The sequence below is a fragment of the Wyeomyia smithii genome, chromosome 1, assembly GCF_029784165.1.
Source record: "Wyeomyia smithii strain HCP4-BCI-WySm-NY-G18 chromosome 1, ASM2978416v1, whole genome shotgun sequence".
Lineage (NCBI taxonomy): Eukaryota > Metazoa > Arthropoda > Insecta > Diptera > Culicidae > Wyeomyia > Wyeomyia smithii.
Genome location: NC_073694.1, coordinates 155,314,627 through 155,602,984, shown reverse-complemented (window position 1 = coordinate 155,602,984; position 288,358 = coordinate 155,314,627). Strand labels below are relative to the sequence as shown.

Here is a 288,358-nt window from a genome sequence, read left to right as displayed (position 1 = left end):
CTTCTTTCGCTCCGGGCTGGCCGTGAACGGGGAAATTTATAGTACGAAGTGCCTGACAGAAGTTGCGTCGTTCATCAAGAAATACCATAAGCGCGAAGATACGGTGTCCTGGCAAGATTTGACGTCGATCAACTACTCGAAGCGATCGTTGGAGGATGTGGTACCGAAGTCGGCGAATCTGCCCATTGTCCCCCACCTGCTTCCCATCGAGAATTTCTGGGCAAACGCGAAGCGCAAGATCTATTCCAAAAATTTTGTCGCGAAAACGGAGGAGGAATTAATAAAAAAACGAAGAAAGAGCTAAAAAACATGGCTACACGCATGTTTTCGTCCGCCATGGCGAATGTTCCGGTTAACTGCTGGAAGACTGCACGCAAGGACGTAATATTTTATAACATGGTAACCTTCCATGGGAAATTTATCCAACTCAACTATCTGTCATAGTTTTTTTTTCATCACCATCTGAAAACTTTTTTTTTACCGCAAACGTTAGCTGTCAAATTATCGATACTTATAGATAATATCGATAGAAGCCCCGGAATTATCGATTGTTATCGATGTCCGTTTTGGGCGATATTTCCCATCACTAGTATAGGCAACAAGTAAATTATTTTTCCTATTAGTACTTAAATTGGTATTTCTATGAGAGTGACCATAATTTTATGCTAGTTATTTTCAGTACTGAGCTTGTTTTGCGTTTATTTGTTACATATTTTTCTAATCAATTTAGTCACAAAAAGCATTTTCTTGCGATTTTTTTAGAGCACCGGGTTGTGAAGATGTTTTTGAGGTTCAAGCGAAAAGTAATAAGAAATTACTTGGGACTGTTATGCATTTACGGGCAATTTATGTGGGTATTGGTATTTGTATGCTGTGGTTTATGATAGGTGTATGTGGTTTTTTGTGAAATGTTCATGGATTATTGTGTATGGTATTTGTACGTTTGTTGTGTGTTATATACTATGGCTATGACAAAAATAAATTTTTACACCCACCATAATCCCACGGCAAGCCTACGTTTGTGAACTCAAGCACATACCCTTTAACTTTTTTACAATTTATAGACGTAAGACAGCCGGAAAACATAGATAGGTGAATTTTGAGGAAAATAAACCAAGGAATCCAGAAAAAATATTATATTTGACCGGAAGTAATGCCAGATAGATAATTTTTGTATTTTAAAACTAAATTTGCATTTTTTGGCAACACTTATCATCCCGTGGTAATATGAACCAATCTCGAGATATGGCATTTTTACGAAAATATTCCGAATGTTATATCTCAAGATTGGCTCATATTACCACGGAGTGGTAAGTGCTTTTTACGTAAAATTTTCTGAGAAACACGATGAAACCATCAAATTTCAAATAAACTTATCTGAATTTGCCAAAAAATGCAAATTTAATTTTAAAATACAAAAATAATCGATCTGGCAACACTCCCGGCAAAAATAATATTTTTTCTGGATTCCTTGGCTAATTTTCCTCAAAATTCACCTATCACTATTTTTCGGGTGTCTTACGTCTATAAATTATAAAATAAAATAATTACGAAATTTAAAACTTTTTTCGTAAAAATGTTATATCTCGAGATTGGCCCATATTACCTCGGGATGATAGTTGTTTTTTATGTGAAATTTTCCAAGAAATACGATGAAGCTATCGAATTTAAAATAAAAATGGCTGCATTTGCCAAAATATGTAGATTTAGTTTTCAAATACAAAGATAATTTATCTAACACTTCCGGTCAAAACTTATATTTTTTGTGGATTCCTTGGTTTATTTTCTTCAAAAATCATCTTTCGGTATTTTTCGGACATCTTACGTCTATGAATTGTAAGGAAAAAAAGAGATTTTTGACAAAAATGGCGCGACTTTGCAACAGAGAGGGGGGTCCTGGAGAGCGGGGGGTACTCCAATCGACACCAAAATTGGGATTTTTCCAAAGAGGCAGTAGATGAATAATTCCCCCAACTTTGAACAAAATCTGTGATAGTCGTGTCCATGTGGCATGTACACTTCGTATACCCATATACTTTTATAGTTTTTTTTTAATAATTTTTCTTTACATTTGACTGCAATTACATCAGGAAAAACTACAAGATATGTATTTTTTAGTAAGAAATGTGTTTTCTGACTTCTAGGGGGATGAATCGAAAATAAAATTCTTCTTATTTATTTGAAAACAACAAATCATTTATAAAAAATTAATATAAAACATTTTTTCTCTGATTCGATTATATATAAAATTCGATTATATATAGTGGAAAAAAATCGAAGACTATATATAATCGAGTCCGATCTGTATATCCAGTACTTCTTTTTTTTTTAAATGCGAAACCCGGAGAAATACATTGAAGAGTCATATACTTAAGTTGCACTGTAAAAAGTTATCAAAGTTAACCGCTTTTCGGTACTGCAAAATGACGATAAAATAAACAAACTTGCCGATGTCACTATTGTAAAACATCATTGGCACTAAGCGTCTCAAAACCCCAAATTTGAAGAAGTTGATGTTTCTTCCTGCCACTAACTGAAACGTTCCTGACAGTGATAAAAACTACGCAATATTTTTTTCTTGGCGTCCATTTTTCGACAGCGGTAGTCTTGTTTTAAAGCTAGTATGCAACAATTCATTCTTAATGGCCTTGCGAATCACTGTTGCAAAGGATGACTTACTGGGAACTGGATCGAACAGCAACAGGTAAAACTGCGGCAAAATGCGATTTCAAATAAATTGAGCAATGGATGTGATTTCACGAGCATGCGAAAAACGAACGAGAACAAAAAGTATGATGTAGACTTAGACAGAAAAGCGGTTCGTCTAGGCGGGAATTGAAGCTGCAATCTCCGAAGTCTCCGATTTGGTGTTTCGGCGAAGTAAACTAGAGAAACTGCTCCATTATACATCTCAGCCCATAAATTCATGTCATACAACTTGAAAACACCATTGAAAAAAGGAAAAAACACATATTTTCTAACTAAACCAATCTGTTCATCCATAGAATGGATTCTTCTTAATTCACTTTAGATTTCTCATCAAGTAGAATCCTCAAAAACTCACTTAAAAGCTCTAAATTTGATATTATAGTCGGCATCTGCACTCGAAAACTCATCACTTACCTCAGAAAACAAAATCCGCGCATTGTTCTATACGGCTACAACGGGACTCGTTCAGCAGCCAACCAAAGTTTTTTCATCATAAGCGGACCATTTTTGATTTTATTCACTAAACAAAATCATTGCACTAAGAATACTTTAATCTCAAAAATGTTCACCTCAGATTTCCAAAAACAAGCTGTAATTAGAAGAAATATATGAGATGAATTTTTACAAATCCTAAATTTCAACTGCATGTATTTTCATCTGTTTCCACTGCGTTGAAGAAAATCAAAAGTTGCCAAATCAGTTTCTGTTAACACGAAAGAATCATACTGAAAATGTTGAATTATTCCAACATAATTGACATAAATCTACAGCACTGTTGTGGTTACCTAGGTTACCAATTTTACACGTAAATAGTGGAATTAAATGAGAACATAACCTACTCTCATAATTCAGTTTCATTCTCCAAGGACGCTCAATGAGAAATTTATTGGAAAGCTTGAAAAAATATCGTACCACCGTCTTCTATTTCTCGTTATAGGGTCGTTTCTAGCACGCCTCAATTAAACACACGCACTGCCTCGTTTGCCGTGGTATGACATTCTGACGTAAATCCATTTGATAAGTGTTCCAATACGACCCAAAAACGAACGGGTTTCTTGTCACTTTTGTATTAAAATGGTGCATACGTCACTTTGTTTTCTAGTTTCTATGCAACATATGAATAAGTAACATCTAAAAGGGAAATGCCAACATAATAACAAACAAATTGGCATAAAAACCCCATATTCAAAAAATGGCAGTTACGTCACTTTTTTATCTCACGGCAGTTGTGGAAGTTATTTAAGTAACTGAAAGAATGTTTTCCTTTGAAAATTGAAACACAGACAAACAGACAAACATCGACCAAAAAATAACATTTATTTTGAAATTTTGTTCAGTGGGTAGTAGTAATGCCTCTAGTGTCGCCATAAGCAAGCGTGCACATTCATTATCAAAGACAAAAACCGTCTTTTATGCCGATGGTGTTGATTTAAGCAAGCACGCACACCCATTAGCAAAGACAAAAACCTTTTTACGAAAATAAGCTAGAAGGCAATAAACTCACATTGTGGCGCATGAGTGTAACGTTTCGAATAAAGACGAAAATTTTTCAGGATTTTTCTTCGAAGTGGCACGTCTGTTTGTCTGTGATTGTACTCTTAATTCTAGCGCAAAACGGCAAAATATTAAATCTTCAATAATTTATTGTCCTTATGAGGACCGCTACCGCACAAAGGCAACACTTTGCTAGAGAAAGTGCTGCTGCATCAACTGGCCTTGCCACTATCGCTGCTGATACCCGCTACTACTGCTGCTGCTGTCCGCTGCCATTACCATCCGCTGACACTGCTGCTGCTAAGTAAGGACTGTTCTAGTCGCTGCTAAGAACTAATATGACTAGTTTGGGTACAAACAGGCTATTATGTGGGCCAAACAGTATTTTCCCGACTTACTAGATCTATAATTCTGTCGACCGTGATAGGGAAAGCAATCATTAAACAACCAATCAGATCAATCGAAGTCTATGTTTTCAACAAAGATTGACCATTTTCAATAGTATTCAGTTGCTAGCATAATTTTCAAGGTTTGATTATGCATTTTAGTGTCGTTAGGAAGTAATAAATTAGTGACTTTAACATTTAGTCATTCGTCACTTTGGTGATTATTTTTTGCAATTTAATATAAATATAATTTTATAATACACTAGCTGACCCGGCAAACTTCGTCCCGCCTATTTTAGTGTTTAATTTAATAATTTTAAACATTTCAAATTTATTGATTCCTTGCGATTGGATTATATCGTTTAAAAATGATAGGTTTTATAGGAATGGCAACATCCTCAACTTTTGGCTTTTGTACATGACCTCTATTCCGGATATATATTGGGTGCATTTCAGTTATTTTCGTTGTTTTCCACAAACTGAAAGTGAGCATCTTCTAATTCAAAATGGTGTCCAGGGTCAATGCTTGGCTTCTTTACATCATTTCGATTACGGACTTATCCATATGTAGTAGTATTCGGTTAGTTTCGGCTATTTTATAGAAGTTGCCATTTTTCAATTCAAACTGTTGTCTAAGGTCAATTTATAGCTCCTTGCATCATTCTGGATCCGGTGATCCGGAACCGTAAGTCGCCATCTTGGATTTTAAAATGGCATTTGGAGACAATTTCTGGCCCCTGAGCGTCATTCTGGTTTAAGAAACACCCATATTGGGTGTTATTTGGTCATTTTCGGCTGTTTTCCAGAAACCGGATGTCACCATTTTCGAATTCAAAATGGTGTCTGTGGTCGATGCTAGCTCCTGTGTATCATTCTGGTTCCGAAGATACTCATTTTGTATGGAAATCGGCCATTTTCGGCCGCAAGCTGCCATCTTACAATTCATAATGGTGTCTGAGGTCAATTTTCGCACCATTCTGGTTCCGGAGATACTCATATTGGGTGGTATTTGGTAACTTTAGGCTGTTTTTCGGACACCGGAAGTCGCCTTCTTGGATTTCAAAATAATTTCGGGCCTCCGTGCGTCAATCTGGTTAAAGAAACGCTCATATTGAGTGGTATTTGATCATTTTAGGCTGTTTTCCAGACACCGGAAGTCGCCAACTTACAATTCAAATTCAATTCAATTCAATTCAATTGTCTAAGGTCGATTTGTGGCTTCAGTGCATCATAACAATCCCGGAAATATCCATATTGAAGAAACACTCATATTGGGTAGTATTTGGTCATTTTCGGCCTTTCTTCAGACACCGGAAGTCGCCTTCTTACAATTCAAAATATTGTCTGAAGTTGATAGGTCGATTTGTGACTTCAGTGCATCATAACAATTCCGGAAATACCCATATTGGGTGGTATTTGGTCATTTGCCACTGCTTTTCAGAAACTGGAAGTCGCCATCTTGGATTTCAGAATGGCATTAGGAGACAATTTTTGGCCTCTGAGCGTCAATCTGGTTAAAGAAACACTCATATTGGCTTGTATTTGATCATTTTCGGCTGTTTTCCAGACACCGGAAGTCGCCATCTTACAATTCGAAATGTTGTCTGAGGTCGATTTGTGGCTTCAGTGCACCATAACAATTCCGGAAATACCCATGTTTGGTGGTATAAGGTCATTTGCCGCTATTTTTCAAAAACGGGAAGTCACCATCTTGGATTTCGAAATGGTATTTGGAGACATGCCAGAAGAAGGAAGGGTGTCGAAACATTATGGACATTTTTGTTACACCTAAAAACATTCACCTGCCAAATTTGGTTATATTTGCTTGATTGGTTCTCGAGCTGTGCGTAATTTGAGTTTCATTTGTATGGGACCCCTCCCTTATAGAAGAGAGAGGGGTGTCAAACCATCATATTTGTTACCCCTAAAAACAATCACCTGCCAAATTTGGTTCCATTTAGTTGGTTAGTTCTCGAGATAAGCAGAAATTTGTATTTCATTTGTTATGAACCCCTCCCTCACAGAAGAGGTAGGGGTGTCGAACCACTATGGACATATTTGTTATCTCTATAAACATTCACATACCAAATTTTGTTGTATTTGGTTGATTGGTTCTTGAGCTGTGCGAAATTCGCATTTCATTTGTATGGGACTCCTCCCTTGTAGAAGAGGGAGGGGTGTCAAACCATTATGGATATATTTGTTACCCCTAAAAACACCTGCCTACCAAATTTAATTCTATTTACTTGGTTAGTTCTCGAGATGTGCAGAAATTTGTATTTCATTTGTATGGGACCCCTCCCTTTCAGAGGAGGGAAGGGTGTTCAACCAACATGGACATATTTGTTACTCCTAAAAACATTCACCTACCAAATTTGGTTCCATTTGTTTGGTTAGTTCTCGAGATGTGCAGAAGTTTGTGTTTCATTTGTATGGGACCCCTCCCTTCCAGAAGAGAGAAGGGTATCGAATCAACATGGACATATTTGTTACTCCTAAAAACATCCACATGCCAAATTTGGTTCCATTTGCTTGGTTAGTTTTCGAGATGTGCAGAAATTTGTGTTTCATTTGTGTGGGACCCCTTCCTTCTAGAAAGGGGAGGGGTCTCGAACTATCTTAGTCACCTTTTCCGGCCCCTAAAACCCCTATACACAAAATTTCACGCCGATCGGTTCGGTAGTTTCCAAGCCTATATGAATCAGACAGACAGACAGAGCTGTATTTTTATATGTTTAGATTTTGTAGTGATATTCGATTTTCAAAAAAAGAAAGAAAGCAAAACTTTGTACAGATTAGTTAGTTACGTTACCATCGGAATAGCATCTAGATATTCGGCGTTGTCCTTACTGATTGAGTCATCAGATGTGTCGACTCGCTAAGAAATTCTTTTCTTGCTAAACGGGTTATTTTGACTTTAGTGTTTCTAATTTCTATTTGCATATTTCTTTTAGTGTGCATTTCAGTAATAACGTTTGTGTGCTTTTTCTTAGGTTTTTGTTGTTTTGGTTGCTGTTGTTTAAGAGATAACTTGGTAATTTGTTTGGTTGACGCGAAGTTTTTTTCAGGAATCTGTTGTTCAGGTTTTTAGGTTTTCATATAGGCAATTAGTTGCGTATTTTACTTTCTAAGAGAATTTTTCGTAAAACACTGATTTCGTGATCTTTCTTGTTTTCCTTCGCATTGAGTTGTATGTTTCCAGCTACCAGGTCTTCCATAGTGCCATGTATGAGTTCCAGCCTAGTTGTCGTACTAGATGACGATTTTAGTTAACTAATTCTGCGATCTTTATTAATGATTTCTATTTTCAATTTCTTGAGCTTTGAGATTAGGTTGGAAATTATTTGTTCTTCTCCATCGGTTGCTACTCCATTGAACGAACTTGTGTTTTTATGAGATTCTAACATTTTTCTGGCCATCGGGTATGAAACTTCCGAGTCTACCTCAATGTGTTGTATTTCCTTTTCCGTTATATAGGTGGAACATTGTTCACTTGATAGTGGGTGAGAATCGGAGTTACATCTACTGCAGAATTCTAATTGATAACATTTGTTTTTATCATCTAAAGTATGTATCTGAAAACAGTTTCCGCATTTTTCTTGAGTCTGCTGGCATCGCATCCGAGTGTGGCCAAATGACCAACACTGAAAGCATTGCATGGGGCTTGGGTAATAAGATCTTGACTTGCATCTCACATATCCAAATTCAATTTATTCAGGAATTGTTGTATCGCCGATTGTCGCAATGATTGTACTTGTGTTTTCACAAATTTTAACCTTTGTTCCATCAAGTAACGTATTAAATTAAAGTAACTTTTCAACCTGTTTTTCATTGCGAACTTCCAAAGCATACATTTTTTCCTGGTTCTCTGTGAACGCACCTTCAATTCTGCCGCTAACACTTTTTTCAATGGAGGTTCTGATCAGGAAAGGATTTTAAGGAAGGACCCAAGGCGAAGAATAGAGAGTCGGCCACATTCGTTTCTAGGATCCATCCAACTGGGGATTATCCTCACCGTATGAGATCTATCGATTTTGTTACCTGAACCCCCACCGGGGTCTAGGAAGTTATTCACACCCGACGCCATTGTCGGGTGTATCGGACCGAATGCACGCTATGACAAATGAGCCAGAAAAACCACGATAATTATGCACTTGCAAGTCACGTGTGTTCAGATTAAGGCAATGGCTGTTGCTATCGACTGAGGCAATTTTTCTTTGGAGAAAGTGCCGGCTGATGTATCTAAGCTTTTCATTACTTTCCTTGCTTTTTACTACTTCACTTGCTCTTAAAACACACGACCAAAGTGAGGTCGAATTTCGAGTTTTAACAAGGCTTGACAATTTTCAATAGGACAACAGTTCGAATAATCAAATCACAATTATCTGCATTTGAGAGAATACATAGAAGATTTTTCAATCGATTGCTGCAAGAACGGAGGAAATCCATTGGAAACTAACTGATTTATTACAATTCAAAATATATTATATGATAATATATTACATATTTTTCACTTTATCCGTTCTTAGATTTTTATTTTACACTAGCTGACCCGGCAAACTACGTCTCGCCTATTTTAGTGTTCAATTTAATAATTTAAACATTTCTAATTCATTGATTTCTTGCGATTTGTTTATATCTTTTGAAATGATTGGTTTTATCGGAATGACAACATCCTCGACTTTTGGATTTTGTACATCACCTCTATTCCGGAATTATATTGAATGCATTTCAGTTATTTTCGTTGTTTTTAAGAAACTGAAAGTGGTCATCTTCGAATTAAAAATGGTGACCAGGGTCAAAGCTTGGCTTCTATACATCATTTCGATTACGGAAATATTCATATGTAGAAGTATTCGGTTATTTTCGGCTGTTTTTCCAGAAGTTGCCACTTTAAAATTCAAACTGGTGTCTGAGGTCAATTCTCCTCCTCCATTAGCTCCTTGCATCATTCTGGTTCCGGTGATACACATATTGGGTGGTATTTGGTCACTTCAGGCTATCCGTAAGTCGACATATTGGATTTTAAATTTTTTTAAATGACATTTGGAGACAATTTCTGACCCCTGAGCGTTATTCTGGTTAAAGAAACACTCATATTGAATGGTATTTTGTCATTTTTGGCTGTTTTCCAGACACCGGAAGTCGCAATCTTATAATTCAAAATGTTGTCTTAGGACGATTTTTGGCTTCAGTGCATCATAACAATCCCGGAAATACCCATATTGGGTGGTATTTGGTCATTTGCCGCTGTTTTTCAGAAACCGAAAGTCGCTATCTTGAATTTCAAAATGAAATGGCATTAGAAGACAATTTTTGGTCTCTGAGCGTCAATCCGGTTGAAGAAACACTCATATTGGGTGGTATTTGGTCATTTTCGGCTGTTTTCCAGACACCGGAAGTCGCCATCTTAGTTTTCCAATCGGTATTTGGAGCTATGCCAGAAGAAGGAAGGGTGTCGAAACATTATGGATATGCTTGTTACACCTAAAATCATTCACTTGCCAAATTTGGTTATATTTGCTTGATTGGTTCTCGAGCTGTGCGAAACTCGAGTTTCATCTGTATGGGACCCCTCCCTTGTAGAAGAGGGAGGGGTTTCAAACCATTATGGATATATTTGTTACCCCTGAAAACATCCACGTACCAAATTTGGTTCTATTTGCTTGGTTAGTTCTCGAGATGTGGAGGAATTTGTGTTTCATTTGTATGGAACCCCTCCCTTCCAGAAGAGAGATGGGTGTCGAACCAATATGGACATATTTGTTACCCTTAAAAACATTCACATGCAATATTTGGTTCCATTTGCTTGGTTAGTTGTTGAGATGTGCAGAAATTTGTATTTCGTTTGTATGGGATTCCTCCCTTCCAGAATAGGAAGGGGTGTCAAACCGTCATAGGAACCTTTCACGGCCCCTAAAATTCTTACATACAAATTTTCACGTCGATCGGTCCGGTAGTTTCCGAGCCTATATGGATCAGACAGACAGACAGATCGGACTGCATTTTTATAGATATAGATCCCTATGTAGCCGAACTTCCTGAAAGACATAGTTCTACGTCAAAATCTGTTACAAGAAGGAGAATTTAAAGTGACAGGTAAAAATTTAAGAGCTGTAGCATGTGCAAAATAAATAACAGTATGTGTCGTTACTTGACTGGGGAAAAATGATGTTAATTTTTAAGTTACAAATTTGTTACAAAAGGGAGAACTTTTCGTGATTGCTTTGAAAGTAACAAGCAAATGTTACTGGATTTGAAACTATGTCAAATAAAACTATCATCAATATTGCAACCCTCAGGTACTACGATAAGTTCTTTATATAGTCAATAAGCTAGCACATAAGTTATTTGTGAGATTATTACCCTTTCATTCACAAGTACACATCCCTAGGAATGATTAACCCTAAAAACTACAATTATTCTTTCTTGTTGAATATATTCAACATACAACAGTACCAATTACCTACGGGATTCGGCCCGGAACGGTGTGGTTACACGCTGGCTTGGAGGATAGTCAAACGAAAATAACATTCGAATATGCAAAAGCGCAGCTTCGGTTACACATCTCTAATTTGTCAATTTTCTGCCCCAGAACACCCGCTAGGCAACCTCGCCGATGTGGTGCCGGCTTTTCCGTGGGTTTTTCCATTTACCAACGGTATTGTTATCCCATGCAATCCCAGTTCTGGCTACGCTGGTTCCAACCGCAATTCCAAAGTCCAGAAAGAGACAGAAAGCGAGAACCAGCAGCAGTGCACTGGTAGCGGAACCACATATGCATGTGTAGTGCGCTGAGGCACGAAAGAAAAACTCTCTCGATTGCACCGCCAAACTATTCGCGGCACGGAAACAGCTTTTGCTTTTAACAGGCAACATTTACATAATTTCGAAATAACACGAAAGGTTGGCAGCTGCTGCCGTGTAATCCGGCGTCAGGCGGTGGGAGGTGAACACTCGACCAAAAGCGAAACTTGCTATTTACGTTTGTGTTGATGAGTCGTCACTCAAGCTGTAGAATCACGTTAAATATACACGATGCAGCACACGGCGGTGGAAATTTTGCATACCAATCTTATTTGCTTTAATTTTGAAAAGTGGAAAAGATATGTGCTGGTTGAGCAGCACAAATAATCTGGAGGAGAAAAAAAAAACAGTAACACGTAGCTATCCATCCGCTGAGGACTGTGGGTTTGCTCTGGAGTTGCTGTTGAGGATTTTCCGAGGCATACAGCAGCCAGTATGCTTTTACCCTATTTTCTTTCTTCTCTAGTTCTAGTAGTTCAGCACACCACGCGCTCTTCAGTTTAATTGGATGAAAGTATTCAAGAGTCGTTTTCATCGTTATGTGCTTCCTCTGCCAGTAGTGGAAGCCAGGCCAGGAGCAGGTTTTCTTTTTCCTGACCATCACATCGACGTCGCTCCTGGAGAGATGATTTTGAGCTACAATGACACTGCCTCTACCACTAGCAGCAGTCAAGTCAGTCAGCCAGTCTCAGTTGCTACCAGTGAGGTTCTGAAGTGGTCGATTGAAATCGAGACATTGAATAGCTCTGCATTGCCTGTCTACAGGGTGGCGTTTCTTATTGTCGGTAAATGTTGGAGAATAGGCGGGCGGTTAACAGCCGACGGGGACGGTACGAGCGATTGCTAGATGTTGGACAGCATTTCTGCTCTTCTGGTGAGGATGTGTCACTTGAGCAGGTACACATAAACCTTTTACCTGTTATGTCAGTTCTGAGCTTGAGCATCTAGCTGAGAGTCGGAGAAGTTAAGCTGACACAGTTGTAGAGGGTACCATTTTGCTTAATCGCTAATTGGCGATGCTTAGTTTCTTATTTAGTATTCCTAGAATCGTTAGACCTTACGTTCGAACAACCCGAACATCTTGAAATTTATTGAATTAAAATTCCAAGGTTTTATGATTTCATCGTTCAAAGATTCTTAGATTCCTGTAATCGTTATTATTTAGACACAAAATCTCACGATTACAATAATAGAATTTCTATATCCAAGGATCAAATGATTCCAATCCCAATCTTTTGAAGTTGTGGAATGCTAAATCCACATCATTTGAATAAATACTGATGTTAAAATACTATTTCAGCATTGACACTTATAGTTTTTCTCTAAATTCGATTAAAACTAGAACAGTGAACTATAAATAGGGTATCGGCTCTATTATCGTCAGGGTGATATTCTAGAGCGTTAATTTCTTGCATGATGGTTATAGAGCATCTCCCTGCACAAAATCAGTTCTCTATGATTTGATTACCCCCCGGAAGATAATTGGTCAAACCTGACGATAATAGAGCCGATACCCTATGTAAAATAATATTTTAAACGACTAATACCAAAGTAAACTTGAGACATTTAGCTTCTAGCAAGAAACATTTTTGCTGCCACATTACCGCAATATACGCTGTAACATCGCAAAGCAGCGGCAATTGTTAAAACTTCTGCCATTTAAATAAAATTTCAACGGCAGTGCAGTACCGCACATAAATCCTAATCTGTTTGCCTCACAGATCGTAAACGTAAATCAAGCTTTCCGCAGGAATAGCGTGGGTAATGATATTGAAGGTGGGGCACAGAGAGAGGACGGATGCTAGCAGGGTTCTAAATTTGATCCAGTTTCAAAAATACGAACTGAAGACTATAAAAACATCGTTCTCGGTTTACCGAGAAAATTCCACCCGGTTTCCTTTCGTCACTCACGACACTTGGAGAAGATTTCCCATATTGTTAGGTGGCCATCAATCAAGGTGTGCTCTCGGTTGTGCCAAACTCCCGCATCTGGGCCGCCACGGAGCCACGGGGATCCCATATCCGTTCACGTGTGGCATCTGAAAGCAATCCGCCTATGATAACGTACTCAGGACGGCCACCGCTGCTACCGCCGTCGACAGACACGGTACGGAATCATCAGAGCGAAATACCCTCGAGGTGATTCCCGCACTGGTTGATGGAGCACACCTTGCACTCGCACTAAGAACACATTTCCTCACCTCAACCGCCATAGATCTATTTTACGTGAACAGTTGGGATGGCTTTGAAGCGGATGCGAGGGCATACGGATATTAGGGTGCCAAAGCGAATTCGACTTTTGGTTTGCTTCTCAAACTCGCACTACCACCCTACTGCGCGTTTACAAACTTACGCCAATCAAAGGCGAAGAAGTAGCGAGTTTTTGAAATTCAACCGCCTTCGAGCCACACCCACTTACCGTAACCTTCCGGAATACACTGCGCTCTCCAACAGGTTTAACAGAACAAGGTTAGGGCAAATAACTACACGCTACAGAAGCAAGCAGCACGCGGTATTCTATCACGTGGATGATGTTACACATTGAATCGAAGGAAAAAAAACCAATTTCGCCCCGCTAACGAATAACGTAACATTGAGTGTGGATGGGACGACAACCGACGTTCGTACCCTGTCATCTTACATTTCGTGCCTATGTTGCGTTGATGGTTGAAGGAATTTCATGTGTTGGCACGTTTCCGTCTGCTTGTATGTTTCGCGGGAAATTGACTTTGTCAGCACAAATATGCTGGGTGTACTCCACTTCCTAGCAGGGGAACGCAAAAGATGCCGCAAAGCCGCCGTCTACGGTACGGAGGGTTAAATGGATATAAGGGTGATAGCCGTGAGGTTTCATAATATGAAAGCGTCTGCCTAATCTGAGGATGTTGAAAGACTAGTTGCTTCTCTTGATAGCAAAGATTAGGTGATGAAGAATAAATATCGAATGCTCTCAAGTTTTGAGAGATAGTAAATAGTTTACAAAATGCCAGATTCTTGACTATTAAAAAAATGTATTACGGTATTAGTTAATTTGGTAGTTTCACCACATTCAATCACTAATTTTAAAACTATTACTAATTTTTATTTTTGTTTTGGCTGAACTTAGCATGTTCCAATGGGCTAGAGATGTCTCTAGTGCTATGAGTATTTTTTTCAATCATTAGCATTTTTTAAAAAGGGGTTTCTCCAGAAGGACAAAACTACTTAACTTTGCCAAAGTCATCATATCAATCAAAATATAGTTGCAGTCATCAATACCATTCTCACGCAACCCCTTTTCGAAAACTAGTCGTGATTCAAAAAAAATCTAATAACACAAAATGACATCTTTAGCCTTTAGGGTGCAAAGTTTCAGCCAATTTGTTTTTCATTTTTATCATTTACTATTTATTGTTTTGGTGTTCTCTTTTTCCCATTCGCTGGCTTGCCATTGTGTGTGACACCACTCTTTGTGCCTCTCGTGTCGGGCAATGGTTATCGGATTTTATTTGACAAACGCGTGCAATAATTAAGAACATTTATATGTATTAGGGTGACAATGCGATGCACGGAAAAATTGAATTTTAAGAGCCGACCATGTTTATTGTTTATATGCCAAAAACAATAACATGTGCAAAATTTCAGCTTAATCAGACATGATTTAGGAGTTTTTAGCGCTTGAAATTTCAATGTTTTGACCCTCGAAAATTAACATTCTTAATAGAAAATTATGTTAAAGATGCCTGATAATCATTAAAATGTTTTACATGTGGTTACGGTTACTCTTTTCTCTCTCTTCTCTGTCTCTCTCTCTTCTCTCTCTATCTCTCTCTCTTCTCTCTCTATCTCTCTCTCTTCTCTCTCTCTCTACCCTTTTTTCCCTCTCTCTGTTCCTCTTTTTTTCTCTCTCTCTATGTTCCTCTCTCTTCTTTCTCTCTTTCCCTCTCTTTTCTCTCTCTCTCTGTCTATCCCTCCCTCTATCCCACTCCTTTCTCTCTCTCTATCTATCCCCCTCTTTTCTCTATCTATCTATCCCTCTCTCCCTCTCTCTTCATCTCTATCTCTAGCTCTGACTCTAATTCTATTTCTATTTCTATCTCTATTGCTATTTCTACTCTCTCCCTCTTCCTCTCTATCTTTATCACTATCTCTATCTCTATCTCTATCTCTATCTCTATCTCTATCTCTATCTCTATCTCTATCTCTATCTCTATCTCTATCTCTATCTCTATCTCTATCTCTATCTCTATCTCTATCTCTATCTCTATCTCTATCTCTATCTCTATCTCTATCTCTATCTCTATCTCTATCTCTATCTCTATCTCTATCTCTATCTCTATCTCTATCTCTATCTCTATCTCTATCTCTATCTCTATCTCTATCTCTATCTCTATCTCTATCTCTATCTCTATCTCTATCTCTATCTCTATCTCTATCTCTATCTCTATCCCTATCTCTATCTCTATCTCTATCTCTATCTCTATCTCTATCTATATCCCTATCTCTATCTCTATCTCTATCTCTATCTCTATCTCTATCTCTATCTCTATCTCTATCTCTATCTCTATCTCTATCTCCATCTCTATCTCTATCTCTATCTCTATCTCTATCTCTATCTCTATCTCTATCTCTATCTCTATCTCTATCTCTATCTCTATCTCTATCTCTATCTCTATCTCTATCTCTATCTCTATCTCTATCTCTATCTCTATCTCTATCTCCATCTCTATCTCTATCTCTATCTCTATCTCTATCCCTCTACTTTGTTCATTGTTGCAATTTTCATACACTTTCTCATTTTGAACTTTTTTGTAATTTGATTTTAGTTTCCGTCAATAAAATCATTTGTGATATTACTGTCATTATTATTATTTTTTCACGCTTTTATTGTCGCTTTTATCATTTTTGAATATTCTTCGTTTATATCAGTGTTGTTAGTCTCGCTGGTAAGCAGCATGCAACACCTCATGTGAGGTTCTCATTGCTGTCGCTATCACAAAGTGGAGAATACTCCATTCAAGCTATTTCTCGTTCTTTCTAGCTTTCTTTCTTGCTCGCATTCGCTCCCGAGATCATATGCACACACTCCCGTCTGCTCTCCTCATGTGTACTCATCTGTACCTATTCCCCAATTCGGGAAAAACGACCAGCCGAAGACAATTGTTTCAAGATGCTTTGCAATGGTTGCAGAGGGACAAAAAAATAATAGGGTATCGGACTCCTTCGGCAACAGTTTGCTTCGGTTACCAAAGCTGTCCTATACCCTACACGTTGTCCCACTGTCGACTGTCGGTGCATGAAGCAAAACCAGGAAGAAAGCGTTTTCGTTTTTGAGCACATTTTTTCAAGCACTCCTCCTAGTCGAGCAATTTTAGCCGAGTACTCCTACTCGCAAGCAGTTACAAGCGTACTCTTTTACAGTCGCTGAGTTTCGAAGCCTGCTTGATATTTTGTCCATTTTAACTAGGTATTTGCCATTTCTGTAATTTTCATCATTGATATCATTTTTGACGTAGAATACGTCTTACGGCAACAATTACAGGGACCCAATTTCAAAACCGAAAACATCGAGAGCGTCACGAAAATTGTCCAATTTCAAAAGTTTTAAACCCAGTCAGTTTCCAACCGATTTCTGTCATTTTTGCAACAATCGATTAGAAAATCAGCACCCGTCCAAATGTAGAAAATTGTAATCTGATTGTTCAAACTATTGTAATATTGAAAATTGTTGAACATTGTCGAAACGCAAATGTTGACTTTTGATTGGTCGCTTGCTGCCTTTCCCTAAAAAATACAACAGAATGGAGTACCTAGTTAGCCGGGAATGCACTCTTCGGGCTATTTAAGAGACTGTTTCTCCTCAAGCAAATCAGTTTACTAGTAGCAGCGAACATCAACACCGACGGAAGCAGGCGAAGGCAGTGTGGATCAGCATCGGGCAACAGCGGCGGTGCTAGCGGTTAGCTGCAGTTCTTACCTCTTTGTAGGGTGTGTGCACATAACGTGTGTGAATATCTGTTGCGTATGTCCCTAATATATAAGGTGTGTGGCTAGCGTGCGTGGCTTGTTATATAGCGTGTGTGTATGTTTATGGCGTGTATGCATGTCTGTAGCGCGTGTGTGCATGTTTATAGCGCGTGTGGTTTGCTATATAGCGTGTGTGGCTTTCTATAGAGCGTGTGGCTAGAGTGCGTGGCTAGCTATATAGCGTGTGTGGCTAGCTGTATAGCGTGTGTGTATGTTTATAGCGTGTATGTGCATGTCTATAGCTTGTGTGGCTTTCTATATAGCGTACGTGGCTTGCTATATAGCGTGTGTGGCTTGCTATATAACGTGCGGTTATCGTGCGTGGCTGGCTATATATGCTATTTATAGCTATTTAGTTTATAGCATGTGTGGCTTGCTATATAGCGTGTGTGGCTAGCGTATAGCGATTGAAATTTTCATATATACAAAAATGCTAATAAATCACCTCATGTAGAATTTAATTATCACTGTAAATCATCCAAAACTAAATAAAAAATTTGCCATGTTGAAAAAATATTCACTTGTCAATAAATGGCATTGACAAACACAATTAGCCTCAAAGTTTATCTGAAGAATTTCTGAGCTAGTGAGCCTGAATCACATAATTTTTCGCGCAAGTCTTACTAATTGCAGCAATTATTTGTAAAATTATCTACGCTATCGTAAAATGCAGAAAAAATGTAATTTGAACTGTTATATCATAGATGGAGAATGTACTTTTTGCCCTTGTCTATAGCCTCTTCGTAGCCACTGCCTAAATTAAGATATCTTAGTGCAACTTGATACAAAAGTCAGCCACAAAACAATTCAATTTCATTCTTGTTTTGGATACGGCAGCAAGTGAAACCGCGGCTCCGGCTACAGAGGTAAACGTCATCTGGAGCAAAGAGACTATTAAATTAATTAACCCCAATTGAGTGTATTCCCAAACCCATCCAAGAAAGACATTGACATAAGACAGGCTGTCGTATTCTACGTTACCTCTGCGGTCGTGTCTTATAAACAACCTCTTTATCTTTTCTTACTTATTATGCTAAATGTAGCCATTTTAAAGTTGTTCGTCATAAGTACGTTTCAGAATTTTGTTTTGTTATTTTATTCTTCTCAAAACAAAGCCTTGGTGCTACATTCCATATCGGAATTCGACCTTCTGTTTTACTATACACAGACTTCGTAGCCAACTTTTAAGTGTACAGGACAATTGCTAGTGCTACGATCCTACAGACACTAACAGTCTCTCCCAAGCCGGGACTCGAACATACGACGACTGGCTTGTTAGGCCAGCATCGTGCCTCTAGATCAGCTGGGCATCTTCTCAACTTTTTATTTTTGTCGTTTATTTAATTGTTATTGTTTTTGTTTTCTTCACTATTTTTTCGTCACATAATCAAATTTTCTTTTTTGTTACTTTTATGATTGTTATCTAATTTTATCATTGCAGTTATTTTTGTTGTTTTGATCAATTTCGTTACTTTCGCCATTACTGTATTATTTTAGCGTACTTCTCATCAGAATCATTCTGATTCTCCTCCAAGAACAGAAACGAAAATACTCCTGGTACACCTTCTGATTGATAGCAAGTCCCCTCGGCTTAAACCAATGCCTAGAAATCCTTTCGTCGGATATTGCAATACACAACATAACTTTATTCTCAAACTCATGCTTGTATTTGTACTTCACCTGGGGGAAGGGAGGATGGAAGCTGTTGCCACCCTATCGCTGGTATATTATCGGTCATTTCCGGGAATGTGGGCTTTGTAAGCTAAAATTAATTCTCGTCGTCCAGCACAAACGACGTCCTGCGATTTTTTTTTTGTCCTTCACTATGTTCTGAGATTTCATGGTCGCTTTCTGCTCGCCCGTGTATTCTCAATATTTTTTCTCATTACCTTTTTTCTGTTATGTGTTTCTGGCGTTATTTTTATTCGTGTCATTTGAGGTCTTTGTCATTTTTTTAATTCTTGTCAATTTTATCTCCTGCATTTTGGTGAATATTGTTCCTATGTCAATTTTATAATATTAGCTATTTTCTTTTTTTTTTTTTTTGTTAAATCATTGGTGTAATTTTTCTCGTTTTTTGGAAGTATTTTCATGGTTGTCATTTATGCCATTTTGTATTTATCCTTTTTGCTTGTCATATTTGTCATCTGTTAACTTTAATTTTTTCGTTGTGTTTTGTCATATAAATTTTAAGTCACTAATTATCGTCTCTGCCATTTTCGCTTTTTTCGTCTTTTTTTCTCATTTATGTGTTTTTTTTTCATTTTATCTTTTCTATCATTTCTATCATTGTAAAATTTTTCCTAGTATTATCGTTTTCGTCACTTTTTTGTTTTCATAACTGTTAGGGTTGCACAACATCATAATTTGTTTGTTATAAATGTCATTTTAGTCGTTTCATCGTTGTTATTAACATTCACATTATTTTTATTATTACTGTTTTTATTATTATTTATTTGTCAGTATTGTCGGTTGGGTTATTTTGGCTGTTTTTGCTATTGCTGTCATTTTCCTTTTTCTGTCCTTTTTGTCATAATTTAACGAGATTTTCACTTTTTGTAATATGTCATCTCTGTTTTTTTCGTCTTTTTTGACGATTAAAACATTTTTATCATTTAAGCGTCGTACACAAATTACGCAACGCCAAAATCAAGATTAATGACTGCCTCCTTCCCTCACCCCTATGTAACAATAAGTAACACGGACTCAACCCCGTACTTGTGTACGACGCCTTATGTCTTTTCGTCCCTTCGCAATTTTTGTCGCTTATGTCATAATCAATATTTTTGACACTTTTGCTGCTGTTATGTTTTTCGCTCTTCTGTTATTGTAGTCGTCCTTTGCAATTGGCCTTCATCTAGTTTTTTTTTTGTCATGTAAGCCATTTGTGTCATTCAAGTCTGTTTCATCATATTCAAATTTATTATTTGTTTCTTTTTTTGTTAATTTTTTTAATGTCTGTCATTGTTCTTATTGTCTGTTTTCTACGTCATTTTTATTATTTATTTTTGTCACTTTTGTCGTTTATGTTATTTATGTCATTTCTATCATTCTCGCTGTTTTCATTATTTATGTTTTGTACTTCTGTGAAATTTGTTATTTTTTATATTTCTGTCATATTCGTTATTTTCTGTGATTTATATCATTTTTTGTAGTTTCTTTGTCATTTATGTTATATATCTCATTTTTTTCTCTTTTGACATTTGCGTTTTTGTTTTCTTTTTGATTCGACCATTAATCCGAGCATCTTAAGCATTATTTAGGACGAACCAGTTTAAAAGTCTCTATAAGAAGGAAAAAAAAGCATTACTTAACTCTCTAGTGCCCAAATTAATTTTCAGACGGATTCCGAAAAAATCAGTATGAAGCTTTATAAACATTTTTTGAGTTGTTATTGAAGCTTTTTAGAGGTTCAACTAAGATCGTCTAAAGGCGGAACTGGGCACTAGAGGGTTAAGCATTTTTTCTATGAGATCAAATTATTAGATCTTAAACCAGGGTTTTATTCTGACATCCTTAAGAATAATTAGAGAGTTATTCTTGCTTTTATATATATTTTTTTATTGATCAGCAATTGATTTCTTAGTTGTTTCTCATATATAAACACTTTTCAAACTAACCTCATACAACTAAAGGTTAACAAGTGATCTCTCTTCAACTGACAACAAATCAATATCGTACCTTACATACCTCCAAACTAAAATCCACCCCTAAATAACTTTTCCTCTAAGCTCGAACTCTCCCATTGCAGCAATCCTGGCTAAAGTTTAAATCACCACTCAGATAGGAAAGCTGGATTTTCCTATATGTGTTGCTAGAAGAAAGGATTATTCCCACAAACACTACATTCTCTAAGAAATGCTGGAACGAACGCCCTCGATGGCCATCATCGAATCATCGAATAAAGGACTTAAAACGACAGAAAAAAACTCTCCCAAAACAAACAGAAATCTTGAGCAGGAATAACAAACTGTCGCTTCATAGAAAAGTCACTTCGGGGTAAATCTGCTGCCAAAGGCACAGTAGAAAAAAAAAACAAGTATGAGCATTATTAGACATCAATTTCATCGAAATCAGATTAGTTTTGTTACAGTGCCTTCACGAGACCAAAAAACCGTCGGCGGATTGACGTCGGTTGCCTTTGCCATCAAACTGATAGAACCGAAGCCAACGGTGTCTTTTTGCCATATTCCTGACTGAGGGACAAGGACACCGAAGTCTTTATTCTATTTTCCCTCCCCTGGGGCAGAAATTGTTCATCCACAGCTGGAGCAACTAACGTGAGAAAAGCCACTTCTAGCGCTTTGTGATTGCTGACGATCGCTTGGCACTCGGCTTTCTCGGGTACTTTCTGCTTCCGTTTAGACGCAGTGCTGCTAGGAAGGCCATCTTTCGCTTTCACTACAAGCGGGTGTCCAGCCGGCAGCTCGACTGGAGGGTTTTTCAATACCCGCCTCAGGAAATCGGAAAATTAAAAGACAGTAAAAAATATAATCCAATTGACCACTACGTTGACGGTTGGCACCACTTGCAAACTGCGCTCACGGAAATCATGTTATATCCGAATAAAGAACGAAATTCAATCCTTTTAGGAAGCAAAGAAGCCACTGTTGCCGCCGTTGCTTGCTTGCTTGCTCGCTTGCTCGCTGCTTTTGCTAGCTTTATTCTGGCTGTTAGTTGCATCTTCCGGAGGTTTCCATCATGACACTAGTTGGAGACGACGCCGCCGCGCCAAGGGGAAAGTATATGTGTATGAAAGAGCTCTAAATTGAATTTAAATTGATATTGGAATCTAATTCCCGAATCAACAAAATAATACTAAGTTTATACATAAATATCCGAACGTTCGTATCCGATGAGGCGGTAGCTTGGAACCACTCGATACCGGTTTCTTCGTTGCGTTCTCGACGCCAATGACAACGACGACGACAACGCAGCTAGCAGTCATGTTAGTTACTTTGCACTTATTCGAGTGGTACTACTAGTGAGACATCCGAGGAAGCGAAAAATACTTCAAAATACTACGAATTAGTTATCTTTTTTGCTATAATTTGCCAACGGAATAATAAATTCCCAATCGTTGCCAAGGGTGGTAAGCCTAATTAAAATACAAAACAAATTATTTCGCTTTACCGAATGAATTGTGTTGCCTCGAGTGAAAATAATATTTTATTGTAATAGGAAAAAGCTTGTTTTTTATTGCACGATCAACAGAGCACTTTTATTCGAAAAGGATATTGGTAATTAGTAATATCAGCCAAACATTTTATTGTTGTGACTATTGATATTAGTTTTGTATTTGATTTATTCGAATTCATGTGTTGAATTTTTTCCTGTGTCCCGTGGCAACTATCGTAGAATTTCATTCAAGTAAGCTGAACGGAACAAATAAATGTGATAAAAATTTATTCGTCAAAACGAGGATGAGTCTCTTCTAGAAACTGAAGAATAAACAGTTCGGACCAAAAAAGTTAGATAATAGCCAAGAAGAAACCGATTTGATTAAATGTACGAGAGAAAAATGCTACATAGCTATAACAGCAGGCTGGGATCAGTGCAAATTTTGAAAAGAAAATGAATTGAAAATAACATTAGATATCAATTTTACCACAACCACAAATTTCAAAGCACTAAAGAGCCTCTAAATATTTGACAAGTAACATTTTGTACGCTGAGACAAAATATGTTTGGGATTGGAGGCGAGGAATATTTTTTTTTAATTTGAATATTTTTTTTATAGATGGCCATGTTTCGAAAAATAGTAAGAGGGTAGCATCCAAGACACACCCGCAAGGTTGACATAGGACTTCTATAGTTTCACCATTATCAGCCACGTTTTAGTTAGTGGTAGAAAAATATCAACTACTTCAATTACATAGTTTTGAGGTGCTAAAAAGTGCCATTGGTGTTTCGCAATAATGCCACCGACAAGTTCGTTTAAATCATCGTTATCTATGAATGGCATTTGCATATGACCCGAAATAAATCTAGTTCTCTTGTTAGTTTTTCACACACACTCTGCAAGCAAGCAAACATTACATATTACAATTAAAAACACACTACCAGCTTACGCACAACTATTGGCAGTAGCCAAACAGCTGAAAGCGAGCGATTTTCCCCCTAACTTCCAGATAGACGTAGTCCTGCGTTAGAACTTTTTATTTTTTTTTTTATTCTAATCAAATGTAATAAGATCGCAGAAAGCATAACGGGGCCGAAATAATTGTTGGAGTAGGGAAAAGCCTGCTTGAGTAAAATCAATAAATATTTCTCCTCAAACAGGCATAAAAACCCTCTCATCTTTTCATATATAATAATACAATACAATTATTAATAAATTACAAATCACAAAACACAATCTTGATAAATATGATTCCTGCAGCTTCAATAGCCATATTTTCGGGAACGTCTTATTCCTGGCTAAGCACGTAAATAAAATTTGAAAAGAAAACAAAAGTGTACTAAATAGAAACATCAATTGTTTTAAGGAAGGAATATAGAAGACGCATATATGGGAAATCTAAAATTGCTAGGACATAACGAACAGGGACATTTGGTTGTTTATTCCGAGCTTTAAAAGACTTTTCTAAATTGGATCTAGCTTCACGATATAACGGACATGACCAAACAACATGTTCAATATCGTGGTAACCCTCGCCACAGGTGCAAAGGTGATCCTCTGTGAGTCCTATACGACGAAGGTGAGCACTGAACCAGTAATGATTGGACATAAGCTGAGACATCATACAAATGAAATCACGACTTACGTCCAATTTGTGGAACCAAGGTTTTAAAGAAACTTTAGGAATAATTGAATGACACCATCTTCCTGGATCTCCATTGTCCCAAGAGTTTTGCCAGTTTATGAGCGACTATCGACGTATAGAACTAAAAAATTCATTGAATTCAATTGGTCTTTCATGAATGTCACCATGTACCGTACTGATCTTAGCTAATGAATCTGCCGTCTCATTGCCCTCAATTTAAGAATGAGAAGGGATCCATGCTAATGTAACCTGTGATGCGATTTCGGATAAAGTACTCAAATGGTCGCGTGCTTTATTTAAAAAATACGAAGAACTCTTTATACTTTTTATCGATTGGAGAGCTTCAATAGCACTGAGGCTGTCCGTAAAGATGAAGTAATTGTCCTTAGGCAAATTTTCAACAATACTTAATGTGTACTGAATAGCTGCCAGCTCTGCGACATAAACAGAAGCAGGGCTTTCGAGTTTGTAAGCGACAGATAAATTATTGTTATAAACACCGAAACCGGTAGATCCGTTGAGAAAAGAACCATCGGTATAAAATGAATTATTACAGTTTATATTTTGATATTTTTCACGAAATAGATTTGGAATCGGTTGTATACGTAGTTGATCAGGCATACTACGAGTTTCATTTAACATTGATGTATCAAAAAATAGGGTAGAATCAGAGGTATCTAATGAGTAAATATTATTTGAAGGAAATGAAGAAGGGTTGATATTTTGAGACATGTAATTGAAATAAACAGTCATAAAACGAGTTTGAGATTGAAGTTCCACAAGTCTTTCAAAGTTATTTATTATCATTGGATTTAAAATTTCACTTTTCACAAGAATGCCAGAAGTGATAATCCAAAAACGATCTTTTAAGGGGAGAACGCCCGCTAACACTTCTAAACTCATTGTATGAGTTGAATGCATGCAACCTAAAGCAATGCGTAAACAGCGATACTGTATTCGTTCAAGTTTTATGATATGACTTTTTGCGGCAGAACGGAAACAAAAACATCCGTATTCGAGCACTGCTGGAATTGTAGTTTGATAAAGTTTAATAAGGTCCCAAGGATGCGCTCCCCACCATGATCCAGTTACTGTGCGCAAAAAATTAACTCTTTGTTGACATTTCTGTATTAAATATCGAATATGACTTTTCCAAGTGCATTTTGAGTCGAACCAAACGCCAAGATATTTATGAACTAAAACTTGAGTAATGGGTTCACCCACTAACATAAGTTGGAGCTGAGCTGGCTCATGTTTTCTAGAAAAAACTACATATTCAGTTTTTTCAACTGAAAAGTCTATACCTAGTAGTATTGCCCAATTGGATAAGTTGTTCAAGGTATCTTGTAAAGATCTTTGTAAATCGGATGCTCTGGGACCTGTGGCAGAAATCACACTATCATCTGCAAAATGTCTGATAGTGCAATTTACCAAACAGTCATCAATATCACTCACATAAAAATTGTAAAGCAGTGGACTTAAACATGAGCCTTGTGGAAGACCCATGTAACTAAGTCTAAACGCTGACAAACTACCATGAGAGAAATGCATATGTTTTTCTGATAGTAGATTGTATAAAAAATTATTAAATTTAGGAGGAAGTCCTTTTTGATGAAGTTTATCAGAAAGGACATCTATGGAAACAGAATCAAAGGCTCCCTTAATGTCTGGGAATACAGAAGCCATTTGTTCTTTTTGGGCAAATGCAATCTGGATTTATGTTGAAAGTAATGCGAGACAATCATTTGTTCCTTTAGTTCTACGGAAGCCAAACTGGGTATGTGATAATAAATTATTACTTTCAACCCAATGGTCTAAACGATATAAAATCATTATTTCAAACAATTTACGAATACAAGAAAGCATCGCAATTGGACGATATGAGTTATGATTAGAAGCAGGTTTTCCCGGTTTTCGAATAGCAATCACCTTTACTTGTCTCCAATCATGTGGAATGATGTTTAGTTCAAAAAAAATATTGTATAAACCTAACAACATTTTTTTAGCATTGTCAGGTAGATTTTTCAGTAAATAAAATTTTATTTTATCCAGACCAGGGGCATTATTATTGGAAGTGAGAAGAGCGATAGACAGTTCGGTAATAGAAAATGGTAGTTCCATCACTGATTGTTCAGAAAAATTGTCACGATTAATTTTTTGAGCAGGAACAGTGTCTGGACATACTTTTTTCGCAAAATTTAATATCCATTGATTTGAATATTCTTCATTTTCATTAGCCACTACTCGATTTCTCATTCTTCTAGCAGTGTTCCAAAGAGTATTCATAGATGTTTCTCTGGAAAGCTCATAACCGAATCGTCGCCAATAGCCACGTTTTTTAGCTTTGATCAAGTTTTTAAACATGGATTCTAACTTTGTGTATCGTACAAAGTCTTCGATTTTTCCTTTTTTCCGGAAAATCTTATGCGCGTTCGATTATTTAACATAAATTTTTGAGCACTCTTTGTTCTACCAAGGAGTAGGAGGTCGTCTTTTAGTTGAAACGCCAAGATATTTTTTCCTTTGGGCTAGTATTGTAGAATTTAAAATTGAACCCGCAAATGAATCATATTTTTCAAGAAGTGGGAGGTGTTGCAATGCCTCTAAAGCTTCTGTAATTTTTACTTTATAAATTTCCCAATCAATATTTAAAGTAAGGTCATACGGAATGTCAATTGGTCGAGTACTACACTGGATAAGCTGGAATCGGTAACAACACCGTCAATTTCTACATCTCGAGCGGGAACATAAACATGATATTCCCTGGTAAAAAACTCTGAAGTAGCAATTTTATTAGCTTGAGTAAGGTCTTTAACCACAACTCTCAACTTGTTAGGTCTGACCTTAGAAATTTCAGTGATAGACTTGAAATGAGACTCTAAATCTTTAGATATCTGAATAATGTTCAAAGGCTTTGATTTGGGCCCTGTTTTTGGTCGGAAATAAACAACAAATGAACCAGTCGATCCGTCTGGATAAAGTTTAACGCGTGAGGGAATTGAGGAAACAGTGGAAAAAGGGTCAGGAGGTTTAGGTGTAATAGAAACAGGATCGGCCAAATTTTTTTCATCCACTTCCATTGTGTGTCAAAGAGCACACTATGGTAGGGCAACAAAATATGCAAATGGATACAAATAGAATAAATTAAGTTCTATACTTAGCTGATATAATAGAAAAAATCTTGATCTTTAAATTTCTAGGTGTACTTGAATTGTCGTTGATCTTTTGAAACCTTCGAACCCCATTAAAAAACTCTGACTCCGGTATCCTGTAGAGCTGCAAATCTTGAATAGCTCTGGATCTCTTGGAAACTTCAAACCCCTTGAATACTGATAGCGGTATCCTGTAGAGCTGCAAATCCTGGTATTTCAAATATTAAATCAATACTTCAGATCTGCAATTATAAAGAAAATTAATGACGGTAGCAGCTGTAAATAATTGCGACACTTCCAAAGCGAAGGTTGCTGAGCTTATGACGTTAGAACTTATTTTTAAAAAATTTCAAAATATTCTATTGATTTAAAACAACGATAAGGATCAGTTGTTTTACATTTGTATTTTCACCAAAATTGAGTTAGCGGAAATGGTAGCTAATTTTGTATATTTTCGTAATAAAAGATAAACTCAGCAACTTTGTTTTGAAAAACTTCTGGAAAACATCCAAATATATTGTCCCATCTCGTAAGTAGCAATGGTATGAAATTATATTAAAACGTATCTTTCTCGGCTTGCTGAAAATGGAAATAGGACTGACTTGCTGTGCGAAAGCAGCGAAAAAATGAGAGAACCACTTTGGTTAATTCATACTGTCAAATCTCTCGGGTATTTTGAGCAATTCTTGATCTTTTCATTGATCCTTTTCTTTTGAACTTGTCATTTAACCCCTACAATAAGTAAATCATGCAAACGTCGTTTTAAATAAGAGTGATTGAGCTTCATTTGAAGTAGTTAAAAAAGTGGCCGCCATATTCAATCCCGCCGCCATCTTGAATTTTATCAATAAAACGCGTTTTTGAGGTGGAAAGGGGTTAAAGATACGATATTTGCTTTATGTAATTTGTGAATAGACTCAAAGTCAAAGTGTCCACTCACTCATACAGGCAGTGGCAACAATTAAACAACACTACACACAGAAACATAGCACAGGCACAAGGGACGAATGACGGTTTGGGATTGGAGTCCCTTCAAAAGAAATCAAACCATCAATCAACAGGCTCAGTATATAGCGTTTCTTTGATATTGACCGAGCATCATGCGTTGAACTGTTCGAAGGTCATTTCTGAAAAATGAAGCGTTTATTCTCAGCTTTCTAATGGTGGCATCAAATTTAAAATCGCAGATTGCGAACTTGCTCAAAACACGTTTTTCTGATGAAAGACGTCTTCCAAGATGGCGGTCAATTTGTATCTACTTAAAATGAAAGCTCTATCATTCCTCTTTAAAACGACGTGTGGGATGTAAGGATTAAATGACACATTCAAGAGCAATAGATCAAAAAAAAGTTCAAGAATGGCTCAAATACAATTTTTCTAAAAAGCGATTGACAGCTCGGTGCCCGAGGGTTCCATCGATATCTCTCATCGATATAGCCAGAGTGTTTTACTCAATTGTTCACTACTTGCAATCATTAAGAAAAACGAATATCATTTTTAAAGACCTCGTGTCACTAGTGGGACGATTTTGGCGAAGATTTCTCATATGAAAAATCTTGAAAATCAAAAAAACTATGAGGGATACAATTTATACGGAAAATATCGCTAAATAGAACACGGACAAAAAAGCTGTCTTCGAATGTTACTCTTGAGTCTGAACAGTTTTTCCACCAAAGAGAATACACAAATACGTGAGCAAAGCAACATTTAAACCAAAGATTTTCGATTAAATTTTTACGTATTTTCAGGCAATTTAGCTTGGAAATGCTCATACACTGAAATAAAATTATCAAGTAAATATAGAAAAAAATCGGAATTATGCCCAGAGCAAGCCCACCAGTGGCTAAATTGAGGTTTCTAAAGCTAGTTTGGCAACTCCCACCTTAACGCGGCAACCGCACCGGGCGTTGCTATGTTGGTTTGGGAAATAGCAATCCTCACCTCGGGTAGTAGCGAGTTATTAAAATTGGCAACGCGATAGCAACGTGCCGCATCGTTGCTATTTGATGAATAATGTTAATCTGTTGTTTGTTTTGTTTTGCTCGATAGTAAATGTTCGTAACAATATTATGAAAATAATGAGTGTTTCGAATACGGACATAATTGGTCGGCCCCGGAAGACGAAGCGCTTTGCCTTGGTTAAACACGCCGTGGGACGAAAGTATCGGCGTGAACCAGTGAGCCACTCCATTTTAATTTCGATTGAGCTAAAATTTTGCACGGGGTGTTTTTTCGGGCATTTATTCGCAAAGACATGAATATGACATTTTGTATAAGTTTTTTTTTTTTGAAAGTCGAGATGACCATTTTGGTTGGCACTTCAACCTACACGAAGAAAGGTCAAGTCCTTACAAGATTGGCCAACCCTGGGCAATATTCATATAAACCTGGAAGATTTGAGCGAAACTGCTCGAAAGGATTACCGACTATTGTTGCTGACACTTTTGAAGGCATGTTAGTCCCAATTTTCTCGTTGCGTCCATTTTTATCCTCTACTACTGTTTCAATTTTCAAGAACAGCCTACGAAGCAATCGAAAACGGCGTCGAAAATGAAAATAAAAAACATTGTTAAAACGCTGGATGGCACCTTCCTCGGCATGGCGGTCAATATTTGGCCATATTTTCAGGCTCAGAGCAGCCCCAAATCTTTTCATATTCACGTATAAATTTTTTGTTCCCCGAAATCATTTTCTTCGTCACTAGAATCAACCAAATAGGTACTCAAGAACAATTTTTGCGTTCTGCATTTATTTATTTTTTGCTGAAAATTTGCAAATATCAATAGCAAACTATAGGTACCGAGACAGCACAAAATACAACTATAATAACAGTTCGCCAGCTTTGAGTAGAGTAGTCATTGGAGGCAACATTGCTGGACGTACCATGGTCTTACGGAATTATTTTAATTAAACATGTAAGGATAAAAATTCGATGCAGCACAAACGAAAAAAACTGCAACAGAGTTGTGTTATCGACAATTTGAGAAAACCAAAAAAAAAAATCCGAACAAAATCGTGTTAAATGGAAAGAAATTCCGGAAACGATTGACGGACATTTAAGTTGGTTATTACTAGATCCGCAGAATTTCGTTGAAATACGACACAAACATTTTGCCAACGCCAGCTAGTGACGGTCTTCCGAAATTGGCAACTGCCGGTGTGAAAAAGAAATACACTAAAGTCGCTTTTTACGTGGGGGATACATGTCGCGTGAAAAAACCGCGTAAAATCCGGAATCCGCGTAAAAAAAACGCGTAAATACCGGAATCCGCGTATAAAAACCGCTTAAATTCTTGAATCCGCGTAAAAAAACCGCGTAAAAAGCGTCCTTAGTGTAGTGGAATTAAAGAGTAATCCGCAATAGCAACGACCGGTGCGAAAATCGGTTGCTATCCAAAATAGCAACGGCCAGCGTTGTGAGAATAGCAACTCAAATGGCAACCCACCGGTGCGCTTGCTCTTAGTAGGGGTATTGTAAAATACCGATGAAAACGATTCTTTATATATTCGGAGCAGGTCTTTACTGCCTCCAGTATACTGCCAATCTCAGCCAATTTAATAAGATTTCCGCAGTGCTCAACTTGCCAAATTATTTCAATTAAGATAAAACAAACAGAAAAATAAAAATAAAATGCCTCTACGATCCAGCTGACTTTGGAGATCTAATAAATATGACCACCTCGACCGCAATATGTGCATCGAATCGGCATAAAGTGAAATAAGAACTAAAGGGTGTCCCACATCATTTTGCATCATGGGAAAATCGCTGCAGAAAATGATAAAACCCCGTTAAGCATAAAGATGTTTTTTTTTTATTTTCTAAGGGGGGGATTTGTTAGTAGCTAAAGTATTAACGATGAATATTAGTAAGTAATAAGTATGTGTGTCCAATCACAAATGGTGACTTCTCAACACTGTTAGAAATTTGTAATTTGAATTGTTATGATTTGTTTGCTTTCGCAATTAGGACTTATCGTTCGTAGGGATTTAAACCTACTTGTCAGAAAAGGGGAAGTAAACTTACAACTAACTTAATTGCTAACTTATTGGCTTTAGAGAGAGCTTATCGTACTAATTGAGGATTGTAACGATTTTTGTCGAAAACTGTTAATAATTTTATATGACATAGCTTCTAATGGTTCAACACCAGTAAGTCTATGTAATTCGAGTGTACCAAACCAAGGAGGACGCTTCAAAATCATTTTCAGAATTTTTATTCTGAATCCTTTGGAGCGTTTTCTTCCTTGTTAAACAGCAACTTGACCAGATCGGTACAGCATAAAGCATTGCAGGTATAAAAATTTGTTTGTAAATCAAAAGTTTGTTCTATAAACAAAGTTTGGGATTCCTGTTAATGAGAGGATATAAACATGTCGTATATTGATGCACTTGGCTTGTATACTCTCAATGTGCTCTTTAAATATAAGTTTTTTATCGTAAATTAGTCCCAAGTACTTAACCTTGTCAGACCAACCTAAAATAACCCCATTCATCTTGAAGCATAAAGACGTGAGGCATACGAACGCGAAGCATAGTACGCTAGGCATAATGGACGTTAGGCTTACGGACACGGGTCATATGAACGGAAGGCCGAATTGCCGCTAAGCCGAATAGACGCAAGGCCGAATGGAAGTGGGACTGAATACGGTGTCATTGTCATCACCATCACAGCCCTTTTTCAATAACATGTATATCGCATCAGAGTATCAATTGAAAAGCAATACACTCGTGGTCTTCGGCCAACTCGCTGTTCGGACAAATGCTGTCCTTACTCGCTACCGCTCGTTCGGACTGAACTAGGGGAAAGAAACTCTGTTTGAATAGACCTAGCAAACCAGTAGATCAGTCATTTGTGTGCGAGAGGCCGCCGCTCCCTACGGCCGGTCAGCGGCCGGCTCGGACTGCGGAATCCACAGCGGCTTAGTGCCGCTTCGCCGCATGATAAAAAAAAAAACAATCTAAATTATTAAGGAATATATTTACAATTGAACTACATACGCAGAGTTAAAAATATCTGAGTATAGTATATTAATCATTGAATGACGCTTTTTGTTCATCACCAACCGTGCGACATATTTTTTAACAGACATTCTGATGCAAAATGGATGTCGCAAATCCGGGACACTTAGTCAGGATTGGTTCTCATACGATCATATAACATCACATTCGGCCTAGCATCCATTCGGCCTTGCGTCCGTGATGCCTTGTGGCAGTATGCCTCACATTCATTATGCCTCGCGTTGGTATGCCTAGTATACTATGCCTAACATCCATGCCTCGTGTCCCGTCCCCGCAAAAAATTACCCATTGGGTGTTTTGTCTTAAAAATTTGGCTAGAAGTAGTTTGTAATGCACTGTTTACACCTAGGGGCAAGACACTATTGATATATTGCGAACTATTTCCAATATTCGATATTACAAAGTATTTATCGTTGCATTTTCAGGCACCACTCTACCTATATCACAACTCCTTGACAGCATATTATCGTCGGAGTCTGTTGGAGTGATATAAATGGGACAGATAAACGATCATAAAAACCAAAATATATCCACCAAAATCGTATAATATTTCCGAAATATTTCCCTCAAAAATAGAGTTGTCGGGCCCCTAGATTTACACTGTATTTTTTTGCTGTCAATTTTTCACCCAAAAACAACGCGCGAATTGATCTTGCGCACCGAGAAAATCGTTAACGCTCTTATCGGAACATCGGAAAACAACTTGGAATCGTGCAGTCAACGGTGAGTCGTGTGAATCAATGTTACTTCGAAACTCTGAGCATCTAACCCAAGGAGAAATGAGGTCAAGATGGAAGTTCTATTGCGTGTTGTGAAAGCGTTTATGCGGAATCCCAATGCTTCGGTCAGGGATGTGGCCGAAAAGTTGAATCTGTTCATGACTTACAGGTTCCATAGGCACATACGTACAAAGTACAAAAGTCTCCAAATCGTGGAGAACGGCAAAATACCCAGATGCTGACGAAACCTCATTGTCTCATCCTGGATGTTAAGACTTATGTCATGGCGAACTTCTGGGGCCACTGCTTTTCATTGCCCAGCACAAGTTTGATGTTTTGGGGGAAGTTAAAAAGCAGAAACTTCCAAAGTTTGCCGAGAAATACCAGATTTGGCAAGCTATCTGCTCATGTGGCAACAGAATTGCGCCGTGACTACCGGGACCATAAACAGGTAAGGAAATGTCTGCTTCCTCACCTTTTATGTCCATTTTGACACATTCTTCCGCTGTTACGAAACCGTTACGATCCCGTAAACAGTTCACTGATTTAGTTCCAGGGTCCATACTAAAACCAATTTCGTTTCCGTTGAAAATGTGGTGAGATGTTTTTTAACAGCTAGCATCAAATGCTGCCTGGTTACTGGATATCCTTTACAGGCAATTTAATCTATGCCACTATTATCGCAGATGGAGGTCACTTCCTCAATTTTTCAAACCAAGTTTTCCCAAGAACAATGTTGCTGTGGATCACTAAAATGCACTTTTACTCATCTGATTTCGTATAAATCCGGTCACACTTATTGGTTTTTTATTTATTTTACTCACAAATATGCTATTCAACACATACACAAATAACTTTGTTTATAAGCAAATAGTAATAAAGGGTTGCCAAAAATGCAACAGAGTAATTTGATGGCCTTTCAGTCAATCAGTGTTTGAAATCTTTCTATGTTTTCGAAGTTTTCGTTGTGAAATTAAGTATTAGTTGGGGAGACTCATATCATCTTATCTCTAAAATGCTTTAATCATTCGTTACAGATATTATTAAAGGCATAAGCCAGAAATAACTGCAACGCTATACCACGCGAGTCCATTATACGCAATCAGGAACGCACTCAAGACACTATTTTGAAATCCAGGGCATTTTCGGAATCAGGATAGTGTTAGCATAGAGGTTGAAAAATAGCCAAAAGTTAATCTTATTTGTAGAATGTGCTATTTTCCTTTTTCGCTGGTCTTTCGGAGTGTTTCAAATTAAGTTCAACCCCACTTTGGAATCTATTTTTGCTTTGCACTGAATTGTTTTTTAAGATTTTGTGCCTGCTTAAAATTTTTCATTCTTCTTTCTCTGACTATGAGAGCCGTGTTTTAGCGATCATCATCGTCGCTGACATCCTGTCACGTTAGCATTAAACTTTTCAGTCCCTATCTAAATCCAGCACACTGTTCGCATCCTGTTCTCTCAAACCACAAAACGGCATGTAGCTACTATATATACCTATAGAATGAGGAAAACAAACAGCACACTGTAGACGTCCTCGGCCGCGAACAATATATATATGAGCACTGTACACATAGCACACGTCTCCGTATCAGTTACGAAAGCTCTTTATCCACCGCTGGGAGCGAAATATCGTGTCGTGACACCATTTAGATAGGGATCATTGAAATTCTGCCGAACGACTGCACGCGCTGTTTATCTATCCCCAAAGCATCCGATAGCAGAAGACGATCACTTTCGTTATATGTAGATATATCAATTTCATCTCTTTGACGGTAGAACATTCATCGTGAAATGTCATGGGAGCCGCCAGAGGTATTCTGCGATTCACTGCCGAACAAAGGTTCGCAAACCGAAGAACGTATTTGCCAAATCCACCGATTAACTAGATTTCACTTTAATTTTTCCGCGAACCTGTAAACACGCTTGAGATCCGACCGGTTTTTGAAACCATGTCAAGAGCAACACGACAACTTTCTCTACAACTTGAATTGTCACATCGAATGACTATCCGGTGGCTAAACATTACTCCGGAAACAGGACATGTACAGTTGATGAGGGCGACGGTCAATACGGTGAAATCCACCCACACCCAGGGCTTGCTTGTACATCATGCAGAGATTCCCTTCACAAAAACGGCCGACCGTTAACATCAGTCGCGCCTCGTCTGATGAAACCACGTTACTGGTACAGGTTGAGTCATGTCCTGCAAGCCGGTTTGATGAAATTAAACGTGGAGACCTAAACAAACAAATCCAACTCCGGACCGGGCGGAGGAAGTAAGAGAAAGTCGCCTCGAGATTGAGTTCAGACGTAGAGAGAGAGAGAAAACGGAAGGACCCCGAAATGAATATATTCTAATTTGCACTGCTATCGTTTATAGATTACATCAATATGCATGTAAACAGGGAGCTTTCGTCTGCCCGGCCAAAATGTCAACAATATGTGGACCGGCGCGCATCCGGACGGTAATGATTTAAATACCTTAGGCAATTCCGTTTCAGTCGAGTCAACAAGAGCTCGAGCAGCTTGGCGGCACTTGGGATGAAGTAAATGGCAAACAGCCACAAACTGTTTCAGAAATTGTTTCCTATGTTGAATGCGATTCCTGGGTGACCGCAGCGATTGAGGCTATCTGTTCAACCGGATGTGAAGAGATGTATCTCGAGAATAATATGGATAGTTCGCAGTGAGTCAACTTTTTCTCAGCGGGAATTTTAAAATTTAACATGATGCACATTGAAAAAAAAAATAACGAGTGACAACTAAAAATCTGGATTTTTTTTTGAGGCTCTATGTAAACGAAAGCTGTGTCTTTCCTCTTGATGTCAGTATTTTTTGTTTTGTTTATGCATGCTCAGTTCAGTTCAAAATGGCGTCCAAACAACGATAAACATTCCGCAAGTTCATGGTAAACCATGGTTTTTAATATGTATGGCCTTGCGAACCTCAACTATAATCCGACAGGAAGATAGTGGAAGACCGGCCGGGTGGTCAGAAAAGGACTTTTTGCTTTTTGTCAAATCATGGTTCAAGCCTAGTGGTTTGGCTATCAATCAAAATATATACCAGAATGAATATTTGAACAATATTATGATTTAATTTCTTCCAAAACACCAAACAGATGAAAAGTATGTGTTTTGGCCACAGATAATATCATCACAGCACGTCAAAAAAACACAAATGTTTCTGAACAACCACTCGACTCCATTTGTATCCCAAATACGCAAACCAACAAATCCACCTCAGTGCCGTCCAATCGAAGATTTCTTTGAGATTTTGATTTTCTTCGGTGCAAAAACACCTGAAAATCAACGAACAGCCAACAGTTGATCGGTAGAATCATGAGATGTATTTGAAGGCCGTACAACGCTCTTGTTTTGGCATCATAAGAAAACTTCGTCGGAAGGCCGGTAACGGAACTTTGTCAAATGTTCAATATTTTCCGCCGAAAACTGTTTTTAAAGGCCAGGAAAGGCCAAAATAGGAAATGATCCCAAATTGAGCTCAGAATCGCCTAAAAGTGCCTCTAAAAGCCAGAAAAGGTCAAAAAAGAAAACGATCCCAAATTGAGCTCAGAATCGTCTGAAAGTGCTTCTAAAGGCCAGAAAAGACCAAAATAGAAAATGATCCCGAATTGAGCTCAAAATCGCCTGAAAGTGCTTCTAAGGGCCATAAAAGGCCAAAATAGAAAACGATCCCAAATTGGGCTCAGAACCGCCTAAAAGTGCTTCTAAAAGCCAGAAAAGGCCAAAATAGAAAATGATCCCAAATTGAGCTCAGAATCGCCTAAAAGTGCTTCTAAAAGCCAGAAAAGGCCAAAATAGGAAATGATCCCAAATTGAGCTCAGAATCGCCGAAATGTACTTCTAAGGGCCAGAGTAAATCAAAATAGAAAAAGATCCCAAATTGAGCTAAGAATCGCTGAAAAGTGCTTCTAAAAGCCTGAAAAGGCCAAAATAGGAAATGATCTCAAATCGAGTTCAGAACGCCGAAAAGCGCTTCTAAAGGCAAGAAAAGGTCAAAATAGGAAATGATCCCAAATTGAGCTCAGAATCGCCGAAAAGTGCTTCTAAAGGCCAGAAAATGCCAAAATAGAAAAAGACCCTAAATTGAGCTAAGAATCGCTGAAAAGTGATTCTAAATGCCAGAAAATGTCAAAATAGGAAATGATCCCAAATTGAGCTCAGAATCGCCTAAAAGTGCTTACAAAGGCCAGAAAAGGCCAAAATAGGAAACGAACCCAAATTGGGCTCAGAATCGACTAAAAGTGTTTCTAAGGGCCAGAGGCCAAAATAGAAAACGATCCCAAAATGGGCTCAGAATCTTCGAAAAGTGCTTCTGAAGGCCAGAAAAGGCCAAAATAGAAAATGATCCCAAATTGAGCTCAGAATCGCCGAAAAGTACTTCTAAAGGCCAGAAAAGACCAAAATAGAAAATGATCCCAAATTGAGCTCAGAATCGCCTAAAAGTGCTTCTAAGGACCAGGAAAAGCTTAAATAGAAAACGATCCCAAATTGAGCTCGGAATCGTCGAAAAGTGCTTCTAAAGGCCAGAAAAGATCAAAATAGAAAATGATCCCAAATTGAGCTCAGAATCGCCTAAAAGTGCTTCTAAGGGCCAGAAACGGCCAAAATTGAATACAATCACAAATTGAGTTCGGAATCGCCTAAAAGTGCTTCTGAAGGCCAGAAAAGGACAAAATAGAAAACGATCCCAAATTGGACTCACAATCGCCCAAAAGTGCTTCTAAAGACCAGAAAAGGTCAAAATAGAAATAGAATCGTCGAAAAGTCCTTCTAAAGGCCAGAAAAGGCCAAAATAGAAAACGATCCAAAATTGGGCTCAGAATCGCCGAAAAGTGCTTCTAAAGGCAAGAAAATTCCAAAATAGAAAATAATTCCAAAATGAGTTCAGAATCGCCGGAAAGTGCTTCTAAATGCCAAAGTAGGAAATGATCCCAAATTGAGCTCAATATCGCTGGAAAGTGTTTCAAAAGGCGAGAAGAGCCCTAAATAGTACATGGCAACGGATAGAAATTAAGAAAAAAATTATGTGAGGGAGATTTAGTTTCCAAAAGTGTTTTCGACTATATAGGCACTTACATAACGATGCATAATATTCGTAATTTTAATCAATGTTATGTATCGAAAATTTCACTAAATTCAAATAAAACGATGATGGCAATCCTGCTTGGTTTGTTTTACCGGCTGAATCTATTCGCGTGACTGGGCTTATGCTTATGGACTTTCCCAAACGTACAGCTGCGATGACATTTCCTTTTTCGTCAGCTTCCAGTAGCTTTGCGAAAAGAAAACTTTTTACTTACTGTCGAACCGGAGTTGCTGAACGAATACGAACGAAACAACTCGTGTGGAGGAATTTGGCTTCGGCTGCAGTGCTGAATTGGCAGAAAGTTGTATCTAATAGTCCTTGTCGCGCGTGAGCTCTGCCGGACACATCCTTCACTTGGGCGACTCCTAGCACAAGGAGCGCCGTTTTTCCGTTCGCTTCCGGTTCCGTTCGCGCGTTCGCTTCCCATTACGGTGTAGGATTGTAACATCGCGCGCATCTGCTGACCGTCCCCGTCCGCTCGTTTCGGATCGGAAATGGCTGACGAGGAGCAGCAGTGAAAAGTTTCGATGAAGGAAAAGTTCCTTTCGGTCCGCTCGGCTAGGCTTTGTTGTTTTTAGGCAACTTCCAACTCGTGCTGAAATTGTAAACAAGACACGTTTTTCAGTTGACAATACTGTTGTACACCCAGTCAGTTTGGGGCACATCTTTCCCGTACTACTGGAATACTCGTGAAATGAGTACGATTGAGGAGTATTTTCTCTAAGTTTTCTTACGGCACATTTTGGCAGCTGTCGCCTTTGCTTCTTCCGTACCGATCCGAATGTGATTCCGTGGAAATTGCTCACATTGCCGAGAACGACTGTTGCTCATCAGTTTCTGATTGTGTTGCGAAAGTTTATGGAAAGCTCACAAGTATTGTTCTCGTAAAAGTAACAGGGGCAAGCGTTAGTGACTTCGATAGAAGTAAAAGATCTGACTAACTTTCTAATTACGTCGTTCGATTCGAGCGAAATGTTAGTGGAACATTCTAAAATCATCTAATTAATTAAATATACTGATCGAAATGGCAGTGAGAGATTGAGAAAAAGATGTTTACTCAGTCGTTTATTTTTTTGTCACATGATGATAGCTTTATTTTTGGCCTACCTAATTCAAATGGTATATAATATTTCTGGTAGTTTAACGGGAGGAAATTCTTACAAGAAAAGGTTCCTTTTTCACTAGAATCCATCCAATTTGATTTTGCTCATGTCTATAAATATGAATCTTTACATTTTACATAAATCTTCACATTCGAAATTTAATGTTTCGGATGTATTTTGGATTGACCTGACTGTTCCAATACCTAACTCAATATTTAGATTAACACGCGTGAGTGATAAAATATCTTCTTATTCCATTAGCCTTGACAAAATGTTTACCTAGATATAAAATTCTCCACCGTCCTCTCCACTATCCAGAAATCAAACCCAAACTGGAGGATGAATGATTGATGATGTCCATAATTAATCAGATCTGCTGCTACCTGTAGCCCGCTCAGAAGGTCTATCTTGAAAAGGAATATTTCATTTCGATAAGTCAACAAGTCACTGGGAGAAGCTTTCGTCTCTCGGATGCAATCTCTGGTGAAAGGGGTCTACGCTTTTGATTAAACCGAAGGCCTCTGTCTGGCCATCCGTGGAAACTTTTGATGAAATTCATCCGGTAGAAAATTATGCCAATAAATAGAGAGATGAAACATTAACTCCCTATATTGTATCGGTTGCCCTAATTACTTATTGATGGATGGTTTATTACATTGTCTTTTCGGATGAATGAGCTAACGGACTAATGAAAGGTACGTGCATGATGTCCTTTTGTTGAATTCAAGTCACAGCTAGAGTCGGGGTTCCTGTTTCGCCACCGAATGTGATGCAGGATAGTTTATTACCGGACGTTTGGATGTCTATTCAGCTATCCTTAAGGCAAAGTATAGCTTCGTTTTGCTAAACTATGCATTACAAGATCACAGACTGACCGACATATCACTTTGAACACATTTTTGACTTCTCAACACTGTTAGTAATTTGTAATTTTAATTGTTAGGATTTGTTTGCTTTCGCAATTAGGGCTTATAATTCGTAGGGGGATGATAACAGCTCTTTACGTTAGTAACACCAGCACCATCTGCTCCTGACATCTGGCAGCATAGTAATTACCGGCTATAACGTTGTTAAAAACCGTACGATTATTAGTGATGAAATGTTTCCGCTGTTCCTCGTTTCCTTGGTGATATTTGTATGGAGTGTTCGAGCGAGAGTGGGAGCAAGAATAGAAGTGAAATCGGAATTTTGATAAAGTATTCCGACTATTGAAACTTAATCTGTTTTCTCTCTTGAACATTCGGATATCAGAAGTTAACTATTGCTTTTATTACTGAACATCAAATTAGTTTCCTTTGACTTAAAATAGTTACATATTTCTCCAATATGACAACATTCCAATTGGAAAAATACTATTTGAAAAATTCTGGGCTATTGCTTTGTGTCTTTTTGCTTACACGTTCATTTCTTATTACTGTAAACTGATTTTTGGTGATGCTGGAGGTTCCGCTTAGCTGAGTTACTTTGCGATTACTTACTTCTGAGCAAAGCTTCCATACGTCAAAACTACTGAGAAGCTTATAAAAGCCAAAAACTAATAACATAGATAGAAGTTACCCAGTTTGAGTAAACTGATAAAATTTTATGTTTGTGTTTTTGCCTTTCTCCTAGAAAGGTATAGCAATCACTGGAAAAACCGAAGTTTTAAAAGTGGTCCCAATGACCGAATGTCAAATACCACTCGACTTCTTTCGACGAACTGAGCATTTTCTGTATGTATGTATGTGTGTATGTGTGTATGTGTGTGTGTGTGTGTGTGTATGTGCAACTTTTTTTCCTCACTTACTCTTCTCATAGATGGCTGGACCGATTTTCATAAAATTAATTGCAAATGAAAGGTCTAGTTGCGCCATAGGTTGCTATTGAATTTCATTGTAATCGGATTTTTAGTTTAGAGGTTATGTATCAAAATGTAAAAATCACGAAACATCAATATCTCAGAAACCACACAACCGATTTCAATAAAACTGGTTTCAAATGATTGGGATGTCCCCAAAACCCTTAACTTTTGAATTTCGTTATGATTGAGCATATGGCTCAAAAGTTATGTAAAGAAAAGTTATCCTGAGGTTGTTTAAACTCACTCATTTTTCTCAGTGATGGCTGAGCCGATTTTCACAAAATTAGTGTCAAATGAAAGGTCTAGTTGCCTCATTGGTTGCTATTGAATTTCATTGCAATCGGATTGTAACTGTGTCCGTTGTTCATAAAAATGTGAAATCACATAATGAAATTAACCAAATTGACGTTCTCCTAACGATCACTGGCTAATTAAAAGGTAGAAAAATGATTGAAATGGCCGATGTCATATACTACTCAACTCAGTTCGACGAATCGAGCATTTTCTGCATATATGCATGTATATGTTGTGGTGTATATGTTTGTGTATGGGTGTGTACGTGTGTATGTGCACCTTTCTTTCGCATTCACTTTTCTCAGAGATGGTCTGACCGATTCTTTCTATCTTGGTGTCAAATGAAGGGTCTATTTGCCGCATAAGTTGCTATTGAATTTCATTGTAATCAAACTTTCAGTTTTGGCGCTGCGTCAGAATGTGAAAAACGCTCTTATATCTCAGAAGCTATGAACATAGTTGAATTCAAATTAATGGGCTTTCAAACCCTTAAACAATGAATTTCATAATGTTTAAACATGTGGTTTGAAAGTAATATAAGAAACGTAACCCGCAGGCTGTTTAAAACTATAGCTACGATCAAAATATGTGGCCTCAACATCATTTAAATTTTATATTGTACTATTTCAATGTTTGCGGCCTTGCTCGGGATTCAAGTTGGAATTAAAAGTCATTTCTATCATTTCACTTTTTGCCTTTCTCGTAGAAAGGTATAGCAATCACTGCAAAAACCAAAGGTATAAAAGTGCTCAAAAGGGCCGAATGTCGTATACCACTCGACTCAGTTCGACGAGCTGAGCATTTTCTGCATGTGTGTGTGTGTAACGCTCTCCCAATCTCACTTGATTTTCTCAGAGATGGCTGAACCGATTTCAATGAAATCAATTGCAAATGAAAGGTCTAGTTGCACTATAAGACCCTATTGAATTTTATTGGAATCTGATTTCTAGTTTAGAGGTTATGTATCAAAATGTGAAAATCACGAAACATCAATATCTCAGAAACTACACAACCGATTTAAACAAAATTGGTTTCAAATGAACGGGCTACCTAAAAACCCTCAACTTTTGAATTTCATGAAGATTGAAAAAATGGTTCAGAAGTTACAGAAAGAAACGTGTTCTGGAGACTGATTAATCTCACTCATGTTACTCAGAGATGGCTGGACCGATTTTCATAAAATCAGTGTCATATGGAAAGTCTTGTTGCCCCATAAGACCTTAATGATTTTTTTTGCGAACGGATTATTACTTTTCCTGTTATGTTAAAAAATCTGAAATCCAGCTATGAAAAGAAACATATTCTGATGACTACTTGTGCTCACTCACTTTTCTCAGAGATGGTTGACCCGATTTCCACAGAATTAGTGTCAAATGAAAGGTCTAGCTGCCTCATAGCACCCTATTGAATTTTGCTGTAATCGGAATGTAACTTCGTCTGTAATGTATCGAAATGTGAAAATCACTAAACTTCATTATCTTAGAAACTACACAACAGATTTGAACAACATTGATATCGAATGAACGGGATAGTTAAGGGTTAACTGATGATTTATGATTGAACACGTGGTTTCAAAGTTTGGCTCCCCCATACGTTCCCTTTTCATTTGATTGTAATCAAACTAAAGCAACCGTTACGTTTTAATTTGTAAAACAACGAAAGTCTATTATCTCAAGTATTACACGACTAATTTGAAGATAACTAGTGTCATACAAACGAGTCATCTCTCAAACTTACAAATAACAAACTTCATAAAAATTTGATATACTGTTCAAAAGTTTTGTAAAGAAAAGAAATTCAAAGACTATTCAACATTATAGCTGCTTTGATCAATATATATGGCTTCAACATGATTTAAATGTGGTATCGTAATATTTGAACGTTCCCGGTATCGCTCGTGATTCATTTCTCTTGAGAGTCATTTCTTATATTTCGCTATTACTGAAGCACTAACATTACGTCAAATTTCATATTTTATACTTCAATTACAACATCAATATTTTAGAACCTAAAGAGTGAATATACTTTTTTGGATTTAAGCATTCATGTAAATCTATTTTTACAAATAATGAGTTTGAATGAGAAAGGCTGAGTCTGACCGCTAGGTGGATTAATTTAGGTTGTTTTTTTTGTAAATCTGACCGAACAAATAAAATAACTTTTAAACTGTCGAAAACTCATGTTTACTTCACATTGCGATCCTGACGTTTGGATGAAATTATTAAGGAATATTGTTATATGTTGTTTGTAAATTGTTGTTTCGATCACAGATTAAATCTTTACTGCTAGCCAATGAATAGGAGCGATACCAACTGTTCTTCGGATGATAACTCAAAATCTGAGTTAACATGCTCATTATCAAAATCTTAGTAGTTACCCATCATAATTACTCACTTTTAGACATTTTGCATAAGAATACCAAACTGAGTTGATCTTAATCAGATTATAGTAAAAACAATGGAGCGTGTAGGGTTATTTTCTCTTGTATGTGTAAGATCAAGCAGGGCTCATCTGCCACTGAAAGCAATCGACACGACATTATAAAGTGTTTTGCACTTGAATTCGCCCTACTGGTCAAAACATATGGAATTCATATGCGAAATGCTTTAGAATTATTCATCGTGCAACACCTCATTTTCAAAAGGAAAACACTTTCAATTCTCGTTTTAAGACATATAAATCACAGACAAACTGACGTGCCAATCGATGACGATTTCATCGACCGATAATTTTGAAATTTTTCTTAGTGGGTAATAATGCCGCTAGTGGCGCTATGAGCAAGCGTGCACATTCATTATCAAAGACAAAAACCATAAATAATACCGCTTGTGTTGACTTAAGTAAACGTGCACACTAGGGTGTCCCAAAAAAATCTATGTTGAAAAAGTCAAGGTGTTCATAATTGAAAGATATTGTTATTTATAGCATTTTTGTAGAACATTTCGACTATCTAAGAAATTGTTTTCAGGTTGCCCAAACGTGATTTATGAAAAAATAACTTTTTCCAGCTACAAAACTACTCTTCTGCACTTTTTTCAAATCTGTTCGATTCCTAAGTTTTTCCATATATTCTTTTATTTTTGTGGGATTGTTTTTGAATATTTTGCATGATTTGATTCAGCATCACATTCAATTATTTGACTTACAGAGCCCATTGAACATCACAAAAAAGTGAATTTTTCTTATAATTTTCAGATAAAACCCTTCAAAACACATATAAAATAATTTTTTGATCAAGAAGTGAAATTTTTATTGTAAAGCGGGATTGAAGACGAAAATTGACATGAAAAAAGATTCTTGATATCTTATCGGGGAGCTGAGATATTGGCGTTTTTACATGTGATGGAAAACTATGCATTTTCTCAAAAGTGCCACTAAAGCTTAATATCTCCATTGCACAGTGTTTTATTTTGCCGTTTGTGCGTATAATTTCCTAAATAGTGATTCAAATGTTGACTATAGCCATAAGGTATGTTGGGAAAAATTTCAGGATATTCAAAAATGCATCTTTTAATGTAGAAAGATGGGTGATTAATCCACCAATGAGTGAGATAAAAAATTTACTTTTTAATCCGAATAAGATAGACGCAAGGTGTCTCCGACAAAGTTTTAGGTTATCTTAAAAAAGAAAATTTATCGCAGACATCATGTTTCTATCTCTTACATATTACGAGCAACATTGTGTTTTCTGTTAGAAGGCACTAAAAATTACAATTTTCGTTCTTACTTTTTTCGTGGATTTTTCCGAATTTTTTAACCTTCTACTTAGTTATCAGCCATCCAAAATTGCACTTGTTTTCTGAACATTGTTATTTTTTATCTCCCAAAATAAAACAGTTATTTAACATATTTGTTAAAATGCATAGTTTTCCATCACATGTATAAACGCCAATATCTCAGCCCCCCGATAAGATATCAAGGATCTCTTTCTATGTAAATTTTCGTCTGGAATCCCGCTTTTAAATGAAAATTTCAGTTTTTGATCAAAATTTTTTAATTTGTGTTTCGAAGGGTTTTATCTGAAAATTATTAGAAAAAAAATTATTTTTTTTTGTGTAGTTTAATGGGCTCTGGGAGTCAAAAAACTGGATGCAATGCTGAACTGAACCATGCATAATATTCAAAAATAACCCCACAAAAATAAAAAAAATATGGAAAAATTTGGCAATCGAACAGAATTGTAAAAAGTGCAAAAGAGTGAGTGTGTAGCTTAAAAAAGTCATTTTTTCATAAATCACGTTTGGGCAACCTGAAAACAATTTTTTAGATAGTCGAAATGTTCTACAAAAATGCTATAAATAACATTATCTTTCAATTATGAACACCTTGACTTTTTCATTATTCATTATAAATAACATTATCTCTCAATTTTGGGCTGAGCATCTTGACATTTTCAACATCGATTTTTTTTTTTGAGACAGCCCAGTGCACACCCATTAGCAAAGACAAAAACTGTTCTACGAAAATAAGTTAGTAGGCAATAAGCTCACATGGTGGCGCATGAGTTTAACGTTTCGAATAAGAACGAAGGTTTTTCAGAATTTTTGTTCGAAGAGGCACGTCTGTTTGTCTGTGTATGAAGTGTTTGGATTTTGCATCTCAAATGAATGTTTACCGAGCTTCAAATGATTTTTATTCGATTTTAAAATGAAAAAACAGTTTTACATGGAAGTGATTGCATATAATGTACCCTTTGTTTTATTTAGAAAATTTGAATTTTATTATGAAAATTTATCACCAAATATAGACTTTCCTTCTCTGTTGAAGATGGCTGTGAAGCAAACAAAGAATTAAATTAATTTAATTTAATTGATTGATGTTTTAGTAAACAAATACTTGCCTCTAGCGTAATGATGCTTTCATCAGATTCTCTGTGATCTTGTGCTGGAAGTACGAAATAAGATTAGAATTCGATTCTTTTACGTGACATAAAACGGTGTGTATGGAGAAGAACTTTATTTTTAAAAAAATGGGCATCGCCAAGATCTTCACCATTTGAAAATATAGCTTTTTACTATTCATTTCATCCATCGCGGGCTTTCGAACAACTTTTTATTTCTTTAAAAAGTATTCTAACAGCAAAGCGGTGCTACAAATGAAATAAAAATGCAAGAACTTTTAAAGTGATGCAGTGAAGGTTGTAAGTTGAGTCGAGTGTCACTTTCGCTCGTACTAGAAATTTTCCAAATTTTGAAGTTATGGTCGAAATGCCGGTTTTTTTACCTCAGCGCATGAAAATTATTTTCAACTCATCAGATTTGAACCCAATTTCGAATGTCTTAGCCGTTTTGGAAAGGGGAATATAGAGTTTCCAAAAAATATACAGGTTTGTACTAACTTCACTAAAATATGTTGAGTTATTTGAACGTAAATCTAATTTTTTATGCTTTTCTACGCAAGTTTTCAACTTAACTTCGAATTTGTCAGTTAGTTATTTAAAAAAAATATACAAGTACACTAACACTTTGAAACATTATTAAATAACGATATAAAATAGAAGCTGCTCTATGTAAATCGACAGTTATTTCGCTGAGTTATTTGTTTCTTAAGAAAATCAGAATTTTTCACTCTCATCGAACAATAATATTTGGACTGTCTATTTTACGGTGCTACAAATGGAGAAAAAATGCAAGTATCGTGAGACGCGGCTCCTAATTCTGCGCACTTAGTATCAAAATGTTGATGCTGTTAAGTAAAAAAGGAAACATAAGCAAAAAGTTAACAGTTAATATATAGGAAATCTGCTTTTAATTGAAATTTTTTAACATTTTTATATGAAGTGCGCAGAATTAAATACCGCGCAGGAATAGGACGCCATACGGTACTTCTAATGTGACCAAGTGTAAGTTGTAGCACTAGTCGTGTGTTACTTACGCCCAAACTTGAAGTTTTCAAATACCCCTAAAGTTTGAAGTTATGGTCAAAATAGGAACTTTCAAAATATATACATACATCTATAGATTTCACTTATAAGTAATGAGTTGTTAAATAAATAAAAAATAAATAAAATATATGTTTTTTTTCTTGAATTTGGTTATCTTTGTTCACAAATTTACACACATTTTTATAATTATATACATTAAATTCTCTATAATATGTTACAATCTACACTTCCCTTGCACCGTGGAATAAACAGCCCAAATATTATTGTTCGATGACAATTAAAAATTCTGATTTCCTTAAAAACCATGTAACTCAGCGGATTATCCGCCGTTTTACAGAAAACAGCTTCTATTTCATATCGTTAAGGTATATAGCTCCAAACTGCTAGTGTACTTGCAGTACTTTTCTTACAAAAACTACAGATAATTTTCGAGTTAAGTTGAAATATTGCGTGCAGAAGTATGAAAAATTAGAATTACGTTCAAATAACTCAACATATCTTAGTGAACCTGTATATATTTTGAAAACTCTTTTTTTCTCCTTTTCAAAACGGATGAACATTCAAAATCGGCTGGAAAATAAATAAGTTAAAAATTATTTTAATGCGCTGAGGTAAAAATACCGGCATTTCGACCATAACTTCAAATTTTAGGGGTGTTTTGAAAATTTCTAGTATGAGCGAAATTCGCACTCGATTAAACTTACAACCTTCACTGTGTCACTTCAAAAGTTCTTGCATTTTTTTTTCATTTGTAGCACCGTACCATCCTCTCGGTAGTTAAACGCTTTGCTGTCAGAATACTTTTTAAAGAAAAAAAAGTTGTTCGAAAGCCCGCGATGGATGATTTTCCGGAGGGTCCCAAATGAAAGGTAAAAAGCTACACTGTAAAAAATCGACACGTTACTGCCAAGTGGATTCCACTTACCTCTGTGCTAATAGATGAAACATTTCATATCTACGTGAAATACACTTGCGTTTCAGTTCACAGCACAAAATCAAGTGTCTTACATTTCGGTTTGCCATGCCATGCATACCAAAATCAATCATTTTACACTCAGGTTTCAATGCTTGCACGCGTCAAATGCCAAAACGCGTGTTGAAATAGCGTGGATTCCAATAAAAATGAATATGTGACATAATAATACACTATTAAAAAATGTCACGATTACCTCAAGTGTTTTTGCACTTGACTCAATTCGCCACATCACACTGCAAGTTAAAGTGATTTAGTGTTGATTTCTCGAAGATTAACACTTTCTAATGAAATTATCTTGCGTTTGAACCAGCTTAATGGAAATCACCATCCTATTGTGATGAATATCTCTTGTGTTATCACCACTGTTTAAATCAATTGAATTACAGCTGCAATTCCAATTGACAAACGTCAAAACCATAAAGCGAAACAAAAATAGTGACGATGGCGAACGGCGCAAGCAGCACATTAACCCAGAGATCAAAATTTTATTTGAGCGTAAGTTTTGTTGAATTCTTTCAATTAAAGTAACAATAAAACGACTCTTTTACAGATCCTGAAATCGATTGCATCGATACAGTGACAGGGATCATCTCTAGGATCATCTTGTTATTAAATTTAAAATCTAAAATAAAATGAAAATTTGAAATCTAAAATAAACAGAAGTTTCTTGAATTTATTGTGCATTTATATACTTATCCAGCTGAACGACATTCCGTATCTCAAACATAAGCATATCAACAAAGATTAACATAACAACAAAAAATAAAGTGATTTGCTGTTGATTTCATCGTTCTTTGTATTAATATATTTCGAAAGATTTTCATTCAACTCTGAAATGTTAGGCAAGTAGTGCGAATTCAACAGCAAATCACTTTACTTCGACGTGATTTTTATTTACAGTGTATTATTAGGTTCGTTTATTGACATTCATATGTAACGGGCATTAGGGATTAGCGTGCGATTTATTTTCAGTGTGTATTTTCAAATGGTGAAGAATTTGGCGATGCCCATTTTTTTTAAATAAAGTTGTTCTACCATACACGCCGTGATAAATCACTTACCTTGCAAAAATTTACAGATGTAGAACGGAAACTCGTCGCTGACTTTTCATCTGTCTCCATTTTGCTACTTTTCAGCACAAACGGCATTTCATTTGACAAATAAAAACAAAACAAATCAACTGAAACAGTTCCGCACATGATAATCACTGTGATGAAACAGTGGGGCAGATTCAAGTGCAATACACTTGAAAGGGATGTTGGAATCATACGAATCATGAAGTGCGGCTCATTGATGTAAGTTGATGTGTGCGACAACTTGAAACGAAAGTGAAAAATGATTGAATTTGATCAAAAAAAATCGGTTCCAGTTCACATTATTCTTCGTGCTTCTCGTGTTACGTTTCTACCACGTGCGTGGTAAACGAAAAGGATGACACACATACTGTCTTAAGGTTTCTAACGCCACGGCCAGTTCCCGTTAGATTTTGCTGAGCCGCCTGCTTAGTAATTATGATGATATTTTTATGGTCAAAACGGTTTGTTTGATTGGTATCGGTCTTTGACAAAGCTGCAAATAAAAATTTTGTCCTTCTAAAAAAAAAAAAAAATACAATGAAAAACAAAAATGAAACAAAACTTTGGTTGTTATATTTGAATTTTTTTTAAAATTATTTCTTCCAGTTCACTCAAATATGAATGTTTAGCTCACATTGTGTAGTTTTCGTAGTTACGGTTATGCAGAACGCGAATGCCGGCGCGATGCGATTCGCCTTACCGTGGTGAAATGCACAGCTCTTTTTAAGGCGAAGTAGAGCTATACATTTCAACAGATTTCGTCTTGCCGAATCTCATCGCGCCGTTCTTTGCGTTCTGCATGACTGTAGCCAAACACTAAGCGACGCAAACACGTAATAATAATCAGAGTATGCATGTAGATGAAGATAATTAACTTTGGATTATAGCGCAAAACGAGAAAATATTAACTCTTCAAATAATAATTTTTTTTTTTTTTCATTCTCGCTTATTTTCCGTCGGTCTAGTTCCGCCACTGTTGTGGCCAATCACCGACGCCCAGGGAGGCGACTCCACACCCAGGACCCTAACTCACGACCTGTTATTAACGGACCGGCGCCAACGGCTTTACTTCCTCATGCGATGGAAGGCGTGATCCCAGAGATTTTTCGCCTCAGAAAATCTCCCGGTGTCGGCTAGGATTGAATCTAGACCAGTTGGGTTGGTTGTGAGTGGATCACGCCATCTCACAACCATCGACACCTATGTCGGCGGTGGGATTCGAACCCAGGCGTCGAGCGTGGTTGGCGGAGACGTTACCAACCACACTAGGCCCCGCTCTTCAAATAATCATTTGTTTTCTTCAAATTTCAGTTGTTCAATTTAATATCCGATGAAATGTTTGTTTATTATCTGATGAAGCTCTTATATAGGCCAATTTACTAGGTCCATAACTCTGCCGACCGTGCTTGGGAAAGCGCGGTATAACGACCAATCAAAGGTCGAATTTTGTGTTTTGACAAGGCTTAAGAGTTTTCAATAGTACAATAGTTCGAATGATTAAATTGCAATTTCATGCTTTTGGTAGGAATCTTAGAAAATTTTCTAATCGATTGCTGCAAAAACGAAGGAAATCCATCGAAAACTAACCGATTTATTAGCATTTGAAATTTTTCTCACTTTTTTCAGTTTTAGATTTTCATTTCACATCCCTATGTAGCCGAACTTCCTGAGAGAAGTATTCTAATTCAAAATTAAATCTTCATTAATTCATTTGTTGTCCTTATAAAGACAATTGTTCAATTTATCATAGGATGTAGTGTTTATCTTACATCTCTGTGTTACCTTGATAGTGAGGACTAAGGCGCACGGTCAACACAATGAGAAAGGTGTTTACACACTGAAAACTAGACACGGCTTTACTGGAGGAAGTGTTGGCAAATGCATCTACCGCAAATACCACCGCTATCATACGAAAGCGCGTCGTTTCATGTGGGGAATATCAACAACGAAAAATGACGCGCGTCTAAGCATAACCCGAACTGTTTCGCCGTGCTGCTTCCATTTACTTCCACATCCGCCTCAGGGAAGTACCGGCTGCATCTACCGCTGAGGCTGTCACTATACTGCTATTGGTACCAAAAGCTATTAACTCTTCAAATAAGTGTTTTATTTGTTCTAAAAAGAACAATTGTTCAATTCAAAATTGGATTTACGCAATCGCATCTCTGTACTATTACCGACAATAATATTATTCTGAACAAAATGATACAACTTTCCTATTAGGCCTCTGCCATAATAGACGCGAAAAGCGACGCGAACCGATTCGCTCGGCTGTAGGTTAATGTACAGCCATCAGTAGAGCTGTACATTAACCTACGGCCGTGCGAATCGGTTCGCGCCGCTTTTCGCGTCTACTATTGCAGAGGCCTTAGAGAAAGTTGCTGGCTGATGTATTCACTTCATGCAAGCCTGCTGCTGATGCTTCCCGCTACCACACTGAAACAGCATTTTAGTGAAGGGAGTGTCGTTGCATCAGCTGACCCTGCTACTATCGATGCTGATATACCCGCTGCAACAGCTACGCTATGCATAGCCATGCCACAGTTGTGGCCGCTATACGCTGGCCCAACTGCTGAGCAACTGCAACGCTATCCGTAGCCATGCCACAGTTGTGGCCGCCATTGGTATCCGCTGTACCTGCATCTGCTGGCCCTGCTGCTATCGATGGTGAGATCCGCTGAAACTGCTACGCTTATCCACAGCCATGCCACAGTTGTGGCCGCTATCCGCTATCGTTGGTACCCACTGCTCGCGCCCGCTGCTGCTAAGGGAGGACTGCTGTCGTCGCTGTTCGGAACTATTATGAGCGGCTTCGACTAAAACAGGTTCTTATATAGGGATGAAAATAGGAATGAATTATTTTTCGTACGTGGTGGAATGATATAACTTGAAAACTATGTGTGACTTCATTCTGACTCAGAGCGATCATTTGATAGGCTCCACCTCTTTTTCAGTTTCTGAAGTTTTTCCTCGGTTTCGTAGCACGGATGCACAAAAATGATTTCTTGTCGAGCCGGACCGATAGCACTCTCATTGAAGCAACAAAATAACATGTTTTGTGTCGTGTTGTGCAGCTTGGTTGAAGAAAATGTTCCCGTCCCCGTGTCGCATGTAAGCAGATTATTGCGTTCAGTAGACAGTAGATAGTGTATCCAGCGAATAAACACTGATGGTGCTCTCACACACGCAACGGTTTTAACCCGTATCTTATTGCGGTTTGTAACATCAAGCGATTTCGTTTGCTCGCTGTTGCGTGTTGCATCATGTTGCAACTTGGGAGCTGGTAGACGACGAAATTCTGTTTATGCTGATTGATTGAATCGACTTCATATTAGCTCTGCATAGTCGAACTAACTGCTTTTGTGAATGCGTACTAACAGGGCAGTTTATTATTCAATGTCGGTTATGCTGATCGCAGCCTTTGCGCTGCCCCTACAGTGGGGGGTTCACTAAATAAAGTGAAAATTAGACAACTACAACAGAATTTGATTGCATCCCGCACAGAATGTCTGCTTGTGTTGATGCCAGAAAATTATTAACCTTCAATTATTTTTTTTCAATTGCCTTGAAAAAAGCATGTTGCGGTTCAAAATCGGTTGCTAATTACAACCTTTGAGCTGCCCTAACATTGGTGGAATTAAGATACACGGACAACATGCACTGTGGAAGCTATTTCACATTCAGTAAATTAGACGGGTGCGACAAATTTGAATTGCTAGGATGCAATACAGAATGCTTGCTTGCGTTGACGAAAATTATTAACTTTCAATGACTTGTTTATTTGACTTTAAAAGGCAATTTGATTTCCGAAATTGGATTTCCTGATGGCAATCATCATGCTGCTCCAACACGGGGGGAATAATGGCTGTCTGGCGACACACGTTGAGAAAAACCGCGCTGCTCCTGAGACGTGGTAACCAACCACAGGGCTAGTGCTGCTGCTAAGGAAAGACGACTGCTGTTGTCGCTGTCTAGAACTATTATGAGCGGCTCCGGCTGAAACAGGCCCTTATATAGGCCAAATAGCATGTTTTCAATTGCAAGGTATATGATCCTGTCGACCGTGCTTGGGAAGCAAGCATATAACGACCAATCAGAGGTCGAATTTTTCGTTTTGACAAGGCTTGACTATTTTCAATAGTACGATAGTGTGAATAATGAAATTACAATTATCTTATTTTGGGAAGAATCTTAGAAGATTTTCCAATCTATTGCTGCAAGAACGAAGGAAATCCATCGAATACTAACCGATTTATTAGCATTTGAAATTGGACATATTTTTCACTTTTTTCGGTTTTAGATTTTCATTTCACATCCCTATGTAGCCGAACTTCCTGAGAGGAGTATTCTACTTCAAAATTCTTCAAATAACAATGCAGAGTCATTTTCATATCCAATTGATGAAACACTTGGATGGAGCGTGCGCAGTTTTTTCAGTGTATTGCAGAGTGAATAGAGAGAGTGGCGCAGAAAGAAATTCAGTCAAATCAGCAACATGGATTCCGAGTATTCCGCCAGCAATATTTCTTGCAGCTGCATATTTTGTGCAAGTTTTGAATGATGATGTTTGGATTTCATTCGTGTTATTTCGCGCCTTATGTTCAATCATGCAAACGCACACCTCTATCGAATTAACTTAGTCGATAGTATCTGTGCGAATGTGGAGGATACGAAGATATTGACCACATAGTTTTCGTATCCCCGAAGTACACACCATAGAGCAAGGACCAAGCTTATAGATTCTCTCCAGAAACAGAAAGTAACTATTACAATGCAAGTACGGGATTTGCTTGCTTTGCTTTTCTTTGCACAAAGGCTGTCGGTGAGGTGTCGAACAGTCTGTAATTTAGACCTCACGCTTATTCTTCCTATAGCTTTTTTTAACAGCCGTCACACGACATTCGTCATAGACAAATGAAAAAGGGGGAAAATGTCTCCGGTGGATTCGGGCTGTTGCCGGAACGCGCTGTTTGTGTAGTGCTCACACGAACGTCTGTATATACAAATAACAATTTCTTCTCCTTTCTACATTCGCTATTCCGAAGACATTCTCCTAACAACGCCGAATCAACACACGAAGTACAGTTTTCGTTTCCTTTTGTGATGCTCTGTTGCCAATACGTTCTCAATGTGATTACACGACTACTAGTGCGCATCGATATAGCGAACATACAGCAACAGAAAAAGTATTATAAGAAAACAGTAAAAGAAGGCTGTACTCTTGGTATGCCTGGTTTCGGATACGCCTTTTGCCTTTTGCGTTTATTTTGTTTACACCTTCAATTTCACTTACTTATCAACACGAACGAAAACTGCAAAAAGGGCGTATCTCTAATTCTATGTTTATTTCGGAATAAATTAGATTTGACCGTACTTTTCAATACATTTTTGTTTGCTGCTGGAGAACGACAAAAAGGGTAGCGAACGGCTCCGGCAGTGGTCTTCTTCGGCAGCTTTCTGCATAATTTTGCTGCAGAAAACCTGCCGAAGCCGTTCGCTAACCTAACTCACAAAAATAGTTTAGTAAAACTGAAAATTTGCCAAGGTAAAATTGAAATATCTCAAAACCGGATGCATCTATAGAATTTACTATCAAGAGCTTTATGATTTAAATTAAAACTATTAAAGCTATACTACATCAATGGAATTAGTTTTTCTCTATATAATTGAAATATGAAAAATTGTGTAAAAATTAACTTATGAGTAAAAATTTATTTTTTATTTCTCCATCCTGGTCCTATTATCAAAAGTTTTGGAATTCTTTTTTTGAATCTCAAGGAAAAAATATTGAAGAGAACATGCAACTCTTTTTTTTATTTAGCTTTCAATTTAATGTTTATTTTTTTAATTTTCTCAACAACAATTGAGTAAATCAGCCGGAACTTTTTGATTTTGAATGTTTATTTTAATCATCTAACATCATTGGAACATAATTATCTGACAAATAACGTAATTGATATTGTTTTCTAAAACTTTACCTTAAACTTTAAAGATTGTTTTTCATTACTTCATCCTGGACTTTTTCCCAAAAGTTGAATTTACTAAAAAAATTAAGAGAAAAAAAATTAGAAAACAAATAAATTCTTCCTCACTCAGAATTCTGTTCAATAAAGGTTTTCAAGCTGCACTGCTTTGAAACAATAACCTACCTCTGAATGCATAATTTTACTTACTTAGTTTAAGGTTTAAGCAGACCGATAATCGATCCAGTGCTGAATCCAGAATACGTCGCCATGTCCCTCGGTCTTGAGCTGCTATCCTCCAATCGCCCCTCACACCTATTTCGCGTGCATACTCGCCGACAGCACACATCCAACGAGTGCGGGGTCTACCCCGAAGTCGACGACCTCTATCGGGATTCCTGCTAAATATAGCCTTCGTTTGACGCTCATCCGGCATTCTCGCTACATGCCCAGCCCACTGAAGCCTGCCGTGTTTTATCCGCTTGCCAATATCCGCCGATTTGTATGCCTGGTACACTTTATGGTTCATACGTCTGCGCCAAACACCATTTTCTGGTTTGCCGCCTAGGATTGAACGCAAAATCCTACGCTCAGAAACACCAAGAGCTCGCCGATCAACCTTTTTCAGCGTCCATGGTTCATGGCCGTAGAGAGCCACCGGAAGATTCAGTGTTTTATAGAGTGCAAGTTTAGTACGTATTTGCAGACTGCGGGACCTTAGCTGGTAACGTAATCCGTAGAAGGCCCTGATTGCGGCTGCTATCCGCCCCTTTATCTGAATGCATACATCCTTTTATAAAATAACTCTTGAGTCTGAAAACTCCCGCACCTGTGAAAAACACACAGTTTGCTAAACCAAACTCGTACAAAGTCTCATTCAAATCAAGGATAGTCGATAGAGTTTTTGCGAAGTTCCATGTCATCTGGCATGGAAACGCTCACTAGCACCATCTGCTGCAGTGTTCGTGCTGTGACCTTCCGTTCGACAGTAGCGCTAGCGTACGTGCATGCGTCAAATTGGGAACCACGGAAATGTGATGCTAGTGGTTACGTTTTAACAACAAGATAAAACTGAATTCTGTTGAAACAAATTGAATTAAAACTGGTCTGCTTGAAATACTGGTGCTTGCTTGTTATTTTGAGATAAATCGTTATACTTTAATGAAAATATTCAATCGTCCTGAAAAAAATATCGGTCGCAAGATATTAAGTATTCATTGAAAGTACATATAAAATACATTTTCAGGAAGCGGGGTCCAAATAGCGTCTGTTTCGGAACGAGCGACTGATAGCAGCCCCATCAGCAAGATATAGGTATCGCAACCCTGATAAGGTAGCATAGCGAAACCTCTCCTAAACACAAACAACGAAATTAGAGATAAGGAACGGATGCACTTTTCGAATGTTACAGATATTAGGACTTACCGGAGTCCAGACATTGACTCTAACCACTATCTCGTAGTTGGTAATATCCGCGTAATTCTGTCGAACGTGCTAAAATCTCGCTCAGAGAGGACGATACACACAGCGCACACTGGGAAAAAATGGACCCAAATTCCCACTAATTAGAAGCCGCTGGGCTGGCAACCTGAAATATAGCTTTTCTTATGTAAAATTGGCCAACAAATCGATTGGTGATATTTTCATTCTGTGCAGGGCACGGAAAAGGGTCTATATTTTCAAAAATTCACAAAAATAGGGTGAAAAGGGGCAAAATAGACCATTTACCGTACCCAGCTCAAAATGAAACCATCTTCAATGGATTTGTTGACCAATTTTAGATTGAAAATGCTATATTTCAGGTTGCTAGTCTAGCGGCGATTATTTAGTGAAAACCCCGGAGTTCACATTTCCACTAAATAATCGCTGCTGGGCTAACAACTTGAAATATAGCATTTCTTATGTAAAGTTGGCCAACAAATCGATTGAAGGTATTTTCGTGTAATTTTGGAAATATAGACCCTTTTCCGTGCCTTGCACAGAATGAAAGTATCCCCAATCGATTGTTTACCAATTTTACATAAGAAATGCTATATTTCAGGTTGCCAGCCCAGCGGCTTCTGATTAGTGGGAATTTGGGTCCATTTTTCCCAGTGTGCAGCGGTTGAAAGCTCATAACGTGACAGAAGAATACACCTGAGAGCGGGATCAACGGATCGCAAAACAGCAGGAGGAACGAGTGAAAGACATAAATGGGCTGTGGAATGATATTCACGGTGCTATTTGAATAACTGTGAGAGAGCTCGCGTGGAAGACAGCGCCACGGCTGGTTTAATGCCGAGCGCCAGAGAGCGACAGACGAAAAGAACCATGCCAGGAGACGTGTGATTACTGCGGCTACGCGTCAAAACATACAGAATCATGCATTCGCGGTGTTTGACAAGAAAGATACTCCATCGTTTGTCTTGTTTGTTCGATTCTGTTGCTAACCACGTTAACATAACCATTCCTTTCCGTTGCAGTCGTGGAGATGCAGAGGTAAACCCGTTCTCCGACAACAACGACTGCTACATTTCTTTCCTTACAATCTCCTTCCTTGCCCTAACGACAGTAAGAACGTGGTCGGTGCTGTTATCGATCAATACAAAGCGGAAGCTACTGAATTGTTGTACATTGAAGATGGTAAACTAATAACAAGTAGCCTTCTCTGTGCAACTTCATTAGTTCAGATCCATCTATCACGGAGGAACAACCACGAAATGTGCGGAGGATAAGCTCAAGCTTACTGAATTTTTTCACATTCCCAACTCTTCGATTTTAAATTCTAAATGCATTGTTCCTTATAGGCGACATCCGTAAATAACATAAAGCACAAAATCAAATTTTTCGCTTTACTCATTTCACACTCCCCATAGGTCACGCAAATGTATACTGATTTCTGAGAGATTATTCCCTTGTTTGACGAAGCCAAGTATGATGAAGAACCTCCAGCTCAAGATTGTCTAAATTGAAACATAAACAAACCGTCAACAGCAACAGCGTCAAAATTCGGCTGATCGGAAAGGGCGAGCTCTGGTTAGGCTCGAGTGGCTTTCAGACAGATTCGATTTCGTTTCATGCAGTGTTATCCAACCGGGGAATTTTGTTTAAATACAAGATGAGGCGCCAATCATTTTGAATATCTAAAAGGCTGAATGATGTACGGAAGCGTCAGCAGCACTGGATTACCGACGGCATACAAGGATTGCTCATCTAATCTTGTCTGTCTACCGTACGCAGAGCTAGGACGGTCGCTACACGGACTCACGCCGGCGTTTGATCGAACTTTGTCAGTAGGAGGTCGTTTGCATTAGTTACCTTAATAATTATTTCACAACATCCCGGCACAGCAGGAACTGCTGCGAAAGCCCCTCTATCTATCGAGGGTAAGCCAAGGCAGCTAGCACCTAGGTTGTGTGCTGTTATCCTGCCTTTTGCTGCTCGAATCAGGGGCTTCGCCGGATTCCCACCCACCAGACTCGGGTTGCCGGTTGATGCGTCACAATTATTCCACCCACCGGACCGGACAATCGGGAAGGAAGTAATGCAGTGATCTTCTGTGAATTTTGATTGGAATGAATAAGTTGAATATTTTCTTCCTATTATTATAAGACAGCTCGTTACCATTTCGGAAACACACCCACCGGCGTGCCGCACGCTGTGAGCTAGGTTTGGATACATGAAAAATTCATGAATTGATTTAAATTTGGCAGGTTGTAGAACCCTTTTACTATTATTGGTTCTTTTCAGTAAAAACCAAATTTTCACAAATTATACACGATACCTGGACTAATTTGGAAAGAGACTTTACAACGTTCCTGTCAAGATCGCCAACCAAAAAAAAATCGTGTAAAGATTTAGAACTGAATTTATTATCGCCACATGTTTAACATTGTGTACAACGACACGTATTACGATAAAAAATCACAGGAGAGTTGTGTGCAAAGCCACGACCGCAAGGTTGAAGTAGAATACTTTTACACAGCTCTACTTACATTAACCTACGGCCGGGCGAATCGGTTCGCGCCGCTTTTCGCGTTTAGCCTGGCAGAGGCCTAATGCGCACGGCCAACACAATAGAAAGGTGTTTTCACATTGAAAATTAGACACGGCTTTACTGAAGTAAGTGTTGGCAAATGCATCAACCGTATTAGCGCTATCGCCGCTATCGTACGAAAGTCAACCTGGCAGAAGCCTGAGACGTGGTGAACAACCACAGGGCAAGTGATTTGTTTAATTTGAAGGCAGCAACCCGCTGCTATCCTCTGTTACTGCTGAGTGCTGATATCTGCTGTCAACGTTGTGGACGGTCCATCCAGTTCACCTTCCGACTAATGAATATAGCTAGTTTTCCCAGCAACACTGTTTTATAGCCGAAGGGTGCTACGTAGTAGGCCACGCCTTTCAGTTCAGGTTTACCATTTCCTTATATCCTTCAGACGAATTATTTCACAATTCGCATTTGATTTTTGTATCCAGCGAATAAACATCGATGGTGCTCTCACACACGCAGCGGTTTTAACCCGTATCTTATTGCGGTTTGTAACATCAAGCAATTTCGTTTGCTCACTGTTGCGTGTTGCATCATGTTGCAACTTGGCAGCTGGGAGACGACGAAATTCTGTTTATGCTGATTAATTGAATCGACTTCATATTAGATCTGCAGAGTCGAACTAACTGCTTTTGTGAATGCGTTCTAACAGGGCAGATTATTATTCAATGTCGGTTATGCTGATCGCAGCCTTTGCGCTGCCCCTACAGTGGGGGGTTTACCAAATAAAGTGAAAATTAGACAACTACAACAGAATTTGATTGCATCCCGCACAGAATGTCTGCTTGTGTTGATGCCAGAAAATTAGTAACCTTCAATTATTTTTTTATTTGCCTTAAAAAAAGCATTTTACGGTACAAAATCGGTTACTGATTACAACTTTTGAGCTGCCCTGACATTGGGTGAATTAAGTTATACAGACAACATGCACTGTGGAAGCTATTTCACATTCAGTAAATTAGACGGGTGCGACAAATTTAAATTGTAGGATGCAACACAGAATGCTTGCTTGCGTTGACAAAAATTATTAACTTTCAATGACTTGTTTATTTACCTTGAAAAAGGCATTTTGATTTCCAAAATTGGATTTCCTGATGGCAATCTTCATGCTGCCCCAACACGGGGGGAATAATGGCTGTCTGGCGACACACGCTGAGAAAAACCGCGCTGCTCCTGAGACGTGGTGACCAACCACAGGGCTAGTGCTGCTGCTAAGGAAGGACGACTGCTGTTGTCGCTGTCTAGAACTATTATGAGCGGCTCCGGTTGAAACAGGCTCTTATATAGGCCAAATAGCATGTTTTCAGTGTGAATAATAAAATTACAATTATATTATTTTGGGAAGAATCTTAGAAGATTTTCCAATCTATTGCTGCAAGAACGAAGGAAATCCATCGAATACTAACCGATTTATTAGCATTTGAAATTGGACATATTTTTCACTTTTTTCGGCTTTAGATTTTCATTTAACATCCCTATGTAGCCGAACTTCCTGAGAGAAGTATTCTACTTCAAAAATAGTAGGAGGGTGGTATTCAAGACACGACCGCATGACGTTGACTACCGTATTCTTAAATTCCATTAAAACAAATAGTAGAGGGAATTGCAACTCCAGTATTTGTTGCAATTTTATCTAACAGTGTATTTCTGAATGCTGAGACGTTAAAACGTTATAAATTATAATATATACTAGAAGAATGGATCTCTCTTATTTAATCGCTGTCATTTCATACATATTCGAATCAAACCTTTGTTCGTAACTGCACTACCAAGACAATCATTTAATTTAGCGCATTGGGTAAAATTTTCCTATCTAAGCAAAAAGCAAACTCAACGGAACTATCTGAAATTGGAGACCAGAACGATTCAAGCAAAAATTTTAAATTTAAAAATTGTTTGACATTAAATAGATAAAGCTCATGCTAGGTTAGGTCCAGCCCAGCATATAACTTCATGTATTTAAAATAGTAGGAGGGTGGTATTAAAGACCCGACCGCATGACGTAGGACTCTATATTTTTCATCTAACAGTGCTTTCTCATTTGCTGACATTAGAGCGCTTTGAACAATAATTAATAAATAATATAAATGACATATATGGATGAAACCTTATTTATATTGGCATTCCCGCTTCCCAGGTATTCGAATTAGACAAGCATTTGTTCGTAGTTTGAAATGACAAGACAAACATTAGAATTATGAAATTCGATGTATTCCGAGAATTGCGCTTATAGATCATCTTCATGTGTCGAGACATTGGGAAGATTCTCAATATATTCGTTTTAGCACTAGACGAAACTGCTAGAAAATTACTATAGCTGTAAGCCTTTATTACAAAAATCCGTATTGTCCGTATGTCACTGGTGCGGTTTTGGAATCAAAATGATGGGGTGAAATGTTCGAACGGTACGTTTTATACCAAGGCTTCGTCAGATAATTAGAAAGAAGGAGGAGCTAAGTAGATGATGGAATGGTAAGGAAAAATTTTTCTTGAAAGCTGCGCCGGCCGCTGTCGTAATATTAACAACAGCACAAACATGCATTTATGCAAGGTTTTTTCCGTTAGCAACAGCATTTTCACTACACTTTTCACTTTTTATTCGCTTTCACTATTTAATTCTATCACTTTTCACTTGCAAATACGTATTTCGGCACTGGCATAGTGCCTTCGTCAGTGCTTATTTGGACAGTGGAGAAAATAGCGAAACCCCAAGAATTTTATACCTAATTTGGTAAACGACTGGGGCAAATTTTAACTCAGAAAACGTAAACAACTTGAGTTAGGTAGAGAAATGTGCGGCCTGGTGATCCATGCCTTGTCGGGGAGTTTTCGGTAAAAATTTAAAAAGCCAAGAGAAATGATTACCCTGATCTCTGTTAAGGAGGGTAGCTGGGTTTTGTTTGAAAATTTCCAAACTTTCTGCGACATCTAATTTCCAAGGGGATGTTACTGATCGAACTAGACTAATGTTGTCGGTAGTCATAGCGTGATCTTCATGAAATATATGTTCGGCTATTTTGGATCTGAAATGGTGAGTTATTCCTTTTTCTGAGTCTTTCTTAGCCTTTACAAGTTCTGAAGTATGTTCCTTAAGCCGGATGTCTAAATTTCTTTTTGTTTGGCCAATGTAAACTTTATCACAATGTGGACATGCAACTTTATAAACACCCGCCCTATGTAATTTGTCAATAGTGTCTTTAGTAGACCCCAACTTTGTTTTCATTTGATTATTTCTACTACTGTAGATAATATCGATACCAAATTTTCTAAATTTTCTACGAAGTTGACGAGTGAAACTGACGTCATATTCAACCACTACTCTTTTCCGATCTTCTGTTAGCGGAGTGAGTGTTGTGTGAGATTTCCTGTTTTGGATTCGTTTCTTATTGTCATAAATGACTTGTATGGTTCTTCTGTTATATCCATTCTGCTCACCAATAACAAAAATATATTCCATTTCGTTTTTCTTACCTTCATCTTCGTGAAAAGTGAAAAGTGATAGAATTAGTGAAAAGTGAAAAGTGATAGAATTAAATAGTGAAAGCGAATAAAAAGTGAAAAGTGTAGTGAAAATTTTTCTATCAAGACGCTCGAACATAAGTGAATAAAACAGCATTTTGTAAAACAGAAAATTCAATTAACCGCTTCTATTATAAAACTTCGAGGCACCAGAAGGTGCCATTTGCCGATTATTCTCGTTTACTGGTTATTCCGTCCAGAATTCCAGTCATTTTAGTATATTGCAGTAGCCATGTATTACTTACAGCCACCAGCATTACGGGTGAAACCGGCACGAGATGACCGGTACTCTTTTGTTATTCCTCTTTTCAGCTGCTATCACCTAGCGTCCGCATGTCACTGGTGCGGTTTTGGAATTAAAATGATGGGGAGCCGGCCGCTGTCGTAAAATTAACACCAACAAAAAGATGCATATTTGCAAGGTTTTTTCCGCTAGCAGCAGCATAAACATCGGAAACAGAAAGTGACAACAACAATAACAACAAAGTCAGATCGATTGTATCCGTTAGTGTCGACTGTGCTTGGGAAGAGAGGTAGTGATTGGCTGCGCGGTATGATTTAGACAATCGATATTGATTACCAATTTTTCAATAGTGTATCTCAAAAAATAGTTTGTTTTTGTTACATAAATTTAACCGTAAAAGAATTTCTGATCGATTGATGCCAAAACCTCGAAAACCTGATTATAGATGACTGCAAAATAAGCGCTCAAAACCTGACCACTTTTCCCTGGTTTTCCCTGGTTGAATTACTAGATTTTCAAATTCAGGGGCCTAACTTCGATATAGACGTTAGTCAACGTCAAAATTAGAAGAACATCCACAGTCCTCTTGCGTAGTCTATCGGTGAGCGCCAAAAAATGAATAGCAGCAAGCAGCAACAGTACATGGCGTGAAAAGCTCTGGAAAAGAAAGCTTTTCGAGAGAAAAGGGGAAATTGAGCCCAACCGAGCCGAATATCTAGAGAAGCTTTACAGGGGAAAAGTCTCCACACACAAAGCGAATAATGTTTCTTTTTCACTCGATCAGTGCCCGGTACTGGTGTGTTTGGTAGAATGCATATCTTAAGCGAATGTGATTAAAAGCAACACGTGCCAAGCTTCAAATTTGTTACCAAATCTTTACAGCATCAGCTTAGAAATGTAAAATGGATGTGCTAACATGGTGTGCTATAATCACGTAAAACAAACACAGAGATTTAATACCCATTCATACACTCATTGGCAGTACCCTTTTCAATTTCAAAGAAATTTTGTAAGATTGGTAATATCGGTGTCTCAAGAAACCACACCAAATTATCGAAGATAAATTCAGTAATTTTTCAAATTCAACCATAAAAACCATGTATTGAAATTTCAGCAATTCGTTTTGCTTTAACGACATTCAGCAATCTTTTCTTCGATTACTCAATATACGCAATATACTGTCAAAATGAAAAATAATGGTGCTTGTTGTCAATTTTTTTAGTTAGCGCGCTTAAAAAAATGTGATGTTGGGTAGAAGTTTGTGCAAAAAATGGTTCTAGAGCTTGTAGGGCTTCAGCACCGACCGTTGAGACGTGGAGGAAGTGTTTGTAGAGTGGAAAAAAAAAATTATCTATTTATTTAATTTTTTTATTTTGTTCAGTGAAGAGATATGTCAAAAAGTCATCGGATGGACGGACACATGACTCGAGGATAACTCTATTCTCTGTGACATGAGGGTAGATAAAAGGTTAATAAATAATAAATTAAAAATCAACTTCCAACGTGTTTTACGATCCATACGAAGATTTTCCACTAAACAGATATTTCAGTAATCTGACGGGCGTTTGCTGAACCTTATCAGAAAAGTTCTGTCAGAATATTCTATAGCCGACATTACTAGATTACTAGAACTATTATGAGCGGCTCCGGTTGAAACAGGCTCTTATATAGGCCAAATAGCATGTTTTCAGTGTGAATAATAAAATTACAATTATATTATTTTGGGAAGAATCTTAGAAGATTTTCCAATCTATTGCTGCAAGAACGAAGGAAATCCATCGAATACTAACCGATTTATTAGCATTTGAAATTGGACATATTTTTCACTTTTTTCGGCTTTAGATTTTCATTTAACATCCCTATGTAGCCGAACTTCCTGAGAGAAGTATTCTACTTCAAAAAAATTAGAAGAACATCCACAGTCCTCTTGCGTAGTCTATCGGTGAGCGCCAAAAAATGAATAGCAGCAAGCAGCAACAGTACATGGCGTGAAAAGCTCTGGAAAAGAAAGCTTTTCGAGAGAAAAGGGGAAATTGAGCCCAACCGAGCCGAATATCTAGAGAAGCTTTACAGGGGAAAAGTCTCCACACACAAAGCGAATAATGTTTCTTTTTCACTCGATCAGTGCCCGGTACTGGTGTGTTTGGTAGAATGCATATCTTAAGCGAATGTGATTAAAAGCAACACGTGCCAAGCTTCAAATTTGTTACCAAATCTTTACAGCATCAGCTTAGAAATGTAAAATGGATGTGCTAACATGGTGTGCTATAATCACGTAAAACAAACACAGAGATTTAATACCCATTCATACACTCATTGGCAGTACCCTTTTCAATTTCAAAGAAATTTTGTAAGTTTGGTAATATCGGTGTCTCAAGAAACCACACCAAATTATCGAAGATAAATTCAGTAATTTTTCAAATTCAACCATAAAAACCATGTATTGAAATTTCAGCAATTCGTTTTGCTTTAACGACATTCAGCAATCTTTTCTTCGATTACTCAATATACGCAATATACTGTCAAAATGAAAAATAATGGTGCTTGTTGTCAATTTTTTTAGTTAGCGCGCTTAAAAAAATGTGATGTTGGGTAGAAGTTTGTGCAAAAAATGGTTCTAGAGCTTGTAGGGCTTCAGCACCGACCGTTGAGACGTGGAGGAAGTGTTTGTAGAGTGGAAAAAAAAATTATCTATTTATTTAATTTTTTTATTTTGTTCAGTGAAGAGATATGTCAAAAAGTCATCGGATGGACGGACACATGACTCGAGGATAACTCTATTCTCTGTGACATGAGGGTAGATAAAAGGTTAATAAATAATAAATTAAAAATCAACTTCCAACGTGTTTTACGATCCATACGAAGATTTTCCACTAAACAGATATTTCAGTAATCTGACGGGCGTTTGCTGAACCTTATCAGAAAAGTTCTGTCAGAATATTCTATAGCCGACATTACTGAATGGCTCAAAAATTGAGATATTGTTCTCATATGGTCACCTCGCTCCGTGGGACCCATCACTATTTTGATAAAAGTACATTTTTCGAAAATTCAGTTGAGGTGGCGGCATAGTTTAGTTGAACATGAAACAATACTCACTTTACCGGTCTAGGGCCGAACGAATTAGAGATGTCCAGCATCTTCAGTCTTGGGCCGCCGATCACCAGTACCTCAGCAGATCGTGTATCTTCTTCTTCTGCGCACAATCACCGAGTGCGAAACCTACCACGAAATCGATGGCTTTTTCCTGGTCTTTGCTGAACATAGTCTTGGCAGCTCTCTCGTCAGGCTCTCATTCTAGCTACACATCTAGCCCACTGAAGCCTGCTTTTACCCATGCTTAGCAACCTTAAGCTAAACAGCTAAAGCCCTTGGTCTCCCCGGGACCGCCATTAGGCATTGCTTCAGGGAGAGGGCCAGTCGTGCTTTTTGCACTTACCTCTACGGGGAGCAGAGCAGCCCATACAGGCCAGTTAGTTAACCGCTAGCTAACCGGGGCACATCGATGGTTTCCCGTCGATTGGTGCCTTGCAAAATATGTACGATCTGTGATGCAGCCTTGATGACCGCACTCCAGATTTCCCTATTCTCGCACATCCTACGCACAATATTCTCTGCCTTGGTGTCCGTCCCACTTATTGCCAGCATTTCGTGCCTTATCCGCTCGAAACGTGGACATGTGAAGAACACATGCTCCGCGTTTTCTTCCGCACCCGTACATCGTATGGTGTTGCGTATACCCCTCGTGTCGTGTTGGTTGAAGCACTCTATATCCTCTTTGACGATGATGCTGATGGGCATCATGCCAGCCAAGACACAAACTGCCTCGTACGACACTGTTCGGTATGCGCACGCGACCCTAAGGCACATCAGCCTGTACGTACTCTCGAGTTTGCCGCGATGGCACGAGGTACCCAAAACCATGCTTGTCTTTTCTCCTCAGAAAACCTCTAGAGTGCAGGAGAACATCTTGCACTGCGGAAACAACTGCCGTCACACTAAAAAGCAAATCAACGCTCATACCAGAAGAGAGCGACAAACGATTTTAATCTGTTGAGCTACCTGAACGCACTGCGGTGAATTCTGAAATCTCTCTCTTGCGAGACAATGAACTATGGTGTACTTTCTCACACGTGTGGACATCACGCACAATAATTACACTGCAGAGCTATCTGCGGTGCGTTTCACAGTTGGTTTCTTGAGCATGGCAGAAGAGGAAAAGAGATTGGGAAAAAATAGAATGCGTTGCTCGTGCCGGTCGAATTTACTCTGGTGTAATCCGTTTTCGCAGTGCAGCTACACGAGGGCTACATTTTTGCCCGGTAGGTTTTTTTCACCTTCCGGACTACTCGCCAGTGGACACTGCTGTGTACTTCTGCGTTTTCTCTGTAGAGTGATTCACCCATCTTGATTCTATCAGATTTGGGGTGAGCTGGAAGTGTGTTTGTCTCTCTGTGGGCTGGTTGAGACACTTTGGAGTGGAGAAAGAAGCAGTGTGGTGAAAGCATTTGCAACACGCAGGCACATACTGGAAGGAAAGTGCGCGGTGTATTTTTTCTCCTTTCCTTTCACATACTGAGGAGAATGACAAGCATGCCCAAAACCTTGGACCACACTGGCCCTCCATACCTGAGTATGGACGTAGTCACGCTAGCAAGGACTTTGCGCTTGCTGCAACGGACCACCGAGCTGTTTGCCATCATGCGAGATAGCGCCGCCACAGCCATGGAAGCTTTCCTGCAGGTATAATCGACGTGGCTCCCGAACGTGAGCTTGTCATCAATCATAACCCCCAGAAGCTTCAACGAGCGTTTTGAGGCGATAGTGCATGCACCAGCACTGATCGATGCCTCCTGCTCCGACTTCCTGTTAGACACAACGATAACCTCTGTCTTATGGTGCGCTAGCTCCAGTTTTCTGGAGTGCATCCAATCTTCCACTGCGCGTATGGATACCGCGGCCTTTAACTCCACCTCTCTAATTGACTCGCCATAGACCTCAAGAGTTATATCGTTGGCGAAACCCACAATCACCACCCCTGGATGGAGTGTTAATTTTAACTCGTCGTCATACATGGCATTCCACAATACCGGGCCCAGGATGGAACCTTGCGGTACACCTGCTTTTCTGACCCTCGTTTGTGTTGTATACTAACACTCGATTTTGAAAGTAGTTACCCATAATCTTGTACAACGGCGCAGGCACTCTGAGGCTCTGTAGTGCTAAGGCTATGGAGTCCCAGCTGGCACTGTTAAACGCGTTCTTCACGTCGAGCGTGACGATCGCGCAATAACGAATGCCCCTCCTTTTGCGTTGGATTGCAACCTCAGCCGTTCTAGTGACGGAGAGAATTGCATCCACCGTGGACCTACCTTTTCGAAAACCTTACTGGTTGTTTGATAGACCGTTCTCACTTTCTGTATATTTCACCAGTCTATTGAGGATTACCCTCTCAAGCACCTTGCCCGCCGTGTCCAGCAGGCAAATTGGGCTGTATTCCGATGGGTCACCTGGTGGTTTCCCGACCTTCGGCGACAGCACCAGCCTCTGGCGCTTCCACACGTCTGGAAAGAGGCAGTCGTCAAGGCATTTCTGCATGACCGCCTTGAACAACCTGGGGGCTTCCTTATCGGCCGTCTTGATGGCCAAGTTCGGGATTCCATCTGGTCCCGGTGCCTTGCCTATCTTTAGGGAGTTTGTGATCTCGATTAATTCATCTTCTGTCACCCTTACCGCATCGTCTGCCTCTGCACGACTGTCGTCACTCACGGTTAGTGGTGACTCGTCAGCCGAAGGCCAGGGACTTGGTCCGTACCTTGGGAAGAGGCCCTGAATGACCGTTTCTAGCATCGCTGGTGATTGTTCAGCCGGGGCTAGCGCACCTATAGTCTTGGTCATAACGATCCTGTAGGCCCCACGGGTTCGAATTGGCACTGGTGCATAGTCGTTCGAAACAGGCTCGTTTACTGGCTCTGATTGCGCTCTTAAGCGTTGCCTTAGCGGATCTGAATGCGGCACCGCGTTTCTCTCTTTGCTCAAGCCTCAAGCCTGTGGTTTAGTAGCCGGCCGTGCAGCCGGACACTTAGGGCCTACCATGGCGTGCTTGGCGTTCCGTTTACCGGTGCATACCAAACACTTGGGAGGTGCGCCGCAGTCCCGTGCTTTATGACCTGCACCACCGCAGCGGCGGCATCAGTTGGACCTGTCGGGCCCTTTGCACGACCAGGATTTATGCCCCCGCTCAAAGCACCTGAAGCAAACGTCGGGCTTTAGGAAGATGCCCAGGGAGCAGACCGACCAACCCTCCTTCAACGTGGCCTTCGTCAGGGCCTTGGTACCCTCCGCTAATGGAAGCTTTATGGTAGCAACCTGAGCACCGGCCGGGACCCTGCAGAAATGAACTACCTCCGCGGTCATCACCTCTCTACACTCCCGCTCAAAGGCCTTTGCTATGTCGCACCCTTCGGTGATCTCATCCAGGTTTTTAAGCTGCAGAGTCACTTCTGGTGTGAGAGCTCGGATTTGAACCTCCTCGCCTAGCACTTCTTGGGCCACCTTTTTATAGACACAGCCCTTTGCCTTTAGCCTCCTTATGGGGTTCAAAGATCATCTCGCCGGTATGGGACCGACGAATTGACCTGACATCCGCGCCGAGGTCTTTGAGCTTGGCCTCAAGACTTCAGCGTATTTAGACGCATCCGTCTTGAAAATGAGCACGTCGCCCTTGCTCTTCCTGTTCGACCCCTGCGGCTTCTAATTGCGGTCACCGCGCTTCGTGCGTCGTTCCCGCTTTTCCCGCTTCTTATCCACCACGGTGGTCCATCCACCTGCACCCGTGGCTTCGCCGTTCGTCGGTTGCTTACTTGGCTGGACTGACGGGCCAGCCTTCTGGCTGTCTTCGAACAATCGCCCTCGTTTACCTTTCCTGGGGGCCGATTTCCCCGCAGAGCCTCTGGTACGTTTGCCGGTCGGTTAATCGTTATGTACTCGGCAATTTTAACACACGTAAGTACTCGGCAGGGTACCCGGGTACCCACCAAAATGAAATGCTTCTTACTTCTTTAATTCTTGACCGATTTTCAATCTTGACCCGTCAAAAGATTGGAAAATTTGTCTATTTTTAGTATACGGGACCTAAAGAGCCATTGGTCGCCATATGGTTCCTGAAAATCCGGATCTCCGGGGCCAGGGTCAAGATGCGAGACAAATTTTAACAATTGGCAATAAAACCAAACAATATTGGTATCGGAATCCATGAAATCACTCCAGAAGTTGACTTGTATAAATTCTGAGTCCATTTTCCGAGCTATCCTCGAAATGAGCACTCTGGAGCAGATTCCCGTGGGGCCCTAAACGGCCACCAACATGAGTGGATGGAACCCTAGCAATATGTATATCAAAATACCTGAAATCACTCCAGGACTCTTTTTTGAGTTTATCTGTCAATTTGTCTCCAGAAGGCTCTTTCAAAAACTTATTCGAAGCTTTTTCAGTTCAGAATGTAATGATAAAGGCTTTATATTTTTATTTAGAGTTTTACTGGCCCATTGCAAATCGTTTATTATTTCAAGTTTTTGCACGAATAACAAGTCGTGTCAAGTCTGAAACATAACAAATATAAAAAAAACTTAGTAATATGAATAAAAAAAAAACAAATAACAAAAATAGCAATCGTTTTTTTTTACTCTCGCTTATTTTCCGTCGGTCTAGTTCCGCCACTGTTGTGGCCAATCACCGACGCCCAGGGAGGCGACTCCACACCCAGGACCCTAACTCACGACCCGTTTATTAACGGACCGGCGCCAACGGCTTTACTTCCTCATGCGATGGAAAATTGGCAATCGTTGCAAATGTCCTTGCTGTGCTCGTTGCATATTGGCTTGCACCATGCTGTACACGTCTTCCTTGTCTTTCTGCGTTTATTGTCCAATCTTTTGCAAATGTGGCAGACGCCAGCTTGTGGGACTCTTCCAGTTGAGTCTCGTTTGACCGAGGTAGATGTATCAGCTGCAGTTGTTGATCCGAGTTCTTTGCCAATAACTTGCTCATATGCATATTGCTAGGGTTTCTATCCAATCATGTTGGTGGCCATATAGGGCCTCACGGGAATCAGCTCCGGTAAGACCATTTCGAGGACAACTCACCAGTTTGACTCGAAATGGATGTAGATCGATTCCTGGAGTGATTTCAAGAATTTTGATAGCAATGTTGTTCGGTTTTATTGACAATTGTACTAATTTGTTTCACCGGAACATGCTCCCGTAGATCCGGATTTACAGGAACCAGATGTGGTTACAGGTTCATGTCGATCCCAGATTCTGAAAATAGACAGATTTTCCAATCTTTTGATAGGCCAAGATCGAAAATCGGTCAAGAAATGAATAAGCAAGAAGCATTTCATTTTATGGGTACCCGGGTACCCTGCCGAGTACTTACGTGGTAAAAAATTTCAAAGCCCCCCCCTTCGACCCCCCTTGTTTGTATAAACAGACTAATGATGGAAAATGGTTTATTTCCACTAGTTAGGAGCATTCCATAAGTTTCAGCTGTCTAAGTTGACGTTATCCTTGGTTTTTGAAGCAATAAAGTCTGAAAAGGTACCCGGGTACCCTGCCGAGTACATAACAGATAAGTTGAACAGACTTCGGCGAACGATGCTGCAGCTGTTTGTGTGTATTTAGAAACAGTTGCAGCATTTCCTTTTTTAGGCTGGTTAAGCCTTGCCTCCAGCGCGAGTGCCTTGTTTTCGGCAACATTAGCCCGCTTAAAGGCTTCAGCAACTCTGATTTCATGCTGCAGACATTCATACGTAGCAGCAAAAGACATTGCTTCAAGTCTTTCGAAATGTTGCTACGTTCGTCCGTGAACTTGAGTATTTCATCAAGTTGTACGGACACAGCCTCTACACTCGGGAACTTAATAGGGTCCCCCTTCCAGCCGCTATCCTTGATCATGGCGGAGTGGTCGCCTATCTGGTCCCATGGTGGCCTGTGCCGGAGCAGTATGGTCATGGCTAGTGAAGGTCGTCATAGCCCCTCATGAGCAACTATGACGCCTCCCGACCGGCGTAAGTCAGGAAAGGGTATCTGACACTAAAACACAGCGGCCAGTACACCATTATTGGAGCCTTACTGGTATCGGCCCCAATTGGCGGATTCGTGCATTTGGGTGATGGGAGCGGCACTACACGCTCCGTCGAAGCTACTCACGGGTGGCCGTGAATCGGCTGCCCAATGCCCGAAACCCCACCACTCCATAGGCAAGCTCCCGGGAGATGTTCGCAACTTATCGTTTCACTCCGTTATTACATGTCACAAGCATACCAAGATAAACAAATTCATCAACCACCTCAAATCGTTCCCATCAATCTCCCCCGAAGCTCCCCCGCTCCCTGCAGGCTACCATGTATTTTGTTGTAGCAGAGTTAATATAGAGTTCAAACTCCAGCGTCGGTTTATGAGTAAGCAGGTTGCCATCCTTGTCATAACACATGACCGGCATAGGTAAATCCTGCTTCTGATTCTGTTGACTGTTCTATAGAAGCTCTGCACGTTGTTTCTTGCATAACTGCACCTGCTCCTCGTTCTCGCGGCTCTCCCGACGGTGGATTCTATTTTAGTTCTTGCCTCCCTGTATCTCTCTCTGCTCTGACGCGTAGCCGCAGTGAGCATGCGGCTTCTGACACGGTTCTTCTCATCTGTCGCTCTCTGGCACTCGGCTTCAAACCAGCCGTCACGATGCTTCCACTCGTCGTACCTACCACCTCTCTCGCCATCGTTTCAATGGCACCGTGTATGCTGCTCCACAGCGCATTTATGTCTTCCACTCCTTTCTCCTGCTGTTCTGCGATCCGTTGATCCAACTCTCTGGCGTATTCTTTTGCCACGCCATCAGCTTTCTTTGCGCGGATCTTACAAACGACGAGATAATGGTCAGAGTCACTGTTTGGTCCCCGAAAAGACCTAACATCAGTAACATCCGAAAAATGCCAACCGTCAATCAGTACGTAGTCGATTTGGGAGCTGGCTTCTTCATTTGGATGCTTCCAGGTGTGTTCCGTATTTCTCAATTCGTTGTTAGTGGTTGAAGAAAGGTTTCGGTATGCTACCTTACAAGGGTCGCGATACCTCCTGCTGATGGGGCTGCCATCTTAGGTGTAGCTAGCAGTATACAACATTTCATGATTCAGTGTTGTTTTACGCCACCCCTGACATGGAAGCATAACCACGTACGACCCCCTTTCCCAGTCTGAATATGACCAAAGTTTCCACCGGGAGCTAGTTACCTGATCGTCGCGGAGGCTACTCGTTTCCCGGTCGACACCTCGTGGATAGGAGTTGCTGGGTAGAGGTGAATGACCACATTAGGGTTTCAAATTACATATGAGCCGTTGAGAACAAAAGTGGTACATGTGCCATTAAGTAAATTTTTCAGGAGACGCGATTAACGAAAACACTCAAATAGTAAATTATTTTCAACAATTTTTCCCAACATAACTGCACTAAATCATTGCTGGAAAGGTGTCAAATGACGGTACATGAAAGGATAACGAGTTCGGGTTGAGAAACTTACACAAACTTCAATGGAAAAACATATACCACTTTTGTTCTATGGGAAAAATAATGACAACCAGAAAACGTTGAGAGCAAAAGTGGTACATGTCCAGTCTAAGCATGAAGGATGCATTTGCTCGCTAATCTTAAAACATAGAACATTCATGTCTTCAGCAGAGTTGTTCATGTAATTGAGTGCTATAGAATAATGATCTGTTTGTTAAGGAATTCTGTCACTTTGTGGCGCTAGTGTATATGTAACAGAAGACATTTTAAATAATCTAGATCGACTGGGGCCAATTCGAAGGAAAATACCCTGGTATCTTTAGAATTGCTATTTGATCGATAATACCTACACGATGGACCCAAGTTCAACTTTCGGTAGACTACCGGTTGCTCTCCGGATCCAGAAATACCGTAGAAGAGGAAAACTGAAAATTATTTTGGCTATAACTCTGGTATAAGTTATCAGATCTCGGCTTTTCTTTGATATTATGGTATATTTTTGCATGTGATAGTTTCGAAAAAAAAAACACGGAAAATACTAGGACCTGTTCATTAAAGCAGTCAGTGTATGTAGTTATAGAAGCGACAAATGAGTGAACTGAAAATATGATACAGCCTTGGAAAAATATACACCGTATCTAGATGGGACTAGGACCTGTTTTTTCAAAATTAATCTCGTTTACGGTAATTCCGGATCTTTCGGAGGGCTATCTAATGGTAAATTTGAGTAACATTCCGTCATGAGATCATATATTTTCGTCTGGGAGTGGTTTTAAAAAAAAGTGGAACTGTTCTTAAAAACTAATCTCTTTTATGGTAGTACCGGTGGTTCACGTGGTGGCCATCTTGGAGCATATTTCGTAAAAAGATCATTTTCCTTCTAGAATTAGTCTCGAAAAAAAAACAGGAAGCTTTAGGAACACTGTTGAAAATTGACATTTTACGCTAGTTCCGGATCTTTCGGTGAAATCATTTCGTTTCTAGTCAATCCGCAGGAGCAGTTTCGAAAAAATTAGGAAGCTCTAGAATCACTTTAGAAAATTGACCTCAATTACGGTATTTCTGGATCTTCCGGAAGGCTATCGGCGGCCTGCCTAAAGCCAAACCTGGGTCCAGTTGTAAATATATATCTATATCACAGACCTCAGAGAGTTATCTTCTGAATTGGCCACAGCATACGAGTTGATACTGAAATAGATAAAACTCTTTCTGTTACAAAATAGTCACGGGTACACTAGCGCCACGTAGTGAGAAAATTCCAAAACAGATGGATCTTCATCTGAAAGTACTCAATCACTTGACCAACTTTGCTGAATACATGATCCTAATATATGGAAGAAGGCTTTGAAGTAGTTGGATTTGCTGATGATATTGTCATTATTGTTCGTGGCAAGTATGATGATATCATCACAGACCGAATGCAAACTGCCTTAAACATTATTTCCTCGTGGTGCGATAGGGAAGGCTTAAATGTAAATCCTTCAAAAACCACTATCGTCCTTTTTACACGTAGAAAAAAGTCTAGGCTTAATGATATTATGCTAAAAGGTGAGCTTCTTAAACTCTCAGATAACGTCAAATACCTTGGAGTAACTCTTGACAAAAAACTTAACTGGAATACACATCTAGAGCAGGCAATAAAAAAAGCTACAAATACACTATGGATATGTAATAAAACTTTTGGTAAACAATGGGGACTCAAACCGAAAATGATCCATTGGATATATTCGGCTATAGTGAGACCCAGAATTACCTATGCTTCACTAGTCTGGTGGACAAAAACAAGGGAGAAAGGTGCTCAAGATAAGTTGGAAAAACTTCAACGGCTAGCCACTCTCTCAATAACGGGTGCAATGAGAAGCACACCCACCAAGGCATTGGAAGCTCTACTGTTTATGCTTCCACTACATCAATTCATACAATTAGAGATGCCTTACGGATCAAAAGATCATTAAGGCTCTTTGAGGGTGATTTAACGGGTCATCTAGGTATTCTAAAAACTATTCGTATCAATCCCCTAGTGATAAACAATGAAGACCGGATGGAGAAAAGATACAATTTTGAAAGACGATTTCGAATGTTTGAACCTGAGCATGATGTTTGGGAACGCGGTGGTCCTGATCTCCGCCCAGGATCAATCATTTTCTACACAGATGGTTCAAAAATGAACAATCGAGTGGGAGCAGGAGTAACTGGCCCAGGAATAGACCTGTCAGTTCCAATGGGCCAATGGCCAACTGTCTTCCATGCTGAAGTCCAAGCAATACTAGAATGTTCTGAAATATGCCTACGCAGGAAATACAGACACTCAAACATTTGCATGATGTCCGACAGCCAAGCAGCGTTGAAGGCTTTGAAGTCTGCGACATGCACATCAAAACTAGTTTGGGAGTGTGTTCAATCACTCCTAACACTGGGTTGTAATAATCAAGTAGACTTATACTGGGTTCCTGGTCACTGTGGAATAGATGGGAACGAAAGAGCCGATGAATTGGCAAGACTTGGATCGTCTCATCAGTTCATAGGACCAGAACCCTTCTGTGGTCTATCCGCTTGTTCCCTTAGAATTGAACTAAAAGCATGGGAAACTCTGAAAGTGGAATCCAACTGGACAAACACCTTCATCGGTAGGCAGTCGAAACGGTTCATCACTCCGAACGTTTCTATGACTCGTAAAATACTGGATTTTTCAAAAAAAGATCTAAGCACGTATACTGGTTTAATAACAGGGCATTGTCCGAGCCGTTATCATTTGAAGGTTATGAAAAAACTTCAAGATGATACATGTCGAGTATGTGGCATGGAAAAAGAAGACTCGGAACATCTGTTATGCCGATGTCCGGCAATTTTTATCAAAAGATATAAGTTTTTCGAGAGAGGTCTTCTGGAACCCTCTGAGATCTGGAGAACAAATCCCAGTACGGTTGTGCGCTTCATACGAAGTATAATACCGGACTGGACTAATGCTATTGGCCAGACTATAACGACCACTTCCAATAGTGATACGTTATCCTGACTAAGCAAAATTATAAAGGGGGAATATGTCACAAAATATCAAAAAATTGGTCGCAGTGACGAAAATACCCAACACGGAAAAAAAAATATATCCTAAGATCTTCAACTTACAATTCATCTAATATGCACAGACTGGATATGTACCGCTTTTGCTCTCAACAAAATGGTGATTATGTTAATTACCAAAAATTGTTCTGGCTACAACTTTGGTTTAGGTTATCAGATCTCGGTTTTTCTTGGATATTCTAGTACGTTATTGCGTTCTGCATCAATTTATGCATAAAACCCAAAAAGTGTAAAATGGCACATGTACCACTTTTGCTCTCAACGGCTCATATGTCTAGTCATTGGCAACCAAACGCACAAAAGTATACCTGTAGAAAACCAGTATTCACAATTAAGAGCAAGTTCGCGGAGACCGCAACTAGGTCTTGTTTCGAGGTTCTCCGAATGGACTGAAACTTCCAGGGTTTGTTTATCTATATAATAGAATAATGTTTTGCATAATGTCAGATTTTTCAAAAAGGGGTGAGTGGGGTAAAAAAGCACGTCAAAAATTGATGTCCAAAAATTGCTAAAAACGTAAAATTGTTAAAAACTTTGTGTAAACTGGATCGATTGTCATGAAAATTGGCATGTTCATCTACTCTATGAAGGCCACAAAATGAGGGTTATTGGAAGTTGCTATCGAGAATACATGATGAGATAATCGCATTTATCTAAAAAAATAAGGCGATTTTGACAGCAGTTTTTGTCTTGCCAACAGATCTAGGATTAAAATCCAAATAATACGTTTTGTAGTGCAACTCAAGAGCTTTCATTAGATATATTCAAAAAATGCGCTGTTATAAAGATGCCTGAAAAAATCCATTTTTTCTATAACATGTTATTGACCATCATATCGAACCCATTGTGCGAGAAGTGAAACTCCGGTTTTGTGTCCTTGTTCTTTATGCACTAATGCACTAATGCAAAAGTTTGCAGAAATTTAGGTTTTTTGAAAAGGGGTTAGTGGGGTAAACCGGCTCTTCAAAATCTTGTATTCAGAAACTGCTCAAACCGTAAAGTCGGCTTATTCCCGAAGTTACACGATGAAATGCGAGGTTATTTTTGGAGCTAACAGAAGTAGAATGCATGCCAACAAAGCCTTGCGATACGTTTTGTTAAACTTTTTTTCACTATGGCTTTTGAATAATTCAATAACCAAGGGGTCGAATGTAGTATAAAACCAAGTAAAATCTATATTTCATTATCTTTATTTTAAATCTGTATTATCATCATCTAAGCACTCGTAGCATATTAGTAATTGCACTCAATGCATTTTTTCTCGTGGCTCTGGTATCAGCAAAAAACCTTATGAAAATCAATGTTTGAGAATTAATTGATTCATTTTTACCAACCAATATTCATGATGTTCTCGTACTTTCATCAATGCTTTATCTTAACTAACTTGTATTAGCTCAAGCCTAAAAAAAGCAAAGCCTTGGTGCTACATTCCGATCCGGAACTCAACCTTCTGTTTATTATTTACAGACTGTCTGTATTAGCCCAAGCTTATTTTGCCTATATAACGTAGAAAAGTGGGCGAAAAACGATTTTATTTGTTCTACCGATAAAAACATTACCGGTTTGGATTGCCCAAATCCTGCAGAAGGGTGTACTTTTGAAATCATTCCTTTATGAGCATCTTCCGGTGAAATTTTTTTCTAATGGTGATTTAATTCTTTAAAGGGCACATTAGAAAAAGGCTCAACAAAAAGTATCACGTGGCTTTGTTGACATTCGTTCATTCTCTCGTTGACTCCAAAATAACCTCTCATTCCATCGTGTAACTTAGAATGTAAGCCGAGAGTAATTGTTTTACGATTTGAGCAGTTTCCAAATATAAGATTTTGAAGAACCTGTTTACCCCACAAACCCCGAAATGATGGCCAATAACATGTTAGGGGCCATCCACATACCACGTGGACAGCTTTGGGGGGGGGGGGGGGGTTGGCTAATGTCCACGGTCCATACAATTTTTTTAGAATTTATATGGACAGTGGTCCACGGAGGGGGAGGGGGGGGTCAAAATCGTTAAAAATCTGTCCACGTGGTATGTGGATGGCCCCTTATAGAAAAAATGGATTTTCTCAGGCATCTTTATAACGGCGCATTTTTTGAATATATCTAATGAAAGCTCTTGAATTGCACTACAAAACGTATTATTCGGATTTTAATCCTAGATCTGTTGGCAAGAGAAAAACTGCTGTGAAAATCACCTTAATTTTTTAGAAAAATGCAAATATCTCATCATGTATTCTCGATAGCAACTTCCAATAACCTTCATTTTGTGGCCTTTATAGAGTAGAATAAATATGCCAATTTTCATGACAATCGATTCAGTTTACACAAAGTTATAACAATTCTACATTTCTAGCAATTTTGGACATAAATTTTTGACGTGCTTTTTTACCCCACTTACCCCTTTTTAAAAAATCTGTTGCGATAAACAAACCACGAAAGTTTCAGTCCGATCGGTGAACCTCGATACAACCTCCCTTGTAAAGGTGGTTGCGGTTCTCGCGACCTGGCTTTTAAACGAAATGTGAGTCTAACCTAATAACCGTATCGTGAAACCGTTATTTTACGTGGATAATATAAACGTCGAACGCATAATTCTTTATTTATGTGTTGTGGGACAGAACGGCTTGTTGTAGTCATTTATCTCCGACGGGATAGTTACTCGAAAGCGAAAACTTAAAACCTGTTAGTATATTCTTAAAACATTTCCACTAATCTTCATAGAGATTTGAGCAATAGAGAGAAAGTTAGTACGATTTGAAGCGTGCCTCGTCACAGCAGCATAAGCTAAACTTTAAATTTAATGCGCGTTTATTTCGAAAAGGTGTTCTGCAAAAACTGACTTCGACGTGTTTACGATTGCCGAAAAAAAATGTTGTGCAATCTTTAGCGCTCCAGGCATGGATTTTTTAGGAAAACCCGTCCCGTTTTTTTATAGTACGAGTACGAGATTTGAACCAGAGGTGCCATATGTTTTTGAAAGATGTCTGCAACTGCTCGAAAACCGGATTTTTTTTCCTTGATATCTGAAAAAATCCACAGGCGAAAATTTGCACACAATTTGAGAAAGACTGCGTAAATATAGGACGACTCTGACAATAATCTACAGAAACTAGGAAAAATCCTCACCCATCTACAGGAAAATAAAATCCGCACACGGACTCTGAAAATCTGAATTTTGCAAAGCACATCTGGTATCCCTGATTAGGACAAGTAAGCAACCGCAAAGCATTAAAAAAACTTGTGGGTTATTTTCTTTCTCTGTTTTACTTCCCATGCGCGCAGGTTCGATTCAAATGGCGTGTTAATGTGTGTCATCCCAAGAGAACGCAAGGTTAAGTTTTATGGATGTTGTTGTGATATTGACGCTCGCGAAAAAATAACACTAAAGGAAAGTTTCAGATTGAATTGGTCTGTTCAAATCTTCTTGTTGTAAATCAAACTTTTGATTGAATCTCATTTTTGATAAAGAAAGAAACTTTTTATCGATTTGTGGGGGTCCCGAAAATGCGGGGGCCCGGGCACCACCCCCCCTCCCACAAAATCCGGCTCTGGCTATAAGTAAGCTCATTGAAAATTATGAGTTTCATGATATCAGTTGCCCTGCTGAGTCTCCATCTTGAACACCTCATCCTCCTTAAAAAAATAGTTTTGGGGAAACGGCCATCACTTCACTAATAATTGATATTTTTTATACACAAACACTTTTTTTGTTGTTGAAAAAATTTTGTAATGTAATAAAAAAAATTGCTACATAATTCAAAAAATTTCTCGAGCAAAAAGGTATATAACCCCTCAACGTCGTTAAGTATTTGCGGCGGCAGAGATTTTTTTTAAATTTTCTTTTAAAATAGCTTAAGTTTTTTAATAAATACTAGTAAATAATGAGTTTGTGTAGTCAATCACAATTGGTGACTTCTCAACACAGGTAGAAATTTGGAATTTTAATAGTTACGATTTTATTGCTTTCGCAACTAGAACTTGTCATTCGTAGGGACCTAAACCTACTTGCCAAAAAAGGAGAACATATTACAACTAACTTAAATGATAACTTATTGCCTATTAAGAGAGCTTTTCGTAGCAATTGAGGATTGCAACAACTTTTGTCGAAAATTGGTGATAACTTTATGACATAGCTCTAATGTTTTAACACCAGTAAGTCTAAACCAAAGAGGACGCTCTAAAATCATGTTCAGAGTATTATTCTGAATCCTTTGAAGCCTTTACGTCCTTGTTGAACCACTACTTTACCAGATCGGTACAGCATGAAGCATTGCTGGTCTAACACTTTTCTTTAAACGAAGCTTAGATTTTTTATTAAAGAGAAGATATAAATATCTCGTATATTTGATGCTCTTTGCTTGTATACTCTCAATGTGCTCTGAAAATAAGTTTGTTCATCGTAAATTAGTCCCAACCACTGAACCTTGTTAGACCAATTAAAAATACCCAAGACCCAAAACTGAACTTTGAGACACACCTGCTCTGATAGGAAATCTATTGGATTTCAAGTTCGGTACGCAACCTGCAGAGTTCGATCAGTTAATTTTTTTTTTTCATTTTGATTATGAAAATAGGGAAATCAAAATTTTTTTTTTCTTCATAAAAAAATTAGTATCTAATTTTCCTAGTTTTATAAACAAAATAACAAAATATAACTGATCGAACTAAAAGTTAAAAATTTCGCAATCAAACCTTTATGCCAAACACTGTCGAATGCTTCTTCTTCCATGTCTAGAAGAACAGCTCCAGTGAAATAGCCTTTGGATTTGTTAACTCGTAATATATTAGTAATTCTGAGCAACTGATGTGTAGTTTCACCCACGGCGAAATCAAAATCTCTCATTGGGATTCTTTTCCGGCTTTTAAATTGAAGTAATTCCTGCATTCCAAATAATTGGAAAAAATTTACAATTTTGAAACAATTATTAAAAATTTTTATTAAAATTTTCATTGTACTCTCAGAAAGCTGTTGAAATAAAAATCTAATGTGATATTCCTACTCTGCTAAAACTTCTGAAAGCTGCGCTGAGCAAACTCAGCTCAGGCGGGATTGCAGTTGAAGATGGGGTAAGATATGTAGAATTAATTAGATGTTTGTAATAAATTTGGCATTGTGCTAATAATGGTAATTTTCACTTTTCGTAAAAGAAACTCTGACAAACATTTGTTCCACCGGTTAGATTTTATTTTGCTTAACCCTTAAATGCGCAATGTTGTTTTAAAGCAACACTACTAAAAACGTTTTAAAATATACGTATTTTAGTATTTTTTAGAAATAAAATTCATTAGAACAACTCTCTAGACTCTAACGAAGAAAACTTAACAGCTGTAAGTACTGTATTTGAATGTTTTGTTTTTATTTTTGGTGTCAAAATCTCGGAAACGGAAAAATAACAGGAGGGTTGTGTGCAAAGCCACGACCGCAAGATTGAAGTAGAATACTTTTACAAGAAAGATAACCCGGCTGCTTGCGTGTCAGTCATTTTTCTAGTAAATAAACGTTGACTAATCAGAACAATCGAACTTTACGCTTCAACAAGGATTGACCATTTTCAATAACATAGTAAGTTGCTTGTCATGGTTGGGGCTTGACAATTTTTAAACTTTGAGATGAAATTTTTTAGGATGTCGTGCTCATGACTGAAGGAAAAGATAATTCAGTACGTTCTGAGACACGGAAATAAAGAAAAAATTTATAACTTTTACAAATTTAAAAATGTAAATAAACTCAAGAGAAAACATTAACGCTTTAATCATCAGGTTTTCATTTCATCCTGACAAGGACAATTTGTTGTTCAATTTAGTATCGGATAAGATGCCGATTACATCTTTGCGTTATCACTGACAGTGCGAACAAAGTACTCCTTGTGATAAAATAAACAGTGAATAGCTTATTTAACACTCAAAACTAGACGGCTCACGTGTTGTCAAAAAGAGTCAACTTTTCATTGAATGCATTTACTAGTGCCCACTATCGCACAGAGACTGCATTTCATTAAAGTGCCTCACTGCATTAGCCGCTATCGTTGCTGGAATCCGCTGCAACTAGTGGGCTATCCATTGCTACGCCACAGCTGTGGCCGCTTTCCGCCATCGCTGGTATCCACTGCACTGCTAGTGCTTCTGCTAAGGGAGGACGACTGCTGTTGTCGCTGTCTAGAACTATTATGAGCAGCTTCGGCTGAAACAGGCTCTTATATAGGCCAAATAGCATGTTTTCAATTGCAAGGTATATGATTTTGTCGACCGTGCTTGGGAAGCAATCATAAAACGACCAATCAGAGGTCGAATTTTTCGTTTTGACAAGACTTGACTATTTTCAAAAGTACAATAGTGTGAATAATAAAATTACAATTATCTTCTTTTGGGAAGAATCTTAGAAGATTTTCCAATCTATTGCTGCAAGAAAGAAGGAAATCCATCGAACATTAACTGATATTTTAGCATTTGAAATTGGACATATTTTTCAAATTTTTCGGTTTTAGATTTTTATTTCACATCCCTATGTAGCCGAACTTCCTGAGAGAAGTATTCTACTTCAAAACATGTCGAGATACTCGAGATTCCCGACTGGTGCTGACTGTCTTTGAAAATAAATTTTAAAATAAGGTTAGTGGTTAGTAAAAATGTTTGAATTATCAGTAATTAAACTAACAAAAGGTCAATTTTAAAGTTACTATTAACAAAAATAATTGTTTCGACTTTATTCTGCGATAAAGTCACAGTGTTGTTTAAAAACAACATGGTAATATTTGCACATAAAAAAGTAAATCTTTCAATTTTTTTATGCATATTGGTTAGTTTTAGAGCAGTTAACCTGTTGAACAAAGATTTCATGTTTTTAAATGATTTTTTAACATCGTGCGCATTTTAGGGTTGAGTAGGCAATTTCAAACCGGTTTGGCAAATGTTACTTTTCTAGTTGTCAGAAGTTGTCGCTAACGTGAGTTGAAAAAGTGGTTGGAATTTTTGTGTTGAAATGACGACGAAACGGTTTTTGGACCTGAACCGGTTCAAGCTGACTTCCTCTCGCTTACACTTTAAGGTGAAACGGTGTTGAAGCCACCATTGGTCAACTTCGAACCACCGCTTCGAATCTTCAAGACTTATAGCGAATTTCTTTATTCCAACAGCTCACCCCGTTTTGACCTGAAAGCGCACTAATTGCTGTCAAAACCCTTCTTTATTCGCTCGATTTTGACCCAGTTTTGACCTGCCGTGCTGCCCGAAGCGCCCTGTAGAATTTGTCAGCTTCAACCCACCACCGCACGTGCTAAGTTCGTAAACAATTATCGGGCATCTCTTTCTTACTTGCGTCTTAAATGGCGATGACGTTTCATTATCCCTCGACAGTTTTGCCCGCACACAGTGGAATAAAAAAATTCGCTGTTGGTAATAGTTGATATATCACCTGTGAAAACGCTATTTTATGTTTGCTTAGCCGCAGCAAACAAAAAATACGCATTCACTATTTCTGAGTCTTGTGCTTTTGAAAACTCGAAGTGATGACTTGAAGTTGGCCATTTGTGGCTTCAACACCGTTTCGCCTTAATGCTTTAATGCAGTAACATTTTTTTTCGTTTGATTTATTGAAAAAAGGCCTTTCGGATACGCGCAGCGTGATTAAAACCACCAAGCACTGTTTTTCTTACATCACACACACGCTTTTTGCTAAGACTTCATATACTTAATACACTTTTTACAAAATATAAATTTAAATAAGATGCGTCTTAAACGTAGACAATCCTTCTAAACTCTAGTAAAAAATCGTTTCTCGTATAATGAAAACGCATGAAATCGAACGAAAAACAAACTTCGCCTAGAGAGTAATACATTGCCAAAAGAGAAAAAACAAAAAGGAAAATTCGTTATAGAGAACTCCCATGCAACGCAACTGGTAGAAATGCACTTTCTTCTGATAATCAAAACTAAAACTGATTGCCTACCATGTGTTACGATCGAACGTAACATTACAGCTTCTAAGTTCATTTCAACCAACGAACGATCAACGTTTGTCGCTAGAGGCTTTTACGCTTCGATTTTTTTAGAGCTAAAGAAACAATTGCATGCATTCCGTCAATTCCTATAGCGAAGAATAAGATTAACCTTGCTGTTTTTTTTCTGTATTATTTTATGTTTGTCGCAAATTTCCAAAAACATCGATCAACTTTGGAAAGGTTCTCACACACCTCTCGCCGCATGATGACTAATCGCAACGATTGATTCGCATATAAAAGCGTGTGCAACGACCATCGTGGGTTGCTTCCAAACGAAGGCATGTAGCTTCAAAAACAATTGTGTTGTTCTGATTTTTTTCTTATTTTTTGTTTACTTTTTTTCATAATTAAGTTAAAAATAATAAGAATAAAAATATACTAACAATTACATGCTACAAACTATACGTGAATCAGTTGATTTCTGCTTATTTATATATCGGTTTTGTTTTAGAAGCAAAGACTGGTCAGGGAGCGACGACAAACCTTCGACGTAGGAAACAGGTTAATCTAGATTATCTTGGAATATAAGTTTGATGTAGCCCGGAGATCCTTGCAGAGGGGTGGCACAGAATGGGCACACCGCTTGGAACCCGTTGGTGCCATGGGGTATGTCCACGTTTGCCCAATATCTGTAAAGTTTAGAACAAAAATTATTTTTAATTTATATTGTGCAAATAACACCGTTTTCGCATGCTCTACTCACTTGACTGTCTTCTCCGTTGCCATGTGACCGCACGGATTGAAGCAATAGGTTGGCGGTCCAGAATCGACGTAAAATGCGTTCTCTACGCCCATGCAGAGTGTCACCACCGGACCCAGCTCCAAGCACATCGGACATCGACGCGCATTCGAGGCCTTATCCTGGCCCCAGCCGTGCTGACCTGTGGTGAAACATGAACCGGTTAGAATGATAAGTTTGAAGAAATTTGACGGCAAATTTATTAAATTATTTAGCTGCATTAAATCGGAATTACTACTTTGGCAACATCAGCATAAATCCAGAATATTCATTCTAGTGTTCCTACAACATGTGACCGAACATTGTCATACAGAAAAATCATTCTGTTGCTTTTTAACGACTGCATTCATTAGAAAAACCAAAGCCTTGGGGCTACAGCCCGATTCGGAACTTGACCTTCTGTTTATTTATACACAGACTTCGCAGCCGACTGTTTAGGGTACAGGACAATTGCGGGGCTAGCGCTACGATCCTACTGACAATAACAGTCTCTCCCAAGCCGAGACTCGAACCTACGACGACTGGCTAGTTAGGCCAGCATCGTACCTCGAGACCATCTGGGAGACAGAAGAAGTTGCATCTAATACCAACGAGTTTTCAACCGCTTTTTAAGATACGTAATATTGCAACCTGATCGTAAATTCTCCGCTGATTTCTCAGACGTGATATATTCGACAAATTTAGGTGAGCTTACGCCATCGTTCTTAAATGCGTGGTTGATTCCATAAATCTCACAGATTTAACAAATTCTCTAATTTTACTGTTTTACAAGTTTCTCAGTTAACTGCCTCAAAGGTATTTGAGAGGAGGAGGAGGTTTCACCAATTCCAAAGACATGACCGATTTTATAAATGTTGTTTGACATATTTGAAAATTTTGTTATATTCCTTATGTTTTTCCTAAAATTCATTAATGTTTTTAACAGTATTAATAAAGTTCCTTTTTTGCAGATATACATATCGTTTTACAGTCTACATAAGCAGACAAGTTTGATATTTTCTGCAGCAGAAGGTTGTTAACGTGTAAAAGGATTTATTTAAACGCAACTATGCAATAGGGTTTGTGATATTTGTGTTGATTCGATATTGGAAATAACAGATTTCAAAGATTTAGAAAATCCTTGTTTGATTGAAAGAAATCAAATCCATTTTTTTCGATAAACCAATTGCAACTTTGAAATACCGCAAATTTTGACAACTGATGGAACAGTTTTTTTCAGCAGTCCGTTGATTGTACGGTTTTACGACTGTGAAGGATTTTTTTCATATTGGTGATTTCATAGGTAAAAAAAGTAATTTCTTTTTGCAATACGAATATGAATTCAGGATGCGGATCAGTATCCAAGACACGGGATGATTACTGCATTACACTCTGTACAGTATGTGACTTAGTGTTGTCGTACAGCAAAATCATGTTATCTGTTTTATGAGCCATTTTTCAAATTTCTTATCCCTTTTTCAAATAAATGTTTGAATATACAACTTAAGTGAGAAGTAGTAGAATATTTTTTCTAATTTTACTCAGCTTTCCAGACTTCATCACACATCGGTCTCTGAGCGTCATCCCGCTTCAAAAAGGCCGTATTGGGGAATATATTAGGGGCCATCCACATTCCACGTGAACGATTTTGACCCCCCCCCCCCTCTCCCCCTCCGTGGACTGTGAACTGTCCATATAAATTCTAAAAATAATGTATGGACCGTGGTCATTACACTGCCACCCCCAAGCTGCCCACGTGGAATGTGGATGGCCCCTAATCGACTTTTACCCTCTTTCATGAAACCGTTTCAAATGTCGTCAGACATCCATTTTTGGGTGTTCTGGTTCCGGAAATTTAAAATTTTGAAATTTTTTGAACAGTTTCCTCGATTCTATTAAGATTTTCACCATCCCTAATTGAAATATAGCGTCGAAAATCATGCTCATCGCGACGCCAGCTTGGCCTCCGGACAACAGAATTAATTTAATTGGCTAGCTTACCTATATTACGAATTAAGCTAATTCCGCAGGTTTTTGTATGAAATGCTTATGGCCGTATGAAAGAATTTATATTGCACAGGTGATTCTATGAACTAAAGATTTTGTGCTATAAGTATTTTTTTGTTGAATCACGACAGATTTTTGAAAAGGATTCATGCAAATATGGTATTGATGATGACATTTTTAAGAGCCAGAACGATGGTTTGGCTTAAAAAAAAAAGAAAATCTATAAAAGAGCAATGTATCTGTTCCCTCCAATGACTGTTCTTTGCAGGAGAAAAAGGTTCGAGTGTGTGAAATAGTTGTGTAATGTTGAATACTGAACATGGAAAGTGAAATTGAGTCCTTCCGATGAATTTTTGAAGGGTTTAAACTAAACGTAATTAAATTGCCGGCTGTACATGCTCGAAACTAAGTAGAAAAATTTCTTAAGGTTGGCGGTTTCTTCTTTCGACGTCATTGAAATGTGAGATCACATGGCCGCGAGAGTACGCAGATCTCATTCTTCAGAGCTTCCATGATGCACATTAAAAACGCGCAAATTCATTCATTATTTTAGTGGATGTGGTGGTGCTCTTTGCTTGATGCGTAGTTGTAAAGCCTGATCATTGTTGATTGCTCCATTGTTATGTTGTCCGATTCTATAGAAACAGATGCACATTATTTGAGTCTGCTTAAACATTCTATCTGCTGCTATCGTTAGCTTCACTGCTTGTGTACGGCGCGTGATCTTTTGTGTGTCTTGGTGGTGTGTTGTGGAAATAAGTGCCTGTTTTTTCTACTGCTTCGATTTTGTTTGGTAATTTGGTTTGCGGTTTTGATCCGGACGGGTACAAGACTCCGCGAGTAGGAAAAGAAGCACCACAGGTGTGGATTCATCGGGCAAAACTGTACCCGGAAGGATATCCAGGGCCCTGGGTTGTGTTCTTCCGGTCCAAAGTTAAGGCATTGAATACAGTCCGATTTTTCTACGCGGATTTTTTACGAGTTTTTTACGCGGGTTTGAACCAAAAACGGCTGAGTGTTTATTAAGTAGAAATCTTAGTAAATAAAAAGGCTCCGCCATCCGAAAGATCCGGAATCATCATCAGAAAGGACATTTTTGAATACTGGTCACAGAGCGTCTTGAGTTTTTTCTTGAGCTTTTCTTGATGATTTACTTTAAGCAGGTTTTTGATCGAACGCGGTTTTTATGTGGATTTTCAAATTGAATTGATTGAATTGTTTTTTACGAGGTATGTATCCCCCGCGTAAAAAACCTGATTTTACATTGCAAATTTGTAGAGCTCTGGCATAGTTTTCAGCCACATGGTGACACGCAAGCGAACCATATTGCAGTTTGTAAGCTGGAGATCGCCGGCGTGATAACCAAACCGAGTCTGACAGTCGAAATTTACAGAGGCGTTTTGTCCACTAGTCAAACTGCTCGTAGGACAGGTAGACAATCTCAGGAAAAAGTGAACTGTTTCACATTAGAAGATTAAATGTTATCCCGAACATCATTATATTACTTTCAAATTAGTAGAAACTTATGCGCCATTAGGTAACCTGATGGCCTACACTTCAGACTACGCCATACAACTCACACACAACAAAACCCACACGCAGTAATGACTACCGTTTGTTCAGGCCTTTCATCTGAACTAACCATCGTTCAAACACTTCTCTGCACCTTAAATAGCGACAGGGCAGACGCAGTCAGTTATGTTCATCACCACTAATGTAACGCCTTATGTAAAAAAGACATTTGTGGTTCAAACTCCCTGCTGAACGAACGAAAGAAAACACTCATTACACATCACCTCTCTTTAGTATTTCTGCATCTTTTTCGTTAAGCTTTATTGTTTCTTTCTTTTCTTTGAGAGAGACCACGTGGCCGCGAGAGTACGCAGATCTCATTCTTCTAAGCATTCGTTAAAAAGAGCAAATTCATTCGTTATTTCCGTGGATGTGGTGGTGTTCTTTGATTGATGTGTAGTTGTCATTCAACCCTTTTTCATCCATTTCGTCCATCCGAAAACTCGAACCTCGCAGTCCGTATCAGGGCTGACAAATTTCATCGCTTTTGCATGAAACTGAAGAATAGCCACCATAAATGGCCGTGCTCTTTTCTACTATCACAAGGAAATGTTTAGCTTTCATGCAATGCTTCTCCATTTTTCCTTATTCGTAAAAAATGAAAGCCAAGTCAGCCGTCAAGCGCAGTGAAAACGTTTTCCTTTGATATTCACTATTTCAAGTTTTCTAAAAATTCTTACTCTGAGTTCCATTGTGTGAACTGTAATGTTGCAAACTGGTTTGTGTACTGTACAGTGAACTGTACTGCAGTGGTATTACGAGACTTGTGGTGGTTGAGAAAAAAAACCGCCACGAATGAAATTTGAGCGTTTCATTACGATAACGACGCTTCGGTTGGCAGAATGATACTGGCATTGCCTAACACAACGGAATTTGTTGAATCGATTATTCGGAATCATGATGATAGCTGAGGAAAAAGTTTTTCTCTATAAAAAGATGCAGATAGCATTATTCTACGAGAAAATTATCGAAAAGTTCACGCTCACCGCAGGTTTTTCTTGATCTATAGATAATCGTAGAGATATTTCTCCCGAAATATGTTATCCTAAGACTGTTGTTTCAATGTTACAAATGTTGATTGAACAGGTAGTCCACTTGGTCGCGCGTCGCCTCTAGAGAAACCCACTGAAGGCTGAAACCGGCCGTTTCAAGGATTCCTGTCTTGAGTCGGTAAAGATACTGGATTGCATACTGGATATACTGGATACTGGATACTGGATTGCAAGCAATTGCACTCAGTATCGCTCGACAAGGATGTTAAAACTTACACCCAATCAGACTCTCTTCATGGACAAGGTGTCTACCCGTGCGCTTGTTTATATCGCAGGTAATGAATTGCCATAAGTGCAAGCAGTTGGGTCTTACGACCACCCACTGTAGCAATAAAGAACATTGGACAAACGCGGAGAGCAACACGTGGATGATGCCTGTGATAAAGGTGCTCAAAAGTGCCTCTATTCTACCTCTGCTCTACAGTGAAATTGTAGAAGTATAACCCCAAAACTTGATTCACTTAGAGTTTTGATTAATTTCTATTTCAAGCAGTGAATGTGGAGTTTGAAAAATGTACTTACTGGGGAAACAGTTAATTAAAAATTTTCGAGAAATATAGTCCAGCAGGACTCGAACCCCCAACTTCTAATCTACGGTCAGATGCGTTACCGATTACACCACCGCAGGACATTTAACTCGGCCAGTTGCCACTTGCTTTTCGCACGTCATGCATTTACTCAACAGAGAATATCGTATAGTGCCTGGCTGTTGTTTCTATCACTCTCACGGCACAGTGGGTTTACTGCTCCGGTAAGAGATCGAAAAAGCGCCAGCTTGCTACCGTCTCTACCAACGGCAACATCTTGACGTTTGGGTCTGTCATGAAATATCTATCTTTCTTACTTTTATCGAACACAACTGCGACTGGATATTGGTTGACATAGTACCCGATTCTAGTTAGGATCGAGTCGTTTTATGAAGCCTAATCTTACCAGAATCTCAATGGCAAATTTTGGGGGGCTTTTATAGCCCCTCTTAGAATATTGAATTCCTTGGATTGTACAACGCTCCGCAATTGCAGAGTTTATGTTCAGCAGTTTTAGTTTCAAATTGGCCAAAGCGACATTCTGTTAAGTTAGTTCTTCCAATTTTATTTAGGTATACTCGGGCAGTGACCGTTCAGCAAACCAGTTATTACCCGAAGTTTTTTTCATTTGGATTAAATAAGTTTCGAGCTTTTCCTGCATTCGGTTTTATAAATTTTTTGGCCTGCCGAGATGTATCCGTAGCATTCTAGCTTGATGCTACCATGGACATTTCTCTGATTCTAAACTTAGTCTCCAGAGCACATTCAGCGACTCCACGGTCCAATGAAATTTGATGCTGAACCTTTTCTTAGGCTATTTTTTCCTTAAATGCCACAATGGCCGGGCACCCAGTATAGAGAGACTTCGTTTCTACCTGTCTCAAAGAAAGAATGCATTCCCGGCTCCAGTATTTTCATCCATTTTAGATCCATCGGAGTAAAACACAATGGGAACTGAACGCAGACTTGGCTCTCCTAACTCCCATTCATAGCGGCTTCCTGAGTTCGACTAATGTCCTTTAAGATGCTTGTTTGGGCAGTGCACAGTAGTGGTACGAGAGCTCAAAAACGTGAACTTAATTCTTTTGCTCTCCAAATAATGGTTTTATTGACATACTATTTTCCGAAAATATTTAGTATATAAAAAGGCTCAAATCATGACAAAAAGTTTTAGTTCGAAACTCAACCGCTAGTGGCGCTGCAAAATCTAACTTTCTAGTCTTACACTTTAGAGAAATGGTGTCTTCAGCAAAGTTATAGATTAAGTTCTTACAAAAAACTTTGTCTAGGACACTTTTCTTCTAACTCTTCTTGTTTTGGATATATAATATTTCTTATTAGACTTGTCTTTAAATTAGTTTTTTTTCGAATATACAAAAAAACTGTATCATTTGGAAGTGTTCTACATATATTTGTAGATTATTAAAATACACAACTTTGTAGAAGACACAAAATAGATAGCTTCCATACAAATCGAGTTATTGCCAAAAAATGTTGAAAAAGCATAATTTTTTGTACACACCAAGAACACAAAAGTGCAAAAACTAGCAGACGAACCTGCATAGAATGAAATATTATCATAATCACTCTACAAAATCACTTTGATCGTTTGTCCTTTTTAGTACTCGGTTTGTGTGGAAGCTATCTATTTTGTGTCTTCTACAAAGTTGTGTGTTTCGATGATATACAAATACATGTGGAACATCATAACCATCTAAACGTTACAGTTTTTTTGTATATTCGAAAAAAACTAATTTTAAAGACAAGTCTAATGAGCAATATTATATATCCAAAACAAGAAGAGTTAGAAGAAAAGTGTCTTCGACAAAGTTTTTTGTAAGAACTTAATCTATAACTTTGCTGAAGACACCATTTCTCTAAAGTGTAAGACTAAAAAGTTAGATTTTGCAGCGCCACTAGCGGTTGAGTTTCGAACTAAAACTTTTTGTCATGATTTGAGCCTTTTTATATACTAAATATCTTCGGAAGATAGTATGTCAATAAAACCATTATTTGGAGAGCAAATGAATTAAGTTCACGTTTTTGAGCTCTCGCACCACTGTGCAGTCCAGTTATTACTCCTGTGTAGGTACAAAGAGCCCACTTTTTGAGATCTAGGAGCTTTTAGTAATTTTTGCGTTTGGCGTTATTCCTCTTTTCGACTGGTGACATCCTCTGACAGCCCTCCTGTATGCTGTCACCTGTTGCTTTTCCCAGTATTTAAGATCCATTTTTATTGTGCAATTCGAGATACCGCAAAAGGGTTCCGGACCATTAAATTGCGATTTTGAACCTTGATTGGCCAGTTCGTCTGCTTTTTATTGCCATCAACGCTACAGTGCCCTGGAACCCATTGTTCCTGGAAATGGATTATCAAATACACCTTCAATATCAAGAAAAGCAATCAAAGCTATTTCTTCGGCTTTAAAGGATTTCTAAGTTTCTTTTTAAGTGATTGTAACATCGTTATTGTAGAATATCCTGATTGGTAAGCAAATTGATGTACATAGTTTGGGTATGAGCTAAGTTCCGTGACATCAGATTCTTGCTGTTGCATACCCTGAGGGCCGAGGAAAGAAATCCTACGTCCTGGTTCATGATATCTTGACTCAACGAAATACTTAATTCTTGAAACTGATCTATGACTGTTTGAAAATCATAACGATTCCTATTTAACAGTGCCTTTAGTTTACAAGATACCCTAGAAATAAAACTCAGTTTGCTTCGTTAAACATTATACGTATAGTGCCGTGTCAAATAAACGTTTTGTTAAAAACTCAATGAAACAAACCATTTTGGGTTTCATCGAATCAATTCCATAATAAGTTTTAACTTTTTTGTTTCTCATTCTATCCGCACCAAATTTTGACAACTGGTAGTGAACATTGGTTACTTCAACATGCGAAAAAACATTCAAAAAAAGTACTTTTCGAGATAATTAGTATTTTGTGACAATTTGGAAAGCTTACTTACATTTAAGATAAAACAGAGGTGGCCAGGCGTTGGAAGGGACACTTCAGTGTGCTGTTGAACGGTGAGGGAAACAGTGGAATCGAAAGGAGCTGGATGACTATTGAGAATGATGGTCATGGAATGATCCACCATCCATGGACGAGGGGAAGAAAGCAGTGAAACAGCTGAGAAACTGCAAGGCAGCTGGGAAGGACGGCATTCCGGCCGAACTCTTCAAAGTCGGGAGCGAACAGCTGTATCGTGCCATCCATCGGATCATGCTGAGAGTGTGGTCTGATGAAGAATTGCCCTCGGACTGGTTGGAGGGTCTCATATGCCCGATCTACAAAAAAGGCCATCGCCTGGACTGTAGCAATTATCGGGGCATAACACTTCTCAATACCGTGTACAAAATTCTCTCTCGCATCCTGTTCCACAGACTGAGGCCGTTGCAGGAGACCTTTGTTGGCGAGTACCAATGCGGTTTTCGAGGGGGACGATCCACGACGGACCAAATGTTTACCTTGCGACAAATCCTTGATAAATTTCGAGAATACAACTTGCAGACGCACCATCTGTTCATAGACTTCAGAGCAGCGTACGATTCAGTCAAGAGAAATGACTTATGGCAGATTATGATTGAACATGGCTTCCCAACAAAGCTGATTAGGCTGATACGATAAGGGTTCTACATCAAGCGTCAGGATAGCCGGTGAGATATCGGGCTCGTTTGTGACGGTGGATGGTTTGAAGCAGGGTGACGGGCTGTCGAACTTATTTTCAACATCGCATTGGAAGGTGCTATACGGAGGGCTGGTGTGCAGAGAAGCGGCACCACCATTATGAAGTCGCACATGCTTCCCGGTTTTGCGGACGATATCGACATCATTGGTATCAACCGTAGAGCTGTGGAAGAGGCGTTCGGACCTCTCAGGAGGGAAGCTGCGAGATTAGGGCTTGTCATAAACTCTGCCAAAACGAAATACATGGTGGCTGGCAGAGTGCGTGGTAGTCCGTCGGAGATTGGTGCTGCGATGGTGCTAGATGGGGAAACATTTGAAGTAGTCGACGAATTTATTTACCTGGGAACATTAGTGACATGTGACAACGAGGTTAGCCGTGAGATAAAAAGGCGGATAGCAGCCGCAAACAGGGCCTTTTACGGATTACGTAACCAGCTAAGGTTCCGCAGTCTGCAAATCCGTTCTAAATTTGCACTCTATAAAACACTGATTCTTCCGGTGGCTCTCTACGGCCATGAATCATGGACGCTGAAAAAGGCTGATCGGCGAGCTCTTGGTGTTTTTGAGCGCAGGATTTTGCGTTCAATCCTTGGCGGCAAACTAGAAAATGGTGTTTGGCGCAGACGCATGAACCATGAAGTGTACCAGGCATACAAATCGGCGGATATAGTCAAGCGTATAAAACACGGCAGGCTTCAGTGGGCTGGGCATGTAGCGAGAATGCCGGATGAGCGTCAAGCGAAAGCTATATTTAGTAGTAATCCCGATAGAGGTCGACGACTTCGAGGTAGACCGCGCACTCGTTGGATGAGTGCTGTCGACGAGGATGCACGCGAAATAGGTGTTAGGGGCGATTGGAGGATAGCAGCCCAAGACCGGCGGACATGGCGACGTATTCTGGATTCGGCACTGGATCGATAATCGGTCTGTCGCCTTAAAAGTAAAGTAAGTAAGTACTTACATTTAAGAGGAACCACTCCTATATACAGTCGAATCCCTTCATAGCGATATCGCAAGGGATTGTCGTTATAGCGAAATGTCGCAATAATACGAAGAATGTTTGCATATGTAGAACAGAAGGTACCGTTGAGAATGTCGTTATAGATTCGGCAATGTCGTTATAGAGAGATTCGACTGTACTGTTGTCGCAATAAAGAATGACAAGTATTAATTTTGGTATGCCGTTATAGAGGAAGGTCGTGATAGCGAAATGTCGCAATAAAACGAAGAATTTTAGTATAAAACAGAAGGGACTGTTGAGAATGTCGCTATAGCGAGATTTGTCACTATAAAAAGTGTCGTTATAGAGGGATTCGACTGTATTAAATTTACCGTCAAACTGTACTATTTAGTAAAAGTAATCTTAATTTTACCTACCAGCTCAGTCGAGTGGTCGGAAGCTTAACTTTGAACAGAAATAGTAAAATTTGATGTAAATTCGACAAATAAGAGCGATGAATATAGGAGCGGTTCCCTTATATAAATTTCCGCAACTTTATAACCTCTAATGTTGCCGAAGACACCATCAAACAAACAGTTACTCTTATATAGAATATTTTATTCATCAGTCACAAAAAGGAACAACTGTGCAAAGTTTCAGCGAAATCGGAAATGCTCGATCAGCATTGATTTGCGACGTCGCTTGGACTACTCCTGCTAGGAAAGTTATATGCATTTCAAAATGTTTCTTTTTTCGCTACTCTCTTCACATTGGAGTATGATATCAAAGGAAGAAGGAGCATCCATGGTCAATATTAACAATGAATACGAACAAATAAATATTAGGCGTGACCATGCCAAATGTTGAAAAATTTATCAGATCCCAACGATTTGAGACCAACTTTATAAAAAGTTTCACATCCTTATACACAATTGATCAATTTTGATTGCCAGTCACGCTTAAAAATGACAAGATTTCATTTCGTAAGTGGGAAATTTTCACGATTATCATTCTGTCAAACTTGACTGTAGAGCATTCGCAGCTGAAATTGTGACCAGAGATGCCAGATCTACTTATTTGATTTCTATAGAAACACGGATCCATAGGCAAAAACTATAAAGCTAGAACCAATATAACTGAGTATTTTTCACATGTGAAGGAAAAACTCAAGAATAATTTTCTAATCGGGCCTATGCATTTCGGCATAGGTTTTATTCAAAGCATTGTAGCTCAGCAACCTTTGGTTCTGTCCGAGGACTTATTCTTATTGAACCAACAACGCGTCAAAGTATCATATCATCGATGCAGAAGAATGAGGTTATTAACCTCAAATGAAAGACATAGAAAATTGTGAAAAGTCACTTACCTTGTACATGGCCACAATTCAAATACACATAAGGCTGGTTGACGTGTTCACCCAATGACACTTTTCTAGGAATCACTAAAGTATTGAGGCCCACTGGACACTGCGGGCGGCCGGCATTGATTTCATCCACCAGTTTTTCTAGATCTTTCTTAGTCTAAAAGTGAAAGAAAAGAAAAATCAATCAATCTTTCTCACAATCCACAGCAACCACACAGTACCGGCGAATGTCGCAGTCCCTCGGCCGATCGCCACAGCAACGTCGCTCCGCACAGATCGATTAGGGTTCCATCCTGCAGGACGTTGGTTTCCTCGTACACTGGTTGTCCCTTCTGTTGCGCTGATCGACACTCTCGTAGACTAAACACGTCCCCGCCGACGGACGTCTCCCGCCACAGACCGCACTCGGCCGTACCACCGCAGAACTGTCCCTTCGGGTGCATGATCAGCACGCCGTTCGTTGTGAGACCATCGATTTCTACGTTGTCTTGCCACTTGGTTGCCTTTTCCTGCAACGAAATCCGACAACAATATAAATCGATTAAATCGCGAAAATTCGTGACAGCAGCCCGTGAAAAAAATTCATCCCAAATATATGCAATTACAACACGCTATACTTAATCCATTTTAAGAGCACAAGCCGGTAAATGGAAATGGAAACGAAAGTTTTACCGGCCACCATAAACGTCAGCCGGCGTAATCGGAATCGCTGCTTATGTCATTACAATTCGTCGTCGGTAAAAGCAGCTGCTAGAGGAAAAACAAAAAAAAATGACACAAGCAAGTAAAAGCGAACTCGTCGTCGTCTTAATTGTGCACAACTGCGAAATACCGGACCGCCTTGTAACGCTCACGGAACCGGATCACAGATAGTTAGGCCTCGAATGGCAAGGCAAAAACAACACGCGGGTGCACATCAGCACCAGGGGAGTATGGCAACGAACTCCTTCTCACCCCCCCGCCCCGTTGTTGCTTTTGATGACGAACGTTACCGACAAATGGCAAGGAAAGTACAACCACCAGAGCCAGCACATCTGTCCTTGCCTAATCGTACAGTCAGCTCCAACCGGACGGAACGTTTTATTCAGCTGCCCTATAACACAACAACGCGTTTACAGCAAAGAGCAAAGAGCCACCACACCAAGAGGTACCCACATGCCAGTGTCTCCGGTCTGGTGAAGCACAAAACAAACATGCCGTGAGACCTTGAGCAGGCGACGCTTATGCTGCAGAGCCACACCATGATATGATGGTCGTGAAATTTGTGGCTAATTTTGAACCTCCGGATATGGGTAAAATATAAGTTATTGCAGTGTTAGTTATGTCGCAAATTTATAACATTCAACACGCTAGTAATAACGGAGCTCTGTTTGACAGGGCGATGACAAGAAGGTTATGCAAATATCTTTACAATGATACAGATGAAAAATAATAACTGGGATTACCGGAGGGTAAACAATCGGTTATCAATTCTTCGGGAGCAAACAGTCTTTTTGTTATATGTAATTTTGTTATTAAAAAAATTCATAGCTTTGCTTTTTTAAAATTCAATAATTGTTATAACATAATATTTGTTTTATATTGCACTGCCGCCGTCAAAGTCGCTCCATGCGCTAGCTCCGGTGCTGGAGAGGACGTTAAATATTTTATCATTAGATAACCGTATCAAGGTACGTAGGTAAGTTATATGTATAGTCATAGGTCAAGATGTTGACTTATCCCTCCCTCGCTCTGTGTCTCTCTCTATCTATGTTTAGCCCACTGGAAAACTCTGCGGTACGTTTTCTCTATGCAGCAGTTTATCTGTCTGACAAAAGCCCCTTAATCAGAACAGTAAAAACGCTTTACTTTGTTCATGTGGGCATGAGTAGAGTAAATGGTGCTGCTGTATATAAAACGCAAGCCGGCCTTACGAAGTTAGCTACCAACCTCGCCAGCGACGATGTGAACGATGTGGGAACGAACGCGACGCTCCGGGTATTTATTCTCTGTTCAAAAATGTATTACCTAACGAGTGAGTTTTGTGCGAAAACTTGTTGACAAATCCACTAGCAAGCACAGTTTTCGCGTGCAACACGAAACAAGTGGATTCTAAAAAAAAACAGGAAGCAAGTAACGTTATATAAAATGTCAGTTTCTGACAGAGTTGAAGGTTAAGGAATCCTCAATAGAATCCTTAATTTAAACACCCTTGAACTATGGATATTCATAGAATGTGCTTAACAAAAAATGGCCAAATATCACCCAGAAATTTGTACGGCACGATACGGCCAATAACCCTTTATGAATCCTAAAGTTAAAATTCTAAAACAGACCCCGAGACTCGCCGGATCCCTAGAAGTAAATTCCGGAGTGATTTGCGATAGGGGCGCAACTGGCAAGAGATAAACATTGGGGAATATCAGTTTGAAAATTTACAAGTACTTTTTCAAATCGTAATTTCAAAGGAAGTGACTAACATTAACAAAGCAAAGCCTTGGTGCTACATTCCGATTCGGAACTTGACCTTCTGTTTACTATACACAGACTTCGCAGCCAACCGTTAAGTGTACAGGACAATTGCGGGGCTAGCGCTACGATCCTACTGACACTAACAGTCTCTCCCGAGTCAAGGCTCGAACCCACGACGACTGGCTTGTTAGGCCAGCATCGTACCTCGAGACCAGCTGAGGAGACTAACATTAACATCAATACCAAAAATCGACGTAAAATATACCTGGCTTATAATTTCCTAACAATACTACATTAAATTTGTGCATTTATGGCTTAAATCTGCACGTTTCTTCTAACCTTTTTATAATGAGCCTTAAAGCATTCTGACAACAAGATTCGCCCACCTTTCTTTCGCCTTGTTTTTATTTTTCTCCAGTTGCGCCCCTTTAAATCCGCCTTTATTTTAAAAAACAAAAGTCGATCCGCCCTTTACTGTCGCCTGTTTACGAAATATTTCGCAAATGAGCCCGTTGCTTCAAAACAATGTAAAGGGCCTAGTCACAAAGTATCTTTTGTTTCTGGGTAAACTGCTTTATCGCCCTTCACTAAAAGCTTGATTCTAATAATTTCATCGATTTATACGAAAGAAAGGATTCTTTTCATGAATTTCGTAAGTCTTTTCAAACTCAATAGTGTAATAAAAAAAAGTAGGAGGGTGGTATTCAAGACACGACCGCATGACGTTGGACTACGGTATTCTTATATTCCATTAAAACAAATAATAAAGAGAATTGCAACTCTAGTGTTTGCTCCAATTTTATCTAACAGTGCATTTCTGAATGCTGAGACGTTGAAACGTTATAAATAATAATATATACTAAAAGAATGGATATCTTTTATTTAATCGCTGTCATTTCATACATATTCGAATCAACCCTTTGTTTGCTGCACTACCAAGACAATCATTTAATTGAGCGAATTGGTAAAATTTTCCTATCTAAGCAAAAAGCAAACTTTACGAAACTATCTGAAATTGGAGCCCAGAACGATTCAAACGAAAATTTTAAACTTGAAAATTGTTTGACATTTAATCGATAAAACTCATGCTAGGTTAGTTCCAGCCCAGCATATAACTTCATGTATTTGAAAAACAAAAACGTTTGGTTCAATAACTCAATATAGCAAGAGCTCAATCACACGTTTTTCGGTAGTTGTTATCAATCGGTAGTATGTTGGGCGAGTGACAGGATAATATCTTAACTTCTTCAGTTGTGATTTAGAGAATTTCTAATTGTTTTGATATTTTTCACGATAGCGACAAGTTTGTTTCTTTCTCTGTGTGCGAGAAACAAAATCGAAACCGCGCACCGAGAAACAAAAACGAAAATTTAATGAATGCTCATTGAGAAAACTTGCAACTCTTTTTACCAATAATTTATGATACTCAAAATAACCCGTTTTGATCTAAATCAAATTTCTAGTAAATAAGTGTTGATCATTCATAGGTAGTAATTTTTCCTCGATGAATTAAGACTGGCTGAAGAAGTTAAAACGCTGCTGTAAAATCAAATTCACAACTGTGTTCGTTGAGACATTTTAATATTTTCAATGACAATAATAATCTTCGATAAACACCCGCTATAGTTATTCACACACATGCTATAACTATCTAAACACGCGTTAAAACTATTCATACACACGCTGTAGCTATAGTTTTTTATACACACATGCCGAAGCTATCCATACACACGCTATTCCTTTCCATACATCCGATACAACTATCTATACACACGCATAAGCTATCCAACCATGTGCTATTACTATCCATACATACGCTATAACTAATCATTACACAAGCAGCAGCTATCCACACACAAGCTATAACTATCCGTACACACGCTGAAGATATACACGCAATAGCCATAAAATGCTACACATGCTAGTGTCTTACACACGCTATAGCTAGCCATACACACGCAACAGCGCCATCCCTATCATCGCAAATGTCATAGCAATACAGATGCACATACGCTATATGTGCACACTGCACACACACTAAATGGCGGTAGCTTTCCTAGTGGCGGTGCTGGCTCGTGCAGTTTCTGGCAGTTCTGGCAGTTTCGTGCAGTTTTCACCCAACGATATCTGAATTGGATTACCGCTGGTGGGGTCCAACTCAGATCGAAGGAGAACCGAACTGAATGAAGAAATGCAGCTGCCCACTACCTCCGCCGCTGCTGCCTGATACCACCGCTCTGGTTCTGCTGCAGCTCAGTTTGGCCGCTGGAATCAGCCACCGCTGCTGATTATACAAGACCGGCCTGGTAGCCTTCCACTTGTTAACTGATGAGGCCTTCCACTTGCTATGAGACGACACAGGCTATTATATAGCCCAAAGCAAAAATCCATCCGCGAGCAAACAAGAAGTGAGCTTGTGATTGGTTGAATGTGCACGACTTTTAACACAACTTTTTACTAGTTTAGTATCGAAAACATATTTAAATTATTATATGACAATCTTGCGCAATATTTCCCCTATCAATCAAGCCATTGGTGTTTAGAATCTGTTCAGTGGTAATGATAAAAGAAGCATTTTAAAACGGTGTTGAAACACCTGTTGCAGCTACCGAAAGCGAGCTCGTTATTGGTTGAAAGCTGCGAGACTGTTTACAAAGTCAGATCGGTTGTATCCGTTAGTGTCGACTGTGCTTGTGAAGAGAGGTGGTGATTGGTTGCTCGGTATGATTTAGACAATCGATGTGATTTATCAATTTTCCAATAGTGTATCTCGAACAATAGGTTATTTTTGTTACATAAATTCAACCGTAAAAGAATTTCTGATCGGTTGATGCCAAAACCTCGAAATTCTGAAAAGAAATGACTGATATATAAGCGCTCAAAACCTGACCACTTTTCCCTGGTTTTCCCCGGTTGAATTACTAGATTTTCAAATTCAGGTGCCTAACTTCGATATAGACGTTAGTCCAACGTCAAAACCATTTGTTTACATTTTGTTAGTTGAGCCCTAATCGCGAATCACTCCGGACTTATTCGAAAATTTGTAGGCGATTTTTCGGAACATTCTCAAAATTTTTGGCAAAATCTCAAAAACAACTAATCCTTGAAACATAAATGAATTTGATAGGTGACGAGGTGTTAAGATATAACGTGTTTAGGATACAAATTAGGCGTTAAAAATTTACAACTCTATCCATTCACTTACCCCTAGGAAAATATTTCTGCTCGAATCAAATCCCGCTGCATATATTCTCGCCTTTGGTCCGTCGCTTCGGTCCACCAGAATTCGACAGGCAAATCTCGATATGGTGCTCTGCAGAACTTTAGCGTCTTTCTTGTCGCCTGGTAGGGTATCCATCACGACGAAATCTATGGGTGACTCTGACGAACGACCGACCTGAGAACAAAAAAAAAAAACACACATTAAAGTTCTATAATAACTACACATTATATAATGAAAAAACTAAACCTGAAATCCCACAACCCACAACTGCATCTCTGTAGCAAGGCAATTTGAAACGCTGTCGTGAGAAAATATGCATGCATACGAAACACAGTCGCCCCAAGGTTGACCCGATAGCGCAGTCCGTAAACAGTAGACTGGTGAATTTTTTTTTCAAGTCCAACGTTTCAGATTACATAGAGATTATTGTTGTACGGCAGATAAAAACTTAAATATATAAATACTGGAATGGTTCGCTCTAACATATATTTATTTTCAATGGTACACAAGAAACTTGTCGCTGAGCTAATGAACCATTCTAACCTCACAATTTATACAACGCATGTGAATATCAGGTTCCGATAGGCAGGCAGGTATGGGATGGATAATTATTATAACCTCAGATTCAAACGACTCTTTCCCAGCATACGCAAAACGATCCAATGCTACTGTGGAACTGCAATAGCACTGCCATGAACCACTAAACGTTATGCTCATGCTTTTAAAAGAATCAGAATTCCGAAAGAAAACTGTAAGAAGATAGAGTACAAACAAAAACATCTAACTGTTGACTCAAGGTCAACATGTTTTATTCCGAACGGCTTCTGGTTTGAAGAATCGTTTCTCAAATTAATCAAAATACCATTTCAAAACTAGTCATTTTCAACTAATTTACTCTAATTTAAATGTATGTAAATATACATTTAATCTGCTCCTAACCAGTCTGTTCCAGATAATAGACTCCGGCGAATTTTCTTTTGATTTTATAAGGTTACGAGAATAAAACTCCCTTTTGAATCTCAGGGATTTGGTGCGCGTCTAAATTTAACCGATACCTTGGAACCACCCCGAGAATAGGAACCCAGGGACTTATCAACTTAAGCAAAAAAAAAAAAATGAATCGTTAGTTCTAATTCCTAATTTCTATAATTTCTAATTCCTAAGACTACTATTTACACTATTTACAACTTGTACAATTCGCGAATCTTCTTATGCATCGATTTCCCTCGTCGCAGTATGTGCACACACTATCCGCATCAAGCTCGACTCACCGGGATCGCAGCGACGACGCTCAACTCCAGCAACAATACCAAAACCTCCCGTCCTTGCTATCAAATTTGTAATTGAGATACACTTTTAACGTTCCACAGACTATCAAAAAATATAATTCTTGTTCACTTGATTGGCTATGCTTCTGCATTCGCCAGCTTGAGACTTTTGTTTCTCCAAAAAAAAAAGACGACGCTTTCCTATCGCTTATATAGCGCCAATCTCTACTTTTTCGCATTCAAATTTCAAAACGGAAACTCTTTCAGAGCTGAAATCAGGGATATCTCTTTAACCATCAATTTGCATTGTTCCAAGCGGTGCATGTGCATGCGTTATCAGCAGTTATGTCCTTTTAACTTCCCCTCAACATTCATCGACTGGGTTCATTTCGAGCAAGACGGATAGTTTGAAAGTGATCTAAGTTCGTGTTTAAAAGTGAACTGAACGGCATCATGATGGTATGCTTTCAGGTAAGTAACTTAAATTGTTCCTTAATTTCATTCCTCAAATTATCCCTTCTTTGCTTCTCATAATCCTATTCCTACAAAAACTAACCGAAACACTTATTTTTTTGTTCCTGGCTATTTTTTTTAGGCGAAATGGTTCCGCAGTCCGCGAACAGCAACGCAGAGCAGCTTAAAAGTTTGAAGTCTCGTGCACTTGAATAACGCCAACTAAAAAATTGTTCAGAAGATTATAGCGCTATTCCAATGTTCGTACAACAAATTAGAGGGATACGTTTTGGAGATTTTGTTTAGATTTTGAACATACATTTGGAAGGATTGAATTAGAATGTATATAGTAGATGAATATTATCCAACTCGTCAATCAAGAAATCGAGAATTCACTCTTAATATGAAGGATTATATTTTCAGTATGTGAATTGACTTGAGGACGTTCATTGTTTTATCGAATGTTCTTTCGATTAAAAAAAACCTAAATTAATCCACCTAGCGGTCAGACTCAGCCTTTCTCATTCAAACTTATTATTTGTAAAAATAGATTTACATGAATGCTTAAATCCAATAAAGGGGTATATTCACTCTTTGGGTTCTAAAATATTGATGTTGTAATTAAAGTGTAAAATATGAAATTTGACGCAATGTTAGTGTTTAAGAAATAGCGAAAAAGAAGAAATGACTCTTAATTTCGAACAATTCAATCACGAGCGATACCGGGAACGTTGAGATAGTACGATACCACATTTAAATCATATTGAGGGCTTATATATTGATCAAAGCAGGTATAGTGTTGAATAGTCTTTGAATTTCTTTTCTTTCCAAAACTTTTGAACAGTATATCAAATTGTTATAAAGTTTGTTATTTGTAAGTTTGAGAGGTGTCTCGTTTGTAGGACACTAGTTATATTCAAATGAGTCGTGTAATACTTGAGATAATAGACTTTCGTTGTTTTTACAATTTAATACATAACGGTTGCTTAAGTTCGAATATAATCAAATGAAAAGGGAACGTATAGGGCAGCCAAACTTTGAACCCACGTGTTCAATCATAATTCATCAGTTAACCCTTAACTAGCCTGATCATCTGATATCAATATTGTTCAAATCGGTTGTGTAGTTTCTAAGATAATGAAGTTTCGTGATTTTCACATTTCGATACACTACAGACGAAGTTACAGTCCGATTACAGCAAAATTCAATAGGGTGTTATGAGGCAGCTAGACCTTTCATTTGATGCTTATTCTATGGAAATCGGGTCAACCATCTCTGAGAAAAGTGAGTGAGTCCAAGTAGTCTTCGGAATATGTTTCTTTTCATAGCTGGATTTAACATTTTTAAACATAACAGGTAAAGTATTGATCCGTTTGCAAAAAAATCGTTAGGGTCTTTTGGGGCAACAAGACCTTTTATATGACACTGATTTTATGAAAATCGGTCCAGCCATCCCTGAGAAACATGAGTGAGATTAAATAGTCTCCAGAACACGTTTCTTTTCATAACTTCTGAACCACATGTTCAGGAGAGCTGCGTAGCCGCAAGGTTACAGAGTCCGCTTTGTCATGCGGATGGTCGGGGGTTCGAATCTTAGTAGAACCAGGCCATCCGATGTCAAAAAGGACTTAAGCATGGGTTTATTCTCAGGCTCCCCACCAGTTACTCTTCCTTTACGCTGAAATCTACAATACCTTTGCGTAACTTCCTCTTAACAAAAAATAAGTCCCTCTTATCAACAAAACTGGATAGAAGGACGCAAGACGAAACTTCTCCAGGGAATTATAATTGGTGATATTTGGCAAGAGGAACGAGTGTCGGTATGGTAGAACAGTAAGCGTGTAAGGAAGAGTATCACATTACACACAAGCACTGATGAACAATAATAATAAGCATGCCACTTCTCAATAGCGGTATTGCTATTAACAGAAGTGCGGGATACAGCAGACACCCGGGCATATCTCACAATAGATCTACGATTCTGGTCGCAGTGAGGCAGTCCATACAGGAAAAAAACCACATGTTCAATCTTTATAAAATTCAAAAGTTAAGGGTTTGTTAGGTAGCCCGTTCATTTGAAACCAATTTAGTTCAAATCGATTGTGTAGTTTCTGAGATATTGATGTTTCGTGAAATCAGATTACAATAAAATTCAATAGGGTCTTATAGAGCAACTGGACCTTTCATTTGCAATTAATTTCATTGAAATCGGTTCAGCCATCTCTGAGAAAATCAAGTGAGATTGTGAGAGCGTTACACACACACATGCAGAAAATGCTCAGCTCGTCGAGCTGAGTCGCGTGATATAAGACATTCGGCCTTTTTGAGCACTTTTATACCAGGCAATAGGAGAAAGGCAAAAAGTGAAATGATAGAAATGACTTTTAATTTCAACTTCAATCCCGAGCAAGGCCGCAAGCTTTGAAATAGTACAACATCAAATTTAAATGATGTTGAGGCCACATATTCTGATCGTAGCTATAGTTTTAAACAGTCTGCGGGTTACGTTTCTTTTTATAACTTTCCAACCACATGTTTAAACATTATGAAATTCATTGTTTAAGGGTTTAAAAGCCCATTAATTTGAATTCAACTATGTTCATAGCTTCTGAGATATAAGAACTATTTTCACATTCTGACGCAGCGCCAAAACTAAAAGTTTGATTACAATGAAATTCAATAGCAACCAAAGCGGCAAATAGACTCTTCATTTGACACCAAGATAGAAAGAATCGGTCAGACCATCTCTGAGAAAAGTGAGTGCGAAAGAAAGGTGCACATACATACGTACACACCCACACACAAACATATACACTTATACATGCATACATGCAGAAAATGCTCTAGTCGTCGAACTGAGTCGAGTAGTATATGACATTCGGCCGTTTGGATCACTTTTCTACCTTTTAATTAGCCAGTGATCGTTAAGAGAAGGTCAATATGTTTACTTTCATTATGTGATTTCACCTTTTTATCAACAACGGACAAAGTTACAATCCGGTTACAATGAAATTCAATAGCAACCTATGATGCAACTAGACCTTTCATTCGACACTAATTTTATTTAAATCGGTTCAGCCATCTCTGAGAAAAATGAGTGAGTTTAAACAACCTCAGGATAACTTTTCTTTACATAACTTTTGAACCATATGTTCAATCATAACGAAATTTTAAAGTTAAGGGTTTTGAAGACAGCCCAATCATTTGAAACCAGTTTTATTGAAATCGGTAATGTGGTTTCTGAGATATTGATGTTTCGTGATTTTTACATTTTGATACATAACCTCTAAACCAAAAATCCGATTACAATGAAATTCAATAGCAACCTATGGTGCAACTAGACCTTTCATTTGCAATTAATTTTATGAAAATCGGTTCAGCCATCTTTGAGAAAAGTGAGTGAGAATAAAAAGTTGCACATACACACACACACACACACACACACACACACACATACACACATACACACATACATACATACATACAGAAAATGCTCAGATCGTCGAAAGGGGTCGAGTGGTATATGACATTCGGCCTTAGGGACCACTTTTATACCTTTGGTTTTCCCAGTGATTGCTATACCTTTCTAGGAGAAAGGCAAAAAACACTGTTAGAAAAAAATTTCTTGATCAAACAGTTCGCTTAGTTCCGAAAAAAATACTTAAAATAATTAAATTTAATATCTTAAAAAGCTCTTTTTTCTCTTTTTTATAATGTATTTTTCATTTTCATAAGCTAAACATCAAAGTTTATCTGATCATGGGGAAATGAGAAAAATGGGTAAGATTTCTCAAAAAAAAAAACTAACCAAAACGGTCTGTCTTTGGCAAAGTTGTTGACAGTTGCTTTGTCACCGTAAAACTATTTTTATGAAAAAAAATTTAAGCGTTATTCTAACAAAAAATCATGTAAATAAAATTAAATATCCTTAAAATGATTGATTTTTCTTCTGCCAAAACTAAACAATGTTAGCTAAAATAATAAACCCAACACAACTGGGGAAGATTTTGTTACTTTTGAGTAACATTTCATTACTTTTTGTGTCTTATGACCGAGCGCTAGACACAAAAAATAATAACAAAGAAACAAAATTTTTAAAGTAATAACCAAAAAGTAAAAAAATATTGTAGGCTACAGCGAACAAATTAATACATGCACATCGGATTGGAGATAGAAGAAACTAGTAACGTGTGCAACATATGCATCAGTATGGGTTATTTTTTGACTGGAGATGGCAAGGGAGCATTTTTCGACCAGTGAAAATTCGGCAAGCGCTTGAAACGACCATTATTAGATAGTCGAGCTCCCGTAACATGCGCAAAATATATGACAGTATATGTTGTTACTTGAATGGAGAAGACCATTTTTGCTTTTTAGGTAACAGATTTGTTACCTAAAGGGCCATTTCGCATTATTGCTTTTAAAAATTATAAGGAAAATTTTTGCGTGTACCCAGTTGATTAAACTTGGAGAAAAAAAACTAATGGAAGTAAGTTTTTCAAAAATAATTTTCTTCATTATTTTTACAGTGTGTATTTTTGAACGTAGCATTATGTCTTATGGCAACATCATGATCATCCCTCCCAGCTGATCTCGAGGTACGATGCTGGCCTAACAAGCCAGTTGTCGTAGGTTCGAGTCTCGACTCGGGAGAGACTGTTAGTGTCAGTAGGATCGTAGCGCTTGCCCCGCAATTGTCCTGTACACTGAATAGTCGGCTGCGAAGTCTGTGTATAAATAAACAGAAGGTCAAGTTCCAAATCGGAATGTAGTACCAAGGCTTTGCTTTGATACAAATATTTTATGAAGCGTAAAATTGAATAGTTTTTTAAAAACAACCTTCCATAAAACATTTAATTTAATTTTTATTTCGCCATTCTAGGCTTTGTTTTAAAAGTAGCGATATAACTTCAAGTTCCTTAAAATAAAAACTTAACAAAAAATCCAACTCAGTTTTTGTCAATTAAAACTTAGTGTTAAATTTCAAATCCTTTAAGGGGTTACATACCTTTTTAGTTTTCAAAAAATCAAAAAAAAAATATTGCATTATTCAAAAGTACAACAGCTTGACAACATTTTACGAATTTTCATAAACATCTGAACAATATGCAGAAAAGTTAGAGCGATTTGCAGCGCGCCTCGCCACGGCCGCATGAGCTAAACTTGAAGTTTTATGAGCGTTTTTCTCGGAATGGTGTTCCTCAAAAAATGACTTTGCCGTGTTTACGATTGCGGTGAAACTACTGAATCGAATTTCTTCATCTTTTTTTTCAATGGTCGTTGAGCGATCAATTTTCGATACACGAAGTTTAACCTTGTCGAAAAAAAAAATATAATGCAATTTTCCGCGCTCAAGACATGTTTTTTTCGGGAAAAACGTTCCCGTTTGTTTTTTACAATGCATTGTTATTTTTCGACAACTCCTTACCAGACAATTTTTCTAAACAACCGACGGTTTATAAGTTACAATACTTTGAGTGAAACCTATGCCAAAATATATACGCCCTTTTGTAAAATTATTTTTAAATCTTAAAAAAATTCTCCATCTGTGAAAAATTCTTAGTTTGCTAAGCCTAATACGTGTGCAAAGTTTCATTCAAATCAAAATAAATCGATATTCAACCATATCATTTGACGCTGTTTTGCTCTCTATAAAATCGAGACGGACCTGTGTGGCACAGGTCAAGACGCTGATAACGTGCGGAGGGAAAACATTATTAATTAAAACAGGCAAATCCATCACTCGACCGCTTTTCCTCGAATTCGGTAAATGAAAATCTGAGTTCTCGAAACTCCAGTAAGTAAAAAAAATATAAAGAAGAGTAAAAAAGTGGTTTATTGGTTTACAGGGTACCTATAATTATTGGTAATTATAGTTAAAATGTGAATTGATATTTTAATTCAGTTCAACGAAAAATGGTTTGCATTGAAGCCACTTAAAAACTGTTGGATAGTCGCTTCTAATGAAGTCTGTTTCTACACAGAATCGTTCAACAATCCAACTTTATAACGACGTATAGATGATTTCACTTTATAATTTGGTTGAACAGTTATTATCGATAAAAATCTAATGTAATTTGTAACAAAGAAAACAAGGTAGTAGTAGTCCTAAGTCAAAACATAAACATAAAAGTAATTTATTTTACCCACCAACGTTTATATACGAAGTAAATCCGTTATTGGAAAACAATGCAATGCCTCAAGCGACTAAGCAAAAACCTAAAAGGATCGGTTGCCACCTTTGACCTTATCTCGGGGACAGCAAAACAAAGTAACCAGATTTAATGAACGGTCTGCGATAGTCCAAAAGTCTGCTTTTCGAAGTCCATAGAGCTGAACCAGCTTGGAGCAGCAAGCAAGATGCTAATAATCACGGCAAAGTGTTTACCTTTAACCGCACTAAACAACAGACACACATAGGGGTGAACAGGGTAAGACCGCCCACCGTAGTTTTACTACCAAGTTATAAAATAATTGAAAAATTTCTTTAACGTGTCTATTACAGTATAATTACATAACATTTTGCACGTTTTTCTGTTTTGATAGTGCACGAACGGTCGCAGAAATAATCAAAAACAACCTTTCAGCTGGCATCCAGTCAATGCGCTATTGTTTTGCGGCAACGGGACTTAAGGTTTTTCAGTCTAAAAATCTATTGTTTTGTTCGTGAATATACGTTTAATCACTTGCCTGAATCTATCTTCTTTCGGAAATATCGAAGGCCGTGAGTAATCTTGTAATTTTGACTACTTTTTCGGTCGAATATGAAAATGTTCCACTGGGGGTAAAGTCGCCCACTATACAAGGGGTAAAACCGCCACGAATCCAACTGCTTGTTGTTTTACTTCAAGACCCAAATGCCTCGACACTACAAAGGGAATATTTACAGGATCAGTAAAGCAACTTCAAGCCACATAAGACATCGATGTTAATCGACCATTTTCGATTTGGTTTAAGCTTTTCTAGTAATATATATTAACAAGACTTATTTTTGAAAAAAGTAAACCTGTGTTCATGGTGTTAATGAACCGAAATAATTTTAGAGCCAGGACGGTGTGTTTGTTGTCTCCGGCAGAATTGAAAATAGTAGTTTTTTACTTTCGAAAAAAGTACACACTCTAAAAAAAAATTAAAGAAAAAATATAGAAATAGAATTAAAAATATATTATTTTTCAAATTTTTTTGAAAAAAACATGTTTTTGCCTGTAAAATCTACAAAAGGTAAGCTAAAATTTTATGGTTGTTGGATCATGGAGTAATAGAAATATTAATAGCTCAATTTCTGTGAAGATTTTTTTTTACGGTTTATTTGGTGTATAGAGTCGTTGGTAATTTTGTTCTTCAAAAAAAACATAAAAAATTGAAAATATAAATAAAAGAAATAATAATTATTAGTATTTTTCTATACATAATAAGTCTTCAATAGAATCATACAGATAGGTTTAATGAGTTTTAATTTTTAGCTTGAAGATAGGTATATTATGAATTCAATATCTTGAAAAACCCCAATTCTGAAAAATCGATTTATTTTGAAAACCAAAAAAGTTACCTAAACATTGATTTGAACTTGAATAATCAGAAAACGAAATAATTTAAAACTTAGGAAAATCTTTTTTTCAGATTTTTCACAGTGTATATTTTATTTAAAAAGAAAAAAATACCATCTACAACTTTATCAGAGACACTATACCGATAGAATCAACCGTTTCGGCCCTAAAAATATTGTTTATCCTCAAAATATGGTGGGCGATCTTACCCCGCTGGTGGGCGGGCTTACCCCGCATGAAAAAGATCTGCATATTTTCAATGAATTTTTAAAATTTGAAAAAAAGCTGGAAAATAAACAAAAATATTTCAGTTCTTATTTTTAAATGCGGGTATTGAATAGAAGAACCTCTTAGCGAAGAAAAAATGAAATTGCAGCCGCAACTTTTTTTTCTATAAACAGAATTGCTTAAGGGGGCGGTCTTACCCCGCTTACCCTACTCAAAACAGCAAACGCTGCTGAACAACTAATAATTTTCCTTCTTCGATAGACGTTTACCAGGGCCGCGTATAACAAGGGGATAGTCGCTAGGCCGGGAAAGAGTTATTGACCGATCGTCTTTCACTGCTGCAGTTAGATGTGAATATTATGGTGCCTTAATCGAAGGAATAAATTTAGTTGGATTGGATCTTCTACCGAATAAGTCACAAATGATACGTTGTGCGGCAAACGCTCTCCAGCAGGATGCAAACGCAGTCTTGCATCAGAGCGAACAAAGTCAAGCACACAACAGAAGAGCTACAGATGCGTGATCGAAGAGAAATCGCCCTTCGAGGGGTAAGCAACCATTGATCAGCGGGTAGTAATTTTATTCTTCAACTGCAAATAATTGCCCTGCTCGGGAGCAACGCATCACTGCAGCGTGCATTCGTATGGGCGATTGCTTGTGTTTTTGATGCAATTTACTGATTCAGTGATTTATTCATGTTTTTCATTTTTGTCACTCCACAGTCTTAGCAAGTACCACAGGGAGTTCACTTTCGGTCATTGTTGTTTGTAGTGTAAAATAGTTTCATTCTCAAAGTCAACTCACCGCGCTGGACATTTTCATTAGATTTATCAATACTGAAGCGAAATATATATGAAATCAATACATGACATAAGCACATAATATTTGCTTCCACGGATAATATTTCAAACCTTCAGCCCGAGCTGTGCGCCTACGGCTGCGGAAGCACTGCAGTAATGCCGAACACAGGAGCGGAAGGAATGCATTCTACTTTCACCCACAGCGTCGCACACGTGTTCTACGGTTGCACATGTGGTCTACCGCTTCCCAACTAGGGACGCACGCGCACCCCGGAAGGAGACAGTTGAAATTCGATATCTTCACTGGCAGCAGCAGTGCGCTTTCTATCCGCTGGAAATTGGATGGAAAGCAAGACAAAGCGGGTCACAAATGTATGCACCTCTATGTACACTAGGTTTTGTTTAGGAAGAATGTCGTTCCAAATGCTGTTGGCTAGGTGCACACACTTCACACGAGGTTTTCCGTCTGCTGCTAGACCGTTTATCGATTATGTGATGGTTTACTTTGTTATCACTGTTCAAATACAATCAGCGGAATTAATTTGTAACCGTGCCTTGGTGCTCGGTTTGGTACGAAGGAAAGTTGTTCTCTGCATGGTCTCAATCTGAAATATTTCTTAAAGTAAGATAAAGCCGATCAACTCAACAATTGTGGATTAACACCAAAGGAAGTCCCTCCCCGCATATCGACCAGTTTGATCAACAACATCCACAACGTGAAACCGTCAAAGTCTGACAGCAGCCTATCTGAAATTATCATCATCCAAACACGGGTTTGACCTTTATAGCAATGGTGGGTGAACGGTCTCCCAGAGCCGTTTTACGGTCGTTCTGGTTCGATGCCCTCGTGGAGCACCGTTTGGCCGATACTGACGAAAGCGGTCGGTCTGTCAGCAGCGCGGGTGCAACAGGGCCACAATCACATACACACACATTGACTTCTCTCTAATAGTTCGGTCTATGCGGTTTTCGTGCAGCACAGCCACAACATTATGCTGTTCGGTGAATGATCATCATCATCATCTTCGCTCAGCAGCAAGCTTAAGACAGTACGAAGTAAGTCAGCCAGCGTTTCTCCGATGCTTTTTGGTTTAAGATCATTCATCAGTCAAGCCTGCGGCCTTACTTTGACGTTAGTTAAGTTTAAATTTCCTAAGCGAAATTAATCTTTGGAGTCACGAAATGGTAGATGCACTACACGATCATTGTCTATTGGGATGTTTGGTGTATATAATTCTCATGTCCAACTGTAAAGAGAACAAAATGCCTCCTAAAGGTGATAAAAATAAGATGCAAAAAAATTTACACACAAAACTGGGGCAGAAGAAATAAAATTTCTAGAATCATTGGTTGTTGATTCTTTTCGATGCCAAATCGACGTAAGTTGCACAATAATTCAGTTCTGTTCAAAGCGAAAAATTCCATTAACTAATTGACGTATAATGGAAGATAAGGCTGGCTATTAAAATAGGAGCATTACGTGGAGACCCCTAACAATTTTGTTAATTGTACAGGTATCGCTCACACTCAAACTCTATAGTTTGAGCAGCGAATGTGTGCTGATTAGACAAATGTTGTAATTATTCTTTAATTTACTAAAACAATAAAAAGCAGAGATTAATGAACGAATCAACAATTTAAAACTACGCACATTATGTAGAAATAATCGGAAGACGCCCCACGGGTGAAACTCACCTGAAACATATCCGTGTCGGGGTCCTCTTTGTACTCGACTATAACGGCCTGATTCCGAGACAGTGTGTACGATATCGAATGCTGCCTCGCGTCGAGTATTGCCTGTGAAGTCTGAGGTGATTGTACGATGTAGTGTTTGGACCGCTTGACGCCATTCGATTCGGTTCGTTTGTATAGCACAAATTTCGACCGACGCCGGCCACGGTCGCCCTGTGGTAGAAAGCCATTATATCTGCGAAGAAAAAAAACGGAAACAGAACAAGCACATTCCGAATTAAAAAATGGTAAACTTGGCAAAGCGTGTAATTAGTTGCGTAAACATGTTGCCGTCTTGTAGCCATACGGAGACCGCCGCCAGCCAACAGACAAAAGTTGGTTGGCGCAAGACGACAGTGTAATAGTTTACCGGAGTTTAGCCGCTGGGATGCGCTGCTGATACATAGATCTCTGTCCCCGTACAAGTAAGAGGAATGCTCGTCGTTATATGCATCACATGCTGACACATTTCCCATCCCAATTTATTCGGAATAAAGAAAAACAAGAGCAACTACCCAAATGACGCGCCAAGTTTTCTGTCAGAAGTAAAACAGAGACGGTAATTATAATATTGGGCAAACTTCTCGTGGAATTGTATTGAGAAGACAAAACTTTTTGAGGTTTTTTATTAATATTTACTTACATTAAGGCTTTGCGAACAAAAAATCTAAATTAAATTTGACAAAATACAACGAGAAAAACGAACACAAACGGCTGTTTTTAAACTTGTTACTAGGCAAAACCGTTGTCAAATTTTCCGATCAATCGAATTTATCTGTTGATTCAGTTTAACTTCACCTTGACTCGTGTCCGGCGAGCCGAGCAAATCCAAGTGCGAAGTTTTTTTTTCTCTTTCTGCGGCGCTGGCGCTTGACTATTTATGAAATAATATTTTCGTACGGTTGTTAAAGAGAGTGGCAAACAAGGATCGAAGCGCCGCACACTGAGAGCAATCCTAACAAACGGACGGTCAAAATACTTTTCAACATTTTGTGCGTTTCTTAGTGAAATTTCTTCGGATACTTCTTGGCTAGTTTTTAACATAATTGTTTGAATTCTTTTCCGGGGGAATAACACCAAATAACCAGTTCCAGTCTAGTCAGTTTATGTATTCGACAAAGTTGTAATTCTATAAATTTAAATTGAATTCCTGTTAAAACCCTTTCAAAACCAGTTTATTGAGATTTTTCCATAAAAAATCTCACATAATCATTTTGATACCACCAAAGCTGTTGATGTTATAACGAAACATAGTTCTCGTTGAGACTTCAGTATTGTAAATGCCTTTGCTCGCTTTGAAAATAAGTATTAGGTGAAAACTTTACTGTTCAATCAATTATTATTTTATGAATACTAATAAGCATTTGAACTTTTTCATGCTAAATAACTTATCGTTCAAAAACAACCATTTTTGATATTCTCCAGCAACAAGCGTAGATAGGAACGTAGCAGAAAGATAGGATGAATAATTTAAAGGAAGGAGATAACGTAATAATTATTACTATTATTCAACAAGCGTTAAAAATAAAAAATGCTCTAAAAGATAACCTTCGAAAAAATTTGTCTCACATTTCTTCATCCTAGATTTTTTTTTTGTACCCGGGAAGTTTTTATGCTGTTTTAAGACCCCTGCTTCTCTAGGAAGGAGGAGTACTAAATAAATGAGCCACACATGTTTGTATAACTAATCAAGCAAATGGAGCCGAATTCGGCAATCAGGAAACAAAAAAAAATTCTATGGAGAATGGACACCCTTCCTTCCTCTGAAGGGTCCCATACAAATGAACACAAATTTCTGCATAACCCAATAAATGAAATAAATGAACCAAATTTGTCACTTAGGCCTTCGGAAACAGGAAATATTTCTATGACGGTTTGACACCCCTCCCTTCACACATACAAATTAAAAACGAATTTCTACTAAAATCAAGAACTAGTCAAGAAAATGGAGCCAAACTTCGAATGTGAGGATATTAGAGTACATGAAATGTTTCTATAATGATTTGACACTTCTCTTTACTCTGGGAGGGGGAGGAATCCCACACAAATGAATCACATATTTTAGCCAATTTTTCTGGTAAACAGCTTAAAATAGTCGAGATGATGCACAGAAGTCAAAAAACTATCCCTGACACGGCGACTACTGGTTTCTGGAGAACAGAATGATACCCAGAAGTCAGAAATTAACTTCACATGCCATTTTGAAATCTAAGTTGGCGACCTTTGCTCTCTGGAAAACAGCTCAAAACGGCGGAATACTATCCAATATTGGTAATTTCGAACGGTACACAAAAGTCAAAAATTTACTCCAAACGCCGATTTAAAATTTTTAAGGGACACCATATATTTTAATGTGGTCCCCGTGGCTCGTGGCTATGTCGGTCGGCTAGCTCTCCCACACGGTTGTGATATCGGGTTCGATTCCCGATCGAGTCAAGTAACTTTTCGAGCTGGAAATTTTCTCGACTCAGCACTGGGGCACGGTGTATCGTTGTACTTATCCTACACATGCAAAATGTGCCAAAAACAGTCTATCGTATTATCAGGTCTATAATTCAACAAATTATTGAAGAGGAGAAGTTTGTTTCGTACTGATCATTTGCGAACTCGAATGCAACAATGCATTTAATGTAACAAAACAACCTCAGGTAGTTTTACATCAAACTGGTGTATAGCTTTTTAACTATTCCTGTGAATTTTGGAGCTTTTAGTGACCCCAAACGTGCGTCAAAAGACCGCAGAGTGATTGCTCGTCGGGTTCGATAAAACAGATAAAACACTAATACCAACCTGTATTCGTTTTTAGGAATACTTGAATTTTGCATAAATTCTAGCTACTTTCTCTGAAACAACCAGTTCTATCAACAAATATCTAGTACTGTCATGGGTAACCCACTTTCTCCAGCACTAGTCTCCAAATAGACTAATAGACTAAGGGTAACTGAAAGTTACCCTCCCGACTTATCTGTTTGTTTTATATTATACCTTATCAGGTATGCAAAGGAGATATTGGATGAACACTAGGTATGACCGAAAAAGTTACTGACAAAAAACTAGAGGCTGATGCGAAAAAACTCAGTAAACTAATTTAATAAAGGTGTTAACAGGAATTAAACTATATCTTGCAGTTCTTTAAGAAAAAATTGATATCATATGGTTTCTCTATTTAGTCGAAGATTGAAACCAGTTTTCTTGAAACTTAGTTGTTTGTTTTATTTTGCGGGCATTTGTTTTCAATAAAAAAAATCGCTGAAAACTTAGGAATGATTTTTGACTGGCTTGTCTAGCAATGATCCAACTGTGCACCGCTTCCAGCACTACCAGCCGAATAAAGTAGCGGCATAAGCTACTCGCAAAACCGATACTGCAAAGCTGAAAACTCTCACTACTTAGTGCGGAAGGTTCCGCCGCGCTGTATGGAAAATCGATTTTCGATTTCATTATTTTGTTTTTATAATAATTACCCACATATCCAGAAAAAAAAAACTCGAACAAATACGAGTACTCGTGCCTCCAATGAATGACACTGAACAATAAGACCATTACGCGGCACTCTGCGGACCAACAGACCAGCAACGTGCCTCTGTCTGTGTGCATTAGCTTAACAAGGTGCATCTTCGTCACGCTTGTATGAATTGAGAATCCCAGCCCCAAGCAAACCGACCTGCCGCGGACCGGTACGTAGCTGAAGGTTTCGTGCACTTCCAACATTGTTGGCCGGCACTCGAATGACCAAGGTTGTCCCACATCGGCACAGGCCATTCGATACGACCGGCAGCAGCGGCGTGGCCTGGATGGAAAATGTATACCTTCTTCACGGTCCACGCAATACGCGCTATTCAGAACGTGCTTAGCTTCGAGGACCGGAGGGGGCCGATTTCCTGGAAAATGAAAACATCGATTTTTATTGTTATTTTCTGTTACTTTCTTCAGCTGAGAAATTCCTGACCGGAGCGGCGAAGATCTTCACTCGATACGTTCGACTCGGTCCGATGGTAACAACAGTTGAACTTTTGACTTGAGGGTAAACTGTCAATCGGTGGCAACGACGCGAATCGTGCTCTTATGCAGTTGAAGAAGACTCAATCATTTGCAGCCGCCGATGAAAATCGATCTGAGGCCGCTGAGAGCGATTCGTGAACTTTTCAAAACTGACTGTACTATTCAGTTGGTTGTAGAAAGGTTTGCAGTTTTTATTAGCGAACAAAGAACTCTACCGACAACACCATTCTCAATATGGCTTTCAAATACCTAAATTAATCCACCTAGCGGTGAGACCCAGCCTTTCTCCTTCGAACTTATAATTTGTTAAAATAGATTTACTCCAACACTTGATTATTTCTGCTGGATTTGTTATTCATTCTAAACAACAAATATTTGATAGCCAACAGCACAAATATACCGAACATTTAAAATTTAACATATCATCGGCTTCGTGCAACACTAGCACAACTCAAAATTTTGCATTTTTGAGTTTTTGATGGCAAACGATGCCAAATACTGTTAAGTTTCATCACACGAAATCCCATTTCGAAAATCACAGTGTAGAAGTGCCTTTGCTGCACAAATCGAAATTTCTCCATAAAGTTAGTAAAAATAAGGTTTTAACATGGACAACGTGAGCACGTAATATGTGCATAATAGACCCAAAAGTGTTAAATAAGGATTGGTAATCTTAAACTTTAAAGTTTTCTTGAAAATCGAAAAATAAATTTTCGACGCAAATTTTCAAACGCGTTTTTCTCGAAACTATGTTTTTTGAGTTGTGCCAGTGTTGCACGAAACCGACGATATAAATGTAAATTAACACATATACATGCAAATAACATTAAATTCTTTCAACTATATGATGCGATTTTGTTTTTGATCGTGGTATAATCGATTTGTACTCATATACTGCCTATAAATATTCAGATTCTTTAAGTCAACGTTAGTCAGTAGATTTCAAATAATGTATAATTAAATGTTGTTCCTTATACATTAATTTGAATGATCTTATCAGTGAAATTGAAATTCTTTAAAGCAGTTGATATAACTAATTGTTTCTGAGAGGCATCCAATGAATGGCCAAATACCAAACAATATGGGTTCTTGAAACCTGGATTATACCCAGTGGCCAGAATCCGACCTAAAACCCAATTTTCAATCCAGATGACCACTTCTGGTTGCCTGATAATCATAAAATCATAAAATCCATCATAAAATTGCCGAACTGCCTAATCTGGGTATTTCTATGGCGAAGATGGCGACCGTTTCCGATCAACAGCCTAAAGTGACAAATATCATCCAATACGATTTGAAGAAGCGGTATGATACCCTGAGGCCAGAAATCATCTTCAAACGCCATTTTAAATTTCTCGACAATAGCTTCCGGTTTCTACCAGTCTAAAAGGGACAAACATTACCCAGGAATCAACTTCATACTTCATTTTGAAGTCCGAATTTGTGACACCTGTTTTCTTTAAATAAGTCGTGTAATCTTTGAAAGAAGAGATTTTCAATATTTTTACAATTTAACACATAATGGATATAATAAAAGTTCGATTACACTGGTGAACGCAAGTGTTGCCCCGAAGGTCAAACTAAGAAAAAATGAAAAATTATAGCTTTTCCTGTGAATTTTTTTCTTTCTAGGGCAATTATTATGAGCTTTAGAGCAGATTTTTTTTCGATTTTGTCAACCAGTGTTATAATCAAATTAAATGGGTACCAATAAAGCAACTGAACCTTCAATTTAAAACTAAGATTGTTGAAATCAGTGATGCCATCTTTGGCAAAACGAGTGAATTTGATAAAGTATTCTGAACAAGTTTCTTTTCATAACCTTCGAACTACATGTTCAATCATCATAAAATTCGTTATTTAGGGGTTTTAAAGACAGCCCGTTCATTTGATACCTATTTTGTTCAAATCGGTTGTGTAGTTTCTGAGATAATGGAGTTTCATAACTTTTACATTTTGATACATAACAGACAAAGTTACAGTCCGATTATAATAAAATTCAATAGGGTTTGATCAGGTAACTAGACCATTCTATTGCAACTTATTTTGTGAAAATCGGTCCATTCATCTCTGAGAAAAGTGAATGAGTTCAAACAGTCTTAAAAACATGTTTCTTATCATAGCCTGATTTCACAATATTAAACATAACGGACAAAGTTAAAGTCCAATAACATTAAATTCAATAGGGTCCTATGAGTGCAGCCATCTCTGAGAAAAGTGAGTGAGTTTAAACAGTGTTTGAAACACGTTTTCTTGCATAACTTTTGAACTACATGTCCAATCATTATAAAATTATTACACAAATGGTTCAAAAAACAAGCCCGTTCTTTTGATACCAATTTTGTTCAAATCGGTTTTGTAGTTTCTGAGATAATGAAGTTTTGTGATTTTCACATTTTGATACATAACCTCGAAACTAAAATCCGATTACAATAAAATTCTATAGGGTCTTATGGGACAACTAGACCTTTCATTTGCAATTAGTTTCATGAAAATCGGTCCAGCCATCTCTGAGAAAATCGAGTGAGATTGGGAGACCGTTACATATACACACACACACACACACACACATACACACACACATACAGAAAATTCTCTGCTCGTCGAACTAAGTCGATTGATATACGACATTCGACCCTTTGGAGCATTTTTATACCTTTGGTTTTTTCAGTGATTGCTATCCCTTGCTAGGAGAAAGGCAAAAACTGTTACAACAGAAATAAAGACCAACAGCTTTCGGGAAAAATTCATTACATCCTGTTTGTTGCTTCATACCATTGAAAGACAAAAAAAAAGTAAAAAGAAAAGGTTAAAATGAATGACGAATTCTACAGACAGAAAACAGCGAACAATCGTTCAATTCAGAAACCCCTGCTGAGTCTATTATGACTTTGCACACAGCGCACTTCGCGCCCTACATTCGCGAGGCGATGACATTATGCACGTAGGGAGAGGGGTGGTGGGAGCCATAAGTTTCCACATTGTTCGCACTTTTCTCGATCCTCTGTAAGAGGAGACAAAGCATCGGAAAAGACCAACTAGACTCTCCAGCGTGATTGCCTCTGCAGACTCGGGCGGCCCCATTTTTTTTTTGCCTTGGCAGTCAACATCTTAGTAGTTGAAAGGTGAACTTTTGATCCATATTGCTGCTACGGTCGCTCACTTTCGTGGCAGTTTCGTTTCTAGTCTGCCTTTCTCCCGGCTATGTTGTGAAGTGCTAAGTATGTGGCGCTGCGGTTTCTGTAAGACTAGTCCCATGCATCTAAAGTGATGAACAACATTTTCGGGACACAGTGTGTGAATAAAAATATTATCAATAGTTGAAAAAATGTTTGATTTTATATTTGGAACGAGAATTTAAACTTCAAAACTATGAAAAAAAATTGTTAATTATGAAATCATATTACAGAATTCGATATTTTCAAAACCACTTTGTTCACTCAAATCAGACTAATTATTCGTAAGGGATTCGAAATTTCTTGTTCAGGTGGTAGTGTGTGGAAGCCACCACGTGGTCACCACATCACGTGATCGACTACGAATTTTCAGCGCAACAAGACTCGGGAATTGTTAATGCGTTATCTATGAAAACACTATTTTTTGTTTTTATCACCATAACAAACATGATGATATGTTTTCGCAAGTGATGCATTTACTATTACAGAGTGGTAAGCATTTAAAAATTTGAATTCGACCACGTGGTGGCTTGAAGTCGGCCATTTATGGCTTCGACGCACTTCCACCTTAAGAAAGCGGTAACAATTTTATAACTAGCTAATGTGATTGCTAATAGTCGATAATATTACGAGAGTTTATTGTAGCAGCTGGAGATTCAAAGATTTTTGGTTGAAAATTAGTACTAGTTTTACTTGATATACTGCCGCGCATAGCAAGTCAGTCCCATTTGCATTTTCAATAAAATTGAGTTATTACGCGTAAATGGTAGCTAACAATGCATAATTTCGTAACAATGGATGAGCTCATGAACTTTGTTATGAAAAACTGCTGGAAAACATCCAAACATATTGTCCCATCTAGTAAAAAGCAATGTTATAAAATCATATAAAAACGCGTTTTTCTCGGCTTGCTGAAAATGCAGGTGGGATTGACATGCTATTCGCGGCAGTATAGGTTCTAGTGTTTTGACAAGAGTACGTTGTTCACCGCCGTATCTGAGTTTACACAGGGTGGCGAAAAAATTTTCAAGATGAAATTCCCTGATTTTCCCTGAAATATAACATTAATTTCCCAGATATTTTCAGCATTCCGCGCAAAAAAGTGCAACGTAAATTAACGCAACTCTGGAATCCCAGTAAAAAAAATATTCAATCGGATATGAAACCGAATCGTAGAGGTCCTAAAATAGCCTTTCATGCTGAAAATTCAGTTTTTGCGCAAAAGAATCGTTTGAAAAAGTATCGCGTCTCGGTTATAAAATTTTCCCTGAATATATTTTTGTTTTCCCTAATTTCCCCGAGCGAAAAATGAATTCCCTGACATTCCGTGATTTTCCAGGTTTCCGACACCCTGTTACAGCCACTAAGGATTTTTAATGCAGCTTTTTTGGCACAGATGGCAGAATGTAGAATTTAGAATATTAAATCTAGAACTAGAATCTAAAAACCTGAACATATCCCAGAGCACAGAATTTAGAAACCACAAATGAAAAAGTGGTGAATAAGAACCACAAATTGGAATTTAAAACCTAAAAATTACAACCACCTGTCATGAACATCGAAATTGAAAACAAGAGCATACAATATAGAATCAAGAACACAGGATGTAGAATCAAGATCTCAATCAAAATAATATGCAAAGCGATAGGTAAAAATCAACATCCGAATGGGAAAATGCAAAAAAAAAATTAAGCCCTAAGTCAGACTCCGGACTTTGAAACCAAGAATTCAACATCATATATTCAGCCTCTAAAATCTGAAATCCAGAACCCAGAAATCTGTGTCATAGCCAGGCTTCTGAAAATGACTGTCTTTTCGAGACAGAAAACTTTAAACTGATACGGCTCTCATTGTATTGCACATCTCTCCCTGCTCCCCATATGTTCGATAAACAGTCCGACAGCGACTGATGACAGCACACAGCACTGATGACAGCACACACATACTTATGTCTGTTGGTTCTTCCAAAAGACTTTGGTTCCTTGACAGCGCAAAATCCTTCGACACAAATCCGAGCGGGCTGTTAGATGGTTATGATACACGAGAGTAAAACCGATGCAAGCGAGGCTCTGCAAAACACTTTTCTCTCGTGTGGGGAATAAAATTCTCTTAGAAACACGACGAAATTTTCAAGCTTAAAATGAAAATATATCCATTAGCCGTAATATGCAGTTTAATTTTTCAACTGTGAAAATAACATGTTTAGTAACACTGCCGGTCAAAATTATTATTTTTTTGGATTTGACAAATTTCCTTTATATTGCGTTATTTAGAAAGTCCAATATTAAATGAGCTCCAGAGATTTTAGCAAAATAATATAAATTATAAGCAAATCAGAGACAATTTGAATCTAATTCCAAAAAATGCTGTGACTCGAGTTTTACTTATAATACCTCCAGGGGATAAATTACGTATGAAAAGTTTTTAATTGCGCAGAAAAAAATTTATCTGAACTACCTCCAGAAGTGAAAGTTCACATCTATGGGGACTTCAATCAAAACACCGCTGACTTTATCTTGGACCCTGAAAACGAAAACATCCTACTCCCAGTCGTTGGAGATAACATCACTTTGCACTTCATGTTTGACGAAATTGCTAAACTAGCTTTGAACCAGGTTAACAACATCATCTCTCAAGAGATTCCATTGAAGAATAAACGACGCCACGCTAACACTTAAACATCCAGTCTGGTTTAACAAACAAATAAAAAATTTTAAAAACCGCAAACAAAAAGCCCACAAAATTTTCAAAAAACATAATAGCAGTGAAAATTTAGCAATTTACTTGGAAATATGTGATCAACTGGACTTTGCAATCAGTAATGCATTTGAAGAATTCAATGCAAAAACTGAACTAGAAATTAAGTCTTGTCCAAAGAACTTCTTCAATTACGTCAAAACAAAACTAAAATCATACAATTTTCCATCAATAATGCAACTCGATGAACATGTTAATGATAACTCGGAGAAAAATTGCAATCTCTTTGCAAAATTTTTCCAGGAAATCTATACCACATTTTCCGAAGAAAATCGCGACCGCGATTATTTTGCATTTTATCCGGAATATCCAAGAAACGTTGGTGCCAACCAACTTCAGGTACAGGATGTTTTGCAGGGTCTGAGAAATTTAGACCCTTCCTAAGCACCTGGACCTGACGGAATACCTCCAGCACTCATGAAAAATCTTACGAAGGAACTTACATCTCCTTTGTTCTGGCTGTTCAATATGTTGTTGGAAACTGGAGTCTTCCCAAATATATGGAAAAGATCATTTTTAGAGCCTATTTTCAAATCTGGGCGTAAATCTGACATACGTAATTATCGTTGAATCGCTATTATCTCTTGCATTCCTAAACTCTTTGAGGCAATTGTCAATGAAAAGAAATTTGCTCAAGTCAAAAATCGAGTAACTGACAAACAACACGGCTTCTTCAAAGGCCGCTCTACATCCACAAATTTACTTGAATTCGTAGATTACTCATTGAAAGCAATGGATAATGGGAACCATGTTGAAGCTCTCTATACAGACTTTAGCAAAGCATTTGATCGTATTGACATACCAATGCTACTTTATAAACTGCAAAAAATTGGAATTGAGTCTGGTCTCCTGAAGTGGCTTGAATCATATTTAACAAATAATAAAATTTAATGAAAAAAAATCAAATCCCATTCAAATTACTTCAGGTGTTCCCCAAGGCTCTCACTTAGGACCACTTCTTTTTATTTTGTACGTAAACGACATTTCCTTCATCCTCAAAAATATCAAAGTTCTAATATATACCGACGACATGAAGCTGTTTTTGGAAATAAAAAATCAAGAAGACATCAATGTATTTCAGAATAAAATCTACAAATTTTACGTCTGGTGTAAGAAAAGCCTATTTGAATTAAATGTAAAAAAATGCAATGTAATATCCTTTAACAGAAAATTAACAATTAGGTTCATCGAACGCTTCTGCTACAATTTTCAAGACCCGTACACTATCAAAACTTTGTATATTGTCTATGTGAGGTCAATACTGCAATACTGTAGCATTGTGTGGTCTCCTCGTCCTGGGGTACATGAAAAAAGAATAGTATCAGTACAAAAGCAATTTCTACTATATGCTCTTCGTAAGCAAGGTTGGACCGCACATCGTCTTCCGTCATATGAAGCACGCTGCATGTTGATTGACATTCAAACTTTAAAAGAACGGCGAGAGTACGCGATGACTTCATTTGTAAACGATATCGTTTCCAGAACGTTGGCTCAGCAGTACTACTTTCTAAATTGAACTTTTATGCACCCATTCGACAACTTCGACACCGTAGTTTATTTGCTTTTAACCATCATCGTACGGAATACGCAAAAACTGGACCTATAAATAGTATGATGAATTCTTATAATGAACACTACGAAGCCATTGACTTTACGATGTTCCGGTATAAACTGAAACAGTATTTCAAGTCCTTGAGGCTGAGGACACAAAATTAACTTGTTTTATGTTCGTGTATAGTTTAGAAATTAATGTAACCAGAGTACATATATGATTGACGAAATAAATAAATAAAAATGATTTTCATGTCAATTTTTTTCAGGAACACGACTAAAATATTTTATTTGTAATCAAAGTATACTCATTTGCCAAAATTTGCAGTTTTATTTTTCAAATGCCAAAACAACCTATCTGGATCGATCGGCACTAAAATTGGGATTTTGGCATAATGACCTTATATGAAAAATTCCTCAAACTTCGAGGCATATCTTAAAAGGTCGTTGACATGAGGTGTGCACATTTGAGATGGAATGACCCATACTCTGGAATCTAAGTAACAGACATAGGATTGCTTTTCGTTTCTAGAACAGCTTAAGTCACATGTGTTATTTTGTTTATTTGATACATACACTAGAGCCTCCATTGTAGAAAAAAAGGGTGTCTGTGATTGTTGCTGAGATTAAGACATAAAATCCGTAGAGCAATATTTATAAAACTTTTTCCAGCATCCAGATACCAGAATCTAAGAATTCAAATTTAGAACCTTGCGAAATTTTTAAATCGCTTAACAAAGGTATTTGAATCCAGAACTCTGAATCCGAAAATCAGAAACAAGAAAATAGGTCTGAAATCATAGTACAAAATCCATAATCAAAAACACAGAAGGTTGAAAGCAGAATTTGGAAACCTGAATCAAGAAATTACACTCTAGAGTTTAAAGATCAAATTTCAAAATGCATAGGAAATTGGACCTAGAAACCGAAACTGTAAATGCATAAACAAAAATTTGTGAAAGTGAATTCAAAATACTCTATTCAAAATTTAAATAACAGAAATTTCAAACCAAGAATAATTATTAGGATCATGGGAACTAATAAACTTTAAATTTAAAAACCACAAAGCGGAAACGAAAGACAAGAGATCAAAACGTAGAATCGAGGATACAGAATTCCGAATTCTGAAAGCGGAATTATGAATGTGCAAACCAGAACCCGAAAGCCAGTTTTTCAAATCTAGAAAAAAAGAGGCCAAAGTCCAGAAATGAGAATCCTGAATCAAGAAATCTGTAAACTAGAAATCAGTATCAAAATAACCTGAGTACAGAATACAGCATTAAGAATATAGAATCAAGAAGAATAAAAGTGAATATAAAATCCAGAATTTGAAGTCTAGGAACCAGGATTAAAAATATACGTATTTTCAGATTACAGAAAGCAAAAATAAAAAATAATAGCCAGAATCTACAAATCAAAATTCACAATTCTTTATCCAAAACACAAAAACAATTTAATTACCGGTACGAATCAAGGAATAAGTATTTAAGGTTTGGAAATAGGTAACATAAAATCTATAAGTTACAATATAAAAACCGTTAAGTCAATTTTGATGTGGAAGGAAAAAGTAAAAAAAAGGTCATATAGGATGAGGGACGGCTTAAGCAGTAGCGCCTATTTTAATCGGTCGAAGAAAACAGGCCTCAAACTTCTGAATTTTGATCGATATCGACCATTCCAATGATTGAAACGAAAACTTTGATTGTCTAGCTGTCTTGCGAATATAAGAAATACCGTTAAACACAAAGAAATCTGTGAACAATCATCAGTTGAAACAAATCGACCTATATTGCAGCCACTTCGCATGCTTAAAAAAACGCCTGCAAAACATATGGAAACTGCTTAAAATTGGTTCAGGGTGATTGGAATAGTGTCGATTGGTAACTTTAATTGATTATTGATAAAGTTTACTAACTTAGTTTTACAATCTGAAAACAAGTTCTGACAGAGAAAAATATAGAGAACAGATTGATATACTTCTGTTTGAATTTCACCCAAAACATTTCGAGTATCTCGTCTCAATAGACAAGCGGTTCCTAAAGCTGCTTAGAATATGTTCCCTACCCTAGCTTCGTTTGACAATCATCAAAATTTTCGTCTTCCTTCTCGCAGTGGATACCAAAAAATCAAAGAAAATGGTACGCGAACAGGTAAACAAACATTTTGGATTTAGGATTAAAAAAAATAAGACCATTTGAATAAATCTGTTAATACTCACCCTAATATCACTAATTCGCCATATTTGACGCGGGGTTTGTCTGTGTCAGCGTCGCTCTCCGTTATTATGGGAGACTCGGTGCCGTCAGTGCTGCAATGGAAAACAATAGACAAAGAGAGAAAGATAGAGTTAGTATCACAGACGCACAGATGACAAGTTGCTGTTCTAAATTCTAAGCCAAATCCTAGTTGCCCTCATGGTCTTCTGCGCAGCAGACTCCAATTCTTTCCAATTACAAGTGCCATTACTGCTATCAGACATGAGCTTCTTCCGAGTATGCATACCACTACGCGCACATAGAGAGTGAGCAATGTATCATGAACCGAGAAAAAGCCGGCTTGTGTAATTGAGCCACTTAGCGAGAAGCTATCTTCAGTGCGGTAATCGGCACAACTTTCTTGATGCAACATTTCGCAACCGGCAACACGAACGGAATCAGCTTGTCACGAATGCGGCGAAACGTTCCACGGACAGATGAGCGTTGATAAATGGCATTAGAGGCCGATTTTCCAGCGCAGCTTCGCCGTTTTTCGCTGTACATGAATAAAATATATCGCTCATACATAAATACATGTACAGTACAGAGCGAATCAGAGAAACAACCTACAACACTGCGAGGAGAGGTTGCTTGTTGTGACGTAAACAGAGCCAGGTAAAAATACAGCACGGCCTAAGCCACTTGCAAAAACCCCATACGTCAAGTGCACCGGAATGGGGAACGGGTGGGAAAAAAACGGAACGGGGGCGTCGGCTGATGGGTGATCTTCCAAGTGGTGTGCGGCTGGCCATAGGAGCGTACAGAGACGCGAGCGCATGGTTGAACCTGACAAGTTTCTACTCATTCTTCGGTGTGTTTTTCACGTTTCGAATTCAGTCCGGTGGACTCTCCCGCAATTCAGGTGTGCTGCCTAGCACGCACATTGCGATTCCCACCCAGTAGAACCGTCAGAGTTTGTGTGCGAGTGTGTGTGTCTGTGGGGAGGGGTTTGTACTGTGCGGAACTATTTTGCGGTCAATAAACCCCCAACAGGGAAGAGGCACCACATGAGCGCAGCGCATCGCGGGGAGCACCGTTACAGCTTAGAACGAAAAACAATGTTCTTCCGGGTTGCGCCAGCATACGGTGCGGCCTGCGGCGCATCAGGGAATTTCAACGGATTTGGTTGATTTTTGGTTCCGGAATTAACTTTATCTTTCATTGCTTTTCTATTGATGGTGATGGGCGCAAAAATTTGAAGAATTATTACTGATTATGTTTGTGCTCTGTTGGAGACACCTCATTAAATTAGGCAGTAAAAACGAAACAAATTTTCAATGAGAATATATTTCATGTGGGGACCACAACATTAGATCTCTAGCTTTTTGACATGCAGAAGTTTCTCAGCTTTCCAGATAAATATAACAATCTGTGATTCTCTTCCATCTTACAATATGAAAATTGACAGCCAAAATTTTGTGATTTTTCAATGCAAGGTATACTGATTTATGATAGACACTACTCTACAAAAATAGTTAGGAGAAATAAAAAAAAAACAGAATAACAAGAATAGGTAAAAGAATCATTATTTTGAAATTGATTACCATTATCTTGGCATAATTTTAAAATAATAATTAGACTGTTCTTCAATTTCCTTCAGATTTAATTTCAAGAATCTTTTAAAATTAGGAAATTATTAAAACTATTGTAAACCTTCTCTAGTTTTACAATATTTTCATGATAATCTTGGAGATCTTATGAATGTGTTATAGGACACATCCCAGGAATTTTTATTTATGAGAAATTAGAGAATCAGAATAGAATTTCAGAGTTATTCTATGAGTTTTTGGGAATCGTTTGATAATCACTTTATAATTTTAAGGAATCATTTTATTTTACTCTTTCATCGGTTTTGCATATTCCTACGAAAAATCTCTGAAACGTTTTCTTACTTGGTAAACAATAACTTGACCAGATCGGTACAGCATAAAGCATAGCTGGTCTAAAAATTTGTTTGTAAATCAAAAGTTTATTCTTTAAACAAAGTTTGGAATTTCTATTAATGAGAAGATATAAACTGCCGTGAAATGCATATCATTCCCATCTGCGAAACCATTGAACGGAGAAAACTGCAATAAAAGATCTTGAATGTTTAGTTCAATAAAATACGATGCGCTTGGAATATTAATGTTTTTTTCTTGAAGACGCGAATGCTTCTAAAGCGTCTATAAAATTGAAAAAAAATATGTTTTTTTCCTCTCAGATTGATGGATTTTAATGTTTTTGTTACTTTCGTTTCAAAAAATGTCAATTTATAACAATTACAATGGAACAAATTAAAGTGGGACTGATATGCGATTATTTTGCATGACAGCGTGTAAAATAATCGGCTTACAATCCCATCAGTTTTTATGACCACTGGGAACGAATCAGTTTGTTGCTGTTTATAGTTATCAAACTTGTTAATTTTGCTGGATGAGAATCATTTTGAAAGTGTGAAAATATTGTTTAACTTCGTGCTAAATATCCTCGTCAGATCTGATCCGTGCTTTCTACGCATATAAAGATAGCTCTGTTGAAGATTGTCTCAGTTTTAATCTGGCTCTTTTGATCACTTTTAATTTTTTTTTTCGTGTGGTTTTACTCAACACTAACAAGGAAGAATAGAATGTTGTGGAAAAACGCATTTGAACTTTGAATATAAGCGTTATTTTTCATAATATTCATTATGGGACTGGTATGCGATTACTTTTAAGAAGGGACGAACTGACCTGATATTTTTCGAAAATTTTTCAGAACAAACTATATTATTTTCCACATCTATTTTGTAAAGCATTGCCGAATCTAACCTCTGGTGATCATAACTCAAAATCGACGAAAATTCAAATGGGACTGATATGCGTTTCACGGCAGTAAACATCTCGTATATTTGAAGCACTTTGCTTGTATACTCTCAATGTGCTCTTTGAAAATTAGTTTTTATCGTGAATTAGTCCCAAGTACCTTACCTTGTCAGACCAACTTAAAATAACCCCATTCATCTTGACAACATTATTATTATTTGGCTTGAGGAAAGAAGCCCTAGTGTTAAGAGGAAAAAATATCAAATGTGTTTTAGAAGCATTGGGAGAGATTTTCCACTTTTGAAAGTAGGAAGAGAAAATATCTAAACTTTTCTGCAATCAATTACATATGACACGAAGCCTTTTTCCTTTTACGGAAATGCTTGTGTCATCGCAGAACAATCACTTTGTGCATCCTGGAGGTAAATCAAGAAGATCTGAAGTAAATATGTTGTTGTAGGAAATCTATCAGATTTTGAATTCTGATAGACAACCTGCAGAGTTCGATCAGTAAGATAATTTTTTTTTAAATTTTGATTAGGAAAATTGGAACCAAACGGCTTCTTCTCTGGATGTTTTTTGTCATGTTAATAGGTTTTGCCTGATATTGCCTGTGCATCCCAGCTTCCAGCCACATACAAAGCACCATATCGACCGGGGATCTATTCTTACGTTTTACGACTTCATTTTTTTTGCGGACTGTATCCTGTTGTAAACTATTGTTAGACTTTAGATTGTTTTATTGTAAACTACGTTTCGGAGCAGAACCGCTTCATTTACTCGCAGAAATGTAATTCGGAAGGTAAGGTTCCAAAGATCGTGCAATTGATCCTATCGTATGATCTTCGGAACCTTTCCAGCGAACGTCTTCATTGACTGCACGAAATTCTCGATAAACTTTTAGTTTTGTGATTTCTTCTTCAGCATGTATACCCACGTTTAATGTCTAAAGGATGAACACGAAATTATTGCAACACAGAAATCTTGGTGTCAAACATCGCATATTTATCGCATATAATTCAAATGCAGAGAGTAGTTTTATGCTTGAAAATCCTTAGTTTGCATGTATTGGATCAAATTTTTGAGTTTGCTTGATAAAACGCTCGACAACTAAACGAAGAAAGAACTCAAAAACATGCCTACACGCAGGTTTTTGTCCGCTATGGTTCCGGATAACTGCTGGGAGGTCAGCGAGGGCGTCAAATTTTTGACAAGTTGACAAATTACTCAAATTAAAATATCTGTCTTAGTTTTTTTTAAGAACATGCAGAAAAGCCCATTCTTTCACCGCAAACGTCAGTCAAGATTGAAATTCATATGAGAACTGACCCCAACCGAAAACAGATACGCTTCCGAATTCTCTGCCGCAACCTTCCAATCTGCTTCTAAAGTTGTTAACAGAACTTCCTTTTATGACTGTCAGAAACAGAGAAGACTTACGAACGTTTGCTTCTGCTTCTTATTAGTTTTCAAAGCAGATTCCGATCCCTTCGAACATCCTTACTTGAAAACCTCATCGATATTTTTCCACTAGTCACCACCCATCAGATTGACCTTCCACTTGCTGCCCTACTTGCTATTTCGTGGTTACTCGTTCAGTCGGATGAATTCCAGAATCAACTTAGCGCTAGAGAGACTTCCTCCTAAGCAGCAGCTGGATATAAAATTCCACGTAGAAAAAATCCGATTATTAACCTCAGGATTCCCACTCGGTCCATCTTTACGAGTCCTGAGGATTTTTTTTTTGATTCTTCAAACGTTTTCATAGTATTAAATGCGCATCGCAAGAGAGCTTAATATTTATAGTATAAATTTGATCTGCTGACTTAGTTCTTCCCGCGTAAGTTTTAGATTCTGCAATTTTGGCTTTAAAGTTTGAAGGAGTATAGCAACACTTAATGTTAGGATAGCAGCTCACTGTCATATGACTTTGTTCAGTAAAACACAATCATGATTTGTTCAAACTTCAAACAGAAAAACTCAATAGGTTATGGGCCCAAAATATTACCCTGGATTCTGAAGATACGTTTGGAAAATCGAAGAAACGAAAAAACGATAGGGAATCTCTAAAAAGCTCAAAACATGAAAGTACTTTAACGATCATTTGTTAAAATATTATGTGTTTTTCTGCAGACGGGGATGATCCACCTAAAAACTGTTTTAAGCTTTAAAACTGCATTAAAAATCTATTGATATGAAAGACAGGCTTAGGATCTATGTATGTACCAGCAAAAAACAAAGCAAAGCAAAGCCTTGGTGCTACATTCCGATTCGGAATCTGACCTTCTGTTTATTTATACACAGACTTCGCAGCCGACTGTTTAGCGTACAGGACAATTGCAGGGCTAGCGATACGATCCTACTGACACTAACAGTCTCTCCCGAGCCGAAACTCGAACCCACGACGACTGGCTTGTTGGGCCAGCATCGTACCTCGAGACCATCTGGGAGATTATGTACCAGCATGACGCCTAAATATCTGAGCCGATTTTCACTAAGCTCGGTATACGTTTTTCTTTTCAAAAGGAAGGGGTTATAGACGAATCGAAAACTAGAAGGGATGATTTCTAGGCCCTTGATCATATCTGGATACCCGTAGCTGATTTCCAGAGACCAGAACATAATGTTCCACATTATTTTTGAATCGAAGATGGCGACTTTCGGCTTCTGGGAGCTGTATGAATTAGGATAAAGTACAAAGAAGAAGTATCGGTGTTCAAAGACATTTTTAAATTGATTTGACGGATTCCGATTTCCGGAAAGCTAATTAAAATTAGAAAAAAGTTTTATTACTCCCAAATATTGGTATTTCCAAATCAGGGCCACGCCTAGAAACCGCCTAGATGATACACGGTGCTCCCACAGACCGTTATTATAAAATAAAATGCACCAAAGAATCTGATTACACCATTCGATTCGTTATGACGTCCAGAATCTCTGGTCAAAATTTCAAAATCATCGTACGGTACATTTTTGAGTAATGCCCTTTTGAAGGTCGTAAAGTACAGAAAAGTGATATGAAACCGACGAAATACTTATTGTAAAGCACGTTTTTCAACCACCATTTCATGAAATAACTTCCAAAATAGTTTCTACACATTCCAAGGGTTATATTTCAAGACATTAAAAATTGGTGAAAAGATTTATTTGAAAATCCCACAGCGCACAGTGGTCTAAACTCGAAAAATCGTGATCATCTAGATTTGACTGTGAAAAATTGATTTTATGTACTCAATGTCTTCAGCCAAATTGTTTCATAGAACAAGGCCTTACTTTTGGCGTTTTTCGTTTTACGATCAATCCACCTAACAGCTAGATCAAAAATATATTTTTTCTAATTTTCAATATACCAGATAGCTTACTTCAGCAAAGTTGTGGAAAATTTTAAAAGAAAAACAATTTCTGAATACTGCGATGTCCTATCTGTACGTTGGACTCGACAAAATAGAGTTTTTTGTGGAACACCTCTCCTCAAAATTAGTTTTTTGTTGTATTGAAAATTAGAAAAAATATTTTTTTGATCTAACTGTTAGGTGGATTGATCGAAAAACTGAAAACGCCAAAAGTAAGGCCTTGTTCTATGAAACAATTTTGCTGAAGACATTAAGTACATAAAATCAATTTTTCACAGTCAAATCTAGATGATCACGATTTTTCGAGTTTAGACCACTGTGCACTGTGGGATTTTCAAATAAATCTTTTCACCAATTTTTAATGTCTTGAAATATAACCCTTGGAATGTGTAGAAACTATTTTGGAAGTTATTTCATGAAATGGTGGTTGAAAAACGTGCTTTACAATAAGTATTTCGTCGGTTTCATATCACTTTTCTGTACTTTACGACCTTCAAAAGGGCATTACTCAAAAATGTACCGTACGATGATTTTGAAATTTTGACCAGAGATCCTGGACGTTATAACGAATCGAATGGTGTACTCAGATTCTTTGGTGCATTATATTTTATAATAACGGTCTGTGGGAGCACCGTGGATAACTTTCGCTTTAAGAAAGTCCACGAAAGCCGACTATAAATATAAATTAATATTTTCGGAATCCAGGTGCGAGTCTAGGGAGCAAATATCCATGTCCGATGCCATTTTCGTACGAAGGTGATAGTTTCTTGAACAAAGGTGATAGTCATGGAAACGTTGTAAAAATGAAGAATTAACCAGTAAAGAAGAAAAAAGGTCTCAATTTATAAATAAACCAAGATTTTTAAAGATTCTGTTTGCTGGAGAGCTGAATTGGATTGAGGAAAATGCTTAAATACTCCCGGAAATTGGTACTTCCGGAGCTGGCGGGACACCAAGAAACAGAAAATCTATGTTTAGTGCTATTTTTAAATCCAATTTGCAACTTCCGGTTGCTACTGACATTCAAGTATTAATATTTCTAAAACCGGGTCTGTACTGAAAATCCGTGTCCGATGCCATTTTGAATCCCGAGATAGCGGTTTCCAGTATACAAAAAACTAATAACGCATAAATATAATAATAATATTATAGTGAAGAGTGTACAATACGTTAGAAATAGTTACTAAGGCTGTTGTATTGCGAAATTAAAATTTGATTATCAACATTGATCGAACAAGATAAGACCTTCTGAAATCTATTTATAATAAAGTGGAAATGTACTCGAATGTATAATACAACATCACTTTGCAATAGCTAAACCCAACTCTACAAAACTTGGCACATGTATTTCTAGACATAGGAGAATGGTTCTAGAAAGGCAAACCACTGATTCAGCGACTTCTAAGCCATCATAACAATAAGAGCTCATATTGAATCCCGAGCAAGATCAGATACTCAGCTGGTAAATTTTTAAATTGGGCAATGGTTAAACTTAGAATTTTCGAAAAAAGAGGATTATTTTATGCCCTATTTCAATGAAAAAAATGTCGACGGTTCTGACAAATCAAACTCTTAATCACATTTGGACCGAGATTTCTGCTGAAAATTTATCACGATAAGCATTGGCGTAGAATTTCCAGTAAATTATTAAAGAAAGGCAAACTGAGAGATAGTAACCCAAATCAATCACGGTTATGTGGTAAAACGGGATTAAAGAAACAGTGGTTTTGCGTGCACGACAAGTTCGTGTACCTGGGCTCACTGGTAACTACCGACAACGATACCAGCAGAAAAATCTCCGCAGGACGCTACGATTGAGTAGAATTGGCCGCCGCACCAAATAGATCATCTACAACACTGATTAGACCGGTAGTCCTCTACGGTCATAAGACATAGACTATGCTTGTGGAGGACCAACGCGCCCTTGTAGTCTTCGAGCGGAAGGTGTTGCGTACCATTTTCGGTGGCCTGCAGGTGGAAAACAGAATGACAAACGAACCACGGAATGCATGAGCTGGTAGAGGGGCCATCTACGCAGACGAAGACCTGGCGAACTGCAACCATGGACCGAGTGGAGTAGTTTTTTTTTCTCCCTACCTGGGAGAGATTTTCAAAAAAAAAATTCTTTGGGGCAACACCAGATCCTAAAAATTTGGTTTAAAAAAATCGATTTCGGTTATTTCACGAGAAACAATTAAACTTCTTTATGAAAATTTTTTGTTCATTTTTCCATCGATCAGAGTGAAACTTTGACCACTTTAAGGTTCCACATCCCGAAATTCGATTCAGCAGAAATTCTTCATGGCGGCTTTTTTTGCGAGAAGACGATGCTTTTAAGCCCTACTGCTGAACAAAATTAGAATGTCAAATGTTTGGTTGGTAAACGTCTGGGCAGTGCGTACCAGCAGTACACCCGTACTAGTTGGCATAAAATAGACCCCAGTGTGGTCCAAAGCATAATGCCCAGCAACTCCTATCCCTACCTCCACATGGTACGGCAGCCCCGTCGCGAGACTAGGCATCCGCAGCCCTAGTAAGGCAGCATGCCGAAACATTAAAATACTTCGAACAATCAAGAATTGAATACGGACCGGAACAATTGGCAACGACCTAGGCGACGAAATAAGGACGACGATTGGAAGCTCGGTACATGGAACTGTAGATCGCTGAACGCCCCGGGTGGCGACCGGATTCTGCTGGATCAGCTAGAGCCCCGCCACTTCGACATCGTTGCGCTCCAGAAGTTTTGCCGGAAAGGAGAGAAGGTACGGAGGATTTGTGGCCGCAGGGCACAGTACTACCAGAGTGGCGGCACAACCAATGAGCTGGGTACCGGGTTTATAGTGCTGGGCAGGATTCAGAGTCGTGTGATCAAGTGGCAGGCGATCAGCGACAGGTTGTGTTTGTTGAGAATAAAAGGCCAGTTCTACAACTACACTATCCTCAATGTGCACTGCCCTCACGAAGGAAGACCCGAAGTAGAGAAAGAAGAGTTCTACGCACAGCTGGAGAAACTCTACGATAGCTGCTTGCGTAGAGACATCAAGATCGTCACCGGGGACCGGGGCTGGGCGCATTGCCTCTCGAAGACGGCTGGTGTAGCATTCGCACAGCTATCGTGAAGAGACCGCAACGGCGACACTAGGAGTGGAAGCACCGAGTGGCAGAAACGACTGGTATGACGGGGAGTGCGAGGCAGCGGTGAATGAGAAGAACCGGACCTGGGCGATATACCTGGGCAGGTCAACGAGAGAGAACAAGGCCAATTACAAACGGGCACGGAACAACATGACCACGGTTCTTAGACGAAAGAAGCGCCAGCAAGAGGATCGTGAGCATGAGGAGCTGGAGCAGCTGTACCGTGCCAGTGAAACGCGGAAATTCTATGAGAAGGTAAACCAGTCCCGCAGAGGCTATGTGCTGCAAGCCGACATGTGCAACGACGCGGATGGGAACCTTCTCACGGATGCCAGCGAGGTGGAAGGAGTACTTCGATGGACACCTGAATGGCGAAACAGTATACAGAAACGGAGCAGGAACTGACCTAGGAGCACCAGCAGCGGATGACCGAGTACCAGCCCCCGATATTCACGAAGTTCTTTGTGAGATCGGGAAGCTGAAAAACAATATGGCCGCAGGCAAAGACGGACTGCCGAGCGAGCTCTTGAAACATGGAAGAGAGGCGCTGGCTAGAGCGCTGCACTGGGTCATTTCCAGGATTTGAGAGGAGGAAAAACTGCCAAACGAGTGGATGGAGGGAATCATCTGTCCCATCTACAAGAAGGGCGACAAGCTGGAGTGCCGCAACTACCGCGATATCTCGCTTATCAATGCCGCCTTCAAAATACTCTCACAGATCCTGTTCCATCGTCTATCACCTTTAACAATGAGGTTCGTGGGTCAGTACCAAGCGTGTTTCATGGGAGCCCTTGCCACCACGGACCAGATCTTCTCAATCCGACAGATCTTACAGAAATGTCGCGAGTACAACGTGCCCACACATCACATCTTACATACAGTCGATCTTACAGATACAGTCGATCGAGAACAGCTATGGCAGATCATGCACGACAACGGATTTCCGGATAAACTGACTCGATTGATCAGAGCCACCATGGCGCAAGTGATGTGCTACGTGTGTGTTTCGGGGATACTCTCGGGTCCCTTTGAATTGCGCAGAGGGTTGCGACAAGGTGATGGACTTTCCTGTTTGCTGTTTAACATCGCCCTTGAGGGTGTGATCCGGAGGGCGGGCATCGACACGAGGGGCACAATTTTCACAAGGTCTGTTCATCTTCTGGGCTTCGTGGATGACTTCGACATCATATCACGTAACTTTGCGACGGCGGAGGAAACTTACGCCCGACTGAAAGCCGAAGCTGGACGGATCGGACTGCGGATAAATGCGTCGAAAACTAAATACATGCGAGCGAGAGGCTCAAAGCAGAACAACATCAGCCTCCCAACTCAAGTCTCTGTAGACGGTGATGTGCTTGAGGTGGTCGATGAGTTTGTGTATTTGGAGTCACTGGTGACCGCCGACAATAACACCAGCAAAGAGATCCAGAGACGCATCCAGGCAGAAAATCGTGCCTACTTTTCACTTCGGAAGATACATCGATCGAATCGAGTGCGACGACGCACGAATTTGACGCTGTACAAAACCCTGATTAGACCGGTAGTCCTCTACGGGATCGAGACAACAACGCTTCTCGCGGCGGACCTTACCGCTCTTGGAGTTTTTGAACGGAAGGTGCTACGGACTATCTACGGTGGAGTACAGACGGACGACGGAGAATGGCGACGGCGCATGAACCACGAACTGCACGCTCTGCTTGGAGAGAATCCCATTGCACACCTGGCGAAAATCAATAGGTTGCGGTGGGCCGGTCACGTCGTAAGGATGCCGGACGACAACCCTGTGAAATCACTTCTCTTCAGCAACCCTGCCGGCACCAGAAATAGAGGGGCGCAGCGTGCATGATGGCTCGACCAGATCGAAGGAGATTTGCGGGTGAAGAGACGCCTGGGGAACTGGCGAAACACAGCCCAAAACTGAGCAACATGGCGACAAATTCTTGGCACGAGTCACCACGGCTCTCGTCTGATTGGTAAGGTAATGGTAAGTAAATGTTTGCACTCCCTAATAAACAGTAATGTCGAGCCCCAACACTAAAAAAATTAAGATTAAAGGCTCTGAGGGAGGGTTTGAAACCTACGAACCCCCCTCCCTCCCCTTGGCTACGCCACTGACGATAAGACATATCATTTACTTTCAATCAATAAATTTAATAGTCTTAAGAAAGATGATTCATCTGCAAGCTCCAAAACAGCTCACGCTCTCGTAGTCAGCACCTCGTCATGTCCTTTTGACTCGTTAGTGTTCGAAATCCGTTCAGTGCCGGGAAGAACACACCTTTTCGCTACACTTTTCACAAGTATACCACTCTACTGGAGTAAGATGTATCCCTAGGTCAAAAAAATCAAACCATACCTGCAAAAATCAGGTTTCTAAACATAAATTTGGCGGAGTTTTGCTACCTGAATGAGAAAGATTTTACAAATTTTCAAGCAGAGGAAGTTTTCTATCAATATTCAAACTGCTATTAGATTTCTAATGATGCGATAAACGTTAATAATAATAATTTTTAATTCTTAACAATAAATTCAAACTAAAATGGCTACTAGACTCAAACAAGAAAATCAAGAGCACACACTGGCGACCGTCAGCTGTCTTGAGCTGTAGCTTATTTCTGTCCGATGCACACTCGCTCATACGCTCGTGTGGTCAAACGAAATTCCTCTTAGCCGGAAGGTCAACTGCTGGAAAATAATCGATAAACACATTCAGGATGCTCATTCGCTCTGCATTTGCTGCATTCGTTAAAAAGGGCTGCTGCACAAGTCAGAGGTAATATTCGACCGCATAATTTACTCCCCAGCAAAGTTTATTAACCGTCGGAACAGCAGTGACACAGACAGGCTCCCGCATAGGGCGACACGGTATATGAGAGCTTCACAAAAGGTGCAAGGTCATATCCTAGGGCGCCGTCAGACTGGGTGCCATTTGTCACCGCGAGTTGGTCTCTGCAGTGATATAAAAACGAAGCTTGTGTGAATGTTTTTAATCGAAAGCTGTTGGAGCGTTAGGAACAATGACGCAAGTTTGTGCCTAAATTTTGGCGATGAATCATATTAAAATTATAAATGAACTCTCCGCTACATAAAGTGGCAAACCAAGTTTGCCATGAAGGCGTAGTTCTACGGAAAAAATTGTACATAAATTAACTGTCATAACATAACCGCGAGTTAAAGCGGCTTCTGGTTCCGTTTCGACTCCGAGCCAGTCAACATGCGGACCAAAGTTCAACACCTGATGAAACCTGACACGTAACAAACAGACCGCGCTGTCAATAGTGACTACCTTTAGAGCATCGAGTGAAGATATTACATAGTTTTTGAAGTGGATGTTATACAGAGTGTGTTTACGGAGAAAAACAAGAAAGTAAAAATTGAATTACAGGTCGGACTCGATTATCCCGAACATCAAAAAAATTTTCATTTCGGATAATCGAGTTTTTCGGGTAATTAAAGCACACAAAAAATACTGAAATTTTGCTATTGACGAACATGAAATAAATACTTCTTTCTTCATTTTATTTGTATGATGCAGTGGCGTAACCAGAAGTTATTTCAGAGGCGAAAATGCGAAAAATCTCGAGACGCAAAAAAATAAATTGGACATTGATTATTTTCACTTAATTCGAACATGTCCCAAACATGCCGGAAGTGACTTAAATGGTAACAAATATGCCAGAAGGGATTGCAAATGCAAAATTTCGGAACATAAATTGAAAACGGACACCAAAAAACTAAAATTCCGGATAATCGAACTTCGGATAATCGAGTTTGCGGATAATCGAGTCCCCGGATAATCAAGTCCGCCCTGTACAAGCGAATGGCTTGTACGTCTCGATTCAGGATGTTGAGCGAACACAGGACCTTCACTTCAGAGCCATTCAACTATTCCAATTTTTCAAATTTTGTTTGTGGTTCTTAACTTTAAGGATAAAAAACAGCTAGACTCTAGCTCTAGTGAAGAATAATGACTGTAGTTCCCACCCTAAGTAAGCTGGAAGGTGTAACTGTTTTATGCTGTAACTAATTTAGGAAAAAAAACTTATTAAGTGTTGTCTTTTGTAAATTCATCTGAACTAAAATCTGCGTCAAAAATATTGAAAAAAAAAATGTCACAGAACAACAGAAGTAAATAGAGCTTTTAAGAAGAACCTAAAAAATAACTAAAACCAATCAATTTAATCTATTGATTGAAAATTTCACGTGGAATGACTGGACTGTACCATTTTACACACAAGCTAAAACCAAGGCCTGCATGCTACTGCTGGAGCAAGTTACTGCCACTATTCTAACCACGGCAGGACGACCTACATATAGATGAAAGGCGGACTGTCGGTCTCGTTCGCTCACAGAATGAAAAATTGATGCATGCAAGAACCTGGCTGTTTTACGACTGGCGGTGGCCGTATGTTACACTATCCTCTGTATGAGTAATTTCGCAGCCATCCGCCGACCTGGAGCTGGATCGACTGTTAGCCACCTAAATTTATCGATTGATGTAGATGAGATTTGCTTTCGGTTTTCCGAAAGCGGCTGAAGGCACTTTTCAGATGATTATCGCAAAATCACATGCGAACAAATTGAATTAGCAGTGCCAAGAAAATCGTTCGACTGAAGGAGGCTTTGAAAACTTCTATGCTTTCTATTGACTATATTTCCCTGGAATAATCATCACTGTGATGTAAACAGAAGTAAAGCATAAACGAATCATTCCGTCACATGTGCTACCAGAATATACTGCAACATAACATAAATAAGACAGGGCTAGAAATTTTTTTATTGATTTTCAGAAAAGCAAATAGCGGGTCTTCTTAATCCAAATTTACCACAAATTCTCTCATACATGTCCCTGTTGTGGATGATCGCATCTCATGGACGATTAAACATTTGCCTTTTACACCTAAAGTGTCCGTTTGGCGAGGGTTCTCGAACGAAAGCATCCTAACCTATACAATATTACACACGTTTGTCCGATAGCAATCGACCGCAATGTAGATTACGGGCTCAAACGCAAGCATCGAGGCAGAGAGATAGAGAGAGAGAGAGTAGAACAACGATGATGAGGACGATGCGGTCTTTGACCATGACATTTTATAGGGTAAATTTTCCGCTTGACACCAGTGGATAACATATATCCTAAATATTGATTTTGTTGAGATCAGATAAGTATACAGCAAAACATACTCGCTCCTCAGAGAAAATATTTTTTCATTTTCTTGATGTTGACAACTGAAGGTTGATATTTAAGTTCTATGAATCAAACAATATCGCACGCTTAGCCTGGGGGCTAATGGCGGATATTGTTTTTGGCACATTTTGCATGTGTAGGATAAGTACAACGATACACCGTGCCCCAGTGCTGAGTCGAGAAAATTTCCAGCTCGAAAAGATTCTCGACTCGATCGGGAATCGGACCCGATATCACAACCGTGTGGAAGAGCTAGCCGACCGACCTCGCTAACCACAGAGCCACGGGGACCACTTAGTTCTATGAATCATAACTCATTAATTCTACTAAGACAAATCATACTGATTGCATCCAACAGGCACCTGATTATCGCGAGTCTATTACTAATAAGGCATCGCAAAGTAAAATGATGCAAAAAAAACTGAGACGAAAAGTTCATTGTCACTCGTGCCCAACCAAGAAAAAAGGACTCCAAAGGACTATATCAAAAGGAAGAAAATTTACTGCTTATCACCAAACGTCTCGCCAGTCGAACATTCGTTTTTTTTCTTTTTTGCTTTGTGATTTTTTTTTGCCTTTTCAGCCAATCGGCCCGTCACGGCAACGGATTTGTGATTCCTCCGCGGTTGAGTTCTGTTCCGTTCCGTTGCTGGCACTAGCAGAAAAGAAAGAAAGACAAAACTATTGATTGAACGCGCTGGTGCTGCTGCCGCCATTCAAGGATCACATTTCGTCCTTCTGAAATCGGGTCCAACCTTTTACAGCGGAAGGAAGCGGTCTGACTCAGCTGATTTCACTGTGAAATGTTAAAATTCACGTCTAAAAGGGAGCTCGTTGTACAGTTGATTAATCGAAACTTTAACAACACGCCAACCAAAAGATAGGCTGCAGCGAAGGGTAACGCAACTTTTTCATTTTAATTAACAGCTGATGAAGTATGACAGTAAATGGCAACCGGTTAATTGGTCATGATGCAGCGGATAGGAGTTTTCTTTTTTGGAGGCTTCACGCTAGCTGTCGTGTCGTGAAGGCCACAGTAGTACGAAACGCTAAAGTTACCCGGGAAAGAAAAAAAATGAATTAAGTAATTTGTGACAGTGAGCAGAACGAATTGTCAAAAAATGTCTAGTGCAGTTGGGGTGGGGTTCCGAGATTGTTATCATAGAAACATGATACTTCGGAAGTATTTTCTCTCAACAAATGCTACTGACAGGAGTGTAATCTTATCAAACATTTAAAGCCTCATGATTGATATTCTTTTATCAATTTTAGACATTTCTGACAGCAACTGCCAAATGTTCGATGTGGTAATCGGTATCGAATCTGATCTTTGCAAATCTGTACAATCAGAAAAACATAACTTTGATGCAATGAAAATAATCGCTACACAATTTAATATTTTTTTGACTTCTGGATTTTGGGTGTCAGGACTTTTTCCGAAATTATCGACCCCCACTCCCCCATAATAAGGCTTAATAAGATTTTGCATTACCCCTCTCCTCCCTCCACGAATCTTACGTAAGATTGTCTTTCTAGGGAAAAAAATAATTTTCGAAGGTGAAACATTTTTTTACACATAGCATATTCGTAGAGGATAAAACAAAACAAGTTAATACTATGTTAAAGTAAACAAAATTCAAAATTAAGTAGAAATGAAGTAAAGCACACAATCACCCAGCGACGGCGAATTCACTGCTTTTCCAAGGATCAACTGTTAAGATCGCAGGGATAAATAATTCAACTAATTTAATTTTTTAGTTTTGTGAACTTTTTTTTCAGTTTTTTTTTAAATTTTTCAATCTTACGTAAGATTCTCTTGAATCCCCCTCTCCTCCTTCGTAAGTATTCGTAAGAAATTCAGATAGCACAAAACCGAAAAGCAAATAGATTTTCTTTCAAAAATTTGCAGAAATTTGACGGTAAATTGGACAAATGAGAAAAGTAAAATGAATATAGATGTGAGGATGAATAATGGAACATTGACCCTATTAGAATGTGAACAAACTTCTTTGAATATGCGAACAGAATCACAAATTTGAACAAATTTGACTCTAACGAGGACAGACTATTCGACATGACTGACGTCCCGGTTAGAATAAACTCATATATACGTTAGTCACACCCATAGGTTTCGCATAGATTCCATAGGATTCCTCACATTGGAATCGCAAAGCGTCCGCAATAAGGAATCCTGACGAAAGAATCCTCAAGAATGCCTTGTATATGGGCCTGGGATTCTTGAGTGAAAATTGTGTTATGAGCATTCTTCGGATACGAAACCTTTGACTTTAACCGTTTTGTGCTTGAAATTCTTATATCTGTTGTGATTTTCATTTGATTTCGATGGCGCCAAAAGATCCAGTAACTTATCTACTTTCAAATTAGCGTCAGCGGTGCCCAAGAATTCTCTCATTCTCGGGAATCCGTTATTCCGAAAACTGAGGAATTTCATGAATATTTGGACAAAATCTAACAATTATTGGTTCAAGATACATAAAATTACTTTAACAGGTCATTTGTATGGTTTTGAGTATTTTGATGATATGCCCTCGGAATGGTCCTTCCGGAATAGTTCCCACAGTGGCTCCTGGTGGCCATAGAAACAATTTTACAAAACAAGGTTAAATATTATCCAATATTGGTATATTCGGATGATGCCCCTAGACCGGAAAACGACCTCAGACGCCATGTTGAATTGAAATAATCCCGATTCCGAAAATACCCATATCGGGTGATATTCGGACATTTTTGGCCTTTTCCAGAAACCGGAAGTCACTATATTGAGTTCAAAATGGCGTCTGGCGTCTGGAAATCACCGGTCTCTGCGCATCATAACGCATCCGGAAATACTCATTTTGGACGGTATTCGGCCAGATTTTGTTATTTTGAAGACACCGGTAGTCACCATTAAGGAAATCAAAATGGCGTCTGAGGTCGTAATACTCATCTTGAATGGTATTCAACCTTGTTTTATTTAATGGTTTCTATCGGCAATAGAAGCCTCTCTGGAATCTATTCCGGAAGGAACATTTTAAAGCCATATTGCTCAAACACTCAAAAGCTATCAAATGGCCACTGGAAGTAATTTTAAGAACTTTGAACCATTAATTGTAAGATTTTGTTTAAATATACATATAATTCCCCAGTGTCGGAATATATCCCTGACAAACCGGATATCCGGCTACGAGAGATTTTTTCCGGGGCACTGCTAACGCTGATTTGAAAGTAGATAAGTTACTGAATCTTTTGATGCTACAAGTATCAAATCAAGTATCAAATATCGAATGAAAATTGCAAAAGTTACAAGTACTTGAATTTGGGGTACCCAAGAACCCCACCCCGTCGAGCACATAACGGTTCGTATCCTAAGAATTCTCCTAGCATGATTCTCCTTCAAGAATCCTAGCCCCATAGACAGGGCATTTCTGAGGATTCCTTTTTCAGAATTCCTCATCAAGGATGCTTCACGATTTCAATGTGAGGAATCCTAGGGAATCCGAAAGATTCTCATTACACGATTCTCATTCAAGAATCCTAACTTCATAGACAGGGCAGTCTTGAGGATTCCTTTTCAGGATTCCTTATCAAGGACGATCCACGATTCCAATGTGAGGAATCCTATGGAATATGAAGGATTCTCATTGCACGATTCTCATTCAAGAATCCTAGCACCATATACAGGGCATTCCTGAGGATACTTTTTTCAGAATTCCTCATCAAGGATGCTTCATGGTTTCTATATGAGGAATCCTTGGGAATCCGACGGATTCTCATTACACGATTCTCATTCAAAAATCCCATAGTCAGGGCAGTCTTGAGTATTCCTTTTTAGGATTCCTTATCAAAGATGATTCACCATTCCAATGTGAGGAATCCTGCGGCATCTGAAAGATTCTCATTACACGATTCTCATTGAAGAATCCTAACCCCATAGACAGGGCATTCCTGAGGATTCCTTTTTCAGGATTCCTTATCGAGGACGCTTCACGATTCTAATGAGAGGAATCCTAGGGAATCCATGCGAATCTTATGTGTTCGTCCGGGTACAATGAAAATTAATGAATAAAGAATGAGAAAATAATGCAGAACTAAGTAAAGAATTTAAAAAATAAAAGAAAAAAATAATCGAAAATCATAGAAAAAAGAAATTCATGAAAAATGAAGAATCAAGAAATGAGAATGAAGAATGAAGAACGAAGAAACAAGAATAATGACTAAAGAATAAAGAAATGGGAACAAAGAATGGAATATGAAAATAAAATGATTATAATAAATAAATTATGATACAAAATGAAGCATGAAATTGAAAAGAACAGAATGAAGAACAAAAAAAAATGATAGGATAAAATCAAAAAATGAAGAATCAACAATTTGCGAAATCCACGTAAAAACCGTGTAGAAAAGAGTATAGTACATAGAAAATTTAGGACGAAAAATAGCCAGATTAAGAATTGAGAATAAAAAAAGATCAAGTATAAGAATTGAGGAACTAAGCATCAAAATAAATAATGTGAAATGAAAGGATGAAAAATGAAGGATGAGTTACAAAAAATTTAAAATAAAGAATGAAGAATCAAATATGTAAAATAATGTAACTGAAGAATAAAGAATGAAAGTTGTGAAAGTATGGTAAATGACAGAAGAAGCATGATAAATGAACAAAACTAGGAATAGACGATGAGTTTCGAAAAGTAACATGCAAAAAAAAGAATGAAGATGGAGAATAAAGAGTAAAAAATAAGCATAGAGAATAATAAAAGATTATATATGAAAAACAAAAAGCGGATAAAATATTAAAAAATTAGGAATAAAAATTGAGGGTATGAAAATATAGAATTAACGAAACGTATTTATAGAATTACCGTAATATGAATAATGAAATAAAGAGAATATGAAAATATAGAATATAATGCTCATATAAATTCTCAAAATTTTGTATGGACCGTAGACATCACACCCCTCCCCTCCCCCAAATTGTCCACGTGAAATATAAATGACCCAATACCTGTGTGACTTTGGGTCTGTTCACAAATAACGTAAAGCAAAAACTCGTATCTTTGACCCCTTTTCACTGCATTCACATTGTTTAATGTGGGAGCTCGCTCCTCCTTGAGTGTAACGTAATCTGTGATCAAGCTAACAACGTTTATTTGGCTAGAACAAAGTTTAGTTCCCTGTGCGGAGGATAGTTTTCGCGTGTTTAGTAATTAAACAAATTAATGTAAGATGTTGTTTTTGCTCCTGTTATATACTGTTGTTTTCATGCATTAAACTACTATCAACAAACTTAGGTATGGTATACCACCACAGGCTCAGCATATTGCGTTGATTTGATATTGGCCGCGCGTCATGCGTTGAACTGCTTGATGCTCGATTTTGAAAAGTGACCAGAATAACAAGCTTACCTCAATGCTCAACTAATGTTTCGAATGTATCTTAAAGCATTTTGTCTCAGCTTCCCAATGGTGAAGTCAAATTTAAAATCGGTGGTTGCGAACTTGCTCAAAAACACGTTTTTCTGATGAAATCCAAAATGGCGGCGAGATCCAAGATGGCGGCCAATTTTTTTCTGCTTCAAATGAAAGCTCTATCATTCCTCTTGTAAACGATGTGTTGGTTGCAGGGGGTTCAATGACAACTTCCAGAGAAATAAATCAATTAAAAGATCAAAAATTACTCAAAAATCAATTTCTGTAAAAACCATTTAACCGATTTGTGCCCGAGAGGTCCATCAATATGAACTAACCAAAGTGGTTTTCTCATTTTTTCACTATTTTCTATCATTTAAACACAAAAATATCGTTTCTTAAAGACTTCATGTCCCCAGTGGGACGGTTTCAGCGAGAAATGCTCCCTGCATAATGTTGGCGATTATCGGGGTGCTGACAATGAAAATGAAGTAATAATTAAGAAGAAATAGAAAGAATGGAATATAGAACACGAAGAATCAAGAAGAATGTAAGGACTGAAAGATTAAGAAGAAATAAATAGACAACGAGATATGAACAATAAAAATAAATAATGCAAATTAAAAAATAGAGAATGGAGAAAGAATAAGAATCGGAAAATGAATAATGAGAATTGGAAAAAATTGATAATGAAGTAAAAGAAATAGAGGATGTAGGACTAAAACAGAGATGAAATGTGGAAATAAAATATGAAGAAAAGAAACAAAGAATGTAGAGAAAAAATTTAAGAATGAAGAAATAAATTTATAGAATGATTTGGGAAGGCTGATGTATGGTTAAAAAAATTAGAAATGAAGAATAAACAATGAAGAATGGTAAATATAGAATAAATAGTGAATCAATTACAGGTCGGACTCGATTATATAGAGACTCCATTATATATTGACTCGATTATATATGATTCGATTATATATAATTTTAGACTCGATTATATTTAGAAGCAAAAAAAATTTTTCCATGAATTCCAGATATGACTTATCTAGAGCTAATATATCGTAAGAGAATATCTATAAAATACGTTACGCATGATAATAAAGGGAAAAAATAGGAAAAAATATAAAAAATTAATTTTGAAAATTGTGTAACAAGTTTTAAAATTAAAAAAAAATAAAAATACCTGAATAAAAAAAAATTCAAAAATCAAAAAAATTAGAAAAAATAAAAAAAAAAATTTTTAAACATTTGAGAAATCAAATACAAACATGTTGACAAATCAACATATGCTTTTATAATTTTTTCAAATGATTTTTCTTCACATTTGACTGCAATTACAACAGGAATAAATACAAGAAATGTAGTTTTTTTCGTAAGAAATGTGTTTTCTGACTTCTAGGGTGATAAATCAAAAATAAAATTCTTCTACTGTAGTCGAAAACAACAAATCATTTATGAAATATATATATAAAACATTTTTGTTCTCTGATTTGATTATATATAAAGGGTGATTTTTTTGCTATTTGGTTTTTCGTGTATTCAGATTTAACAGTTCACGCGGGAATCCTGACAGCTGTCAAAGTCTAATGTACCCAGTTTGGTTTGCCATTTCACCATGAGCAGACTTACGCCTGAACAACGCTTACAAATAATCGAATATTATTACCAAAATTCGTCCTCTGTGAAAAATGTTTTTCGCGCATTACGACCATTTTGTGGTCGTCATAATCAACCTACTGAGCAAGCTATTTAAGCTATTGTGACGAAACTTCAAACCAGGTTTAATCTGTTGGACATAAACACACCAACACGTATACATAGAGTGCGTATAGAAGAAAATATTGCTGCTGTATCAGCCAGTTTAGTGGAAGACCGTGAAATGTAAATTCGACGCCGTTCGCAGCAATTGGGCTTGTGTTATTCGACTACATGGAAGATTTTACGAAAGGATCTTGGTGTAAAGCCTTACAAAATACAGCTCGTACAAGAATTGAAGCCGCACGACTTGCCGCAGCGTCGAATTTTTGGTGAATGAGCCTTAGAACAACTTGCCGAAAATCCGCTTTTTACCGAAAAATTGTGTTCAATGATGAAGCTCATTTCTGGTTAAATGGGTATGTTAATAAGCAAAATTGCCGCATTTGGATCGAAGAGCAACCAGAGGCAATACAAGAATCGCCAATGCACCCAGAAAAATGCACGGTTTGGTGCGGTTTACACGCTGGAGGCATCATGGGTCCGTACTTCTTCAAAGATGATCAAAATCGTAACGTTACGGTCAATGACGCTCGCTATCGCGCGATGATTTCTGATTTTTTTGCTGTCGGAAGTGGAAGAGTTGGGTCTTGTTGACATGTGGTTTCAGCAAAACGGAGCAACGTGCCACACATCGCGCGAATCAATGGACATATTGCGTAATGAGTTCGGTTAGCAATTCATCTCACGAAATGGACCGGTGAACTGGCCGCCTAGATCATGCGATTTAACACCGCTAGATTATTTTTTGTGGAGCTACGTTAAGTCTCTCGTCTATGCGGATAAGCCAACAACAATTCCAGCCTTAGAAGACAACATTACACGTGTTATTCGCGAGATACCAGCCGAAATGCTCGAAAAAGTGACCCAAAATTGGACTTTTCGTATGGACCATTTAAAACGTAGCCATGGCCAACATTTAAATGAAATTATCTTCAAAAAGTAAATGGCATAAACCAAGTCATCGGCTCAAATAAAGATTTCATACAGTTTTGTTTAATTTTTATGCGATTTTTTTTTAAAGTAAACCCAAATTCTTAAAAAATCGCCCTATATTTGGTGAAACTAGATCGGCGTATTTTATTATGAACTATTGAAACCTAACGAAACCATCAATGGGGATCGGTAACGACTTCGATTGATGTCAAGCCGAGCACTGCGCGAAAAAACAAGCAGAGGCACAAAAAAGTGATTTTATTATATGACACTTATAACACTCGGCCTCATACTGCTAAAGTCGTTAAAACTTACGTAGAAACGCACGAGTGGTTGTCTTACCTCACCCGCCATATTCCTCAGATATTGCGCCGTACGATTATGATTATGGATTATGCTACTTATAGTTTTAATAGATAAGTTTGCCAAGATTACACTGAACAATTTTTGTTTAAATTTCTTCTACTTCTTTTTACATTGCTGTTGTTAATCACAGTATAACAAATTCGAAAAGAGCTCCTGGTGGAACGAATCAGCACAAAACGAAAAGCTCGAAAACCAATTGTGACCTCGTAAAACCGAATCCGAAGCAGCGTCGAGCTGTCGTTGACGCATTCAATTAAAGTGTTAAACCGGATGCTGGATATTTTTATTTTTCCCGTTCGGTTCCCGTTTGTTCAGTGGCGTATTGTTTTGTTTAGATTTACAAGGAAAACTTCCAGCACTAAGAGAATGGTTCGAGTTTTATGCCCGGGACGTATCTTGCTTCCATGGTGCCGCAATTGAAATTGGGAGCGGACGATCAGAGCAACAACAATCAACTTCGGTCTCTGTGGGGCCAGCCTCTGGTGCGCGCATGATAACGATCTGCGAAGTTCAATGAAAGGCTGATTCCGCTGGTCCACTTTACTGCCGCCGCGAGCATGCAGCTTCAATTAATTAAATCGGATGTGAAGAATAATCAATTGGCGTCTCTGTTCCGCCTCATCGGTCTGTGCGGCTTTGCAATATTGCTGCTTTGAAAAACGAACTGAAAGCCGCACAGTTTATGTCGATAACTATGACTGGGTTTCCGAAGCGTTTAGCGAAGACCGAAGCGTTTAGCAACCAAGATTTGCATAAATCACCGCACCGGCGTCAGCGCGCGTCCGGTTATTACGTTATCAACGTTTCAACTTACTAGTGAATGCATCTACAATTAAGTAATATGTGAGTTTCTATTTTGTTATGAAGGGCCATCGATTTAGTAACAGTTGAAGAACAGAACAACGTTATTTCCAATTTTATGGACTTTCCCCTGGTCGTTTACTGTTTACATACGGTTTCCTCGTCGCGTTGCTGGTCGTTGACTTTCTTCGATCTTCGTTCTTTCCATATGATAGCGGCCTGGGAACGCGAGTCCGAATAGAACGAATTATACGTGTACGTCTGCAAGCGTCACTCAGCGATTTCGCTTGGCTTTCAATAGCGATCGTCTATTCCGATAATAAAATCCAGAAAATCCCTCTCTAATTTACGATAACGGCGAAGGCTAAAATGGTTCTGTGCCCATGGAGAACGCGAAGCAAACCTCCTCGGTACATGTGTTGGGAAACCGGTCACGTCCCGGCAATCACGGCCTAATGGCGAGCGTTTAATAATTGTTATGCCAGCAAACTATCCGCTGCGAGAGTCGAAAGGCGTAGTTTTCAGCGCATCAGGGAAGTTTCGTCGTCGTTGTTTCTTTGTTGTTGCGAACAAGCGTTTCGTGACTGCGCCGATGTGGGATCTGCCTCCCGGTTACAAAAGAAATCGAATCGCATCACCGATGATGTGTGCGCGGTTAAGTTCAAGGCTGTGACTGTGCATTGAGAGTGATCTGAATTATTGGAAAACCGTAACAGCGGATACGTATTTCGATTACTGTAATCTTCCTAAGTACATTTGTTCAATATTTTTTTGCCATTTTATTTAAAAATATTTCAATATTGAAATTGAAATTGGAAGATCTAAAATAAGATCAAATGACAGTATAAGCCAAACTCGATTATTTATACTCCTTTCTTAGGAAAAAAAAAACACAAAATACTTAGAATTAATCTGTAGGAAGTTTCAGTTTTTTTGTGGAGTTGCGCAAAATATCTCATAAGATACGAGAGGAAATCGGATTTGCATCCTTAGTAATCCTAGGTCTCAAAACACAGTAAATTTATTTTGGATTATTCTCAAACAAGCAAGCGACAGAAAAAAAATTTCTATCCAGTCATTAAGAATAGTTCAAATCTAAAAGCAACAAAAATTCAAGCACTTCATTGCACCTTTATTTACAGTCATGATTTTTTTTTTTTTTGAAATACGTTATTCATAAACAATTTTTCTTATTATAGCGCTTCTTGGGTTAGTTCGGGTTAATTCAGGTATAAAATACTGACAAAAATGGTGCAGGTTATTCTACACCTTTACTAAACAAACCCACAACTATCCGATTACTGGACCCTGTAAATAGTTTTCAATGCTGCAGGATTGAACTAGCAAATTCCAATGTCTGCTTCACCTTGAAATGGTTCGAACATGTTTTTACTGCGTTGAAACTGTTCTCACTATTGGAAGTATCTTTTAACAAAAACGACGAGAGAACAAGATAAGGTCACAAACTCACTACTGACACAAAAGACAAACGAGAAGAAAAAAAACTTTCCGGAAAGAGTCCCAAAATAAATCGAAATCGGAGATCACTACCTGCGATTCCAAGCATTGGGCATAACATGGCTGTAGCTATATCCACACAGAGACAACCACATAACCAGATCTACATCCTCGTTCCACACTTGGGTCAGCTGAGGAGTGACGAGAAGTAATCAATTATTCCACCAGACAACAAAGAATTAAACCACCAGCGGCCACGGTGTGAGAAGGCACATGAAAATGAGCAGAGTACAGCTTTCTAACGATTGTTATCAGATGACACGATGTTATGAAAACAACACCGCTCATGACCCACGCACCACCGGCAGAGTGCCGTAATGCAGCGAGCCAGGACACGGTGCTCTGTCTCTATTAAGCTAATTTACGAATGCAGTCATAATGATACATTTTCATCCGTGGCTGTCAATTCTAGAATCGTGATTAACAAATACTGCGATGCATGTGAAAAGTCCGGATGAATTGATGTGTCGTGATTTACTGACTAGGAGATAGAAGAATCCATAAAAGTGCAGTACATACAAGAAATATGTTAGAAGAGTTCACAAAGTAAATTATATTAAAATTCAGCTGCAAACTGCCAGCGAACTTACATCAGTTGAAATAAAGTTTTATCAATTATTATAAAAATGGAAATCCACCGCATCTTCTGGGAAACTTTCAGAAGTGCATCGCGTGCAGGAAAACATCACAGTTGAAGAGCTGCACCTACCGTTTCACCATACTGTCGACGACGTTCGCCGTTCCGTTGGTCTCCGTAATGACGTTGTTTTTTTCCTCAAGCGATCCTATGGTTTCGAGTTGGATCGGAGTTCCAGGCTTCCCGGACCGGAACTCGGCGGCGTACAGAACACGGGAAATTTTGAAAACTGGTACACTCTACCCCGCTGCTGCTGCCCAGTATACCAGAACTGCCTACACACGCGACAAATCGATATCAGAACTCCTTCCACTTTTGCGATTTCGCTGTGTGACTTCGCGACTGTTCCTCCTCGGCACAGATCGAACCGACCGGATTGAACGGATCTGTTTCCCAGCGAGCGAAACTTTTCATTCACACAGAGCAACCGCTTGCCGAGAGAGAAAAACAAACAAACAAAAAATAAAACAAACAGAATTCACGTATCCCGTAGAAATGCACGATCTTATTTCGAACACTTTCTTCACAGCAGACGATGGAATCACTTTTCAAAACAAGACGACATTTTCCTTCCACATCTGTGAGAGCGATTTGATTCTGCTTTATTTCACTGCGCCTTTATGACCCCTTGCTTAGCTGCTCTGGTGCTATTTCTGCGACAAGGAAACACCAACACACGCACACACTAAAGACCCAAACTGTCATAACACTTGTCACACACGGCGATCGAAAACAGAAACACTTCGGTGTTGGTAATCAGAAAAGTGACAACCGCATCCAGCAGTCTTTATCCTCTTCGGCAATACTAGCACTCACACAGACTCACGGATGTTGTAAACCAAAAGAGAACGGAAAAATCATCCAGCAGCTTTGAATTCACTCTAGAAACAAGCAGCAAAATAAGCCACAAAACTAGCCTTTCTATTGCTGTATTCTAAGCTTGCTTTCGAAATTTATTCTTTTTCAACTCGATATATCGCTAGCAAACTTGAATAACACCACTCCACAATACGGGATAGCCCACACTATTTTTTTTCTCAAAATTGAATAATTACGCGATAAAATTGCCACTAGCAGGAGAATAACTTCTGAATGGTTGCTCAGAAGAAACAAAAACCTGCCAAAGTTTCTGTTGTGCAGTTTCACAGTACCGACAGAAGTGCCACTAATCGGAATTAATCCCTTTTTGTAAATGATTTTCAAAGAACAAAAATTGGATAACGCGACCACTAACTAGTGCTCTGACAGTAGAAATACGTAGTCAACTTTCCGTGCCCGAAGTCCAACTGACTCGATTCTTCGTACAGTAGGTACATAGTCTGCGAAGGCGAACTGCGTTTTCGTTCGTACGTTCGTTCGTTCGTCTCTCGGTGTGAGTGTATGCGTGGGTACTTTTCATCGTTTTTCTGAGAGAAGTGGGTGGGTAGGTGAGTATGCGGGTGAAAATGCGAAAGGCCCCCACAAAACAAAGCTGTCAAAGAGAGGCCCACTAGCGGCGGTTTGTTGGGTGCAAGTGTACTATACATCCCAGAGCACGAGGGGACTAACAATCAAGCTAGCAACAGCGGAAAACGGTGTGCAAAATGTAGAGGTTTTTGATTAAAAATGTTGAATGGTAACAGGAATCAGAATTCATTGAACGAATATTAAGAGGTATTAGTTTTGAGATGTTCGTAAATATAATCCGGTTCCGATTGTTCTTCTCCTAGGAAGGTAGAGCAATAACTTTTCTCAGAGGTGGTTAAGCCGATTTTCACAATCTTAGAATCACTTAAAAACCTAGTAAATTTACAGGTCGCTTTTGAATGATAATCTTATAATCCAACCTTTAGTTTAAACATTACGTTGAAAAACGTGAAATTTGAATTGATTTCAGTAGAATTATTGTCGAAGAAAACCATACCATACACCAGCAGTCCACATCCTGGGATACGCGAAAACCTCCAGCGGGCACAGGAGATAAGTCAGTTATAGCGGATGACACCACTTCTGTTATACAGTGCTATTTCGATTTTATCACGGCAAAAAAAAATTTACCCTGAGTTAGGCGAAATGTTTCAAATCTGTATTATTTTTGTTGAATACCACTGAAACTTATAATATTTTAAGTGGAATAACGCACTTGAATGGATCAATGGTTTATTATTCAATAGTTTTTTATTATGCGTTATATAAACAATAAATAAAAAAAATCAGTTCATATTTTTTTCTATAACACTTTCACGAACTTTTCTGCCCATTCTACAACATAATTGAGAGAATTTGATGCTTGTTTATGTGAAACTGTGGAACCGCAAGATTCATTAGCATAATTCACCTAAATTTTCACCAATTTCAAGAGCCTTTCCTCTTCGTATTCTACCGATATATCTTGTATCACAGTCTGATATTGTCCATGAAACGATTGCCTACAATGACCCCAAGTTTCTTCCAAGATCGTCTGATACATTTATTACCCACAGCATCCCAAGATTCGTAAAACCAAAAAATAACATCCTTTATGTCCTTTATTCATAACTATGTGTAACTGATGTGTGCACCAAAATATCAAAATAAAAAAAAAAAATAAATTCGTGAAATAACAAAAAAAAATCACAAATAATTAACCTTAAGTTAAGGTGTGTAGTCCCAATTTTCCTCTGTATAGTTTTTCGATGATTTATATGACGCCTTGATCCATAGGCTGGGCAATAGACGTCACGTTAGCAGGAAAGCAGTTAGGGGAGCTCCGTAGACGCCAGGTTACAGAGTCCGCTTTGGTAAGCAGGTGGGCGTGGGTTCGAATCTTAGTAGAATCAGGCCATTTGGTTGTCAAAGGACTTAAGCATGGGTTTATTCTCAGGCTTCCCGCCACGTACCCTTCCTTCAATCTGAATTCTACAGTACTTCTGTTGACACTCCTTCTAACAAAAAAAAATCCCTATCATAATAAAACTGGTGTGAGTAAAGTATGAAAGTTCTCTACAGGGAATTGTAACTAGGCGATATTGCTAGGATGGACAGAGGCTTGGTATAGTAGAGCAGTAATCTTGAAACGGAAAGGTAAAAAACTTACACACAAGCACGGATAGGAATGATAAGCGTATCACTTACTTCAATAGCACTTACTGCCAATAATATGAAGTGCGGAGTACAGAAAACACCTGGGGGGGGTCAAAATCGTTAAAAATCTGTCCACGTGGTATGTGGATGGCCCCTTAGGTACTGGTGCTTAAAACAGGAGTCAATTCACGGTTAATTCAAAGTGTAGTGAAAAAAGTCCTATTACGGGACTCACGTAAGTGAGTAAAACGTCGCAAAGTGGAAAATCGACTACTGAGCTGCGAAACTCATTTCACTTGTCCTTCACTGTCAATCTCACTTCACAGTGCTAGTTTTTGTCACCTCACTTTAAGTGGAAACTTCCTTTCCTAGGCTAAAGGCCCGCACCATGGATTCAACACTGTCCATCAAATTCTGTGTAACATTAACGCCATCTCTTTGACACACGTTCATCCTGTCTTCAAATCCTGGTCATTTTTGATGGTCTTCTCTATTTAACGGAGGCTGTCCTTCATAAATGTACAAAAACACTATCATTGGCTTCGTAACACTCCTTCGCCGGTTTTGTGCAATGGCACTATGACAGAGCAAACCAAAACAGAGTGTGACCTTCGTGAGGTCGGTATAAGAAGACAGCAGGTCGCTTTGTACGGCTTTCTGAATATGCCGCACCCACAGGTTGCCTGCCACATCTTTGGCAAATTAGTCGACCTTCTTCTTCCGAAACATCTGCTTGGCATCCGCTTTAACGTACGTCTCATCATCAATTACGAAGCATTTCAGCGGCACTCGAGGTACAGTTTTCTGGCGTGAAATTAGGCCACTGTATTCTGTTTAACGGCTCAGTTGAGAGCTTCCTCTTTCTTATCTTGAAGACATGAAGTTCGACCCGTTTTATTGTCTGCTGAACGAACCTGACGGTAGAATTGACCTTTTCGGCAACGTCCCGAATCGAAAGGTTTAGATTGTGCTGAAATAACTTTCCTCGCCTTCCTTGCCTTCACGAGGTAGGTCGTTTCGCTTTTCGTTAGGATCTCTTTTGTCGAATAGTCGATTTCCTACTGTACCGCGAGCCTCTAGAAACATTACATTCCTTTTACCAAAAATCTCATCAAATTTTACCATAAAAAGCAATACTAGCAGATTGCGTATTTTTGGAGTACAATCTTTGAAAGACTAACACAAATTTTTCTGCAAAAATGTCTCCTATTTTCAAGCATTTTTCTTTCACCAACCGTGTACAGTTGCGTTTCTGGTAGAGCTTTATAATCAAATTTGACATTAGTCTCATCATATCTTGATCATTTTTCTAACAGATTGCGTCATACAACTTTGATGTTTTTTTTTTTTTGATTAAAAGAATGCATGCGCTGCCTCCCCTTACTAACACGCAGAGAATCCATCCCCAGGATACCTATAACTCGGTGACGGAATCGTGAAAAGAATCGCAAACACGATCCGGAGGATTTCCACTCACGATTCTTATTTCAAGAATCCTAGAGCCATATACAGGGCATTCCTGAGTATTCTTTTTTAGGAATCCTTTTCAAGGACGCTCAGGAATCCAATGTGAGGAATCCTAGAGAATCTATGCGAATCGTATGTGTTCGTCCGGGTCTTGTATTAAATGCGCAACTAAGTTCCCGCTTTTTTGAATACAACTTGATTTCCGAAACATAGTAGTACAATTTTGCCCCATCTTTATGGCAGAGCTCGAATGCCGTTACGATGAAAGTGCTCGTCTTTTGAGGCTATCTACGAACCATGCCGTTTTTTTTCTATAAGTTGTAATGAATCCATTTTTTGTCACTCGTCACGATGCGATGAAGGAATCCCTTCCTTTTTCACCGCTGGAGCAGTTATTAACAGGCGAAAAAACGATACCCCCCGTCCCTTGGCCTCAAACCATAGCGAACCCTCGTTTCTTGTATTTTTAATCATTTCCAAAGCATACAATCGTTTGGAAATGGCTTAACGGGTCACTCCTTTTTTTTCTTTTTTTTTTATTCAGAATATGTTTAAGACTGAAAATTATCACTCGCGTTCATTTTTTTCGCAAGCCGATAGCTTATTCGATAAGCATATTTTTGAACAACTTTGTATGACAAATGTCGAGTCCTTAAGGAGTATTACAATATTGTCGAAGAGAGTGTTGCTCGTACTCAAACTGCTGTAGTGTTTCCCATGCGCTAATCACCCGGGGCACTCCGCTAGCTCGTGCTTCAACGTTTCGATTGGTGTGTGGCAATGTAGACATTGTAAAATTATCTAAAATAATGTAGATATTTGTAACAAAGGGACTGATTTCACTTTTATGAACTCAATAAGACAAGAAGTCTTAGATTTAACACTCTGTAGTAACACCCTTTCGGAAAGAATACACAATTGGCATGTTTCCAATGAAGTATCGTTATCCGACCACAGGCACATTTCATTTGAATACAAAATAAAAGATATTCTTAAAGAAACGTTCAGGGACCCCAGGAAAACTAACTGGGGGCTATACTATTTCAATCTACTAGCGGAAGGAAACTTCCCGGCAAACACCATAACCACACACAGAGAACTTGAAAATGTCTCTGTTCAAGTAACAAATAGAATCATTCAAGCATATAATAACAGTTGTCCGATCAGGACTCGATCAACAGACAGGGATGTTCCATGGTGGAACGCCAGATTGGATAATTTAAGGCAACAGGCACGAAGAGAGTTCCATCGAGCAAAGCGTACTTTACAGTGGGATGCATATAGGGAAGCTCTTACTATGTATAATAAAAAAATAAGAATATCCAAACGCAAAAACTGGAGGCACACATGTGAAAACATCGAAAGTACTCCAGTGGTTGCCAGGTTACAGAAAGTTTTATCACAGGATCATTCTAATGGTTTGAGCACTTTGAAATATAACAGTGGAACTTACACTTCCACCGCCACAGAAACCTCAAACCTGATGATAGCGGTACACTTTCCAGGAGGAGGATTCCACAGCCGTGAGTGAAAGTGCGACTTCCTTGGAATCACATAATAGATGAGAAACGGTCAGCATGATTGATTCCGATGTGCATCTGGGCCAGACACGACCAGAGAGCATATACAAGATCCAGCAAGCCGCATTTTTACTCACGAGAAAGTTACATGGGCAATAAATTCGTTTGAACCATTCAAGTCGCCAGGTTCTGACGAAATTCGCCTAATCATGATTCAGGAAAGTAGAAGGAGTTTAACTTCATGCTTAACTGAAATGTTTAAAGCATGCTTGAGACTTAAGTATATTCCAAAAAGTTGGCGACAAGTTCGTGTTGTCTTCATTCCCAAAGCTAATAAGAAGGATAAAACGAGCCCAAAATCGTTTAGACCAATTAGTCTTTCGTCGTTTATGTTGAAATTGATGGAAAAAAATTACAGGAGGGTTGCGTGCAAAGCCACGACCGCAAGGATGAAGTAGAATACTTTTACAAGAAAGAAAATCCGGCTGCTTGCGTGTCAGTCATTTTTTAATTTGTTGTTCAATTCAATATCGGATAAGATACCGATCACATCTTGGCGTTATCACTGACAGTGCGAATAAAGTATTCCTTGTGATAAAATTAACAGTGAAAATCTGATTTAACACTCAAAACTAGACGGCTCATCTGTTGTCAAAATGAGTCAAATATTCATTGATTGCATTTACTAGTGCCCGCTATCGCACAGAGACTGCATTTCACTAAAATGCCTCACTGCATCGGCTGCTATCGATTCTAAACCCGCTGCAACTGCTACGCTATCCGTAGCCATGCTAATGTTTTGGCCGCTATGCGCTACTATTGGTATCCGCTGTCCCTGCATCAGCTTTTCGGATGTTGTGCTCATGACTGAAGGAAAAGATAATTCAGTACGTTCTGAGACACGGAGATGAAGCCAAATATATATCTGTTCCAAATTTCTTGAAAGTGTAAATTGATTTAAGAGAAAATATTAACTCTTCAATTAGGTTTTTATTTCATCCTGAAAAGGACAATTTGTTGTTTAATTCAATGTCTGATAAGATGCCGATCACATCTTTGCGTTATCACTGGCAGTGCAAATAAAGTATTCCTTGCGGGAAAATAAACACTGAAAAGCTCTCCAGAACGTTCTTTTCGTTGGATACATTTGCTAGTGTGCCTGCTATCGCTCAGCGACAGCATTTCACTAAAATGCCACACTGCATCAACTGGCCCTGCTTATATTGATGCTGAGACCAACGTCAACCGCTGCACTATCCCCGTTGTCACAGTAGTGGACGCTTCCGTTGCCATAGGTATCCGCTGCCCTGCATCACCTGGCCCTGCTATTGATGCTGAGACGCGCTCCGCTATCCGTTGCCATACCACAGCGGTGGCCGTTAACCGCTGCACTGCTACTGCTGCTGTATCCACTACTGCTGCTGAGGGAGGACTGCTCCTGTTACAGTCTAGAATTATAATGAGCGGCTTCGAGTGAAACAGGATCTTATATAGGCCAAATTGCACATTTCAAATGGCAAGGTCTATGATTCTGTCGACCGTGCTTGGGAAGCAATCATATAACGACCAATCAGAGGCCGAATTTTTCGTTTTGACAAGGCTTGACTATTTTCAATAGTACATTAGTTTGAATAATAAAATTACAATTATCTGCATTTTGGAAGAATCTTAGAAGATTTTCCAATCTATTGCTGCAAGAACGAAGGAAATCCATCGAATACTAAGCGATTTATTGGCATTTGAAATTGGACATATTTTTTACTTTTTTCGGTTTTAGATTTTCATTTTACATTCCTATGTAGCCGAACTTCCTGAGAGAAGTATTCTACTTCAAAACTTATTGATAACTTTATGAAGCTAGAATATCTAGAACTAAAGCCTCTGAATAAATACCAATTTGCCTACCAAAGTGGCAAATCAACAGAAACAGCGCTTCATGCGCTAGTAACGAAAATTGAAAAAAAAAACAATTGAAGTCAAAGAGATTATGTTATCTGCGTTTCTAAACATCGAAGGCGTATTTGATAATGTATCTCATAACTCAATGAAAGATGTAATGAGAAAACGTAACTTCGACATAACAATCGTTGATTGGATATTTGAAATGTTACAAAAAAGAGAAATAACTTGCAATCATAGAAGCTCAACAGTCACAGTAAAGGCTGCAAAGGGATGCCCATAGGGATGGGTTCTCTCACCTCTATTGTGGTCATTAGTAGTTGATAGTAGTTGATGAGCTGTTGCGCAACTAGAATCGCAAGGTTTTGAAGTAATTGGTTTTGCGGACGATATGGTAGTTCAAGTTCGTGGAAAATATGAGCACGTAATCAAAGATAGACTTCAAAATGCTCTTATTCTAACCACAATGTGGTGTGAAAAAGAGGGACTATCGATAAATCCGAAGAACACTAATATTATTCCATTCACACGCCTCAAACTTAAAATCCCTGATTTGTTTCTCAATGGAACGAGATTAGAACTTTCTCTAGAGGTCAAGTACTTAGGAGTAACCCTAGATAGCAAACTAAACTGGAACTAACACATAGACAAAGTAATAAGTAAGGCTACAAGTGCCTTATGGATTAGTAAAAAAAACTTTTGGTAATAAATGGGGATTAAAGCCGAAAATGATTCACTTGATCTATACGGCTATCGGCAGACCCAGAATAACATATGCCTCCCTAGTATGGTGGCCTAAGACAAATGTTAAATATGCTCAAAAAAAGTTGTAAAAGTTGCAAAGACTTGCTACGATTTCCTTCACGGGAGCAACTCGAAGAACGCCTTCGAAAGCATTAGATGCTATGTTAAGTAAACTTTCATTGCATTTATTTGTACAATTGGTAGCTGAGAAAAACGCACTAAGGCTACAAAGGACAGAAAAGTTCTTTGAAGGAGACCTTAGCGGACACCTAAGTATTCTTAAAAACTTCAAGATCAATGCGCTGTTAACTCAGGAAGACTGGATGGATAGACAGTATAACTTCGAACGACTATTCCAAGTGACTGAGCCAAGTCGTACTGAATGGGAATCAGGAGGGCCTAGTATTCAACCAGGCTCAATAGTTTTCTACACGGATGGTTCCAGGCTGAACAATAGAGTTGTGGCTGGGGTAACAGGTCCCGGAGTCAACATATCTATACCGATGGATGAATGGCCAACTGTGTTTCAAGCAGAAATACAAGCAATAACTGAATGTGCTATAGTGTGTTTACGACGCAACTGTAGACATGCAAATATATGTATTTTTTCGGATAGTCAAGATGCTCTGAAGGCACTGAAATCCGCTTCCTGTACTTCAAAATTGGTTTGGAATTATATTCAATTACTACAACAGACAGCTAGAAATAGTAAAGTGAACCTATTGTGGGTACCTGGACATTGTGGTATTGAAGAGAACGAAAGGGCTGATCTGTTGGCGAGAAATGGATCAACGCAACAATTCATAGGACCAGAACCATTTTGTGGGATTTCAGAATGTGCCCTCAAAATGGAACTCAAGAAGTGGGAAAAATCAACAATAGATAACATCTGGAAAAATAATGAATCAGCTCGACAATCGAAGAGATTCATATCACCCAACAAATCAGTAACTCAAAAACTACTCAATATTTCCAAAAAAGATCTTTGTGTCTTCACTGGCCTTGTGACGGGTCACTGCTCAAGCGAATATTACTTGAAGCAGATAGGTAAGTTGCAAGATGATACCTGTCGCTTCTGTAACCTAGATAAAGAAACATCAGAACATTTACTATGTGACTGCGAAGCACTCTTACAAAAGAGGAAGCAATTTTTTGATAAAAACATATTACAACCATTAGATGTTTGGATGACTTCTCCAAATAAGGCAGTTAACTTTATTCGTTCAATAATACCTTGTTGGGACGATGCCTATAATCAACAAGTGGAAACCGCTCAATCAAATAGTGGTAGGACACCCTGATGAGGCTTACATCAAACGGGGCCCGCCACAATAGATCAAATGACTGGTCGCAGTGGAAAATGTACCCAACAGGAGACATTGTAGCGTCTTCGAAATTAGCGTCTTTTAAGCGACGGAACCAATCACGGCACGTCGTTTTACTTAGAGCAGCGTTTCCGTAAATTTTTTTTAACTCTCGATGCGCTTCAGTGGCCTTTTTCTTCGAGTGAAATGAGAAAAGTAACGCTTCTCGCAAATAACGATTATTTGGCGCAAATTCAGACATTTTAACACAACTGGAAATATATGACACCACAATAGGTCAAACAACTCGTCGCAGTGAAAAATGTAACTAACAGGGCAATAATATGCCACAATGAAATCACTAACGTGTCAATAAAGTGGTTTGTTTACCATATGTTCCAGCTTGTTTTATCACATCTTAGATATGACAAAATCGATCAACTCTTACTGCCATCTATTGACAATTAGCGGAAACTTTTAATTGGCTCCGTAATACATTAATTTGTATTGTGCCGTGTCAAATCAAAGTTGTGTGAACAAAAAAAAATTAGCGGAAACTAAATTACGCCCTCAATAATTCTTCAAACCAAATCTCTTCTAATGCTGAACTTTTCCGATTAATCGTTTCTTTGATTTTTGGTCGATTTCCGGACTTGCTGGGTCCTGTTTACGGCCACGTTTCGGAAGATCTTCGAAAAAGGTCTTTTCCTCAAACTTCTGGATTGCAGCCTAACTTACTTTAACGCTTACTCCGTCTTTGTTTCCCAATTACCTCGATGACAATTCTACAGTATTTGTACACTATATTTTAGCGGCATTCCGGAAAAAAATTCGCGCATTTTAATCAAGTAATCCCTCACTGAAACTAAAGTAAACAAATGAACACAGTCAATCCCACGCACAGAGGGTGAATAACGGTTTAACCCAGTGTGCTCATACTTTCTGAAGCGGTCTCCTTTAGGTACTATCCAATTACAAGGAATTAATACCCATTAGTGCTCCTCTATACAGTACTGATTTAATTTTGAATTTCATCTTTGATAATTTTCGATCGTGTGTATTATTCATTACTGATGAAATCTTCGCCGAAATAGGATATTGTTATTTGTTTCTCGTCCGTCAGATATTAAGCGGGTCCTGTACTATTATGTATTGGGATCTGTTCTTATAATTACTGACAAAATCGTCAAATTTAGGCTCTTAGTACGCAAAGTTATTTAGTATTTAGATGAGTAGAGACAGCAAACGACCCCATATTTTTTCACACTCTCTTGACATTTTTCCTCAGCAAGGTTTGCCTTTTCATATTGAAAAGATATACGATCCAACAACGAGTCGAGATTATTAAAATTTATGTACTTCCGGTATTCGGAGTCAGCGGCCTCGACTTTAAGAGCGCTACGTACAATTTATGGTCGTCATAATCGTCCTGCCAGATCAACAAATGAGCATCTAGTGCAAAAATTTGAATCCACAGACCAGTACTGAGAGCAGGAAAAAATATGGCGTTGTTTGCTGTCCCTATCGGTCTACCTTTGTGCTGCCGCTATTCGCATAAAAGTCCTATGTAAAATGAGAGTGTTTGCTTGTTTCTTGCGGAAATGGGTACATTTTGGCATGCTCTTCAACAATAGCCATTAAAAAATAAGGTTTAATTCCCACAACCTTAATTTTAATGGCTATTCTTGAAGAGCATGCCAAAAAGGACCCATTCCCGAAAAATACTGGAAAACACAAAACTTTATATAGGACTGTTTTGCGAGTAGCGGACGTGTAGCGCTATTATTGAAAAACCCTTCACTATATTTACATAGCTTTTAATGTGATTATTGACGCTTTGGATCATTTTTTTTAAATTAACTGAAACAATGTATTTTTACTTCCTAATGCCTAATAGACATAGTTTCCTCTACAGACAGACCGGGATCGATCATCGAAAGCAATTTTGTTTATATTAAGCCGATTTCTGTACGGAAACGTTCGAAAATCATGCTTCGAATTGATTCTAATAACTTATAGGCATTGCTTGACATGGTTCGGACAACATCGTGTACTCTGTAAATTAGGGATATTACGGATATGGTTTTTCTGACTTCTACAGATGCAGATGCGGATGTGGATGCGGATGTGGTTGCGAATATTATAATCGGGATACAGAAATTGGTATCTCGATTTGGACAAAATGCAATTGAAACGGTAGTAATGGGGATATTTAATTTGGGTACGGGTACAGGTATTCAAAATCAGTTTGGCTGCATCAGTTTCTCGTAAGAACGCCGGCTACGAAGCGTGTCGTAAATCTTGCTCATTGGGGATTCTTGCTAGAGGTGGAGTTAAATATCGTCTGATTAGGCCACAGAGCTGATCACTAACTGCAATGGTTTAGGTAAATTGCCAAACAATTCTTCATTTTCTGCTCGTAGTGAACTGAAATATCATCTTCTTTCTTACTCGACGACTTGAGATACGAAGCCATGTGTTGCTGGAAGTTTGTCTACTGCTAGGATGTTGACTCCTTGAGACTAAGTAATCTTCTGTGCCACAATTTTACCACAAAATTGTTGAAACAATTTTTTTCTATATTCGTATTAGTTTTACAACATCCGAATGATATTTTGTGATGCATGGTACGGTTCGGATGCCGATGCAGTTGTCAATTTTCATGCGGGTTTTCTGCATTTACGAATACGGATGCGAACATACGTATCATCCCCGCTGTAAATGCAATTGGATGATATTGTGTTAAACATTAAAAAAAAAATTTGTCAGACACGTAGCGAATAAATATACACACAAGGTAATGATCTTAAAATTTTTGTTCTGTGATATTTCACAGGAATGCGAATTTTTCATGTACGCCGTTTTATCCTGTACAGTTTTCAACTGATAGACATGTATATGTTTTTAATGCATAAGTCTTAATTTTAAGAAAAAAAATGCACTTCCCACAGTGTCGAATGTTAAACTCTTTGTCATAATCATATTGAAAGACATTGAATACCTAATAGTCCTCCTCATAGCCATAGTAATCATCATCGTCGCCTGTGTTTAACATATCGGCTAGAGATTTGTGCTCCGGTTCTGGTTCAGGCTCTGGTTCAGCTTCTTCGTCGTAATCATCTATCAATTGTTCAGCTGTAAAATAAAAACTTATTAAAAATAGTGCTGCTGTAAAACGCAAAACCAAACGCAAACCTTGCTCAACTTTCGGAGTCGGAGGTTGATCCTCAACCACTACCGAAGTGTTTTCTGTCTCGCTGTTGACAACTGGAAGGGTTGCAGTGGCAGGCACCTTTCGGCGGCCACCAAAAGACAGGTTCACGGTAGGCTTGGAGCTTCGTAACAGTGCCGTTTCCGGTTTTATTCGGGTACGTGAAAGAATGTCAATATCACTAGTTTCCGGTTTTGCGGGCACTTCCGTTTGCTGCTCGCTGGTGCTAGCACTATCGGTAAGCGTTTTCAGAATGTCGTAGTTTATTTTACTTGAGATTTTCTTCTCCTGAAGCATCTTTTCAATGGCTTCTCCCGCCGAGTTTGACGGTCCGATTGTTTTTTTACGGTGATTTTTTCGTTTCTTTTTCTCTGGTTTACCCTCTTCGCGTTCTTTGGCTAACCGTTCTTCTTTTTCCTTCATTTCTTTTAGGTATTCGGCGTGTAATCGATTCCACATCATGTCCTTGTATCTGGCCTCTTCTTCGGTCATGATATATCCATCAATTTCTTCGTCGTCCAAATCTTCTGAAATGAGATCTCCATCGTCGTCTCTGGATTCTTGTTTGGTGATATCTTTGCGTTCCTCTACCGAATTCGAGCACATCGCCATTAGGTCGGGTTTAATACCCTCTGGGACAATAGGTTTCATCCGCCCGTTACCATTTCCACCCAGCCTGTTATCATTGGAACCTTCTTCCAAGCACTGATTGATAACATTTATTGTTGATTCTTTTATAAATTCATCTGTTTCGCGCAACTCGTCCACCCCAAAATCCTCGCCTTTTAATTTCCGTTTTCGACTCATAGTTTTGTGCAGGTCACGATCCAAGGCGGCATCGATTTCCGCCTGCAGCTGATTAAATTCCGTCGTCGACTCACCCAGCTTCTGTAAACGTTCTTTATCTTTTTTTCTTGCCGCCTTGAAAGCCGGTGGGTCCTGTTCGGCTTCCAAATCGACCGACATGAACTCGTCCAACGTTAGGGCGCTGCTCGGTGTTTCACCGAATTCGACCAAACGTTTGCGTAGGGTAGACTCGTGAATTTTCACGGTTCTTACGATATCGTTGGGAGTACGGCTGTATTCGTGCATACGGGCCGCCAGTAGTAGAGCGGCTCCGCACAAACCGGACGGACGCCGCCCCGAGTGAATCGAGTCCTTTTTCATGCGCTGAACCAGCCGCTGGGCCGTCATCGATACCTCGTGCGTTCGTTCGCCAAACTCGAGCTTATTGGCGTAGCGCATGATGTAGATGCAGGGGTCTGCAAAAGAAGAGGATTGTTTTATCTATGTATTTCGTAGAAGCGGTTACAAAATCAGGCTCTGGAGAGCGGATTTACGTGATCAATAGACTTATCATCAATTTTAATATTTACGTGTAGTCTGGAATTGGCTGAAAAAATTATCGAGAACTTTGTCTTACAAATGTTCAACCTTAGCTGTTTGAATTTCAACCAATTTTAGGTACTTTTAATCTTGGTTTAGAAATGCTACAACATCAAGTGGATGCTTCGCTGCAATGAACAGAACAGTGTGATCAGCGAAAAAAATAATTCCTTGCGGTACGCCAAGTGTATTGGCAATGAAACCCGAATCAAAATCATTAAAACGAGTCACGGTGCTCCCACAGACCGTTATTATAAAAAAAAGCACCAAAGAATCTGAGTACGCCATTCGATTCGTTATGACGTCCAGAATCTCTGGTCAAAATTTCAAAATCATCGTACGGTACATTTTTGAGTAATGCCCTTTTGAAGGTCGTAAAGTACAAAAAAGGGATATTAAAACGACGAAATACTCAATGTAAAACACGTTTTTAAGCCACAATTTTATGAAACAACTTCCAAAATAGTTTCTACACATTCAAAGTATTATATTTCAAGACATTTACAATTGGTGGAAAGATTTATTTCAAAATCCCACAGTGCACAGTGGTCTAAATTCGAAAAATCGTGATCGTTCTAGATTTGACTATGAAAAATTCATTTTATGTACTCAATGTCTTCAGAAAAATTGTTTCATAGAACAAGGCCTTACTTTTGGCGTTTTTGGTTTTTTGATCAATCCACCTAACAGTTAGATAAAATAAATATTTTTTTAAATTTTCAATATACCGGATTACTTCCTTCAGTAAAGTTGTGGAAAATTTTAAAAGAAAAACAATTGCTGAATACTGCGATATCCTATCTGTACGTTGAACACGACAAAATAGAGTTTTTTTTGTGGAACACCCCTCCTTAAAATCAGTTTTTTGTCTATAATTTCGTCTGTAGTGGTCAAAACAATGCAAAATGTTCTAAGAATACATGCATTCAACTAAGTTTTCCTCAAGACTTTGTAAAATTTATTGTTCATTGACAATCACAGAAAAAAATATAGAGAAAAAACTGATTTTAAGGAGGGGTGTTCAACAAGAAACTCTATTTTGTCGTGTTCAACGTACAGATAGGACATCGCAGTATTCAGCAATTGTTTATCTTTTAAAATTTCCACAACTTTACTGAAGGAAGTAATCCGATGTATTGAAAATTAAAAAAAATATGTTTTGTTAGGTGGATTGATCAAAAAACCAATAACGCCAAAAGTAAGGCCTTGTTCTATAAAACAATTTTGCTAAAATTTATTCACTTATGTTCGAGCGTCTTACTTTAACTATTTAATTCTATCACTTTTCACTTTTCACTTGCAAATACGTATTTCGGCACTGGCATAGTGCCTTCATCAGTGCTTATTTGGACTGTGGAGAAAATAGCGAAACCCCAAGAATTTAAACGACTGGGGCAAATTTTAACTCAGAAAACGTAAAAAACTTGAGTTAGGTAGAGAAATGTGCGGCCTGGTCACCCATGCCTTGTCGGGGAGTTCTTGGGGTTTCGCTATTTTCTCCACAGTCTACATAAGCACTGACGAAGGCACTATGTCAGTGCCGAAATACGTATTTGCAAGTGAAAAGTGAAAAGTGATAGAATTAAATAGTGAAAGTTAATAAAAAGTGAAAAGTGTAGTGAATTTTGCTAAAGACATTGAGTACATAAAATGAATTTTTCATAGTCAAATCTAGAACGATCGCGATTTTTCGAATTTAGACCACTGTGCACTGTGGGATTTTGAAATAAATCTTTCCACCAATTGTAAATGTCTTGAAATATAATACTTTGAATGTGTAGAAACTATTTTGGAAGTTGTTTCATGAAGATGTGGCTGAAAAACGTGCTTTACATTGAGTATTTCGTCGTTTTAATATCACTTTTTTGTACTTTACGACCTTCAAAAGGGCATTACTCAAAAATGTACCGTACGATGATTTTGAAATTTTGACCAGAGATTCCAGACGTCATAACGAATCGAATGGCGTACTCAGATTCTTTGGTGCATTTTTTTTATAATAACGGTCTGTGGGAGCACCGTGGAGTCCGAAAGTGTAGGGGCTGAAATCTTGGGATGATTCCCAAGGGCCCAATTTGAAACGCAAGATGGCGACTTCCGGTTTCTAAGAAACAGCCTACAGTGATCATCCAATATCATTCAATATGTGTCTTTCCAGGGTTGAGATGATCCTCAGAAGCTGGGAGTAAACTTCAAAAGTCATTGTAAAATCCTTAATGGTGACTTGTGGTTTTTGTGAAAAAAGTAATTACCCAATATCGTTCAACGCAGGTATTTTCTGAACCGGTAATAGAGCAGACGTCATGCTGGAAATCAAAATGGCTATACAGGTTTTCGGAAAACAGTCTAAGTGAAATACCAGCCAAAATAACTCTTTCTAGAACCGAGAACTAACTTCAGACGCCTTTTTGAAATTCAAGATTACGTTTTCTGATTCCTGGTACACAGTCAAAGTGGCTGAATTATAACCGGGAATCAGCTCAAGATATTTTGAAATTCACTTCCGATTTCCATAAAACTGCCCTGAAAGATCAAACACCGCACAACATGAGTATTTTCAGAATCATGATAACACTCTGAAGCCAGAAATCAACCGCAGCTGCCATTTAGAAATCCAAGATGGTGACTTCCCCACATTATTGTCAAAAACAAAGACGGAACAATTGTGACGTGAGTAACTATACGAAAATAAGTTCAAAGCTCAAACTGTGATAGATAGACTACATTAATAATGCTTTTGGCGATCTATGAGACACGATAAACCATAACAGATCAGGAAGCAAAACTAGCTTAAAACAAAGCTGCAATGCATTATAGCTCGTAACGACCGCTTGAACCTGATGGTGCACTACGAAACAAGTTATGGCTCGCCGTGTATTCCGTCTGCCATTTAGGTTGCATAACTCAAGAATGAAAAGAAAAGCACATGAAAAAAGCGAACGTGAACAACGACGATGGATGCCGCTCTGCCATGGGTATTACTAAAATTTACTGGACATTTTACGGTGATGCTCATCCTTATTTGCGTGATTACTGCTGCACAAGCACCGTTGGTGCATTTCACTGCATCGAAACGAGAAGCGTTTATACCTGCTCTCTGTTGGTGACTTTTACATAATGAATGGCAATTTGTGCTATCTCCAGCTAATAGGTCATTGAGTTCGGTAGCCATGCAAGCACTCAAGCTAAAATTGATTGAAACAAATGCAATAAGTACTGAAAAAAATCTTCTCTTCGTATACGAATAAACGCCGGTTAAAGTGAACTGAACCTAGTCGATTTCATAAGCAAACACGTTGCAACGAAACTCTAACCTACCCCAACTGTTGACTGCCCAGGGGCGCACTAGACGATCGTTGACTGTGGGTAATCACACCCAAGCATCGTTACGTACACGGAAGGAAACAATAGCCTATTTACAAAACGGTCAAAAGTTCTAGCTTATTTTTCTACTTCATGTAACTGTATACAGTAAAAATGATGATAAGTTACTTTCGCAACGCCATTTTCAGCGAAAAAGCACCTCCGTGTAGTTAATGCATCACTTGCACCTATAGTTTTATAAACATTGGTTGCACTTCGCTATCTTCACCCAAGCCGCAAGGTAAGCAGATAGAAAACAAAGGTGCCAAGTCGATCGAGCGTAATCATGACTGGTGCAACTTTGGGATTTACCGACAGTAAATTCTGCTAAGCCAGTTAAATCGCATACTGACTCAAGCTGCAATGCGTTGTGTTTATTTCGTTCAATTAACACACGTCCCTCCTATTATCGGGGTTAGAATAGCTCATTCGAAAGGAAGCTTTGCGAAACAGTCCCCATTCTACGATTACAAACAAGGTTTACCCCTTTTAAATCGTCAAAAAAAAATAAGCCGGCTTCATAATATTCGCATACTTTGCATTTAATGCGAAGCGATCGCTGTTTACTTTCGTGCGCACTTGGAATGGTGATGAAATCATGCGGAGCTTTCGTGCTTTGTTATTTTTTGGTCAGGGTACTAAACTTTGCATGACACCTGCTCTTGTGCAGTAAATCAAGTATGTGTAAACAAGAATCTTTTCTATTACGTAACGCACATTTTGGTGACTGTGTGTAATTCGAACACACTCCTTATCTCGAAATAATAAAAATTTGAAAATATAAATTGGTCATTCCATCTCAAGTGTGTAAACCTTATGTACGCGATTTTCTCAGATTTGGCACAAATTTTGTAGAATTGTTGATTTAATTTTGATTTGGACCCGTGAGACCCTCCTCTTTCATTGTAAATATGCAATTTTACGTCAAAAAATCTTGTTTTCTTTTAACTATAGTTTGGGTGTCTGGAAATAAATTACTACTTGTATTTTGAAAAAAATTATTTAAGGATTACAAAAAAAATATCAATTTGAGCGACAGTGCTGCCAGATATATTGTTTATGCAATTGAAAAATGATATTGCATTTTTTCGGCAAATGAGTACATTTTGATTTTCAAATACAATTCCATCGTGTTCCTGAGAAAATTTTACATAAAAACACTTATCACCCCGCATTATGAATATCGCAATTCGAAATAAACTTTATGAATATCGCAATTCGAAATAGGTTATTCAAGAAATCCTGAAAAAAAAAACAACTTTGACCGGCAGTGTTGCCAGTTATGTTATTTTTACAATTGATAAATTAAATTGCATTTTTTGGGCAATAAGAATATTTTGATTCCAAATTCGACAATTGCATCGTGGTGCAGAGAAAAATTTACCCGAAAACACCTAGGGTAAGGAACGGCTCAAGAAGGCCAACACCTGAATTTTGATCATTATCAACAATTTCAACGACTACAACAAACACTTCGATTACCTTACAATCGAAAAAAATTCAACAAAAAATCCCTGCAAACAGATGCAAACTGCATAGAATTGGTTCAGGGTGATTGGAATAGTATCCCTCGATTGGAAACTCTAATTGATTATTGTTAAAGCTTGCTAACTCAGTTTTACAATCTGAACCAAGTGCTGACAGAAAAAAAAGATAGAGAACAAATCGATATACTCATGCACGAATTTTATCCAACACATTTTGAGTATTTCGTCTCAATACACAGGCGGTATTAAAATAACCCCATTCATCTTGACAACATGATTATTGTTTGGCTTGAGGAAAGAAGCCCTAGTCTTATGGGGAAAAATTATCATTTGAGTTTTAGAAGCATTGGGAGAGATTTTCCACTTTTGCAAGTAGGAAGAAAAAATATCTAAACTTTTCTGCAATCGACTGCAAATGACACGAAGACTTTTTCCTTTTACGGAAATGCTTGTATCATCGCAGAACAATGACTTTGTGCATCCTGGAGGCAAATCAGGAAGATCTGAAGTGAATAGGTTGTACACTACTGGACCCAACACCGAACCTTGAGGCACACCTGCTCTGACAGGAAATCTATCAGATTTCTAATTCTGATAATCAACCTGCAGAGTTCGATCAGTAAGATAATTTTTCAAAATTTTGATTAGGAAAATTGGAAAATCAAAAGTTTGCAATTTCACAATCAAACCTTTTAGAGCTCAAAGAGCAGCTCCAGTGGAATAACCTTCAGATTTGTTAGCTCGTATCATATTAGTAACTCTGGGCAATTGATGAGTAGTGGAATGCCCATGGCGAAATCCAAACTGTTCATTTGCAAAAATTGAATTTTCGTTGATGTGTGGCATCATTCTGTTAATTAATTTAAATTAATTAATTCTCTCAAACAGGAACGGTGAGCTGGCATCACGGCTAACTAATAATACGTGCCCCGAAAGCTATCCGTTTAAGTTATTAATTTATAGGTGAATTAAGTGGCCGAACTTGTTAAAAAGTGTCAAGTTGTGATCTGTGATGCTTTGTCTAAGTGAGAAAAGTGAAGGTTTTGTGAAAAACACAGTGTTTCTTGCGTGAAAGTAATAATTTTTCCTCGAGTTGCAATTGAAAATTGTAAAGCCAGCTAAGTTGCGTGAGTGTGAGTGCCTACTTTGTGCGTCGCGCTAACTAGCGGTTCGTTATTAACATGCGAAAATGGAATGCATGGCAGTGTGAGCGAAGAGAACGATAATATCCGGAGAAAGAGCGAAGAGAGTAGTGTTGCGCTGTGCTTGTCGGCGTTCGTTTCGCTGGCATAGGCATAACCAAAATAAAACAGATGAGTATAAGTTTTTGTATCAAACATTTTAAGAATGCATAGGCTCTGTGTGTAGTGGTTTTCAGCGGGTTTTGGACTTTGTCAGAAGTGTAAATGTGTCATCTGTTGCGTGCACAAAGTGTGGTAGCTTTTCGGTTGCGGGTAGAGTTTTTTTTTTATATTTACAAACCAGATTGTGCGATGCACTCTCACAGGTCAAAATTGGCAGTTTTACAATATAGTTTCAAAATTCATCATTCGAGCATGACAATGCGGCATGCGATTGATGCATCGTCTACAATTGTGAGTCCTGGCAGGGCGGTGACATTTTATTCAGGTCTATGTTCTTGTTTTATGATTTTCCTAGCTTTTGGGCAAATGTTGATATACATAAGTAACTTTTATTCAATTATGTTGAAATCGTTTTGGGCGTGAAAATAGTTCACGACAACTGAACTTTGATTGCAATTATTTTGGCATTTTAATAATAAATTTGGAACTCTGTTTTGTTTAATATGCTTTTTTGCATTTTTTTAAGTTTTTGGGCTATGAATGCATGGAACTTTGTCAGTTTTTATACTCAGTAGGTGTCTTTGGTGCGAAACGTCGTGTCGCGTATGCGTCGGTAGGAGAAAATGGAGCGGTCGTGCATAATGCCCCGGTGAAACGCATCATCGGCCCGGGTGAGTTTTGTTTATCTAAGGGTTTCCGGAGTGTAGTGGGCACGCTATAGTTTGCTTCGGGGAGGTCAGCTCAGTTTCGCGCACGTTATTTTGACAGCGCTCAGTGTAACTATCTTAACACAGCGGTCTCGGAGTTCAATGACCATCACATCGTATAATGCTCGGGTGTGCCTTGTGGGTTTTTTTACTCGCTCTATCGCTGGTACCAGTAGTTTGCATTCGGCGTGCGGTGCGTTTTACGAAATTCATTAGTTTCGAGGTAAATTTTAATAGTTCAAGGGATGAAACGCGAAGTTTGGTGTGATACAGACTGTTAACGATTGGTTGCTGATAATAACGATTGGTAGAAACTTCGATTCTCCTATATGCCGATACAGCGATCGTGATGCGGTTCTATTCATATAGTCTTCTGATGGCCGGTTGCGCAGAGACCGAGAAATATCCATATCGGGCGCGAATTTGTGTAGAAAAGATCGCACCATCAACCTCGATGGATCCAGATCAATTCCTTTCCACTAACACTAATTCCTTCCTTTGATACTTGTGGATGATGCAGAGGATTCCTCGGTCTCTAGTAGCAACAAGTATTAAACTAACACTCCCGATATCCCTTCCTCTATTGATCTGCATTGGGCGTGGCCAGCTACGTTATTGACCAGTGAAAAGAAAAATCATCAGGAATTGTACACTGAAAATGGCTTGCTACTCCTAGGCACCATTTTGACGGTTCTTTGTGCAATTTCAGCTGATTCTGGTCAATCGCGGGCAACACACGGGCGATCAAATATGCTATGCTATGCTAAATTAATTAATTCTCTCAAACAGTTTACTTATTTAAGAAAGCAAACTGAATGGTCGATTGAAACTTCAACTGGATTCTTATCCGGTTTTAAAATTGGAGTGATTTTTGCATTTCTCCATAATTTAGGAAAATATGCAATTTTGAAGCAGCAATTGAAAATTTTCACTAAAAATTCCATTGTGCTCTCAGGGAGATGTTTGATTAAAATGTTAAAGATTCCATCGTCACCAGGTGCTTTAATATTTTTGAAATTTTTAATAATTGATTTAAGCTCATTCAAGTTAGTTTCAATTATTTCTGCAGGTAAAAAATTCTGGAAAGAAATTAAGTCAAATTGACGTGTAACTTCATTTTCAATTGGACTCACAAAATTCAAATTTGATTTCTCAAACTGCTGAGCAAGTCTTTGAACCTTTTGTTCATTGGATACAAGAAAACGTTCACCATCTCTTGAAACTGGAATAGGCTTTGAAGGTTTCTTAAGAATCTTCGACAGCTTCCAAAAGGGTTTTGAATATGGTTTCAACTTAGCAACTTTCGTCTCAAAATTTTGATTTCTCAGAAGAGTAAATATATGTTTTATCTCTTTCTGTAAATCTTTATAAATAGTTTCAAAAACAGGGTCATGAGAACGTTGATATTGACGTCTACGGACATTTTTCAAGCGAATTAGAAGTTGAAGATTTTCGTCAATTATTGGTGAATCAAATTTCACTTGAGCCTTTGGAACAGAGTAATTTCTGGCATCAAAAATTGCACATTTTAATGCTTCCAAAGCGTAATCAATATTCACTTCGTTTCGCAAATCAAGCTCATTATTGAAATTTCTCTCAATATGAGTTTTGTATCTTTCCCAATTAGCCTTGTTATAATTAAAAACAGAGCTCATAGGGTTTAAAACTGATTCATGTGATAAAGAAAAAGTTATTGGAAGATGGTCAGAATCAAAGTCAGCATGTGTGATCAATTCACTACATACATGAGTTTGATCTGTTAGCACCAAATCAACTGTTGATGGATTCCTTACAGAAGAAAAACATGTAGGACTATTCGGAGACAAAATAGAATAGTATCCTGAAAAACAATAATTGAATAAAATTTTGCCATTGGAATTACTCTGAGAATTATTCCATGATCGATGTTTAGATCGCCGATTATAAAAAAATTCGAACGATTTCTGGTGAGTTTTTGTAAATCACCTTTAAAATAATTTTTGTGCTCGCGTGTGCATTGAAATGGTAAATATGCTGCGGCAATAAATAAAATCCCAAATTTAGTTTGAACTTCAATTCCCAAAGTTTCAATAACTTTTGTCTCAATATGAGGAAGAGCACGATGTTTGATTCGGCGATGAATAACAATTGCAACTCCACCGCCGGAACCCCGAATCCTATCATATCTATGAACCACGTAATTGGGATCATATTTTAATTTGATGTTAGGTTTCAAAAATGTTTCAGTAATAAATGCAATGTGCACATTATTTACTGTTAAAAAAATTAAAAAGCTCACTCTCATTGGCCTTCAATGAGCGAGCATTCAAATTTAAAATGTTCATTGTTTTATTTAAAATCGTTGCTAAATTTTAAATTAGAAACAATTTTAATTGTAAAATTCGTTCCAATTTGAATAGCTTCAAACATGGATTTTGCCTGTAACATGGCATTCATAAGATCGAACATTGCCTGTTGCAGAAAAGAAAGTTTATTATCTGCCGTAATAGGCCCCAAGCAGTTGACATTAGAAAAAATATTTTCGGTAGCAATATTAGCTGGGCTAATCAAGATATATTTATTTTCTACCGGTTTTTGTTTACCCCCCATATTAACGGTCATTTTCGAACTACCTACATTAGGCGAAATAATGTTTGAACTTCCTGTAACCTGTGCCTACGTTAAGCGGGTATGCAAAGAAATAGAAAAATTGGGTGGTACTGGTACACTTGGAGAATTTGTTTTGATTGGGAAATTGAATTTTGTTTACTCTGCCTTGCCTTAACAATGGTTAAATGGACAGGGCATTCGTAAAAGTTTGACATAAAGTGCCGTTACAATTGGCACACCGAATTTTTTTACTCTCTTTCACAGGACATGTGTCGTTTTTGTTAGAGTTCCACAATAAAGGAATTTTTGGTCCATGTTACAGACATTAGGTCCATGGCCATATCGCTGGAAAGTATGGTGCCTTTTAAAAAAATTCAAGTTGTTTATCTCACTGCGATTAAAATAAATTGGGTAGTTTACAAGGAAAACTTCAGTTCTCTGACTGTTTTCACCTCGTGAGTTTCGTTTCATAAGAATTACTTGGGTAGGGGCTATGCCAAGTAATTCTGTCAAAGTAATTTTGATCTCATCAACGGTTTGATCGTTGGTGAGACCTTTCAAGACAACCTTGAACGGCTTGGCGTTCTTGGTATCGTAGGTGAAAAATTTGTACATCTTGTCAGTTCAATACTGAACAAGACGATCACGACCCTTTATTGAGTCGGCTTATAAGCGGCATTCGCCTCTACGGCCAATTCGATAGGTAACTTTAACGTCAGAAACAAGCGTTGAAAGTTCCTTTCTGAAAATATTAAATTCAGGAGAAATAGTTTCCACAATAGGTGGATTTTTCTCTTTTTTAAAAGAATTTACATATTGTATAGTTTCATTACTAAAAACTTCCATTTCATCGGCTTCTTGCTCAGACAGAATATCAAAAAGGTTTCCAAATTTCCCGTTCGGTCTCTATAATTTAAAAAGGTGTTTCGAAGTTGGTTTAGTTTCCATCCAATCTTCGTTACCTAGTATAAGTTTGCTCAGCTTAAAATCAGCTGAAAATTAAGGATTACTAACTGGCCTCTCTGATCTCCTTCAGATACTTCTTTAAGGCGTGTTAGTTTCAGTGCACTTTTTTCCGCCTCTAGTTGTACTACCTGATGGAGTGGTAACAGAGACAAAATTGCATCTAAGGCTTTCGATGGAGCACTATGCATTGCTCCAGTAATTGCGTTACATATTAGCCTTTGCATCCTGCCAAGCTTATTTTGTGTTGACCTTTCTTTGGTTTTAGGCCAGCACACTAGCGAGGCATAGGTTATTCTTGGTCTTATTATTGCCTGGTACAACCAATAGATCATACATGCCCTAATCCCCATTTCCTGCCTATGGCTTTGCTTCACGCCCAAAGGGCACTTGTAGCTTCACCAATGACGTATTCAACATGTGCATTCCAGCTGAGTTTCTGATCCAAAACTACTCCAAGATGTTTGGTCTCAATGGAAAGCATAAGTGTGGTTTCAACTAATTTCAGGCTATCTATGTTATACCTTCTTTTCCGAGTGAAGGGAATAATGGTTGTTTTTGAGGGGTTATGGTCAGCCCCTCTCGTTTACACCATTCTAAAGTGCAGTTCAGAGCAAACTGCATTCTTTCCGATACTATACTGTCAAATTTTCCCCTCACAAGAATTACTACATCGGCCGACTACTTCGAAACCTTGTTCAGTTAGGTTTCTAAGCAGCTGGTCTACAACCAGTGACAACAGCAAAAGCGATGAAACTCCACCTTGCAGGCATCTTTTTGTTGTTTTTCTTGTGAGGTTGGTATTTCCCAATACTGCAGTTATTTCACGACTGTTCAGCATTGTTTGAATCCATTTTGAAGTATATATATCGAATCGATGACATCTCATTGCTGTGAGCATTGAGCGATGGGATACATTATCAAAAGCTCCCTCTATGTCTAAAAACGCAGAAAGTGCGATTTCTTTTGCTTCTATAGATTTCTCTATTTTTGTGGTCAGCATGTGTAACGCATCCACTGTTGACATGTTGCTTCGGTATGCAAATTGATATTTGCTTAGCGGAGAGGTTTTGATGTAAGTTGATTTGACGTGGTAATCAATGAATTTTTTCATAATTTTCAACATAATGGATGTTAGACTAATTGGTCTGAAGGCTTTTGGAAGTGATCTGTCGCGCTTCCCCGCCTTCGGTATAAAGATCACTCTCGTTTTTCTCCAATTAGTGGGTATATAATCAAGTGTTAAACAAGCCCTAAATATTTCGGTTATGAATGGAATTATTACCCTTTTACACCGTTGAAGCATCATTGGCAAAAATCCATCCAATCCCGGGAACTTATAGGGCTCAAAGGAGTTAATTGCCCATTCCACTCTCGATTCAGTGAATATATCGCAGGCTATATTATGCGCATTTGTGTTAGCGATAGTCGAACCAGCACATAACGCATTTGGATCCTGAATTTCTTTTTCTTGAATAGATCGTGACCCTGGGAAATGTTTCCTCCATTATCAAGCTCTTGACCTCCTGAGCAACTTTGCTTAAGCCCACAACTCTCTAGGTTTCCAGAATCAAGCGATAGAGTTACATAATTCCGCCCATTTTAAGTGATGTTAAACTTTTCGGGGTGTTGCTATATTCAAACTGGTTGTTGCAATACTCAGTAAAGCGATTCTAAACCTACACGCAAAAGTTCAAGCTTTAATCATCCAATGTGCCCTTTCAATTCGCACAGAATTTGCTCTGACTTCGCACAACCAATGCGTGAAACGCATAATGCAAAAGTTGTACAAGGAATACATTGACAGAGATCAAAATCAGAATATGTATCATATACATAAAAATCGTAATGTCTCGGTAAACTTCGGCTTCGGGCGAACGATCAGTTTCGAGGCGCTCAAAAAACCGTTCTTTACTTTCGCGAGCCGGTGCGTATCAACGGTTCGTGCATCCCTAAAAATTGTCAGCAACCGAAACAGCCAATAGCGAGCCTTGTTGCCGCGGAAGTTATTGACGCTGGTGCCAGTAACGTAGAACCGAATGCATGTGAATGAAACCAGAGTCATAATCAAATGCAAAATGTTTCGGACTAATCTCATGTTTTTGTTTATTGTTAATGATTGAATGATGTTTTCAAATGACCTGATTCATGAAAGTGAATCGATCAGACAATAATTTCTTCAATGGAGTCAGTACCCAACTTATCAGTATTGATTGCTGGTTGCACTGTTTTAACGATGCCAACCTTCTGAACAACGGCTGATGCTTTATAAGTGTAGTGGTTTGGAGCTGCGCAATACATTCAAAATACGCTAGAGCATCAAATGCGTTATGCCCAACGCACATGCGTTGTACTGGTTCCAATTTTAATCAGTAAATGCGCTTATTTCGCTCATAAATGATGTGGTTACGCACACTCCAACTTTTGCGTGTATGGCAAGTAGTGTAAATTAACCCTTCATCTATATGTATGCTCCAATTTAACTCTTGAATACCTGAACCGATTTCCACCCAACTTGATATACGAGCTCCTTTTTATAAGGATGCACATAGATGTATTGGAAAGGAGGAGGAGTAACCTCCCGGTCCTAATTGATAAGTAAATCAAGATTTTAGGCCTTTGGTCATGTCCGAAGGCCGGCAGTTGATGTTCAGAGACCGGAATATGATGTTCGACATTATTTCTAAATTCAAGATGGTGATTCGCGGTCTCTGGGAGTTGTATGAAACACACGAACACGGAACCAGGGCGACGCTAAGAAACCGGAAGTCGACCTTTAACATTTCAAGACTACCGTTTTCTGTAATTTCGCGAATATGAGTATTCTTGGAATCCGGATTACGTTTAAAACGAAATATTAGTGATTAACATATTTTTTCGATTCAATTCCGGGTTCTAGATCGGTGTTCGACGACATTTTAAAATTCAAGATGCTGACCTGCGTTTTCAACAGATCCACGAAGACCTATCATGTATCCTGATATATGGAAACCGAGATAACGTCCGGGGACCAAATAACGATGTTCGGCACTATTCTTGAATCCTAAATGGCGGCTTCTGTTATCTAGAAAGTTAAAATTAAAAAAATGTTCGAGTACTCCCTAATATTGATATTTCTACAATCCGGATTATGTCCAGAAACTGAAAACCGGTGTTCGATGACATTTTAAAATCCAAGACAACGACTTCTGGTTTTTGAAAAGCTGTAAAGAGCTAGAGAAAATATTCAAAATATCCTCAACATAAATATCTCACTATCATTATTAGTTCATTCACAGTGTTGAATGATGGTCATTAACAGTGTTGAATGATGGTCATTAACAGTGTTGAATGATGATCATTAACAGTGTTGAATGATGGGAAGTTTCAAGATCGAAATTCCACAATTAACAATGAACTAGTCACGTACGAGCACGCCTGACACAGACTTCATAAATAGACACCAAATGAGATAGTGTATAAATAAACAGAAGGTCAAGTTCCGAATCGGAATATAGCACCAAGGCTTTGCTTTGCTTCTAGATTATCAACTGTGTTTTGCTTTTTGCCGCTTTGTTAGGTATGAATATTCAAATTTATTTAAAGAAAATAAATCTGATTCATAAAACAAATAATGCAGTCTGTTGTCATAATAGAATTTGTTGATCCTTGCACATGCATAATATTATATGAGGGTCCTTTTGGGAAGATTTCATTCTTTAAATCGAATCAAATTATAACAAAATCAACAAATAATAAACAAATAAGTATCATTATTGTGCCGTGTCGAATAAATGTTGTGTGAACAAAAAAAAGTATCATTCTGATAAAGGTAATCACAAATGCGCTGTAAAAACCTCGAAGCAAAAGTAGAGAAGGACAGAAAAACACGGTCTACTAGGTGACTTAGTGCAGTTGTTTTTTTTATTCTCGTCATGTGCCGCCGATCGTCACCACCGCCATCGATCAGGTAGCATACAAGCCCGCAAAGCCGTATCCATCGGACGCCCCGAACAGCAACCACAACAACAACTAAGTTGCTGTAGATCGGGGGTTGCCGCGCTCGTACTTGTTCATACAGTGAAGCATTCGTAGAGAACCGGCGCCCGAATACAACGTGCTTGCGTTGCGCTCTAGTGTCGTGTCGTTTATTTCCGGGCTTCGATAAAACGTTCGTTCGATCGGATTCTATTGATACGATTTGAAAATGTTGAAATCGAAAACTGCAAAGCAAAACAAGAATTAAGAGAAGAAAAAACAAAACGATCGTGGTGACCGTGAAATTGGTTGAAAATCTGATAATGTGATCTCTCCATAGGGGGGCATCGTTCTGGTGTTAGTTGCCTAGAAATCGCGCCTAATGTAAGCAGTTACCTTGACTTTGAAAGCAAAAGCAACCTTCAAACGATTTGTATCACCTTAGAGCTAGAAATAAAAACAGCTCCGACGTTCCGTTGAAACTGTGCAAACTGAGGAGTGAGAAGCTGTATGTCACACAAAGTGTACGATAAACAAAGAAAATACAATATTGTTGACGCAAGAATACGCGGTAGAAGATTCTGAGAGACGCACCACAACAGAACGGTTGATTTCAATTCATATGTATAAGTTTAATCAAACCGGTTTTCTTGCAAATGCCAAAATCTAAGGAAGAAGTGCAAAAATAAAAGAACCTGCTTTTGTAGTCATACCGAGTGTCTGAATAAGAAGGGTGTAAACACAAGAGTGTATGTTTTAAAATTACTAGTCATCGTAATTTAGGCTGAACAAGCTGAGCCCATTCTGGTGCTGGTCACAACTCAACTAGAAAGATTAGACCCTTGATTCCTTACTCACAGTAATTGGACGTACTTCATAGTGACAGTAAAAATCTATAATTAATCCTGCTGATTTGTGTCATGTAGTGTTGAAAAAATGCCATATCTAGAGGGGTTTTGGAGGAATATAGAAAAACCATCGTAAGAGGAAAAAAACCATCGTACGAGGAAAAAGAGGAAAAGGCACAATTAAGTTAAATATAATAAGAACACACACTTGCAAAAATTAAAGTTAAAAATTGGCCTTCAACCTATTGTCAGGCGAAATAAATGATAATTTATTCTTGCATAAAAAAACGAATTTTTCGATGCGATAATATATTCATCCCCTGAGAATCACGTTTCATAATGCTATGCATAAAGTTGTTTCCGAGGAGCAAAATATTTAGTTTTACTGGAAAACGGGCTGCTTGATGCTTCAAGAAATGTTCCATCGAATCAACGAATTTAAAGAACCGACCATGTACATTTTATTATTTGCCCAAAATAATAATCTATGCGAAATTTCAGCTTAACACTTGCGTACCTGGCCCCTCCAAAGCCGAAAAAATGAAAATTGCTTCACCTGTCATTCCGCAAGATCTAAACCTAATTTGATCGAACCTGTTTTAATAGATAACAAATTTATTATAGTTTCTGGGGCAGTAAATCCGGAAGGATTTATCGAGGGGAACCGTGGGGTAAGCCCCTTCCAGAGACACAGGCTAAATTGAAAACGGTAGCGAAACATGTCCCTTAAGCTGGAAGTACAAAGTCAGCAGAACAAAGAGTTAATAGCATGAAAATTTAGTGCTCATTCGATGCTCATTTAATGCCATATCGCCGAATTTAATGCTCCATCATTTTTTTGAAAAATGCTTTTGTTTGCTAGCTTAAGAAAATAGCTAGCAGACAATATACGAAAATAGCATTTTTAGTCACAAAACAGTTCTATAACGGTCAAAACATTTAATGCTCATTTAATGCTCTTGAAAAAACCTGATTTTCTTGATAATTTTATTGATTTTGTATAAATTTTTCAATAATATGATAATTGTCCGCGCCAGGACACTCTCTCCGATAGTCAGAAAACCAAACTGACTCCAAGATGTGGACTGTATAAAAAATTCAAACTCTTCTAGTCTTGACAAACACTTTTTCAATTAACTCTTCGCTGGCTACTGCTTGGCTGTTCGGTGAAATAAGGAACACTGTGCGTCTCGAGTTGATTGTTTATTCCATCGCAGTGGAGTTATTGTTGGGAACTGATAACTTCTAATGAATACTGCAGTGAAGCTGCGCCTCTTATATAGGTGAACCGATGCCGAATTAATTTGTCAAGAAGAAGAAAAAAAAGTACAATTTGTGTTGTAATTATTATTTTGCTGCTTGCGTACGCAACATACCGGCCACCAATGGAATTTTCATTCCATTCAAATTAAGCTAAATTTAATCTCAAATTTTACTAAAACTACAAACTAAAGTATTATTCATCGTCATCACCTGGCGCCTGCATCATATCATTTGGGCTTCCGTCGTCAATGGGAAGGAGGCACACCTTGACAATGGGTCGAGTATAGATGGCACCGGATGGTGTTTTGATTTCTACCACTCGCACAAGCCCGTCAGGTCCAGGGTGCACGGACGTTACACGTCCCATACTCCATTTAAGTGGTGGCAAATTCTCGTCCTTCAGTAGTACCAGCTTACCGACTAAAATATTTGGCTGCCGGTCGAAGTTTTTCGCTCTTTGCTGAAGCTGGTGGAGATAGTCTTCGGACCACAACTTCCAAAATTGTTGTAGTTTGCGCTGGATGGTTTGCCACAACGAAAGCCGGTTGGCCGGAATGCTGGCTAGATCAGGCTCCGGAATCGAATGGAGTGCTGAGCCGACCAGGAAGTGTCCAGGGTTAAGGACGTCCAAATTACATGGGTCTTCTGAAAGGGCTGTCAGGGGCCTAAAATTAAGACAGCTTTCAATTTGGCAGAGAACAGTAAGCAAAGTTTCAAAAGTATAAGCTTCCATTCCAATCACTCGGCGTAGATGGTGTTTAAGTGCCTCCATAGCGGCTTCCCAAAGTCCCCCAAATGTGGGAGCGCGAGCAGGAATGAAGTGAAACTGGATGGTAATTTCCGCACAGAACGCGGATATCTTCTGTCTTTCTTGGCAAAGAAATTGTTCCAGGAGCGCTTTGAGCTCTCTTTCAGGTCCAACAAAATTTGTGGCGTTATTACAGTATAAATTCACTGGTTTGCCACGCCGAGCTACGAAGCGTTTAAGAGTCGCTATGAAACCTTCTGTGCTGAGGTCACAGACTAGTTCCAGATGTACAGCTTTTGTAACCATGCACACGAAAACCGCGATATAGGCTTTCGATGGTGAAACTGCTTTACCTCGTCGAATTGATTGTTTGATAAGAACCGGTCCGCAGAAGTCCACCCCCGTATTTAGGAACGCTCGGGCAGGGGTTATCCTTACTTTAGGCAACTGACCCATCAATTGACTCTCTAGTTGGGGCCGAACTTTGAAACATTGCAAGCATGACCGCGCTTTCTTCCGAGCCAGGTTACGGAGATTGAAAGGCCAGAACCGTTCTCGAATATGAGCAATCATCAATCGAGGGCCTGCATGTAGAAGTTGCTTGTGAGTTGATTCTACAATCAAATTAGTAAACGGGTGAACTGCGGGGAGGATTAGTGGATGTTTTCTGCTGAATACAATTGTTGCCAAATTCAGCCGGCCACCAACGCGTAGTACACCGTCTTGAATGTATGGATCAAGTGTACGCCAGAATCTTTTTAGCTCGTTTATCTTACCGGATCTAATTAGTGAAATTTCACGTGGAAAGCATTCTAGTTGTATTGCTCTTACAATTCCCAATTCAGCTTGGGAGAGTTCATCGGCCATCAGGAAAGAGTTGGCCTTCGGTATGGCACCAGACCGCTTCAATCTGCAGTGTTGAACAAATCTTCGACAGTAAGCAGCTATACGTAGCAGTTTTGTCAGCGACGAATATCTTGCATACACGGACTGATCGGATGGTTGCGTAGGACAGGCAACGACTGCAACCACTGGACAAGCCTTCTCTTCCATGATTTCTGGTGAGAGGTTAGTTGAACGCACTTTGCAAAAACTATCAGGCCAGTCTGCTTGCTCTGACGTCAACCACGGTGGACCTTTCCACCATAAAGCGAGGCGAATCAATTCACTGGAATTAGTGCCCCTCGAGAATAATATCCGCCGGATTCTCCAACCCAGCAACGTGCTTCCATATGCAGCCCTCAGTGCGACGTTGTACCTCAGCCACTCGGTTCGCCACAAAAGTTTGATATTTGGATGGTGAGTTTTGCAGCCAATGCAGAGTGATCATCGAATCAGACCAAAAAAATGCATCAACACATGTATTTAAGCTTTCAACTACCTTGCAATATAGACGGCTCAGAAGAACCGCAGAGCTTAGTTCCAACCGTGGAATTGTTGTTATGTTACCGGGAGCGACTCGAGATTTCGCAGTGAGAAGACAAATGGATACTCTACCATCTATTCCAACACTTAAATATATGCAAGCTCCGTAAGCCCGCTCACTTGCATAGCAGAATCCATGAAGCTGAATGTTGTGTGCTGAGCCTGATGCTTTAGCCAACCGAGGAATTGAAAACGAGTGTAATGCGGCTAGATCATCACAATAGTCTTGCCACTCCGCCTTTAAGTGGGCCGGGAGAAGCTCGTCCCAAGGAATCTTCATTTTTCAAAGCAGTTGAATGAATACTTTCGCCTTCACGATGATCGGGCCTAATATTCCCAACGGATCAAACAGCTTTGCCATCTCTGATGCAACCGTTCGTTAGGTGATATATCTACCAGGATCAATATCGGGAACCTTCACTCTGAACGTATCAGTTTCGGGATGCCACAACAGGCCAAGAGTGCTGATTGAATTTTCTGCAGAAGAATCAATTTCTAGAACAGCTCTAGTTTCTTTTAAAGTATCGGGAATATGTGAAAGAACTCCAGCTGAATTTGATGCCCATTTCCTAAGTTCAAAACCAGCGGATCCCAATATATTTTGTATTTCATTCCGAATGCATACAGCTTCCTCGACTGAGTCAGCACCACTCAAGAAATCGTCGATGTAAAAGTCTGTTGCAATTTTGGCAGCAGCATCAGTTATTGAATTCAAATGATCAAACGCTAGCTGTTGGAGACATCGTGTTGCCAAATAAGGGGCACTAGAAGTGCCATATGTTACAGTGGTCAATTCATACGGACGCACATCCGCATCAGTAGAATGTTTCCAAAAAATACGCTGCAATTGCCTATCGTCAGGGTGAATCCAAATTTGGCGGTACATTTTAGTGATATCCGCCACAAGCGCCACTTCTCGAGTACGAAGTCGAACCACGATTGAAAAAAGAGTATTTTGAACTGTGGGTCCAACCATCAAGCAATCGTTTAGTGAGATTCCTGTAGTAGACTTGCTGGACCCATCAAATACTACACGACATTTAGTAGTTGTGCTGGTGGGTTTTATAACGGCATGGTGAGGGAGAAAAAATTAAGGTAAGTGGGTGGTGTGTTGTTTCCAGTCTACTGGTACCATGTGTCCCAGCTCTAAATACTCCTTCATAAAATCACAATATTGACCTCTCAGGTCTGGATTTTTTGTCAAACGTCGCTGCATCCAATGAAATCTGCGTAAAGCAGCATATTCCGAGTCGCCCAAATCCTCCAGTATTTTTTCCCTTTTTGGAAGGCGCACAACAAACCGTCCCGATTCATCTCTTGTGATAGTTTCAGCAAACCATTTTTCACACTCAATTTCTTCTTTTGATAAACCACGCGTAATAGAGCACGATTCAATTTCCCAAAATTTGGTTAGCTGTTGATCCAAATTATCATCGGTACAAAGCAATGTGACGTTAGTGAGCTGCGGTGAACAAGCTTTTCCAGATACAGGACCACTGACTATCCAACCGAGAACCGTTTGCTGCAGTATAGGCAGACCATCTCCTACAGACATTCGACCTTCGCCCAGCATACTAAAAAATAATTGAGCACCGATAACCATATCGATTTTTTGCGGCAAGGCGAAATGCGGATCGGCTAACTTCAAATCCGATGGTATGTTCCAACGCGAACTATCAACTGGCCTAGCTGGTAGATCATTTGTAATTTTGGGCAGAATGCTAAAAGAATGCGTCTCGGCAAACAACGCATCGCGAGAGCTGAATGTAGCTACAGTATAGTGTGTACTTTTTACGGTTGAACCGCCCATCCCAGAAATTGTCGAAGCCTTTCGCGATCGTTTGAGTCCAAGCAATTGAACTATTCTTTCCGTAATGAAATTTGCTTCAGAACAGGAATCCAGCAGCGTCCGAGCGAGTGTGACCTTTCCAGATGGTCCATACACTTTGACCAACGCAGTAGAGAGTAGTACGGTGGAGTAAACAACTCTAGCAGAATAAGATGCCGACAGGGCGGTGGTGGAGGTGGGAGTGTGAGCGGCAGGCTCAAATTGCGATGAAATTCTCTCTGGTGCGACGCTAGCAGGAGATGAGTTCGGAGTGAGGGTTGTAGTTGGAGTGGTCACGGACGAGGCATTATTGCTACTTTTGACTATGCCTTGTGGCCCAGCAGTATAAAGTTGCGATTGTGTTCGAATTGATCTATCATTGTCTGAGACTGGATGCAATAAGGAATGATGTTTTTCGTTACATTTCCGACACGGTTTCGATGGACAGTCACGGCTCATATGGCTGGACGAAAGACAATTCCAACAAAGTCTTCTCTTGCGAAAAATTTCTTGTTTTTGATCAAGCGTAAGACGTTTAAGAGTTTCACAGTCATAGATGCGATGTGATTGGTTGCAAACTATGCATCGTACGGTAGCGGGCTGTGACACAGTTGATGTATGAGCTACAGACAAACGAAATCTTTCCTTTGGTGAGGGATTTGTGGCTACAGTACCACTATTTAATGAGAGCAAAATTCGCGATTGCTCATGGAGAAAATATATCAAATCTGTATAGGTTGGAGTTTCATTAGTAATATCTCCTGTCGAGCGTTCCCTTTCGCGCAAAGTATTTCTATTCAATCTACTGCATACCATATGCAGTAAAAGAGCTCCACGAGCTAGTTGTCTCGCGTTCAAACTGATCTATAAGCGACATTATAGCATCAGAAGATTCTCGCCTTACCGGCTCAATTGCAAATAAAGCAGAAATATGATTTTTTATTAATAATCTTTTATTATCGTATCGACTAACAAGCAAATCCAAAGCGATCATGTAATTATCAGCCGTAATGCTGGTGGTGTCCAGCAACTTTTTCACTGGCCCTTTCAAAGCGGCCATCAGATAATGAAATTTATCAACTGCTGCCAGTTCATCATTGCTGTGGATGAGTGCAGCGTACGCATCACGAAACGGTATCCAATTGTTCATATCACCGTCGAAAACTGGCAGATCAATTTAAGGCAATCGCACGACAGATGATCGTGTTGGGATGGGATCGGGTATGATTGGAGCTGGTGGCTGAACCGATTGATGGGATAACAGGAAATCACGCAGTGCATAATATTTCTTTTCCATATAATCTCTTTGCTTAGTTAAATCACCTGTATTATCTTTGTCATCAGTCGTTAGAAGCTCAACGTTTATTGATGCAGTCATGTAGCGCTCGAATAGCTGATCGAGTCGTACCATACGTGATTCTAATTTACTACAGTCATGTTCTGGATCAAAATTTTGTGTAAAGTGTTCTATCAGCATAATAGAATTCGTGGTGACGCTCAGCACCTTCGACTGTTCCCGTAATTTCGACATGATTAGTCACAGGAATGTACAGCCTGCCTTTCGTCCAAAAACCACTTAAATTCCAAAAACCGATGCAAATCACTCCTGCCTCAATAATTCCGAAAAACCTTCTTACTGTACAATTCAGTTGTACTCACCGTCGCAAGCTCACTTACTACCACACCACGTTGTTTGTCGGTACCTATACCTGATGGCTATCACTTTAGCAGTTGATGGCGGGTTTTCACGACAAACCCGATGAAACGCAAGCGAAATGCCGCTAAAGTTGGGTAAACGCAGGAACCACTATCAATAGGCAATTAGTTTTGCGGATTACTCAGAAACCATCAATGTCAATTCAATGTCACTGCACTTCTTGATCTTATTTTTCTTCGAAATTTTATAGTTCTTTGCACAATTGTTCGTCTTCACTTAGCGTCCACACAAATTTTAATTTCACTTTACTCCAGGATTCGGGCGCACTGTTCCAAATTCATCAAACCGCCAGACAGTAGCCAGCCGTGGGGTACCGATTTCAATCGGTTGCTCGGCTGAGCGTGATGGTGAGGGCACCAGTAAACCAAACTGGTCCCATGCGGAGGTGGTGATTCCGATCGCACAATCGATCTTCCTTTGAATCCAACAAAGAATCCGGCTCGAAGGACCATAAAAATGTCCGCGCCAGGAAACTCTCTCCGATAGTCAGAAAACCAAACTGACTCCAAGATGTGAACTGTATAAAAAATTCAAACTCTTCTAGTCTTGGCAAAGACTTTTTCAATTAACTTTTCGCTGGCTACTGCTTGGCTGTTCGGTGAAATAAGGAACACTGTGCGTCTCGAGTAGATTGTTTATTCCATCGCAGTGGAGTTATTGTTGGGAACTGATAACTTCTAATGAATACGGCAGTGAAGCTGCGCCTCTTATATAGGTGAACCGATGCCGAATTAATTTGTCAAGAAGAAGAAAAAAAAAGTACAATTTTTGTTGTAATTATTATTTAGCTGCTTGCGTACGCAACAATAACAATATGCTAATACATGAATAGCTTCAATTTTTTCAAAATTTTTCCTCTGAAAACAATCAGAATCCTTTTGATACGATTAGATACCAATTGAATGCTTCCATACGCGAGCAGTTTCAATAACTTAGGAGCATTTTTCCATTAAATATATACTTTTTTTTTCAAAAGTATTGTTCTGTTAGCTTAAGAAAAAAGTTAGCAGAACATTGGCCAGAAACAGCATTTTTAAGCAATAAACTGTTGTAGAATGGTCATAATAATTTAATGCTCATTAAATGCTCTTGAAAAAACCTGATTTTCATGATAATTTCATTGATTTTGTATGAATTTTTCAATAATATGATAATAATATGATAATACATGAATAGCTTAAATCTTTTCAAACATTTTCCCCTGAAAACAATCAGAACCTTTTTGATAATAATTTAATGCTAATTAAATGCTCTTGAAAAAAACCTGATTTTCATGATAATTTTATTGATTTTGTATAAATTTTTCAATATTCAATATTAATAATAATAATATGATAATACATGAAAAGCTTCAATTTTTCCAAATATTTTCTCTGAAAACAATCAGAATCCTTTTGATACGATTAGATACCAATTGAATGCTTCCATATGCGACGAGTTACAATAAATTAAATGCATATTAGTTTTTCATCATATTTTTAAATTTTTTTGGTCACCAGTAGGAGTAATAAAGAAGTGAATAGGATATTGAAGCATAGTTAATATTTTTTAGGACATTTGGTGGATGAAGCTGACACTGACGTTAGAGTGTGTGTTCATCACTTCAGCCTGTTGTGTGTGCACCGTGTGCACAAATTACGCAAGGGTTTAGTGAGAGAGGGAAGTATTTAAACATCTTATATACGTTTACAAAAAGGGAGAGGGAGATTCGACAAAACCGCAAGGTTTAAAAATATGATGAAAAACTAATACTTGCAAAACTTAAAAATCAGTTCATAAACATCTCACTGATATTTTAATAGTTGAACCTTGCCTAAGCAGCAGGGCTGGTGGTTATTGAAACTGCTCGCATATGAAGGCATTTAATTGGTATCTAATCGTATCAAATAGATTCTGATTGTTCCCAGAGGAAAATGTTTGAAAAAAATTAAGCTTTTCATGTATTATCATATTATTATCATATTATTGAAAAATTTATACAAAATCAATAAAATTATCATGAAAATCAGTTTTTTTTTTCAAGAGCATTATTTGAGCATCAAATGTTTTTGACCGTTATAGAACTGTTTTGTGACTAAAAATGCTATTTTCGTATATTGTCTGTTAGCTATTTTCTTAAGCTAGCAAACAACATCATTTTTCATAGAAATGATGGAGCATTAAATTCGGCGATATGGCATTTAACGAGCATCGAATGAGCACTAAATTTTCATGCTATTAACTCTTTGTTCTGCTGACTTTGTACTTCCAGCTTAAGGGACATTAGCGAAACCTTGCCTGCGACATATCAAACTTTAGGTTTTTGCAAATCAACACTGTTGGCGATCGGTATTTGGCCATTTGGACGTGTTTTGGCCACTACTGACCGAGTTCCGGGAGTCGGTTCCGGGAATGGTTCCGACATCTAGCTTGCGGCATATCAAAAAACTCGGACGAGAACGGCTATACTCGTCCTTACTAGCTTTATATTTCTTAGTTTTGTCCCTGTCTTCTATAGTTACCATAGAAGGAAAACTTCATCTTTGTTTTTTTGTTGTTCACCTATAATTCAAGCGGGAAACAAGGTGTCTAGTATCAGCACTTCATTTCGGTGTAGGAATGTCAAGAGGATTTTTATTTTAGACTATGCAATGAAGGGTCACATCGAATGTCTGTCTGTCTGCGGGAATGGCATTTTGTTACTGAGAGGCTGCTGCACGATTGAGCTATAATTTTGCATGAGGAGTTATTTCGAGAAGACGAATCTTATGAGAACTACTGCTAAACAAAATTCGTAAAGCTTGATTTCATTAATACCCTACCGTTTATGTCATGCGATAAGCAAGAATTCTAATATTGTTCTCGAATTGGTAATTGACTGACCTTACTTAAGGGGTTATATACCTTTTTTGTTTTCAAAAAATTGAAAATTTTTTCATTACATTATCTTGAACTACAACATCTTGAGAACAATTTTACAAATTTTCATAAAGATCTGAGCAATAAGGAGAAAGTTAGAGCGATTTGCAACACTCCTCGCTACGGCCGCATAAGCTAAACTTGAATTTTCAAACGCCGGAATACTGTTTTTCGAAAAATGACTTTGCCGTGATCCTGATTGCGAGAAAACTACTGAACCGATTTCCTTCATCTTTTTTTTTTTAAATTTTCGTTATTAAATTCGCCGGTACTTGAGCGATCGCTTTTTGAAACATACACTTACATTTTGCCGCAAAAATTTTTAATGCAATTTTTAGCGCTCAAAACGTGCATTTTTTGTGAAAAACGTTCCGGTTTGCACCGAAAACAAAATACTCATAAAAGCGATCGTTCAAGGGCACGGCACACTTCTAAACTAATGAAATAATATGAGTTTTTTTTAATTCAGTTGACCCGCTGAGTCTCTATCAGGATCACCGCAAGCCTTTGCGAAAAAAAAACCTTTCGGGGAAACGGCCATTACTTCAGTAATAATCAGTATATCTCAAAATCAAACGTATTTTGTTGTTGATAAACGGTACTTTCAGAAAAATACCACTTTGAGGCAATTAAAAAGGTGCTATGCACTTAAAAATAAATTCAAACTTCCTTATTATTCTCGACCAAAAAGGTATACAACCCCTCAACAGCTTATTTTAACAGCACGTGCGTTGTACGGTAAGTGGTATCGCTTAATGATAGCGAGAAAATACTTAATGTTTAAGGTTGTTCTCTCCTATTCTTCTCTTCAATATTCTCCCTGTCTCATATTACTTTTACAACAACAACCATATTGAGAAAGAGTGACGTGGGCGCGCCACTGTTGTTGGAGTCTTGTTTCGCTACATGACAGTCATTTATTACTGTTTATTACTACAGTCATGGCGAAAATAATAAATACACTTGCAGTGTTACGTCATTACGATCTGCAGATACTCTTTTTAGAAGAGGAACAGAGAAATAAATGAAATTTTTCTGTGTCGGTGATTCCGGAAGTTTTTTGCGTGAGTTAGTATTTTTGAGGTGACGAAAGAAATAAATACACTATTGAAATATACATGCAAAACATTTCAAAATAGCTTTATTCCTCTAACAAAGTAACCTTTTACGTACAAAACTCACTTTCAATATTTTGTGGCTTGTCCTTTGTTTTGTTTTTTTTTTCTTCTTTCGTTGCGTTTCTGTCCTTTAGTTCTTTTTTATAATTTTGCCATTCTCGTCAATTTTGTCATTCATGAGATTTTGGTCGCTTTTGTCATTGTTGCCATTGCTATTACCATTTTTGTCAATTGTCTAATTTTGTTCTCCCTACTTTCGTTATTTTCAATTTATTTGTCCTTTCTGTCATTGTTTTTATTGTAATATTTTAAGGAATTTCAATCATTTTAAATTTTTAAGCTATTTATATTAGTATTGTAGTATTTTTGTCGTTCCGGTCATTTTTAAAATTTGTTGTTATTTTGGCGATTTCTCTCATTTTTCTCAGCCCATATCATTTTTTTACATTCAGTTATACAGTTATGTATTCCGGTTTTTTAATATCTGTTACTTGAGAGCCAGGTCGCGAGAAACACAACCACCTTTCTGAGGGACGAGGTTTTGATATTCTCCGTTTCGGTTTGTTTGTCTTTTGAAAGTAGGAAGTTTTGCAAAGTTTTGAAATTTTGATTGTTTTTTTCTTTTTTTTTTTTTTTTGAAAAAACTTTCTAGGGTCGTTTTACCCCTTTTGGCGCTTTTGGCTTATACATGAAATTAAAGCTATTGAGTTACTTTACCGAACGCTATATTCGGATTTTTTTCGGGCGATGCTGAGAAAAGAAGGAAGACCCTGAAAATTGACAATTTTTAAAATGGAAAATGCTTTTTTTTCGTCATGTTATCTCTTTGCCATATATTGTGACCATGGTTTATGAAGTACTATTGGTGTAGAATAATAACACGAATGTTAAGAAAAATTGATCAGGTCTATCAGAAGTTATTGATCCTTTTGTGATTTGGACGTTTTTGGAACAAAATGAATAACTTTTATTATAATGAATGAACTGAACAATATAGGTTACAAAGCAATTCAAATTTTGACGATTAGTGTGAGTGGAGGAGGGGTTCCTACACCGCAATTTTTATATAGGGTAGGCGGTAGCGTTACGTTTTGTTACATATGTATTGGGGGGTTCAAAGTTCTGTCATTTTTGTAATTTTTATCCTTTCTACCATTTTAATTCTCTTTTTTATCATTGTAGTTTGTTTAGTCATTTAATTAATTTCCGTAATTTCAGGCATTGAATTATTTTTTGTCATTTTCGTAATTCTGACAGTTCAATTTTTCGATTATTTTTGTTTTGTTTTTTCATAATATTCATCATTTTTTCTCATTTTTGTAGTTTCTATCACTTTCAACTCTTTCAACATTCTTGTTATTTGTTTTTTTTTTGTCATTCATGTCCCTTTTTTCAGTTTTGTAGTTTTCGTAATATTTGAAATTTTTGCGATTCGTGTCCTATTTGTCGTTTTCGTCATTTTTCTTTATTTTTTTTTCTTTCAACCGAATATAGCAGAATTGAAATGCAATGAAATTACCTCATTGTTCGAAAGATTTTGACAGGTTGCAAGTTATGCTAGACATTCAAAGACTGCTGAGCTGTGATTTTAAACTTTGCAAACACGACAATTCAATAGCCAGCACGCAGTGCAACTAAAATAAACAGTTCTAAGCGGGAAACAACACACAAGCATCCACAATCGTATTTTAATGACCGCAATGTTGATACAAGTGCGATCGACCGACGACCGACAAAGTACCGACTTCGAAAAACGTGCTGCGAAAGATGTAAATTAGCACCAATGCCAGTTAATGTGTGATAATGAAACAAAAAAATTACAGCTATTTAAGCATCCGCGTGCTAAATAAACTCTAGTTGTGAAACAATGCTCTCTTACCTTTGTTTTTTTCTCTAAATAGAATTTCAGGAGAGATTTAGAAAATTATCACAGTTCAGCAAAAAACAGCCTTGTACCGCTATCATGTTGTTTATTTGCTGATAACAAGAGCTGAAAATTAGCACTCACCCTACAACGGAACATTCTCACGCCGTTGTTTGTTCTGCCGTAACGTACTCTATTCAGCAACGATTGCAGTGTTATTCGTGAATTATTTAGTGAGGAAACGATACGGGTAACGAACAGCTACGTTTTGAAGTAGAATACTTCTCTCAGGAAGTTCGGCACATAGGGGTGTGAAATGAAAATCTAAAACCGGAAAAAGTGAAAAATATGTCCAATTTCAAATGCTAATAAACCGATTAGTATTCGATGGATTTCCTTCGTTCTTGCAGCAATAGATTGGAAAATCTTCTAAGATTCTTCCCAAAATAAGATAATTGTAATTTTATTATTCACACTATTGTACTATTGAAAATAGTCAAGCCTTGTCAAAACGAAAATTTCGACCCCTGATTGGTCGTTATATGCTTGCTTCCCAAGCACGGTCGACAGAATCATATACCTTGCAATTGAAAACATGCTATTTGGCCTATATAAGAGCCTGTTTCAGCCGGAGCCGCTCATAATAGTTCTGAACAGCGACGACAGCAGTCCTCCCTTAGCAGCAGTGGGTACCATCGATAGCGGAAGCGGCCACAACTGTGGCTTGGCTGTGGATAGGCCAGCGTATAGCGGCCACAACTGTGGCATAGCGTAGCATCAGACAGCGACAACAGCAGTCGTCCTTCCTCAGCAGCAGCACTAGCCCTGTGGTTGGTCACCACGTCTCAGGAGCAGCGCGGTTTTTCTCAGCGTGTGTCGCCAGACAGCCATTATTCCCCCCGTGTTGGGGCAGCATAATGATTGCCATCAGGAAATCCAGTTTCGGAAATCAAAATGCCTTTTCGAAGGCAAATAAACAAGTCATTGAAAGTTAATAATTTTTGTCAACGCAAGCAAGCATTCTGTGTTGCATCCCAGCAATTTAAATTTGTCGCACCCGTTTAATTTACTGAATGTGAAATAGCTTCCACAGTGCATGTTGTCCGTGTATCTTATTTCCCCCAATGTTAGGGCAGCTCAAAGGTTGTAATTAGCAACCGATTTTGAACCACACCATGCTTTTTTCAAGGCAAATAAAAAATAATTGAAGGTTAATAATTTTCTGGCATCAACACAAGCAGACATTCTGTGCGGGATGCAATCAAATTCTGTTGTAGTTGTCTAATTTTTACTTTCACTTTATTTAGTAAACCCCCCACTGTAGGGGCAGCGCAAAGGCTGCGATCAGCATAACCGACATTGAATAATAAATTTCCCTGTTAGTACGCCTTCACAAAAGCAGTTAGTCCGACTATGCAGAGCTAATATGAAGTCGATTCAATCAATCAGCATAAACAGAATTTCGTCATCTCCCAGCTGCCAAGTTGCAACATGATGCAACACGCAACAGCGAGCAAACGAAATCGCTTGATGTTACAAACCGCAATAAGATACGGGTTAAAACCGTTGCGTGTGTGAGAGCACCATCGGTGTTTATTCGCTGGATACACTATCTCTATACTGTCTACTGAACGCAATAATCTGCTTACATGCGACACGGGGACGGGAACATTTTCTTCAACCAAGCTGCACAACACGACACAAAACATGTTATTTTGTTGCTTCAATGAGAGTGCTATCGGTCCGGCTCGACAAGAAATCATTTTTGTGCATCCGTGCTACGAAACTGAGGAAAAACTTTAGAAACTGAAAAAAGAGGTGGAGCTTATCAAATGATCGCTATATCATTCCACCACGTACGTGAAATAATTCATTCCTATTTTCATCCCTATATAAGAGCCTGTTTTAGTCCAAGCCGCTCATCATTGATCATTCTCTGCTAGCGTGTTGAGCAGTACAGTTGTTTATTTTCGCTCCGTTCACTTTGTACGTTCGTTCGTAAGTTTTTATTTTCGCGTTGGAAACCGACGCTACGGTGAACCCTGACATGGGTAAATCGAAAACCGGTTCTAGTACGGGTAAACGGCCTCGACCTGGAAATGCCCCCGATTCGGCGGCTAAGAAGCTTTTGGCCAACAACAGATTTGCTGTCTTGGAAAACTCCACGGACCCCGAAATAGTGAAAAAAGAGAAAATTCCACCCTTCTATGTGAAAGGATTTCCAGAAGGTCTTCGTGAAGCAATTGTCTTTTACATCGAGAAAGGACTGAAATGCACTATCCGTATGTGCTCTGACGGCTACAAACTGATGGTTCCGTCATTGAATCACTACAAGGCGGTGCAAGTAATACTGCAGCAGCGTAAGGTGGAATATTTCTCCCATGACATTGAAGCAGAAAAACCGCTCAAGGTTGTTCTCCGTGGTCTTCCAGACATGGAAATTGACACTCTGTTAGAGGAACTGAAGGCAAATGGACTCAAGCCAATACAGATCCATAAGATGTCACGCCACAACAAGACTCGGAAGTACCGCGACCAATTGTACCTTATCAACCTGGAGAAAAATTCAACATGTTTGGCGGATTTGCAGTCCATTCGTGCCCTTTTCCACATCATTGTGGCCTGGGAGCGCTACAAACCAGTTCATCGAGATGTGACCCAATGTTCCAATTGCCTGTTGTTTGGACATGGGACTAAAAACTGCCATATGGCCTCCCGCTGCATCAAATGCGGACAAACGCACGCACCCGACGCCTGCCAATTGATGGAAACTGCCGATCCTGTCTGCGCAAATTGTGGAGCTGATCATAAGGCCACCAGTCGTTCCTGCCCAAAGCGGGCGGAGTTCATCGAGATCCGCTAAAGAGCCTCAACCAACAACCAACCCGGTCGGAGAAAAATCCCAGTGCCAGTGAATAACGAACAAAATTTTCCAGTCATCGCATCGCGACGTGCAATCCCAGTGCTTCCACCTCTCCCACTGAATAATCGGCTTACAACCTCGTTTGCCGATGTCGCAGCATCGAGCCGTTCCTCGCCTCCCCCGGGGCTCCCAGGGCTTACAACTCCTGCCACTGGAATGAAGTTTACCCGCACAGACGCCGAAGAAAACAACGCAGATTCCCTTCTCACTACTGAAGAGTTCGTGCATCTCCTGGCCGAAGCATTCGTAGCCCTTCGCACCTGTAAAACCAGAGCTGAACAGCTGCAAGCAGCAGTTTCCATCCTCACCAAATATGGCCCGTGAATGCATTAACATCGCTAACTGGAACGCTTGCTCGTTAAAGAGCAAAGCCATCGAATTCGCTGATTTCCTCAACGAGCGGACTATCGACGTAGCTATCATCACCGAGACACATCTAAAACCTGGCGTCAACATCTACCTCCCCGACTTTCGAGTTGTTCGGCTCGATCGTACCCACTCAGCGGGTGGAGGCGTAGCCATCGCGTTGAGGAAGAACATCTGCTGTAAGCTGCTGCCCAGTTTCAACTTAAAAGTCATCGAAGCGGTTGGGGTCGAGGTTTCTACCCCTGTCGGCCCTATTATTATCATAGCCGCCTACTGTCCGTCGCAAGTCAGCTCAAGGAACGATTCATCCTCTAATCTGAAACAAGATCTCGTCAAGCTTACCAGACATCGGCAAAACTTCATCTTGGCTGGTGACCTCAATGCCAAACATCAAGCCTGGGGCAACACTCGAATCAATCCAAATGGCAAAGTCGTCCACAATGACCTACAAGCATCTTCGTACATCATCCTGAGCCCAGACTCCCCCACCCGGTTGAGTCGCTCCGGTGTCCATTCGACTATCGATTTTTTCATCACCAACATGGCAAACCTTTCAAATCCGATCGTCTACCAGGAACTGAGCTCCGACCACTTTCCAGTGGTGGCCGAAGTGGGCTACTCCGCCAATCGATTTCGTGCTCGTCGTCGCAACTACCATCGTGCTGACTGGCCACGGTTCCAGCAGTTCATCGACGCCAACATCCGCTACAACATCGAGCTTGAATCGACGGACGACATCGATCAGTGCTTGCAGATCATCGACGAGGCTCTATCCTTAGCCCGTGACCAACACATCCCTGCTTCTGACCTGGTGAGTAACACTCTGAATCTAGACAGCCTAACTAAATCTTATATAAGACTTCGTAACACAACTAGGCGCCATTTTCAACGTACTGGCCTGCCTCACTTAAAGTCTTACTGCAATCGTCTTAATAAAATCATTAAGGCCCGGTTGGTGGATCTCAGAAACAAAAGCTTTGAAAGTCATCTTCGCTCTCTCCCAGATTGTGCAAACCCCTTCTGGAAATTAACTAAACTTCTGAAAAACAAGCCGAGACCTGTCCCTCCTCTCTCCCATTCTGATCAACAAGCTGGCCAAGTTCAGCTAATAACACCAGCTGAAAAAGCTAATGCACTTGGCCAGCATTTCGTAAATTCTCACAATCTTGGTCGTTCCCTGGTGAGCCCCTTTGAGCCTGATGTGGCAGCTACAATGTCCAGAATCGCTGTGACCCCTCTAGTTGTCCCAGAGGAATCTATAATTTCTGCAGACGAGGTAATGGCAGCCATCAAATCATGTAAAAATATGAAGGCCGCGGGTGTCGATGGGGTGGTCAATCTCGAATTGAAAAATTTGAGCGTTGACTTCTTTCATCACCTCGCAAAGATCTTCAATAAGTGTTTGGAACTTGGCTACTTCCCGTCCCGTTGGAAGCTCGCCAAAGTTATCCCCATCCATAAACCTGGGAAGGATCCCACTGACGCTAAAAGCTACCGGCCCATTAGCCTCCTTTCATCTATTTCGAAATTGTTCGAAAAACTGATTCTGAGACGTATACTAGAGTTTGCTGATCAGAACAACATCTTCCTTAGAGAGCAATTTGGGTTCAGGAAGGGGCACTCCACTGTGCACCAGCTCACCCGGGTAACGAACATTATCAGGCGGAACAAGTCTGTTTCCAAAACAACTGCCATGGCGTTGTTGGACGTTGAGAAAGCGTTTGACAACGTCTGGCACGATGGTCTTGTTTATAAGCTGCATCGGTGCAACTTCCCGATCTTCCTTGTGAAAATCATCAAAAATTATCTGTCGGGTAGATCATTTAGGGTCTGCTTGAACAACTCCCAGTCTGATACATTTAATGTTGATGCTGGGGTCCCCCAGGGTAGCCTCTTGGGTCCTATCCTCTTTAACATCTTTACGTCAGACGTTCCTCCCCTTCCGGATGGTGGTGTACTGTCCATGTTCGCGGACGACACTGCCATCATGTACAAAGGGCGAGTGATCCGTTCGCTGACTAGAAAACTTCAAGCAGGCCTGGATGTTCTATCCGGCTACTTCAACAACTGGAAGATTTGCATCAATGCGGCTAAAACACAGGCCATCTTATTTCCCCACTCAAACTCACGTCGACTTGTTCCGCCTGACGACGTCAGGCTAAAAATTAATAATTCACCCATCGAATGGTCGAGAGAGGTGGGATACCTCGGTCTTGTTCTGGACAGCAAGCTTATATTCAGATCACATGTGGAAAAAACATCAATCAAAGGCAACATCCTAATTAAATCTCTATACCCACTGATAAACAGAAAATCCAAACTGTCCCTGAAGAACAAGCTTGCTGTCCATAAAATGATTATCCTGCCAGTATTAGAATACGGTTTGCCAATCTGGGAGAGTTGTGCCAAGTATCACCATGATAAATTACAGGTTATCCAAAATAAGATCCTAAGGATGATCCTTAACAGTCCTCCAAGAACGCGTAATTCTGAGATCCACCAGCTAGCCGGTCTAGATACACTTTTGGTGCGCAAACAGGCAATTCTGTCTAGATTCAGGGATGCTTGCCAGAGGTCAATTCACGAGGAAATTCGATCTTTGTCAATTTAGTTTTTAAGATAGTATTAGTTAGGTAGGTTATTCAATTTTATTTAAATTCATAAAATTACCGTGCCATTGAGGCAAAGATGTAAAATTAAATCTCAAGATAATTCAAAAAACCAATCTAAATGCACTACTACGAACAAAGATGACGAGCCTTTAGGGCTGACCAATTATCCTGTCATAAAATATACCTCTGTAAACAATATCAAAAATAAAAGACAATTCAGCAGCAGCCAAGCCGCTCATAACAGTTCTGAACAGCGACGACAGCAGTCCTCCCTTAGCAGCAGTGGGTACCATCGATAGCGGAAGCGGCCACAACTGTGGCTTGGCTGTGGATAGGCCAGCGTATAGCGGCCACAACTGTGGCATAGCGTAGCATCAGACAGCGACAACAGCAGTCGTCCTTCCTCAGCAGCAGCACTAGCCCTGTGGTTGGTCACCACGTCTCAGGAGCAGCGCGGTTTTTCTCAGCGTGTGTCGCCAGACAGCCATTATTCCCCCCGTGTTGGGGCAGCATAATGATTGCCATCAGGAAATCCAGTTTCGGAAATCAAAATGCCTTTTTGAAGGCAAATAAACAAGTCATTGAAAGTTAATAATTTTTGTCAACGCAAGCAAGCATTCTGTGTTGCATCCTAGCAATTTAAATTTGTCGCACCCGTTTAATTTACTGAATGTGAAATAGCTTCCACAGTGCATGTTGTCCGTGTATCTTATTTCCCCCAATGTTAGGGCAGCTCGAAGGTTGTAATTAGCAACCGATTTTGAACCACACCATGCTTTTTTCAAGGCAAATAAAAAATAATTGAAGGTTAATAATTTTCTGGCATCAACACAAGCAGACATTCTGTGCGGGATGCAATCAAATTCTGTTGTAGTTGTCTAATTTTTACTTTCACTTTATTTAGTAAACCCCCCACTGTAGGGGCAGCGCAAAGGCTGCGATCAGCATAACCGACATTGAATAATAAATTTCCCTGTTAGTACGCCTTCACAAAAGCAGTTAGTCCGACTATGCAGAGCTAATATGAAGTCGATTCAATCAATCAGCATAAACAGAATTTCGTCATCTCCCAGCTGCCAAGTTGCAACATGATGCAACACGCAACAGCGAGCAAACGAAATCGCTTGATGTTACAAGCCGCAATAAGATACGGGTTAAAACCGTTGCGTGTGTGAGAGCACCATCGGTGTTTATTCGCTGGATACACTATCTCTATACTGTCTACTGAACGCAATAATCTGCTTACATGCGACACGGGGACGGGAACATTTTCTTCAACCAAGCTGCACAACACGACACAAAACATGTTATTTTGTTGCTTCAATGAGAGTGCTATCGGTCCGGCTCGACAAGAAATCATTTTTGTGCATCCGTGCTACGAAACTGAGGAAAAACTTTAGAAACTGAAAAAAGAGGTGGAGCTTATCAAATGATCGCTATATCATTCCACCACGTACGTGAAATAATTCATTCCTATTTTCATCCCTATATAAGAGCCTGTTTTAGTCCAAGCCGCTTATAACAGTTCTGAACAGCGACGACAGCAGTCCTCCCTTAGCAGCAGTGGGTACCATCGATAGCGGAAGCGGCCACAACTGTGGCTTGGCTGTGGATAGGCCAGCGTATAGCGGCCACAACTGTGGCATAGCGTAGCATCAGACAGCGACAACAGCAGTCGTCCTTCCTCAGCAGCAGCACTAGCCCTGTGGTTGGTCACCACGTCTCAGGAGCAGCGCGGTTTTTCTCAGCGTGTGTCGCCAGACAGCCATTATTCCCCCCGTGTTGGGGCAGCATAATGATTGCCATCAGGAAATCCAGTTTCGGAAATCAAAATGCCTTTTTGAAGGCAAATAAACAAGTCATTGAAAGTTAATAATTTTTGTCAACGCAAGCAAGCATTCTGTGTTGCATCCTAGCAATTTAAATTTGTCGCACCCGTTTAATTTACTGAATGTGAAATAGCTTCCACAGTGCATGTTGTCCGTGTATCTTATTTCCCCCAATGTTAGGGCAGCTCAAAGGTTGTAATTAGCAACCGATTTTGAACCACACCATGCTTTTTTCAAGGCAAATAAAAAATAATTGAAGGTTAATAATTTTCTGGCATCAACACAAGCAGACATTCTGTGCGGGATGCAATCAAATTCTGTTGTAGTTGTCTAATTTTTACTTTCACTTTATTTAGTAAACCCCCCACTGTAGGGGCAGCGCAAAGGCTGCGATCAGCATAACCGACATTGAATAATAAATTTCCCTGTTAGTACGCCTTCACAAAAGCAGTTAGTCCGACTATGCAGAGCTAATATGAAGTCGATTCAATCAATCAGCATAAACAGAATTTCGTCATCTCCCAGCTGCCAAGTTGCAACATGATGCAACACGCAACAGCGAGCAAACGAAATCGCTTGATGTTACAAACCGCAATAAGATACGGGTTAAAACCGTTGCGTGTGTGAGAGCACCATCGGTGTTTATTCGCTGGATACACTATCTCTATACTGTCTACTGAACGCAATAATCTGCTTACATGCGACACGGGGACGGGAACATTTTCTTCAACCAAGCTGCACAACACGACACAAAACATGTTATTTTGTTGCTTCAATGAGAGTGCTATCGGTCCGGCTCGACAAGAAATCATTTTTGTGCATCCGTGCTACGAAACTGAGGAAAAACTTTAGAAACTGAAAAAAGAGGTGGAGCTTATCAAATGATCGCTATATCATTCCACCACGTACGTGAAATAATTCATTCCTATTTTCATCCCTATATAAGAGCCTGTTTTAGTCCAAGCCGCTCATAACAGTTCTGAACAGCGACGACAGCAGTCCTCCCTTAGCAGCAGTGGGTACCATCGATAGCGGAAGCGGCCACAACTGTGGCTTGGCTGTGGATAGGCCAGCGTATAGCGGCCACAACTGTGGCATAGCGTAGCATCAGACAGCGACAACAGCAGTCGTCCTTCCTCAGCAGCAGCACTAGCCCTGTGGTTGGTCACCACGTCTCAGGAGCAGCGCGGTTTTTCTCAGCGTGTGTCGCCAGACAGCCATTATTCCCCCCGTGTTGGGGCAGCATGATGATTGCCATCAGGAAATCCAGTTTCGGAAATCAAAATGCCTTTTTGAAGGCAAATAAACAAGTCATTGAAAGTTAATAATTTTTGTCAACGCAAGCAAGCATTCTGTGTTGCATCCTAGCAATTTAAATTTGTCGCACCCGTTTAATTTACTGAATGTGAAATAGCTTCCACAGTGCATGTTGTCCGTGTATCTTAATTCCCCCAATGTTAGGGCAGCTCAAAGGTTGTAATTAGCAACCGATTTTGAACCACACCATGCTTTTTGAAGTAGAATACTTCTCTCAGGAAGTTCGGCTACATAGGGATGTGAAATGAAAATCTAAAACTGAAAAAAGTGAGAAATATGTCCAATTTCAAATGCTAATAAATCGGTTAGTTTTCGATGGATTTCCTTCGTTTTTGCAGCAATCGATTAGAAAATCTTCTAAGATTCCTACCAAATGCATGAAATTGCAATTTTATCATTCGAACTATTGTACTATTGAAAATTCTTAAGCCTTGTCAAAACACAAAATTCGACCTCTGATTGGTCGTTATACCGCGCTTTCCCAAGCACGGTCGGCAGAGTTACGGTCCTAGTAAATTGGGAATGCATCATTTGGCCTATATAAGAGCTTCATCAGATAATAAACAGACATTTCATCGGATATTAAATCGAACAACTGAAATTTGAAGAACACAAATGAATATTTGAAGAGTTAATATTTTCTCGTTTTGCCCTATAATCCAAAGTTAATTATCTTCATCTACATACTTACTCTGACTATTATTACGTGTTTGCGTCGCTTAGTGTTTGGCTACGGTCATGCAGAACGCAAACAACGGCGCGATGCGATTCGGCAAGACGAAATGTGTTGAAATGTATAGCTCTACTTCGCCTTAGAAAGAGCTGTACATTTCACCACGGTAAGGCGAATCGCATCGCGCCGGCATTCGCGTTCTGCACAACCGTAGCCTTTTTTCCGTTCCTGTTTAATGATGTCGTATTAAATGTGCATATTACAATTCGGCAGCACTTCAACTTCTCATTTGCACAAAATTTAAAAATATTCAATGAACTTCATTCAAAATATCAAACAAAAAGAAATTACAATACTGCCAATGAACGGTCAACGTTTATTTACTAGAAAAAATGACTGACACGCAAGCAGCCGGGTTATCTTTCTTGTAAAAGTATTCTACTTCAACCTTGCGGTCGTGGCTTTGCATACAACCTTCCTGTGATTTTTTTCCCACCAAAGCACAGTTTCTTCGGTAGAATGCTCGCGTGCAGCTTGCAGTTGAATGTATCTTCCGGCAAATAATCTGTTTTTTTTTTCGTAAAAATTTTTTTTTTTTCGACGCCCACTTAAGCGTAAGCCTTGTGAATGTATCCTGCAACTCGGGACAGCTTGCTGGCTAAGCGGGAAGTACATTGAAATGAAACGCGTTCATCGTGATAAGAATCCACTTGTTACGTGCTACTCATTTGCTTACCACGATAAACGCTTTATAATCGAATACAAATGAAAGGCACTCCAGTAAATTGAAGGTATTTGTTTTGCATTGTAGTGCCTACCGTCTACTGAACTTTACTGAACCCCGCGATATGGACGAAAAATAAACTCGAAGCTTGTGAGATTGTGCTGATACGCTGATATTGTTGTACATAGTTAGGACCTGACATCGAAATACCATTTGCGGTAATTGGGCGGTGAAGGTGTACGAAAAAAAAAGGGTGAAACCTTCGGCAGCGGCGAATTATTTATCAAGTGCTGAGCTGTAGTTCAGGACTTTGCTTGCCTGGTGGTGCGCTAGGAAGGGCGCAATGGTAGACGCAGTGCGCGATCCGATAACCGATCACTTCGGCCGTCAGCTGTTGCATTGGATCGTTGGCTATTCGTCCACTTGGTACTCCGCCCTGAGTGGATCCGAGTTTATCGATAATTTTAAAAAGTTAGACGCTGGTGCAGCAATCCTCGGGGTCTGATAGCAGCTGCCGACGACGAGGAAGAGAGTGAGGGACGGATCGGCCCATACAACGGCGGTTGGAGGTTTATTCGACGGGACGATCCGCGCGTCGAGTACGGCCGACGGAACTACGAGAATCTTATGCTGGTGGATATTATGGAAAACTGCGAGGAAGGAATACCGGGTGAGTGAACTGTGGGCGTTGAGTCATCGCCACAACCATAGACTTCGATGTTATTATTACCATTGCTTCCAGTTAAACTTACTTTTGAGTATTTTACCCTATCTCAAGGTTGATAATGGCCAGCTTTCTTAAAGCATCCGTTTTCAAAGTATTTTCAAATTAAAGGTAAGATAATCTTAACTCTTATCAAAAATACAGCTTTTTTCAGGTTTTTTTATGACTCACCGCAGAAATTTACATGATTCAAACCGATCCTGCAACGTGCATTACACTGGTCAACACAGGTGCACTTCAAAGGCTCAAACCGAAAAAAATACACGGTTATAACTATTTAACCATTTTTGTGAAATTTGGTGTCCCTAGCCTAGGATTTGCCTCCGTTGCCGGGCCTGGGTCGTTCCTTCTCAAAAGTGCACTCCTGATGTCAATTTTGGCTCAAACTGTAGGGAATTGTTCATATACCGTCACGTCAACTTTGGTGCTGGTTCTTCCACCCTTCGCTTTGTCCCCTTTTTTTTAATAAAAAGGCCATTTTTCCGTACAAAGACCTTATTTTCGTTTTAATACGGCCACAAATGCAGAATATTACTTTTGGACTAAATTTGTCAAGAAATGAAAACAAAAAGTTGAAGATGTTGTTTATAAGGCACGACCGAAGGTTAAATTAGAATTACGACAGCCTATCATATGTCAATCTAATTCTTGCAATAGGTTTGAAAATACGATCGATAAGTTCTTATGTTGACACTGTTGAAAGAAAAATGGAATGAAATTGTGTTGAATATTATAAAGTCATTAGATTGCGAAGTAGCTAAGATTTGTGTGTCACTCGCTTGTATTAATATATTCTGTTGTTTATCTGCTAGCTGTTATGGGCAACTTAGTAGCTGATAATGTTCTAGAAATGGTGGAAAATACTACTTGTGCTACCCACAAGTCATGCAAAAAGCAACATGCAGTGAAGAAAAATTAACTTCTAAGCACCCCAAAATCTTTTGATTGTGCGTGCAACAGGTAATTTTTTTCCGTCACTCACCAAAACATTACGGAAGACCATAGTATCCACAGTAATGAAAATGGATATTATTATTTCGCGTGTAATGAAAAATTATTTTAATTTACCTATTGCATGATTCATGGTTCACCTGTTACGTCTCTATTGAAGTCCTAATATCAATAGACCCAAAAAGGGTTAATATTTTCAAACCCGTTTCTCACGAAACTATGAATTGCGACTTGTGTATGTTTCGAACCATAACGACGATATGCCGATTTTGTGAGGATTTGTTCTTCAATTGTTTTGTAAAGTTATTGCTGAATTTTGGTTTTAGTTTTCACAAAACTGGAGACATGTCTGAATGTCAGCGGTGCTCCCACACAGGAGGAGCTGTGTAAGGTGCTGGTTAGTGTATTGGTCTGTCCGCTATGGTAGAAGGTAGCGAGATATTTAAAATCGCCACTTGCTTCAACCCGGTTTGCTGCTGGTCGATACAATTTGCAGTAAAACAACCTCTTGCAACAGCGATCAGATATATCGCTGCTGCTATTCGCTGCCGCTACTGCTGGTACCCGCTGCTACTTAGCTGAGACATCAACTAGTAAACTGATTGGTTCGAGTATAAGTGGGTTTTTATGTAGTTCAATGGTTGCATTCTCGGTTAACTGAGTATAGTATTCTGTCGACCGGTATTAGGGAAAGCGAGCATTAAACGACCAATTAGATTAATTGAAATCTGCGTTTCGACAAAACTTATCCATTTTCTTAAATTTTCAACGAACCTCCGATGCGAAGGGCGGATCTTGAAACTTTTTTCATATCCCTTAATAATACCCATAAAACAATTGAAAAAGAACTAAACAACAGACTCCCTTTCTTGGACGTCGTTGTAGTCAGAAAGTCTACGGACTTGGAATTCGAAATTTATCGGAAACCCACGAATACAAAAGGGGTAATACCTAACACTTCAAACCATCCCTTCCAGCATAAAATGGCATCCTTCCATCATATGATCCACCGCTTGGAAACTTTACCTCTAAGTGAAATAGCCAAGCAAAAGGAACTGGAATATATTTTCGAAATTGCTAAACTTGATGGCTACAATGAAAGTATCATTCAAGCCATTGTTGATAAAAAGAAGCGTGCCCAAATTCGGAAATCTTTTACAACACTCACCCCAATAACAGAAGATCTGAAAAGGGTAGCCGTTGAATATGACGTTAACTTGACACGCCCACTTCGTTCAAAATTTAGGAAATTTGGGATGGATATTGTCTACACTAGTAGAAATACACATTGTCTACACTAGTAGAAATACCATTGTTGATAAAAAGAAGCGTGCCCAAATTCGTAAATCTTTTACAACACTCACCCCAATAACAGAAGATCTGAAAAGGGTAGCCGTTGAATATGACGTTAACTTGACACGCCCACTTCGTTCAAAATTTAGGAAATTTGGGATGGATATTGTCTACACTAGTAGAAATACCCAACTCAAAACAAAATTGGGGTCTACCAAAGACCCTATTGATACCCTGAACAAAGCTGGAATTTATAAAATTGCATGCAGTCACTGTGACATGGTTTACATTGGACAAACTAAACGTAATCTAGGGATACGTTTCAAAGAACATTTCGCAGAAGTTTCAAAAAATGCCCCACCACACCTTTTCAAATCAAAAGTGGCTAAACATATTTTTAACGGGGAACATCCACTAACTTCGGATAACATTTACCTCCTCCGCCCCGTTAATAATTTATGGAAATTAGACGTAGCTGAAAGTTTAGAAATTTATAAACAACACTCATGCACGCTTCTCAACAAAGACGCAGGTAATCACCCCTCATGGCTATCTGCTTCCCAAAAACCCCAGACATGGTACGGTAAACAATCGACCGCATAATTCCCTACCTAACTCCAATTAAGGGTGCTAAATTTTCGTTTTTACCTACCACAAATATAAAACAGGATTTACGCTTTGCTCTTTACCAGTCCACATAAGCACTGAGGAAGACTGTATGTCACAGTCGAAATATATATTTGCGCGGACTGAATTTCAATATTTGTTTCCGAAAATTTTCTAGTAGAGTATAACGGAAACCTCTTTGATTTTTGAAGAAAATTAAGCTCGTGCTGAGACATGAAGATGAAAACGAATTCACACCGTCTTCGCGTTCCAACATTTCCAATGAAGTTGGAAACGAAAATGTTGACTTTCGAATAACTATTCGATTTGTCCTCAAAAGGACAATTTATTGTTTTTTTTTTTAATATTGGATATGATGCTAATCGTATCTTTGTGGCTAACTCCGATGAGACAGTGGAAAGATGATTCCACACTGAAAATTTGACGAAGAGCAGATTTTGATTGCCAATGCTCCCGTTTGTGTGTTGCCAAAATACGGCAGCTTTACGCTGAAAGAAGTGCCGGCCAATGTATCGCTGATGCTGCCGCTACCGCACAAAGGCAGCTTTTCACTAGAGAAAGTAGTGCCGCTGCACCTACCGCTGACGCTGCTACCACTACTGCTACTGGTACCTGGATCCGCCAGTGGTGCTGGTACCCTCGCTGTGGCCACTGCTGTTGGTATCCGCTGACGCAATTGCTGCCACTCTCCGCTGTATGGTTAGCACCCTGCTAGGAGCCATCCACTAGTAAACTGATTGATTCGAGCAGAAGCAGGTTCTTATATAGCGCAAATAGTGCATTCTCGGGTAACTAGGTATACTACTCTGTCGACCGTGTTAGGGGAAGGAAGTATTGAGCGACTAATCAGAGGTTGAAAACGGCGTTTCAACAAGGCTTGACAATTATCAATGGTACAATAGTTCGGATGATAAAACTACAATTTTCTGCATTTGAGCGTGTCTGTTAATAATTTTCCAACCGATTTCTATAAGAATGAAGGAAATCGGTTGGAAACTTAATGAGTTTAAAACGTTTGAAGGTGGACAATTTTCGTGACGCTTTCGATGTTTTCCGTTTTTCCCCTAAAGATGTTGCCGTAAGACGTAATTCTACGTCATAACAATTTTAAGCGGCAGTTTTACGAGATATGTGCTTTTTGCATTTGAATAATTTAATTTTCTTAGGTTTTAAACACTCTTCTTTTCTTAGTTTTGTATATCTTCGGATATGTTATATCAATGGACATTCTAGAAATTGCACTTTGAAGAAAATTAGTAAGAAATCTAATAAAAATATCGGGGAGCTCCATAGCCGCAAAGTTACAGAGTCCGCTTTGACAAGCGGGCGGTTATGGGTTCGAACCTTAGGAGAATCAGGCCATTTGGTTGTCAAAGGACTTCAACATGGGTTTATTTTCAGGCTCTACACTATCCCATCATGGCTGGAGGAACGAGGTTTCGATAAGACTCCTTTCTCTTGACAAAAATACAAGTCCTACTGATAACTACGCGGTTCTTCCTCTTGGCATATATAAGTCCCTCTCGGAGTAAACGTCAGGTGAGGTCACTTCCCAGAGAATTGTAATTAGGCGATATTGGTAGGATTGATAGAGGCTCGGTATAGTAGAGCAGTTACCTTTAAACGGAAGGGTAGAATCTTTTTTATAGGGCTTCATAGTTACATGGTTAGAAAGTCCCCTTCAAAAGCGCTTAGGCATAGGTTTAAATCTTAACAGTATCAGACCATTTGTCCAGTAAGTTTACTCTCAGGTTTCCCATTAATCCTTTCTTTATCATATTTTCTGCAACACTTGTGCCTGTCGTAGTTTTTGAATGAGTTCCAAGAATTTTAGCCAATGCATCAAAAAATGAATTGATTCTATTTCTGCAAAAGCCAGCTCAAATAATATTGAATCCACGACCATGAACAAGGCAATTTTATACTGATCTGATCAAGCCCATTACTTAAGACTAATTTATTATCTGAAAAGGTACCGAAGATTCCATATTGACAAAATGGAAATCGCGTGCCGCTATGACGAGTGACATGCAGCGCTCTACTCATACATAACTCAGTGCGATACTGTAGCACTGTTGTATGTTTTCCTCTAGGACATCAGTTTTAGTTCAAACTGTTACGAACTTCACGAAAAGGCTTTATCTTTGAGACATCAAAGCAGTCTAGGCTCATAGAGACAAGCATTAGTTAACCCATTGGGACGAAAAGGTTCTGTAATTTTTTTGCCACTGATATAGTGAATATCACCGCCTGCATTTGGTGTCTATTTATGAAGTCTGTGTCAGGCGTGCTCGTGCGTGACTAGTTCATTGCTAATTGTGGAATTTCGATCTTGAAACTTCCCATCATTCACCATTGTTAAAAATAAACTAATAATGATAAGTGAAGTATCAGAAAACTGTCCATCTTTTTATCATTTTATTCATGGCGGTGAAAAGGTATTCAACAATGGCGTCGGGTCCACCTGTGCAACATGTGCAGTGTACAGGTAACCTTATTCCCTAATATCCGAGCATACGCAATTATCGAAATATTATAAAAACTATAAAAGCTAGTAAGCATACTAGCGAAATCATTAATTTTTAAGCATCAAACACTTGGTTTGATTTTCTTATTTCATTTGAGGAAAAAGAACTTGAATAAATATTTGGTGCACATGTGACGAAATCAGCCACGCCTCTGGTATTCAAGATGAAATTCCCTGATTTTCTTTGATATTCCATATAATATACCATTAATTTACCTGATATTTTTCAGCATTCGTCACAAAAAAGTGCAACGCAGTTTAACGCAACTCTGAAATATCAGTGAAAAAAGTATTTAATCGGATATGCAACCGATCCGTAGAGGTCCCGAATTAACCTTTTATGCTGAAAAAATTAGTTTCTGCGCTTAAGACTCGTTTAAAAAAGAATCGCGTCGCGCTTAATTTTTTTTTCCCTGGATATTTTTCAGTTTTCCTTGATATTCTCTGAGGTATTGTAATTCATCATGGCTACACAAGTATTACCTTGTAATATTTCATCCCGACATCACACCTAGGTTTTAGTTTCCGCAGATTGTACTCCGATATACTATGGTCCCAGTCCGCACAAATGGCATATTGGTGACCTTTAAAAGAAAATTCATATTCGTACGAAGAATATTTTCTGTAGACGGTCAGGAATGCTGAAAAAGCGTCGAAAAGGCGGGCTTAGAGCCTTATACAAACTTTTGGTAATTGTCACGAAGTGGTTTGTTAGAATGTTCTGCTTTTTCGTATTAACAACTTGGCGATGTTTATAGGAGAAACCAGAAACGTCTCCTTTGTTTGGAATTGTCACCGCGAGTCGTATTTTTATCAATACATGCATGAATATTTTTCGTGACAAAGTTTTAGAATAAAATATTTCATTCGTGACCAACTTCCACCACTAATTTAGATTCTTTTTATTTCGCTGATGGAAATTAGAAATGATTGAATGTGTTCATATAAGTGATAAGTTGGAATTGCATTAAATGCCAAAAGTGTTTTTAATTTTATTCCATTTTTCCATTTTTATGGTGAAAGTATATCGCCTACCCCTCAAATTTTTTATGCGCTTTCAGAAAAATTAAGTTTTGAATAATATTCGGAATATTTTAAATATTTCAGAAATACAAAAATATTACATTTATTTCTCTTTTTAATCATATGTCTGAACTAATGCAACCCCTGTTATACTATTGTTACAAAATTTGTGAATTTTACGGGGAAAATGTATAAATAATATTATGCTATATTTCTACTGTATATATTTTTACCGCTTTTAGTAATTATCACCTCCATCTTGATAAACCAAAAAACTATAAGAACTCGTCATCAATTATTTTTGGTGACCTTAATAGAAAAAGATTCTTTTCGATAATGATCATAGACTATTTAATGATGATCAATTGATACGGAGACTTTTGTGAGACAATACTAATTGAACGTTGGATGGAGGGAATATGTTATATTGAAGTAATGTTTTCTTTGTTATTTGATCGAAAAGAGATAATTTCATAAATTCATGTGACAATGTTAATAAGATATATTTTTTTAAAGGTTTTTTTAAAACAACATTTGACATATATTTCTTGACAAAAGTCACGGTGATAAAACAGTGATATTTGTCGGTCAAAGCTTGATGCTTACTTTTCCTGATATCAGCTCCAACCAAAAGAGATGATTACCAAAATCACTGTGACAATGCTAATAACTTATAAGTTTTTCAAAAGGTCACACCTTCTTTCAAACAAAACTGTTGTTGTATATTTTCTCTCAAAAGTCACAGTGGCTATCTGGGAAAACTATTTCTCTGGATAAAATGCCTTTTGTTCTTCAAATTATCACTCACTGACTACTTAATGATTAAAATACCCTTGCTTCCAAAGTAAAGTAGTTTGGTCTGTGATTCTTCAGAAAAAAACTTGTAAATTCTATTTCAATTGTCAAAGAGCCAACAATTAGAAAAGTTTGTTTTTTAATGAAAACTTTAGTGACTCTTGTGAGAAAATTCGCAAAAGTTTTTCTATAAAAAGTAATAGTTACTCAATTACAAAAACTGTTGCCACATTTTTTTCTTGAAACGTTTGGGGGACAATATTGAAACCAAAGCCTTATTTTATTTGTGACTCTCGTGCGGATTGGGGTATAACGTAATCCTACGACAGAAAAACTTTTTTTTTGCAGTACTCAACCGATTATATCACGCCCCGATTTTGTCTACCTCTGATTTTATCACATTTTTCACCCTATTTTATCATATAACATTTCATTCAATGTAAGTATGAACTAGTTTTATATTTAGATTTAATGTTTTTGTACTCTTGCACAACTTTGGGTAGATTAACATAATTTTGGATGTAGTGTATATTCAAAACTATCCATTGCACAGTGTTTCACTTTGCCGATTTCGTGCGATTAATCAAGCAGTAATTCAAATGTTAATTATAACCATAGTGGATTTTTAACAAACCCCCTTACTTTCTAATAGTTCCCATTTTTCACCTGTGATGCCAAAACAGATTTTTCATATTCTTCGTTGGTGTAGGTTTTTGGTAATTTTGGTGATTTTTTTTATTGCCTGATTTTTATGGGGCAATCTATAAAAAAATTTTGGATATTACTTTGAAAAGTGCAAACTTAGGACACATATTCGCATTTTTAGGAGACTTCGAGAACTAGTGTGTCACTGCTATATTGGAATATTGCTCTTTGGATTAGTTATATAAGAATTATGTGATTGTTTAAGTACCTTAGAAAATAGTTCATAACCATGGAAAAAATTGTTTCCGTTTCTTGAAAAATGTGTGACGCTAACAGCACAAAATCAAAGCTTTATGCAAAAACTAGTACCTATATAAGCCCTCCCTCTGAGAACAGGGAGGAGTGTCGAGCTCCACATGCCATATTTGGTTCCCTCTGCTTGATTATTTCACGAGTTGTGCAAAAGTTTAATATTTGTTTGAGACCCCTCCCTTCAAGAAAAGGGAGGGATCTCGAACTATCTTAATCACTTTTTTCGGCCCCATAAACTCCTACATTCAAATTCTCACGCCGATCGGTTCAGTAGTTTCCATGTCTATAAGGATTAGACAAACAGACAGAGCTGCATTTTTATATGTTTAGATTACTTGTACACATTTAAGTCACTATTTTTACATATAAAATTATTGTTTCAACAACTTTAATAACAAAATGGTAACAATAAAAAAATTCCCTTCTTTATCATTCCAAACAGCATCAGGTGATAAAATCGGGTGATCACTGTATTTGGAGTTTTTTAGTTTTGACTTGAACATCACAAAGTAAATTTTTTCTAGGAATAGATTCTCCAACCTCGAAGTTATCAATTTCCGAATATAGCTTACCTCTTAACTATTTTTGCACCTAATACAGCATTTATTATTTTTTATTGAACTGTTGATAGAATCTACAACGTCAACCGCGCTGATGTGAATTCTGCTTGTCAAAGTTAGAATTACTTTTTTAATTGACACAATATTTTTTTTTAATTGACACAATATTTATTTGACACGGCACAATACAAATTGTGTTTAACGAAGCCAGTTATAGTATATTACTTTTTAAAGTATCTAATAAACTAAGAGTAAACCTTCTATCCTCTCTATCGACTACGAGTTAAAACTAAATCCAAGACTAAAACTAGCTTAGTTTTTTTTGTTATAATCGATGGATTGTTGTTAAATGGGCACCTTTGATGATTCTCGAATAGCCCCTATATATGTGGCAAGTTCCGCTGTGCTAGGATATCACAAATTGGGATATTATATATTCCTTTCAATTTTTTTGTATTAAAGTGCAAATTTGAATGGTATTATATCGTGTAATAATTTCTTTTTTTCTAATTTTTTCTGCTTGTTCCCTTTTAAATCGGATTTATGAGAAAGGTTTGCGCTGAAATTAACTGTCATTTTCGATTTGTATTTGCTTTTTTTCTATTTTACAAGCATGGTTTCTCAAAAAACGTATTTCATATACATGGTCAACTGTTCACCAGAAAACCCGCGGTGTAGACATCTGGTGCTGAATAAGTGACGTACCAGAAAACTTGTGGAAAATGAAAATTTTTGTCTTTCTCCCAAAATTTGCTGCTCAGAAGCTGTACGAACGAATTGCTGCTTTTTTAGTTATTTGGCATCATTGGATACCAGTCAACCTACATCTCCACGGATACATCTATACAGAAGCTTATTAGAGAGTAAGTCAGCCTAGAATGAGTAACCTAGAGAGGCAAAAATGTAAACAAATCAGAGATCTCTCTTACGATGAGTTATACGTACAACTACTCGCACTTCTTTCATAACTGGAGCGAGTTGCAAACATTTCAACATCATCTTAATGGCAATACATTCGCAGAGCTATAGCACAGGCAAACTTTGGTGAACGAAATAAACAGAATTTACGCTGCCCGTTAAAAAAGAATTAGCCTCAAAATATTGAACATGCTATTCCCCTATAATGACAACAAAGCGTGTCATCATGTTTTCTGATTAAGAAATTTACCCTTGTATTACCCACATGAATTGAATGCAGGGTACCTAACAACAGCGCAAGCGTGCTCATGTAACTTGTTCACCCCCACAAGTGTTGCTACGCACACCGAAATTCACCCAACACACACCACTCGTACCAGACGGAACAGAGCACAACAAATTGTGTTCCTACACGCGACGCCTGATGTTGATGATGGGTGGAAGAAATGAAGATAAGCTGTTATACCTACACACTCAGCTCCGACTCGCGTCGTAAAGCGGAGGTTTTCTTACAGTAGCTTCGTCTGGTTTGTCTGGGACAGGCAGAGTGCACATTAGTGGAGAATGTGGAAAACTCGTTGTAAGATGGCTGAAAAGTAGTGAGTTTCGCTTGGCGAGTGAAATTTGTGCGACCAATTTCAAGCTAACTCAACAAATTCATCATCCGGACGATGGTGAGCCATACGTGAATCGAACTGTACATTATTTTCACCCAATAGCAAACGAATAGTTCAGTGCGACCATAATCGTGAGGAGGATCACCAGAAAGAAGTAAACGCCCAAGGTTCTAGCTTTTTTTTTCACGCGGCAACGCTACGAACAAACGACAGGATCAATTAGCTGGCTGGGTAACGGTAACAGGCTGAGACCGTCTTGTGGACAAACGGCAGCGGATTATTCAGAGTCATTCGGTTCCGGAAGATTATGTCCAATCTGTATGCGAAAATTTCCCAACGACCAATGAAGAGGAATGAAGAGCAGATTTTTTCAGTGTTCCCATATCACAATAGTAAGTCGGAGCAGTTTTTTTGTTCGTGAATTGCACTTTAATTGACTGATAACGAAAAATATGAAGTCTAATTTTGGCGCCCTGTCCCTTTGATGGAATCCTAAAATGTTAGATCATAATTTCTCATCGATTTGCAATTATAGCGCTTTAAATATTGATATGCTATCAAAAGAAATGATTATTTTCAAAAGGCGGTATACTTTAGATTCGTTATTCAGCAGCCTTAATTTGTTTTCTGATTTTTTCTTGTTGATTACTATCTGACGGGTGTTTTGGCGTACTTTTTCCATAGGATGGGTTTAATGTGTTTGTTTTTTTAGCAAGAGTTTCAATAATGGCAGAGAAAATATCAAAACCTAATCTTGAGTATACTTTTTGACACCACTTAAAACTATTACTTAAGTGAATGTAATAATATCAAGTCTTCGTAAAGGGTGAGATAATTTAAATAGTGTTGTATCAACAAGCTGTGGTCTTATAATTAACAAGAACATGAAGTTATTAAAAGCAACTGAAAATTTAAAATATCAAGCTACAAAAGTATATGAGAAGTTTTATTAAAAATCTTCATAACGTTCTAAAATCAAACAAACTTAAAAACCTACATCATAAAATATTCAAAAGATGCATACAAGCGGTTAAAACGTAATTGAAAAGTTTTTAGACATACATAAAGAACTATGGGGAATCCTAAACATTACATTCAATCTTTTTTTCACGCGGGGATACGTAGCGCATGGAAAAACCTATTATTATTATACCTATTTGTACAAAAAGGTTTGCTTCAACGATATATTAAGCTGCAGCATGCTCGTCTAAACCATATTGTAAATTCACGTTAGCTTCCGTCATGTTCAAAATTGTTGTATTGTAGGTATGAATATCTACCTCACAGCTTCTCCATTTACAAACAATAACATCTTCTCACAGAGCATCTTAGAGCAGTTATGTAGGCGTCTGTATCTATTTTAAGGTCGAATTCTCTCTATGCTACTATAAAAATACTCCATTAACAGTTTCATTTTCTTCAAATTTTCTTTGGCAGCAATTGTTTTTCTTTTCTATTCTAATGGTTGGAGAATCATTGTTTTGGGCATGACGAATTTAGGAAAATTAAACCTACATAAATGCATATTGCGCTCACCTCTATTACAAGTGGCAGTATTTGCAATAAGGATTTTTATCATCATATTCACATGTTAAGTATTTGCAATAAGGATTTTTATCATCATATTCACATGTTACAAACTTTTCTATAAATTCTATGGGTTAGTCTAGGGGGAGCTGCGTAGCCGCAAGGTTACAGAGTCCGCTTTGTCAAGCGGATGGTCGTGGGTTCGAATCTTAATAGAACTAGGCCATCCGATGTCAAAAGGACTCAAGCATGGGTTTATTCTCAGGCTCCCCACCAGTTACCCTTCCTTTACGCTGAAATCTACAATACCTTTGCGTGACTTCCTCTTAACAAAAAATAAGTCCGTCTTATCATTAAAACTGGCCAGAAGGACGCACGACGAAACTTCTCCAGGGAATTATGATTGGTGATATTTGGCAAGAGGAACGAGTATCGGTATAGTAGAACAATAAGCGTGTAAGGAAGAGTATCACATTACACACAAGCACTGATGAACAATAATAATAAGCATGCCACTTCTCAATAGCGGTATTGCTATTAACAGAAGTGCGAGATACAGCAGACACCCGGGCATATCTCACAATAGATCTACAATTCTGGTCGCAGTGAGGAAGTCCATACAGGAAAAAAAATGGGTTTGTCTAAGCTTGTTGGGTTTTCAGTGTCGATTTTTAAAGCATTCTTAGCCCAAAAAAAATATATTCATGAGGAGATCCTCGTTGCTGGAATTCTCGCCTTCGAGAAAAAATTTCTAAGAATACCTCCATCAGCTATCATTTTCATAATTTGCTTGATCCTGTTATTGTAGTACATTGTAGCAATCATAGGACTGTCTCGAATAAGCTTTGACTTTTTTTCGTAGCATAAACTCATAGCCGTTAACAAAGAAATATTCTCTCCTGTATCGTATTCGTATAACCCTTTAATAAACTCCACCCAATTGGTCTCTACGGCTGACAAAGTGAGAAAAAAGACAGGTGCACCATCTTCTTCATCAAGGCGAAAAGCACCTTTTTAATGTGTTCCATGTAGGCAGGACATCTAATATGGTTCATGAATTAAAGTCTGTCATTGTGTTGACGTAACTCGGCAATAAACTGAGCATTCAAAGCTTTACTTACAGTCACACAGCGGACAAAGTCATATTTCGATTACAAAAAAATTCAACAGGGACTTATGGGATAATTAGACCTTCCATATTGCACTAATTTTGTCCAAATCGGTTCAGCCATCTCTAAGAAACATGAGTGAGATTGACCGTTCTTCGGAACACGTTTCTCTACATAACTTGAACCGCATGTTCAATCATTATTCTTTATTTAGGGGTTTCTGAAATAGCCCATTCGTTTGGTACAAATTTCGTTCAATTCAGTTGTGTAGTGTCTGAGATAATAAACTTTCGTGATTTTCTTATTCTGATAAATAACAAGCAAACCTAAAATCTGATTACAATAAAATTCAACAGGGCTTTATGGACCAACTAGACCTTTCATTTGAGAATAATTTTTTAATAATCGGTCCAGCCATCTATCTCTGAGAACATCGAGTGCGATTGAAAAGTTGTACCCACACATATAAAGAAAATGCTCAGCTCGTCGAACTGAGTCGAGTGATATTTGACATTCGGCGCTCTGGACCACTTTTATGCACTTAGTTTTGCCAGTGATTGCTATAGCTTTCTCGGAGAAAGGCAAACCAATAAATACATACCGCGTAAAAAACAACTTTTTTTGAAAAATCCGCGTAAAAAAGACGTGTGAGAAAACTCGTAAGAAAAGATATTTCAACAGCATTTGCAAAACAAAAAATTACACAACATTGAGCCTCCATTCACCAGATTTTCACAAATGATAGCAAAGGTTATTATTTTATTTTGTGTAAAAAATGGAAAAAATATGAATACACTTATAATTTTGATGCTTAAATTATTGAGTTTTTATATTTGAGCAGTTCTTTATGAAACCAGACCGCTAAGTGCCTCCGGTATGGTTTTTTATCCTATCGAACTACTGGGAAGGTACGTTTCTCGAAGCCCAACATCGTATCAACCTCTACTATTGCGCCCCGTGCCTAACACACCTCAATCAACTATGCCTTGTGAGAGTTTTGTTTGTGACTGAGAGTGTCTCCTCCCAACCAGCGAACATCAGCGACGTACTGATGATGAACGAGACTTCCAGTCGGCGTTCTCCCACCGTACACGTTTGACGGAAGTTCTCCGTTATGTTGACAGAACTTTACGATCTATTTTTTTTTTCACGCCAATCGGAGGTCGCGGGTTCGAGTCCCCTCTGAACAGGATATAGTTTTCTCAATCAACCATATTCTCAGTACTTTAGCATTCAGAAAATATTTTCGCCTTCACAAAGGTCACAGGCCAAAGTAATCGAGTGTTGCATGCTTGGTGAATGATGGTTAAGATTACAATCACCAGATCACTGCAATTTTTTTATAGGTTCGAAAACTAGCCACCAACTTTTGGTGACTAGTTTGACAAATACAGTATTACTAGGCGATAAGAATCATGATTCGTTCTTCTGCTTTATCCAAGACTCAGGAATATTAACTACAAATAATATTTGAATGTCCAGTTGTTCAAATGTTCACAATGCTAAGTTCTTCTAGAACGTGACACGCAATGACAGCTGAATTGTAAGAGTGAAGTGCTTTAACCGTAGCTTGACTTCCCGCACAAAAATGGATTATTTGACTAATTACTTTTTGCAGAGATCTATCAGTATGAATAACGATATGATTGGGTATTGAACTTTATATATGTCCTGATATTCTATAATTACGCGAAGAAAAACAGGTACTGAAATTACCTTATGGTTACTTACAGAAAGTACCATATTGCTTAGAGCAAGTACGAGCTTGTCCCAAGAGATCATGTGTGACCACAAACGTGAGTGAGAGTTGTTCTTGTTAATATCATGATGCCTTTTGAATTGGTATGCACCTGAGTAGGCTTTCTGTTTCAAGAAAATTTGTAATGGTCTGATACCAGCAGAGCGGTAGGAGTAATTAAGAATGTTCAGACAGACAATTCCATTATCTCCTGGAAAATTGCCGCTTTATTTACAGCATTGAATGAAACATTATCAAAGGCTCCCTCAATATCTAAGAAAGCTTCTAGACTAGGTTGCTTCTCTAGAAAGGATTTTTCTACATATGGTGACAATACTGTGTTAAATAGTAGTTGTGGGTTTTCTTCTTCAACCCATTATGGACCAGGTGTTCGATTCTTCGAGCAGTACCGTAGACCGGGGTAATTTTCATCAGTCTACCATTTTTTTGATTTTGTAATAAAAACGCACACAGTTCTTGAGATGAAACGAGGATTTTGGAATAGCAAGGCTCCGAGTAAAAATTGCTTTAAAACATTTTTTAAATAATTGAAGCCTCTCTAAAGTAAACCAGTGTTGTTAGTCTCACTCATAAATAACATTCAACATTCATTCTCGTTGCTACCGATATCACACCGTTAAGGAAACTGTCAACATCAAAACGGGCGAGCTATATAAATTTGCATTGCCGTTATCTATTTTGATGTTGACAGTTGCCTTAACGGTGAGTGTCTCTGCGTCTCTCTGGTGTATAGGCTCCCTAATCTCTACTCGCGAGCACAACCAGGCGAAGACAATTGTTTCAAGATGCGTTGCGATGGTTGCGGAGAGACGCCCTACTGTGGGCTGTCGGTGTACGAAGCAAAACCGGGAAGATGAACAAAGCATTTTCGCTCTCTTCCTAGTCGAGTACTCCTACTCGCAAGCAGGAACTTGTGTACTCTTTTACAGTCACTGAGTAGCAAGACAAAAGAGTTTTTGCGTGACGGTGCAGCAGCAGCAGCTACTTCGGCTAGTGCATGAAGAACAAAGATTATCTCGAAGGCGTGTGTGCAAAAGACTTGAAAAGCGTAGCATATGTCTCGTTCTCAAGCAGAGAGGAGGAAAAAGGTTTTGCTTCTCACTTGCTTCGCAACGTTGAAGTAAACATAGGTGTATTCCATCAGCTCCAGAAGTGCCCATTTTATTGACTCCAGGAGTAAAAAAAAACGTCGGGAGCATTGGACTTTTTCATTTCACAACATCCTGGGAAATTCAATTGGAAAGAGATTTTGTACACTACACTAGAAACATTTGTGCAGAGGTTGTCGCAACCCCGTCGTTCAGAAGGTTTCAGAGTTTTTTTTTATAAACCTCTTGGGTCACTTCTTCTGTACGACGTCTGTCCCAAACATTTCTGCGATTCTTGCATAATTTTGCAAGTTCAGCGATTCCACAAGACGTGTCTCGTGTTAGCGATTCGTGAAAAACAAGTTTCTTCAAGATGTAGGATGTTGTGATGTCAACAGCATCGTCTAGATCAGAAGTTCACAATTCTTGCTCCGCGGAACACTTGGTGCTCCGCTATGCTTTTTCAAGTGTTCCGCGGCATTTTTAATGGTAGCGAAACTTTACTTGTTTGGCAACAGTTTATTAACGACCCACTGCCGAATCCAAAGTTGATCTCCACATAACTCGATCTTGAGTAAGTCTTCTTCAATCACCCCTAACACCCACTGATCGAGTGTCACTCCTCCAACATTGGTGCCACGTGGCCAGCCTGCTGTAGCCTGTTGTATATTATCAGATTGATGATATCCGCTTTTACATGAATGTGAAAAATAGCCACCATAAACATCAGTACTTTTTTCTACCATCACAAGGAAATATTTCGCTTTCATGCAATGTTCATTCTCTCTTCCTCCGTTTTTTCAGCATTCGTAAAAAAATGATAGCCAAGTCATCCGTCAGCGTTTGATATTCACTGTTTCAAATTTTCTGAAAATTTATTAATTTGCGTTTCATTGTGTGAATTGTAATGTTGTAAACTAGGTTTGTGTACTGTACAGTAGCATTACGCGACTAGTAATGGATAAGAAAAATGCTGCCACGAACGAAATTTTAACGTTTCTTTATGATAACGACAGCCAGCGTCACGTTGATAACTTCATTTTCGTTTAACCAAAGGAACGGTGAATATCATTTGTTTGGACTTTCAGAAGATTTTATTGCGTGACCGTGATCGAAGCGCGTGAATTATTAGCTCGTTTCAAGGATGAAATTCTAGTGTGTTTGAAAGGGCGCTGCGTTTATTGAAAGTGTAAACTGAAAAAGATTGGCTGTAACTTTTATAGAATTCTGGTAGTGGGAATGATTTTTTTCAGCCCTGGATGGAATACTTTTTTTTACCCAAAATATTTAAAGGACCTTTTACCTTTTTAAATTAATGAGAAAAACGTCCCTAATCTGTCCTACTCCAAAACAACTTTGGCTTTGGAGCGGATCGGAACCCGGAAATGACATTTTGTTCCTTTAGTTGGAATTAACTATCATTATAATTTATCTCTATATTTTTTTATATAGAGGCTTGTATTTGAGACACGGCCGCATTATCGAGACATAGGACGACGCAAATTGTTACCCATCAAAGTCCTTAATGATACTCATGGTGGCCCTAGAAAGAATAGTTTTATTGTGACGTGAATGAAAACGATGATAAAACTATGTACGAAAGTTAAATTATATTTCGATCGAAATTGGTTCCATTCTATTGAGAACGCACCCCATGACTGCCAACACCAAACAAGTTTGGTTTTCTTCACAATCACAGCGAATTCCACTGCCGCATCATCAGCAGCACTCCGTTTTGGCCATTTGCATCTCATGAGTCACGACTGCCAACACAAAATGAGTTTGTTTTTCCCGACAGGCACCAAATTTTGTAACTGTAACGTTTACTATTGAAAATACACCGAAAGTTTGATCTACTGTGTGCTACAAAAGCCAATCGTACGAAGCAGTTCAAAAGAGTAAAAGAGGCAATACATACAGAAGCATTTTGCTTCATGAAAGTGTTCCATCACAATCGGCGAAAACGGTCTTATTCTTACACACAACCAATGTGCCCGTTTCTCGCCAATTGTTCACTGACAAAGACAGATAAACTCTTTTTGGTTTGCCGTCTGAAATTTATACATTCTATTTGTTTCATTAAGGATAAAAACCTCATAAGATAAACACACGAATGTGTGTCTCATAAATTTTCATAAGCAATTAAAAATAAAAAAATAAAATCCAAACCACCTGAACGTGAAGAAGCGTGCCGAACCAAAGCTTCAACATCCAATTAGCATTACAAAGTAAACATTGTCCTCTACTAACTATCGTTCTTCAACCTGTAACCGGAGACTGACTGACGGACCGGCGACGTGTAACCGTCTGGTGATTATATTTCCAGCAACCGACCGCCGCGCCGGCTGTTGGTTGGTTGGAAAGGAGGGGTCAGTGCAGCAGCTCGCCTACAAAAGGGAGTCGCGTGCGGGCCAAGGGCAAATAAAGCGCGACACAAAAAAATCGATGCTCTTCTCTGCGTCCGATTACTCTTAGGGAAATGATTGTTTGCAATGCAGATTTGCCTCTCCTCACTACAACGATAGTTGCGGTGAGAATTTTGTTCTGTTCGCATGAACACTTTAGTTTTCGCTTTTTTACGGCCAATACAATACGTGTGCCAAGAGAGTTTAGAATCTCTCACCACAAATGACTGTCTTGGATGTTATTTAGAACTTAATAGGAACTATTCTGAACAGCGCGTGATTGGATAACCATAATTTTCCGGATTTTGACTTTCATTACAGTTGAAATGTTCAACGTGCTTGCCCCGTTTCATCAGAACAGTGCTGCAGGCGCCGCTACCGCTGGTGGAGCTACCACTTCTGGTGGCCTGAACGCCCCGGGAGGTCGAGGAGTGGAGAATATGCAAGTGACTCAGCCCTGCAGTGCGCCATCGTCGCCAACCATCACCTCGCCCGGTGCTCTCAGCTCGACATCATTCTGCTTGCCTAGTGGCAGCAGTAGTAGCACCACTAGTAGCAGCAGTAGCAGTGGCGGTAGTTGTGTCATTACTAGTACTACCGCGGTCGACACCGGCGATCCAAACTGGCAGGCCACCAAGAGCACGGTTCGGGAGCGGAATGCGGCCATGTTCAACAACGATCTGATGGCGGACATCCGTTTCATCGTCGGAAGCGATGGTAAGTGTGTGGAATTAGGGGTACGCCCTGCCTGTCTGGCACGTGGCAAGTGCAAAATATTCTTAATTCACGTTACGCTGTTTAATTACCATTTCCGCAAACTGGATCATCACACAGCGTATCTGCGTGGTTACATAACAATGTGCTCTCATCATATGTCCTTGCTTTCTTTCCTGTTTGTCTCTCTAAGCAGAACAGGTGCAAACTATACCGGCTCATAAGTATGTTCTAGCAACTGGAAGCTCGGTGTTCTACGCAATGTTTTACGGTGGTCTAGCCGAGAATAAGCAAGAGATTAATGTTCCTGACGTAGAACCTACTGCATTTCTTACGCTGTTGAAGTAAGTCCGGTTAAATTTTGTTTTTCTCAATCCAGCTAAAAAACAATTCTTTTCTTAGATACCTATACTGTGATGAAATCCACTTGGAAGCGGACAACGTGCTGGCCACGCTGTACGTCGCCAAGAAGTACATCGTGCCCCATCTGGCCCGAGCTTGCGTCAACTTCCTGGAGACTAGTCTAACGGCGAAGAACGCCTGTCTGCTGCTGAGTCAGTCGCGTCTCTTCGAGGAACCGGAGCTGATGCAGCGCTGCTGGGAGGTCATCGACGCACAGGTATGTGACCGCACCGCCAACCTAGAGATAGTAGATAGGATCAGCACACATCATCTCGTAGCCACTAATAGTCCAACAACAAATACCTCCCCCATTGGCTCCACTGCCACTGCCACTCCCCCTAGTCCGTACATTTGTGCCATAGCAACAAATCCTGTACCTGCAGCGACCAATAATTCCCAACCACCGTACCTGCCCGTAGCATCACCAACCGTTGCCATTGTCGAGCGAAACAGTTCGTCCTCTTCGATCTCTTCGTCCATTTCCAGCAGCTCTTTGAGCGGTGCCGAGGCTAGCGATCGTTCTGAGGTTTGAAGAAAGTTGACATAGACTTTGGAAACTTTTTCAACGTTAGATAGGCTTTGTAGAAGAAAAAATCACTGTCAGTGTGGTTCGCTTAGTGTAGAACTGTTGGAAAGCTTGGGATTTTTGGTTTTAGCGCAGACAGACGTCCCAGTTGAGTTCCAAACTTGGGTAAATTTTTTTGGTAGCAATTCGTAACCAGATAGCGACACCAGCCTCGTACCCCAGCGAAAGAAATTTATTGTAGCGATAAGGTCACTATGACGTGCGTTATGAATCGTGTACAAATGATTCATAACGCAATTCTCTTTAAAAATTCACACGGAATTTTTGATCAATGATGCTCTTGCTTGAACATTTTTCTGTGGTTTTAGTTTTGCACTCTACGAAACCATGCTTTCGACGATGTCGGCCAAGGGTCAATCATAATTTGATATTATTAGGGCTACTCAAACAACAATAAAAAAATATTATAAAAGCAATCCCGAGGATTGTCCTTGCGGGATTCGCCTACTCACGTTAGACAGGTTGATTTTTTTGTTTTGGTAAACTCTACTTGTTTTGATCCTTCCAGAATAAAAACAATCGATCTCAATAACTTCCTTCATTTTATGTTATTTTTTCTCAGCGTTTGGAGGTGTTTTTCTGCGATTTGAGGTATAATTTTCCTTCAATACGATGGGTTAAGCCCGACGGCAATATCAACTGATGGGTGCGACACGCAAACAATTTTTAAAGTTTAAATTGAGGAAATCAATATTCTGCACTAACTTAGATGGGAGAAATATTGACGTATTGCCGTTAGTTACGTTTCATTTTTCACTCAGGGCTTAGAGTTGGACGCCGTTTAAACATTTACCTACATTAGGTATTTGACTGTCTCCGAATCCTACCGGCACACAAGTCCCGACAACCGCCAAGATTTCATTCCCATATCCCAGTCCGAATTATCCCATCAAAACTGTACCTTGATCATCTGTAGCATAACACCAAGGAAAACTGCAATATTTGCTTACGTTAAAACAATCGTAATCAGCGTCGATTTTAGGATAAAATCGTAGATTTGAAAGTTGATTTACAATTTGGAAGTACCTTCTAGCAACTATAAGAGTCGCCACGCGATATGCTTGGCTTTATGTGATTACATTACCGTTAGTTACGTCAGAGTTAGGAGAATAACACGATCCATTAGAATGCTTTAACTTTATATCATAGATGTTGTTTATGTCGTCGTTTTACTATATGTCTATCCGTTCGAAAACATATCTACAAACGCTAAACATTTAGTCGCAAATCGGTGGCAACAATCACTCCAGCAAAACAAGAAGCTCAAATGTTCTCAGTGTATACTAAACACAATCTAAGTTTACCTGTTTATATCTAGTTGTACGCTCAACAAAAGCAAAACACAAATTGTATATCTCTAAAATGATGGAATAGATAAATGCGATTTTATCTCCCGAGTAAAATATTGCAGTTTCACTTATCCTTAGTTTGAATCTCGCAAATTGACATTTTTTTCCTAACATACACAAACCTATGCACTTTTCACCGGTCAATCGCAGGCGGAGATGGCCATCAAGTCCGAAGGCTTCGTCGACATCGATCTGAAAACGTTCGAAACCATTCTGGCGCGCGAGACGCTTAACTGCAAGGAGATCCACCTGTTCGAGGCCGCCCTGAGCTGGGCACAGGCAGCCTGCAGCAAAATCGACATCGAACCAACGTCAAACAACAAGCGCCAGGTTCTCGGACAAGCGTTGTATCTTATTCGGATTCCGACCATGTCGCTGGAGGAGTTCGCCAATCGGGTGGCCCAGCTGGGCATACTTACGAACCAGGAGACAATCGACATTTTTCTGAACTTCACCGCTAAGAATAAGCCCAAACTGACATTTCCGGTGAAGGCAAGAACCGGTCTGAAGCGGCAGGTATGTCATCGGTTTGCTTCCTGTGCTTACCGGAGCAACCAGTGGCGTTATCGCGGTCGCTGTGATTCGATTCAGTTTTCCGTGGATAAGCGAATTTTCATCGTCGGCTTTGGGCTGTACGGATCTTCGACGGGAGCGGCTGATTACGACGTTAAAATTGAACTGAAACGATTGGGTCGCGTACTGGCGGAGAACAGCACCAAGTTTTTCTCGGACGGCTCCAGCAACACGTTCCACGTGTTCTTCGAGACTCCGATTCAGATCGAACCCGAGTGCTTCTATACGGCGTCCGTTGTTTTGGATGGAACGGAATTGAGCTTTTTCGGGCAGGAAGGCATGAGTGAGGTTTGTGTTGGCACGGTCACTTTCCAGTTCCAGTGCTCCTCGGAGAGCACCAACGGTACTGGTGTTCAGGGTGGCCAAATCCCAGAGCTTATTTTCTATGGTCCGATGGGGGTCAGTAGCAGCCACGGTAGTGGTATCAATGGTAATCAGAATACCGCTATGCCCGCCAGCAGTAGCAACAATGCCATCAATAACAACAAACCGCATTCTTCGGGATCTAATAACTCGTATTCCACGGTGAACAACAACACCACTAATACGAGTAGTTACGCAGACAGTGGACCGAATCTGGTCGCCAACAGCGCCCTGGGAACGGTCGCCTTGCTAAACAACGAAGTTGACTGAGTTTACCGGAAAAGGGGACAACTAGTCCGAGAGCAATTTTCAAACAAACGTGATATGAATTGTGGAAAACCATAAGGATCCAATCTTTGTTCAAAACAGAGAGTACCTATTTTTGGCAGAGGAAATACTTATTCATACATAAAAAATCACAGGAAGGTTGTATGCAAAGCCACGACCGCAAGGTTGAAGTAGAATACTTTTACAAGAAAGATAACCCGGCTGCTTGCGTGTCAGTCATTTTTTCTAGTAAATAAACGTTGACCGTTCATTGGCAGTATTGTAATTTCTTTTTGTTTGATATTTTGAATGAAGTTCATTGAATATTTTTGAATTTTGTGCAAATGAGAAGTTGAAGTGCTGCCGAATTGTAATATGCACATTTAATACGACATCATTAAACAGGAACGGAAAAAAGGCTACGGTTGTGCAGAACGCGAATGCCGGCGCGATGCGATTCGCCTTACCGTGGTGAAATGTACAGCTCTTTCTAAGGCGAAGTAGAGCTATACATTTCAACACATTTCGTCTTGCCGAATCGCATCGCGCCGTTGTTTGCGTTCTGCATGACCGTAGCCAAACACTAAGCGACGCAAACACGTAATAATAGTCAGAGTAAGTATGTAGATGAAGATAATTAACTTTGGATTATAGGGCAAAACGAGAAAATATTAACTCTTCAAATATTCATTTGTGTTCTTCAAATTTCAGTTGTTCGATTTAATATCCGATGAAATGTCTGTTTATTATCTGATGAAGCTCTTATATAGGCCAAATGATGCATTCCCAATTTACTAGGACCGTAACTCTGCCGACCGTGCTTGGGAAAGCGCGGTATAACGACCAATCAGAGGTCGAATTTTGTGTTTTGACAAGGCTTAAGAATTTTCAATAGTACAATAGTTCGAATGATAAAATTGCAATTTCATGCATTTGGTAGGAATCTTAGAAGATTTTCTAATCGATTGCTGCAAAAACGAAGGAAATCCATCGAAAACTAACCGATTTATTAGCATTTGAAATTGGACATATTTCTCACTTTTTTCAGTTTTAGATTTTCATTTCACATCCCTATGTAGCCGAACTTCCTGAGAGAAGTATTCTACTTCAAAAGAAAGTAAATGTTCTCTTTGTTAATGATAAAAAATAATACTGTCCTGATAGTGGCAGGTACATATAAAGTTAAAACAACACTCTATATCATCCACAATAGGTTTGTTCGCTGTAAAAGTTTTGCTCCTCTTCTTAATTGCCTTACCTTAATTACAAATCAAAACCAATCGGTGCGTTTAAAATTAACGCAAAGCAAACATAGCGACTTAACTTTAAATCCTTTGTAGTACGTTACTAGAACGTATTTTGAACGTAGAAAGAATGACTGTAGCAACAAATTTCTTGCATCTTTTTTTGTTCAACTAAAACATGAAACTTACGGAGCGACAGAGTTTGAAAAAAAAACGATGCACTTAAAATTTGCAAAGTATTATAGATTAATGCTAACGCGGCATTGAAAACGGAACAAGGACTTGCGGAAAACGATTACCAAAACCGAAACGGTTACGGGCGTCACGAATCAAATATTGAAGCGACGGTTTCCTTCTAGTTTATAAGGCTGCAAATTAAAAGTTCGTATAACTTTTCAATAACCGTAGGAACAATCAAAGGTGGCACACACACAATAGGTAAGTATATGAACAAGCGAAGAATCGACATTATTAATGCTCCCACACATGAATTACAAGCCTAATTGAAAATAAAAATAATAAATGCATTATAGGTTTTTTTCCCTCTTCAGTTATGCGAGCATTTTTTTCACTTAGTGGCAGTAGTTGAATTTAGCCATGTTAATTATATGCTATAAAGTATGTATAGAGAAAACTAGAAGTGCAAAACAAAATCCAATCTACATGAACAAAAAAACCTTCGTACACGAAACAAACAAAATACTTCAAATCAAATAACAAGTTGCAATGAATCTCATGATTACTTACACACTGCATTATGAATGAATTATATAATAAAGAGTAAATTAATAAGCCTCTAGGTTTGAACCGTACTGAATAAATTATGAAAACGGAAGCTGTAATTTTTACTCCGTAAAAATATCACCACCCTTCAAGTTGGGTTTTGACCAAACCCTGCAAGAATATCTTTTTCGCAAGAAATTCTTTCTCGTAAAATTATGCCAATTGAAAATTAATTTGAGAAACCAATGCTCAATGGACTTAATAAGCAAGAAATATAATTTTATCATCAACACCTAGTGCGTTTGTTTGATATGATGAAAAAGTGATATAAAACCAGTAATCTTCCAAAAATAAAGTTGAACTTACCAATTGACGGAATGTTGATACACAGGGCCTGCGAAAGTTTCAGATAGGTTCGTCCCAACTCGTAGCAACATATTTGTAGAACATCACTAATGTCAATAAGGAGATCTACAAAAACACACTCGTTAGTAACCGGAAATAGTTTCAATTCCATCACTTACGGGAAGTCCCCTCGGTTCGACACGTTATGTACACACAGGCTGCGTAGATATGCGTGTTCCTGCGGCCCCGCGTGAGATGTCTAATCAGTGCCATCTTAAAAAAGTTGCACGCCGTATCGATACAGTGGTTGTTCAGATGCAGCTGATGGCACAAATGGGTAATCCCCTGGCGGGCCTTCCGCAGTGTTACCTCCCGTGACTCGGTCCCTGTTCCGACGTGAAATTTACCGTACGCTGTCGCGCCTCCCTTCGAGTCGGACGCCACAAACTGTCCGACCGCGCTCGAAGCTCCGTGAGCATTTTCTTCGAACTGCACCTCTGATACGATTATGTTGTCCTCCAGCACGGAACCGCAGTTGGTACACACCGCATCACCACGGGCATTGTCCACCTCAATATCGGCACTCCCGCAGTTGTTGCACTTTCGACCGGATGACATTGCAACGAAATTTTTATCCTACGGTTATTCGCTAGTGTATTTTAACACTTCACACAATCGGAGCGTAAACAATTTCTAGTAACAGACAGTAAAGAATTATCCACTGCTGTTGAACCCGGAGGAATCGAAGGTAAACAAAAGTACATATGTCATCCAGTGTAATACATGCCGCAAAATTCGGCCAACGAAAATTATCCGCTTCAAGCGCCTCTAGGTGCAACAAAATGGGACACCCGAAACAATGTTCAATTCTAAGAGATGGCGCTGTAGTGGTAGTGGTAGTAAAATCGAAATTTCAACGAGAATTTCGGTTAATGACCAAAAAACTGCTATTAGTTTCTCTGTTTTTATATTATTCTAACTTTTTAGTACTTACTTTTACTATGTTCAATCTATTTTTATCAAACAGTTTTTTGATAAAAATCAGGGGCCTATAAACGTCAACATTTTGCCTACCAATCATAAATTCATCACGGCAGTAATATTTCACTTTAACAGCTTACAAAACTTATCTTATTCATTGAAAGTGCACATTGTAATAAAAACAAATGTTGAGCTCTTGTTTTTTTTTTTCATCTAAAACGACATTTACTCGAGAATAAGTCTACCGACAAACTGGGACGTTTACTCAATTTCACTTGTTTTAGGGCAAACCAACCAAAAAGTGGGTACCAGAAACGCTGGTATTAGAATCAATGAGTGGTAGATGGAAAATGTATGGAGTTTGACAGCCACAAGAGCCCCCTGATGAAAATAGATTGCATATAATAAAAAGCACAGATAACAGATATCCAAGCTAGAACAAAAAACTCCAGAAATCGCGTGTAAGATTTCAAATTCTTACTCGTTTGGAATGCTAACTACATCTTTCTGCAACTTGCGACTTTAACCACTTTAGTGATGGCAGCGCTGGATTATAGTCAAAGCTGCCAGACGCATGAAAAATTCTCACAGATAATAAAGTCGCTGTTTTTGCAACAATATAACACCGTTTTTGTGAGGTTTGTGTATTATTTTTCATATTAACTCTAAAACAAACAAATTTATCGCAAATATAAACTGGAATTGAATAAAATTGTCGATTATGTACAAATTACGACTGCCCAAAATTTCTATATTAAAAAACAGCAACGCTTTTTATTGCAATAATATCGATAAGAGCTGGAAAACTATCGATTTTATCGAATCACTGATCACTAATAGCGAATTTCTTTATTCCACCAGCTCACCTCGTTTTGACCTGGAAGCGCACTAACTGCTGTCAAAACCCTTCTTTATTCGCTCGATATTGACCCAGTTTTGACCCGGCGTGCTGCCCGAAGCGCATTGTAAAATTTGTCAGCTTCAACCCACCACCGCACGTGCTTAGTCTGTAAACAATCACCTGGCATCCTTACTTGCGTCGACAATCGCGATGACGTTTTTTTATTGCTCGCCAGATTTGCCCTGACGCAGTGGAATAAAGAAATTCGCTATAAGTGTTCTTAGTGTCAGAAGGTCAAATATTTGACCATTGGTCAAAGAGTGTAACTTAAACAATAGCAAGGGCTTCTTCGTCCAACGCAGAGTATTTCTGCACAAAAAACAGATATTCATGTTCATATAAAGCAATTTGAAAATCGTGTGTAAAAATTTGAATCCAAATACATTTACCCGTAAAGACCCGGGACGGAACTTGTTTTTTGAAAATGCTCGTTCTCAGCACTGGAACAGCCGATTAGGGAAAACTTGGAATTTTACTCAAGGGGAATAGTAGTTCTAAGTTTTGGTAAAGGTGCCACCCCTCTGGACCCCTCCCCGTTTTCGTGAGACGCAAATATGTCTGTGTTTTTCTCTAATTTTTCAAACAGATTGAGCAAACACTGGGAATTTTCATACGTATCAATTGCTCCATGTATCAAATCATGTCAAGTGGATGAAATATGGTATGTAAGAGTGCATTTTAGAGTTTCCAAATTATTTCAGTACATATTCACAATACTGCGTATTTTTATTAAAATTCAAACAACAAAACCGTTCTTCAAATTCCAAGTTCCACATTTATGCGGTAAGGTCTCCTGAATCCATACGCGATGAAATATTTATTTTAACATGCAAACATTTTGAGAAAAACGAGTTTAAATTCACTAAAGTACGTATTTTCATGGAAACCTGATTGTCTCAGTCTCCCACGGTAGGTTTCAACTTAGCTTTTCAATTTTTAAGCTTTATATTTTTAGAGTAATGTCTTCTGAGTCCAAAGATGGTGAAGATTTTTCCTAGCATGCACAGATTTGGAGAAAATCAAGTTTACATAAGAACTCGTACTTTAATGAATTCACACTCGTTTTTCTCTAAATCTGTGCATGCTAGAATAAATCTTTCAGCATCTTTGGATTCAAAAGACGTTACTCTAGAAATTTAGAGCTTGAAAATTTTAAGAGCAAAGTTGAAACCTACTGTGGGAGACTGAGAAAATCAGGTTTCCATGAAAATACGTACTTTAGTGAATTTAAACTCGTTTTTCTCAAAATGTTTGCATGCTAAAATAATATTTCATCGCGTATGGATTCAGGAGACCTTACCGCATAAATGTAGAACTTAAAATTTGAAGAACGGTTTTGTTGTTTGAATTTTTATAAAAATACGTAGTATTGTGATTTTGTACTGAAATATTTTGGAAACTCCAAAATTCACTCTTACATACCATATTTCAACCACCTGACATGATTTAATACATGGAGCAATTGATACGTAGGAAAATTCCCAGTGTTTGCTCAATCCGTTTTAGAATTTTAGAAAAAATACACAGACATATTTGCGTCTCACGAAAACGGGGAGGGGTCCAGAGGGGTGGCACCTTTACCAAAACAGAGAGCAACTATTCCCTTAAATAAAATTCCAAGTTTTCCCAAATCGGCCGTTCCAGGGCTGAGAACGAGCATTTTCAAAAAACAAGTTCCGTCCCGGGTCTTTACGGGTTAATACACTAACGACATCTGTCTTGTGGTGCCCCAGTTGCACTGCATATATATTGCTGTATCGATATTTAATCGATATCTGTGCTTGGTTTTTTAGTGATGCGAGCGCCACATAGCGGGAGCATTACCACTTACTGTCAACTGACGGTTGCAAGTTTTTGCACATCTTTTGAAAATAAGATGAACGTCTGTTCTCTGTGATTTCTGTTCCGCCTTGGAGATGCTTTTGCTAGTATAACAAACTGGTCTCGAATTAAAATATTAGCTTGCATCAAAACAGCATGTGTCTGAACCATCATCGCTTGCACTAGTAGTCATTGTTTCATAGTGAGCATTAATAGAAGGCCAAGTGGTTGGGGTTCAACATGGCTTATTCGATTTCGTTTAACGACTTTTTAGCTTCTTTTGACCAGTGGAACTTTACACCTTTAACTATCATCTCACGAAGGGGCACTGTAGGGGCGGCAAGTGGTGGATGAATTTTCCAACATAATTTATTAACCCCAAAAAGCTACGCATCTCACTGGCAGATTCAGAACGACGAAATCTTTAAACGGCCATAACCTTCTCGTTCGATGGCAGAGTTCCGTTTGTCGACAGTTTGGTGTCCCATAAATTTGTACTGTCGACTATCTTATATCGCACAGTGGGGCGACTCCATACAAAGGCTGGCCAAGCAAAAAAAAAGTGTCGTTAAATGCGACAAAAACTTAGTATTCACATAATTTTTGGGCGCTGAACACGAATTTGGCATCAATTTTTTGTTTGGGACCGTCCATAAAGCACGAAATCAAATTTTTAATATTTTTTGTCACTTTTTTTCCTTTTTCATAGCATTATATGACCGGGCGTCCTCCCCATTGAAAAAATACGTAATTTATGGACGACTCCTCGATCTAAACAAATTTTGCCTAAATATATATATATATATATATATATATATATATATATATATATATATATATATATATATATATATATATATATATATATATTTTCGATGTTTCATTGTTTAATATATACGTTATCTTCCTTATCCGGTTTCTATGGTTGACAGAGGACATTAAAATACATGTATAACACCATGAATTGACAACTTACTAGACATTGTGTTTCCTTCCGGACGATTCCCGCCGGATGGTGAAACTCTGGATCGTAAAAAATTAACGCCAACCGCTTGACAAAAAAAAACACCTTTATTGGACTACAGATTAAATACAACTAACTCTTTTATTAACTTTTTTTAACTCTGCAAATTAACACATACAAAAAAATATAATTTCAATTCTCACTCTCCGTAATCTATCGGCTGTTGCGCGATTAAATGAGTTCCTTTACTGGGTGGCTTATCGGATGCACTCAATCTTGGTAGCCAGGGCACGTCCATAAACATTCCCACCCCCCTGAAGTAACACTTTCAGTTTTCTCCAGGAGCTATAGGCAGCAAGCACAGTTTTTCTACAGGACGAACATATGTTCCAGTAGCCGTTTTTACCGTTACTACGCGTGTGACGTTATCTGCTCCAGGATGCACCTTGAGAATACGCCCGAGGGTCCATTTATATGGTGGAGAGTTATCGTCCTGCAACACACATAGTTTACCAACCTCTATTGGCACTGGAGGTTTCCAGCGTTTCATGCGACCTTGCAGCTGTGATAAGTATTCTACTTTCCACCGGCTCCAAAAGTGTTGCAAATTCTGCTGCGTGGCTTGCACTTCAGACGACCTTCGGAAATCTGCACATAGTTGCAGTCTGGTGCAGCTTGCAGTGATGCTCCAATTGAACAATGGCCCGGTGTGAGCGGCTTTAAATCCATTGGATCATCAGAAAGGGCGGTTAATGGCCGCGAGTTTAGGCATGCCTCGACTTGTGTGAGCAGCGTCTGCAAATCTTCAAACAGTACTACATGCTGTCCTAGAACCTTCAGCAGATGAATTTTGGCCGAACGCACCGCCGCTTCCCACAGTCCACTAAAGTGAGGGGCGCTGGGAGGATTAAAATGCCAGTAGATTCCGTCCTCTGAACACTCGTTCAAAATGCGCTCATGGTGCCCCTTTCTCCTCAAGTTCTGCATCAAATCCATCAGTTGATTTCTCGCGCCTACGAAATTACGCCCGTTGTCAGAGAACATCTCAGAAGGTCTTCCACGCCGCGCTATAAACCGTCTAAGTGCTTGAATAAATCGCTCTGTGGATAAGTCTGTAACGAGCTCGAGGTGAACCGCCTTTGTTACAAGGCAGATAACTACCGAAACGTATTCCTTCACCGCTGTTCTTCTTGGTGCTTGACGGTAATATACGGGACCGAAATAATCGACCCCTGTTTTTGTAAATGGGCGCGACGGAGTAACCCTGGCCTTTGGCAGATCCGCCATGAATTGTTCAACTACCGTCGGGTGAAATCGAAAGCATGTGACACAATTATGCACAACTTCTCTAGCTATATTACGGCCACCCAAAGGCCAGAACCGAAGTCGAACTGTGGCAAGTAATAGCTGAGATCCCGCATGTAGCAGGTGCCTATGAAAATAAGATAACAACAATCTAGTGAGTGCATGACGCGCTGGCAGCACAGCTGGGTGCTTGGCTTCCTCAGGTTGCATAGAGTTGGCTAACCGTCCGCCTACTCGTATCACTTGTTCGCTCTTTGATATGAACGGGTTGAACCATTTTATTCGCGACGATCGACCAACCGGTTCGCCCCTAAGTAACAATTTCCATTCTTGTTCGAAAGTTTCCTGCTGTACAAGACGCACGAGGGTTAATTCGGCTTCCTGCAGCTCCTTGCTTGTTAAAAATCCAAACCTCTTATTTCCTCCCTTGCGTTTACAGCGCGCATTGTTGATGAATCGTAGGCAATACGCTGTTTCCCTAAGTTATTCAGTATAGCTCGAAAATCTTCCCAAAAGACCAGCTAGAAACTCGTTTTCTTCTGCCGCTACAAGCACGACCGCTGCACGCCTCCTTTCCTCCCCAGCGTTAAGTTCTAAGCAATGTTGTCCCTGTGTTGGTCGTTGGGCCGCTTCATTCGACAACCATTCTGGCCTATGCCACCAAAACTCGTTTTTGAGTAAATCTTCAGGGTATACTCCTCGTGATATCAAATCCGCTGGGTTTTGAACACCCGGAACATGAGCCCATTGAGCATCCTTCGTGAGCCTTTGTATTTTCGCAACTCGGTTAGCCACGAAGGTTGTCCATGTCGCTGGAACGGCCCGTAACCGTAGTAGAGTCGCACCAGTAAAATATATCTCCTTCTAAATGCATTGCTGTGCGAACTCTTTCGAACAACTCAGCGGCGATTAATGCTCCACATAACTCCAGGCGAGGGAGTGATTGGCTATCCAATGGAGCCACCCTGGATTTTGAAGCTAACAAAAACACCATTATCCGCCCTGTTGCATCTTTGCACCGCAAATACACACAGGCTCCATACGCCTTTTCGCTTGCATCCGAAGAACTATGCATTTCCAGACTCACCGTGTCGGGCATCATCACATATCTAGGGATCCGAATGTAATCAAAGGCTGGAATTTGAGCGTGGAATCGCCGCCATTTTAGCTCTACTGCCTCTGGAAGATATTCGTCCCAGCCCGAATTTCCACCTCGTGGGCTTGATAGTGTCCAAAGATGTTGCATAAACAACTTTGCCGTAGTTATTGCAGCACCTACCAATCCTAAGGGATCGAAAAGAGTCGCGATGACGGATAGCAACGTACGTTTAGTCAATCGCTTGGTCACTTCCACTATTGGAGTGTTAAACTGTAGTTTAAATGTATCTGTTTTAGGCAACCAATTTATTCCAAGGGTTTTTACCGTAGGATCAGGATCTAATTTCACACCGCTTTCTCGAATCGCCAAATCCTCATTCGGGAGGCCTTCTAGTGGCAGTGGATGGTTGCATGCCCATTTTCGCAAATGAAACCCAGCGCTGTGCATCATAGCATTTAGCTGTCTTGTTAGTTCGCATGCCGATGTCAAATCATCAGCTCCCGAAATTAAATCATCCATATAGATGTCTTCTTGTACTACCTTGGAAGCAAGGGGATATTTTTGGTGCTCATCCATAGCTAGTTGCTGCAATGTTCTAGTGGCCAAGTACGGGGAAGGTTTCATTCCGTATGTGATAGTATTCAATTCGTACGTGACGGGCTGCTCTTTCATATCGAAACGCCACAGTATATTTTGCATCCATCTATCCTCCTGTGCGACGTAAACTTGTCGAAACATCTTCTCCACATCCGCAACCACCATAAATGGTCGTGTTCGACAACGAAAAACAATCGATCTCAGATCATCCTGAATGACTGGCCCGGCAAACAATCCGTCATTGAGTGAAATGCCCGATGCGGTCCAACACGATGCATCAAAGACCACCCTTCCTTTTGTGGTCGTACTGCTCTCTTTTACTACGGGATGATGTGGCAAATAACATCGCCTGGGCTGCGAATCCGTTGCCTCTTCAACCTTTCTCATATGTCCTGAATTTAAGTATTCCGTTAAAAACTGGCAATACCTCTCCAGCAACAGTTGATCCTTTTCCAAACGTCTTTCTAAACTTTATAGCCTCCGGTATGCTATCTGTTTTGATTCGCCCAATTTTGTAATAACCGCATTGTCCTCCGGTAAAGTAACTGTGTAACGCCCATCTGCTGCCCGTTGCACTGTCTTCGTAAACTGCTCTTCACACTGTAGATCCTGTGTTGACATTTTTCTTACTGGTCCAATTTCTTCACACGACCAAAAACGGGGTAGAAGATCCTCCAAAATTTCTACTGTTGCCGTGTGGCATACTTCCGATGATTTACGTGCCGAAGTGTTGTATTCTCCGGCCACTACCCAACCGAAAACAGTATCCAAGAGTTTCGGCAAGTTTGCTCCCAATTTTATGGAATGCTTTGGACCAAAAAATTCAAAAAAGGCAGAACCGCCTAGTATGATGTCAATTGAATCCGGGTGATGAAAGCCGGGGTCAGCCAGTTGAACGTGCGATGGTATATTCCATTTTCGAATATGGATATTCCCTGTAGGTAGTTTAACTCTGATTTTTGGCAGCACCAGAAGCGTGGCCGGCACAGTAAAATCTTGAGTTCGAGATGATATATTGAGACAAACCTCGGATTTGGCCATGGTTTTCGATGAGGCTATGCCCGATACAATAACCTGCACTCGTCCATGCCGTGTTTTGAATTGCTGACAAAGACGCCGTGTAATGAAGTTGCATTGAGATCCCGAATCTAACAATACTCTTGCAGCAGACTGTAAACCAGAATTATCCTGAACCATCACAATGGCCGTGGCCAATACAACTCCGTTTGATACCTGTGAGGAGCAGGCCGCCAACGAACCCCCTCTATCAACTGCCACGTTTGCTAACCTCGATTCAGGTTGTTCCATTAAATCCTGTTTCGCTGACTGTATATCTTCAACCTCCGTGCCGTCCTTGGCCTTCCAACCGCTATTTGCCTTGAAGCACACCATCGTATTGTGACGAGCCTTGCATTTCCTGCATGAGACCTTTGAATGGCAATCCTTAGCCTGATGTCTCTTGTGAAAACAATTTCTGCATAATGAATGGTTTCGCAATACTCCTTCTCTTTCCGACACTGTCATGCGACTAAACATATCGCACTTATACAAAGGATGAGCTTCCGGACAGAGCGAACATTTTTGAACGGGTTGCTGCATGGCACTGTAGCTAGCCTGTGGTAGCTGAAACGGGCGCCTTCGTGTAACTTCATTCCGCGGATCTGCACTCTTTACTGGTAGTGCCTCCAACACATGTATACGACGAGTTAATAAATCTGTAAGTTCCTTTAAGGTCTCAGAATCCTTGGTCGAGCTCTGCTCTTCCCAGCTCCTACGAGTACTCGGGTCTAACCGCGCACTTAAAATATGCAGCAGCAAAAGGTCCTCATACTCTGCCGGTTGCTTCCTTTTAATAATCTTCATATTGGAGTACCGCTACACCAAAAGCTCCCAGGCTGTTTTATAGTTGGCCGAGCATATCGGGAGAGCTTCGATAACCGACAATGCTTCCCCTTGCAATTGACTCCGCAAGTACTGCAGCTTCTCGACTTCAGGCAAATCGGTTTGCCAGTGGATCAAAGAAGTATATAAATCTCTAAAACTGATCCATTCATCAATGTTTCCGCTAAACTTGGGCAAAGTAATCTGCGGAAGACGAACATGCGGGGTGGCACCTTGTGAGAATGACGCGTTAGTACGGCTTGTCTGATCCAAAATCGGAGTGTCAGCAAGCAACTTGTGTTTATCCATTAGAAACGATTTACTGTCTTAATAGCGATTTTCATACCAGCTTCGCTCCTTCATAACCGCGGTCAGATCCGCCGTGAATTCCTCATGCGAAAGCAATTCATTAAATGTGTCATTGATTTGCTCCCATAAACCGTCAATACGCTCCAACCGTATCAGTACCTCGTTCGCAGTATGCAGTTCCTCATTAAAAGCTTGCACGAATGCGTGAATGGTGTCGAACGACGCTTGTAGTCCCTTAAGCCGAGTAGTAAGTGTCCGCAGGGAGGCAGCCTTTTTCGAAAATGCAGCACCTTTTGACATTTTAATAACGCCTCGAGCAAGTAGTCGAAAAGGAAATATTTGTTGTAGCTTCAATCTTAAATCCTAGCTTCGGCAAGGACATATACAATGTAGCACTTACTTTACAGAAAAGTGTTTCCCACGATGTCCTTGATTGTGAACAATGGCTACCCTAGCCGGTTTTAGCAATGGCCGCGATTACCGTGGTTGTACTGAATTCCTAGGACTATGTATTCCAATGCTTCCTGGTTGTAAGTTCCGCTGGTGTTGACCAACTAAAGATGACTTTTGAGCGCCAAACGTGACAGCCAGCAGATGAATTAAGCTCCCGAAATGTATAGTGATGCAAAAGATGAATGTAGTATCGGTGTGGCACGTCCAAGCCTCGGCAGAGACATATACAGTGTATATTTTACCTGGCCGAAAAATTATTCCAAGAAACCAAACTGGCAATAAGGTGCCTTTTGCATCCAGTGAAATTGTCCAATGGCTTAGGTGATTTACTAAATCCCGCCAAACCAAGCGTTCTCAGACTAACTACAATGGCGCCTGTATCTCGCCCCAAGCGAGTGTATTGAATCCAATATTGCAGTGTAGACCAATCTCCAAAGTGTAAGTACCGGTCCGTGTTATCCTAACGGATCCGGTTCGAAGGACCACTGTTTCCTTCCGGACGATTCCCGCCGGATGGTGAAACTCTGGATCGTAAAAAATTAACGCCAACCGCTTAACAAAAAAACACCTTTATTGGACTACAGATAAAATACAACTAACTCTTTTATTCCTCTCACTCAACTCTGCAAACTAACACATACAAAACATATAATTTTAATTCTCACTCTCCGTAATCTATCGGCTGTTGCGCGATTAAATGAGTTCCTTCACTGGGTGGCTTATCGGATGCACTCAATCTTGGTAGCCAGGACACGTCCATAAACACATTGAATTTAGTGGTGCCGCTTAAGTTGAAGGCTCCATAATAAAAATCAACGAATTTATGAATTTGAAAACCAAGACACTGGAATGACACAACGTTCTGAATGAATACGAAAAGATGCGGAGGGCGACGACTGTTCTTTGTTTTTGTTTTCTCATAAAGCAAAATGTGTGCTTTACTTTTGTATGCAAACGAGTGCGAAGCAAAAGCAATCTTCAAACGGGCTATTGTGAGCCGGAGTTTGATGGTATGAATTTGCTGCTAGTATTTAACACTTCCATCAGTTCAGCGAATTTCATGATCATAAATTGAAAAGGGCTGAATGTTTTTAATATTGTTTTAAATTTGCAGAAAGTGATAAAGTTTGACATAATTAAAAGTTTCATAAAGATTTGTTTACTATTTTCTTATTTAACACTTATTTTATAACTTTTAATTGATAAATTTTGTAATTTTTGCCCAAATTTTTGTTTTATTCTTACGGATTTAGTTCGATATCATAAATTTCCATTAATGGGGTATCATGGTTATGATTAAAATTAATCCTGGTTGAAATTTCAACCTCAAAAAAAGAATGAAAAAAAAATCACAGGAAGGTTGTATGCAAAGCCACGACCGCAAGGTTGAAGTAGAATACTTTTACAAGAAAGATAACCCGGCTGCTTGCGTGTCAGTCATTTTTTCTAGTAAATAAACGTTGACCGTTCATTGGCAGTATTGTAATTTCTTTTTGTTTGATATTTTGAATGAAGTTCATTGAATATTTTTGAATTTTGTGCAAATGAGAAGTTGAAGTGCTGCCGAATTGTAATATGCACATTTAATACGACATCATTAAACAGGAACGGAAAAAAGGCTACGGTTGTGCAGAACGCGAATGCCGGCGCGATGCGATTCGCCTTACCGTGGTGAAATGTACAGCTCTTTCTAAGGCGAAGTAGAGCTATACATTTCAACACATTTCGTCTTGCCGAATCGCATCGCGCCGTTGTTTGCGTTCTGCATGACCGTAGCCAAACACTAAGCGACGCAAACACGTAATAATAGTCAGAGTAAGTATGTAGATGAAGATAATTAACTTTGGATTATAGGGCAAAACGAGAAAATATTAACTCTTCAAATATTCATTTGTGTTCTTCAAATTTCAGTTGTTCGATTTAATATCCGATGAAATGTCTGTTTATTATCTGATGAAGCTCTTATATAGGCCAAATGATGCATTCCCAATTTACTAGGACCGTAACTCTGCCGACCGTGCTTGGGAAAGCGCGGTATAACGACCAATCAGAGGTCGAATTTTGTGTTTTGACAAGGCTTAAGAATTTTCAATAGTACAATAGTTCGAATGATAAAATTGCAATTTCATGCATTTGGTAGGAATCTTAGAAGATTTTCTAATCGATTGCTGCAAAAACGAAGGAAATCCATCGAAAACTAACCGATTTATTAGCATTTGAAATTGGACATATTTCTCACTTTTTTCAGTTTTAGATTTTCATTTCACATCCCTATGTAGCCGAACTTCCTGAGAGAAGTATTCTACTTCAAAAAGCATGGTGTGGTTCAAAATCGGTTGCTAATTACAACCTTTGAGCTGCCCTAACATTGGGGGAATTAAGATACACGGACAACATGCACTGTGGAAGCTATTTCACATTCAGTAAATTAAACGGGTGCGACAAATTTAAATTGCTAGGATGCAACACAGAATGCTTGCTTGCGTTGACAAAAATTATTAACTTTCAATGACTTGTTTATTTGCCTTCAAAAAGGCATTTTGATTTCCGAAACTGGATTTCCTGATGGCAATCATCATGCTGCCCCAACACGGGGGGAATAATGGCTGTCTGGCGACACACGCTGAGAAAAACCGCGCTGCTCCTGAGACGTGGTGACCAACCACAGGGCTAGTGCTGCTGCTGAGGAAGGACGACTGCTGTTGTCGCTGTCTGATGCTACGCTATGCCACAGTTGTGGCCGCTATACGCTGGCCTATCCACAGCCAAGCCACAGTTGTGGCCGCTTCCGCTATCGATGGTACCCACTGCTGCTAAGGGAGGACTGCTGTCGTCGCTGTTCAGAACTGTTATAAGCGGCTTGGACTAAAACAGGCTCTTATATAGGGATGAAAATAGGAATGAATTATTTCACGTACGTGGTGGAATGATATAGCGATCATTTGATAAGCTCCACCTCTTTTTTCAGTTTCTAAAGTTTTTCCTCAGTTTCGTAGCACGGATGCACAAAAATGATTTCTTGTCGAGCCGGACCGATAGCACTCTCATTGAAGCAACAAAATAACATGTTTTGTGTCGTGTTGTGCAGCTTGGTTGAAGAAAATGTTCCCGTCCCCGTGTCGCATGTAAGCAGATTATTGCGTTCAGTAGACAGTATAGAGATAGTGTATCCAGCGAATAAACACCGATGGTGCTCTCACACACGCAACGGTTTTAACCCGTATCTTATTGCGGTTTGTAACATCAAGCGATTTCGTTTGCTCGCTGTTGCGTGTTGCATCATGTTGCAACTTGGCAGCTGGGAGATGACGAAATTCTGTTTATGCTGATTGATTGAATCGACTTCATATTAGCTCTGCATAGTCGGACTAACTGCTTTTGTGAAGGCGTACTAACAGGGAAATTTATTATTCAATGTCGGTTATGCTGATCGCAGCCTTTGCGCTGCCCCTACAGTGGGGGGTTTACTAAATAAAGTGAAAGTAAAAATTAGACAACTACAACAGAATTTGATTGCATCCCGCACAGAATGTCTGCTTGTGTTGATGCCAGAAAATTATTAACCTTCAATTATTTTTTATTTGCCTTGAAAAAAGCATGGTGTGGTTCAAAATCGGTTGCTAATTACAACCTTTGAGCTGCCCTAACATTGGGGGAAATAAGATACACGGACAACATGCACTGTGGAAGCTATTTCACATTCAGTAAATTAAACGGGTGCGACAAATTTAAATTGCTAGGATGCAACACAGAATGCTTGCTTGCGTTGACAAAAATTATTAACTTTCAATGACTTGTTTATTTGCCTTCAAAAAGGCATTTTGATTTCCGAAACTGGATTTCCTGATGGCAATCATTATGCTGCCCCAACACGGGGGGAATAATGGCTGTCTGGCGACACACGCTGAGAAAAACCGCGCTGCTCCTGAGACGTGGTGACCAACCACAGGGCTAGTGCTGCTGCTGAGGAAGGACGACTGCTGTTGTCGCTGTCTGATGCTACGCTATGCCACAGTTGTGGCCGCTATACGCTGGCCTATCCACAGCCAAGCCACAGTTGTGGCCGCTTCCGCTATCGATGGTACCCACTGCTGCTAAGGGAGGACTGCTGTCGTCGCTGTTCAGAACTGTTATAAGCGGCTTGGACTAAAACAGGCTCTTATATAGGGATGAAAATAGGAATGAATTATTTCACGTACGTGGTGGAATGATATAGCGATCATTTGATAAGCTCCACCTCTTTTTTCAGTTTCTAAAGTTTTTCCTCAGTTTCGTAGCACGGATGCACAAAAATGATTTCTTGTCGAGCCGGACCGATAGCACTCTCATTGAAGCAACAAAATAACATGTTTTGTGTCGTGTTGTGCAGCTTGGTTGAAGAAAATGTTCCCGTCCCCGTGTCGCATGTAAGCAGATTATTGCGTTCAGTAGACAGTATAGAGATAGTGTATCCAGCGAATAAACACCGATGGTGCTCTCACACACGCAACGGTTTTAACCCGTATCTTATTGCGGCTTGTAACATCAAGCGATTTCGTTTGCTCGCTGTTGCGTGTTGCATCATGTTGCAACTTGGCAGCTGGGAGATGACGAAATTCTGTTTATGCTGATTGATTGAATCGACTTCATATTAGCTCTGCATAGTCGGACTAACTGCTTTTGTGAAGGCGTACTAACAGGGAAATTTATTATTCAATGTCGGTTATGCTGATCGCAGCCTTTGCGCTGCCCCTACAGTGGGGGGTTTACTAAATAAAGTGAAAGTAAAAATTAGACAACTACAACAGAATTTGATTGCATCCCGCACAGAATGTCTGCTTGTGTTGATGCCAGAAAATTATTAACCTTCAATTATTTTTTATTTGCCTTGAAAAAAGCATGGTGTGGTTCAAAATCGGTTGCTAATTACAACCTTTGAGCTGCCCTAACATTGGGGGAAATAAGATACACGGACAACATGCACTGTGGAAGCTATTTCACATTCAGTAAATTAAACGGGTGCGACAAATTTAAATTGCTAGGATGCAACACAGAATGCTTGCTTGCGTTGACAAAAATTATTAACTTTCAATGACTTGTTTATTTGCCTTCAAAAAGGCATTTTGATTTCCGAAACTGGATTTCCTGATGGCAATCATTATGCTGCCCCAACACGGGGGGAATAATGGCTGTCTGGCGACACACGCTGAGAAAAACCGCGCTGCTCCTGAGACGTGGTGACCAACCACAGGGCTAGTGCTGCTGCTGAGGAAGGACGACTGCTGTTGTCGCTGTCTGATGCTACGCTATGCCACAGTTGTGGCCGCTATACGCTGGCCTATCCACAGCCAAGCCACAGTTGTGGCCGCTTCCGCTATCGATGGTACCCACTGCTGCTAAGGGAGGACTGCTGTCGTCGCTGTTCAGAACTGTTATGAGCGGCTTGGCTGCTGCTGAATTGTCTTTTATTTTTGATATTGTTTACAGAGGTATATTTTATGACAGGATAATTGGTCAGCCCTAAAGGCTCGTCATCTTTGTTCGTAGTAGTGCATTTAGATTGGTTTTTTGAATTATCTTGAAGATTAATTTTACATCTTTGCCTCAATGGCACGGTAATTTTATGATTTTAAATAAAATTGAATAACCTACCTAACTAATACTATCTTAAAAACTAAATTGACAAAGATCGAATTTCCTCGTGAATTGACCTCTGGCAAGCATCCCTGAATCTAGACAGAATTGCCTGTTTGCGCACCAAAAGTGTATCTAGACCGGCTAGCTGGTGGATCTCAGAATTACGCGTTCTTGGAGGACTGTTAAGGATCATCCTTAGGATCTTATTTTGGATAACCTGTAATTTATCATGGTGATACTTGGCACAACTCTCCCAGATTGGCAAACCGTATTCTAATACTGGCAGGATAATCATTTTATGGACAGCAAGCTTGTTCTTCAGGGACAGTTTGGATTTTCTGTTTATCAGTGGGTATAGAGATTTAATTAGGATGTTGCCTTTGATTGATGTTTTTTCCACATGTGATCTGAATATAAGCTTGCTGTCCAGAACAAGACCGAGGTATCCCACCTCTCTCGACCATTCGATGGGTGAATTATTAATTTTTAGCCTGACGTCGTCAGGCGGAACAAGTCGACGTGAGTTTGAGTGGGGAAATAAGATGGCCTGTGTTTTAGCCGCATTGATGCAAATCTTCCAGTTGTTGAAGTAGCCGGATAGAACATCCAGGCCTGCTTGAAGTTTTCTAGTCAGCGAACGGATCACTCGCCCTTTGTACATGATGGCAGTGTCGTCCGCGAACATGGACAGTACACCACCATCCGGAAGGGGAGGAACGTCTGACGTAAAGATGTTAAAGAGGATAGGACCCAAGAGGCTACCCTGGGGGACCCCAGCATCAACATTAAATGTATCAGACTGGGAGTTGTTCAAGCAGACCCTAAATGATCTACCCGACAGATAATTTTTGATGATTTTCACAAGGAAGATCGGGAAGTTGCACCGATGCAGCTTATAAACAAGACCATCGTGCCAGACGTTGTCAAACGCTTTCTCAACGTCCAACAACGCCATGGCAGTTGTTTTGGAAACAGACTTGTTCCGCCTGATAATGTTCGTTACCCGGGTGAGCTGGTGCACAGTGGAGTGCCCCTTCCTGAACCCAAATTGCTCTCTAAGGAAGATGTTGTTCTGATCAGCAAACTCTAGTATACGTCTCAGAATCAGTTTTTCGAACAATTTCGAAATAGATGAAAGGAGGCTAATGGGCCGGTAGCTTTTAGCGTCAGTGGGATCCTTCCCAGGTTTATGGATGGGGATAACTTTGGCGAGCTTCCAACGGGACGGGAAGTAGCCAAGTTCCAAACACTTATTGAAGATCTTTGCGAGGTGATGAAAGAAGTCAACGCTCAAATTTTTCAATTCGAGATTGACCACCCCATCGACACCCGCGGCCTTCATATTTTTACATGATTTGATGGCTGCCATTACCTCGTCTGCAGAAATTATAGATTCCTCTGGGACAACTAGAGGGGTCACAGCGATTCTGGACATTGTAGCTGCCACATCAGGCTCAAAGGGGCTCACCAGGGAACGACCAAGATTGTGAGAATTTACGAAATGCTGGCCAAGTGCATTAGCTTTTTCAGCTGGTGTTATTAGCTGAACTTGGCCAGCTTGTTGATCAGAATGGGAGAGAGGAGGGACAGGTCTCGGCTTGTTTTTCAGAAGTTTAGTTAATTTCCAGAAGGGGTTTGCACAATCTGGGAGAGAGCGAAGATGACTTTCAAAGCTTTTGTTTCTGAGATCCACCAACCGGGCCTTAATGATTTTATTAAGACGATTGCAGTAAGACTTTAAGTGAGGCAGGCCAGTACGTTGAAAATGGCGCCTAGTTGTGTTACGAAGTCTTATATAAGATTTAGTTAGGCTGTCTAGATTCAGAGTGTTACTCACCAGGTCAGAAGCAGGGATGTGTTGGTCACGGGCTAAGGATAGAGCCTCGTCGATGATCTGCAAGCACTGATCGATGTCGTCCGTCGATTCAAGCTCGATGTTGTAGCGGATGTTGGCGTCGATGAACTGCTGGAACCGTGGCCAGTCAGCACGATGGTAGTTGCGACGACGAGCACGAAATCGATTGGCGGAGTAGCCCACTTCGGCCACCACTGGAAAGTGGTCGGAGCTCAGTTCCTGGTAGACGATCGGATTTGAAAGGTTTGCCATGTTGGTGATGAAAAAATCGATAGTCGAATGGACACCGGAGCGACTCAACCGGGTGGGGGAGTCTGGGCTCAGGATGATGTACGAAGATGCTTGTAGGTCATTGTGGACGACTTTGCCATTTGGATTGCTTCGAGTGTTGCCCCAGGCTTGATGTTTGGCATTGAGGTCACCAGCCAAGATGAAGTTTTGCCGATGTCTGGTAAGCTTGACGAGATCTTGTTTCAGATTAGAGGATGAATCGTTCCTTGAGCTGACTTGCGACGGACAGTAGGCGGCTATGATAATAATAGGGCCGACAGGGGTAGAAACCTCGACCCCAACCGCTTCGATGACTTTTAAGTTGAAACTGGGCAGCAGCTTACAGCAGATGTTCTTCCTCAACGCGATGGCTACGCCTCCACCCGCTGAGTGGGTACGATCGAGCCGAACAACTCGAAAGTCGGGGAGGTAGATGTTGACGCCAGGTTTTAGATGTGTCTCGGTGATGATAGCTACGTCGATAGTCCGCTCGTTGAGGAAATCAGCGAATTCGATGGCTTTGCTCTTTAACGAGCAAGCGTTCCAGTTAGCGATGTTAATGCATTCACGGGCCATATTTGGTGAGGATGGAAACTGCTGCTTGCAGCTGTTCAGCTCTGGTTTTACAGGTGCGAAGGGCTACGAATGCTTCGGCCAGGAGATGCACGAACTCTTCAGTAGTGAGAAGGGAATCTGCGTTGTTTTCTTCGGCGTCTGTGCGGGTAAACTTCATTCCAGTGGCAGGAGTTGTAAGCCCTGGGAGCCCCGGGGGAGGCGAGGAACGGCTCGATGCTGCGACATCGGCAAACGAGGTTGTAAGCCGATTATTCAGTGGGAGAGGTGGAAGCACTGGGATTGCACGTCGCGATGCGATGACTGGAAAATTTTGTTCGTTATTCACTGGCACTGGGATTTTTCTCCGACCGGGTTGGTTGTTGGTTGAGGCTCTTTAGCGGATCTCGATGAACTCCGCCCGCTTTGGGCAGGAACGACTGGTGGCCTTATGATCAGCTCCACAATTTGCGCAGACAGGATCGGCAGTTTCCATCAATTGGCAGGCGTCGGGTGCGTGCGTTTGTCCGCATTTGATGCAGCGGGAGGCCATATGGCAGTTTTTAGTCCCATGTCCAAACAACAGGCAATTGGAACATTGGGTCACATCTCGATGAACTGGTTTGTAGCGCTCCCAGGCCACAATGATGTGGAAAAGGGCACGAATGGACTGCAAATCCGCCAAACATGTTGAATTTTTCTCCAGGTTGATAAGGTACAATTGGTCGCGGTACTTCCGAGTCTTGTTGTGGCGTGACATCTTATGGATCTGTATTGGCTTGAGTCCATTTGCCTTCAGTTCCTCTAACAGAGTGTCAATTTCCATGTCTGGAAGACCACGGAGAACAACCTTGAGCGGTTTTTCTGCTTCAATGTCATGGGAGAAATATTCCACCTTACGCTGCTGCAGTATTACTTGCACCGCCTTGTAGTGATTCAATGACGGAACCATCAGTTTGTAGCCGTCAGAGCACATACGGATAGTGCATTTCAGTCCTTTCTCGATGTAAAAGACAATTGCTTCACGAAGACCTTCTGGAAATCCTTTCACATAGAAGGGTGGAATTTTCTCTTTTTTCACTATTTCGGGGTCCGTGGAGTTTTCCAAGACAGCAAATCTGTTGTTGGCCAAAAGCTTCTTAGCCGCCGAATCGGGGGCATTTCCAGGTCGAGGCCGTTTACCCGTACTAGAACCGGTTTTCGATTTACCCATGTCAGGGTTCACCGTAGCGTCGGTTTCCAACGCGAAAATAAAAATTTACGAACGAACGTACAAAGTGAACGGAGCGAAAATAAACAACTGTACTGCTCAACACGCTAGCAGAGAATGATCAATGATGAGCGGCTTAGACTAAAACAGGCTCTTATATAGGGATGAAAATAGGAATGAATTATTTCACGTACGTGGTGGAATGATATAGCGATCATTTGATAAGCTCCACCTCTTTTTTCAGTTTCTAAAGTTTTTCCTCAGTTTCGTAGCACGGATGCACAAAAATGATTTCTTGTCGAGCCGGACCGATAGCACTCTCATTGAAGCAACAAAATAACATGTTTTGTGTCGTGTTGTGCAGCTTGGTTGAAGAAAATGTTCCCGTCCCCGTGTCGCATGTAAGCAGATTATTGCGTTCAGTAGACAGTATAGAGATAGTGTATCCAGCGAATAAACACCGATGGTGCTCTCACACACGCAACGGTTTTAACCCGTATCTTATTGCGGTTTGTAACATCAAGCGATTTCGTTTGCTCGCTGTTGCGTGTTGCATCATGTTGCAACTTGGCAGCTGGGAGATGACGAAATTCTGTTTATGCTGATTGATTGAATCGACTTCATATTAGCTCTGCATAGTCGGACTAACTGCTTTTGTGAAGGCGTACTAACAGGGAAATTTATTATTCAATGTCGGTTATGCTGATCGCAGCCTTTGCGCTGCCCCTACAGTGGGGGGTTTACTAAATAAAGTGAAAGTAAAAATTAGACAACTACAACAGAATTTGATTGCATCCCGCACAGAATGTCTGCTTGTGTTGATGCCAGAAAATTATTAACCTTCAATTATTTTTTATTTGCCTTGAAAAAAGCATGGTGTGGTTCAAAATCGGTTGCTAATTACAACCTTTGAGCTGCCCTAACATTGGGGGAAATAAGATACACGGACAACATGCACTGTGGAAGCTATTTCACATTCAGTAAATTAAACGGGTGCGACAAATTTAAATTGCTGGGATGCAACACAGAATGCTTGCTTGCGTTGACAAAAATTATTAACTTTCAATGACTTGTTTATTTGCCTTCAAAAAGGCATTTTGATTTCCGAAACTGGATTTCCTGATGGCAATCATTATGCTGCCCCAACACGGGGGGAATAATGGCTGTCTGGCGACACACGCTGAGAAAAACCGCGCTGCTCCTGAGACGTGGTGACCAACCACAGGGCTAGTGCTGCTGCTGAGGAAGGACGACTGCTGTTGTCGCTGTCTGATGCTACGCTATGCCACAGTTGTGGCCGCTATACGCTGGCCTATCCACAGCCAAGCCACAGTTGTGGCCGCTTCCGCTATCGATGGTACCCACTGCTGCTAAGGGAGGACTGCTGTCGTCGCTGTTCAGAACTATTATGAGCGGCTCCGCTTTTTTTTTTTTTACTTAAAATTTGAATTTATTCTTATCTCTTTGTTTGGTACAAGTTTTGTTATTTAAGTGATACAAGATTTTCCTTTTTCATCCTTTGGTTTAAGTTTACATTTTGCATCTTTAATGCTCGTTTTAGTTTTAATATTTAAAATAGTTATGAGATTGTTTGATACTACCAAATCAGTGTTGTTTTAATTTTATAACCTACTTAAACTAAAATTTCAAAATCTAACTAACCAGCGCTCGGATGAGCGGGTGTTCCGAGTGTGTCGCACTCATAACGAAGTCCTGTATCGATTCCTCAATTCGTTCGTTGATCGTTTTACATCCTGCGGTGCGATGTAGCTCGGTGGTTCTCGTATCATATGGGACATTCAATATTGTTCTCAGCAGCTTGTTTTGGATTACTTGAAGTTTTCTTCTATGTGTTTCTGCACAGGTTCCCCACACAGGCATAGCGTAATTTATCACTGGAGCGATAATTGCCATGAACACTGCCAATTTATTCTTGAGTGACAGCTTGGATCGTCGAGATATTAACGGATAGAGGGACTTTATTAATCCAATGCACCTGCATTTCAGCTTGTCTGTGTGAGATTTGTATATTTGTTTGTTGTCAATTGTGATGCCAAGATAGCCGGCTTCGTTCGCCCATTCAACGGTACATCCGTTCACTCGTATCTGACGGTCTGGAAGCAGTTTTGCTGACAATCGATGTCGGAATAGAATGGCTTGACTTTTATTTTCGTTTACTTTAATTTTCCAGCTATTCAGGTAGGAAACATACGCCGTTACACCTTTTTGAAGCCTTGCACAGTAGGTTGCTGAATTACGACCGCTAGCAATTATCGCACTATCGTCTGCATACAGGGCCAGTTTGCAGTCACCAGGAAGTTGTGGTACATCGGAAGTGAAAATGTTGTATAGTATGGGGCCCAAGATGCTACCTTGGGGAACCCCAGCTGAGACCGGTTTGAGTTCTGAGAAAGCTCCTGGAAGATGCACCCGAAAAGTTCTGTTAGCAAGATAATTTCTTACCATTTTCGTGAGGTATTGTGGGAAGTTTGCTTGCACCAGTTTGTGGACGAGTCCATCGTGCCACACGTTGTCGAACGCTTTTTCCACATCCAGAAAAACAATGGCTGTGTTGGTGGAAAGTGTTTTGTTCCGCTGGATAATGTTCTCCACTCGGATCAGTTGGTGGACAGTAGAATGACCCTTCCGAAATCCAAATTGTTCCGGCACAATGACTTGGTGTTCCTCGATGTGTTCCATCATACGAAGCAGGATTAAACGCTCGAAGACTTTGCTTATAGCCGAGAGCAGTGTTATAGGCCTGTAGCTCGCTGGGCTGGTCGGATCTTTTCCAGGTTTTAATATAGGGATGATTTTCCCAGTTTTCCATACAGAAGGAAAGTAGTTGAGCTGGAAACATTTTTGGAAAATTACTGCCAAAAAACGGTAAGCTTTACCAGAGAGCTTTTTCAGAATCAGATTTACGATGCCGTCGTTCCCAGGGGCTTTCATGTTTTTACCACGTTTGACTGCAGCACGTACCTCGTCCTCCGATATTTGACCAGTAAATGGAACATCGTTGAGCTGCTCCTCTAGCTGACTAATTGTGTTCTGCACTGCAATTTCATGGGGGCTGCTCATCCCTGTACCGATGTTGTGAGCTTGAACTAGTTTGTTGGCTATGGCATCCACTTTCTCTGATGGGGAAACTAGGATACCTCCAGTATCGTCCTTCAATGGTGGAACTTTAGTTGGTTTTTTCTTCAGGATTTTAGCTACCTTCCAAAACGGTTTCGAGTGGTCTTTCATACGTTCAATTTCGTTCGAGAACTGTTGGTTTCGTATAGACAACATTCTTTCCGCAATAAGAACATTGAGACGAGAGAGTTCATGTTTTTTCATTAGGCATCCGGAGCGTTGGAATTGCCTTCTGACAGTGTTTCTTTTCTGGATTAATCGCCGGGTATCGGAGTCAATCAGCGAAAATTTCCTCCTCACCTGAACATTGCGGATGCAGGATTCCTCGGCTGTGTGCACGGCTTCTTCGAAGACGTTTAATGCGTTGTCGATATTCAGAGTAGTTGATAGATTCACTACATTAGGAAGACGTGCATCTACCATGCGGCTGAAGGCAATCCAGTTCACTCGGTGGTAATCACGTATTGTTGTAGCCTGCGCCAGTGCAGGGCTGAAATCAAGTTCGCACACCACTGGATAGTGGTCGGAGCTCAGTTCTTGATGGGTTACAGGTTTCGATAATGCCAGATCAGACAGAAAAATGTCTAGAGTGGAGGTGTTTCCAGCTGGGGAGATGAACGTTGGTTCATCTGGGAAGTGGATGGTGCACGTACCTGAACTGAGATGGTCTGCCAGAAGGTTACCGTTTTTGTTGCAGAAGTTGTTTCGCCACTGAGTATGGCGAGCGTTAAGATCACCGGCAACAATGAAGCCTCGCCTGTTGTCGGTTAGTTTTTGTAGATCTTCTGTAAAGAATTTGGAGGTATCGTTGCAATCCGAGCACTGCCGAGGGATGTAGACTGCAAACAATGTGACAAATCCGTGACGAGCAAAAATTTTAACTCCGATTGCCTCGATGACTTTGGTTTTAGGATGGGGCAGGATTTCATAGCGGATGTTTTCTCTTATTATAACGGCCACACCGCCACCACTGGAGTTGGAGCGGTCTAACCGGATAATGGTGTGGGTTGGAAGTGAGAAGTTTATTCTTGGGTTGAGCCTGGTTTCCGAGATCACTCCTACGTCGACATTTTTTTGAGCGAGAAAATTACTCAATTCAATCTTTTTCGCCCTTATAGAGCGAGCGTTCCAGTTGGCGATGCGGATGCGGCAGGGCTCAGTTGACCCCATATTTGCAAACCATGTAGCCAAGGACCTTAACTTGGTCCGATTTGGTCTTGCACTGCTTCAGGCGATCGCAGAACTCGTTGTAAATGGACCACAGTTCTTCCGAACCGTAGAGCATGTTTTCACTACACTCGGCACGAGAGAATTCCGGAGGGAGATCGTTCAAACCTGCTCTAGTGCGAGGATCGATGCGGGGTTCTTGCTTCTGCAATTGATTGGACCAGGCGTTTGGTGTGGACGGATTGCCCACAGGTTTCGTTACGGTGGAGGTGCTCTTGTTCGGTAATGCAGGGAAATTCGAGGTGGTCAGTTCAGGAACAGGTTGATTTTTTTTATTCTCCTTGCGACCCGGCTGGTTTTTAGTTGTCACTTGTTGGCGAATCCGGATGTATTCTGCTCGTTTGGGGCAGTTTCGATCGGTTGCAGCATGGGATCCGTTACAGTTGGCACACCGTTTCGCTGAAGCATCTTTCTTCTTGCAGTTTTCCGAAGCATGAGGCTCACCACAAATATTGCATCTGCTGTTCAGGTGACAATTGCGAGTCCCGTGTCCGTGATGTAGACAATTCATACACTGTGTCACGTCTGCACGTTTGTTGCGGTATGCTTCCCAACGCACTATGATTTGCGAGATACTTTTAATCTCATTCAGCTTCTTGAGGTTAGTGTATCCTTTGTGAAAGTGCACCAAGTAGAAGGACTCGTCCAGATTTGCGCAATCGCCTTTCCGTCTGATGATGTAGGCCGCAACAGCGGTGATGTTATGTTCCTTCTTCAGATGATCCAGAATCTCTTGTGGGTTCACCAGGGGAAGGCCACGAAGCACAACCCGATAGGGTTTATCATTCGGTTTGTCGTGCGTATAATATTCAAACGCACACTGCTTCAGATAACTTTGCACCTTGTCAAATTCCTCAGCAGATGAGCAATTAATTTTAGTGCCGAATCGGGTGATTTTGTACGTCGGTTGAGCGTCACACTGATCCATTTTCCCGAGAAGGGTAGCAAATTCAACGTTTTTTACCACCAGTGGTGGTTGTTTCCGTTTTTCAGGGTTGTTTTCCGGAGCGCAGACCACTGGAGATGATGATTTCTTCTGATCAACTTTGAGGACCTCTGTCAAAGTGCTGAAGGCATTTTTCTTCAGTAATCTCTCCTCTAATTCATCGTTACTATCAATAACCGGATCGGTTTTCTTCCGTTTGTGCTTTGAGCTAGCGGAGGAATTGTTAACCGCAGGGTGCAGCGTCTCGTCGATTTCCATAGAAACAAAGCGCGTAACTAGGCAGGCGAAAAACACGTCCGAACGTGTCGCTTGTACAATACGAACTGATGATGAGCGGCTCCGGCTGAAACAGGCTCTTATATAGGCCAAATAGCATGTTTTCAATTGCAAGGTATATGATTCTGTCGACCGTGCTTGGGAAGCAAGCATATAACGACCAATCAGGGGTCGAAATTTTCGTTTTGACAAGGCTTGACTATTTTCAATAGTACAATAGTGTGAATAATAAAATTACAATTATCTTATTTTGGGAAGAATCTTAGAAGATTTTCCAATCTATTGCTGCAAGAACGAAGGAAATCCATCGAATACTAATCGGTTTATTAGCATTTGAAATTGGACATATTTTTCACTTTTTCCGGTTTTAGATTTTCATTTCACACCCCTATGTGCCGAACTTCCTGAGAGAAGTATTCTACTTCAAAAAACTGCTATCGCTTTTTTCACGAAAGTGACAATTGGCGCAGTTTTGCGCAGCAGCGGACAGTATGCATTTGAAAGCTTACGTTTTTACCTCAATTTTGAATGTAGTCACAACCGTGGCAAACTACGGCAACTAAACTTTTAAGCGACTTTTCTACAAAAAATCATGTTTTTTAATTTTTTTTTCTAGTGTTAGGCCTATTATGACCAAATTTTACAATATCTAATGAAAAGGGTATGTTTTGCACATTATTCACAACAACTTTTTCTTTGACGTCAAAAAAATCCAAGCTATCATTGAAGCTACAGAGCGTTTAAAAGTAATGTACTTTTTTTGAAAAAAAGAAAAACGTCAGGTTACCAAGCTTTGAAAAGTCATAAAAAAAAATCAGATTTCATGATATTGCGCCCAACTTTTGGATTTAGACACTTGAATGTTATAGCAATAAAGGAAAAATATTATGAAACAGCTAACGAAAAAAAATTTTTTTGGCTGATGGCCAGCGATTCCCCACTGTGCATCGCCCCGTTGATTCTCCTCTAGACAAGTCAACACCGTCTTGAGTCGCTTATTATGCTCCTTTTCAGATGACGCAGTCATTAAGTCATCAACAAACACCCTCACTGCTTTATTCTTTCAGCACTGTTTGGATGCACCGCTGGAATATCTCAGGGGCCCCCTTCATTCCTAACTTGCGCCTTCCATACCGGTAATAAGCACCCTGAGTGGAGGTAATTCAATTAGGTGAAATGCCTTTGCCAAATGTATCTTACTAAACATTTTGCATTATTTACTCGAATGTTGGCAAAGGGTGTTTCTCCAGGATTATCGCCTCATTGGCCTGGCGCGTCCACCGACTTCGACTTTGTCTTGTACATATTGAAGTGCCAAACAATTTGACATTATCACACGCGTTAGATCAAGCTGAACACTGTTTGTCATTGACAAAATGCTCCGTGTTACCGCAGCGAAAGCAAACTAGGGGAGGATTGTACAAAACGCACCAGTTAAGCATTTGCGCGATTTACAGCGCTTCAAATCATTTAAAGGCGACATTGAACGTGTAGGATGGTTGAAGGATCTATTTATTATATGTTTATGACGAAGTTTGTTATGAAATACTCGATTTCAATGTCTTTTTTGGTAAAAATTACCATTGCCGCCAAACAAGCCCGTGACCAAAACGCACCACAACAAAGGTCAGTATGCTCCAAAGCAGTAGGCTAATATGCCACTAGCAGAAATCAGCACGCGAAGTGAGAAGCGCTTGAAGTCTCGAAAGTAAAATCAAAAATAATGGAACATGCTCTAAGTAGTCAAGCAATCTCCTGCAAGCTCTTCATAGTGCATTCTGCCCCAATTTTAGTTTTGATTGTTTTTAGGTAAAAGTTGACGAAAGTTGGTGAAATAATTTGCAATACTCATGGTATTATGAACTCCAAAACTGTAAAGGTTAGGGAAACCCTAGTTTTTTGTATTGTTTACAAGTCAGTTAATCATAAAAGCTTAAATAAAATTCATGAATAATTACATGTTGGACAGAGCCACAGCCAATTGCACAGTTTTTTGGGTGTTTTGGTCATTATGACACACTTTTTTATATGAGAACTGTAAAGAAGCTGGGTTTTTATGAGAAAAGCGAAGAATATCGTCATAAAAAACCAAATGTATAAGTATTTTGGGGAATTAATAGCATGGGCCCTCTTACCCAACTGGTGCGTCTTGTACGGTTTTCCCCTACTTCAAGTAGCTTCTTCATTTGGTCCCGGATCCGCTTCACAGATTCTAAACTTTTTCTTCAACACCGCTACCCTTAACGCGTTCGAGAAACAGTTGTCAAAAACTTGCTCCGTGATCTCCATGTCCAGGGAGGTGCCAGACTCGCAAAGATGCCCTGATCCCGGAGTCGATGAATTAACTTCTCAACCAGCTCATTCTCCTGTTGCATCCTGTTGCAACACACATCGCTCGTCGGGAACATTACTGAGCGGGGTGAAGTGCGCGCTTAGCAAACGAATAGCTTCTGAAAACATATCAGTGCCGGGAGTAGCATCGCCATTTTGCCCTTAAATATTATAAAATATGTCCAGGCCAGCAAAGTGTAATAAAAATGAATGAACAGAACACGATTTACTTCCAAGCGAAGCTTGAGCGAACTTTTCAACTTCGTCCACCGGTTTGCTATCGATGCTGTTTCCGTGCTAAAATTGTTTTGTCCATCTTCCGCTATGTAAGGTTAGGTTCAATGTAGCCGCACGTGTCTGATTTGACTTTTTCTCTTTCCGAAACGATCGAAACAATTTACCTATCCGATTAACCCATTCCCCGCGGGTGATGCCATATGGCATCACCTAACGTATGAACTTTGATAACAGTTTACCAACTGTCAGATCGACTCGAACTGTCCTACAGTACGGTCAAATTTTACCAACAGCTCGAGGCTAAGTCTTAGACTACCGAGAGATATTAAAATTTTGCTTTTCGCTTTCAACAGGCAATCTTTTTAAAAGACTACCTGTTGAAACGCAAAATAATAAATTTGTTTTTTAACGTTAACGAGTGTTTAGTGAGTAAATTTGGTTTGAGATATTTCTACTTAAATTCTATAGTGAAGTGAAAGTGTAGTGAAGTTTTCCAGTTATGCCTGGAAAAAATGAAAAAGCTCGCTTTAATGCGGCTTCAAGGAAACGTGAGGCATCTCCTCCAAGTGACACTGAAATTTCGACTAACAGGTATGATATTCTTTTTTCCGTTGGGGATCAAGAAATCCAAACTTCTCATACTGAGCATAAAGCCGTTATGAAGAAGGTTAAAGTTCCACCTATTGTGGTATTTGTAGCAAACTTTAAAGCATTTCGATCAGAACTTTCATCATTTCTATCGAATGTGAAAGTTAATTTTCAAATTGGTCGCCAAGGCGAAATTCGTATTTTGGCCGAATCTCTTGATGGTCATAAACATCTTTTACAGTATTTGACTGAAAAGATGTATAAATTTTATTCTTTTGGTGCCAAAAACGAGAGACCGTTTAAGGCAGTTTTGAAAGGTCTTTCAAATATTGAGGAAATCAAAGATTGTTTGTCAGAATCACTTGGTTTTGCCCCCAACCAAGTAATTTTGATAAAACGAAAGGCAAATGCCAAAATTAATTAAACTGGAATACACCAGGAAAATTACTTTTGATCGTACCAAAGTGAATAATTTGAAATGTTTGGAAAAAGCACGTGTTTCATTTAACGTGCGAATAAAGTGGGAAAATTTCAAGAGACATGGAAAAATTCATAACCTTACTCAATGTCGGAATTGTCAAGCCTGTGGTCATGGAACTCGAAACTGCCATATGGCAGCAAAATGTATGATTTGTGGTGACACTGGTCACACGAAAGATATCTGCCCCGTGAAAGAGACCACTAATAGTTTCAAATGTGTAAATTGTGGGGGAAATCACAAATCTAATTTCTTTAATTGTCCTGTATGGTCAAAAATTATTGCTTCCAGACAACGTAGGAATTCTAAGCAACCTGTTGTCAATGTGGGTATACAAAAGACATTCAATACTGTTCAGGCATCACCAGCACTTTCATTAGCAGGTGTGTCTGTAAGTAATAATTTAAATACAGCTAACAAATTTCAGACAAAAAATCCTGTTCAGGCAACACCAGGCTGTTCATATGCCAGTGTCCTTACAGGTAATATTTCAAATTCAAACAGTAACAAACCATTCGTGTTTGGTGCTGAAAAGTCAGCCAGTATTGATTTAGGTAGTCCAACTCCAGAAAAGATTGAATACCTACAACAATCCATGCTGCAGCTAATGTCCGTTTTGTTGAACTGTAACTCGATGTACGAGGCTGTTCAAGAAGGTATAAAATTTACAACTAATATTGTTATGAAATTGAAGTTCAGCAATGATTTTAAATAATGCTGTAAATTTTCTAAATTGGAATGCTCGCTCTTTAAAAGCGAAAGAGGATGAATTTTTCAATTTTTTAACAGTCCACGATGTGCATATTGCAGTTGTGACTGAAACGCTTTGAAAGCCAAATATTAAACTAAAAAAGAACCCAAATTACATGGTTCATAGGTTTGATAGAATTGATGTTGCCGGTGGTGGAGTTGAAATAGTTATCCACCGTCGAATAAAACATCGTGTTTTACCCCATCTTGAAACCAAAGTTATCGAGAGTTTGGGAATTGAAATTGAAACAAGTATTGGCATTTTATTTATAGCCGCAGTGTATTTGCCTTTTCAATGCACTGGTGAGCGAAAAAATTATTTCACAAGAAATAAATCTAAAAAAAAAATTAAAATTTTCACAAGAAATAAATCTAAATTTTTAATCATCGGTGATTTTAATGCGAAAAATCGATCTTGGAATAATGCTCAAAGCAATTCCAATGGAAAAATATTGTTAATTGATTGCTCGGCTGGATTTTATTCAGTTTTATTTCCAAATGGTCCTACATGTTATTCTTCTATTAGGAATCCATCTACAATTGATCTGAACTAAAAAATCAAAGTCATTCATGCAGTGATTTATTAACTCATGCTGACTTTGATTCTGATCATCTTCCCATAACATTTTCTATTTCCCATGAAACTATTTTAAATCCCACTAGATCTGTGTTAAATTATCACAAGACTAATTGGGATAGATATCGTTCTACGATCGAAGAAAATTTGAATGATGATATTATTTTACAAAATAGTGCTGACAGAGCATTAGAAAATTTTAGCAGCTTAATACTCAATGCCCGGAATTTATCAGTTCCTAAGGCTCGAGTGAAATTTAATGCACCAATTATTGACAGTGAACTTCAACTTCTTATACGTTTGAAGAACATACGGAGACGTCAATACCAAAGATCTCGTGATCCTGCTTTGAAAATTATTTTTCAAGAATTACAAAAGGAAATTAAACATAAATTCACTCTCTTGCGAAATGAGAGTTTCATGAAAGAAGTTGAACAACTAAAACCTTATCCAAAACCTTACTGAAAGCTTCGAAGCCCATTCCAGTCCTTAAAGATGGTGATTGCATTTTTCTAACGAATGAACAAAAATCTCAAAAACTTGCTCAACAGTTTGAGAGTGTTCATAAATCCAATTTGAACGTAGTAAGTCCTATTGAAAATGAAGTAAACCAAAAGTATGATCAGATCACCACCCAAGAATTTCTTTCTGAAAAGGTATTGGAAACAAACTTGAATGAGGTGCGAACTATTCTCAAAAAATTCAAAAACATGAAGACACCAGGAGATGATGGGATTTTCTATATCCTCATCAAAAGACTTTCCGAAAACTCTTTAATATTCTTGGTAAAAAATTTTAACAGATGCTTTGCATTAGCACATTTTCCTACGAAATGGAAAAATGCCAAAGTCACTCCAATTTTAAAACCCGAAAAGAATCCAGCTGAGGCATCAAGTTATCGACCAATTAGTTTACTTTCCTCTATTAGCAAACTTTTTGAAAGAATAATTCTTAATAGAATGATAACACATATTAATGAGAACTCAATTTTTGCAAATGAGCAGTTTGGTTTTCGCCATGGGCATTCCACTACTCCTCAGTTACTTAGAGTAACAAATATGATTCGAACTAATAAATCTGAAGGCTATTCGACTGGAGCTGCTCTTCTAGACATAGAAAAGGCATTCGACAGTGTTTGGCATAAAGGTTTAATAGCTAAAATGTCAAATTTCAGTTTTCCGATTTACCTTACAAAAATGATACAAAGTTATTTAACTGACCGCACTCTTCTGGTTAACTATCTAAATGGTAAATCTAATAGATTGCCTGTTAGAGCTGGTGTGCCTCAGGGGAGTATTTTGGGTCCAATCTTATATAACATTTTTACTTCTGATATTCCTGATTTACCATCAGGTTGTGAGAAATCTCTGTTTTGTGACGATACAAGCATTTCCGCAAAAGGAAAAAGCCTTCGAGTTATATGCAGTCGGCTACAAAAAAGTTTAGATATATATTCTTCATACTTGCAGAAATGGAAGATTTCCCCTAATGCTACTAAAACACAGTTAATTATTTTTCCTCATAAGCCAAGAGTTTCATTTCTCAAACCCACCCATAAGCACGTTATTAAGATGAACGGTGTGGTCTTAAATTGGTCTGATCAAGTTAAATACTTAGGGCTAATTTATGATAAATATCTTACTTTCAAGGAGCACATTGAAAATATCCAGTCAAAGTGCAAGTGTACTCTTATTTGTGCTGTTTTAATTCTCAACATTTTGCTATCTCTGCTTTATGGCATATACAGTGTTGCCAATTCGCGACAACGAAGTCAAAAGAGATTTTGAAGGCTGTTCGCACTCACGCGAACTCTCACATGCGATTGTCAAAATGTGTGTGATGACAAAAGCAAAAATATTTCCTACTTTCTTTTTCTCATGCAAAAACCAAACAAATATCAGCACCTACGTAGTCCCGAATAATGTATAAAACACTACAACAAATATTGAATATATGATGAATATGGTCACATAATATGTTCACATATCTACCGCGAAAAATAGTTTTGTGAATATCCAATCACAAAATTAACCAATTTGGGTCTTAAAGTTTTTCACTCATCGCACCTGCTGGCTGTATCTGTAACACTCATTTCGTGAAACAAAGCGGGTGAGAAGTCAGTAAGTGACATCAATTGTCATTTGTCATCATACGCATATGTTGAATATAACCTAATTTCGTTTAAACAGGCGTTCCCTTAGTATTATCAGCTGCATACATCAGCAACCATTGTTAGCACCTATAGTGGGAGGTAAAATTGCGTTTAATGAAATTCCATCTCTTCTACTTAACCTACCTAATTTACTGCATTTCCTTCCAGAACTTTGTAGCCGACGTCGTCGGTATTGTCACCTTCGTCTGTCTCAATGTGCCACCGCAGGGGAAGAAGAAAATTTCCGCGCACAAAATTCTCCACATAAGTAGCAAACTTTCCTAAATTAACACATAATCCAAGTGATTATGGAATCTTTGCTGCGCGCTGGTGACACCTTGCTTCGGATGCTCTACGTTCCAGTCTCGATCGTTCACATTCCTTACTGACTGTCAGAACCAGTGATTCGCTTATCTCAAGATGCTGCGGATGCGATAAACTTGGCTGTTTCTTTGTGTTTGCTCAACTCAAAGAGCACATGAGCGAACAAAATATGTTCATATCGATGTGGCTTCAATTGACTAAGCGCCTTTAGTTTGTAATCGATAAAAAAATGACTTCACATATTTAGTTCAACTGATGATGCTACTACCTTTTGTTCGGTTTTAGTTTTGAGTGTATTATCTTATTCATGTAAGAGACAGCTCAGGCAGTCAGACAGCTAATGTAAATTTTCTCAAGCTGAATTACAATTTGCAACTGCCGTTCTAATTTCTGGTATAAGCCACAAATGACCGACTTCGAGCCACCACGTGGTCAATTTTTATTTACCACTCGGTAATAGTTATTGCGTTGATTGTGAAAACATATTCTCGTGTTTGTTATGCTGATGAAAACATAATATAGTGTTTTCACAGGTAACGCATTAACTACATCTCGAGGCTTGTGCCTTTGAAAATTCGTTGTTGTACGCGGTGGCTAATACACACAACAACCTAAAAGAACCTAAAACGATGGAAATAAAATCTTTCCAGTAGGTACGTCGTAGCACCTACGTAGTCCCGAATAATGTATAAAACACTACAACAAATATTGAATATATGATGAATATGGTCACATAATATGTTCACATATCTACCGCGAAAAATAGTTTTGTGAATATCCAATCACAAAATTAACCAATTTGGGTCTTAAAGTTTTTCACTCATCGCACCTGCTGGCTGTATCTGTAACACTCATTTCGTGAAACAAAGCGGGTGAGAAGTCAGTAAGTGACATCAATTGTCATTTGTCATCATACGCATATGTTGAATATAACCTAATTTCGTTTAAACAGGCGTTCCCTTAGTATTATCAGCTGCATACATCAGCAACCATTGTTAGCACCTATAGTGGGAGGTAAAATTGCGTTTAATGAAATTCCATCTCTTCTACTTAACCTACCTAATTTACTGCATTTCCTTCCAGAACTTTGTAGCCGACGTCGTCGGTATTGTCACCTTCGTCTGTCTCAATGTGCCACCGCAGGGGAAGAAGAAAATTTCCGCGCACAAAATTCTCCACATAAGTAGCAAACTTTCCTAAATTAACACATAATCCAAGTGATTATGGAATCTTTGCTGCGCGCTGGTGACACCTTGCTTCGGATGCTCTACGTTCCAGTCTCGATCGTTCACATTCCTTACTGACTGTCAGAACCAGTGATTCGCTTATCTCAAGATGCTGCGGATGCGATAAACTTGGCTGTTTCTTTGTGTTTGCTCAACTCAAAGAGCACATGAGCGAACAAAATATGTTCATATCGATGTGGCTTCAATTGACTAAGCGCCTTTAGTTTGTAATCGATAAAAAAATGACTTCACATATTTAGTTCAACTGATGATGCTACTACCTTTTGTTCGGTTTTAGTTTTGAGTGTATTATCTTATTCATGTAAGAGACAGCTCAGGCAGTCAGACAGCTAATGTAAATTTTCTCAAGCTGAATTACAATTTGCAACTGCCGTTCTAATTTCTGGTATAAGCCACAAATGACCGACTTCGAGCCACCACGTGGTCAATTTTTATTTACCACTCGGTAATAGTTATTGCGTTGATTGTGAAAACATATTCTCGTGTTTGTTATGCTGATGAAAACATAATATAGTGTTTTCACAGGTAACGCATTAACTACATCTCGAGGCTTGTGCCTTTGAAAATTCGTTGTTGTACGCGGTGGCTAATACACACAACAACCTAAAAGAACCTAAAACGATGGAAATAAAATCTTTCCAGTAGGTATCTGCTTCGAAAAGTTTTACATCGCCTTAACGAAAAGGTGTTCAATTTCCTCCATTGCTAAGTTGACTCTTCACACACAGTACAGCGAACGGGTGACGAATCATTTTCATTTTAACCGCACCGGAAATAGAAACGCATTTTTCATCCGGGCAACCATGTGCCAAGTGCAGTTACCTTTTGAAAATAAATTGTGAAAAAAGGGTAAGTCCAGTCAATCCACCGCTAGGCTAGAGGATTTTTTCTCTTGCAGAACCATGTTAAAGTACTTTCGTTATGTGACTTTCTTGTGTATGTTTATGAGTGCACGGTTAACTCATACAAGTGACTATCCAATGTTACAGCTACAGCAAACAAGCTATGGAACGGGAAAAAGGGGTTCCCTTCAGCTGCTATTATGAATCATTGTGAAAAGTTTTTTCTTGGCTTATTTCGATGATGAATACTTTACATCTTCATCATCCCACAGGAATCTGAAAGTTTTCCACCATACGCCAATATGTGGGCACCAGTCGGGGATACTCGACAGTAACTCATCTTCATTAAATAGGTATAGAAATAACTTCTCCCTCACAGGTGTGAGGAAAATATATGTTACAATAATTCTTGAAAGAGTACTTCCAGTCTAGATGATTTATATAAGCTTTCTATTCAGATGTGTCAGCTAATAATACTGTTCAAACTAGATGAATTTATGTACTACCGTTTAGACTGGATGTTAAATTGCCTATTAATCTTAATTAGTTACTCCCAACCCGATATTGACACTCTTGGTAAATGAATGGCAGTACACATGTCTGAAACATTATTGCAAATTTCACATTGTAAGGAAATGAAGCTTGTTGATCGCAAATAAATACAAAAACGCCAATGCATCGTTTACCTTGTCAAGTGTTATTAACATTGTATGAGATTCTAAATTTCGTTATACACCGGATTGTGCAATATCTGTGAAAATTCAGCATTTAAAATGTTTATCAACATCTTGAAAAAACGAATGATGGACAATTGCAAATTGAAATTATAGCTAGTTCAAATAACTCCAAACTACATCTTCAAATCAAGACTCAAAGAACAATTACTTTTAAATGAATTGAGTATAATTTAAGTCCAGAACTTGAAAAACTCTAGATTTTAATATTTTTTTAAATTATTTTAGCCAAACGTCTTATCATCTAGTCGTCAAAATTAAAAATTTTCATGCCGGCAATTTAAAGTGAAAAATTAAGAATAAATAGAAGCATTTGTGTGCCAAATACAGAATACGTAGGCCGTGTCACTCGCTCTTGGGATGCTGTCCTCCAATCGCCTCTAACACCTATTACGCGGGTATTCTTGTCGACTTCACACATCTAACGAGTGCAGAGTCTAACCTGAAGCCGCAAAGGGATTGCTGCTACATATAGTTTTTGCCGGTCGTTTCTCCGGCATTCTAGTTACATGCCCAGCCCACTGGAGCATACCGTGTTTTATCCGCTCGACTACATCCGTCGATTTGTAAACCTGGTACACTTCTTGGTGTATGCGTCTGCTCCACAGATCATTTTCCAGTTTGCCACCAAGGATTAAATGCAAGATTCACTCAAAAAAAAAAAAAAAACAAAAGCATACTGATCAGTCTTCTTTTAGACTGTTGGTGTCCACGCTTCATGGCCACTAGGCCACAGCAGCTTAACGAAGTCAGCGAGAAAACGTTTCTTCTCCTTTTTGCTCGAGAACAAGACAAATGCTACACTTCCCAAGTTTTCTGCACATACGCTTTCGAGATACTCTTTATTCGTAATGCATTCCCCTGAGTAACAGCAAGCGCGCACCGACACGCAAAAACTCTTTTGTATTACTACTCAGCGACTGTAAAAAAGTACGTGAGTTCCTGCTTGCGAGTAGAAGTATTCGACTAGGAGGAGTACTTGAAAAACTGTGCTCGAAAACGAAAATGCTTTCTTCCCGGTTTCGCTTCATGCACCGACAGCCGACAGTGGGGCGAAGGATATGTAAAGTATCGCAACGGGGATCGAAGTGCTTTGGTAAGTTTTTTATTGCAGTCCAATGCAAAACCAGCCGAAGCAAACAGCTGCCAAAGTAGTCCATTACCCTATTATTTTTTGTCTCTCTGCAACCATCGCAAAGCATCTTGAAACAATTGGCAGCATCTTGAATCAAAGCGCAAAGCATTTGAAAGAACGGTTGCGATCGCTCGAGTGCAATCGTTTACGATTCTTTCGTGAAACACTCGCTATATGTTACTCGCTCCACCTAAAGCAGGCAATACTGAAACAAAATCATCAAAAAAGCTACATATTTCTTCGCTCTAAATTGTCTCTTGCATGCGTAAGAATGTGTAACTTTTAATAGCGATGGTTTGCTGGGATTGAAAGCTTATGAACAGCAAGTTCAGATACGATACCCGAATGATTGTTATGCGACACGATTTTTTCCATCCTTGGTGATAGTGGTAGCAACGAGAACCCTACATAAGGTATTGCATGCTGCTTACGAGCGAGCCTAACAACACTGCGTCGAAGGCCCTGTTTATGGCCGCTATCTGCCTCTTTACCTTACGGCTAACATCATTGTCGCACGTCATCAATATACTAAGGTTAAAAAATTCGTAGATTACTTCGAGAGATTTCCCATCCATCACCACCGCAGCACCAATATCCGACAGGCTACCATGCTCTCTGCCAGCCGCCATGTACTTCGTTTTGCCAGTTTATGACAAGCCCCATTCTCTCAGTTTCTCTCTTGAGAGGTAAAAAGGTCTCTTTCACCACTCTACGGTTAATACCAATAATGTCACTAACGTCCACAAAATGTAGAAGTATGTGAGACTTTGTAACGATGGTGCCATTTCTCTGCACGCCAGCCTTCCGTATAGCACCTTCCAATGTATTTTTTTAGTTTTAAAGTTATTTCTTTTCTAGCTCATATGCGGTAGCTTAACGGAGCAGTGTTTACAATGTATTGGCTTTTAAATTTAAAAAGAAGCGAATTTTGTTAGAAGGAGTGATCGTTACGCCCGATTTGCTGGGGTTAGTATGGCATTACCATTTTCTGGTTGGGAGTTTTAAGGTTGGGAGTTGCATTTGTTTTTAAAGAACTGATTTACATGAAAAATTAAACTGACTTATCTCTAATAATTAATAACTATTCGCTTATATCTGATATATAATAAATTACTTAGTTTTACGATTTATTGCACTGCTTAAGTTAGAAGTTTGTACCGTGGTAGAGTCTCGCTGTGAGAACCGCGTTGTTTCCGTTTGTGTAAGCTTTCTGTTTTTCCAGTATGCTCGTCAATCAGTACATAATGGGTTGGGTATTCTGGTGAATATACAAAAGATATTTTTTTTCAAACGTTAATGTCGGCATTTTTTAGGAACAAGTATAGTTCTGACATATACTGGAAATCACCGCCTCCCAGAATATCTCTAACGGGAACGTTCGGTTGTCTTCTTAGGACCCGAAGGGAATCTGTTAGTTTGGACCTAGCACCAAAGAATTCGGTACACGATCAAACAACATGCTCGATGTCATGGTGGCCTTCGCCACAAACGCAGTGATTACTGTCTACAAGCCCTATACGAAAGAGATGCGTGTTTAACGTGTAGTGATTGGACATAAGTCTTGACATCACGCGAATGAAGTCCCGACCTACATCCAACCCCTTGAACCACTGGTCTATGGGTAGGGTTTCGATGATCCCAAGGGAGTACTGAATAGCAGCAAGTTCTGCGGTGTACACGGAAGCAGGAGCATCGAGTTTGTAGGAGGCGGTAAAATTTTCGTGGAAAACACCGAAGCCAGTGGACTCATCTAGATTAGATCCGTCAGTGAAAAACCTTTTATCACAACAAACATGTTTGAACTTATTGGAAAAAAACTTAGGGATCTCTTGCGGCCACATTTGATCCGGGATACCAATAATATCTTCTTTCATGGTGGTGTCGAAGAATATAGCATTATTAGAAGTATCTAAAAGTGCGACATCGGAGGAATCGTATGAAGAAGGATTAATATCTTGAGCCATATAGTCAAAATATAAAGTCATAAATCTGGATTGAGATTGAAGGTCGACCAACCTCTCGAAATTTACAATAACTCATGGGTTCATAACTGTGCATCGAATTAGCAACCGGTAAGAGAGATTCCAGAAACGATGTTTCAACGGAAGAATACCCGCTAACACTTCAAGACTCATCGTATGGGTCGACTGCATGCAGCCCAAGGCAATACGCAAACAACGATATTGTATTCTCTCTAATTCTATAATGCGCGTGTTCGCGGCGGAGCAAAAGCAGAAACAGCCGTACTCAAGAACTGACAATATCGTTGTTTGGTATAACCTTAGAAGGTCTCCTGGGTGAGCACCCCACCACGTTCCGGTAATCGTACGAAGAAAATTAATCCTCTGGTGAAAGTCCCTGCGAATGAAGTTTCTCGGTTAATACTTCTACAGAGACAGAGTCAAAAGCCCCCTTTATGTCCAAGAATGCAGAAGCCATTTGCTCTTTTCGAGCAAAGGCGAGTTGAATTTCAGTAGAAAGCAACGCTAGGCAATCGTTCGTTCCTTTGCCCCGGCGAAAGCCAAATTGAGTATCTAAAAGTAAACCGTTTGTTTCGACCCATTTGTCTAACCGTAAGAGGATCATTTTCTACATTAATTTCCGAAGGCAAGAGAGCATCGCAATCGGCCTATATGAATTGTGATCAGAGGCAGGTTTCCCGGGTTTCCGAATGGCAATGACTTTTACCTCCCTCCAGTCGTGCGGAACAATATATAGCTCAAGAAACTTGTTGAACAAATTCAACAAGCGTCTTTTTGCAGAGTCGGGTAGATTTTTCAACAGGTTGAATTTTGTTCTATCTAACCCTGGAGCCTTATTGTTGCACGACAGGAGAGCCATTGAAAATTCCAACATCGAAAATGGAGGCTCTTCCGTAGTTACTAAAAACGCGTCGCGAAAGGTCTTCTGTTCCGGTACGGAATCCGGACAGACCTTTTTGGCGAAATCAAGTATCCAGTGGTCTGAATACTCTTCACTCTCATTCGAAACGTCACGATTCCGCATGCGTCTGGCCGTGTCCCAAAGAGTGCTCATCGCTGTTTCCCTCGACAACGCGTTTACAAACCGCCGCCAGTATCCGCGTTTTTTCGCTTTAATTAAACTCGTCATCTGCCTATCCAGTACATCGTAGTTTCGGAGCAGATCAAGAGTAACGTGTTTTCGGAAGGCCAAATACACCGAGGACCTTTGCGCGTACAGTTCAGAGCACTCTTCGTCCCACTACTTGTTGGGGGACGCTGTCTAATCGTTACCCCGGGTATCGGCTTCGTCTGAGCTTGAGTCGCGGCGTCGATGATCAAGCCAGAAAGGAACGCGTATTCTTCCTCCGGAGGAAATACCTCGTGAGACTCGATGGATTCCGCTATGATCGTCTCATATGACTTCCAATCAATATTACGAGTAAGGTCGTATAAAATATTGATTGGGTCCGGGGGAGTTGAACCATTAGCAATTGAGATAACGATTGGAAGATGATCACTACCGTGGGGATCATTGATTACTTTCCACCGGCAATCTAACGCTAGTGATGTCGAGCAAAGGGATAGGTCAAGCACACTTTCACGAGCTGGAGGATAAGGAACATGTGTCGCTTCCCCAGTATTCAAAAGTGTCATATTGAAGTCGTCGATCAAGTTACAGATTAAAGAAGATCGGACGTCGTCGTGATGCGACCCCCATTGCAAACAGTGGGAGTTAAAATCTCCCAAAATCAAAAAAAGTGTGGGAAGCAATTCTGCTATATCAGAAAGTTGCCTCTGTTCAATCCGCGTGGACGGAGGGATATATCTAGAGAAACTTTTCAAAAGGTCCTATCTGCTTTGATCGATTTTTTGATCGATCACTTTCATTCAATCACCACAACTTATTAAACACCTCTTATGCCACGTCTTTTGCACGAGTTGATAGTGGAGGGATCACTCTAGCCTTTTGAACGAAAACCACGCTTGCGAAAGTTACTAAAGCTAAACCATTACCAAAATAATAAGACGCTCCGGAAAAACGATGAAGCAGATAGGACCTTTTGAAATGTTCATCTAGATATATCGAAGCAAGGCAAAGGTCTTTTCCATTCATATTCGTTTGAATGGCAACGACTTCAATATTCGAGATCGAGGGGAGGTCGATTCTAAAAAAAGATTAGCACTTTTTGATCCCTAAAAGTACCCCTCCACCGTGGGAATCTCGATCTCGACGAATTATGTTGAAATCGTGGAAATTGAGTTGATCATTTGAATTGAGAAAAGTTTCACAGAGCGCAAACGCATCACAATTGTATGTGCTATCAAATGTGAAAATAGATCGAATTTGGGGATGATACTTCTGCAATTCCGCTGTAACACAGTGAGAAAATTCCTAACCTCTTTCGACGTATTAGTCATCGAAAGATATGATAGCTGAAATGAGGGGCCAAGTTGCTGCAAGTTGCTTCAAAAAGGTTTTCACTGTAGGGAGAAGGGCGAGAAGAATATTTCGGAGAGGATCTGAATGTTTTAAATATCCAGTCCACACTATCAGAGAACTTTATAAACCCTGTTTCTTTTTTATTCTCTGGTCGGGAAATTGGTGCACAAGGGGTTTTTGGTGACCCGGGAAGCGGTGGGTAGTCCTGATTTGAATTGAAATTAAAACCGGGGGGTACCAGCTTCGGTTTTTCCTCACCGCTTCCCTTACGTGTTGTTTTATTTATCATTCCGCTAGGGGTTATCCTACGACCTTTACGAGAAAGATTAGGAGAGTTAATCATTCTCCTCTTCCTAGATCCTTCGGGCAAAGTATAAGAACACCCTTCGACGGGATCGTCAGATGTACCCTCATCGGTGGGCAAAAAGGAAAAGATGTTTCCTGTCGACGGTGGCTCAGCTCTCTTCAGCATTTCTGCGAAAGAGCGCTTTGATCGTTCCTTGAGGGAACGCTTTATTTTCTCCTCGCGCTGTTTGTACGCGGGACATGCCGAAAGATAATGCCGAGGGCCCTCGCAATAAAGACACTTCTCAGTGTCCTCGTTGCAGACGGTCTCAGCGTGATTGTTTCCGCACTTACTGCAGCGTGCCTTGTTGCAGCAGTAGGTGGCTGTATGACCCAACTGCTTGCAGTTCTGGCAGTGCATGACCCGCGGTACAAAAAGGCGTACAGGCAGACGAACCCTGTCTAGAAGGATGTAGTTCGGCAATGCAGATCCAGCAAAGGTCACCCGAAAGGAATCCGAGGGGGAGAATTTCTTCTTCCCCTCTTCGATGGATACTGAATGTAATTGCTTACAATCGAGTATCTTTACACTTTGCATCACAGAGTTCTTAAAAGAGCCTACTCCGTGACGCAAAATGTCAGCGACAGTGAGATTCCCCTCGGTAACCACACCGTCGATCTCTACATCCTTGGAAGGGATGTACACGCGATACTCTCTCGTGAAGAGCTCGCAGCCAGCAATCACGTTTGCTTGCTCCCTCGCGTTCTCTTCTCATTGCCTCTTCGAATACCTCGGCATCGAATTGCGATGTCTTCCACCCGCGGACGGTCTAAGCAGTGGTGGGCACCGCTAACCGAAAATTTAGCGACGCTAATCGCTAAGTCGCTAACCGGAAAGTTTAGCTCGCTAAACGCTAAACGCTAAACGCTAACCGCTAAACCCACATTAGCGGAATTTTTGCTAATCGCTAATCGCTAACTTATTAATATGTAAATTAATAAAAAAAAAATTAATAAAAAAAAATTGATGATGTAAAAACAAATACTTTTGAGAGCTATTTACAATAAGTGGTTCACAATACGGTGTACATACTTGATTTTGAAAAACAAGGAGTAACAAAAGTTATTCAGCTTGCATAAAAAATAAATACCTTGGAACATTTTCATAAAAATTCAATTATTATCTGAATCGAAAAGGTTAAACCTAAGTTGCCATAATTTCAAGCCGAAATACAAAAGTTCTTGGTTGCCGAAAATTCAACCTAGACCTTGAGCTTGTTCTGAAAAATGCTCCTGTAGCTTGTACGATAACTGGAACTCCATTGTAATGTAGAAAGACTGACTTACACTTGTATCGTAAATAGAGGGACTCTAGACAATTGAGACAATTGAACGTTGTTTGAATGAAATTTTGGTTCCAAAAGTAATTTTCGCAGTAAAGTATGTTTATCTTTCGAAGCAATGTACGTACGCCATCAGCAATTCGGGTTTTCTAAATAGTTATATCGTCACTTCTCTACAAAATTTAGCGAATTAGCGATCAGCGTTTCGAAGGCCAAAATTTTAGCGACGCTAACAGTTTCGCTAACCAGCTCAAAAATTAGAGAAATCGCTGAACCACTAACTGAATATTAGCGTCGCTAATTAGCGATTAGCGAATTAGCGGAATGGTGCCCACCACTGGGTCTTAGTGTTGGTTTTACACGTCACTTGCCGCCTCACGTTCTCGGCTACACTATAGCAAACCGACTGGTGGTCACTACCCAATCCGCACGAGAATCACAAATGTAAAAGTGCTTTTTTGTTACAATTGTCACCTGAATGTTTTTAAAATAATATGGAAACAATTTTTGTAATCGTGTAACTATGTATTACTTTTTCTAGAAAAATATTGTGCGAATTTTCTCACGAAAGACACGAAAGCAATGATTTAAAAACAAAATTTCATTTTTTTTGTCTCTGTGATAATTGAACTACAATATATTTATTTTCCTCTGAAGAGTCACAGACAAAATTTGTTTTCATTCAGAAACAAAAGTATTCTCCCCACAGTCACTAAGTCATTAAGAGGTACGGGTAAATTTCTCTGGTAAATTCATGGTGACTTTTCATAGCAATAATTTCCTTAATTAGTCACTGTAACTCTCATAAGAAAATATATGTCAGAAGTTTTGTTTAAAAGAATATGCGACCTTTTAAAGAAATTATAAGTTATTAACATTGTCACAGTGATTTTGGTAGTCGTCTTTTTTGGTTTAAACAAACATCAGTAAAAGTAAACATCGGGCTTCATCGGACAAATGTTACTATTTAGTCACCGTGAATTTTTTAAGGAAAAAACATATGTCAAATGTTGTTAGATAAGAATATATGATCTTTTTCAAAACTTCGCCGGAGTTTGAGTAATCATCCCTTTTCAATTCAGTAACAAAGAAAGGATCACTTCATTTGAATAAAGTCACATATCTATTCCCTTAAACTAACGTTCGATTACTATTTTTTTCACAAGAGACCGCGAATGAATTGATTTTTTGACGAATGCAGATAGGATCTATAATCGTTATCAAGAAGAATGCATGATTTTTTACGGAAGTCACCAAGATTAATTGGTGACGAACACCTAGAACTCGATGGCTCACTAAAATGGAGACGATGATTGCTAAAATCGGTAAAAATGTATATTATAAAATTGAACCATAATATGATTTAAACGTTTTCATCTAAAATATCAATATATTTTGTAACTAGATTATAGCAAGACTCACATATGAACAGACATTTGCGCAAAAAGAGCAACAAATTTATTTTTCGTGTTCCTAATATATTCAAAATTTTACAAATGCTATCTAAAACATTATTTTTTTTGTGGGCGCATGAAAATTTTAAGGGGTAGGCGATTCACTTTCACAACGAAAGTGGGATTGCATGTGAAAATAGCTCTTGGCATTTATCGCAATTTCAACGTGTTTAATGTTATTGTTTATATGTACCTACACAGTTGATTATTTCATCGGTGAAATAAAAAAATACAAGTGCAATGTTCGGGAGTTGGTCACGAATAAATTGTTTTATTTTGGAACTTTGTCACGGAAAATATTGATGAATTTATTCATAAAAACACCACTCACGGTGACAATTTAGAAAAATAGAAACGTTTCTGGTTTCTCTTACAAATATCACCAAGTTGAAAATATTTAAATGTAGTTTATTTCTTACAAACCACTTTGTGACAATTGCCAAAAGTTTGTATAAGGCTCTAAGCCCCGCCTTTTCGACGCTTTTTCAGCATTCCTGACCATTCACAGAACATATTCTTCATACGGGAAAGAATCTTCTCTTAAAGGTCACCAACATGTCATTTGTGCGGACTGGGTATTGGTGTAGCCATCGTCTTTCCTCCAGTTCGTGAGTAGTCCTGGGCTGGAGAACGTCACATCAATGATCGACTCAGCACCATTTCTGCCATATGTACATTTAGTCCCAACGTTGGCCAGATTTAAGTTGAGCTTTGCTAAAGACTCCAACAGGATCTGAGCTGTCTGGTTCGTAGAGCGATTACCTCATTCAACAGCCCAAGCGTTGAACCAAGTTGCGATTAAGCCCTACAAGATCCATAAGGTTCAAGACCTTTCGGTGAGGCAGAAATAAGAACGGGTAGAAAAGCGACGGTGCAGGCAAGTTGGAGAATATCGTGCTTAACGTAGAGAAACTCCTCTTGACGCTAAACACGATATTCCATTGGGTTTGTCCCTGAAGGAGTGAAGATCAACCAAAACACGTATCGGGAATTAGTTCAACAGAACGTCGTCAAACCGTGAGCACCAACATGACTCGGCATCGGCTTACAAAGCGAGAAAATCCAACGCCGGCAAGTTCACCGAACCTGCACCCTATGAATTTCACCATCTGGAAAATGTGAAAAGCCAAAAGTCTGCTTTGAAACACATGAAGATGTGGAACTCCTGAAGCGACATCTGGCGGCAACCTGGGAAAAAATACCACACGAGCACATGCGGGTCTCGTGCGATGCGTTCCCCGAACGTCGCCGGGGGTCAAGGGTGAAAAAATTGACCAGTGAATTTTAAGGTGACACGATGTTGAAGCCATAAACGCCCGACTTGAGCCACCCCTTCGAATTTTCTGAAGCTCAAGACATGGAAATATATAATGCGTTCACTGTGAAAACGCTATTTTATGTTTGCAGACATAAAATAGCATTTCACGGGTGACGCATTAACTGTTACCGAGCCTTGTGCTTTTGAAAATTCGAAGTGGTGCCTCGAAGTCGGCCATTTCGCCTTGAAAAACCGATATGTAAAATTAAACGAATTTTGAATAAAATATTTTCATTTTGATAAATGTTTGTTTCAATGCAACACTTCCAGTGCCGGACCCTGTAGTGCCTGTCAATATTCAGTCGTGCCCAGCGTGGTTATTGGTCAGTGGTAAATATATTGTAAACTAATAAAAATTGTGCAACGAGAGTGTAGAGTTCCACGTACCAATCATTGGTTTCATTTATTTTTGGGACATAACATAACATGGATATTGAATAAGCAATTCGTTCCGGCGGAGTATAATTTTTACATTCTGTTTTTAAAGTGGAATTCAATAAAAAAAAAATTCAACTTTATTCAGAAACATTTTTTTCGTGTCTCGACAAAGACGCTTTATTTGTAGACTCCTAAGTAGCATCAATGCAAGTTTAAAAAAGCCCGAAAATGTGAAGGTTGCAATAGTTAAGCTTTGAATTGTGAAGAAAATTGCAAGAGAAGTATAAGGTTTTGAAACGTCGAATGTTATTTAAGGTGAAATGAGATGCTTTAAGGGACCGGAGTGGTCAGCAAATTTTCCATACCGAATCCATCCTGTTTGTAGGTAATTAATATACACCGTGCTTTTGCTTTTCCGTTCGTCAGTATATCTTCAAAACAGTAGTAACATTACTAAAACTGCAAGACCCGATTCAAGACTCCGTCATCATGTATCTGTCAGTTGCCGAAACACTGCCGGACGAAAATGATGCACGATGTCGTGGAAAGCCTTTCCGAGTTCTTTTCGCTGTCATGCGCAGCAGTCCCTTTGAGAAGGGGAATTCGCTGTTTCCTGCTTGCTGTCGTGCTTTCATGGACGATTAGTTTTTCCGGAGATGTTCAGTAGAAATCCAAACGCTGAGCTGAACGGATGAGACCTCTAGCTCTAGTTCTGCAACTAACATAGCGAAGAAATGATTGCTTCGGAAATAATGTATGCTGCTGGGCATCGGGGATGCTGTGGGTCTTATGCACCACGAGAGGATGCGACACGAACACACTTAATCGCAGATTATCGATGTTCTAGCGGATGTTATTCCGGTTTCGGATGGAAGGAGGCCGGAACTTCCTTCTGTGGGGGGGATGTGGAATAACTTGATGAATGTAGCTATAATGTTGAACACGTTGTGTGTCCTTCTCCGTCGTGGTTTGCTCTGCTGTTCGATTGCAAATAAGAATGGTCGCTAGCGTAGAGCGAGTGTAGGCTCTGGGCTTGGGTACAGGGCATAGAGATAGGATAGGTAGCGGTGCGAAATATGATTAATGGTGCAATTACTCATGAGAAGGGAAAGCGCTTTTTCCCATGTGGTGGCGGGAGCAGCGAGACACGCGTATTGAACGAAGATTGTGCATTGGGGGCCATTGGGTTAAATGCGATTCCGGATCTGTTCAGCTATAATTTATTTAACTAACCGCTAGTCAGTGCTGCAGGAGCACGCTGGGCCGGGCTGCGGGAAGCGATCGCCGCAGTGGCAAAATGGTCATGCGGGAATTAGCGCAGCAGATTTGCAAACACTTTCGCTTTATGGAATGTGAAATGAGAAATGTCTTACATGCGAATAGTAAATGAAATCAAGTAATTCCAGTAGAGTAGTTTTTCTGTCTGTAACTGTCATTCTGATCAGTTCTACTATCAAAATTAATTCAAACTTCAACGACCAAAATTATCATAGGAAACTAATTTCAAAAGTGCAAATTATCTGTACCGCGCATGTGAAATCAGTATGAACTCAAACTCAGTCTTTTTTGTCTGCTGTCCTGCTGCAGAAAGCTAATTCAAACAAAAAAACTAAATTATAGGCTTCCACCAGTGGTGAGGGAGGAAAAAAGCAAAAGCGTGCATTAATTGGATTTTCATACGTTGAATGAATTGTCTAACATCGAACGCAATTGAAATAAAATCAGATAAAAGTTCAGCCTTCGTCACGCCCCCCAGGCAGACGAAATTATCGCCACGGAATCACCAATCGAAATATCAAACAAATTAGGAAGGTAGTTCATACTTTTTTTCTGAAGAATTATGAAAAAGCATCATCCAGCAGACTGTTGATAAATTATGGAGAACCTGTCGATCAAGCGGCGAGTAGAGTATCTTGCTGCAGATATGGTGGAATAGGCGGGGAACGCTACTAGTATGATAGTAAAAAGAGAATCATCGTGCGTCATCTGTTACTTACCTTCTTTTCTGGTGAAACATCCTCTGCCTTACTATGTTATGCCAACAAACTCGGTTCATGGCAGTTTGTCTCTTGAGCGTCCTAAATTCCCGAGATCTTGCTCCACTTGGTCCAACCACCTAGCTCGTTGCGTGCCTCTACGTCTTGTACCGGCCGGATTGGAGACGAACGTCCATTTTGCGGGATAGTTGTCCGGCATTCTCACAACATGTCCCGCCCATTGTACCCATCCAGGCTCGCCGTAGAGTTGCGCCAGCTCGTGGTTCATTCTTCGCTTCCATACGCCATCCTCACATACTCCGCCGAAGATGGTCCTAAGCACACGTCGTTCGATAACAGATAAAGCTTGCAAGTCCTCCTCGAGCGTTGTTCTAGTCTCGTGCCCGTAGGGGACTACAGGTCTCATGAACGATTTATACATGGTACACTTGGTACGGGGGCGAAGTTTGCGAGACATCAACGTCTTGTGAAGTCCGTAGTAGGCACGACTACCAGCTATAATGCATCTGCGGATTTGTCTACTGCAGTTGCTATCTGACGTTACCAATGATCCGAGGTACACAAATTCATGAACCACTTCGAACTCATCTCCATCGATCACTACGTTACTACCTAGCAGATACTTGGTCTTTGACGTATTCACCTTCAATCCAACCTTTTCTGTCTCACGTTTCAGCTTGGTGTACTGTTCAGCAACCCATTGAAACTTCCTTCCGACAAGATCCACGTCGTCAGCGAAGCAGATGAACTAACTAGAAGGCCACACGTTTCATAACATTTCCAAGCGCACAATGTTGAACAGGAGGCAGGAAAGACCGTCGCCTTGTCGAAGTTTCTTGCGTGATGCTTGATACCGCACCCGAAATCTTTATATAGCACTGTGAACCATCAATCGTGGCCTTAATCAGTCTTGTTAGTTTCGCAGGGAAGTCATTTTCGTCCAACCCTTTCCGTAGCTTTACACGGTTGATAGTGTCGTAAGCGGCCTTAGAGTCAATGAATAGGTGGTAAGTGGGAACTTGGTATTCCTAACACATTTGGAGGATCTGTCGCAGCGTAAAGACTTGATCCGCTGTCGATTCCCCATCCACAAACATTCGTGCCAGCGGCAAGAGACAGCGAAAGATGATCTGGGAGTGCACTTCGTAGGCTGCGTTAAGAATCGTGATCGCTCCGTAGTTCTCACCTTCCAACTTGTGCCCTTCTTGTATATTGTGCATATTACTCCTTCTTTCCACTCCTCCGGTAACTGTTCTGTATTCCAGGTCCTGACTATCAGCTGATGCAGACAGAAAGCCAACCTATCCGGGCCTAGCTTGATAAGTTCCGCTGCGATGCCATCTATTCCAGCTGATTTATTGCTCTTGAGCTGCTTGATAGCATCCTTAACTTAACTTATCTACGTGTTTCTTGAAAACGATACAGCTGCTCCATTGCTTCACACTCCAGCTCTTCCAGGCGGCGCTTTTTATCCCGGAAATGGTGGGTCTACTGCCTTCGTTTCTTTTTGTATCGGCTGAAGTAATTACAGGTCTTTTGCTGCAGCATTAATGCCCGCTTCTTCTCGCTTATAATCGTTTGATACGTCATGCGTCATCTGTAGATTTTTTTTTGTTCCAGCGTCACTATCACAGGGAGATGCCCTGCCTAAAATCCAAGCTGTATTGCTCTCGGAGTTGTAAAAACTACAACTAACCGTCCTTCTAATTTCAATTCCAGCAGTTAGAGTGAGTTTTCGCCTCTAATTAAAATGTGACAGATCATTGTTGTCGACCAAGGTTCAGTTCCACCCACGCTGGTTTGTTTTGACGGCGAAGTGGTACTCTACCTACAATTCTGGAGTTATTTGTGATAAGGTCGTATGTCCAAACGTAAACAAAACGAGAGAGAGTTATATCCCTTGTACTTCACAAGCACAAATCTGAGAGATCGTTTTGTTTTGTTCTCCTGCACTCTAGAGGCTCTCTGAGTAGAAAATACTAGCATGCTTATCACGAAGTACTCTAGAATTGTTTTCCAGACAGGCTTCGAAATGGTCACGGTAGAACCACTTTTCACGGCGATAATCGTCTCCTTCTTCCTCTGACGCTACCAAGGCTCGCTGTCTAAATACATTCTTGAGCAAACATGTCAAACGAGTACCGCCACCACGACGTTGTCTTCCTCAAACGTATTTTGACAATTTTTCTAGAAATGAGGATTACGCACGTTGAGTGCGGGTATTTTGGAAAATTATTGATCTTGTAATAATATTTAGATAATAAATAGAACGAAATAGACAGACATCAGCGAAAGTAACATCACCACACGAATGACAGTGTGCATCTCTTTTAAACGAGAGTGTCGAATGACCATCCTTGTCTTTGTTCGAGAGGCGACGGTTGTTTTACATTAACGACCTACGCACGCTAAGGAAGCGAGTTCAAATGAAAATACTGACCGTTTCGAAGCCTGGTTCCAGCAGCCTTCAACATTGTTTTGCGAATGATTTGAAGTCAATTAAGGCCTGTTCTCGAACAAAATGCACCATTTTTACCCGTGTGTAACGTTTTAGTCCATGGGTAAAAATTGATGGAAAGCTGGGAATAACTAGTTTGGAGTGTATTGTTTACACGGGCAAAATTTCATAACAATCGGTTGAATCGGTTGCGCGCCATCATGGAAAATCCAACTGCGACCATAATACGGATCAGAAGACAACTGGGAATCTTTCATATGACTGTGTCCCAGTCCCAGACGACCGACCGGCAGGCTGGAAGTGGAAGAAAATCGATGACAGCTGACCCTGTGAAGGCCCGGAAGGTGTAGGATTATTAATTAAGCCGAAACATAATTCATACATATTTGTTCACTCCCTAAGAGTTTCAAAAAAATCCGACAAAAAATAAACAAAAGTTCGAAGCATTTAATTTTGGTTCGTACCCGGGTACCCTACCGAGCATTCACGGGTGTTTTATCAAAACTTTCAGTAAAAAGTTCAAAATGGGAAAAATGAGACAAACTTTCTACTGAAAAGTTTTGTTTTAAAGTTTTATTATTTCAAGTTTTTCAAGAGCTATACGATTATATTAATGCAATAGATTCTAATGGTCAGAGCCGGATTTAAGGGGGGCCCAGGGGGCCCGGGCCCCGGGCCCCCACATTTTTGGGGCCCCCACAAAACGAGAAAAAGTTCTTTTCTCTATCAAAAATGAGATTCAATCAAAAGTTCAATTTACAGTAAGAAAATTTGAACAGACCATTTCAATCTGAAACTTTCCTTCAGTGTTATACATCCATAAGAGTTCACCTTCGATTCTCTTGGAATGACCAGCGCGCATGGGAGATCAAGCAGGAAAGAAAATAATCCACAAGTTTTTTTAATGCATTGCTGTTGATTCCGAAAATAAGTTTACCTGTCCGAATCAGGGATACTAGATTTGCGTTGCAAAATGCAGATTTTCAGAGTCCGTGTGCAGATTTTATTGACCTGCAGAAGTGTGTAGTTTTTTCCTAGTTTCTGTAGATTATTGCCAGCGTAGCCTTATATTTGCGCAGTCTTTCTCAAATTGTGTGCAAATTTTTGCTTGCGGATCGCATTTTTTTCAAATTGCGGTAGGTTTTAATTTTTGAGATATCAAGAAAAAAATTCCGGATTTCGAGCAGTTGCATACATTTATTTATTTGAGCCTAATGATCTCGAACGCAACTGGAGAAAGGTCTTTATCGAAGATGAAACTGATTGAAAATAGGTTGCGTACGACTATGAAGAGTGAAAGGCTGTCAAACTTAGCATTGTTAAGTTGAGAGTACAATATTCTGAAGGAGCTGAATGTTGATTATTCAATCAATAAGTTCTCTGCAAAAAAAAAAACTCGTAAGAAAAAATTCTAGCAAATTGTTGGTAACTTTTCAATAACAAATAAATGTTTTTAACTCGTACGATAAAAAAACGGGTTTGTTTTATTCTGAGGCCCCCACTGTAAACTGGGCCCCGGGCCCCCACAATCGTAAATCCAGCTCTGCTAATGGTAATTGGAAATCAAAATACTTTTGACGACTCGCTTTCTAAATGCATCCATGTCCGACATGTTTATTCAGCAATGTATTTAGACAGTGAGCATTGCCATCGTCAGAAGCAAAAGAAGACGATTATCACAGTGAAAAATTCTACCGCAGTGTGAAATGGTCAACCGTAACTATTTACAAGCCGAGTCAGGGTACATTCAGGGTACAACATGTTACAAAGAACAAAATTTCTAGTTTTTTTTTTTTTTTTTTTATTCTCGCTTGTTTTCCGTCGGTCTAGTTCCGCCACTGTTGTTGTGCCAATCACCGACGCCCGGGGAGGCGACTCCACCCAGGGCCCTAACTCACGACCCGTTTATTAACGGACCGGCGCCAACGGCTTTACTTCCTCATGCGATGGAAGGCGTGATCCCAGAGATTTTTCGCCTCAGAAAATTTCCCGGTGTCGGCTAGGATTGTATCTAGACCAGTTGGGTTGGTTGTGAGTGGATCACGCCACCTCACAACCATCGACACCTATGTCGGCGGTGGGATTCGAACCCAGGCGTCGAGCGTGGTTGGCGGAGACGTTACCAACCACGCTAGGCCTCCGCTGTAAATTTCTAGTTAATCAATTTTGATAAATGTTTGATACAGCTTCAAAAGTGTAAGATAAATTCTGAAACACCTTATTGTGGATATGAACACATATATAAAATCTAAAAAAAAAAACTATCTGTACTAAATAGGTACATCAATGGACTAAAGGAAAGAATGAAGAAGACACATAAAAGAAACACACGGGCCCCAACATTTTTGGGGCCCCCACAAGTCGAGAAAATGTATTTTTTTCTATCAAAAATGAGATTCAATCAAGTTCGATCTACAGCAAGAAGATTTAAACTGACCATTTCAGTCTGAAACTTTCCTTCAGTGTTATTTTTACGCGAGCGCCAATATCACAATTACATCCATAAGAGTTCACCCCCCACTTAAAACTGGGCCCCGGCCCCCCACAATCATAAATCCTGCTCTGTCATTACAAAAAAAAGCATTTCTGAATAGTTTGTAAAAATCCGCATTAGTAGATAATTATCTCCTACGGTGCTCCCACAGACCGTTATTATAAAAGAAAATGCACCAAAGAATCTGAGTACACCATTCGATTCGTTATGACGCCCAGAATCTCTGGTCAAAATTTCAAAATCAACATACGGTACATTTTTGAGTAATGCCCTTTTGAAGGTCGTAAAGTACAAAAAAGTGATATAAAAACGACGAAATACTTATTGTAAAGCACGTTTTCAACCACCATTTCATGAAATAACTTCCAAAATAGTTTCTACACATTCCAAGGGTTATATTTCAAGACATGAACAATTGGTGAAAAGATTTATTTGAAAATCCCACAGTGCACAGTGGTCTAAATTCTAAAAATCGTGATCACCTAGATTTGACTGCAAAAATTGATTTTATGTACTCAATGTCTCCAGCAAAATTGTTTCATAGAACAAAGCCTTACTTTTGGCGTTTTTAGTTTTTCGATCAATCCACCTAACACTTAGTTAAAAAAATTTTTTTCTAATTTTCAATATACCAAATAGCTTCCTTCAGCAAAGTTGTGGAGATTTTTAGAAGATATACAATTGCTGAATACTAGAATGTCCTATCTGTACGTTGGACACTACGAAATAGAGTTTTTTGCAGAACACTTCTCTTTAAAATCAGTTATTTGTCTATAACTTTTTCTATTATTGTCAAAACAATAAATTTTATTAAGTATTGAGAGAATCTTAGTGTATGAATGAAATCTTAGAACATTTTGCATTGTTTTGACCATTACAGACAAAATTTAGACAAAAAACTAATTTTGAGGAGAGGTGTTCTACAAAAAACTCTTTTTTGTCGTGTCCAACGTACAGATAGGATATCACAGTATTCAGCAATTATTTTTCTTTTAAAATTTTCCACAACTTTGCTGAAGGAAGCTATCTGGTATATTAAAAATTAGAAAAAATATTTTTCTTATCCAACTGTTAGGTGGATTGATCGAAAAACTAAAAACGCCAATGGTAAGGCCTTGTTCTATGAAACAATTTTGCTGGAGACATTGAGTACATAAAATCAATTTTTCACAGTCAAATCTAGATGATCACGATTATTCGAGTTTAGACCACTGTGCACTGTGGGATTTTCAAATAAATCTTTTCACCAATTATTAATGTCTTGAAATATAACCCTTTGAATGTGTAAAAACTATTTTGGAAGTTATTTCATAAAATGGTGGTTAAATACGTGCTTTACAATAAGTATTTCGTCGTTTTTGTATCACTTTTTTGTACTTCACGACCTTCAAAAGGGCATTACTCAAAAATATATCGTACGATGATTTTGAAATTTTGACTAGAGATTTTGGACGTCATAACGTATCAAATGGTGTTGTCAGATTCTTTGGTGCGTTTTATTTAATAATAACGGTCTGTGGGAGCACCGTGCTCCATTAGAAGACAAATAGTTAGCTGTTAGAATGTTATTGAAACTATTGCCTTGAAGGCAAACATACAACATGTACAGGTAACAGCAAATTTACACACAGCACTATGAGCGGAGCTAAAATATAGCTCTCCCTTCCTAGTTACTCGGTGCTTGATTACGTCTTCGGATCGGCACGCACCGAATAAAGAACAGCATCACACAGCGAATATCTTTTTAGGGATTTCTCTACGAAAAATCTCAAAGAATGACAAGTTTTAAAAAAGAAAACCACCGCTAGTAGCGCAGCAAAATCTCTCTTTTCAGTCTCACATATGACACAATTGTGTTTTAAGCAAATTTGTAGAAAATTCTATCACAAAAAAACTTTGTTGGAGACACTTTTCTCATAGATACTTCTGTTTTGGAGATAAACTGCTTCATATCAGACTAGTCCTTACAATTCGACTTTTTTGAATATGAGATTTTCTCAGCATATCGCGATACATAACTTTGTAGAAGAAAAAAAACTTATTCGAAGACCAAGGTATTAATAAAGTGTTCCTTGCAACGCCTGGCCACTTCCGTTATATCGGTAATCAGGTTCCCCTCCCTATCGTTGCACATGACAGGGGCTGACACATTCCGGTTCCTGATTCCATTTGTCTTCATGTAGAAGCTTCTCGCATCGTGCCTAGAAAAGCAACCTTCCGCCTCCGCAAGAATCCTCTCCCAATGCTGTCGTTTCTTCCGGCGATGGAGTCTTTTTTCAGCAGCTCTAGCTTCCCGGTATATTCCTATGCTCTGACGAGTCACAGCCGTGGCTAACATGTGAACTCTGGCGCGGTTCTTTTCATCCGTCGCTCGCTGGCACTCAGCGTTAAACCACTCATTAGACGTGGCTGTCGCAGATGTACCCAACATTTCACCCGCTCTGGTGCTAATTGCACTGTGGATATGCATCCACTGTTCATTCAGGCTACCTCCAACTTGATCCTCAATCCGCTTATCAACCTTCTGCAGGTACTCTGTAGCCACTTCTCCAGTTGATAGCCGCTGGATCGAGGAACTGTATTCTTCTTGTCGTCCTGGATTTTAACACGTTGGACAACCGGGCGCGAATCGTGGATACCGCGATATAATGATCCGAGTCAATTTTTGGTCCTCTCGTGCCCGACCTGCGCATCCACATCCCCGATGACGATTTTGATGTCGTGTCCTGGGCACTCAATATACGTTTTTGCCAGGAGCTCATAGAACTCCTCCTTCTCTTCATCGGGTTTATTTTTGGTCAGTGCGTACACATTTATCAGGCTGTAGTTGAAAAATTTGCCCTTTATTCTCAACACGCATAAACGGCCACTGATTGGCCTCCATCTAATGACACACTTCATCTGTTTCCCTATGAGCACGAAACCGACTCCCCTTTCTGATTTCACGCCGCCACTG

At 39.2% G+C, this 288,358-nt stretch overlaps 4 protein-coding genes and 1 pseudogene across 6 annotated transcripts; 1 reads left to right on the top strand and 4 right to left on the bottom strand.

Moving 5' to 3' along the window:
• Nucleotides 1-84,385: 84,385 nt before the first annotated feature.
• On the bottom strand, nt 84,386-155,247 carry LOC129718603 (protein pellino). Of its 3 annotated transcripts, none has more exons than XM_055669529.1 (9): nt 155,168-155,247; nt 154,006-154,814; nt 128,020-128,109; nt 114,280-114,511; nt 102,271-102,462; nt 96,836-97,123; nt 96,618-96,771; nt 85,444-85,621; nt 84,386-85,369 (listed from the first exon to the last, which is right to left on the bottom strand). In XM_055669529.1, exons 2-9 carry the CDS (start codon nt 154,014-154,016, stop codon nt 85,243-85,245), a joined length of 1,272 nt encoding a protein of 423 aa, XP_055525504.1. In that variant the 5' UTR covers nt 154,017-154,814; nt 155,168-155,247; the 3' UTR covers nt 84,386-85,242. The 3 variants fall into 3 exon arrangements, with proteins under 3 accessions (XP_055525504.1, XP_055525502.1, XP_055525503.1); XM_055669527.1 differs by having other exon boundaries at nt 154,989-155,233; XM_055669528.1 differs by having other exon boundaries at nt 155,085-155,214.
• An 11,169-nt stretch (nt 155,248-166,416) lies between these two features.
• On the bottom strand, nt 166,417-233,232 carry LOC129718602 (transcription factor IIIB 90 kDa subunit). Its single transcript, XM_055669526.1, has 4 exons — nt 232,655-233,232; nt 232,497-232,601; nt 167,105-168,382; nt 166,417-167,044 (listed from the first exon to the last, which is right to left on the bottom strand). The coding sequence occupies exons 1-4, from the start codon at nt 233,091-233,093 to the stop codon at nt 166,911-166,913; spliced, it is 1,956 nt and encodes a 651-aa protein (XP_055525501.1). The 5' UTR covers nt 233,094-233,232; the 3' UTR covers nt 166,417-166,910.
• LOC129718601 (BTB/POZ domain-containing protein 6-B-like) lies at nt 182,978-232,242 on the top strand (annotated as a pseudogene).
• Nucleotides 233,233-237,718: 4,486 nt separating the features above from the next.
• LOC129717290 (uncharacterized) lies at nt 237,719-238,138 on the bottom strand. The gene has a single exon (XM_055667154.1). It carries the CDS (start codon nt 238,136-238,138, stop codon nt 237,719-237,721), a length of 420 nt encoding a protein of 139 aa, XP_055523129.1.
• Nucleotides 238,139-239,234: 1,096 nt separating this feature from the next.
• Nucleotides 239,235-240,530, bottom strand: LOC129717289 (uncharacterized). The gene has a single exon (XM_055667153.1). It carries the CDS (start codon nt 240,528-240,530, stop codon nt 239,235-239,237), a length of 1,296 nt encoding a protein of 431 aa, XP_055523128.1.
• Between the last annotated feature and the right edge of the window lie 47,828 nt (nt 240,531-288,358).

Bases quoted from the DNA above. Each gene is read 5' to 3' on its own strand.
- LOC129718602 (XM_055669526.1), bottom strand. From the start codon at position 233,093: ATGTCATCCGGTCGAAAGTGCAACAACTGCGGGAGTGCCGATATTGAG. The intron at 168,383-232,496 runs GTAAGTTCAACT...CTTCTTTTGCAG, and splicing joins TATCAACATTCCGTCAATTG to ACCCCTGCATCTACATCATG. The intron at 167,045-167,104 runs GTTTGCGTTTGG...TTTATTTTACAG, and splicing joins GACTCCGAAAGTTGAGCAAG to CTGAACAATTGATAGATGAT.
- LOC129717289 (XM_055667153.1), bottom strand. From the start codon at position 240,530: ATGAGAAAGGTTGAAGAGGCAACGGATTCGCAGCCCAGGCGATGTTAT.
- LOC129718603 (XM_055669529.1), bottom strand. The intron at 96,772-96,835 runs GTACTGTGTGGT...TTTCACTTTTAG, and splicing joins AGGGACTGCGACATTCGCCG to ACTAAGAAAGATCTAGAAAA. The intron at 85,370-85,443 runs GTGAGTAGAGCA...TAAACTTTACAG, and splicing joins GCAACGGAGAAGACAGTCAA to ATATTGGGCAAACGTGGACA.
- LOC129717290 (XM_055667154.1), bottom strand. From the start codon at position 238,138: ATGGATTTGATGCAGAACTTGAGGAGAAAGGGGCACCATGAGCGCATT.